The sequence below is a fragment of the Ambystoma mexicanum genome, chromosome 4q, assembly GCF_040938575.1.
Source record: "Ambystoma mexicanum isolate Mex_15411 chromosome 4q, UKY_AmexF1_1, whole genome shotgun sequence".
Lineage (NCBI taxonomy): Eukaryota > Metazoa > Chordata > Amphibia > Caudata > Ambystomatidae > Ambystoma > Ambystoma mexicanum.
In genome coordinates, this window is record NC_090928.1 from 129,093,222 (window position 1) to 129,381,579 (window position 288,358).

General features: G+C 46.6%; 1 protein-coding gene across 1 annotated transcript; it reads right to left on the minus strand.

Annotated features, from left to right (window-relative positions):
• Positions 1-36,436: 36,436 nt before the first annotated feature.
• On the minus strand, positions 36,437-200,524 carry SLC35D3 (solute carrier family 35 member D3). Its single transcript, XM_069607654.1, has 2 exons — positions 199,626-200,524; positions 36,437-47,360 (listed from the first exon to the last, which is right to left on the minus strand). Exons 1-2 carry the CDS (start codon positions 200,062-200,064, stop codon positions 46,525-46,527), a joined length of 1,275 nt encoding a protein of 424 aa, XP_069463755.1. The 5' UTR covers positions 200,065-200,524; the 3' UTR covers positions 36,437-46,524.
• Positions 200,525-288,358: the final 87,834 nt, after the last annotated feature.

Below are 288,358 nucleotides of genomic sequence, written 5' to 3' on the forward strand. Positions count from 1 at the left end.
TGGTACGGACCTTGATGCTTGGGATGTGATATTTGATTTGATATTTGGATATTCTAATTTTAACCTAATACAATCTATTTAGGCAGAGACAAAAATGCAGAAATATGAGTAAAATGGCTCTCTATCCTAATATGGAGTGAAACAAACTCTAATAAATAATGGTTATGATATGGCATTCTTATTCTCTGTGTCTCTGTTTCTGTTTTATAACTTTTACTATTGTATATTACTTTATCTTATTTCATTTGTTTCTTCTTGTTTTTATGTTTGATTTATGTGTAAAGTTTTTATTTAACAACTGTATCACATTAAATAAATAATAATAAGTGCAAACTAAGACAACATTTAACTCAGAAACGTCCTATTGCTATGTTAACCTTAAACTCTGGCATTACTGATGAACCACCACGTAATTGACTGATCAATCACATGACAATCTAATTCACACCTGCAGATCGTTTAACATACGACATCTAACATTTCATAGTAATACTGACACATCATTTAACCTAAAATGCTTTATCTCTGTGGGCTTGTGATCACCTAGTTTCCAATCTTAACTTGAGATCTGTGCCACCTATTCCATTTCATAGACTTCCCACCTTATGGGAAAAGTTCTGGCTTGTGTGCTGCAACGATTGCCACTGGCATAGGTTCCTCCACTTGTACCCTCTCCAACGTACCTATCTCTATTGTACCTATCACTCCTCTCACATTACTCCTTGCACCGCCTCTGGAAATCTCTCTCCTCTGCAACATCTCTTTCACTCTCCTCTCTTGCGTGCCTATCCCACATGGGAACCCTTCCACTTATTCCACCTCCAACCATCATCCAACGTTACGTGATGCATACCACTCTGCACTACCTTCCATAGTTGGAAATACACTGATCCTCCTTTGAGTGCTCTATACGGTTTTCTTATTCCTACTACATCACCCACATTCGCTTGTTGCCCAGCTACATTCTAATCCTATCTTCTTTTGCACCCTGTCTGGTACCTAAGTGCCGCCTCAATTATTGTGTCCTCATCTATACAAATCTCTCTTTCCCCTCCCTTCCACGGGGAACTAACATCCGATTTCATGTTCCGCGTCCTCATCATTACAAAAGATGTGTACCCTGCAGCAGGACAGGCTGTATCTCTGTACGCAGAGATCATTTCCCCCAACACTCGCCCCGACGGTAGCCCTGATGCCAATGCCAACAGTAAATTGTCACTGATCATTCTGCTTATTCTATCTTTGAGAACATTCCCCTGGGGATGATACAATGAGGTCCTAATGTTCCTCATCCATGTGCATCCAAAAATCCCTTCATCTCTGTGGACACAGATTGCACCCCACTGTCACTTACAACATACTTCAGGAGCACACACTTCTAGCAAAAAGTCTATCACAGCTTTTGTGGCCACTGAGTTAGCAAACTTGACTTCAAACCACCTCGACATGCACTCTACCATCAAATATCAACATTCTTGATCCACATTTTCTATAGAACCCATTGTGTCAATGCCCACTTTCTCCCACACATCCAGAGGTACCCCCACTGGCTTATGAGGCACATGCTCCACCCTCTTGTTTTTTTCTTTCTCCTAACATGCATAGCAATCCTTCACTGCCCTCTTCATCATGTCATCGATTCCCGGCCACCAGTACTTCTCTCTTAGTCTTCTGTTTGTTAAGCTACGGCCCAAATGTCCTACGTGCACATTCCACACAATTCTTTCCCTCATTGTAAGAGCAGGAGGAATAGGTTTCTCCTTCATCGCTAAACCCCAATCACACAGTGCTAGCTCATCCTTAATCATGCTGTATGGCACATCACACTCTGGTTTCCCAGGCCACTCTCTCTGCATGTACCCTATCACACAATTTAGTTCTTCATCTTCCTCCATTGCTCTTTTCAACTCCTCCTCTGGCACAACCCCCCCTACTAACTCCTGAATTCTCACTACCCACGTGTCCATCTCTTCCACTACCTCCTCCCTGACAATTCCCAAAGGGAGTAATCTCGACAAACAATCCACAACCAAATTATCCTTGTTCTACCTGTTCTACATTGAACTTAAACTCCTCGTATTGGCCAACCACCTCTCAATATGGGGAGTGGCCATACCTAATCCACGGGAAGAAAACAACTGCACCAACGGTTTGTGATCACTCCTTACCACAAATGGTATACCCCATGGATACCATCTGAAATACCTTGCTGTCCAAGAACACGCCCATGCCTCCTTCTCAATTACTGAAAACCTCTCCTCACCTTCATTGAGCGCTTTTGAAGCAAATGCAATGGGCACTTCCTCACTCTCTTGACATTGGCTAAGCGTTGCGCCTAAACCCCTCAAACTCGCATCTACGGTCAAAATTGCTTACTCTTCTTCAACACCTCACTGAAGTCTGCTGTCTTCTCAGAGAAATTCAGAAAGAACCTAGCATAGAACTCCACGAGTCCTAAAGACGACCTTAACTGCTCCTTATTATCGGGCCTAAACACTCCCTTATTGCCTTCAACAACTCAGGTTTGGGTCAAGACCCTTCTCCAGTTAGCACATGCCCATGGTAATTAACCTCATTTACCTTGAACTTGCGCTTCTCCTTCTTCAGTGTCGACCATGCCTCCTGCAAAGTCTCCAGAGCCTGTACTAACAACTTGTCATGTTCTTCATCTTCCCACGCACACACCAACGGATGTAGGTGATTATTTCAAATACGAACATTTCAAAGACGAAAATGCCGAATTCTAAATGTTTGTATTCAAAATAAGCACCCCACAGCTAAATGGCCTTTGTAGACCCCGCTCCCCCACCCCCTTACTTACCTTTTGGTGGCACACTTCGCTGTGTGCTGCTGAGTCCCTCCCTGCAGCGCCAGTTCCCTTCACTTCCGTGGATGGGAACATGCGCTGCAGGGTCCTTTTCTTTTTTCTTTTTTTTTGGTTGAAAATGTTGTTGTTTTGGATGCAGGGGATGCCCCAACCACCCCTGATTCCATTATCGCGAAGAGGAGTGCAGGGGACACCCCTGCAAGCCCTGCTTCCCTTGTTCGCTATGATGAAAACCGAATGGTTGAAATGTTTGGAATATTCAGCTGTACGTCATTTTGGTACAGCCGAAATCCGATCATTTCAACCATTCAGGGTTTTTTAATTATATTTTCGTGTTATCCCCACACCAACATGTCATCCTGAAAGCAATTTATGTCCTTGATACCCTATATAAAGTACAAGTGACCAAGACTTTTTTGTCACACACTAACAACTTCAGTATATTTTTGATACTTAACTTTTCAATTTCTTCCTCTAAATATATTTGCATTCATACAATAAAACATCTCTATTTAAATCAGTTCACATATACACATTCTGTAACTCATCTTTAAGCCTTCATTCAAATTTATATAACAAACAATAACATCTCCTTTCATTCTCAGACACAAAAAAATCCCTGGTGTCCTAAATTGGGATCTATGGACAACATAGATATACCCTCTCAGTGAAATTTGTGAACACAAAATCTGACTGAGTCCAGGATAACTTTGAATTCTTGCTTTGCTAGACCTGCCCTTTGTTTGCAGTGTCGATTGTTTCTACATTTAAAGTGGACACGGTGTGTTTCGGCCATCTCATGAATCAAAACTGTTGTTGCCCAGATGTGCGGCCTTCATCAGGACGTGTTCAGTTTCTAATACACAAATGTGTATTTGTCTCTACAAAAAATGACAAATACATATGTGTGCATTATTAACCAGTGGCGTGTGACAAGTAGATTCATATAGGACAGCTCAATGCACCAGGGGTAATTCACTAATGTCAACAAATGAGCTGATGGGCATCCTACCTTTTTTCAGTTGCCTGGCCTCAAGAGGGGGTGGCAATAGCACTCCTGTCTGGATGCAATCCGACAATATTCGGACCTATAGATCACTGTATATTAATAAATAATATAGGATCTATATCAATACCTGCAGACTATCGATGTTCTTAAGCCCCTATTACCAAAAATTACAGGGAGCTTACCAGCACAGTGCAGGATGATCCCTCCAGGAGCTGATCTCTGCTTCTCTGGTCAGTAATCGAAACCGGGGTACCTATCCAGTGAATCCTACAAATAGACAACATCTTAGGATAAGGGTTGGCATGTACCCACCTTCCACTGGGGGGTGAAACTATGCAGCCTTACCCAAAGGGTGAAACCTGTCCCGTGTTTATAGGGCCATACACAGAGTTGTCCCTGCTCTACCGCGGTACTTGCAGAGTGGTGCAGTACAGTGAGACCTATATCTCAACAGAACATTATGGACCCACTTACAGATAGGCAATGTGCCAGATCCCGCTGCAGGATATCTGGATAGCGGTACACAACGCAGTAGCAGTCTATATAGATCAAATTGTCCTGTGTGTTCTGTGAGGGATCCTTGATACCTGAACACACATTTTCCATGATCCTCTGAAAAAACACACTTGTGGATGCCAAGTCAAACTGAATACGCCTTTACTGGTAAGCGCCCATTGACGTTATAAATTACGTGACATGTCTCGATTCTGGATGCAGATTCACCTGGTTGTGTGTGGGTGATAAATCAATCGTCGCAAACCTGTTAGCTTGTCCATGATGGCCAGCATGTTGTTAATGTTCTTAAGCGGATACTGATCTACCCATATCGCCTTATTCACCTCACGCAAACGCACACATACACAAATCTTGCAATCTGACTTAAGTTATAACAATAGCAACACACACTCACTTGCCTCAATGGGTTCAATGATGCCCTCTCTACACAATCTCTTCAACTCTTGCTCCGCTTTGCCCATCATACTAAAGGAAATCTGTCTCACCTTGTGTACCAACAGAAAGGTCCCCCATTTCAATTTGATTCTGTGGGTGAAACCGTTTAGCATACCAATGTCATCTCTAAAAACTTCTGGAAATGGATCAACTATTTTCTTCTCATAGTCATTCCATGAAATGACAAGCTGTCCTGGTTTCTACTGACCAGGTTTGAGTTCCATTTTTAGATGCCCCTAGTGCCACCACCCTAACAAATTGCCCCCCTTCTTGGCAAAATATACCTTTCCTTTTATGCTGCGATCCCCCACTCATATAGTGCACCACGCATACTCTAGTGTATGAATCGGTACCCTTACATAGGCAGAAGGATTATTATCATTCTTCTTTAAATCCTCCACCCACCTTTGCAATATTGATGCATACATATTTTTTATACCAATGTGTTTGGTGAGCCCGAGTTTACCAACATCTGGACTCTACTCTCATCCACTTTAACACTCAACAGGGGTGGCCAACATGGTCCTTCCTCCCCTTCTTCTCCTTCCACCCTTGGAGAGTTAACGGCCTGAATCTGTATGACTGTTCTTGAAAGGTCTCTTCCCTCCTCTGAGTTCACGACATCCACGTGCGGCTTAGCTGATCCAGTGTCCCTTCTTTCTCCCTCACTCGCACAATATGTCTTTGCAAAATGTCCCTTCTTGTTGCACTTGTGGCACACTCCCTTCACTGCCGGACATTCGGGATCCAATGCCATATGTCTCCCCATCCCACATCTAAAACAAGCACCTATGAATTCCCCCATGCACTTCTGCATGTATGTGGGGGCTCCTTCTTCTTTTGTATTGCTGCCACCACTGTCTGTTCATCCTCCATTTGCTGAATTGTCTTAACATCCCTGCTCTTCCCTTTCGTTGCTTCCTCCTTTTCTACATATTACACACACTTCTTACTCAATTCTATGCTTCTTGCTATCTTCAATGCCTTTGCTAATGTGGGGTTCCTGGCTTACCATAGTTTTTCCTGCACCATTAAATCTGAAGTGCGTAGCACTAACTGGGCTCGAATGTACTCGTCTTCAATGTCTGAAAAATGGCACAATGCCATCAATATTCTCGAATCTGCTATATATACATCCACACTCTCCATCAGCATCTGTTTGCATGAAAAAAACTTTCCAATACTATGTTTTTCTGGTAACCATATTGTTCCTTCATTTTCCGTATGGCTTGATTATACATATTTCCTCTTGCTGACCCATCTCCAGTTTCACCTTCTGAAGGAAGGGCATCTGGTATGTGTTTTATGATCCTCATTGCCTCTTTGCCTATGCAATTAATCTGCATTTCACTCTTCTGTTCATCTAAGAATAGATCCCATCCTATGGCCAACAAATAAAACCTAAATAAGTCTTTCCACTCCTCCCACTCTGGTATGGGCTCTCCAGGAGTCTCTAGGAATTTCACCGGTGGAGTTATTCCAGGACTCCCCATTTCACTATACAACTTGTGCCCAGCAGAGATTACTGCTTAACCACTAATTCATGGACACACGTACCCCAACTGAGCTGTTCCACCAGCTTCAGCATCTCATTCATCTAAGAATCGGCTGTATGTGTCTGGTTTCCTGGGTCTCTCAACAACGCTGCTCCTTTCTCAACTCCAGTCTTCCCTCGCCATTGTATCCACTTGGGTGTGTCCACTGGAATTGGCTGCGCCCTGAACGTAAAATCTGCTTGGGTGTATTTGTTGGAATTGGTTGCCTGTATCTGACCTGTTAGCCCAATGTTGGGGGGCCTTTGGTTCGGATGATTGCAGTGACAGGACAGTCCCTCACAGAAGGGAGCCGTAAGCGCCAAGCCCCCAAAAAGGACAAAACCCTGTGGAGGGGAAAATCCCTGAGTTTTTTCAATGTAGTGAGTCCTCAGTGATCAAAATCCGAAGGCAGTGTAAGTTGAAGCATTAGCAAGAAGCTCCAACGGGATCCACTCGAAGCGCCGTCAACCGCGGAGCGGAGAAGGCAGAATCCTACCGGCAGGGTAGGATGCGGGTGAAGGCAGGATAGATCCAAGAGGGACGCGAGAGAGAAGCAACCCGAGACTGGGAAACCAGGAGAAGGAAGGCTCCGGAGAACCAGGGGCAAGGAGAGGATGATGCTGAGCAGCTAGGAGAGGAGGAGCCAGAGGTAGGGTGGACTTATCAAAGTAGCGGGGGATCCTCAACCCACGGAAAACTGAAGAATCCCCTGCGCCTGAGACATGGACGGATCCATGACTCATAAAGCTAACTCAGACGCAAGGCAAATGACCAAAGAGAAAGTAAAATCACCCAACAGTCAGCTACATAGATGCGGCCCTCGCTCGGCCCACGCCAGGCACAGAACCCTACCCCCACGAACAGTTCAGGACAGGCCAGTTGCTTGACCGACCTCCCTCGTGCCTGACACCCGGATGGGTCCTGACGGTATGAGAGCGCCTGGGCACCAGCAGGAACTTGTCGTTGCTGGGCGCACCAGTTCCAGTTTTGTTAATCGTTTTGTTCACACCACAGTCCTCGAAATATTAAGAAAGGGGAAGCACGGGACCGGAGGTCCTTGGGGGCCGAGGATGAGAAAACACCGGAACCCAGGAGGAGAGCCTCATCACCCAGAGAAGGGGCCGCCCCGTGAAATCTGGGGCGACCGGAAACCAAGACACCAACTCAATGGCACTCCAATTTAAGGTGATGACGTGGAATGTGAGGGGTATCGGCACGTACCTGAGAAGGAATCGGATCCACTCTTACCGCGCAGGAAAAAGGTATCGATAGTGATGCTTCAAGAGACCCATCTCACGGAAGAATCCACAGCCAAATTATCCGAAAGAGGGGGTGGGATCGGAAGAGGGGTGCCATACACCAAATTTGCTAGAGGAGTGTTCACGTGGGTGAACCCGACAGTGCCCTTCCAGCTACTGGACTATGAAGCCGACAAAGAGGGCAGATATCTAATACTATGGGGAACTATCGAATCCACGCCAGTGTGCCTGGTGAACTCATACTTACCACAACACGGAATACCCTCACACCTCGAAATCTTAGTGCTAAAATGATTCTTCGCAGAGAGAGTGCGTTCATATGGGGTGGCGACTTCAATTGCATCAGGAAAGGAGCTATGGACAGATCAGAGCCCCCTCGTCTTTTAAATAGCCCTGCATCTAACATGCTAAACACCACAATAGAGCAACTCGACCTAGTGGACATCTGAAGGGAACAACATCGCACCGAGAGGAGCTATTCTTATTACTCGGCCCCGCACAAGGTCCATACGAGGATAGACTATTTGTTCATAGATTTTGAGCTGGCTCAACAAGTAGTCTCCACAATGTATCTAGGCAGAACCATATCCGATCACTCTCCACTGATTATGCAATGGGCTCCTAGAGGACCCAGACCACCAATCCCACTATGGAGAATGCCACTGGCAGCACTCACAGACCACGCATTTAAGGAGGAACTTGGTGCTAAACTCGAGGAATACCTAGACATTAACACAGGCTCAGTGTCAAGTTGAAGCACACTATGGAAGGCCATGAAGGTTGTGACACGGGGAGTAGTCATATCCGGAGCTGGTGGCATCCGCAAGCATCTGAAGTCGGAACTGGAGGATCTGGAGAATAAGATTACACACCTTGAATCCGAAATCGACATCATGCCGGATGCTGAAACAGAACTGAAGGGCACCCGGGAGGAATGCCTTTTGGCCTGGAACAGACTGTCTAAATTCGACTACACGACCTACATAGCCAGGGCGCACAAAGAAGCAGATAAACCTGGTAGAAGGTTGGCCTGGCTGTGTAAACGCGAGTTCCCAAGACACCTCCCAACCGAAATAACTGATGAAAGGGGGACAACCCACAGGACGCAACAAGATATTAACTCTGCGTTTGCGGCCTTCTACTCCAAACTGTATGCCCACGACACCAAAATACCAGTGGAGGACATAAGGGCTACACTGGCAGAGATTGAGCTCCCAAGACTGACAGAGGCCCAAAGTGAGCTACTGGACGCGGAAATTACTCCAGAAGACGTGAAGGAGGCGATTAGATTGCTAGCCACCTGCAAGACCCCCGGGAGTGATGGGCTTCCGCCAGAATTCTATAAAGCGTATGAAGCGACCCTCACCCCGATACTCCACAAGGTGTATATGGAGGCATACGAAAACGGAATCCTACCCAACTCCATGAAAGAAACAATTATCATCCCTATACTTAAACCCAACAAACCTCTCGATAACTGTGAATCATACCGCCCAATCGCCATGCTAAACTATGACTGCAAGATCCTGACCACAATACTGGCTAAGAGGCTGGCAAGGGTGGTAGGAACCCTGATTCACGAGGACCAGAATGGTTTTGTTCCAGGATGCAATACTACCGCAAACCTGAGGAGGCTGCAGCACATCATGGCAGAGACCTATGATCGAGATGAGGACCTAACGGCGCTATCGCTAAACGCCATAAAAGCCTTCGATTCCATCTACTGGCAGTGGCTGATCGAAGTACTAAGGGAATTCGGCTTTGGCGAGGGCTTTGTAAAATGGGTCGAGGTACTGTATAATTCACCAGCAGCGAGAGTGAAGACTGGAGGGACGGTGTCCAAAGCCTGGGCGATACAGCGGGGCACGAGGCAAGGATGCCCGCTGTCCCCGATGTTATTTATTTATTTTATTTTTTATTAGCATCAATTAGTTTTCAAGAAAACTTTAAATGTGAATAATTCATTAATTAAAGCAGAAAAGGAGAAATGACAAACTAAAAATTACACATCTATATAGGGAGGAAAGTTTGAGACCAGAGAGATTGTGTGTCTAGATGTGAGAGAATGTCTCTCACAAAGTTCAACAGTGCCAAGGTCAAAGATGCTTTTCCTCCCCATCTTAAAATGGTCCACCTCTCGTGCGGAGAATTTGTCTCGAAGTTCTTGAAATGATTTCCCAACCATTTTTCTCTGGAGGCCGAGAGTGGAACACAACTCATTACCAAATGCTGTAAAGTTTCTGCCTCCAAACCACAGCATCGGCACAGAGTTAGCGCATCTTCCCTTTTTTTGGAGCTTCTCCCCAGCCCCTCCCTAGTTGGGAGAAGGTTCAAGCGAAATCTCAGAAAGAGTTGCCTTTCTGAGTAAAACGGGAATTTTTCGAGGTATGGGAGCAATGTACCTCTGCTATAGTGTTCATCAAGTCCCAAGGTTATGGATGGAAATAGACTGAGCCTGTCCTGGGTAACAATCCAATCCCAGTCCAACAGTTTGTTCTTTACACTGGACGGATTTTCCAGAAGCTTGTCTACATTTTCGGCAATAACTTCCAAGATGCCTGTACATGTATTCTGCCATGTATTTAAAGCTGGTATCTGGTTACCAGACAGTGCTTCTTTTATAGCCATGAAACCACTTCTTTCCGGAGGAACCAAACATTTGCTGTTAAGGGTTAGTGTTTTCCAGACCATAGCGATATACAAGGAGGTAAGCCCCAGTTCTTTCCTCACGCATTCGATTGGGAGAGATGAAGGTAGGCTCAGTACCCTTTTCCAGAACTAGCTTTCAAGCACACGCCAAACCTCTGGTGCAAGGAAGAAGTTGGCCTCAGCTGCGTAAGTCAATACTGGAGAAACTTTGAGTTTGTAAAAGTCAATGAGGGGGCGAAGTGAGAAGGAACAGTAACGTGACTTAATTAGAAGTGCTTGAGATGCCAAGTTTTTAACTTTGCTTCTTAGCCTAAGAACACCCGGACCATCTTGGCTGCTGTCATTGAGTGTAATGCCGAGGTAGATCATGGACGAGACCACTGGAACGACTTCCCCTGTTAGATGCCACCTAAAGGACTTAGTGGAGTTCATTGTTCCTAACCCCATGATTTTCGATTTTTTTGGGTTGATTCTCAGTCCTTTTTCCTGAACGTACAGTTCCAAGGCTTTCAGCTGTCTCTGTAGACCTATCGCAGTCTGATCTAACAGAAGAAGGTAATCCGCAAACAACAACCTACCCACAGGGGTCCCCCCAATTTTTGGAGGGAAGCTTCTTACTGGCCCAAATGCTTCAAACATATCTGATATAAATAGGCAGAAGACAGCTGATGCCAAACGACACCCCTGCTTCAGCCCATTTTCAGACGCAACTTTGTTGGATAGGGTTCCTTTTCTGTCCAGTCTAATCTGAATGGTTGTTCCTGTGTGAAGAGCCTCCAGTGGTTCCCTCAGATTGTTTGGGCAGCCCCATTTCCTTAGTTTGTTCCACAAGAGGCCACTTTCAACAGAGTCAAAAGCCTGTTCAGGGTCTATTGACGCGATATAGATGGTTTTATAGGTTTTTCCCTTGACCATACATTTTAGTATGTTAATGATTAGTATGTTCAGGGAAGTTCCAATTCCCTTGCGGAACCCTGACTGCCAGGGATCCTGGTGATGTGACCGCCAACTCCAAGCGTTCAGGTGTTTGAGGAGCACTGCAGTGAATATTTTGCCCACTACATCCAGTAGGGCGATAGGTCTGTAGTTCCCAGGTACAGACCTGTCACCCTTCTTAAAGATCGGTACAATTATAGACCTGGTCCAGGAGTTAGGGATCCTTTTGAGTCTAATTATGTTTTTGAACAGAATTGTCATATATTCAGAACATTTCTCCGGGTCCCTCTTAAGGATGTCGTTTGTGAGACCATCCGGCCCAGCAGCACGGGATGAATTTGACTTGTTGATGAGATCCACGATATCTTGTTTGTCGAATTTCAAATCCCATGGTTTGTCCGATGGTAAGAATTTGTGGGGGCCGCTGGTGTTTCCTGCAGAGTAGAGGTTCTGATAGTGCTCCTCCCTGGCCTTAGGTGGAATTGGGTTTACAGTTTTTGAATCGACAGGGATGCATATCTCGTTGATTAATTTCCATATACCAGAGATGTTTTTACTGGTGACTAGATTTAACATCTTCTCACTATCTTTTTGCAGTAGGAGGTGTTTGTGTTGGGTGAGCCAGTTTCTGTAGCTGTTCCTGGTATCTTTGTACAGGACTAGGTCACCAGGCATTTTGGGATTTTTGAATTGCCTCCTGGCCCTCTGAACGGCTTTTTTTTTGGCTACGATTTGGTGGTCCCTATATGTAGTGGTACCACTCCTATCCACAACTTTTTTGTGGAAGACCTTCAATACCTCGATGTTTTCTATGGGATTTGCGTTTTGGTCTCGCTCGACCGATTGTAGCCCCAGTAGCTTGTCCAGTTTTGCACCCATGTCTTTTCTCTGGATCCTGATTCTGTTTCCACCGGGAGTCAGGTCGAATTGATATTGCGGTAGGTGTTGGACAGTCTGGGAGTGATCTGTATTCCATTCCTCAGTTTCAAGTTCCAGGATATTGTGATCGCTCAAGTCTGTTTGGATCACTCTCAACGTTTTTAGTTTCCCCATCAGTGGCTCTGTTACAAATATATAGTCCAATGTACTGCCTTGGTTTGCCCGTTTCCATGTAATAGCAGCAGGTAGGTCGCCCATTAGGCTTCCGTTTGCCATTAAAATGTTTCTACCTGCTAATTCTTTGTCGAGGTCAACTCCTCTTGATATATTGTTTGTGGAGTGCAAGGACAGGAACTCAATTTTTCTCCCCTTTTTGTCAAAACATTCCATGTTGAAGTCTCCACAGAGGAGGACCTCCAGGTTTGGACGCGAGATCCTGGCGTCATCGATCGCTTTAAGCAAGGCATCCTTGAAGTTGTCCTGTTGTCTTTCCGTGGGTCTCCAGTAGATGTTAAAAATGAGCAGGTTCCATTTCACCAGGTCAGACCCTGCCTTGGAGTTTATTTGGACTGTGGTTAGTTGTATCCAAGGGTTATGATTTATGGACGAAATCCCCCTTAGACCAGATGTGCGTTTAATGCCCAGCAGGAAGCCCGAGCTAGGTCTACCTTTAAGGCCCTTCATGGCCGGGTTCAGGAACATTTCATATCCATCTAGGAGGGGTAGGTCGCACAGCCACGTTTCTTGTAAGCAAAAGAGGTCGTATTTTGTTAGGTCCCAGGCTTGTTTGCCAATCAGATGTGTGAACCACCTTGCGTTCCAACTCATGATTGTTTTTCCTTTAACCATGGTGTTTCGTGGAGCACAGGAGGGAGCCGGCTGGCATTATGATTTTGCTGCTAGGAACCCCGCCAACCACCTCCAGTCGTCTGGGCTGCTTACAGAGTTCTCCTCGAGTGTGTTTGGGGAGCTGCGCATTGGAACCCCTCGTACGTCAGCTTGTATTTCGTCCTGGGCCCTTTTCACCAAATGCGATGGACGACCATGTTCCAGTACTGGTTTGTACTTTTGAGATCCTTCGTTGACGTGGTCCCTGTCCTTAATGCCTTCAGAAGAGGTACGCTTGCCATCCTCCAACTCCTTAAGCGAAAACCCACAAAGATTGAGTTTGGGGCCAAGTTTGAGGAGTGCAGATATTGTGTTCCATTTCCCCATATGAAGGATCACACTATCGTGGCGCTGCTCATTGTGGAGTTCGATCAGATCAATGTCATTTGATTTCAAGTTGTCGGGTGAGTCAATTGAATGTACAAGGCGCATGACATTGTTTCGATTCATAGTGAGGTTATCTTCGTAACCAAGAGTTCTCTCTAGAAGTACTCTATAAGGGCCCTTACCACCCTTTACATCCGGTCCTTTGTCTTCGTTTTTGGGCCCGATCTCAAGCCTGTATCAGTATTTTCGCCCCAAGACACTGTTCTTCGTGTGTTCTTTACACACTCATTTTGGGGTTTGGAGTTTGTTTCTTTTCTTACGTTCTTCGTTTCCAGGATAATCCTCTTGCTCTCAAGGGTCTTGAAGGCCATGACTCTTCCATTATAAGTGTTAAGATGTCCTTTCGCTGGTAATTAGGGGGTGGAGTGCCTAGAGTGCCTAAAGGAATAATTAGCTCCCCCACTAGATCTATTTGGCCTATGTCCTGATGATCAGTAAACAGTTTGAAGTGCCTGAAGCAACCCACCACAAGGTTTGCTGGTTAAGTGTAAGCCGTAAACAGTGTGAATTAGTAGTGAAGTTTACCTTCCAGCCTTCGTACCTCGCTGCCGTGGACTGTTGTTGCTGCAGCTCCTCATGTGAACTGACAGGGGTTCACCTTTTCACCAAGCACAAATGGTGAGTAAATTCTTGAGAGGGATCAAAGAGGGTAAGCCTCCACAGTCTCCCAACTGAATGTAGCACCACCTGCGCCAAACAGCCGCAAAACAGTCGGCGCCCTTTGCACCTATCGGGCTTAGCGCCGCAAGGGTAGTGGCCTCGGTGTTTTGTTGTCCCAAAGAAGTCACATGCAGGTTCACGTGACCATCCCAGCTCTGCCTCCTCCAGGAAGCGTGTAACTCCCGACAAGAGCCCTCCAATGGCTTGCAATGTCGGCGTTGGATTAGTGCTGCAGTCGCTTTCCTTTAGAAAAAGTTATACCCGATGTTATACATACTGGGCCTGGAGCCAGTGGCCGCCTATTTCGGTAAACAACACTTTGACGCGGGCATTGGGCTGGGCAGTGACCATTCCATAATATCCACGTACGCGGATGATGTCCTCCTGTATTTAAATAACCCTCAGCTCAATGCACAAGTCGCGTTGGACCTCCTAGACAATTATGCCCGATACTCTGGGATAACATTTAGCAAGCTAAAGTCGTGTGCATTTCCACTGGCTAGACTCAGGGGTCTGGATAAGTCCGATCTACCAGACGTCGGGATAAAATGGCAATTAGAGAAGTTTAAGTACCTAGGAGTCGATGTGTGTCATACCCCTGCACTCACGCATGAACACAACACTGAAAAAGCAGTGGGTGCCCTCCGCAAATCCATGAACTTTTGGTCGAAGCTACCACTGGCAGTGATGGGCAGAGTGGCAATAGTCAAGATGATAGTTCTCCCCCGTTTTTTTATCACTTCACGAACGTCTGCTTCTACATCAGACCTCCCTTCTTCAAAAAACTGGACTCTCTAATCAAGGACTTCATATGGGGGTCATCCAGACACAAGCTCTCTTTACCTACACTTACGCTCCCGTACAAGGAAGGAGGGATACAACTGCCTGATCTGCAAAGGTACTATCTAGCTGTACAGCTCAGCCACGTGACAAAATGGCTCTCCGATGACCCGTCAGCTGATTTGGGGCTCCTGCAACATGCGACCTCCAAGCTATTCCCCAAAGAAATGCTTTGGAACCCGACGAAACAAACATCTGAAGTTCCCATGATTGTTACCCTGGGCAGGTAGATATAGGCCAGAACTGGCTTCCTTCGACAATTAAAACATCCCTACAATCCCAACACCCCCATTCTGGCGGATGTATGCAAAACTCAGGCGGACCTAGCGACAGCCAGGAAATGGGAGAGAGCCGGAATCTACACATGGGAAGACCTGTTTGAAGACGGCATGTTCAGAAAACTTGAATCGCTACAAGCTAATGAAGGCATCTCGAACACCCAATTCCTGTGGTACCACCGCCTCAAGAGGACAGCTAGGGCACAATGGCCTGTCTGGCCAAAGGAACCCCCACAGGTCCCCCTCCTCCAGGAAATGTACGACCTAGCAGATGGTTGGAAGCCGGTCTCCCGCTTATACATCAAACTGAATGATAGATCCAATCCAAAAAGCGCATCCCTGAGACAAAAATGGGAAACCGAATTGGGGATCACACTATCTGACAGTGAATGGGAGCGAATATTACTATACCCCAAAGAGGTGTCGAGGAACATTAGATTCAAACAAGTTCAACTGAATGTGCTATACAGAACATACATGACCCCACTAAGAGTTGCTACCTTTAACAAACAAGCATCTCCGAACTGCCCCTGGTGCGGAAATCATAAGGCGGACATGATCCACATGTTCTGGACCTGCACCAAAACGGCGAAATTCTGGTCCATGGTAGAAAGCACCTGCACCAAAGCGGGACTCACGAGATATGAATGGAACCCAAAGGAATGCTTACTGGGAGCCCACCCCAGACTCAGCAAATACAAACACCTGGTCAAACTAATGGACCTAGCCTGCATCCTCGCAAAAAGGTCCATAGCTATGGCATGGAAATCACCAGGGGGCCTGAGGCATGGACGCTGGCTTAAGGACCTGGAAAAGTGGACAAAGGCAGAGACCAGAGCCTGGCAAGATGGAATCAACTCAAGCGATGATAACTCCAATGACACCCTAGAATCATGGAGGGCCCTGTTGCGCGACATCCAATACGCTTCGGATCACAAACCCCTACCAGAGAATGGACAACCCGGAAACTCAACCCCCGTGACCTTGGGTACACCGACCACCGGCCCTCCTCCCCCTCATCACAATTAAGAACAATACGTTGAGTTATGAAGACTGTGGTAGTTAATTAGTTGTTGTTCGTTTGTTATGTTACCGTTTGATGGTTATTATATACTTATATAAATGCCAATAAAATACATTTAAAAAAAACAAAAATCAAAGTAGCGGGGAGAAAGGCAAACAAACACAGTGTCAGGGCTTCAGAAGTAAAAAGTGTCGCAGTTAGCTAACCGTTGTTGTTCCTTAAGAATAGATCCTGTGAGTAATTCCCCAGAGTTGTGGGCGCTATCTTGGAAAAGCGCTAAAGCGCTGCCTGAAGGTCTATTATGAGACCCAATTTGCGTCCATCTTGGCTAACCTAAAATGCCATGAGGATGTCTCCTTCTCCAATTATGCCTGATAGACCATAAGCTGACAGCGGTCCTAACAGTATGCCCCCTCTGAGTGGTCCAGTGGCCTGCTTCCATGTATGCAATTTAGGAAAACATTGTAAAAGTTTCGGAGCATGAATAGAAGAAGCCGATTCCCAGGTGCGTTCAGCGGGACCATAACCTTTGCAGTCCCAAAGGTATTGTAATAATCCACGCTAATAACAGGAATCGCAGTTGGATTTGACCTCATTCTCAGGGCCGGATATAGTGTCAACTGGAGCTGGAGGTTGAGGGTTCCTTCTGGGGAATGGATCGGGAATATGAGGTTTCACTTGAGAGATATGAAAAACTGGATGAATCCTTGACCATGACTTCAGTAGTTCCAATCTGAATGTCACGGGACCCACAATATGAGTTATCCTGAAAGGATCAAAAAAGCATGGTGCCAATTTAGATGGAACTAACCCGTCTTGGAAGATAGTGTGAGGAAAGGCACACCAAGTCACCTATGAGTAATGGTGGTGTTTGTAGACGATGTTAATTGGCTTGTTTCTTGCTGGCTGCTCGGTTATCCTTCAGAGCTTGTGGAGTTCCTGGTTTTGATCTTGTCTATGAGCTGATCCAGCGAGGGAGCCTTAGAGTCTGTGGCCTTGATGGTGGGGATGCAAGTAGGGTGGAAACCATAGGTACAGAGGAACGGACTGACTCCTATGGAGGCATGCAGGGAGTTGTTATAAGTAAACTCTGCAAACGGAAGTAAATCTGCCCAATTATCATGAGAGGCTGAAGTGAAACACTGAAAGGATCAAAAAAGCATGGTGCCAATTTAGATGGAACTAACCGTCTTGGAAGATAGTGTGAGCAAAGCCACACCAAGTCACCTATGAGTAATGGTGGTGTTTGTAGACGATGTTAATTGGCTTGTTTCATGCTGGCTGCTCGGTTATCCTTCAGAGCTTGTAGTGCACTGGAGTTCCTGGTTTTGATCTTGTCTATGAGTTGATCCAGCGTGGGAGCCTTAGAGTCTGTGGCCTTGATGGTGGGGATGCAAGTAGGGTGGAAACCATAGGTACAGAGGAACGGACTGACTCCTATTGAGGCATGCAGGGAGTTGTTATAAGTAAACTCTGCAAACGGAAGTAAGTCTGCCCAATTATCATGAGAGGCTGAAGTGAAACACTGCAAGTACTGTTCCAAAGATTGATTTATTCTTTCTGTTTGTCTGTTGGACTGAGTCTGATATCCAGATGTTAAAGCTCTTTGTATTCCCAGTGTTTTGCAGACCAGTATCCAAAAGGGGGATGTGTGTTGTGAACCTTGGTCCGAGTGTATGGTGTCAGGCAATCTGTGAAGTCAAAAAGTAGTTTGCAAAAATACTTCAGCCATTTGTGGCGCAGATGGAATATGAGGGAGTGCATACAAATGGGTCAACTTGGTGAGCGAGTCCACAGTCACCATGATGGTTGTATTATTGTTTGAAAGGGGTAGGTCAACTATGAAGTCAGTGCTGATGGGTTGCCACGGATGAGAAGGGAGAGCAGGTTGGGTTAGTTTCCCAAAGAGTTGTCTACGGGGGGGTTTGACATGTTGACAGACAAGACAGGAAGATACATAGTTCTTGACTTGTTCTCTAACGTTTGGCCACCAGAAATGTGTCAGGACGTTTTCCAAAGTCACACGAATACCATGATGACCAGCAGCCTTGACGTTGTGACACAGATGTAGTACTTCCTATCGCAAGTCCACAGTAGGAATGAATAGATGTTTACCTTTAAACAATAGACCTTGATCTTCTGTCAAGCCATACTTTTGAATAATGTGAACCATGGCGGGATCCTTGAGATCCGTAGCCTTACAGAACTTTTGCTGGAAAGTGGTAACTGAAAAGAACTTTCGGTAGTATCTTTTCCTGCACGGAAGGGACTTCTGAAGGAGACTCAAAGCGAGACAACTTATCAGCTGTCTGATTTTCAATTCCAGGAAGAAAGGTAAAGAGGAGGTCATATTGTGTTAAGAAGTAAGCAGACCGGGTCTGTCTGCTGTTTTGAGATTCTTGTTGCTGAATCACTCTCAGATCACGATGGTCCGTTCTGACAGTGACTTGGTGTGTAGAACCCAGGAGAAGATGTCGCCATTCTGTACAGGCCTTCTTTATGGCTAGAAGTTCTTTTTCCAAGACTGTATAATTTTGTTCGGAAGCGGTTAAGGTGTAGGATAAATAGGCAATTGGATGTTCATGTCCGTTCCATTCTTGTTTGAGAACTGCTCCAAGTGTATGCAGCGCTAGAGACATCTGTTTCCAGAAAGAATGGCTTGCTTTGATCTGGCAGTCATAATATCGGAGCTTTACTGAAAAGTTCCTTGATGTCTTGGAAAGCTTTACCTGCGATGTCATTCCAATGGAAAATAGCCTTCTTCTTGAGTAATGCAGTTAAAGGTAAGATCCTCATAGAAAAGTTTGGGATACATTTTCTAGAAAAATGTGGGAATCCCAGGAATATTTTTATGTCTTTGACGGAAGTGGGTTCTTTCCATCGAAGAATGGCCGTGACTTTAGCTGCATCCATGGCTGTTCCATCAGCCGACAAAGCAAATCCCAAATATGTGACTGAAGGTTGGTGAAAAGGGCACTTTTCCAGTTTGGCAGATATTTTTTAAAAGACGTGAAAGTACTTCAGATACGTGAGCTCAGTGTTCTTGAAGTGATTTGGAGAAGATCAGAATGTCATCCAGGTAAATGATAACAGAGCCTAGAATGAGATCGGAAAAGCAATGGTCCATAAAGCATTGGAATACTGCAGGAACATTGGCCAGACCAAAGGGCATTACACAGTGTTCGTAGTGGCCAAAGGGAGTGTGGAATGCTGTTTTCCACTCATCACTACTACGAATCCGGAGGAGATGGTAAGCGCCTCTAAGATCGAGTTTGGAAAATACAGAGGCCCCGCTGACCGCTTCAAGGATGTCTGGGATCAGTGGGAGTGGATACTTGTCCTTCACAGTTATTTTATTTAATCCTCTATAATCAATACAGGGCGGTAATTCAGTAGTTGCCTTTTTTTGGGATGAAAAACATATAGGCTCCTGCCAGTGATTTGGACTTGGTTAACAGGCCGTTCTGTAGATTAGATTGCAGATAAGACTGCATTGCCTCCTTTTCTGGTCCAGATAGGGGTACATACGCCCAAACAGTATTGGAAGGCCAGGTACAAGATCTATAGTGCAATCCTGATTTCTATGAGGAGGGAGTGTCTTGTATTCTTCTTTCAAAAAGACCTGGTGATAGGCATGATTCTCTTTAGGAAGGGTCTGCAGCTGATGTACTATCTCGTTTTCGTGCTTGTCTTCTTGGATGTGGAAACCATTGGATCCGTTCTCCAGACAGTGACACAAACAGAATTCGAATCCTAGAAACATGGTTCCCGCTGTCCAATTGATATGCAGGTTGAGTTGGCGAAGCCAGGGGAGTTCCAGAATGATTGGGTAGTGGGCTGCTTTGATAAGGTCAAAATGGATTTTATGGGATGAAAGACGGTGTCCAGTCATTTGGTCGACTGAAAACTGGTCGAATGACATTTGGTCGACGCAATTTGGTCGAAAACCAAATGGTCGAATTTTTTTTTTTATTTATATATTTATTTTTCGGGTTTTCGTTTTGTAAAAAAAGGGGGTTTTAGAGAAAAAAAGGGGGTTGGGGGGGACCCCCCAAAAAAATAAAAAAAAGGGTTAAAATAAAAAAAATAAAAAATTCGACCATTTCGTTTTCGACCAAATTGGTTCGACCATTTGTCTGGTCGACCAATTTTTTTCGACCAAATGTCTGGTAACCATGAAAGACAAATCGAAAGTTCTTTAGTCTGTTCCATGATAGGGCCGGAGGACAAACAAAATCCAACAACTCCTTCTACAGGAATGGGAACCGAAGTGGGTTGGTGAGAAATACTGTGTACCTGAGCCCACTGTTCTTCTAGGAAATTCCCTGCTGCTCCGCAATCGATAAGAGCAGTAACATCTGGTATAAAAGCATCCTGAGATCGCAGATCAACCCTGAGGACCAGCATAACTTTGTCTTGAACACCCTTGGTTTGGGAACAGAGAAAGCCCCTTGAGCCGTTGTTCCCCTTACGGCTGAGGAATGGCATTTCCCGACTGTCTCTGAGGGACTATAGGACAGTCCTTCAATTGATGTCTGTTCGACCAGCAGTAAATGCAGAGACCAAGGGTCTTACGACGGTTTCATTGTTCAGGGGTCAATGGTCCTCTGGCCAAGCCTAACTGCATGGGTTCTTCCTCTGAGCAAGGATGAGAACTGGGCTGGGCCATCTCTGAGGTCTTTGAGGAACGATGCCTGTGCTTCTCAGAGATGCGTTCTTGTTGCCGGAAATCCAATTGCAAGATGAGGGCTATCATCTCCTTAAGATTGGGAGGTCTTGGAACCCTAGATAATTCATCTTTGAGTTCTTCCGATAACGCACGCTGGAAAAGTGCAATGAGGGCATCATCTGGACAAGCTGTTTCTGCTGCTAAATGCTTAAAGTTGGTGATGTAGGTTAAGATGTCAGAAGAAACTTCTTGTATGTCTAGCTGTTCTTGAGCTAAAATAGTCAGTTCTTGGCATCCAAACATGGCCTGAATACTGTTGGCAAAGGCAGGATATGAATCCAGGATTTGATTATTAGTCACCACCAACAGGGTTGTCCTAGCTAAAGCTCCTCCATTTAGATTTGAAACCATAAAACTAACCTTTGAGCGATCAGTTGGGAAAAAGGCTGGTTTCAAGGTAAATTGCACAATACAGGCTTCCAAGAACTCCTTCAGTCTCTTGGGATTACCATCAAATTTTACTGCCATTGAACGTAAAGGAGGAATTTCTGTTCTGGAAGGAGCGGCTGCAACCATTTGTCTCAAGGTGGTGTTCTCATTTTTGAGATGTTGGACCTCCTGAATGAGGTCTTGGAATGCAGACATGACTTGCTGCATCTGATCCATAATTTGTTTTTTTTATGGATGTCGCTTGCTATCAGGGCTAGGGGCTAGCTTGTATAATAGCAAAACAGACCTGTTAGCCCAATGTAGAGGAGCCCTTGGTTCGTAAGATTGCAGTGGCAGGATATTCCCTCACTGATCCCAATGAACCCTACAGTAACAAGGGTGACAAAGGGAGCCATAAGGGCCATGCCCTCAAAAGGGAAAATAAACCTGTGAAGAGGAAAACCAAGAGTTCTTGCAATGTAGTGAGTCCTCGGTGGTAGAAATTCAAAGGTGGTGTAAGTTGAAGGATTAGCAGGAAGCTTCAATGGGGTCCACTGGAAGGTCCGTCAACCGCGGAGCAGAGAAGGCAGAATCCTACTGGGAGGGAAGGATGCGGGTGAAGGCAGGAAATATCCAAGAGGAAGGAGAGAGAGGAAACCCGAGACTGGGAAACCAGGAGAAGGAAGGCTCTGAAGAACTGGTGGCAAGGAGAGAACAATGCCGAGCGGCAAGGAGAGGAGGAGCCAAACATGGGGTAGACTTAGCAAAGTAGCAGGGTGAAAGGCAAACAAACACAGCGTCTGGGCTTCAGAAGTAAGAAGCAATGCAGTTAGCTTACCATTGTTGATGCTTAAGAATGGATCCTGTGAGTAATTCCCCAGAGTTGCGGGGTGCCATCTTGGAAAAGCGCTAGAGCGCAGCCTGAAGGTCTATTGAGAGACCCAATCCGCGGTTATCTTGGATGACCTAAAATGTTGTGAGGATGTCTCCTTCTCCATTTATGCCAAATAGACCATGAGCTTTCAGCGGCCCTAACACTCACCTCATTAAGGCAAGATGCTGCCGCGTTCACTACTTGCTTTGCTGTGGTCTACATTGCTCCACAGAGCGACACAAGGAGCGATGTGGCCTCAGCACAATGAAGGCCCCTGATCTGGCCACTGTGTCCCTCATAGCATCGATGGAGGGTCTGATCCGGCTCCAGGCCACTACATTGGTCAGGCTCCACCACCCTCTTTCCCACTAGTCGCCATTGTTAGGATTGACAGGGATACTGTGTGGATGGTATGTACAAATGTCTTTTATTTCAAGTGCGCATGTAGAACCCCGGCACTGGCATTATTTCCAACATTACAGCCCAATTGTGACCTTTGAACCCTTATACATAATATGGAGCCTGGTGAGGACCATGGTCTGTATTACAACTGCGCCCCCTAGTAGCTGCAATCATCTGAAAACATCCTTATGACTCAATGCAATACCCAGCAAGTTTAAATTTGAGAATTAAAGCAGTGAGAGAAGAGCTAAATGTGAACCACAGCTGATGATGATGAAGGCAAGGAAGGGGGAATAGAAAATCAACAGCAGGAAGAATTCTGAAGAGGAGAAAATGCCAGTGAACAATGATATGAAGAGATAAATGAAGTTAGTGTGCCCATATCAGGGATAAAACATCAAAGATGAAAGGAGAAACGTGATCATGGGTATTGATAGGTTGAACCAGTCACTGAGAGTTTGTTGTCACCAAGACTCGGATGTGGACAGCCGTTGAATAGTGTAGTCTACATCCCATTAACAAGCATGATTTCAGTCTGATTTTAGTCTGTGCTTCATGTGCCTTGGTGCAATCTAGACATGTGTTGTTTGATGCTTGCCACAACATTTGGAGTCTCAGGGAGGGAATGAGTTCGCTGGCCCCTGCCAAATATGGAAATTTAAAAGATGATCATTCTGGTGACATGTCCTCCCTGTACTCAGTAGTTTATATTTTCCTGAGCAGCAAAAACATGCTATTTTGATCAAAATTGTAAGTGTGTGCAAAAGTGTGATCATGTACTGTCTCTGTTGCACTTTAAGTGCAAGTGGATGCCAGAGTAGCCTATCTGGCCCTCATTTCTGAAAAGGTAATGCGCCTCATTACGAGAATGGAGGTAACCATGCCGCTTTTTGCTGCATGGCTACCCACATTCCGGGTACTGGTCCGGGTTCCCTGAATGGGCAAATACCAGGCCATACCGACCTTGGAGGGCCCGGTTTTTCCCCATTCAGGGAACCCGGACCCAGTACATCCCCATTTGAGCGCCCCTGGGGCTCAATTGGAATGGGGAGGATGCAAACAACGGGGCCGTTAATGACGGGCCCGTTGTTTGCATCCTGGTCTGCTCGCGGGACCCGCTAAGGACGCCTGGATTTACCAGCCGCCCTTAGCGGGTCCCGCGAGAGGACCTCGTAATGAGGTGGCAGGGGGTTAACGGGTCCGGCAGCTCTACCGGCCCGTTAACCCCCTACCGCCTTCCTCGTAATGAAGCCCAATGAGCCTCATTGTGAGGTTTGCATTGTTTGCAATGTAAACACCAATAAGCAGTACTGCAGTTACCACCGAGGGTTACTGATGATTTTCCACCTGATTATGACGTTTTCTACTCCCCCAATATGAAGTCCTATAAGATTTCATTAGCGAATGGAGGCATTACCTTCAGAGGTAATCCAACCAGCGGTAATACCTCCATTTTTGGAGGCAACAACTCCATTTGCATCAGGAGTGTTATTCCTTTATGGGTTTGCTAACTCATAATCAGCAGAACTCAAAAACAGGTGGTGATACCATGACCTCCTGTTTTTTCATTTACCTCCAAGTTAGTAATAGGGCCCTATCCTTTAACTGCAGCAAATCCTACCGTTGTAAAATTGGGAATGGGAGGTTTTGCCGCAGCATGTTTGGTCGAAGGAGTATTCGTCGAAGTTTCTTGGACGAATTTAATTGCAAATATATTTGGGGGGGTGGGTAGAGGTAATACAAATGGTGGTGTTGGGGAGCGGCAGGGTGGTCTTCCCCCTGCATACATTTGCGATAAAATGTCCCTAACAACAACAGAAATGTTATGAAATCTCCCTCGACCAAATACCTTCGAGCAAATCACATGGAACCATAAAAGTAATAGTCCAGGGCCTTTGCATGCCTTTTCTTAAACAGGACTAGCCTATGTCCAAATTTCAGAAGAAAAAAGAATTGCGATACTAAGGCAACATCTAGGTGCAAAAACAGGTTTCAACAAGGTCCCACATGGCAACATCCTGAAAAGGATCTCCTCTGTTACCAATGCCAGAGAGCATTCCATTAATGGGGTCTCCTATTTCTTATGCCGTTTGCCTAAAGTTCTGCCTTGGCTGTTTCCTCTATTCTGCTACATCAATAGCTTTACACTCTCGTTCCTTTAGTTCGCATTAATATTACCATTTCCTTTGGCTCATATGCCAATGACACGCTGAAGATTTTCCCGAAAAGGCTCCTCCCATTCATTTAATTGCCTTCTTAGGCTTGAGGACTGGAAACACCAAAAAAACATTCAACTCAACGCCTATGGGACAGAAATCATGACCTTAGACCCCAGCCAGCTGCTTCATTACCCAGCTTTGATGCCTGCGACACCTACATTCTTCGGTTCTCCTGTCATCTTTCCAACACATGGTCCAAATCCCTGTGTCATCCTGGATTGCAAACTAAGAATGTCCACTCAGGTAGATACAGCTTCCCACTCAGGCTCCTAAGAAAGATTCCGCCATATTGTAATTGTGTGACGACATGACTACTGCTCTGCAGGAGTAAAGGGATGAGAAGTGGCTAAATGGCCGACTCTGTCTCGCACTACTGCAAACCAACAGTGATCCCAATCAGAAAGATTACACGGGCACAGTCAAGAGATACACCTCCTTTGCCTTTTGTGGTGACATTGGCCTAGGGCCCACTACATGATTAGGAACAGTACAGTAGCCACCCAAACAGCAATGCTACAAAGACTCCAAAGTAAAAGAATGCCCAATAAATATATATACTGTGATTGAACACACCAATGGGCAATTTACTATATTGGAGAAAAAGAACACCCCTGTGGAAAGAGCACAGAAAATGCAGAACATATATGTAATATCATTCTGGGTACTGGAGAGGGGGGGGGAGGCAAGAAATGGATGCAGTGTCACTCAAAAAGATATGTGTCGGTAGAACTTGGTGCAAAAGTGTGGCTTGTCAGTCACTATGGTCCCAAATGGGGCCAAAGGGCTCTTGGCCCCTCAATAGTTCATTGTTCTTGTTCTTTGGGTGGTTTAATGCTGTCAAACCTGGCTTCTAGCTGCAATCTGCAGATCAAACTGGGTTTAAGTGCAGCGAGCCCAGGTCGGGTCAGTGCAAAATCCTAGTGAGTCAATGTGTTGCTCGAAGATGCAGCAGTTTGAAGGATTTCATAGCAGTGAACTGTTGTGAGAGCTGAAGAAGTGATGAGCACTTCTGGTGCGATGTGGCATCAAATCTGCCCAATGGATGCAAGCAGCAGGTCAAAGTTCAACAAAAGTGCCTATGGCAGCACCACAGGACATGTGTGTATTTAAAGCTCTGAACAAGGTCGAGTCAGTTTAAGAATGGTTTGACATGTTGAAACCAGAGTCTGAGTTGCTTTAGGCTTCTCAGGGGTCAGCAAGTCCCACTCCAGTGGCTCTAGGTCAAAGTGAGTCCTTTGAATTCTTCACTTTGAGTCCAGAGAGCTTGGCTGGCCTCTGCTGAGGTTCCTTTACCTCCAGTGAGGAGCCTGGTTGCAGTGCAGTTGGTAGACCTTGGTCCAAACAGCAGTCACCCCCAATGTTCCCTGGGCATGAGCTCTCCTCTGCCTTGAATGCACCTGTCTTCACTTCCTTAGTAGAGGACTTTTCGATGGACTGCCCTTCCAAAAGGGTTCCAGTGATGTCTTCTGCTTGGTGTCCAGGAAAGAATCAAAGTAGGAGTGGGAGGCCCCTTTCATATAGAGGTAAAGGACCAAAGGGACATGGAAACAAGTAAGCCTGCTGTAAGGTGCCCAATCTCTGCCACGGTGACAAGTGGCCATTGCCTTCTCGGGCCATAGCCAGAATACCTTGTTCCATAGAATGTGGAGGGGACTGGAAGGAAAGAGAGACCCACAAAAAAGCAATATTACAAACTCCTTCTCAGTTAACCTTATGTCCGTTCTAGCTTTTCTAACCCTCCCCCCTCCAATTGCCTGCAACTTCAAAGGCCCTTTGGTGTGCAACACCCTAGTGTGAGGCTAACCTTTGTAATGCATGTGCCTCTAGGAAGTATGCTTTCCATGAGATCGCTTGGTGAAAGCTCCTGTGCTTGAGAAGTATTATCCATCCTCCCAGAGAATCAGAGGAGGCAGCTTTCTGCCTATTGCCTCTACTGCTGAGGTGGAGACAGGGTTCCATGTGTTAATTCTGCAGCAAAAATATTGCGATGCAAAAATATCGCCATATTTTTGCGGCGAAATTCACACATGGACCCTGCGGGGGACACCCCCACAACCCCTGCTTAATTTTTTGATGTGAGGGGGACACCCCCGCAACCCCCGCTCCCACATAATATCCCCAACAGAAATATCGCCTATGGCGAACCAAACGGCCATATCTACGGCAATATTTTTGTTGGGGATATTATGTAGTGATACCGAGACAGGCAGCCTAATTATGATTGTGTGATGCCAATCTGATGTGGCTTTAGTAATTGTGGGCTCCTACCAGCCACCATACCAAAATCAGGTAAGGGTCTGATTAGCAAATCACCCTTTCTGAGACAGAATTGCCCACATCATCCTATCATTTGATAAGACTCAAAAAAGCTAGGGCTCTCACACTCTCGCCAGATGTCAACCCTTCACAAATGCCTCCTCCATTCAGTGGTCACTGGTACCCTCATCCATGTTGAATGTAACTATACCAGTTTCTTCTACTCCAGTCTACCGGAATACCAACTGGATAGACCTCAAGAAGTCCAAAAAGCCTACAGACTTCAGAAGAGAACCCACATTCCTCATGCCCTCCAACCCCAGCCCCAAACACACTCCTCGTCCTCGTGGTCTGTAAAAGAATCGCATTCAAATCTTATGACTTTGAAATGCATTTTTGACATGACCTCAGCCTACCTCCACAATGACATTTCCAGACTAACATTAAATTGGACTGAGGTGCAGTCACAGGATGGAGATCATACTTACGAGTGGGTCCTCAATTTGGGATTCGGGGGCACGGGGTGAAACCCCCTAAATATATATTTTTTAAAACTGCGTTTTAAAGGTCTCAAGAGAAATAGACCTTTACAATGCTGTTTTTACGATCAAAAGAAAATCAGGCATTGTAAATCTGTCTTTTTCGCATGAGACCATTAAAATGAGGTATTTTCACATAAAGCTGATGGATGTGCCGGTTGCTCACTTCGAGATCATAGTAATGGCAAGTTTAGCATGATTGGGCTCAACCAATCAATGCTACTGAATCCTTGGCCCCTGGGATCTAGGAGTCTCATTCTTCTTTGCATAAATATCCTAAAGGATAACAAGTTGGCACACACTTCTCCCTCCATACTCCAAGCTCTGGAACAACTTATAATAATTATAATTGTTCATTTATAGCACACTTAATACCAGCGAGTGGTTTCTAAGCGCAGAATCAGGATTCAAACCAGTGTTGCTCTGCGCTGTCTTGCCTCCAAGACAAGCGCGTTGCCCCTGAGCTATCCTCCCTCCCAAGGATGGGAGGCTTCTCTTGCAACATCATAGACAGTGACTCCCTTCTCACCTTCTGGAAAGTCAACGAGCCTTTGCTTTTCCCCACTCCTATAGGTCAAAGATGTGCCATTTTATATATGGTCCCTGGCATCACATTCGCCTTTTTTCCTTTATTGACAATGGACGATTACATTTGTAGCGTATGCATTACAAATATTATATAGAAAATAAAACATTTAAATAAATATCCAAAGCCAGGATTGGAATTCTGACCACATAGTTTCTCAGACAGCAGTATAGCAAACCTTAACGTTGGGCTTTGTTTTGTTGGGGAAAGTAATATGTGTGGGTGCGTGGGCATCTATTCCTGGTTTGGAGGCTTCCAGATGGTATAATCCACCGCGGCCTCCTACCCAATGCACTGTCATTATCTGGTAAACACCCTTTCTCTTACCTGTGTGATATAGTTAGTATGGAGGACAAAGTTCAGTTTTGCAGCATTGGGAGAAAGAAAATGGAAAACATCTTCACAATGTTCTGTTTCTGTGCAAGCCCTTATTGTGTTACATGTGGGCTACATAGCTCTTGTCCTGTCCCTAATGCAGTTAAAAACATTGCATGGCATTAAGGTGAAGGTTGAGGGTCGTTTGGGTCCGAAGATCTCAATACTTCAGAATGAGAGAGCAGGTACCGACTGATGGCTGTATCCTGTATGTGTTTGTGAGCAATATGGTGAGGGTCCTGCTGGTGTAGGTGGCAGGACAGTTAGATCCTGGAAGGGGCTGTTTGCCCTTGGAGATGGCATGTAGACAGGGCAGTAGTATGCTTTATCCAGCAGAGCAGCGTGCTGTCTGATGCCTGACTAAGGTCCAATTAAAGATTGTGTTTCTGTATAAACCCCAGGCTAAGCTTAAGCCATTGTGGGAGCTAGCTGGGGCCCTCTCTGTTTAGTTGAGGGTCGGTGCCCGAAACCGCTTGCCCTCTCGAAGTGGGTCTCAGGACAGGATCCTGAAGACTAGTGTGCAAGGTTCCAAGAGAGGGGGCGGGTCTCCAGTGGGAGGTTCACAGCCTTTGCCGAATGTTTAGTCTCCATGGGTCCGAGAGGCTTGGCAGAGAAGGGCAGTAGGAGTGAGAGACTAGGTCTCTAACTATAACTTGCAAATCCAGCATGAAACTGTAGCACCCACAAGCAATCCCAGTCCATCTCTACATCATGGTGCCTTAAAGAGTGTTCTAAGTAAAACCAGTGTCCTAAAAGACATAGGCCCTCATTACGACCCTGGCGGAAAGTAACTGACCTGACCGCCATAGCGTAAATAGCGTTTCCGCCATTGCACAATGGAGTAAAGTGCGGCTAATTCTGACCCATCGGGCACGAGCATTACGCCATGGCGGAAGTGCAAAGTCCGCGATGGCGGAAATGTCCCCAAAACGCCCCTCACCGCCGTCGTACGGCGCCCTAGGTGCAATTCCGCCACCCATCATAGCGGTCACCGTAATGAGCGGTAATCGCAAAATACGGTGACCGTAAATATACGGAAACGGAAGTAAAAACATGGGGCCGGAACGGGAAACAGCACGCCGTACACCTACAAAATCAGAATCCCAACACAACCATTACAAATCCGACCCTGAGACACATCCCAACCCGTTAGCCACCCTAGTTAAAACAATCAAAATGGGAAAAGTTGCTAAAAAAGCGTGCGACCGCAAGCGGCAGGTCCACTTCTCACATGAGGAACTCACCGTGCTCACAGAGACCCTCCAGGAGAATGCTGCCGTCGTCTTCTCGACGCAAATGACCAGGACGGCACTTGCGAACAAGAAGGCCATATGGGCCCTGGTGGCACAGCGGGTAAATGCGGTGGGGACCGCACCCCGCAACCCACAGCAATGCAGAAAGCGATGGGACGACTTGCGGATACGCGTACGGAGCATACTATCAGCCAACCGTAACATTGCCACAGCTACCGGGGGAGGATCGGAATCACCCATCAAGTTGACCCCCTGGGAAGAAATCTGTGCCTCCACCATTGGAATGGAGAGTATAGAGGGAGTCGGAGGGATGGAGAAAGGAGTGCAGACATCCGAAGAATCAGGTAGGTGGGCCAAATAAAACAATGCTAAATCCACAATGTCCAATCATGTGAAGTACCATGTGTCCACATAGTGCAACAGAAACACATGTCCAGGAGAACGTCCACATACATTGGCCTGATAGCGCACTTTAAAAGTCACATTAAATACATAAATAATCAAAAATCCTAAAAACACCCTCTACACGTGCAGCATGCACACCCTAACTGCAGGCTGCAAAACAACTGCATCCGCAATCCACACAAAAATGAAACCACCTCCAAGGCCCTGACCCAAATCACCCTCAGGTACCACCCCAATGCATGTGATACATTGCCATTCCAATTTCCACAGACCCATGAATAACGCTCGCCCTCCTTTACTCCACCATAGGGTCCGATTCAAACGACGAGCTCCAGGACACCCCTACCAGCACACCTGCAAAGAGGGCCAAGACCAACGGCCAAAGACCCTCCACCTCAGCTGCACGGATCAAGACACGGCAGCAGCACAAATCAAGTGGCAGCACACAGGAGGGGACTTCAACAGGCACCCCAGCAGCCAGCATGCCCACAACAGCAGCACCACAGGTCCCCCCAATGGATGCCACAGAAGGCACTGCTTCTGGTGGCAGCAGCACCATAGGTGACACTGCAATAATGGCAGCATGCTCCGACACAGAAAACGGTGCTGTCGATGTAGGACCCATCCATGACCTGTCTCAATCCCCTTGTTTGTTTCATCCCATACACCATGAGGATACCACGCAGGGGCACCCACAAGACAACGACTGGCCATCCCCCACAAGCCCTGTGGCAAGGCAACATGAGGTGATCAGGCCCTCTGTGACACCACCGCAAATGGCCATGGCCCAGCAGAGGCAACAGTCCCTCGACCAGGTGATCGTGCAACAGCAGCAACTGGCCACGCTCCTCAAGGAGCATGCTGATGAATGTGGGGGTTCTAAGGCAGTCATAGAAACATCTACTGAGACACTTAGGGCACAAATGGAGAGAAGTACAGAGACACTAAGGGTACAAATGGAGAGAAGTACAGAGACACTAAGGGTACAAATGGAGAGAAGCACCGAGAGCCTGAGGGGGGAACTGCATGCGAAGTCCAAAGACGTATGTGGTGAACTTGCCGCTGTGCGCCGTGTGCTCACTGAGCTCTCACAAACCCTTAGGGACATGCATGGACGTGAGCAGGCAGAGACATCATCCGTTGCAAGTTCATTCCAGGGCAGCCCCCAACGTAGATCTGGGAGGAACCTGCGCTCCACAGGCAGGGGTGCCCCTGATACCCGGAGAGGGGGCTTGCAATAGCGTCTGCCCACTGACAATGAGCATCTTTGGACACTGGTGTTCGGGGGGGAGGTAGGAGGGTGGAGGGGGGGTGTTGGGCTTTCTTGGGTGGCGGGTCGATGGGGTGTGTAATATAATTTCACATATGCTATAAACATTTCATAATCATCCAATGAGATGTGTGGACATTGATCTTTGTGTACGAGGCCTTTATTGGCGTACAGTCCACATTGTGCATGTTCCAGACACACACAGTGCCACAAGTCCCGTGTCCATGTATCAGCCACCAGGCGTGAGTGCTAGAAGCATGAATCTATGATATTCTGACGAATTTCACGGGCCTCCTGTGCCTCGCGGACTCCTTGAGGTGCTGCCACATCCCCACCCTCATCATGACCATCTTCAGGTGCTTGCAGTTCTGCGTCAGGGGGCATGGGCACATTTCTACGTACGCACATGTTGTGTAGCATGACACATGCCATGACCATCTTTGCAACCTTCTCATGGCGGTACAGGAGTGCTCCGCCAGACCTGCTGAGGCAGCGGAAACGAGCCTTCAGTAGGCCGAATGCCTGTTCTATGACTACACGGGTACGTGAGTGGGCATGGTTGTAGTCCTCCTCATGCTGGTTCTGTGGGTTCCGGAGTGGTGTAAGGAGCCATCTCTTCAGTGGATACCCGGCATCACCTGTATGTGGACAATAAAGGATGTTTGTGGAATGACATTGCTACGTACGCATCCCCCCCCCCCTTCCTGCCAGGTCATTGCCGCATCACATACCCCACATTATCATGCATGAAATGAGACTCACCGAGTAGCCAGGATCTGTTCCCTGCATGTCGCTCCATGTAGCGTGGTATTGTAGAGTTCCTCAAGACCAGAGAATCATGGGTTGATCCAGGAAATCGGGCACAACAATGTGTAAAGATCCTGTTGGAGTCACACACCATCTGTACATTAAGAGAATGATATTGTTTCCGGTTGCGGTACTGGGCCTCCATGGCATGTGGGACAACCAATTCCACATGGGTGCAGTCGATGGCACCAATGCAACCCGGTATGCCGGCCAGTGCATGGAATCCCACTTTTGTGTTTGTAATCTCCTGCTCCGAGCGTGGTAAAGAGATGTAGTCGTCTGCGTGCTTCAGGAGGGCATCGAGCACTTGCGATAGTGTCCGTGAGAACAGTGGCTGTGAAATGCCATGCAACTGTCCGACTGTGTGCTGGTAGGTGCCTGTGGCCAGGAAGTGGAGTACAGACACCACCTTCAGTAGGGGTGGGATGGCGGTTGGGCTATCTATCATGCTGACAAGGTCAGCGTGTGTCATGTTCACAATGGCGGTTATGGTGTCCCCGTCCAAACGGTAGAGGGTGTGGATCTGCTCAGCAGTGAGGTTGAACGGATGAGCTCAGAGGCGTGGGATTGCGGGCTGCCTGCGTGGTGGTAGTGGCTGTGCTGGTGGCCCTTGCTGGCCCTGCCTTGCCCTCCTCCTCCTCCTGCGTCTCCTCTGTGCGGCCGGTTGTTGTAGTAGTTGGTGTTCGTCTTCTTCTTGAAGTTGTAGTACTTGCAGTGCTATCAGGTCCCCCAGGGCCAACATCGCTAGTCCTGCCGGTAGCATTTTGGAGTGGGTGTGGTTGTGGGAGGGGGTTGGGTGTGCAATTTATGTGTTTTCAGGCTGTATAGCCTCCACCTGTGGTGATTCATTCCACCTGTGCCAGCTGCAATCCCCTTTGGGCGAGCACGTCCCGCACACAACGCTGCAATGTGACGCATGGCATCTTGCTATTACAATCATGTATTTAATCCCGATGGCAGTGAAATATTGGTTTATATGTTCATTCTGCTATGGTCCCATTGTTTCACATACTATCTTTGCAGTCGCGAACAAACTTGTGAAGGGTCAGTGGAATGTAGTACTCGATTAACGGTGGACCCTCATGCAGCACTGTACCGAGGTTCACCGACGGGCGGGGCGTCCCATTTGTGAGTGAAGCCAGTTGCCATTTTCACACACTGCCGCACTACATGGATGAATTTGTGATTTCAAGCGGTCACAGATGCCTTTTCGACGTGATGTTGCAAATGAGGAATTCGAAGGACAGCGCTTTCGGTTTTCAGCTAGCGGCGAGGAGACGCCCACAGGTCTGACTGCAAATATAACGTTCTATTGTTTAATGTCCTTGGGACAGGGGCCATGGCGAGAATGCAATGATTGATATGAATAGTATGGGATGCGCAATAGCGTAGTGGACGATAAGGCAGGACGTTCCCAAATACATGTTACTTCACAACACTAGAATTCCGGGCTGGAGCACAGTGGATTTTGCAGACTGCATTACGCACAGACTCAATGGAAATTTCAAATGTGATGTGAGTAAATGATCAGGCGTTTTTATACCGGGATGAGGGAATGATGTATGGATGCATGGACAGATGATTTAATTGAGAGTTTGCCATGTACATGGCTTTTTGGAATCTTTCCCCTTCCCCTGCGCTATGTGGTGCAGAGCTGCCATAGTGGGACCATCGTCTATCTGCCCTTGTTGAACCCTCCCTGTCTCGACGCACCTTCAAACACTTGTGTCTATGCACGTTACTAATCCCATCTAATGGATTCTGTCTTAACAGACGCATGCACACAAACACTCGTTTGTAATAGTGTTTTCACCTCGATTTATATAGTTATGATTCGCAAGTGATTTTTGGGTGGAAATAATCCTTTTGAGTGGGCTAGCATGGATATGGCTGTAGATTTAGTGTGATCATTGAAGTGAGTAATACAAATGAAGTTCTGATGCCCATACTATTCTTTTTCATTTCATTTGGGTGACAGGTATCTCCTCCCCTTTTGCCGCTGCCATCTGTATGCCACTCCTGCAGATGGCTTTTACTCCCGACACCTGCTGCTTCGAGTTAGTCAGTGGAGCACCATTACGATCTTATGGGACGATCGCCAATGGGCCACATGCCCTTACGCAGTACTAGTGGCTAGGAGCTACATATCAACCTTTCAGCTGGACTAGTGCCTACCTAATGGGACGGCCCTGCGGTTCTAGGCGCTTCCATGTTGCCTTTTTGAACGTGAATGTAGCCCCTGTGTACCATGAAGGAACAGGGCGTCACACAAGAAGAAGCTGGTCATTTATTGCGGATGCAGCCCACAGTGATGAAAAATATTTTGGAGTTTATGACCTAATAGCTGTATGGGCTTGGTGAATTTGATGTGCATTAAAATTTGATTCTGATATCAACCGTGTAGCGTTATTCTTTGCAAGTAATGTAGCATATTCCTATTTGTGGAGCGATGTATTGTGAGAAGATCTGCATTGGGTTCCGGCTTCTGAGTATAGTTGCGTGGTACTGTACTGGCCGCGTTTGCCTACGAAGCCCAGTAAGGTCAGGGATGGGGGCTGTCATTATGACTGTTTTAATGATGTCATGCTCAGGGGCGGGGGATTAGCTTTTGTGTAACAGATGCCAGTCAGCCAGGTGGATTGGTGGAATGATGTGATTATCAGAAAATGGCTGGTCACAGGTGCCTGTGTTTGCGTGCGTTTCTTGGAGGGAGACTGAGGTCATGTCCATTGGAATAGCTTCTGTATTCGTGCCATCTGTGCCCTGAAGCTCCCATTGGCCCCTCTTGAGATGAGCCTGGCTGCTCAGTCACTCTGCCAACTTGTGTGGTACATGCTTATGCTGATGGTTGGTTTGTTTACTGGCAAGGGTACAGGGCTGGTGCAGTCTCCCTCAGGATACTGCTTTGAATGTTGCCTTACACTGGTGTCAAGCGATGGGGGCCTGTTGTTGTTTTGTCTCATGTTTCAGTTCATATTGCTGTACTTGAACCTTCACATGCCTGTGCTGCATCAGTACGGCAATGGTGCCATGCCAAATATGGATGGCCACTCACAAGGCACTTGGAGCCCCTACATTCATTTGTTCGTTGGCATGCATGGGTGACTTGTACATTTCACTGGTTGCATTGTGTAACTTCATTGCACCTACGAGGAGTTGTGCAATGTGGGCAGGGAGTGGTGTACAGGCACTCAGTAGGGCCATTTACGGTTGGTTCACGATGCCGTAATTCTCACCATGGCGGAATGGTACTTTCCGCCATGCTTGATGGCGTTAAGTAAATGTCCGCTAGGGTCAGAATTCGCGTACCGTTGCGCCATGGTGGTAATTACGGTTTTGCATGGCGCGCATGCGCGTACTTGGTGCAGTTAGCGTTGGCGTTCACTACGGTGTCGCTGATGGCATCGTACTTTACGGTGACGGGCCATAATCGCACCGAGCGGTATTCGATGGCGGTATTACATTTCCGCCATCGTTTTTCGATTTCCGCCAGGGTCGTAATGAGGGCCATAGGAATCAAGTACTCCTAGGTTAGGAGTAGGAGGTCATTCCCCTAGGATGCTGCCTACCATAGGCTTGTTTAAAGTGAGGATTGGAAGAGACTCCTCTGTTGTTCCGCCAGAGTTCTTCCTTAAGCGTGTACTAAAAATGTAAATAACTTCGGTTTCAGGCCCCTGAGCCTGTTTAAACAGGTTTTCTAGTAAGGAATGTCATATAACGAAAGACAATGGGACAAAAACTGAATAAACACACTAACACCCACTCTAAGTAACCATGGGTCTGCAACGTGTTACACTCCAAATGTTTTGGACTATAGATTCCATCATCCCTAACCAGCATAGCCAATAGTGAGGGATCATGGAAGTCGTAGTCCAAAGTATTTGGGCTGCCACAGGTTCCAGACCTCTAATGTATTGCATGGGGTGTCTGTGTACACTTTTATTCCTTTGAAGGTTTAGCAACCATGAGATGAATTCAGTTGTGCATCTTAAGGGGTTTCTTACTTCGTCCAAATTTGCATAAATGGAGGCGCTGTGTTTTTTTTACGGCAAATGCCATTCAGGTTGAGGTCATGAGAGTGGAGGGGAAATGCAAAGATCATCAGGGAAGCCAATTGCTGTTCAAATGAGGAACCCAAAATAAGTGGTTCTACGTTTTAAAAAAAACGGTCTTGTGAACAAATTGAAAATATCCAGAAAAAAATAAAGAAAAACAAGGAAAAGGTTTTTGTTAAGAAGTGCATTCTGTTTATTAACACATATTTGACTCCACTGTACCGTAAACTCCCATAATAATGCACTTAAAAATATTCTGACTAGGAATCCTTTTCACAGTCTCTTCTTCAGAAAATTGGTCACAATAAATAGTTCTGTTTTCTGTTGTATTATCAAAGTGTTCGTGAAAGAGGCCTTTGAACCTTCGTGGTGCCTCCATGTACACTGTACAACGTTATTAAGACAGAGGTGTGCAAATGTACAAAATAATGCCAGCAGCACTTCAGTAGTAATTACCAAGGGAACTCCAGCCTATCAGACCTGGGGGAAAACATGGCTGCCCTGTACTTCTTGTTTAACTGAAATGTTTTACAGTTTGTAGAAAGAAAATATTCATCTGTTCCTGACTTTCTTTCTCTGTCCTTTCCTCTCAGGCACCTCCCTCCCCCCGCCCACCCCTCCGCAAACCATGCATGCCCCTAGACCCCCTGGGTGTTTTATAACTGTGCAAATCGTGTATATCAGCCTTGGAAAAAGGATGAACTGGTAAATGTTATTGTGAGCTCGCAGAGGAATATGCATGTGACCCAGAATGCAAGACGATGGATGTATTCCCTTATGGAAAATACATTTGACCTGTTGCAAATGGATTCTACTATATCCAGTTACTGGCATGTGTTTTCTTTTGCCATCTACCTAACCCCTATTGATAAAATACCAGTTGATTCAAACGTTATCTTTGAGTTGGTTTTTATTTGGTGTGTATAGTGGTGACTGTTGTGAATTGTATTTATTTAGTAGAGTCACCCTTCTGTTTCTGCTGGACAATTTGGGCCCGATTCACAAAGTGTTGTAGCGGAGAAAACCAGTAATACCCGTGAGCATCTCTGATTTGCTGCTGCTGCCTTACACTTGATCCACAAAGACATACACTGGAGCGAATCCGCAGGTGCCTGCAGCAGTTCTGAGATGCACTTGATCAAATCATTGTTAATCGCATTTGCACCTGAGTATCCAAGAGATGCTCCAGGCAGATCCAGTTTTGCCCCACTTTAGGCTTTGTGAATCAGGTGTAAGGCAGGAGGAGCAAATCAGAGATGCTCACGGGGATTGTGAATCGGGATCCAGTAGAATTCACGTGAACATGGTCAACCGGAACTTCCATCATGGTTTTCTGTCAACACATCAGAGCTCTTCAACGGTGCCAAGAATTTCCAAATCTGCCCTGTTCTTCAGGTGTGCCGAATGTTGCCATGTGTTGGTGATATAAGGAAAAGGATACACACAGATGAAGCGACTGCAAGCAAGCGGGATATGTTATGTTACGTTAATGGACATTTGTATAGCGTCTTTCACCACTGGTAAGGTCTATGGGGAACATTGCTGTGAAGGCAGTGCATTTTTTAACAGTGTTGCAATGTGAACAATGAGTGGTCCAGCTTTTTCCAGATGCAAGTAATCCTCACTGTAAAAAATAAATAGCATATTTAATTTCAATATCTAAAAAAAAAATGTGATGTGAGCCTCAAAGAATGACTCAAACCTCTCCTGTGCATTTGCTATGAACATAACATCCGTGCACACGATCAACATGCAACTTTCCCACTCGTCTGTAAAATGTAAGTTATTAAAAAAAGGAAAAAAACTATTTGTATCTGTACACAGAGATGTAAACAAAAAACAATAGTCAAGTTCCAGAAGCGGTTTTTTTGATTCTGCCAATCAGAAACCTGATTACTCAATTCAAATCTGTCCAATAGTCTGTTGATGTGCAGCACTCCCTCTCAATGGCCTTCAATGCAGGATGAATGCAGGCCACACTGGGCATCAAAAGTGAATGTTCTTGTTGCAACTAATTACTCGGACCAGTTTAAAAATACCACCGAGTTTTGTTCTCATCCATGTAATTAATGTGTGTGGAACATGGGCCAGCATCGGTGTCACTCTTTAATATTTAGAGCTAGGTAATTTTGGGGAGTTTTGTGATTCGTTAGCAAAAGGTCAGGTGATTTTGTGGTCTTCATGAGCCAATCAGGCTGTCTGAATAGCCCCCTGGTGTTTCAAGAGACAATATTAAAATGGCGTGCTCCGCGAATCTCCATAGTATATTTCGAATTTGGGGCAGAAAAAAAGTAGTTAAAAAAAAGTATGAAAGTAGAAAAGGCCAGTGTCCAACGTACAAAGGAGACACCCTCCTGTCTGCGGATTTTGAACCCAAAGGGGAAGGAGTTTGGCGACCTCAAGCGCGAGCAGTGACAAGAGGCAATCAACAGTGATAGCAAGAACAACAGAAATAAAGATAAACACTTTTCGGCACGGATTGAAGGGGAGGGTAAAGTTGGGCGTTTAAAGCTGGAGCTGCTTATCATGCAGAGAGGACACTGCTGCTGATTTTATTATCATTATCTACAGCATATCACACAGCGCATTAAACTCTGCAAAAGATATCGCAGAGCGTTCAAGCTCCTGCCGCAGAGATCTGTGTCACCAGCAAATTACAGGTTCTCAGTGAGTGAGTCCAGCACAGGCAACCCAAACTGAGCAAAATGAGTTCCAGTGATTTAAATAAACAATGACTACCATTAAAAGCACCAAGCGATCATTCACAATGAGGTGTTGGCCAAATAAGTGGACACGCTCATGCTTTCTTCCTGTTTCTGTTGTTCTGCCTTCGTTCGGCAAGACTGCTCACTTGGTTAATGGGCCTGCTGCAGATATCTTTGTGTCCTCCTGCAGGTCAAAGTTCCAATCCGGGCAGAAACAACTAGGCCTATCATGCTTAAAAAGTAAATGTGGGGGCTGCATGGTGGAGAGCAGCAATTCCATTGTGGATGGGGTGATTAGGAGGAAGGGGTAATCGAACGAGGAGTTAGGATTGGTCATTCTATGTCTTATCTTCCCCATCCCCTCCTGTCCGTTTTCCCACTCTCCAAAACCATGTGCTTATGGGTATCATTTGATGTGCTGTAGAGTTTCATTTTGTTTGCATTTCAAAGACGAGGAGAGGATAGCTCAGGGGCAACGTGCTCGCCTTGGAAGCAAGACAACACAGAGCAGCACAGATTCGATTCCCAGGTCCACACTTAGAAAGCTCTGGGTATTGAGCACGTTATAAATAGCCTATCATAGCATTATCATATCATGAGAAAATATACTAAGGACCCCATTTAGAATTTGCCACTATTTCATCTGGCATTACTGCCAAGCTGAAATATGATTACTGCATGTGGTAATCCTATGAAAAGGCATAGGGTCCACATGATAAGGAGTTATGCAGACCCTTCAGTTATTTCCCATTGGACTCCGCTGGGGATTGTCATATTATCGCATGCAGTATTTACGGCATGCAGTAATATTTCACGTGGTAATGGTTTTGTGAGGAGGACATTTTTCCCACACCAAATAAGACAGTTTGGGCATATTTCGATTTTGAAACTCTGAAATTGTTGGTATCCGTAAAATGGTGGTCATTCCGTTATCAGTTCTCTTTTTTGACAAATTAACCAACTCTAAGTGAAGCGCTAAATGGGACTTTATGAATTGCTGATCCTACTAACGACAGAGTTGGGTAAAAATACCATCCACTATCAAAAGCTCTAAAAGAAAATCCAGTTGTCCTACTAACAATTAATCTTCGTCCTGTAGGTTACGTGCTCGCACTGACCTCTTGAAAAGCACTCAGCCCACTCAGGCTCTAGTCTTGGGTCTGGTTGGCACAGGTGGTATTTTAAATAATGCCTCTACATTGCAGATCATCTTTATTATAACTCGTGCCAATTTGCCCTCATGAAGAATACCGCTTGTAGCATATATCAAATGATTAGATGCTAGAATCTTCAATGGATTAACTCGATTTATTTACATGAGCCCAAATAAGTGTTCGTCCTTTAAGTGAATGGATGCGCTAAAGCAATTTAAGGGACAAACTCTGCAGGTGGAGTCCGAAAGGAAGTGGAAAAGTGAGTGTCTCTGATGTCCACCTTCTCAACCTAATGCAAAGAAGGGTTGAATGCGATCCTTCTGTGCATTATCACACATGATAAAGTAGTAGCCTGATCCACTATTGGCTTTTGGACAGAGGATGAAGGAGGCTCTTTTGTTTAACATCCTGACAGACGTTCCCTCATTTTGGTGAGGCAGGGAACCCCCCTCCTAGGATTAGGCACAAATACGATTTCTTCTAACCTTATTATTATTTCTTGAAAATAAAAGTCTATAACCAACACTTAATATGCCACTTTGTCCGAGTCTCACTCTTGACCCCTTACAATTTGTTAAACTGAAAGTAAACAAACCTATACATCTCAAAATGCATTAGTCTGTGAAATAAAATCCCTTGAGTGTAATCGCGGTATTCCAGTGGCATGGATTCTTCTTCCAGCGCTCCAGTGGGTTTGGGGGATTTAGGACATGTACAAGCACATGTCCACATAATTTACAAGAACCTTTGTACTGTTATAAATAATATTAATAATAATTGGAGGCGGACGAACTACTTGGGTCACTGCCACAGCAAACATTTTGGATACAATTCTGTCAACTATAGAAAAACGACCATAGGTAAACAATATTCAAATGGAAAGGATTGAAACGCAAACGCAAAAACTTTTAAAAACCCTTTGGGTTAAACAAAGTATATAAAAATAAAAAATAAATAATAATAATAATACATTTCTTCATCTCATTTTTTCCCCCTATGATAAGAAAAATATATTGCATACAGATAAATTCTTTGTAAATTTGCCCGGACTGTGAACCTTACAAAGCATATAAATGAGAACTGTTGACATCTCTTGACCAGTGCTGCATCGTTTCAATGCTTTGGGACAATTTAGGGCAGGAAATGGATTACTGCCACTTTACTGCAGTTGTTACTGCATCACCGAACTCGTAATGAGGCCCAATGCCGTAATCTGTGCTGAAAATCTGTCCAGCACAAACGCTATCCTCTATGCTTCCTTAACTTATACTGGAAGCATATTGTGAGGAGTAGAGCAGTGAGCCACCATGAAATTTACAGTTTCTGGTGGCAGATGTGGGTAGAAACCTCCCTTGAATTCAACCGGTTGTTTTTTATTAAAAGTCGCTACCGCAATTTTTTTTCAACTGACCTAACATTTTAAAGATTCAGAATTTTTCTAATATTGATTTGCCTAGGAGCGCTAAAAATCGAAATGGCAGAATATTTAGGAGAGTCACAATACGTGAGCGTGAATCTAGAATAAATGGTTTCGATAGATTCGGATAGGTGGAGCATATAGAGTGCGCGGTACTCCTGGGAAACAGATTCACAAAGCCTTTTACAGACATAAGTGTGACATACCACAGAAAAAGGAGTCCAGGTGCCTGTGTAAATTATTCACATTTCACAAAGGATGATTCCCATACGCATAGGTGTACCTAACGTGTAGCCAACGTATGAATGTAGACATGTGTAAACATTTGTAACTCTTATCCAGACCTGCAGAAGGCAGAGTTCCCAGGGGAGTTCCAGACAGGAGGACAGCACAGGGGCAACACGCTCGCCTTGGAAGCAAGATGACACGGGGCAATGCAGGTTCGATCCCTGGGTCCGTGCTTAGAAACCTCTGGGTATTAAGTGCGTTATAAATAACCAATTACAATTACACGGGCGAAGGGTAGGCAGTGGAAATACTGAGCATCCACACAGTGACCTGCGTGATTTTAGACAATATATTCTGACATGAAATTGCTCAAATACCTCACTCATGAATGACCTTGGTGTCAGTGGTGTAGCCAGTGTTCAAAATGGCACTAAGTGGCACGAGCCTGGCAGCACACGTGATGGAAAAGACAAGAGTCACGGGGGAAAAAATATGACTAGCCAAAATAAAACAAAGGTAGTATTTTTAAAATACTTTTTCGCAGTCCTATTTATGACATCTGTATGCACTGCATACTTGAACGTGTAGGTTACGGACAAGTTGGACATGGTATCTCTGAATAGCATGTCCCGTTGTCTTGTGCGACCACCCATAGGTGTAACTTGCGTATGCAGTCTCTCAAAATGGTCAATCGGGCACAAATGTTTTCTTACTTACGAACAGGACACCTTTCATCAAGTCTGTGAGACATGAATAAAAGATCAGTGTACCATCCCAACTCATTTTCAAGCTATGCTTAGAGAGATTTTCTTTTGGGATTGGTATGTTAGCCAGATCACCTCATATTTACAGGATATCACCTACAGTCATAAACTTTGCTTCTCCTAATCCCTGGTATCAGGTCCTCTAACAAATCTAGCAACATCGTCACTGATTTCTGGAGGGAAGCTTCTCTTACATGTCCAGGGAAAGGCAGAAGCTACCTGATTCTGACCCCGGGGTGGCTATCCTGCTCAACCGTCTCCGTGATTACCTGGGTATCACTGGTCAGGCTCTGGCGTGGCTGACCTCTTTCCTCTGTGACCGACCCTCCCAGGTCCAACTTGGGTCCTTCCTCTCTGCTGTCTTTTGCTCTACCTGTGGTGTCCCCCAGAGTTCTAACCTCTCTCCCTGGCTTTTCAACCAATACCTGGTACTCCTTGCCCTCCGCATCACCACTCTCTTCCCCAACATTCAGTGTTATGCGGATGACACCCAGCTCATTTTCAGGCTACCCTCGGCCTCCTGCTCCCCTTCCCTCATCTCTGATTGTCTGTCTGCTATCCAGGAGTGGTGTGCCACCAATGACCTCTGCCTTAATACCAGCAAGACTGAGATTCTCCTCATCGGCACACCCGCTCCCTCCTTAATTGTAGCTCTTTGGCTGGCCTCTCTTGGCCCTCGTCCTGCTCCCACCTTTGAGGCTAAAAAACTCAGGGTCATCTTCAACTCCACACTCTCCTTCTCTCCTCACATTTCTGACGTCTCTAAGAAGTCACACTACCAACTGAACCTCCTCTGAGGTATCCTTCCTTTCATCTCCTTCCTCCAGAGGCTCACAGTCTCCAGAGCTCTGGTTCTCTCTAGGATGGACTATTGCAACAACCTCTTTCTAAATCTGCCTGCTTCTACTCTCCGCCTTCTGCAACTTATCCAGAACAGGACTGCGAGACATGTCCTTGGCCTCAAGCCCAGGGATCATATCTCTCCAGGACTGAAATCTCCGTACTGGCTCCGAGTGGCCGCGAGGATTAAGTTCAAAACCCTCTGCATCGTCCACAAGGCTTTCTGGGGCCTGGGGCCTCAGTACCTTCAACTCTCTCTTCCTAAATATCTTCCTTCTCAAGCTCTCTGCAACTCCCTCAGGGTCAGTTGCTTCTCCAAGCAACGAGTTGGTGGTAGATCTCTTTCTTCAGCTGGGGCATCCCTCTGGAACAGCCTCCCTTAAACTTGAGGAGAACCATCTCCAGTTCCAGAAGCACCTCAAAACCTTTCTCTTTGCTTCCACCTTTTCTCCTCCTTTCCTCTGCTGACCTCCTGGCTGTTATCGGAGCTGCACTGGTGACCTGGACACCCTCTGATCTCGGGCCTAGGTCCCCCTGCTAGCATCACACACCTGCACTGCCCACCTGGCAACCCGCGCAGTAGGGGACTGTTTCTGTATCCCTACAGTCCCCCTACCAGCCCTTGACACCTGATGTCTGCACTTACCATTGCACTTGCCACTTGTTGGCCGTTACTTATTATTGTTATCATCTTCTCATGTACTGCACTGTCGCTGCCCCCTCCCATGCACTTTTGCGATCTGAATGACACCTGGCCTAGTAGGATCGCTGTCCATCCTCCCTTTATTCCCCTCCCTTGCCTCATCGTGCCTTGAAACACTTGTGTATAGGCACGTTATAAATACCATATCATATCATATCTGTGGGAGGACCACATAGGGGAGGACAAACTCCAGAGAGGCAGGAAAATACTGAATCAAAATAATCCTTTAGATGTCATTCCTAATGACACCCATGTGTCTTTACAGCATGGCTTATTGTGACATAGATAAAGAATACCCAGGTTTTCTTGACCAACAGCCTTATCTACCCCCCCATCATCCCATGTTTATGTACTGAGACAAGGAAGAGGAATGTAAATATGAAGATGACAGCGGTAAGCAAAGGCCACATTCTAGTGTTTGGACAGTTATAACTCATGCCGGGAAGTTTAAAACACACACAGCTGACCAGAATTCGAGAGAGAGTTTGCAGCTTTTTGCGACTTGCTCTGACGCCGGTCAGAATGCCGGATGCGAGCAGACTGTGAGAAGCAGCATTGAGGCTGACACAAACGGCATGCAGGGAAACCGAGCCAAAAGAGGTGGACCGATTTATGGCCACAGGCAGCTGGAGCCACTCGCAGCAAAGGAAGACAAAGCTAGAGATGACCAGCTGATGGTACACACACCTAGTGAGCAGACCGAAAGAGAAGAAGACGGAAAGAGGCGAGAAACGCCAAAGCCGCCCAGTAAGCCCAGGGAGAACGAATGAGTTAATGGTTCGGTTTAGGGTGCGTATAGCATCAAAATAACAGTGTGAGAGAGTGCAATAAAAACCATTGAAGAAACAAAATCAAATAGAAACTTTGTTAAGGAAGGGTCGGTGACCCAAAATTTGGAAAGTGGGATTGATACCAATACAAACAGTGCTAGGAAAGGGGTGGTGACCCTATATTTGATAAGAGGAGTTGATACAAATAAGAACTTTGCTAAGAAATGGTTGGTGACCCAATATTGGAAAAGCATTATTTCTTGAATGAAAAAGAGTGATTGGATAATGGTAAAGCCCTGACAGGATAGTGAACCAGGCAAACACTGATTCTGGGACTCACACCCATGAAAGGATATAAAAACCTTGGCAGGAAAATAAACCAGGCATTGAGCGAGCCTGGGACCCACACCCAAGAAACAGAGTGGTGATATCTTGGCAGGTGAGTAAACCAGGAGTAAGAACAGAAGTAAACTGAAACTGTGACGCAATGAGAACAAATACAAAAGGGAAGACCCATACCCCTTTTGAGGATCGATAAGAAAGTTGCAAATACACTGCCAGGAGAGTATACCAGGGGCAGAAAGAAGAAAAGTGGATGGAAAAGGGAAGCACCATACCCCCTTATTGAACTAACAGAGATACAGAGTGTGAAAAAGTGATCATTCAAAAGAACTGCTTGCTTAAGGTAAACTCAGGGAAAGACTCATCCCTCTGGAGTAAACTTGAACTGTGATGAAGTGACATTCAAACTATCAGGAGAAATCTAGGGGAAGACCCCTCTCCTTATGGAACTTTATTTCATGTTCTTTTATGCACCTTAGAACTTTATATTTAGAACTTTGAAAGAAAGCTACAAGTGCATAGCTTACAGAAATCCCTGTTTACACTGTAAATTCAGTTTAGCATGTAAGTGTCAGTTTAGGGCTTTTGGACAGTGGATGCAGGGCACTCTTTTGTTTAACATCCTGACACAGACGTCCTTTCGTTTTGTTGAGGTAGGGAAACCCCTCTTAGGATTAGGGACAAATAGGATTTCTTCCAACCTTATTATTATTTCTTGAAAATAAAAGTCTATAGCCAACACTTAATATGCCACTTTCTCCCCGTTTTACTCTTGATCCCTTACAGTGCTTATGTTCAATTTGTTCAACTGAAAGTAAACACACCTATGCATCTCAAAATGCATTAGTCTGTGAAATAAAATCCCTGGAGTGTAATCACGATATTCCAGTGGCATGGATTCTTCTTCTAGCGCTCCTGTGGGTCTGGGGGATTTGGGACATGTACAAGCACATGTCCGCATAATTTACAAGAACCTTTGTACTGTTATAAATAATAATATTAATAATAATTATACATTTCTTCATCTCATTTTTTCCCCCTACAATAAGAAAAATATATTGCATACAGATAAATTCTTTGTAAATTTGCTCGGACTGTGAACCTTACAAAGCATTTAAATGAGAACTGTTGACATCTCTTGACCGGTGTTGCATCGTTTCAATGCTTCAGGAGAATTTAGGGGAGTAAATGGATGCACTGCTTTAGGCAAAGTCTCTCTCTCTCCTTACATATGTAAAATAAAGGCGTGCAATCGGGCGCTGACCCATAATCCACCACTACATCTTCCAACCAGGCTCCTCCAATGCATGTCCCTGTAGAAAGCTGAGCAGCATCTTCTGTCAAGGGCTTGGCAGCTCCTCGTTTTCTATCAAATACTCTTTCTTCATGAATTTGAGTCCTCTCACCGACCGCCATACTCCCAGGTAAGCATCCTTAAATGAACTCTTGCTGGGTCCATCGGTGCTGGATGCCACCGGGCCATTGGATGAAAGAGCTGAGCTGGATCTGCTGTCCTTTTCCTCCACTCTACCCACTTGAGTGTCACCATCTGTAGGCTTCTCGCATTCTGCTGTCCCGTCTTCCGCTTGCTCCTTAGGCACTTCCTCCATTGCAAATGTTGGCTGTTGGCCCACAGCGTGTGCCTCATCTTCTTCCCGTTTGGCCTCTTTTTCTAGATCTTCATAGTTAATTTGCCTTTTTGTCTCAATGTACTTGGCCACGCAATAGATGAGAGAGCCAAACGTATTTACCACCACTCCTGCAATGAAAAGTGACGTAGGCTCCACGTCGTTGAAGGCCAACATGCCAACCGTGATGGTGGCAATGCTCTTGACCACCCCCACAAAACTGGTGGTCACAGCCGAGTTAATGTAGGTGCAGTGTAAAGTGGTGAAGTTCATGGCGCAGCCAATCAGGATGCAAGCAATGAACGTGCAGACCATGCCTGGGTCCTTCCATCCTGGGAAAGACCAGGCATAAATAGAATCCATGCTGGCAAACGAACATATGATAAGCAGAGGGGTGGCTGTGATGGCAATGGCGTACTGAGCAGTGAGGGGTCCGTAGTCACTGTCTGTGCTGGTTTTCTGGATGAGGACCAAGTATGCAGCGTGGACCAGCACGGCCAGCACACCTGTCACATATCCCATAGGCTCTCCCGTCAGGTCCCCAGCGCCTAAAATAGAGAAAAAGAGAGAGATGTCACACAAACATGGAGACAAACCCATCACACAGTAAGACATCAATTGGGTCAAATTCATGTAGAAACTGAGATCTGAAGGACCTTTTCCTTTCAATTTTGATTTTAACAATAGTCAGTCAGATCAAATCAAGAGCTATCTTTATTCAGATATCTTAAAAACCTTCATAAAAGGGAAAAGAAACAGATAACAGCATAACACAACAGCAAACACAAATCAACAAAAGTTAGCAGTAACCAGAAGTTAAGTGTTATAGAAATAATGATTACACAACGACATGCAGTGAAATTCCATCCATTCCTTATGCTCGAGGCACTTTCAATAAAGAAATACAGTTCACAGACTGTGTGACCCCAGGAAAAGACAGCAAATACCGTAGAGCAACACTAACATGCCTAACCCCAGCACCCCTCAAAAATGGAGTCAGTTCGAAGAATAGGAAATGTGTTCAATCCTCTATTGAAATGCCATCACTGGGGAAAAATAAAGTGGCTGCAGAGAGACCATTCTATTGGTTTTCACATCAGCCGAGCCAAGCTTGAGAGCCCACCTCAAATAACCCACTGGCGATATCCCTGTGTTGAACTTAAGGTAGGATGACCTTTTCATGCGTTGCTGTTTCAGTTCTACGTGATTTCTTCGAATTCTTTTCATCGAAGTAGAAATCATCGAATGTTCTTTGTTTTCTGGAAGATTTTGCAGCAAATGTATGCGGGGGAGACGCCCTGCAGCCCCCACCTTAATCCCCTACATTAACTATCCACCTAAACCCACCCGCCACATATATTTGCAGCAAAGTCTGTTGTTAAAAAATGTGATGATTTTTACCTCAATGAAATCTACTGCAGAAAAAACTCGATATTCCCACATTTTTATGAGTTTCATTCATACGGTTAAAAAATACATGCATGAGAGACATTTATGTCTGCAGCAACCACAGGATCTAAGTAATCGTAGGTCAACCAACAGCTACGCAAGCCAACCTCCAACTTCAACAGAACAATAGTATGAGTCAAAGTACAAATGTTGTTTTTACAATGATATATCAATAACAATAAAGATCCTAAATCAATGAAATCCACCACATAGTCTGGGAGGGCTGAGAGTGTAGCTCAGAGGCAACGGGCCTCATTAGGACCCTGGCGGTGACGGTATGAATGGTGCCGGTAAGGCACTGGCACCGTTCATACCGTCCCGCCGCATTACGAGTTCTGCTTGCGGATTCCTGACAGCCAGCCAGGTCTTACCTGGCGGGTAGTGTGCACCCGTGAGCCTAACTTGTAATTGCACCAGCACCGTTATCAACGGTGCCAGCGCATCCATGCTCCCCACTCCCATTCTGCCCTGTTGGGCAGAATGGGGATCGGGAGCCCGGCATTACCGCCACCCGCGAATGGCAATTACTGGCCCATTCATCTCGTAATGGGCCGGTTATTGCCCAATCGCGGGAGCCGGTGCCAGTAGCGAGCATGGCGGTAGCCATGCCTGCCATACAGGCACGTCTATCGCCATGCTCGCAATGAAGCCCAATGTGTTTATCTTGGAAGTAAGACAACGCAGAGCAACACAGGTTTGAATCCCGTCCCCGCACTTAGAGAATGGTCTCCAGTGTTAAGCGCGTTATAAAAGATTAATATATTTTTTATTTTAGTCCCAGGCTACATTCAAGTTACATACAATGCAGCAGGGCACCCTGTGAGGGAAACAAATTGGTTTTATTTTAATTGTGCCGGCTGAGCACAGACATGGCCCAATAGCTTGTAAATTTGGACAGTAAAATCAGCGCATGGTGTTGAGCGTCAAACCACCAATATTCCTTGCAAATTTAGCCAATGCTCCATGTACCTGGGACAATTTAGATTACTTGAGAAAGTAATCTCAGATAGCAAACTTGATTAACCCACTCCAGTTTTCACCCGGCTCCCTAAATGGCAAGAAGTCTTCGACCAGAGTGCCGTAGAAACATCATCATGGACTTTGTGGCGTTTAAAATGCAAAGAGCGAGCACCCACATAATTCACGCAGCAGTTAATCAGTGCCTACAAAGATGATGGAGTTCGAGGTGGGAAAACAACATCATCAGCATTGGCTGGGGCACAGATGTTCTTCCTGCATATTCTTGGGGTGTCCAAAGGAATTTTATTCAGCTCATTAAACAGAGTCAACATAAAGATTGAAAAGTATGGGTGCCTACTAGCACCCATGTATGACCTCACATGTCGATGTCCAAGGCGGGCAATAGCGGTAAAGTTGGAATGTATGTCCACCCATATAGCCAGGAGTGAGCACTCTACCCTCCGGGGTTATATTTTCAAACTCAAATAAGGTAACAATTAATTAATTAAGAAAAGTAAGTCATCTGACATTTTCAAACTTGTACATGATATGTTAAGCTATCAATGAAACTTTCAACTGGTCAAGCAAAGAAAACAAGCAATTCAGTGAACGTGGGCAAAGCTCTGAGATTTAAACAATCTGCCAGATGCGCTCATGCTTGCGCCCTGCATCATGGGAGAGCCAGGCTATGAGGCTCATTATGAGTTCCCCGGTATCCCGCCGGTAATTCCGACGGGATATCGGGAAACTACTGTACCGTCTCTGCGGCCCGATATCCCAGTATTACCAGGATATTATGGGCGGCGGAGACACGGGTAACTCCCCATCCCATGGAGTCCAATATGATGGGACGGGCCGAATCACTGGCACTGTTACCACTGGTGCTGGTGATTCAGGCCATGTGCCGGTAGGGGCCTGATCTACCGGCAGGTCAGGCTTGCCGATAGATCAGAGACCCTATTGGCAGACTTGGAGTTGGCAGGTCCGGAAATGTGCCGGTATACGTTCTTACCAGCCCGTTATTTCCAGACCAGTCAATTCGCAGTGAGGTCCATGTCTTCCTCTGTAATGAAAGAACTGTCCTCTGAGCAATCCCCCACTGTGAGATTAAAATCTCGCCCGATCGAATGCAAGGAATAAGCCTTAAGCATTGGTCCATGCATTTATACCAACTTTTTGCTTATTTACTAAAGATAAAATGGGTAGCAGCAAATCACAACCATGATGTGTGTTATACAAATTCAATACAAATAAAATAAGAACTGTGGCCGAAATCACGATAAACAGTCGACAAGCTATCAGTAGAGCGAAGATACAAGTTATCCTTGGCACATAACCCCCAAGATATATGAGTTGCCAACCCACCACTCCAGCTCTCTTAGGAGAAATATGAATACAGCCAAAACATTATATAGCAAGTGGAAGCAAAGCCCAAGTCTCTTGGTACATAATGATCTCATTCGAAGTCTGGCGGTCCGGAAATAAGGGTGCCGGTAACAACGTACCGTTGCCCTTTCCGGACTACCAGACTATGAGAATGCCTGCAGGGGCCGGTGCTCCCGGCAGACCTGCCGGAAGCACCGGCCCCTGCAGGCATGATTTTCACAGAAGCATCGGCACTGTTACCAACAGTGCCGGTGCTTCTGCATCCCCATTCCCATGCAGTCCATGGGAATGGGGACTTCCACTTTCCGCTGCCTGACATCCCGGACTTGCAATGTCCCGGAGGCACCGGGACCTCAGGCAGCGGAACAGTGTTACGAGGTCGGCGGCAAGCCGCTACGGCCGGGTTGCCGCAGACCTTGTAATGAGGCCCAAAGACATCAAATGAAGATAAGTAACACATTCAGAGCCATGAAGATGTCTGCTTAACCCAGAAATGTACTTGGGGGAAGGATCAACAGATGAAGAATGAAGGTAGGCCAATCTGTTAACCCTTTCTTTGGTGTGAAAAGGCATCTTTCCAAAGCCACCCACTGCCCTTTCTACCGAATATGGATTCAGGTCCATGAAAGGTTTTTCATGTCTACCGTTTTGTACTAAAAGCTGTCTTTTGCTCAAACTTTCATTGTATGCATATTTTGGAAGCATGGAGAACTTCCAAATAAATGGTTTAAACAAATGTTTCACTTTAAGCCTATTTTTAAATTGCACGCAACACTCAGCACACATCCCCAATCCCCAATCTGTGTTGAAGGCATCACACCATTTAAAATATGTTTGAAAAGTTTGTAACGGTTCCATGTGTTAATATCCCCACAAAAATATTGCAATACAGAAATATCGCCTATTTTTGCGGCGATATTGAGCCATGGACCCTGCGGGGGACACCCCCGCAACCCCTGCATTATTTAAATGTGCGGGGGACACCCCCACAATCCCCGCTCCCACAAATTATCCCCCCCAAAAATATCACCTCTGGCGAGACAAACAACCATATGTACAGCAATATTTTTGGTGGGGATAATTTGTAGGGATACCGTTAGTAACATATTGATTTCACTGATTTTGATTGACAGGTCAGATAAATACATGCATTTTCTTTCTGATTGCCACCTTAATCACTTGTTCCTTTAATTTACTCACTGTGACTTTTTATGAATCAATTTCTCTCAGCTATGTGCTCAAAAATGAATAAAGGTACAAACAAAATCTCTGTGCACACGTTTAGCTCATGGCATTAAGTTATCGCCCCACCAAACTCCGGACTCTCCCCAAAGAGCTATTGCCCTGAATGCTCACAGACATTTAAAAGCGTTAGCAGCACATCAACCAACTAACCAAATGTAGAGTTAGAAAAAAATTGCTTCTTGAGTCCACATTTGTGCCTAAATCTTGCTTTGCTTGCATGCAAAATATGAATGCCCAACTGATCGGGTGGAGTCCTCCCTGCCCTTGTAGACCACGTGCCATCTTCACCGGCTCACGCTACCCAGAATTCCCGGCTTGCATTGTTCCCTTAGCCCAAGCATTGCACCCACGATACTTGTGTTCTTAGTGTCATACCCCCCGCCCCTAAAGGAATCTACAAGCCCTGCCCTATTGCTCATCATATTGCTGTGCTAAGTGAGATGCAAGGCATTCTGGGACCGTTTCTCAATTCTGCTGGATTTCTGTGGGGGTGCTATAAGTTTACTTATCAGTGGCTGGAGAATTTTTTTTTTTATTGCTTTTCTATATTTCAGTAAAATCTATTTGACTACACTTTGAAACAAGAGTACACAAAATAGGATATACTTCAAATGCATATGCAAACTATTATAGTTAATTCTGAACACGGGCAACTTTTCCCTCTTAACTTCTGCTAAAAGAAATACAAAATAATGCCAGATTTTGAGGTACCTGTCCGAAAATATATTTATGTAAAATTCATGCCGAGAGTGACCTTTCAAGTGGGTTGAGTTAAAAATGAAATGTGTGCGTGAGTGCTAAGCGAGTGACAGAGGCAGGTTGCAGCCAAGGGCAAAGGGCCAACTGCAGCTGTGTCCACAAGTGTGAAATAAGGACAGACTACCATACAAAATATGTCACATTAAACTCTATAACAATACTGTGCCAGGTAGTATGGTATTTCTTGTTTTAATTAATTTAAAAAATGCTGGACACAAAACAAGCTCATTTCAGAAAAAGGAACTGAAAATCAGACTAAAGCAAGTTCCTCACGGTCAAGGTCTTCTTGTTTGCTGTAGCTTTTCACAAGCTATTGGGCCACTTTAGCTGTTCATGCTTTTCTTCCTCATATAATTCACATTTATTTATTTTTATTTATTAGGTATTTATTAAGAGCCTATACTGCAAATGGTGTTTCAAGATGCCACAAGACAAAAAAGGGGGAGGGGGCCTTTTGTCATTCGGATCATGCAAGTGCAGTAACAAGAAGTGCAGGGGGAACGGTAGTGGGGAGGGGGAGGGAGTGCCGGTCAGTGCAGAAGAGATAATGCTAGGGTGGGAGCGAAGTGCGGGGCAGAGTGGAGACATACGAGTGCAGGGGGGAGGAGTAGGGGAAGAAGAGGGCCCGGGGGGGGGGGCAAGTGCTATGGGGAGGCCAGGTGGGCAGGTACCAGGGGATCCAGGGAAACCAAGGAGTGAGGACCACATGCTAAGTGTGAGGACGCGGGTGGACCAGGCTCGGTAGGGATGCACACCCTGCCATGCTAGTCTGGGGAAGGAGGCCCGGCAGAGCAAGTGCAGGTTAGAGTGGGGAGATGGGGTCAGGGAGACCAGGTTGCTGGGGTAGACTGGGTGAGGAGGGCCAGGTGCCCTGTAGGACTCAGAAGGGACCAGCCAGCCAGTCAATGTGGCAGAGGAGGCATTAGCAGGGGAGGAGTAGAGGGAAGGAAGAAGAGAAAAGGAGAAGCTTCACAAACTTAAGGAGATCCGGCTCAAACCTGAGCGTGGCACAGAGGCCATTCCAGAGGGGGGCTGCTGACGAAGAGAGATATATAACCCCCCACTCTCTCCTTGGAAAAGTATCTGATCTGCAGAGAGTTGGAGCTACAAGACCAAAGGGCTCTAACAGGGGGGTATTTAGGGATAGAGAGTTGGATGTAGCAGAGTCCCAGGCCCCAGAAAGCCTTGCGGATGATGCAGAGGGTCTTGAACTTGATCCTCGCAGCCACCAGGAATCAGTGGAGGGTGTTTAGTGATGGATAGATGCAGTCCCTGGGCTTGAGGCCAAGGATAAGTCTTGCAGTCCTATTCTGGATTAGTTGAAGGGGGTGAAGGGAGAATAAAGGCAGATTGAGGAAGAAGCTGTTGCCGTAGTCCAGCTTAGAGAGGACCAGAGCTCTGGAGACATTGGGTTTCTGGGGGAAGTTGAGGAAAGGGAGAATGCCTCTGAGGAGGTGTAGCTGAAAGTGGGCCTTCTTGGAAAGGTCTGCAATGTCAGGAGAGAAGAAGGGACAGGAGTCCAAGATCACGCCAAGGTTTTTTAGCATCACAAGAGGGTGAGGGTGGAGCCATGGAGGGTTGCTAGAGAGTAGGAGGGAAGAAGGGACCAGGGGTCCCAATGGGAACGATCTCACTCAGTCTTACTGGTATTAAGGCAGAGATCGTTAGCAGTGCACCAAGCCTGAATAGCAGTCAGACAGTCAGGAATGAGAGAGGAAGAAGAGTAGGAAGTGGAGGGAAGCTTAAAGAAGGACGACTGTGTGTCATCTGCATAACACCGGCAGTGAGGAGAGAAGGTGGAGATCAAGTGGGCCAAAGGGGAAAGGTAGATGTTGAATAGCCACAGCGAGAGGATAGAGCCCTGAGGGACACCACAGGTAGAGAGTGTGGTAGAGGAGAGGAAAGGGCCCAGTTGAACCTGGGAAGGTCTATCAGATATGAAGGTGGTCAACCAGTCCAGTACCAGGTCCGTGATGCCAAGGGTATCATGGAGACGATTTATAAGGGTGCCAAGACTGACCGTATCAAAGGCAGAGGAAATATTGAGAAGGATGAGAACGGAGGGAGAGGTGGAATCGAGATTTGAGAGAAAGTCTTCACAGGTGTTCAGGAGAGCCGTTTCTATGCCTATGGCTGCTCTGAAGCCAGACTGGTGGTCATGGAGAAAACCAACAGAGTCAGTGGGTTGGATCAGTTGGGAGATGGGAGATGGCCAACTTCTCCAGGAGTTTGCCCAGGAAGGGGATCATGGAGATAGGGCAGTAGTTGGTTGGCAGAAGGCCTTTTAAGGAGAGATTGCACAGGGGAGTGCTTGAGCGGTAGTGTGAAGGAGCCAGTGGCAAAGGAGTGATTGCAGAAATCAGCCAAGGCTAGTGCAAGGGAGTCAATGTTGTTCTTGATAGCTCTGGAGGAGCAAGGGAGCGCCTGTTTGGAGGAGACCTTCATAGAGAGGACTTGTTTAGAGACCTCATCCGGTGCAATGGGCGAGAAGGAGGAGAGTAGGAGAGAAGGGGAGAGGGGGGCCAAGGGAGGTCTGAGAGTGGGTGAGGGATTTGGGAGGGGAGTAGAGGAGAGTGAGGACAGAATGTCCTGACTTTTGGTTGTGAAGTGGGAGCCCAGTGCAGTGCAGAGTGCCTAGGATGGCAGAGGAGAAGTAGAGACTGCAGTAGGATTGGCAAATTCCTTGCAGATTTTGATCAGTTCAGCCATGTTGTTGGTGGCCCAAGAGATGCAGGCTTTGATATGGGCCCTCTTCTTCGAGCGAATGGAGCCTCTGTATTGCCAGTGCATCAGTGGATGTGCTTGAAGCCAGACACTTGTGTTTAGCAACTCTGCACTTGCGTTTCAGAGAGGCTAAGTCAGAGTCATATCAGATGTTGCGCTTGGAGGTAGGCTTCATGCGGATCCTCCTGACGGGGCCAAGGATGTCCAGGGTGTTGAGATGGAGAGGTGAAGGTTAGCAAGGGTTGTGTCCGTGTGCGAGTCAGTGGCTGGAGTGGGAGGGGGAATTAAAGTGGCGGCAAACAGCAACTGACACTCACTTCATTGGTCGAATGACGGAGAAGGAGACTAGCAGTACGGTCACAGGCTTAGCCAGGGGACCCAAGAGATCCAGATGAGAGAACAGGAAAGCATTGTCAGGCCAGGAGAGAGGTGTAGTGTGAGGGTTGGAGATGGGGATGTCTGCTGAGTTGAGAGCATCCAAGATGTGTCTGGCTGAGTGGGTTGGACCGGAGGTAAGAATGCTGAGGAAAAGAGTCACAGAGGAGGCGTAATAGTCCAGTGACTGCATCAGGATAGTCAAGGTGAATAATGAAGTCGCGGAGGAGAAGTTTGGAGGCAGAGGCCAGGAGAATAAAGGTGAGGTCAGACCTTCAAAGCCAAAAATTGCCAGAATTACCACCCACACTAATTCCACTAAAAACCCCATGGTGTTCTATGAACTAAAAATATAGGGACTAACACTGCCTTTGCCACCACTTTCAATCCTGGGGTAAACTTATGGGACCAAGTGGAGGTAACAGTAACTGATTTTGGTGGTAATTTGACAGAATTACAGCCAAACTCGGAATGAGGCCATATAGTCTTGTGAGAAGAACTCTCTAGTGAGAGAGGCAGAGTGCATACTTGTTCATTTGGTCCTGTGGGAAGTACACGCTTGCTAATTGAGACAAAGTGCATTCTTTTTTAATTCTCCTTCCATTAAGGACTTTGCACTGAATGGTGCAGGGTGCATTTTTGGACTGCAGTGCTGTTGGTGAGTCCTCCATACTAGGTCAGTTAGAGTGCAATCCATAACATGTTATGCTGCACAGAATATATATTATTGTGGTAAGCAGATTGCATCCAGGTATACATAGGGCCCCATTATAAGTTTGCTGGTAACTCCGGCGGGATACGGGAAAACTGACATACCATTTCCGCCTCCTGATATCCCTGAATTTCCAGGACATTACAGGTGGAGGAAAGAGCGGCTGGGACTTCATTTGTCTCCAGCTCTTGGCTGGAGGTAAATCAGTGATCCCGTCGGCTAACATGTAGTTTTGCGATGCGGTAAAAGTGCCGGTCACAGAATTACCGTCCCTTTTACCAGCACTTTTCCCGCACTGCAAAACTTGTAATGAGGCCCTATCATTATGGGTTTTGCTGTATTTTCAGAAAAAATACTGGTAAACTCAAAAGAAATTGCTGTCACTCGTAATCACGATAAATTCTCCAGATTACGAGTGGTGGGTTGGCGGTGTTAATGCCCATTCCTTGAGCCGTAAAAGACTCCATTGGGGATTTTGAGTAGTTCCTGCAGGCATACATTTTGCCTGCGATTAATTTCTCAACCCTTCGAAAGTAACGTCAACGGAAACCTTCCAGCCACGTGCTGGGGTTTTTTTCTCCACCGACCCTCCAAACTCGAAACATGGCGATCTTGTAAACTGGTGTGAAAGTGGTAGAACATCTGTTACTGACACTTTACCAGCACTTTTTACTACACCCCATTCTAAAAATGGACAGTGAGGCAGAGTGCATTCTTTGATTCAAAAGTTAGGGCTCCTGGTTGGGAGCCTATTCTACCCAGGAGGGTTAGTAGGGAACAATGATTACAATTGAATAGGTTCAAGAGAAATAGGTGCTATCAGAATACTCCTGTTTTTTGTCACCCTCTGCATCAAAGAAGAATAAATATTTCCAAACTCTGTTGTAGAATCAATCTTATTTTTTATCTAAAGTTAGTACAGTTCAAAATAAAATGGACGTTTCAGAGTTAGCAACAAGAGAAAAAGGGAGGTCATTGACCTAAAGTACAGAAAATATTTACATCACACGGAGTCAAAAGTTTTCGGTAGGACAACCATTTTGTGTGTGCAAGACAAAACCAAATTCAAATTTCATTTGTCAAGGAGTTTGCATGAAAATGGCAAACATATAGACAATTGGACATTTACATCACTTGAACATTTCGACAAAAACGAGTCAGTTTCATTGTGTACTGCAGCATGGATGTACTGCAGTTGGGGATAGTGTGTCTACACCACAGTGTTTCAGCCGTTTCTAGGTGGGCTTAGTATGCCACATCAGGTGTACGGCCTTCATCAGGACAGGGGTATGTACTGTATGAGGTTTGTGCTGCAGGGGGAATGGAGACAATTGTCAGGGAAGTATTCATGCACCGATTATTTAAAGAAGAATAAATCATGCGCTGTGCAGTATTGAAAACACACACAGCTTACCTATGGGTGTATTCATTCAAAAGGTACTGTTATTGGAAGTTGTATAAGCCACAAGGGCTAATCTCTGTCTGATCCTATTGTGAAAAAACAGAAAGAAAGGAGTTTCTTGTTGGTATGAAGATCACCTAAGAAGGGATGGGAAACAACTTGGTTATGGCGGGCACTCTTCATAACACAGACTCTTACCTCTCGGCTGGAGGTGAAGTTTCACTTGTAAACGAGCCTAGTTTTTCTTTTCTTTAAAATGGTCCCGTGACCAAAAACCTAAATCAAACAGGAATATCCAATTAGTATTTTATGGCACTTAAGGGCACCTCAGTAGTTCTGAATGTTGAGTGCAGGCAAAATGACCTTACCTGTCAGGGTACAGGACCTGCTCGCAGTCTGCCGCTGTAGCGTATGAACCACTGAGTCATTCTACGATTCACGGGGACCTGGCTTGGCGTTAGTAATGCTGTTGCTAGGACTCCATGATCATTTATACCGCGGCCATCTTGGATGGGGATGGGTAGCCACTAATTGTGGAAGCGAGTGAACTTTCCATCAATTTCTCAGATTGTGAAAAGAAAGAATTGACATGGGTCCCCATGTGTCTGGGGTCCAAGTGTGTAAATTAGCCACTGTGTTTAATACGGGTTGCCATGGCAGCCGACAATGGGCAAAAAAAGGGCGTTAAATGTTGTGCCAATCGCTCGGCTTGTACACCGAAAGTGTTTATGTAGGTCCTCACATGTGTGGAGATCCCAATGGGTAATCTTAACCCTATGTTGGTGTCAGTTGTCATGGCAACCAGCACTGAGAGTCCAACTGTAGGAGAACGGGCGTAAAAGAAAAGGGAACGCCTCCAGCCCTCCCTTCTGACACTGGAGGTGTGGCCTGATCCCTAGGCTGGGATATGCTGTGCGAGTGTTGTTGATCAGTACAGGTGCGGTTCTAGAGACAGCATCACATCAAACCAAATCAAGGGTGCAGTAAAGTCCCATATAGAGTCCAATACAACAATCTTATATTGACAATAAACATTTTGCCTCGTCATTGATAACTTTGTGTGCAGATGTATAATCAAACGACCTTCAGACACATTGTTCTGCGATGACAGTAATGGTACATCAAGTGACTGCTGTATCTAGCTCACACAACATACATTCTTTTTATCTTGGTTTTTTGATTTCTATAGAATAAACAGACAGAAGTAACTCTGTTCATATATATAGAATTACAGATCTATTCTATCACCAAGGAATGGGATTTCATTGGAAAGATTTCCACTCAACTGAAATGTTTAGTCCGGCCTGTACAGTATTGAGTTTGTGAACCCAGCGTTGTTCTAGTTGGGTTAGTGTTTTATTCAGTTCTCCACCACGTTTTTCTGGTTTCACCTTCTGAAGGATGAACCATCTCAAATCAGTGTCCTTATGGTTCTTTTGGATAAAATGTTCGACTAAGGGCTTGTCTGCTACCTTATTTCTAATGCAGGAGCGGTGTTCAGAGATGCGCATTTTTATGGCGCGTATTGTTTTCCCTACATAGAGGAGGCCGCAGGGACATTGTATGATATATATGACCCCCTTTGTGTTGCAATTGGTGAAATCTTGCATTTTCCATTTCACTTTGTCGTGTTCAAACGATCTCTTTTGTAAGGTCCGAGAGCAAGCCACACAGTGTCCACATTTGTGGTGTCCAACTAACGGGGTAGATCCCAGAGCGTATTGGGTACTCGCGGGGGTGGTTCTATGAAAGTGTGCACCAGTGTGTCCTTGAGATTCCTGTTCTTTTTAAAGGCAAAACACGGCACATTGTTGAGTGTGCCAGGATGTTTGACCAGGTGCCATTTCTTTTTGATGGTTCTCTGGATCAATTGGCTGAGTGGTCCGAAAGTGGTGACGCAGACTAGCCTGCCCAGATTCTTTTTGGCTTTGTTCTCTAGACAGATTTCTCTTGGTGTATGCCTGGCCCTTTTCTTTGCTTGGCTAATGGATTTTTTTGGGTAGCCTCTTTCTGTAAGTCGTTCGGTCAGTCCATCTGTGTATTGTTGAAATTTTTCGAGATCTGTGCAGTTTCTCCGTATGCGTAGAAATTGTCCATATGGTAAATTGTACTTTAAACCCATCGGATGGTATCTTTGAAAATGTAATAGACTGTTGCGGTCGGTGGGCTTTCGGAAAAGTTCAGTTTTTAGCAGATCGCCAGTTCTGTAGATGTGGAGGACCAAGAAATCTATTTGGTGTTGGTCCCAATGTATCATAAATTTGATATGTGGATTCCTTTGGTTGATCCAGTTATGGAAGCTTAGTAATTCGTGAGATGTATCCTTCAAACCATGATAATATCATCGATGTAGCGTTTCCATAAGGAGATGTTCTTCAAAAATGGGTTTTCTATTGTGAACACGTTGTTTTTTTCATAGTTGGACATATACAAATTAGCGATGTCCGGGGAAAAAGTGGCCCACATGCTCACCCCCTTGGTTTGCTTATACATTTGGTTCTGAAACAGAAAAAAGTTCTCGGACATGGCCAGTCTCGTACATTCCAGGATGAAATCAGTCGGAGTGGAATTTAAATCTTCTCTGGTGTTCAGGATGTCTCGTATGGCTTCTAGCCCTTCTTGTTGTGGTATTGATGTGTATAAAACCTCTACATCCATGGTGGCAAGGAGGCTGTCATCAGTTACAATGATGTTGTCAAGTAGATTGATGGTGCTGGTGGTGTCCTTCAGGTATGAGGGCATCTGAATTACAAAGAGTTTTAAAAAATGATCGGTGTACAAGGATAGTGGTTCCAGGAGGGATTCACATGCGATACTATCGGTCTCCCCGGTGGTTTTTCTGACTTCTTATGCATCTTTGGCAAAATTTAAAAAGCCGGTGTGCGTGGGTTGGTCCTGTTCAGGAAAAAATGGTCATCCTCGCATATCCATCCTTCATCGAGGGCATGTTGTGTGAGACTAGCAATTTCATCTTGAAGATCCTTTGTGGGGTTGTGGTCAAGAGGTAGGTATGCTTTGTGATCGCTCAATAGTCGCAGGCATTCTGTCTTGTAATCAGACGTGTCCCAAACGACTATCCCTCCCCCTTTATCTGCGGGTTTTATTGTTATTGATCTGTCAGTGCCCAGGTTCCTTCTGGCAGTCTTCTCTTCACGGTCCAAATTATCCCTATAGAAGTTGCCTTTCTTGAAACCAGCCATGAGGGTTTTAGTCACCACTTTTTCAAAGGTGAGGATCTCTCCTGGGGTGGATCCATGAGGGGGGTAGAAGTTGGATTTCTCTTTTAGACCTGTTATGTTGTCCGTTTTTTTGCGCTTTTGTTCTTGATCGGTCCCATTCTGAGAAGGTAAGTATACTTCAAAGAAATGTTTCAATCGGACTTTTTGGTAGAATTTTCATAACTCTAACTCGATTTCAAAAGGTCGTGCCTGTTGGGCAGGGACGAAGGAAAGGCCCTTGCCAAGGAGTCTTAATTCTGGAGGGGTCATCACACAGGTGGAAAGGATGAAGACAGGTATCCCTGGTTCTGCCCTTGATTCTGATACCATTGGCGCGTTCTCATTCGCTGTCCTGGAGTTGAGGGTCGTCTCCTGGGTCTTCTTCTTTGACCGCCTCTGGGAAAAAAAGGTTGTGGTAACTGCAGTCCAGCTGCACTTGGAAGACTAGATGAGCTACCACTTCCACTTGAAGAGGTGCCCACGAAATTTACTGATCTGTTTCAACGATTGTGGTTCTGACTTGCTTGCAAATCTGCGTAATAAGTTGGTCTCAAGTAGGGATAAGTCTTCTCCTCTGAAAAATTAACCACATCCTTTTTGAACTTATCAACCTTTCTGTCTAGGGTTATATTTTTTAACTTAGTGATCTCGATTTCCAGTTTGTCTAGTTTATCTTTAGCATCCTGGATAGACTTGTCCTCTAGGAATTTCTTCTCTAGTTCCAGTAGCTCTGTGCCTTGTTTGTCACATTCCTCTTTGGCCGTGTCGATGACTAGAATCAACCAGTCTCGGCTACACTTGTTACCCACCCGCTGAAATTTTTGGTGAACTTCGGATTGTCCGTGAACACCCTCTGGATGTTGCGTACTTGCAAACCTTCCGGGATTATGCCGGCCTTCAAGTACTCAAGCATAAACTGACCATGAAGTTCTGTTCGTATTATTCTTTTATTCTTCTGATTTAATATCTCTAATTGGTCCTCAGTTAAGCCTCTAGTGATCACACCCTCCTTGTTGCGGAGTGTGGAGGTGGTCCTTAGAAGTTTTTTAAAATAGTCATCGGTATACAAGACTATATTAACCTTATCCATGAAGACAAGGAATAAAAACTTGGATGCAGAGGGTGACAAAAAACAGGAGTATTCTGATAGCACCTATTTCTCTTGAACCTATTCAATTGTAATCATTGTTCCCTACTAACCCTCCTGGGTAGAATAGGCTCCCAACCAGGAGCCCTAACTTTTGAATCTAGTCTGTACAGCCCGTGGCTGTGGGCATCATTTCCACATTAAGTTTGTATTCCTAAATCAGAAGAAAAAAAGAATAATACGAACAGAACTTCATGGTCAGTTTCTGCTTGAGTACTTGAAGGCCGGCATAATCCCAGAAGGTTTGCAAGTACGCAGCATCCCCAGGGTGTTCACGGACAATCCGAAGTTCACCAAAAATTTCAGCGGGGTGGGTAACAAGTGTAGCCGAGACTGGTTGATTCTAGTCATCGACACGGCCAAAGAGGAATGTGACAAGCAAGGCACAGAGCTACTGGAACTAGAGAAGAAATTCCTAGAGGACAAGTCTATCCAGGATGCTAAAGATAAACTAGACATACTGGAAATCGAGATCACTAAGTTCAAAAATCTAATCCTAGACAGAAAGGTTGATAAGTTCAAAAAGGATCTGGCTAGTTTTTCGGAGGAGAAGACTTATCCCTACTTGAGACCAACTTATTACGCAGATTTGCAAGCAAGTCAGAACCACAATCGCAGAAACAGATCAGTACATTTCGCGGGCACCTCTTCAAGTGGAAGTGGTAGCTCATCTAGTCTTCCAGGTGCAGCCGGACTGCAGTTACCACAACCTTTTTTTCCCAGAGGTGATCAAAGAGGAAGACCCAGGAGACGACCCTCAATTCCAGGACAGCGACTGAGAATGCGCCAATGGTATCAGAATCAAGGGCAGAACCAGGGATACATGTCTTCATCCTTTCCACCATGACCCCTCCAGAATTAAGACTCCTTGGCAAGGGCCTTTCCTTCGTCCCTGCTCAACGGGCATGACCTTTTGAAATCGAGTTAGAGTTACGAAAATTCTACCGAAATGTCCGATTGAAACATTTCTTTTAAGTATACTTACCTTCTCAGAATGGGACCGATCAAGAACAACAGTGCAAAAAAAAGGACAACTTTACAGGTCTAAAAGAGAAATCCAACTTCTACCCCCCTCTTAGATCCACCCCAGGAGAGATCCTCACCTTTGAAAAAGTGGTGACTAAAACCATCATGGCTGGTTTCAAGAAAGACAACTTCTATAGAGATAATTTGGACCGAGAAGAGAGGACTGCCATAAGGAACCTGGAAACTGACAGATCAATAACAATAAAACCCGCGGAGAAAGGGGGAGGGATAGTCGTTTGGGACATGTCTGATTACAACACAGAATGCCTGCGACTATTGAGCGATCACGAAGCATACCTACCTCTTGACCACAACCCCACAAAGGATCTTCAAGATGAAATTGCTAGTCTCACACAACATGCCCTCGATGAAGGATGTATATGCGAGGATGAAAAAATGTTCCTGAACAAGACCAACCCACGCACACCGGCTTTTTAAATTTTGCCAAAGATGCATAAGAATTCAGAAAATCCACTGGGAAGGCTGATAGTATCGGCATGTGAATCCCTCCTGGAACCACTATCCTTGTACACCGATCATTTTTTAAAACCCTTTGTAATTCAGATGCCCTCATACCTGAAGGACACCACCAGCACCATAAATCTACTTGACAACATCATTGTAACTGATGACAGACTCCTTGCCACCATGGATGTTGAGGCTTTATACACATCAATACCACAACAAGAAGGGCTAGAAGCCATACGAGACATCCTGAACACCAGAGTAGATTTAAATTCCACTCCGACTGATTTCATCCTGGAATGTACGAGACTGGCCATGTCCGAGAATTTTTTTCTGTTTCAGAACCAAATCTATAAGCAAACCAAGGGGGTGAGCATGGGGGCCACTTTTGCCCCGGACATCGCTAATTTGTATATGTCCAACTATGAAAAAAACAATGTATTCACAACAAAAAACCCATTTTTGAAGAACATCTCCTTATGGAAATGCTACATCAATGATATTATCATCGTTTGGAAGGGTACATCTCACGAATTACTAAGCTTCCATAACTGGATCAACCAAAGGAATCCACATATCAAATTTATGATACATTGGGACCACCACCAAATAGATTTCTTGGACCTCCACATCTACAGAACTGGCGATCTGCTAAAAACTGAACTTTTACGAAAGCCCACCGACCACAACAGTCTATTACATTTTCAAAGTTACCATCCGATGGGTTTAAAGTACAATTTACCATATGGACAATTTCTACGCATACGGAGAAACGGCACAGTTCTAGAAAAACGTGAACAACATGCAGATGGACTGACCGAACGACTTACAGAAAGAGGCTACCCAAAAAAATCCATTAGCCAAGCAAAGAAAAGGGCCAGGCATACACCAAGAGAAATCTGTCTAGAGAACAAAACCAAAAAGGATCTGGGCAGGCTAGTCTGCGTCACCACTTTCGGACCACTCAGCCAATTGATCCAGAGGACCATCAAAAAGAATTGGCACCTTGTCAAACATCCTGGAACACTCAACAATGTGGCGTGTTTTGCCTTTAAAAAGAACAGGAATCTCAAGGACACACTGGTGCACACTTTCATAGAACCACCCCCGCAAGCACCAAATACGCTCTGGGATCTACCCCCGTTAGTTGGACACCACAAATGTGGACACTGCGTGGCTTGCCCTCTGACCTTACAAAAGAGATCGTTTGAACACGACAGTGAAATGGAAAATGCAAGGTTTCACCAATTGCAACACGAAGGGGGTCATATAGATCATACAATGTCCCTGCGGCCTCCACTATGTAGGGAAAACAATACGCGCCATAAAAATGCGCATCTCTGAACACCGCTCCTGCATTAGAAATAAGGTAGCAGACAAGCCCTTAGTTGAACATTTTATCCAAAAGAACCATAAGGACACTGATTTGAGATGGTTCATCCTTCAGAAGGTCAAACCAGCAAAACGTGGTGGAGACCTGAATAAACCACTAACCCAACTAGAACAATGCTGGGTTCACAAACTCAATACTGTACAGGCCAGACTAAACATTTCAGTTGAGTGGAAATCTTTCCTATGAAATCCCATTCCTTGGTGATAGAATAGATCTGTAATTCTATATATATGAACAGAGTTACTTCTGTCTGTTTATTCTATAGAAATCAAAAAACCAAGATAAAAAGAATGTATGTTGTGTGAGCTAGATACAACAGTCACTTGATGTACCATTACTGTCATCGCAAAACAATGTGTCCGAAGGTCGTTTGATTATACATCTGCACACAAAGTTATCAATGACGAGGCAAAATGTTTATTGTCAATGTAAGATTGTTGTATTGGACTCTATATGGGACTTTACTGCACCCTTGATTTGGTTGCATGTGATGCTGTCTCTAGAACCGCACCTGTACTGATCAACAACACTCGCACAGCATATCCCAGCCTAGGGATCAGGCCCCGCCCCCAGTGTCAGAAGGGAGGGTTGGAGACGTTCCCTTTTCTTTTACGCCCGTTCTCCTACAGTTGGACTCTCAGTGCTGGTTGCCATGACAACTGACACCAACATAGGGTTAAGATTACCCATTGGGATCTCCACACATGTGAGGACCTACATAAACACTTTCGGTGAACAAGCAGAGCGATTGGCACACCATTTAACGCCCTTTTTTTGCCCACTGTTGGTTGCCATGGCAACCCGTATTAAACACAGTGGCTAATTTACACACTTGGACCCCAGACACATGGGGACCCATGTAAATTCTTTCTTTTCACAATCTGAGCAATTGATGGAAAGTTCACTCGCTTCCACAATTAGTGGCTACCCATCCCCACCCAAGATGGCCGCCGTATAAATGATCATGGAGTCCTAGCAACAGCGTTACTAATGCCAAGCCATGTCCCCGTGAATCATAGAATGACTCAGCAGTTCATACGCTACAGCGGCAGACTGCGAGCAGGTCCTGTACCCTGACAGGTAAGGCCATTTTGCCCGCACTGAACAGGTTTTTGGCCGCGGGACCATTTTAAAGAAAAGAAAAACTAGACTTGTTTACAAGTGAAACTTCACCTCCAGCCGAGAGGTAAGAGTCTGTGTTATGAAGAGTGCCCGCCATAACCAAGTTGTTTCCCATCCCTTCTTAGGTGATCTTCATACCAACAAGAAACTCCTTTCTTTCAGTTTTTTCACAATAGGATCAGACAGAGATTAGCCCTTGTGGGTTATACAACTTCCAATAACAGTACCTTTTGAATGAATACACCCATAGGTAAGCTGTGTGTGTTTTCAATACTGCACAGCGCATGATTTATTCTTCTTTAAATAATCGGTGCATGAATACTTCCCTGACAATTGTCTCCATTCCCCCTGCAGCACAAACCTCATACAGTACATACCCCCGTCCTGATGAAGGCCGTACACCAGATGTGGCATACTAAACCCACCTAGAAACGGCTGAAACAAGGGTGCATTCTTTGACACGTATTCCAATGGGGACCATTTGTTTTGTAAGGAAGTGTGCATTAAGGTGCATGTTGTCCTGCGATTTATTGTGCATTGTACACAACATATTGGGCCTAATTACGAGTTGGGCGTTATTCTGGCAGTAAAACTGCAGGAATACCACCCAACTGAATAACTGCTACCGCCACTTAGTCCAGTGCAGTTACCACCAGATTACAAGTGGCGTGTGCGGTGTAAATCCCCATTTATTACATGTCCATAGGACTCTATGGGTTTTTTTTGGCAGTGCAGGAACATTGGTGGTAATTCTGTTACCGCCAATTCTTTCCTGCTCCGCCATACTTGTAATGAGGCCCATAGTCACGTGGGGACCCTATAATGAAGGAGGCAGTGTGTCAGCTGATATGAAGCCCTGTGTTTGCTGGTGGCATATCTAGTGAAGGATTGAGATTGACTTCTGAGACACCTAGCGTTGTCTAGAGTAGACATCTTTCTTAATACGGCATAATGTATTATGGGACAGCAGGTCACTTGAAGGCGTTAAAGGTGAGTTAGCAGAGTGACTAGTAGGACAGGTAATCCTTTCTGGGCAGCTGCACGGAGCAAGGCTGAACACATTCATATGGGGTCTTCTATAGTGAGCGAGACAGAGTAGATTCTGGCACGTGTAGTCCTGTGGGGGAATTTGCACTAATGAGGTGTGTTACCGTATATGTAGATGTGCACTTTCTCTTCAATGAGAGAGAGAGAGAGTGGTTTCCGGGACACGTAGTCCTGTCAGGTTATCTCTCATTAGTGAGACCTAATGCATGATGTGACATGCAGTCCTATTGCAGACTCGGCAATCAGAATGCATTCAGGGATACTGCATTATTTTAGACCTCTGGTCACTGGCTTAGGCAGAGTGCATTGTGTAACGGAACATGCATTCCTGTGTTCATAGTGAAACAAAGTGCATTCTGAGACGTCACGCCCTCTGTTCTGAGTGAGGAAATGCATTTTATGGGAAATGTAGTTCACAGGGTCAACACGCTGGTCTTGCAGAGCAACAGAGGTTCGAAACCCGGACCCGCGCTTAGAAACGGAACTCCGGTATGGTATTGGGCGTGTTATAAAGAAAAACAATTGCAATACAATAAAGATTACCCCTGCTAACTGCGCAGGGAGTATTAATTCTATTAAAGACTAGGAGGCGAGCATTATGCTTCAACTTCTTTATTTACTACCCTTCAGCAGTTTCAACAAAACTATTTCAAACCAAACCAAGAATGTTCATATGTCCATATAACTTTCGTTTTCCTGAAACTACAAATCCCAAAGTCTCTGTAGTCCATCCTTCCAGCTCAGCTATGACCACATCCTGTCCCTGAGCTCCTCCTCTCTTTTACGTGCTCTGAATGGCTTGTAACCAAAACTTTCTCGTCCCGCCAACCGAGCAAGGACTTCACGAACTCCAACAATTAACTTCACCACGGCTTAATCCTTCTAGTTCATCCATCAATTATTCTTCTACTCTTCCCCTAGAGAGAACATAAACATAACATCAAGGTGGCAGCTAGTTTGTCATCATATCCACACCTTATTACCATACAATATGATTATCAAACTGTTGAGGGTGGGAACTAATGCTCGCCTCCTAGTCTTTAATAGAATTAATACTCCCTGCGCAGTTAGCAGGGGTAATCTTTATTCTATGACAAGACTGGAGGCGAGCATTATGCTTGTTCAAAGCTGTCCCAACACTGTGCTCGCTAAACTCTCAGGTGGTTTAAGATAAAATACCCTGAAAGTTCGATCATTCGCCCAGTCAGCAGCTGCCATAATATCCTGCAATGGAACTCCCGTCCTGTATGCTTTAGAAGCCATGGCCCCTCTCACTGAATGCGCCCCATACTGCTTGAAATCAATACCTGCTGCTAGCATCACCTCTTTAACCCATCTCGCTATGGTGGCTGTCTTTACCGCCTGAAAAGGCCTCCTGCGCGCTATTAGCAACTGATTCGCGTTTGTCGCTCTCACTTCTGCCGTCCTGGCTTCGTATTCTTTTATGCAACTAGCTACACACCACTTGTTATTATTTGGAAAATAGGGATAGTGCACTGAGGCTGTGTTCGACTTAGTCCTTTGTACTACTATAAAGGTCACCCCTTCTGGTCCAAATGTCCTTCTATTAATCTCTAATGCCCTAACATCCGATACCCTCTTACAGGATATGAGACATAACAGCATCGCCAGTTTACCTGATAACTACTTGAGAGACAAGTATCTATCTCTCGGCCAGCTTTCCAATAACTTCAATACTCTCGCCACGTCCCATAAAACTGTATATTTGGGAGCGGGTGGCGCTCTGAACTTAGCCCCTCTAATAAGCCTGCATACTGCTGGGTGTTCGCCTGCTGGCACCCCTTCAGTCGGACTGTGACCTGCCGAGATCGCTGATCTGTATACTCCGATAGTACGGAAAGCCTTCCCATTATGCAACAGGTGTGCTAGGAAATTTATAATGGCTACTACAGGTGCAGAAATGGGATGAAAACCTCTCCTTCTGCACCAATCCGTCCACCTGGCCCAAGCCGCGTCGTAGCTCCTCCTAGTCGATGGAGCCCAGGATTCGGCAATAAGTTCCGCCGCTTGCATCGAAATGCCCGCCAGTTCCCATCGTCTCCGGATATCCTGCACGCGATGAGCGGGAGTGTCCCCCTCACTCTCAGAGGATGACACTGCCCAGTTGGGTCCGTGAGCAATCGCTCTCCTTCCGGAAGGACCCTCGGCAGATCTATCAGGTGTTCTATCAGCGTTGGGAACCACACCTGCGCTTTCCACAACGGTGCTACTAGTACTAGCTCCGCTCTGTCCCTCCGACACTTCGCCAGCACTCTGTTCAGCATCATAAATGGAGGGAATGCGTAATGCGTGCCGCCTGCCCATTCTTGTAGGAACGCGTCCGTACCCTTGGCGTCTGGATCCAATCTCCAGCTGAAATAACTGGGTATCTGTGCATTCAGGCGCGACGCAAACAGGTCTGTCTGCAAAGGCCCCCATCTCTGGACCAACCTCTGAAACACCTCTGGATCCAACCTCCAATCGCTGGAGTCCGTGAGGTATCGCGAGTTCCAATCTGCTACTACATTCAGCTCTCCGGGCAGATACTCTGCCGTCACTGATGTCCCTGTCCTCAGGCAATAATGCCAGAAGTCCTTTGCTAGCTCGGCTAGCATCCTGGACTTTGTCCCTCCTAAGTGGTTTATGTAGCGAACTGCTGAAATGTTGTCCATCTTCAGCAGGACGCAAGACTTCACTTTGACTCTTGTGAACGTCTTTATCGCGAAAGAGCCCGCTAGGAGCTCTAGGCAGTTTATGTGGAGGCTGAGCTCCTCTACACTCCATTTGCCTCCAGTCTGCAACTCTCCGCACCGGGCACCCCATCCTAGACGACTGGCGTCCGATTCTATCACGAGGTCCGGCCGGTCTCCGAATATGGCACGCCCATTCCAGGCGTCCATATTCTGCAACCACCATTCCAGTTCCGTCATAGATTCCTGATCTAGTGGTATCGATTGATGATACCTCAACCCTTGCTGCAGGTGTCTTATCTTTAACCTCTGTAATGCTCTGTAGTGTAAGGGACCCGGAAAAATGGCTTGGATAGAGGCTGCTAGGAGGCCCACTACTCTCACCAGGATTCTTAGAGAAATCACTTTCTTCGCTAGACATGCTCTGATCTCTCTCTTGATGTCTCGTATTTTCCTCGCTGGCAGCTCCAGGGTGGCTTTCCTTGTATCCAGGATGAAGCCGAGGAAATCTAACCTCTGCGCCGGCTTTGTATCTGACTTCTCCGTGTTCACTAGGAACCCTAGGGACTGCAGCAGGTCTAGTACCCACTTCGTCTGGTATTCCAGCGCCTGACGATCCTCTGCAAGAAGCAACAGGTCGTCCAAGTATATAATCAGCCGAATGCCTTTCTCTCGGATGGCTGCGGCGACTGGTTTCATCAGCTTGGTGAACGCCCAAGGCGCCGACGACAGCCCGAATGGCATCGTCCTGAGTTGCCAGAACTGTTTCTTCCAGCGAAAAGCTAGGAATCCCCTGAACTGCTCCTGTACTGGAATTGTAAGGTATGCGTCCTTCAGGTCTAGCCTGGTCAGCCAGTTCCCCTCTCTCAGGGAGTCTCTGAGCTGATGGATCCCTTCCATCTTGAAATGATGGTAGACTATCCATCCATTCAATTCTTTCAAATTGATCACTGGGCGTACTTTCTCTTTCCTGTGAACGAGAAACATATTGCTGATAAAGCTCGGGGCCCCGGGGCACCTTTCTATGGCCCTTTTCTTCTCTAACTGCACTAGTTCTGCATTGAGAGCCTCCTGCTCCGCTTTCGCTAAGTGCGGGCGCTGGGGGATAGCGGTCTGTACTGGATCTTGAATAAACTCTAGCTGCAGACCTCTGACGGTTTGCAAAATCCAGGCATCGCTGGAAAGCGTGCGCCAGTTTCCCCAGAACATACATGTCCTCCCTCCCACCGGAGGATAGGTTCTCGCTCTCACCTGGTGTAAACCCTTGACCTCGTCCGAAACTTCTTCCTCGTCGCCCTCTGGGGTTGCGACTTCTGGCTGGGAAGAACGTGTCTTGCTGCCTGTTTTCCCAATACTGTGCTCTGTAATTCGAGGGTCTTCTACCTCCTTGTTGGCGACCGGTCGAGCGACCCCTGTGTCGACCGGTCCCGGCAAAAACTCTCTGTGGGAAGATTTTTCGTATGGATGCTTGCGCTTTCTCCAGTGAGGCGTAAGTGCCTACAAAGCGGCCCATTTCCTTTCCAAATGTCTCCCCAAACAGGAAACCTTGGGCGGCCTCTCCAGCCTCGTAGGATGCCAGGTCACTAAGCTTCGAGTCTATCTTTAGAAGCAGTCCTCTTCTTCTCTCGGAGGCTATGGCACAGTTCGCGTTACCTAGTAGGCAAACCGCTCTCTGCGCCCAACCTGCTAGGGCTTCTGGGTCCACCTCTTCGCCCGTGTCCCTTGCCCTCTCTGCTAGGTCCATGATCTTGGCGAGGGGACCGGCTAAGTCCAGGACTTTCTCCTGGCAGCTCTTCCAGGATCTGTCTATCCCTTTACGGGGATTTTTATTGGTCTTTGAGACAAAGGTGAGCATCTTAGGGTCCAATTCGGGAGCTTCCGCCACCTTCCCTGGTAGATCAGGTCGAGGGCACTCTGCTCGTAGACACTGTCTCACTTCCTTACCTAAGGCCTTCCTCAGCCTCGCCATCATATATTGAGCCACTCTCGGAGAAGGCTGCCAGTCGGATGATCTCGGATTTCTAATGGCATCCGGATCGAACATATCGTCTTGCTCCTCCTCGAGGTGCTTTTCTTTGCGGGTCTTCTTCCCCCCGCTGGGCTTAGCCCAATCTTCCTCGACTGGGTCCTCCGGCTTTTGAGGAGGCAGGACTCCCTCCTCTGACTCTTCTTCCGAGCCTAGGTCATCATCTCCTTCGTTTTCTTCCCCAGGAGAGGGGGTCGCGAGGTCCGGCACGGCCTGACGCTGCAAATATGCTTTCTTAAGCTTTGCGAAGGCGTCCGCGACCTCCGGGGCCTTATCATTCTCCCCATCTGAAGGGCCCTGGGGGTCTGCAGAGGCTTTTCTCTTGCGGGCCTGGATACTCCCCATATACCCTGTTCCTGAGGGTTCGATGGGCAAGCTGCGAGTCCTCATGGTGCTTTCTTTAGGCTGATGAAGCATTGCTTCCAGGGTCTCCAGCCTCTCCTGTAAGGGTCTCACCCCTTGCGCCACTGCATCTACTAGGGAACTCCCCAGCACCTCCTTGAAACTGGCAGCCAGGTCTAGTGGCTGCTCTTCCTCGCTCCATTCGAATTCGGACATGACAAGGGGTGCTCTGTGCCTTGGTACCTGTGAGAAGGTGTCTTCGCTGCCCACTTCCTAGTAGCTGCTTATCAGGGTTCCAAATTCCCTTTCTTTAAAATTGTTTTTTTTTTCTTGTGGCTGCACCGGACTACTGAGATACTTCTTATGCCTGAGGTGGCTTTGGTTCACTGACAGTCTTTATGAGGCTTCTGCCTCGTGATGAGATATATCTTATGCCTGAGGTGGCTTGGGTACACTGACCGTCTTTATGAGGCTTCTGCCTCGTGTGCGTGTGCTGTTAGCCAGCTCAATCCACACGCTCGGCTGGGTTTCAGCTTTCTCCTGCGCGCTTACACAGTGGAGCCGGTGTCTCGGTCCGCGTCGCAGTCTAAATGCGACGCGGCTCGGCACTCGCCACGCTCCGCCCTCGCAAAGGAGGGGGGGATGCACTTCGTATCAGCCTTTGGCGGCTGTCTGCGCTCAGCGCTTGGCCCCGCTTCCGCGAGGGAGGGTGCCAGCGCTCCTTATCCGCCGCTCTGGCGGCTGCCTTTTTTCCCGGCGCCTGGCCCCGCCTCTGCGAGGGAGGGGGCCAGCGCCGAGCGAAAACTGCGCTACCTCCCGGGGAGGGCCAGCGCGGGTTCTGGGTGCTCCGCGGTTCGCCGGCGCACCCCTGAAGTGCCGGGAATACGGCACGGGGCCAAGGCGGCTGCCGGAGCTCCTATTGCGTCCTCGGAGTGGTACGCCGTCCTTCGAGAAAACTCGAACCGACGCCGTCCGAATATCGCTATGCGCTAGTAGAGCCTACGCTCGCGCTTCCTCATAAAACTCACTGAAACTATGGCATATCAGAGTCGTTATGCTACCTAAAGTCAAATAATAGTATCTAGACATCAGTTATTGCAATGCATATACACGTTAACTGGGAAGTAGAGAGAACGTGACTTATCTGCATGAAGAGCAGTAAAAGAAGAGGAGGAGCTCAGGGACAGGATGTGGTCATAGCTGAGCTGGAAGGATGACTACAGAGACTTTGGGATTTGTAGTTTCAGGAAAACGAAAGTTATATGGACATATGAACATTCTTGGTTTGGTTTGAAATAGTTTTGTTGAAACTGCTGAAGGGTAGTAAATAAAGAAGTTGAAGCATAATGCTCGCCTCCAGTCTTGTCATAGAATACGTGATTCAGTGTACATTCTTGGATATATAGCTTTGTGGAGGGGTGCATTCAAAGGCATGGCATGCAGTGGACACGTGTACTGACCTAGTGTGAGAACGTCTGCTCTGAGTATGTTCTGGGAAATGTAGTCCTGTTGGGCGTTTGTAGAGCAGGGGAGACACAGTTCCAAGCACTTATGACTATTCTTACCATATAAACTATACATGACATATGATGGCTATAGCAGAAGTAGTAGGTTGTGTCTTAGCATTTGCTGGCTACAGACAGCCACATAAGGATGCCCTGGATTATGTTGGCCAAATATGGGCCTCCAAGGCGACTGCTATCCTATGAAGCCAGTGCCTTGTCATGTGACTCTCTAGCTGGCATTTGATGCTATTTCTTGCAAGGCCGTATTGAGCCTGGGGTTGGACGCAAAAGAATGAAGTGCCATTTAAACCCACACCTATTAGCTTTAGCAGCGTTTATTCTATTTGCATGTGCAATATTAGGCCACAGTCATACCCCTGGCATGACTATATGTGTGCGCGAATATTGGCACTTTACATTGTTCCCAACCGTGTGAGAGGCAGTTTTTGGTGGAAGATCTAATTTTCTTATCTAATGTTTTTAATGGTAGTCACTTCACTAACTTTTCTGTAACTGGCCCAAGTACCATTCCAGAATGCATCTCTCCTTCTTGGGGCAGTCTGAAACCAATGCTAGGGATACATATATTTTGTATTGCCTTATTTTGTATGTGTTTGTTGTCACAGAATTATTGCACAGGGCAGTCGTACATTCCCTTCCCTACAATCAGTGCTAGGAGTGAGCGGGAAAGGTCGGGGCGGCGTTCCACTACTTTTATTGTTTTCTCTTTAACATTCCTCTACTTTTTACAACCATATTCACCATTTTATATAGAGGGTTTGTCCATTCATGTCCTTGTGCAAGTGTAAAGTTGTAATAGGAGCCTTAGTTACACATCACTTGGACTATTGCAATGCCCCAGCCGCAAAAACAAAGTGGTGATGGCTGGAAGGTTTAGAATGAATCTTAAAACCTCTGGCGTTGCTCTGGGCAAACCTACAGACCATCGTTCTTCACCTGCCAAGCCATTACAGAAAGAGAAAGACCATATGCAAATCAGGCTTGGTCCCACCCCAAAAGGAGGAGTCCAGCCCAAACTGCTAGGTCACATCCTTTCCGCACGAGACCACAAGCATCCCCAAACATGTTTTGGCCTTTTTGGGCCTCATCAGGGAGGAGTAGCTTGGGTCTCTAGGCCCAGCAGGCACAGGACCCACTTCTGAGCACACCCGTCCCACTCGGGGTGACTAAAGCAAAGCAAAAAAGGTGATTGTTGGAAGGTTTAGAATGGATCTTAACCACTGGCATTGCTCTGGGCAACCCTCCGGACCATCCTTCTTCGCCTGCCAAGCCATTACAGAAGGGGAAAGACTATATGCTAATCAGGCTTGGTCCCACCCCTTGTTACATGTTGCACTACGCGTCCACCGAGAGCACAGTTCCACTACTATTTTTGGTACACTTCCAATACTGCAAATAACAATGAATAAAAAGAGGAAAGAAATACGAAATAGTACAAGTATGCCACTCGCACTGACGTGACGCGTTAATCTAGAGATATACAACAAATGTTCCAGCAAGAGGAACTTCCTCCCACTACACATTATCTAAAGAGGAGGGATCATGTCACAGTAATCCTGTACAGTTCCATATAATAGTACAACTATGCAAATACAAATAAAAATACTACAATCATGTAACAGTGTACAGTACAAGTAGGTCACCAAGTTGAGGAGGCCTGGTACAATACAGGGCAGCTCTCAATCCTAAATATCAAGCAACACCCTGGCCAACCCCTTCAATAGCCCACACACCTGCAGATGGGGTCAATATTCCAACCACATTGACCTCCAGGGTCTCAATCATCTATCCTTTAGATCCAGTGGAAGTAGATAAATACATCTCTTTAGACCCCATTGTCATGTCCACAGAGTTGAACTTGAGCAGAAATAGCATGACTTCTACCACATGCGCAGTTCATGCTGTTCACATCAGATTCCAACAATGTATCGCATGAAGTGATATTAGGCGCAGGAATCTGGGGGCCCTTTCGTGTGGTCAATCCTCTTTGATCTTCTCTGTGAGCACATGTGCACGTGGCTAGGATCGGTTAAGATGGTAGCCATGCAAAGAATATGGAGGCCGTTATAAGAGCAGATCGCTCTGCATACTCTTACCACATTCTAAAGAGCAACCTAACTTCTGACCACGTCAAGATGATGGTGGGAGAGGAGATGCGGTCAGATTCCCTGTAGGGAGCTCGGAAAATCATGAAGAGGGCGTCCCGCCTTGTTTCAAACTCATTGCGGGGAATCGGATTAAAAACTGTGAGCCTGCAAGAAAACCCAGGCAAAAGATTGTGCAGGTTGTTGAGCAGCTATACTAATTTTCACCCTCACAAAAAGAGGGTGTAAACCTTTGTTAGGCAGAATCCTGTGAAGTGTCCTTAGGGACCACTACGCACAATTAAGACTACAGGTGGCAATACAAGTTGTACCTTTGGTACAAGCCTGTACTACTATGTCAGAGTGGTAGCAGTGGCGGAGCAGCCAGGCTTATATCAAGAGTATATGAGCAGTTGCAGAGATTACACAAAGGGACCACAATTACTGTGACTCAAGCAAACACTGACTCAAGGTTTCAGGTAGAAAAATATAAGTACATTTATTTTTAAACCATTTGTTATAAACACGACACCTCTATTAAATTCAAACAAAAATCACACGAAAAATATACTACAACTAACCAATTCACTTTGTACAGTATGTCCCAAGGTAAGTACCCTGTGTTACCGTGAATACAATTGCGTCACTTTTTGACAGTTCGGTCTACTAAATAAACGCGTATCCGTGACATGAAATGCTACCGGGGCAAAAACACAATTAGCACCTGAGAAACCCAGAGGGAGTTGGAGGCAAAAATCCCAGGCAATATTTTGGTTAGGCAGGCAGAATCGAGAAACATTCAAGAGTCAAAGGGCCAGAGCCAGGGTCAAGTGACACTGAGGTTTTCGAAGATCACACAGTCAGATAGTTCACGATTCAACGGAGCCAAGAACACTTCAATATTGTCAATGTTCGGAAACAAAGTTATAAGAAGGAGGGAAGACAAGGGCAAGCCTTGAAGATGAAGAAAAGGGGTTCACCCTGTTTCCTCAAGCAGAACACAGTACCTTATTCAATGGTGCAGCTGGTGCCCTGGCAGTTGTTCCTGTTGGTTTCCCGCAGACCCACGGTTCCTGGAGCTTCGAGGTGAAGGAGGACGTCTGAAGGGGGTCTGCACCACACAGGGATGAGGCCGGCAACAGCGACGTGAATAAAAGGTGCGCTCCTTATAAACAGGAGAGGCTCTTCAGATGGCTATCCGGACTACTACTGCAGTGTGCAGCTATTTTGACCAAGGAAGAGGATCCTCTGGCTGTGGAAGTTGAGCTGGTTATCCCCACCAGGCTCAAGGGAAGAAGACTCCGGAATGGATCTTCTCTGGTCGTCAAAGGGTAGATAGCTCAGGACTGCAGCAGGGCTTCACCGGGACGGGGTAGTTGCAGCAGTCGTTGTTCTCTCCTCTTCTCTTTGGTTCCTTGTAGTTCCAGTGGCGACTCTGACTTCTAGCCCAAGAGACCTGCCTTTTATGCGCAAAACCCCCGCTCGCACAGCCTGGCTGTCAATCACCCAGCAGGGGGGTTGTCCAGCCTGGACAGCCACCTCAGCCAATCATGGCAAAGTGTGACTTGGGTTTCCTAGGATACCCTGTGCAGGGGGTGACTACACCCCTCCCTCACACTCAGCCCACCTAGACATCCAGGTGCCTGGTGGAGGGCTTCTGAGCAGGAGCCCGCTGAAAGACGGTGAACAAAGAAGGCGAACCTAGTTTGCTGCGCAAAGTAAAACACAAGTAGGACTTTAACAAAAAGAAATGGCAAATACACCCAACCGGAGCCAAAAGAAAGACAATTTGGTCAAGCGGGTTTATGTTCGAAGCTAATATAATAGCCTAAAACAATACCACGTTTATCTAATATAATCGCGAAAAGTTAGGGTAGATACCACTGCCACCAGCCAAGTCTAAATGTTAAAAGAGTGAAACAATGCTGTACGAGGTACAGATACAAAGGGATACTAAGTAACCGTTTCCAGTACTCCATGCAAGATGGGGTGTATTGGATCTGTGGTAGATTGACTAAGTAAAGTTAATGGCAGCTTTACCCTTTTCTGGGGGGCTGTAGTAAACCTCAGAAATGGAGTCGGTGGGAAGTCACAAAGACAACCCTGTGCCACTGCACTGAAGGTGCTGTGTGACACACAAAAGAAGGGGGCTACTGAAGTGGTGTACTCCAGAGTCCACAATCACGAAAACAGTGAAATACACATGGTAAAACACAGGTAAGAGTGGGGGAAAAGCTCACACTCTCACCAAGTGGAAAAAAGTAAACTCCAGAAGTCCAGCAAAGCTGCTGGGGGACTCACTAGGTGAGGGAAATTAGCCAACAATGAATATTCTCAGTAACAACCTTGATTCCTTAAATAAAACCCAAGTTGGTGTCTCACTCACTCTCATACAAAATGAGGTTATTTAAAATGATCTGATGAAACATTGAAAGGACTGAACAACCAATTCATAACCTACCCATCTGATGTTTCACAATACGCTGCGTTGAGTATTCCTTCATACGGAAGACATTAGCAACAATTGTTCTTATAAAATGCTGCCATGTCATGGCAGAGCAGATACAGCATGTTCCTCGGGTTTCTCAGGTCCCCTGGAACGTGAGAAAAGCAGAGGAAGCAGGCAAAGCCGTCTCCAAAAAACGGAGAAAAGCAGAGGAGGCAGGCAAAGCCGTCTCCAAAAACCTGAGAAAAGCAGAGGAAGTAGTCCAGGTTACCGCTCCCTGGTCTCATTGTGAGCCACTCTTCTGACAGTTTAACAAAGCTTGGGCACCCACATTGAATGGGGCTGCTCTGCCTTTCTCAATGCAGGATCTTCTGGTCTGACACACAATCAGACGCCCATTTCATGATTGTGTAGGGAGACTCACCGGAAGTGAGAGTGGCGCAGCTGAGGATGGTGGGGGTGGGTGGCAGGAGGCCAAGTAAACCATTTTGTTTGGTTGTTACTTCATGGGTGCTGTGAGGGGGCAATACACAAGAGAAGCATGAGAGGGAATCAGAACACCAAGTATATTTCTTGCTTTTGGGTGCTGGGGAGCAAGGGGAAAGTACTAATGGAGGCAAGTGAAGGTGAGGGTGGGGGCCACCAATGTTAGGGGCCCAGGGGCCTGAACCCACGGCCAGGACCATCCCTAAATAAAGACACACAGAGACAGTAGTATCTGTTTCGGGCTCTGCTCGTGATGTAGCGTGACGCCCCTTTTATTTCCCGAGCGTGCTGATGTCTCATCTTAAGATACCATAACAATCCTCCTTTTTCATAACGTTAAACAACTTGTACAAAACAACTGTAACACATAACATAAACCAGGACCATGTTCATCGTTGTCCTGCAGCGACGCTCATCCATCTAGAATATAGTCACGTACGTATTCAGGGCGACCACTGGACGTTTGCAGCAGATACCTTTGTACTTCTTCCCGACCTGGTGGTGTTCCTCCTCTGATCTCTTCACCATTCCTGTCATCAGGGATCCGTGCCATGTCGTCTTCTTGAGGCCCTTAATCCTCGCTTTCTTCCTCTCTCACATCATGAAGCACATTTGGTCCTGGGGACGATATGTCTTCACTCCCGGGTATATCATCTCCCACATCTCGTGACAGGCTTTCAAACTTTCGAAAAAAACAAGAGTTCCTAGTCACTGTGTCCTGTCCATTGGAGGCCATGACCATGGATCCTTTCATATCAACAACCTGGAATGGCTGTGGCTCATCCGCTGATAGTTTTCCCATGGGATGACGAGATCGGAGTAGAACAGCATCGCCTAGCATCAGCTGGTGGTCATGCAGTTTTCTCTGCCTGTTCTGCGCATCATTGGCTCTGCTTCACTCCTCCAGGACAGCCTGATTATTAAGTCTCTCTGGAATCCTCCGGACTCGTGGTTGGGAAGGAAGCCCCTAGGGCACCACTGAAACAAGGTCTCTGCTGGGGACACATCTGTGGAACAATGTGGTGTGGTCCGGTAGTGGAACAGGAATCGGTATAGCGCCCTCTTCAGGCATGTTCCCTAGCCATTTACGATGCAGAATACTTTGTTTATTGTCCCCATTAATCGCTCAACCTCACCATTGGCCCTTGGCCATACTGGGGTGATGTTCCTACCACGGATGCCACACACTTACATGAAAGAACAGAACCCATCTCTTGAAATGGGAACATTTTCTCCATGGCCGGAAATAAATCTATGATGGCAGTGGATGCAACAAACTCCACCAGGTACCTTGACCATTGTCCATTACATTATTTTCATTACTTCAAAATCAATGTGGAACTTTTCCCAGGGTCTGCAGCTTCTCTCCATTGATCAAATCCGGGGCTCCTTCTTTTCGGGGCTGCCGCCTGACACCATACACAGGACTTGACAGGGGCCATACCTTTTGTCTTATCCAAGCGTTAGTCTTAGTCTTGGCTGTCCCGTGGTGTCCGTGATGTGCCAATCCAATTACTTCTGTACTAGTTTGGTGGGTATCACCATCCATGACCTCCTCAGCAGTAAGCCGTCACCTGTGAAAGTCAGTTCATTATTTACTCTCCACAGCTGTTCCACCGCCACTTTGGCATGGTTTGTGCATCTATCTAGGTTTGTCAGGACCTGTTTCCGCTCTCCATTCGTAACTGACTAATGCATTATTTGAAAGCATTCATCTTCCCCAGATGCTTCCTTGATCTTGTTGACCATCACAGTGTTGGGGATCGCTGCTTCCTTCACTAAGCAGATGTATTCCTCAGTCAGACATTCTTCTTCGACTGACTTGGGGCACGAGGGCCAGGATGTCTGGACAAGTAGTCTTCCTCATTGTCACTCTCTGGGCAACATGGTAAAGTTACCTCGTATTCTTGGAAGCTTGCATGCATTTCTCTATCGTCACAGGAGGTTTCAAAGACAATCCAAACAGGATTGTGAGGAGAGATTTGTGATCAGTGACCACTGTAACTGGTTTGGCGTAAACAAATAGATGAAAGTGTAGGCAGCCCCACAAAACAGCAAGCACCTCTATTTCGATCTGTGAGTACCGCTGTACTGTGACAAATAGCGCCCTGCACGGCTTTAACCTCACCCCTCATATTCAACTCCATCAGCACTGCACCTAGACCAAATGGACTGGCATACACCACCAGCTCGGACCTTCGGCCATTATCGCAAAGTGCCATTGCAGTATCCACTGTGAGCACACTCTTGATCATATCAAATGCCTCTTGGTCCAACAGGGTCCACTACCACAAGCTCTCCAATTTTGTCAGGTTTCGAAGAGGCTCGAACAACGATAAACCGCCCACAGTAGGTAACCATTACCAAAAAACCTCTCACATCCGACACGTTTTCCCGGGGGGTTGGCACTCTGAATGTCTTTTACCTTGGCAGGATCTGCTGATATGCCTTCTTCCTGAAAGAAGAAGCTGAAAAATTCCAATCTCCACTGCAGGAAAACATATTTTTCTTTGTGCAACGTCAGGCCTAACAAATGTTTCCTTTCCAGTAGCTTCTCCAGGCATTCCAGATGTTCAATCTCAGACTTGGCAAACACCAGGAAATCATCACTGTTGTTTATAGCCCCTTGTATATCAGCAAGAGCGCCTCTCACCGAGTTCTGAAGCACCTCCATAGCTGAGGATATCCCAAAACACAACCGTTTGTAGCGGTAAAGGCCCTTGTCGCTAATGAATGTGGTAATCTATATGGAGGCAGTGTGAAGCAGAGGCTGATGGTATTCAGCCTTCAGGTCCGACTTCAAGAAAGACACACCTCCTTGTAGGTTGGCTACATCATCTATCGTTGGCATGATGTGTCACTCCCTCTTAATTGCTTTATTTGGGAAGCGCATGTCCATGCAAATTCTCACTGAGCTTGGCTCTTTGAGTTAGTGTGCCACCACAATAGGGGAAACCCATGGTGTGGGATCATTCACTGGATCAATTATATCCATCTGCACCAATTTCTCAAGTTCTTGTTCCACCTGTTCCAAAGATGGAACGGAATCCGTCTTTGTTTGAGGGCCACAGCCTGAACTGTCTCACCTATGTGTAGCCGAATGGGGTCCTCTAAGACCAATGCAATACCTGTGAAGACTGAGCTGAATCGCTCAACCAGAGACTGAATATCTTCAAAACTAGATACCAAAAGCAAAATTAGCAATTTTCAGGGCTTCAGATGCCGTGCAGCCGAGCAACGTGTCCTCACTAACCTTGGTCACACAGAATTTGGCCTTGATGTGATTTCCTTCATGTTGAACCGTGGTGATGAACATGCCCAAGGGCAACGGTTTGGTGCCTCCAAACGCAACTATGCAGACTTTTGTGCGATTTAGTGGTGGGGGTTGGTTTAGGGCTCTATAATGGGACGCCGCCATCACATTTACTGATGCTTGTGTATCGAATGCACACTATGCATTTAGGCTATCGCTTCCTTTTCCTGCCTAGCTCCAGTATACTCGAGATGAATAATACTTTGTCTTCATCCTCACCTCTAGCCGATTGTTCCTCTTCTTGCTATTTTGGGTCAACCTGGGCAATGTTTTGCCTCCTTTTCTGAAACAGCGGTTTCTGTTTGGCTTTACCCCTTGGTTGCATCGTCGGCAATTGGGCAGGGCATACCCTCGCAAAATGGTTCAGGTGGCCACATCTCCCACATGTGTGACCTATTACTGGGCACGCTACTTAGTCGGGCAGATTGTAACAACAGTATGAGCAATTGGATGTAGTATCTGCGTGTTTTTCTCTAATGAATGTTGCACCTTTCTTGAATGATCTGTTTGTCTAGTGTTTGCTCACTGCACACACATCCTCCAACTTTATGGCCTTCATTGTGGCATCCATCTTGAATCCCCTCACATCCGCTAGTTCATGTGATCTACCTAGCTCCAGTATCTGAGCCAACGTGATGCCCATCTCTCGTAGTTTTTGTTTCCTCAACTTCACCAAGAAGCCTCCTTGGATCAGTTGTGCCTGGACCTCATCTTCTTCATGGATTAGGGCGCACATGAAAGCCAACTGATGGAGCCTGGCATGAAAAGTGTCAAGCGTTTCATCTTCTCTCTGTTTAGAAGATCTGTGGATAAACCGCTCATTGTCAATGTTCACCATGGGGCTGAAGTAGTCATTGAATACAGCTGTTGCGGCAGCATAGGATATGTCAGCCGTGCAGAGTTTTACAAATATTTAATGGACTGCAGGACCCACCAAATACAGGAGCTTTGATTTTTTTGCATTATCATTCACCTCCCCTGTAGTGTCGAAATACAACTCCAAATTTTTGACCCATAGTGCCCACCTGGGACCTAAATTTGAAGGTGTGCCCGAAATGTCAAATTCCACCAAGGGAGCTAGAGAGCCTTGTTTTCTCTGCTGTCTTCCAGCCTCTTGGGCCCCTTCCACCATGCCTGCAATGGCAAGCAGATGCTGCTGACAGTGTTTCCACTATGTGTAGGCAAATGGGTCCAAACAGGCAGCTCACGAAACCTTGATGTTACTTGTGCTTATTTTTTTCACTCCACAGTTGCCTTGTCACATCTGTATCCTGGCAGATTCCTAGCCAGAAGACCTTTCCAGAGGCCCACAAGCCCTCCCTGTGGAGCCGCAACCTCTCTGAGTGAGCAGCAGCAGACTCAGCCTTCTCTCGGCCAAACGGCAGTATCAGAGCTGGATGCTCATTAATATTCTTCCCTTCATTAAGCACTCACTGACCGTGAGGCAAAGATGCATCATGGAGGCTGTCTGTAACTCGTGAGCCTGGCGACACACAGTCACTAGGGACCTCACCACACGTGCGGGTGCCACACCATGGAGCGCTAAGCCCTTGTGTGTGCACAACACGGACCAGGGAAAACGGGCCATCGCAAGGGTCCGAACGGATTACACAGCACAAGCGGCTGCGCCTGACCTCCTGGTCTTCATTGTTAGGGGCCTTGGGGCATGTAACTCATGCCAGGGCCATCCCTAAATAAGGACATACAGGGGCAGTAGTATCTGTCTCGGGCTTCACCCGTGCACTAACTTGTGACGTAGAGTGACGTCCCCTTTATTTCCTGAGCGTGCTGACGTCTCAGCACCACCCATTTTAAAGGTACCATGACATCCAATATCTATTTCTTTTCTTGTTAAGGGTGTGACATTTTTCTATTGTACATAGTCAACTCCTACCACTCTACGCCCTGCAATGTTGGTAAAGGTAATTAATGCAAGGGGTATAAAAGAGACATGGGGGGACAGACAATATCAAATTCAAGATGGGTATCTATCAACTCTGTTGCCTATCAGCTGTCACTCAGAATCCCTTGGTGGAATATATCTCCATAGTTAATAGCTGTGCATCTAAAATGAAAGCTATATAGTTTCTACCTGGGAGAATTCTTGTGAATTCCAGATGCTAATCCCATTGGTGAAGCATCATTTCTATCCAGTTACATTCTTAGCATCCCCAATAATAATGTATAGAGCAGTGTTGTGTTATTGAACATAGGCCTCCCCGATTTCTGGAACAGTCAGTCCAAAAAAAGAAATGTCTTAGTTTTGCAAATTTTTCAATGTCTGCATAACACAACAACCTCCCACCTCCCCACGCCAAGAGATGTTTGGAGTACCAGAGCATAATCAAATACAATTTAACAGCTAGCCTCTTGCAGCATTACACTTATAACGCACAACCTTTTCCTTTAAACGATTTAGAGTGCATCTCAAAGGTTATTAGCATTTTATCGATTATTTTAAGCTGCCTTCCCCTATAATATATACGGTGGCATGCATCAAAGGTCATGGCCAGACTGTCCAATGAGTCATCTGTAAAGATCTCAAAAGTGCTGCCATTGCTTAGGGCATGGGTATTTGCTCTATATGCTATAATCTTTACAATATTTAAAAATCCCTATTATAATGATGTGAATTATCTACCCATCACCACTACAATTGTGTATGACTTAAGATGACAAGCTACCAACCCTAGTATTGCTGACATTTAAGCTTTGAAGACCTCTTCTGAGGGCAGTAATGGGCATTATTGGCCCTGATAACTGAGTTAAAGGCCAAACACAGTGTAGGCCTTTAACAAGGGCCCAGGGCCCATGGCACACGGTACTGCAAAAGGGGGGTCAATAAAGCTATTGTAAGCACACCAAACTTAAGAGTGCATAAATGATGGATGCAATCAAGTCCATTATGTAAATATATAAGAGGCATGTTAGCATTCTCAACCCGTTGATGCTATTTGAATCCCCCTGAGCTGCCGTGGGGAATTGGACGAAGAGACTTAGTTCATAGTAAAAAATCTGCCTTTGTGGTTACGGGGAGTTGCTTGTGGGGAATTGGCTGCCCAAATGCTCCCCCTGCCAGTCTGCTTGGAATGTGGCATTCTGAACAATTTGTGGACTATACTGGTATGTGCGGCACATTGCTATGCTGGCTGTTCCATGGCAGTCAATTCAGTGCTAGAGGGCAATAATGGCTGGTTTGTGTCTTCTGTACCAATATTTCAATGTTTCTTCTCGGTCCTTCCTTGTTTTAAACAGAACATTCCACCCTCACTGGGTGGACGTTCAAATAGGAATAATGGCTCTCTCCTTAAGTCATTACCAGGTGGTAAATCCATGGCCCTCATTAAAGGCCCTGCAACTTTCCAGAGGGCCATTATCACCTGGAAATGGCCATGCATCAGTGTTACTTAAATGCAAGAAATTCAAGAAATCCTCTCTCATTTGACACATCTGAGGCCCAGTGGATTCCTAAACACCTACGTTCAGTAAAACCACCCTGCTGATGCTTCTCTTGTTCCCCTCCCTAGCCTTGTTGCGCTCTAAAACCCTTATGTATGAGCGCAATACAAATAAAATATCAATATCAATTCCCTCTGCACCAGCTCCTGCATCCCATTGTCCTCAGTGACAGCTTAGAGCAGAATGTAGGGCTCGCCTTTCATCCAAAGTTGCCCTCTTGTCGAATCTGCAGTTGAAGGCGGTGTGCGCTTCAGAATTTAATGAAAAGTATTAGTTCTATGTACTTCAAGGAGAGGTGTTCTTCAAATCGGTCTTCAGGGGTGGATCAGGACAGTAGATGGGCGCACTTTTTCCCCACTTTTCACACATTGCCACTCTGATTCGTCCACAGAAATCATTAAAGAGTAACAACACATTGCAGATTTCTGATCCATTTCCGCACAAGCAGACCCAGATAGGTGTTCACTGTTTTCATGCAATGAGAGGCATGGTAACTTGGGATCCACCCGGGTTCCCGTACCTTACATTCCGTACATGTGGTGAATCTGGGGCGATCTCTGCCGTGCTCGCATGCATACTGTGGAGCACTCAATTGCAGCGCCACAATAAACATGGCAACCACCATTGCTGAATTCATTTCCACCAACTGCACCAGATTTTTACTGGAGCAGGATTTATAGTCAAAACCATGGAAATTAAAGTAGGGTGCATACATTGGAATGCATGGTCCCCAGCCACATGTGAACTCCGCAGGCACTTCAGGCATGGAGTTTACATGCCAGAGGGGCATAAGAATCCATGCCCTGTCCATGTACCTTCATGCACTAGAATGAGTGTCTGAGTGGTGCTGATGAAATCTCAGCCATGATTAGGCTGCACCCCTGCTGCTTTCCGCAGAGCCGTGAAAGCTCTTTGTGTATTCTGTGTTCATCTTGTTGAATCGAGACCAGGGTGCATTGTCCTGGGGAGGAAGATTCCCACCAGACGTGTGCTGCTTCAACGAGATTGCTGATACAAGGCAGCTTTGCCAACCATGAATAAACCCTTGACAGTATCTAGTCAATTCATCTAAACCCATTCCATCTAATACCATTCCATCGACATTTTTCCATCTAAATAATTTCCATCTAATGCATGTTTTTGTGGAGTAAATAGTTAATTTTTGTTCAGGTGCATTTTAAAGGGTATAAAACGGGGGCTTGGGAGGGGGTTAGGGAGGGACCCCCACCCCACCCGAAAAATAAATAAATAAAAAATGCATTAGATGGACATTTTTTAGATAGAAAAATTTCGATGGAATGGCATTAGATGCAATGGTTTTAGATGAAGTGACCATAAACCATCCTTGACAATTCCAATGCTAAAGTATTTCTTTTCTAATTTATGAATCTTTTTGTATTTGGTATTTTAAAACCAAAAGATCAAAGAAAAACACATTTCAGCACAAATTGTGCAGCATTAGCCCATTTAACTTCATCACTGATCCAATCATTCGAATATCACAAACAGTATCAACACACACAGAAAACACCATGTAGCCGTCCATCTTATGAAAAATCCAATATCATTCAGAGTGGTGCACCGAGGAAGCAGGGGACAGTTGATGGAACTTCAGATCACTATTAGAAATGAGTTGCTGAACTCCATCAACAGACCCCCTCGTTCAATAAAGGTGGTGTCGGCAACAATGTGGTGTTCAAGGTGCTACGGTGTTTGTATCCTGAATCAACATCGAGCAAGGGAATATCCACCTTGGGATTATCATCCCACATAACACTACATTCCCACTACAGTCATGCCTGGGCTCCACTTCTTTAAACCCTGTTCATAAACTCTTTGGCTGCTTCAACCCAATTGAATATGGTGTGTTCTTTTTAAACTTACAAGATATGTAATAGTCTACTAATCGTGTGCTCCTTGCTCCCAGATGCTGTAGAGTTGTCCCAGTTTGCCAAAACTCGGCAAAACGGAATTCCAAGATGGCCACTCTCCAGGAGAGGACATACTGATCGCTTCTCGTCCCCAGCACGTAATAAAAGGTGGTAGCAGTAACGACACAGTATTAACGCAGCTCAGCATATTGGCCCTCTCCCAGTGGTGGAGGAGAGCATGGAGAATGTGAGCAGCCAAAAAAGAGCCCCCGCAACGAAAAGCAAGCCGACAGGAAGCATGAGCGGTCTCGCCGACGTGTGGCGGTGCGGTACCCGGCAGAGAGTGGGAATAGGAGAAGCCGACGTGTGGCCCCTCATCGGAGCGCCTGGGCTAAATCCCGCAACAGATCTGGGGAGGAGGTGGGAGCAGCTGGCATTTGGAAACCCCTGTGAGGTGCCAAAGAGACAGAGGCGGCTCTGGAGCGGAGAACGGACCAGCGGGGGAGCTGCAGACAGCACAGCTGCCAGCAAAGGCCCGGGACGCGAAGTGCCACTGGCAGGAATCACCCTGCAGGCAGGAGGACCGGAGGGGACTGCAGTCTCCTGTGGAGTTGGGGGTGGCAGGCACAGGCCGCAGGAAGCAATGGGGTGGAGGGAGTGTCACCCCCCCCCCACCAACAGCATCAGCAGCACTGAGCAGCAACGAGGAAGAGGAAGAGGCCCCAACCTAACGGGACGCCACCATCAGGTCAAGAGCAGAGGGGACCTCCCTCTAGTTCCCCTCCAGGAGGGCCCCACCAAACTGAAGTCATGGAGCAGCCTTCCTCCCTCTGAAAGAGGGGAAGACCAGGAAAGTGGACGAGCCCAGCGCAGCACAGGGAGAGGGGGGGTCCCTATATGGGAGTGACCCCCAGCGCACGGGAGCTGCCAAAAACAGAGGGAGAAAACACATTGTTGAGAAGGACAGCCCCCCGGGTGGAGGATTGAGGGGGCCTGACCAATACAGAGCTCACTGGGAACAAAAAGTTAGCTCGATTGTGACAAGAACTATGGGCAATACAGTAATACTATAACAAATGGTGTCCTGCTAATGGCAAATTCTACATGCATCAATCCTGTATGTCTATGAGTCTTGTATTTCTGAGGTACTTGAATCCTTGGTCGCCTTCATATACATGCAATCTGGTTTTTGTAAAGCAGTACATACCAATTGTGTTCCTTGTTTTTGGCCGTTTTCAATTGGCCTTATTTTATTTCTTTTTTATATATTTTTTATAGCATCACCTTGAATATTACTTAGGGTGCTACATTATTAAAACACAAAACAGTGAGTGATTAGACATGTGTATATAAGCATAGTGTAAAGCAACATTTGAGAGACATTAAGAACAAATTGTCAGAACGTTTCTAACAATCAACAGTTCATTGTTCATATTGTCAAGAGCATATCGTGACCAATCCTGGGTCAATGCAGAGCCCACAGCACTGACAGCTGGTGGAATGTCTCAGGAGGTGGCGGTGGCACTGGGCCCACATAATACCAAGCAGCACCCACAACAGGCCAACCCAGTGGGAGGTCTCCCCCACAGGGCGTATGAGCCCAACTTGAACAGTGGCAGTGTGACCTGTGACATACGGGGCAGGCAACTTTGAGAGGAGGAGGCAGGCCTGTGTGCCATTGCACCGCACGGAGGAACAGACCCCAGCATTGAGGAGTGTGGAGCACGGTTGGCAGCAAGCCAGAGCGGCAATACATACAAGGCGCCAAGCGCAGGGGAAGGAGCAAAGAGACCCGGCTCACCTAACGGCAGCCACCCAAGGATCAGAGGGCACGCTGAGCAGGTGCTGGCAACTGGATAAGCAGAGGGCCCATAAATCTACATCACCTGCTGACACAGATACAGGAGGGAGGGAGTACCCACTAGCGTCAAGCCCCATAGCAGTCAACAAGGAGGATCTAGATCTCCCGACGAGGATCATGGAGTCCTTAAAAGAGCAGTTCTCCTCCTTAAAGTCAGGCTTCAAGGGAGCAGTGCAGGAGATTGAAGTAGACCGGAACGGGAAATTATATATATAATGGTAGGAGACGTTTATGTAACGTAATTATATTTATTATATTCAACATTTAATAACATAAGCAAGTTAAATGTAAGAAAGGAGGAGGGAAGCTGCTAACAGTAAAGGGAGCTGGGCAGTTGTCTTTTGACTGCAGCTCTCTCTTCTAGAACTCTAATCACACCTGGATTCCAAGCATTGTGATTCTACATACTATAATGTAGTCAGGCATGTCCCACTGAGATCAGGCAGCTCCAACTATGAGGTTGTAGTACTACAGAGATCAAGGGGGAACTCTCGAAGCTGGGGAGGTGAGGGGGGAGAGTGGACACAAATGAGCGTGACCTTCAAGAATTGGTGGAAGACTCTAAAAATAACAATGAGGCACTGGAACAACTGGCACGTATGCCGCACAGCCTAGAGCTCCAGTGTGAAGATCTCGGGAATAGGTCACAAATGTCAATATACGCCTCTAGAATTACCCAGAGGAGGTCACAGATAGAGACCTCAAAATGACAGTCCAGTCCTTCTTTGCTGAGCTCCTTCGAGAGGCATTTCTGGACGGGGTCCACTTGGACAGAATTCACATGGTGCCACCTATAAGAATAGAACCGGGAGCACGCACGAGGGACACTAGCATTGTTTGCATCATACGGCCAAAAGGTGGAAGTCTTGAAAGCTGCTTGCAAATCAACGGCACATAGGTCCAACTCTTTCAAGACCTGGCACAATCCACCCTGCTGAAGAGGAGACTGATGGGCCCAGTTGTTAAGATCCTTTACCAGGAGAAGATCCGGTACAAGTGGACCTTTCCGTTTGACCTGCTGTTCACTTGGAAGGGACGGCAATGCAGGGTGACGACCTGAGAGAAATCCTCTGTTTGTTGACACCTGAAGGCAGTGGCAGGGCCTCGGCCCTAGCAGATGCTGGTGGAGAGAACCAGAGAAGGCGGCAATGGGAGTGGTCAACGGTGGCGAGCGAGAATAAATGCTCCTGTGCGCCTAAATGCTGGAGGAAACCAGTGGATGGGCCTCAGAAGGGGGGAATTAAAAGGGGGCTACTAGAGCCACCTGGATGGAGAAACTGAGACTGTTGGACTATGCAATGGCAGAGAGGAGGGGATTCAATGTGTCGCTACCAAATTCACTGGTTGGGAATGGGCTGCAGCGGATGTGCTGGGGAGCTTGGAGTGGCAACAGGAGAAGTGGGTCGGGCGGGGACCTAGCAGGGGAGTGTATGATCTTGGAGTCTAATGGGGAGGCGTAGTTGGATCCTTCTGTAGTTCTTGAGCCCAGGTAGGTTACCGGTACATGATCGGGGGTATGTCCTGAGATTGTTTCTAGGACCCATGGACTGGCCTGGGAGGTTGTTAGGGGGCAGTAAGGGTGGGGCAGAAGGGGGGTGAGAGGGTAGAAGGGTGTATAGAGGGGGGCTGCAGTACACAGAGTGTGGCATTAGATGGCAGACTGGGGCGGTCACGTGGGCTGGAAAAAGGCAAGGGGGACCAACACTTCAGATATAGCCACAGCAAAGGTGGGGAGCTGACAACCCCTGAAGGGCCTCGAGAGGCGGCAGGGCAGGGAGGTCTAGCGGATGGACCTTGGAAAGGTGGCGGGAGGGGAGAATGTCGAGTTTGAAGTCCTCACCTATAATATCAGGTGGGCCACGTCTTGCGGCGTGAGAAACCAGACTTTCTTGCCCTCCAAGAGACCCACATCTGTAAGAGAGACAAATTGAGGTTCTGATTACAGATGTACCCCCATGTCTACCAGGTAAATGCAAAGGACAAGACAGCCGGGGTCCTGATAGCTTTTGAGCACATGCCCAATCTGGTGGTCCTAGAGTCGAAGGTGGACAAACAAGGGAGATACATCTTTGTCAAATTCTTCATTAACGCATAGACGTTCACCCTCGCGACAGTGTATGCACTGAACTCCAGACAGGACAGGTTTCCTAGAAGGGCAATGGCAGAACTTGAAGGGATGGCTGAGGAGTATGTCATTTTATCTGGAGATTCAATGTGGCATGGGTGCCGGGGGTGGATCGTAGCGAGCCCGGTACACAAACAAGGGTGCACCATCTCAAAAATTGAAAGAGAGTTTCCAGGGAATGGGGCTGGTGGATGTCAGGCACGCATGCAGCGGCTCAGACGCAGGGCACAAATACTATTTACACATCCACAGGACACTTTCTCGCATAGACTACATTTGGGTGTCTGCCCAGCGAGTCCGGGAGGTTTCCTTCTGAGCTATAGCACTGTCTGAACATACCTCTGTGAGGGCGATGATGCGATGATAGACACGATGCAAGGAAGGACGGGGCTCTGGCATTGGTCCCTCCCGGAAATGGTTGCTGGCGGACCCTGTCATGTCTGCGATGGTGGAGGGGAAAATCCAGATCTATTTCCAGGAAAACGCCATGTCAGACACATCCCTGGGGACTTGGTGGGACGCTTTCAAAGCTGTAATCTGGGGGGAATTGATTGCTCTCAAAGCCTCCAGGGACAAACAGAAAGATATCATGCCTAGATCTATGTGGTCTTCGTCGATTTGAAGACTGTTTATGACAGTGTACCGAGGGCAGGCCTGTGGGCCACCCTGTCTAATTTAGGTCTGTCATCAGGCATACTGGGTGCAATCCAGTCACCGTACTGCAATAACGGAGCAGTTATTAGGTACTCAGGGGGTGGCCATGTATCCTCTAGGATAGAAATTGAGGTCGGACTACGGCAGGGCTGTGTTCTTGCCCCGATCCGGTTATGCCTCATTTATTAACAGAATTATTAAGTTGCTATTGGCCGAACAGATGCCCCATCTCTGGCGCTGAAGAAAATCCCCATTATGTTTTTTGCTGATGACGCAGTATTGCTTTCCCTGACCCTCTCGGGCTAGGGAAGCAATGAGCCATTTTTGAGGCATTTTGCGCGGCCAATGGATTTGAAATTAATTTGCAGAAAACGCAGTCCATGGTGTTTTGCAAACCACCTGCCAAGAAGCACCTCTGCCTGAAAGTGGTTTGGAGCGGTGGACTAAATTTACAGGTCGCAAGCTTCGATTGTTTGGGTGTCCGTTTAATGGCCAATTGCATCTGGACGGAACAGGTCAAGCGGGTTGGTTTAAAGTTGGCTAGCAACAGTGCGGCCATATCCAGATTCATACAGGTGCATGGGGCGAGTCCGGTCAGTGTAACCTTGCAAATGTATAACAGCCAGGCAAGGCAGGCAGCTCTGTATGAGGCAGAGCTGTGTGGTATCTGCAACCTAGCAGACCTCCAGGCTGGGGAACAGAAATTCCTCAAATCAGTGTTGGGCTCCCTTTGAGTATACCAAACGCTCCGGTACTGTAGGACTTGGGCCTGCAGAGTAATGGGTCTATATCTCTGCTGAGGCCAGTGATCTTCTGGGCTAGACTATAGTCCAGTGATAAACTAGCCCAACATAGCAGAGCGGTCTGTGATGTTCTGGCGTGCCCGGGAGGCCCAAGCCTACCTTGGTTTTGGGCGATTCATAGAGAGCTGATGGAGTTGTCTGCTGCGGGAATGGACGGCTAATGGCTGCCTCCCGACTCTATCCGGAAGACCACCATGATTAGATGGGAGAGAGATACTAGAACTATCCTTGCACGCTCGGCCACTCTAGCTCCCTCCATGGCAAGGAAATTAACCCCAGGGTTTGAATGCTAACTGGATTTTCATGCCCTTTAAAATAATGAGGGCCCTGTACATGAAGATGCACATTGGCATACTGCCTCGGCCTCTCGCAAGCATTCTCGGAATGCATCCTATCTGGCCACTTGTCCATTTTAACCGAGTGCGGTTGAAAGCATTGAGCATTTTGTTTATTCCTGTCCAGCCTATAAGTATGAGAGAAATAAATATTTGCTCTCTAATTCTAACAGGGCGTCTTTGGTGTTGCGTTTCTGTCTGGCTGGAGATCCTAATGTGCTTTTTGGCATGGGGCACTGTCTGTTGTTGGCATGGGGCAAGCGACTCAAGCAGATGGCCATTGGAGGGCTTGTTTTGTGAACTGTACCTGCAAGCATAATTTCTCCTTGCATGTTTGTATTTTGCCTTGGTTTTATCCTATTGATGCATTTTATTGTCCTTCCAGTATATTTATATGGCTTTTATGACCTATCACTGCTCGAAATAAAGTATTGATTAATTGATCTCAGGCCTAAAATGGGACATTGCCCAATGAGAGCCATGGTGAAAAGCTAAAGGGCAATCAGGGGCCAGCTAGACCTGCTAAGGGCTAAGAAGGCTTTGAGGAGTCTCCTTAATGTGAGCCAGAGGTACTATGTTAAGGGGAATAGAGTGGGGAAGTTACTTGCGAGGCAACTCAGTCACGGGTGTTGCCCAGACAATCTTGACAATCCGGAACAGAGGGGGGAAGATGTGGTTGATACGGAGGGAATTCTAAAGTGCTTAGAGTGCTTCTATGGTGATCTCTACGCCTCAGACAGACCTCAAGTGGGTCCATAAAAGGCAAATCTGAGCGTGATAGAACCGCTGACAGGAAGAAAAAGAGGCCCCAGAAGGCCCCAGGCCCAGATGGTTTCACGGCTGTCTTATACAGAAAATATCAATCTGCTCTCGCCCCACAGTTAACGCAATTATATAACTCCTTTGAGGTGGCAAGAGGCATCCCGGAGTCTATGGATCAAGTTAAATTAGTGGCATTTCCAAAGCCAGGTAAATATCCAATGAACTGTAGCTCATACCACCCGACAGCTTTGATAAATAACGATGTCAAGATATATACCAAGATCCCAGCATCTAGACTCGAAGGACGATTTACTGCTCTCATTCACCCAGATCATTCAGGGTTTTTCAGATCCTGCCAGACTTTTGACAACATTAGGCATGTCTGTCACCTGGTTGAGAAGGTCACGAAGCGTGGGATTCTGGGCATCCTGCTTGCCATGGATGTCGAAAAGCATTTGATCACGTGGAGTGATCCTTTCTCTTTCTCTTCCTCACCATGACATGCATGGGGTTTGGGGCGCAGTTTCTCTGACGGGTACAGGCCAATTAGCAAGTTTCTACCCTATGCCTATCTATTAATGCACATCGCTCACATAACATTTGCCTTGAGAGGAAGACCAAGCAGGGTTGCCCATTATCTCCCTTGCTTTACCCAATATTCCTAGAACCCTTTTTACTGGGCCTGTGAGAAGCTCCAGTGGTGAATGGTGTTCCATTCGGGAGACCTGTAGATTAAACAATGGCATTTAGCGATGACATGCTCCTGGCACTTATACAACCGGCTGCTTCTCTCGGGACAGTGGCCTCAGAGATTGCGTCGTTTGGGGAAGTAGTATTGGGGCTAAAAATGTATTTGCACAAATCGGAAGTGCTAAACCTTACGTACCAAGGGAGGCCCTGAGAGAAGCAAAAGAGCATTCCCCATTCCAATGGGCGAAGGAGAATATGTAATACCTGGGGGTCCATATAACGAAGCCCTTAGAAGCATTGTATGAAGGGAACTACCCTAAACTGATCAGCCCGCTTAAAACTGATCTGATGCGTTGGAACCCTCTTCATATATCTTGGAAGGGGGGATGGCCTTGATCAAAATGGTCACCCTTCCGCACTTCCTATATTACTTTCAGGCCCTGCCAGTTTCTCTTTCCAAAAGATTCTTTAGATCAATCAATCAGCTTCTCTCTGCTTTCATATGGAGTAATAAAAAAAAAGAGGATGGCCCTACGGGTATTGATGACCACCCAGCGGAGTAAGGGGAGACTGACGTGCTGGATTTCAGACAATATTAGACGGCCGCCGAACTACGGGTACTGAAGCATTGGCTGACGGGGGATGACAGTAAACTGTGGGTGGGCATGGTCAGAGTGGTGGTGGGGCCACATTGGCAGAAGTGGTATGCCTAGCTACGGGGAATCAACCAGCTAGTATGCGGGCATTCCAGATCACAGCGTTGGTCAGAGAGGTATTCAGCAATCTAATGATGCAAGGGGGATATTGACACTGCCAGGCCGTTTCACGCCTTTATTTGGGAATGCACAGTTCACACCGGGGATGGTTGTAGGGGCTTTTGGAAAGTGGAAAGCAGTGGGGTGCAAGAGACTCAGGGATATTATGCAAGGCCAATAAATCAAATCTTTCGAGCAGTGTAAGCATTCCTTCGGCCTCTCCGAGCGAGACGGAGTACGATACTACCAGCTCAGGCACTGGGTGATGCACCCACTCAACAAACAAGCAGCGGGCATGCAGTTCACTGCATTTGAGAAACACATCACATCCAGCTCAGGGGACAATCACATCATCTTTGCTTTATATGCTCTACTCGCTGAGGTGGCAAAGAAGGGGACATGGCCTTACTTGAGCAAGTGGGAGGGGACAGTGGGATGGCAAATATTGCAGGAGGACTAGGAATTTCTTAGGGGAAATATTCCCAAGCTTACTCAATTGATCCAGCTGCGAGAAGCGTGGTATAAGGTCCTCACCCAATGGTACTACACCCCAGAGAGATTAGGGGCTTTGTATCCGGGGACTTCACTGGGTTGCTGGAGATGCAGCGTTGGACAGGGTGTCTGGTACAAATCTGTTGATCATGTCCGGTCATTACCCCCTTCTGGGAACAGGTGCAAAAGTCCATCAAGAAAATGTTGAATATGGATCTGTTGCTAGGGATGGAGGTCTGTATGCTGGGTCTAAGGGGGAGGGATATGGTGCTGCAAGGGAGAGCAAAGTTTAATGCTTGTATGGTTATGGCGTTGGCGGCCTTGCTGGTGATAGCTCGGAAATGGAAAAACAGGGTCCGAACCACACCTCATGGGTGGTTGTCTAAGGTATGGCACATTTTAACTATGGAGTGGGTTAATACAACATTCAAGGGGACTATATGAAGTTCAGGGAGGAATGGGGATCTAAAGTGCTTAGAGTGCTTCTATGGTGATCGCTACGCCTCAGACAGACCTCAAGTGGGTCCATAAAAGGCAAATCTGAGCGTGATAGAACCGCTGACAGGAAGAAAAAGAGGCCCCAGAAGGCCCCAGGCCCAGATGGTTTCACGGCTGTCTTATACAGAAAATATTTATCTGCTCTCGCCCCACAGTTAATGCAATTATATAACTCCTTTGAGGTGGCAAGAGACATCCCGGAGTCTATGGATCAAGTTAAATTAGTGGAATTTCCAAAGCCAGGTAAATATCCAATGAACTGTAGCTCATACCACCCGACAGCTTTGATAAATAACGATGTCAAGATATACACCAAGATCCCAGCATCTAGACTCGAAGGACGATTTACTGCTCTCATTCACCCAGATCATTCAGGGTTTTTCAGGTCCTGCCAGACTTTTGACAACATTAGGCATGTCTGTCACCTGGTTGAGAAGGTCACGAAGCGTGGGATTCTGGGCATCCTGCTTGCCATGGATGTCGAAAAGCATTTGATCACGTGGAGTGATCCTTTCTCTTTCTCTTCCTCACCATGACATGCATGGGGTTTGGGGTGCAGTTTCTCTGACGGGTACAGGCCAATTAGCAAGTTCCTACCCTAGGCCTATCTATTAATGCACATCGCTCACATAACATTTGCCTTGAGAGGAAGACCAAGCAGGGTTGCCCATTATCTCCCTTGCTTTACCCAATATTCCTAGAACCCTTTTTACTGGGCCTGTGAGAAGCTCCAGTGGTGAATGGTGTTCCATTCGGGAGACCTGTAGATTAAACAATGGCATTTAGCGATGACATGCTCCTGGCACTTATAGAACCGGCTGCTTCTCTCGGGACGGTGGCCTCAGAGATTGCGTCGTTTGGAGAAGTAGTATTGGGGCTAAAAATGTATTTGCACAAATCGGAAGTGCTAAACCTTACGTACCAAGGGAGGCCCTGAGAGAAGCAAAAGAGCATTCTCCATTCCAATGGGCGAAGGAGAAAATGTAATACCTGGGGGTCCATATAACGAAGCCCTTAGAAGCATTGTATGAAGGGAACTACCCTAAACTGATCAGCCCGCTTAAAACTGATCTGATGCGTTGGAACCCTCTTCATATATCTTGGAAGGGGGGATGGCCTTGATCAGAATGGTCACCCTTCCGCACTTCCTATATTACTTTCAGGCCCTGCCAGTTTCTCTTCCCAAGAGATTCTTTAGATCAATCAATCAGCTTCTCTCTGCTTTCATATGGAGTAATAAAAAAAAAAAGAGGATGGCCCTACGGGTATTGATGACCACCCAGCGGAGTAAGGGGAGACTGGCGTGCTGGATTTCAGACAATATTAGACGGCCGCCGAACTACGGGTACTGAAGCATTGGCTGACGGGGGATGACAGTAAACTGTGGGTGGGCATGGTCAGAGTGGTGGTGGGGCCACATTGGCAGAAGTGGTATGCCTAGCTACGGGGAATCAACCAGCTAGCATGCAGGCATTCCAGATCACAGCGTTGGTCAGAGAGGTATTCAGCGATCAAATGATGCAAGGGGGATATTGACACTGCCAGGCCGTTTCACGCCTTTATTTGGGAATGCACAGTTCACACCGGGGATGGTTGTAGGGGCTTTTGGGAAGTGGAAAGCAGTGGGGTGCAAGAGACTCAGGGATATTATGCAAGGCCAATAAATCAAATCTTTCGAGCAGTGTAAGCTTTCCTTCGGCCTCTCAGAGGGAGACGGAGTACGATACTACCAGCTCAGGCACTGGGTGATGCACCCACTCAACAAACAAGCAGCGGGCATGCAGTTCACTGCATTTGAGAAACACATCACATCCAGCTCAGGGGACAATCACATCATCTTTGCTTTATATGCTCTACTCGCTGAGGTGGCAAAGAAGGGGACATGGCCTTACTTGAGCAAGTGGGAGGGGACAGTGGGATGGCAAATATTGCAGGAGGACTAGGAATTTCTTAGGGGAAATATTCCCAAGCTTACTCAATTGATCCAGCTGCGAGAAGCGTGGTATAAGGTCCTCACCCAATGGCACTACACCCCAGAGAGATTAGGGGCTTTGTATCCGGGGACTTCACTGGGTTGCTGGAGATGCAGCGTTGGACAGGGTGTCTGGTACAAATCTGTTGATCATGTCCGGTCATTTCCCCCTTCTGGGAACAGGTGCAAAAGTCCATCAAGAAAATGTTGAATATGGATCTGTTGCCAGGGATGGAGGTCTGTATGCTGGGTCTAAGGGGGAGGGATATGGCGCTGCAAGGGAGAGCAAAGTTTAATGCTTGTATGGTTATGGCGTTGGCGGCCTTGCTGGTGATAGCTCGGAAATGGAAAAACAGGGTCCAAACCACACCTCATGGGTGGTTGTCTAAGGTATGGCACATTTTAACTATGGAGTGGGTTAATACAACATTCAAGGGGACTATATGAAGTTCAGGGAGGAATGGGGAATGGTGTTGGCGTATCTGCGGGAGGAAAATCGGCTTCAAATGTGCCCACAAAACATATGGACTTTTGGACATTGTCTGACACTGCAACCTTAGTCAAGATGTGGGGGGCAAAGTACTGTTCATACGCTTGGGGGGAAGCATCTCCGTGGGTGGAGGGGAGTTGTACGGGGGGGATTACTCTGTTTGTCGCTTATTACAAAATGTTAATAAACAAATCTTTTAAAAAACTCTTTATTTAGTAACATTCATAAGGAAGAAAACTCTACAACTTAGTGTGCTTTTAATCAATGGGTAGATGGCACCAAAATATAGGGAATAACAGTGGGGAACAGTTAGAAAAGAAACAATGGAGATGCTGGAAGAGAAATCAGGGAGTGACAGGGAAAGAAGAAAGCACCTTACAATAAACTAGAACCTAGTGTGCTCAGTTGGAAAGACAAGAGGACTGAGAAGGCTGAGGCAAGCAGTTCATTACTTGTTCTCCCACAGCATTTGAAGAAAGGCCCACTCTATGACCTCATCCAGGAATGTTTACATTTGCAGGTGACACTGTGAGGTGCACTCCCTTCATCTCCTTAGGTAGGTGGGGTATCTGGGTGTTACAGTGTGAGTGGGTCACCCTCCACAAGCTACCGAGGAACAGGGTCGTTGAGTCCTGGTTTCAGATCCCAGTACCTGACCCTAGACTGCTTGGGTAGCTACACAATAGAGGCTCCATTAGACTGAGGCCTGTGCCAGACAAAGACTGTGGTTGAGTTTTGAAGTGTTATGGTCGTGTGGAGGATAAAGGGCACATCAATCTGCCCTGTTTGCTGCTATATTAGGCTATGGCTGGGCATGATGGAATAGTGAGTGCAAAGAGAGTTACTCAGCCTGGCAAATGCAAGTCGAGGGGGTGACAGCACAGTATGTTATGTTATATCACCTGCGCATTTGAAAAGCACTTAACGACTGCAGGTGTCCTGCGTTGTAGTATTGTGGCCCATCCTGAAGCCCACATGCACACAAGTGGGTTTCCTGTAGACCATTTTATGGCACAGCATGCACAAATATCAGTGCAATTTCAATCACAGGTAGAAATGTACAGAGAACTTATTTCAACCTCTCGGGGAGATGGAGTGTGTGGGGCTGGAGTGCACTGTTGAGTGGGTTGTGTGGTGTCGCATGCGGCATTGTGGTAGCTCGTACGGCGTTGGTTGGAGCATGTTTAGGGATCCCATACAATTGGCTGCAACCAGTTCAATGGTGTAGATATATGGTCATAGCAGTGAATTAAATGTTGCAGAGAATGTTGGAACACAGCAACAAAAGTGTAACAGTACATTACAGCCTAAAAAAACAGAGCGAGGGTCAGATGTAATAACGTTTGTATTGGACCAAATCAGAAATGTCCGCCAGTATTTCGGACTTGCTCTTGCTACCTTATGCCTGATTCACAAAGCCTAAAAGAGATTTTCAGGTGCAAATGTCATGAACTAGGTTTTACTCAAAGGGACCTCAGAGATGATCCAGACATCTGCAGATTTTCTCATAGGAGGTTAGGTACCAGGAGCAAATCAGAGCTGCTCCCTGATTTGCTCCAGTGCACATCTTTGTGCATCGGGTGACAGTCTTGCACTATGCCAGCACTCAGAAATGTGAATAACACAGCTGTGTGATACATTTCCCTTGTTGACCGGCTTCATAAACATTACTTCATGTGAGCACCACATGACTCCTCTCTCATCACCCCAACCATCATCCGCCTTGAACCTGGCTGCGGACCCACTACAACCGTTCCATTCCCCTTAACTCCAAAGTCACCCACTTCCAAGTCTCTCCTCCTGTCTCTACAGCGGACATGCAAGACCGGGCTATCGCTATGGTAGGTTTTGTTCTGGTGAAGAAAGGAGCACACCCTACCCAGGTAGAACAGACAGGGAGGTCAAGGGATGATTTTAAAGTGCCGGCCGAAGGAGCCAGGCTACTGTAGTGGGCTGGGCTGGTGGATTTTAAAGCAGAAGGAGAAATCTCTCAAATTGTACATAGTTGTCCTGGGTTGCGTAAGAGGTGTGGCTGCCAAACAGCTGAAAAGGCAGGAAGAGGAGGTGAGGTTCAAAGGTGCAGACTCATTGGAGACATATTTTGGGCAATGCTACTATATAAGAGAAATGCCAGCCAGATAGGTGTGTGTGCTGGGCACTCTACCAAGTAATACATTATTCGGCCCCGAACCTTGTGCAGCAGCAGAGGCGCCATGCCAGGGGTAGCCATTAAACTCAACCTCGTCCTACATGGTTTGTAAACAAATACAAGTTTCTTTATTTTATCATCAGGGCAACGATACATCTATAACATTTGACCCCTACAACTTAATAGGTGCGACAGCAGAGTAGATTGGCCAGTTAGTAGACTGTGTGACCGGAAGCTGGTGAGACTGACCGCCTCTGAGATCTGCTCTCTGCAACTCAGTTAGGCAAGAAGTAGATGTGGCAGGCCACTCTGTGCTATCTCCCCCTAAAACATGCACAGGGACTATCTCCCAAAGTTCCTTCAGGCTTAACAGAGCAGGAGGTATCTGCAACACTTGTTTGTGTGAATTGTTACCTGCATCACATATGAAAGGTATCTTTCTTAAGACATATAATTCCAATATAATAACTGAAAACGTGTCTCTCGCCTGTCAACTATTTCTGTCTCTGTCACTGTGCAGTTAGTCTAATTATGTTAACAAAATTAATAGGGTCTCATTTTTATTTGTATAATGTCTTCTTTTATAACCTACATCTAAAAATAAAAAGACAGGGGGACTAAATAGTTTCTGCCTAAAACAAATTAAAGAACCGTAGGTAGAAATTTGATCTTCAAGAAATGATATGCATAAAAAATACACTTTCTGGTCAATGTTCATTGTATGAAAGCAAAAACTAAGCATGTTTCTTGGGGTGACAGCAGTGGTTTTAGGTCTACTTGCTCGAAAATATTTGACCTTTTTCAATTTGACCTAATCTTTTGGGACGTTTTTAGGTCAAAAATGCTGGGGGAGACTCCTGCAACCCTCCCTGCTCCCCCCCACCTTAACCTATTCCCTCACCATTCCCCATATATTTATTTATTTTAATTAATTTGGTGAATTTGAAAAACTATAAAAAAAAATCAAAAAGGCCAATGTTTCTCTACCAAGTATGCTAATACCCAGCAGTGTGCTATAATAGTATTCTTATTATTTGCGTTTAGGTCTACTTGGTCGAAAATATTTGCCCTTTTCACATTTGACAGAATTTGTTTTGCTCATTTTTTTGTCGAAAACTGCAGGGAGAGACCCCCTGCAAATCCCCCCTATTCCTTTACCCCATCCCATATATATATATATATATATATATATATATATGTATATATATATATATATAAAGAAGAAAGGAGGAGCAAATGAATCGCACTCCCGCGGGCCAGAGGCAAATGTCAAACTCCAAAATCAATAATAAAAAAACCACCATGTAAGATGTAAGAAATACAAAGGGGGTATTTTATTAAATAAACAAAAAAACAAAGCTGTGCAAAAAAAGAAAATGCACGTGAGGCAGCAAAATACAAGCAGACAGACAGAAGCAGGACGCCGTGGGGCACGACCTGCTAACAACGCGTTTCGCACTCCGCTGAGCGCTTGATCACGTGAGGGGGAGGAGGGAGGACAAGCATACATATCCAACATGGAAAACGGTCCTTCGACTCTGTTAGTTGGCTCACTAAGGGCCAGACAATACAAAGATAACACTGGCGGCCATGATGGAGTGGACTCAAGAGCATGTAGATCAATAAGGACAAAACAAATAACAAAATGCCATGTACATAGATGCATAGTGCAATAATGCCAATGCCAGTAAATGACAATACGGCAAAAAGCAAAAAATAAAGCCGTCTGATATGAAATACATCAAATATATGTCAAAATGACAAAAGCACATGGAACATGCACAAACAGCAATAATAATGAGCACAAAGAAACCGCATGGCAAAAAATGGTCCTCAAATTGAAATTAGATCATGCATGCAAGTGAATAATAAGATGACAAATATTAGGAAAAATGGTCAAATACACAGACAATAAGATGTTAAGATATTAAAACCAAACAGTAGTAAGCAGTAAAACTGACCAACAAGAGGTGTGCATACAGGTGACATAAATGTTAAAAGCCCAAAGAGAACATACAACAATGGTGGTTGGCAGGCTATTAAAACCTAGAGTAAAACGATGTCTAAAGTCCTAGTGCAGGAGTGGAGAAAAACAATGTTTTCACCACCATTGAAAGTGAGATATGTTAATGTCTCACAATAACAAGTCACTTGGTAAAAAGCCAAAACCCAACCGGACCAAGCGGCATAGTAATTATGCATGGTCCTGTATGACGTAGGGCACAACCCTACCAAATTTAGAAGCACAAAGGGTTTAAGAACAATATGTAAGAGCACACCTCAATATAAAATGTACAAAAAAGTAATACCATCATGGGTGCCAACTACGGCTGCTGATAAACGGACTGGTTAGTAGTATAGTCATGAATAGGGGCAGAATATTAAACCACATATGAATATGGACAGTTCGGGCATAAAGTGCATAAGTAGCAAATAGCTAAGAGAAGAAATCTCCATGCTAAAGTGCAAGTGCAAAAAGAAAGCTCGAGCAGTCCAGGCAGTCAAGAACAACAATGGCAATTGAATAAAACATATTTGCTAAAAAAAAAAAAAAGGGGGGGGGGGCAGAGGAATAAACCCTCATATCAAGATGAAATTCATGAACTCAAATAAATAGAACCAACCATCTATACGCAGAAAAACAGAAATAAACAGAGAGGATAGGACCAAGAAAAAATATATTCCTCCTAAAACAGAAAACTCCCCACAGATAGCAATGGTGAGCAGCTAGTTGTAGGCAAAAATAAAAAATCTTAAATGGATAAGACAGAACTACTCAAATCCAGGACTTGAAAAATCCCTGCAGGAACAACAGTGAAAAGTCATGAGAGCATAATCATGGAAGAAAAAGAGAAAGGACAAGGAAGAACAAAATGAAGAAGAATACACAATAAAGAGAGAAATTAGGTCCCCAAAAAAGTATATAACTCCTCATCCACATTGTGACCCTTGGGCGACTTGGTGTCAAAGTCCAAAATGAATCTTGTCTCAAGTTGTCTGAGTTTTAGGACACGATCCCTGCCTCTGGGATGTATGGGTACATGTGCCACTGCAAAAAAGGTTAACAATTTAAAGTAATTCCCATGTTCCTGTTTAAAGTGTTTAGCCATTGGGTATGAGGGTTCGAGTTCTTAATGGCTCTGAGATGTTGCAAAATATGGAGCTTGAGTTTGCAGGTTGTACTCCCAATGTACCATCTCATGCACGGACAAGACAGGACGTACACCACAAACGTAGTGTCGCAATTTATAGAGTATTTGATCTTAAAGGGAAATGTGGTGAGTGGATGTGCGAATGACTTCAGCACGGTGGCATGTGCGCAGGCTGTACATTTCATGCTTTTGGAAAATCCCATAGAAGAGACGGGTAGCCAGGTCATGCTCGGTACATTCTTTTCAACAGGGGGCAGAAAACTGGAAACCAATTTATCTTTGAGGGATGGCACATGTTTAAAGGTCATAGTAGGGCGTTTGGACAGTACAGAGCTAAGATCATTATCTAGAGTTAAGACACGCCAGTGTTTTTCCACGATTTTACATATGTCATTGGAGGCAGTGTCAAAAGAAATGATCAATCTAGGATCATCATTGGTACTGGATTCGACAGGTTTATTATCGTACAAGAGTTTGTCTCTAGAAATGCCACGTTCCTTGGTGTATGCCATCTCAATTGTTCTTTTGTCATATCGTTGTTTCAGAAATGCAGCCGCCGCCAATGCACAATGATGGTCAGACCAGACAATGTTCGTACAGTTCCGTCGAAAACGGATAAATTCACCATAGGGAATTGATTTTTGCACGCTGGAGGATGGCAACTGGTGGCATGGAGGGTCAGACCAGTATTGGAAGGTTTTTTGTGTAATGCCTTGTGAATGCCAGTGCTATCCAGCATAACAATGACATCTAAATAAACAATCTCAGAGCGGCTGTGACATTCAGTGAAGGTTGAGATTAGCCTTGTTGGTGTTAATGTCCGTAACAAAAGATAGCCAGTCATTCTCCGTGCCCTTCCAAATAATAAACACATCATCTATATACCGCCACCAAGAAACAATTTGTGTCGGAAAACAAGATGAGAGTAAATCAGACAAAAAAGTGGCCTCCCACCACCCCATCGTAAGGTTAGCATAGGACGGGGCAAATGTACTGCCCATAGCAGTCCCCCTAACTTGGCGAAAGAAAGACCCCTCAAACAAAAAAAACATTATGTTCTAGACAAAAAAGAAGCATCTCCAAAGTCATAGAACTGTGTCCAAGATAGTTGAGAGAATGAGTATCCAAATAATATCTGCATGCATTGATACCAACAGTGTGTTCAATAGAGGAATAGAGAAACCACATCCAGTGTGGCCAAAATCATACCTTCTTCCCAAGGTATGTTAGTCACGTGTTGTAAGAAATCCTTAATATCCCTAAGGTAGGATGGCAATACTGATACAAACGGTAGGAGGGTTTCATCAATAAATTGTGCCAGATGTTCTAATAAAGAGCCACATAAAGTGACGATCGGCCTACCAGGGGGATGTCTAAGTGATTTGTGAGTTTTTGGGAGAAAATAGATGGTGGGAACAGTGTGACATGCAGGGGTGAGGAATTTAATCAAATCATCCTCTAATAGATCTTCACTCGCCCACTTGGTACAGAGAACAGTGAGTTCAGCTGTTATTTCAGCAAAAGGGTCTTTAGAAAGTTTGGTATAGCGCAAACGGTCATACAATTGCCGATTGGCTTCAGCCACATACTTAATTCTGTCTTGTAAGACAATATTTGAACCTTTGTTGGCAGGTTTAATGACAATACTGGAAAGCTGTTGTAGTTCACCAATGGCCAAAAACTGAGCAGAGGTGAGGTTCTGCTTATTAGGCCTGGTTTTTTGCCGTAGTTTTCTCAGATCGCTGACACAGAGATCATAAAATGCCTCAATGCAGCCCCGCACCGAGAACTATGGATTAAATCTAGATTTGCTCTTCAATTTAGTATGTGCATCCCAATTAGGGTTAATATCAAAGTCAAGTAGATTGAAGTTGGCCACATCAAAGTTGTCATCATAAAGGCAATATATATATATTTAATTAAATTTGACTGCATTTCGACCAAGAAAACGATTTAAAAAAATGCGGTCAAAAGTAAAATGTCAAATGTTTTTCGAACAAGTGACGAATACCATTATTTGTACTATCACTTGTATAGTGAGAGGTTCACCAAAAGTCAGGTTTCTTAGTGCCATTCCCAAGGTGGTGTAGAGAAGGACGGGTCAGTTAGAAGGTGGTCAGGGACTGGCAATATGGTCGGGATGGCCTGATTCAGTTAAGGGAGGCAGTTCCAGAGTTGGGATGTAAGGATGGAAAAGGCCTGCCACCTGAAGCAGTAGAGTCGAGGTGACTGGATGGAGTTTAGTCCTGAAGTTTGGTGGTGATAAAAGTTGGGCCTTTGCCCTCTTCAGGCTGCCGTGCTCTTGCTTACCAGGGCATCATAGTGGTTTCTGGCTTGGACCCCTGCTTCAAAGCTCAGGACTCAGGTTTTTTTTCCCTTCTATGGTAATGTCCTGGATGTATCCCCTTTGCACAGCCTTCCATTGCTTCCCGAGTAGGTTTGCGTTTTACAAATGCAATACATACGTAAATTGTTTGTTAATGTATTTATAACATACATTCAACTGGGAAACTTAAAGCAGGTCTAGATATTCTGATGATTTTGAATAGCATACTATTATGTAGCAGAGACGCATCTTTAACTTGGTTACACTTCTTTATAACAAAACCTTTCATGAAGAATGAACATATATCGAATCTTTTATAACAAAAAAATAACACCTCTAAAAACCCTCTCGATCCATTTCCCCACAAGATGTAACCCTTTACCCCACCACTAAGTGCATTCTTCATGACATATTTCGGTATAAAATATTAAATATAAATTAATTCTTCCTAAAAATGTTCGATATAAACACTGCATACCCTTTAACTTAGTGTACATCACAGTATGTCTTACTTGCATGAGAGGATCGACAGTGCTTCTGAGGACAGCCTCTCAACATAACTGAAAGGGAGGAGGTTAATCACAGATCATGGGGACAACTTAAGAGAGCTTCTAAATCTGGCAACACTAGAGAATGTTGGCATCTAATAACCAAGGCAATGGGTGCAGGGAATATATAGTTCTATAACTGATCGTGAATGGGCAAATTATTTTCCAAATCTCTACAACAATGGCTTTGATAAATCTAATGGTTTTTTAGATCTGTACCCAAATGGAGCGAGCCCAATTCCATTTCCACACCAGGAGGTCCTTCAAGCTACACTAGTACAAAAACAGGGGAAATCACCAGGGCTGGATTCTATTCCAGCACACCTGCTCAGAAGTGTGGGCACCTTTTTTAACCAAGTTTTTTTTAATGCACTGCTTTTAAAGGGGGAAGTTGGCAGGAAGCGATTATTATCCCAATTCAAAAGAAAGCTGACCCTCAAAATCCATCCAGTTATCACACAATCTCTCAGTTGGATGCAATGGATCAGATTTTGGAAAGAGCTTGCAGATGAGGCTGGAGATTTGGTGTGGAAGTTTTAAGGTTTTATTATTCGCGCAAGCAGGTTTTAGAAGGATTATTTCAACAATATATCAGTCTTTTATATTATATTGGATTGTATGTAGATTTGTTTTTATTAAAAAGCAGCCACTACACTAAGCATTCGTAAATGGCTATTGACACAGTGCCCAGCTACAAATTATGGTCATGCCTCTAACAACCATCTGTGCCAGCATAGCTCATCTCGGCCATCAGATTGCTATATATGGATAATTTTGCAGTGGTAAAGGGGGCAAAAAACAGACTGCACAGACTCTTTAAATATTAGCATGGGTGTGAGACAAGGATGTATTTCTGCTCCCCATTTGTTTTCATTGTTTAAAAATGGTCTGATTGAGAGTATAATTGAGCTTGATGTGGATGCCCTCAGCCACATGTTACTAGACATGGCACTTTGACTCCTAATCACCCACCTGTCTTAATTGCAAGAGAACAAGGACATTTAACAAGCCTATACAGAGAACTAGGTAATTGAGGGCCATCAGAGAGATCAATCAAGTCCATTGAAGAGACTACGATGGAAAGTGGGAGACATGTTTTTGAAGTAGAAAGCTTGGGCAGTCGTAAAGGACCCTTAGACCAATTCAAGATTGACAGAACGGAAACAATGATGAAAGTGGATCGTGGTTCAATATGGACCATCATTTATAAATCAATTTACATCATGGATTTGCAATGATCCCTGGACAAATTAGTACCAGTGGCTATAGTCCCAGTGGCATTCCTTTACTTAAGAACTATCGTCCTATTTCACTACTTTTGTTCCTTATGAAACTTCTTTAGTCTCTTGTTTCTCCCATGTTGTTGTCCAATATGGAATCAACAGGGCTTTTCGATCCTACCAATCTGATTTTAGGCCGGGTCGAGGGACAGACAGTGTCCTGGTCTCGGTTTCTGATGATATGGCCAGTTTGGTTGATGCAGGAGGGGTGCGTGCCCTGATTTTACTAGACCTTTCAGCAGCATTTGACCGCCTGGCTCAAGTCGGAATCTTGGGCCAGGTGCATACCTAGTTTACCTCGTTCCTGACTGAGAGAACTCAGACTCTTTCACTACCACTGTGTCGCTCCACTATTTTTTCACTCTTCTGTGGTGTCCCTCAAGGCTCTGCCTTGTCTCCTATTCTCTTCAATATCTACATCTAGCCTCTTGTGTGTCTCATCCGCTCCTTCGGCGTCAGGTGCTACTCGTATGCCGATGACACTCCGATCCTGATCTGATCCATTTAGATCTTGACCAGGCTGAGATGTCGTCGTGCCTACGGGGGTGCCTGGCATGAACCACGACTGGCTGAAGTTGAATGGAGATAAGACTGAGGTGCTGGTGGTGGGTTCTACCCCCGATCCCTCACTCTGGGTGTCTTCTTTCTGGCCTTCCTCTCTAGGTCCCCTTCCTGTTCCGGCCGATAAGGTGAGGAATCTGGGGGTAATAGTCTCTGCTTCACTTTCATGGAGTCACAGGTTGCCGCTCTCTGCTTAGCAGGGAACTTTCATCTTAGAATTTTGAGGAAGGTTCTCCCCTTGATATCACCTCATTTACATCCTCCGGTAGTGGCTTCCCTTGTGCTCAGTCCCCTAGACTATTGCAATCCTCAGTATCTATCTAAACCTAAGGGCCTTATACAGCGGCTTCAACGGTAGCAAAATATGGCTGCCCGGGTCGCTACTGGCTCCCCTTACACTAGTTGATAGTTGCCCGGCACATTGTTTTTAAAGACGTTTGCCTGGTACACCGTGCTCTACATGCTCAAGTTGCTGAATAGCTCTGTGACAAGTTTTCATGCTATCTTCCTATGCATTCCCTGCATTCTGCTACTGCTGGCTTGCTTGCTGTTCCCCTGTTTCGATGCTCTCATATTGGTGGGCGCGCTTTCTCTGTTGCTGAGGCCCGGCTAAGGAATAGCTTACTGCTGTTTCTGAAAAATTCAGTGAATCACCTTACCTTTAGAAAGGCACTGAAAATGTATATCTTTTAGGTTCTGATTGTAGGTGATGTTATTCTATTTCCTTTTCAGTGCCATGATGCCCTCGGGTGAACGAGCGCTTAAAAAGTTTACCTAACATAACATAACATCTGGAGAAGTAAGCATTGACCTTCTGGGAAGGTTTGAGGCTAACATAACTACTAAGAATCAAGCATGCCATGAATGTATATTTGCAGAGAAGAAAGATTAGTCTCTTCTAAGATGCAAGGGACAAAGGATGCTCGGCATCCACATCCAAGCGTGTGCCACAGAACCAGTGTGTTTCTCTGAGGTGACAGATACATGGGTTAGGGAGTACTGAGAGGTATTTGATGGCAATATGGGCGAGTCAACACATTTTGAACATCATATCAAACTTAAGGAGAATGCTAAAACCATGGTACATAAGGGTTGACTGATACAGCATAAAATGATAGAGAGCCCGCAGCAACAACTGAAACCATGCTGAACAGAGCAGTGATAATGTGTATTGAGAGTTCAGAATGGCTAGCTCCTCTAGTTCTGGTCACAAAGCTAAATAATACATTGAAGGTTTGTATTGATCTTAGAGATATCAATGATAACATATGGATTGAAACCATTACCCAAAATTAATGAGACTTTGGTGACCCTGGGAAGTGCCGCAGTGCCACAGTATTTAGTGCACTGAGCCTATCTTCTGTCTATTATCAGGTGAAACTGTCAGAGGAGTCCCAACACTTGACGTCGGTTATCATGCCCTTGCAAGCTTTCAAGTTCTGCCATATGCCCATTGGCCAGCTTCAGTGGCTGTTGTTTTCCAACTGGTTTTGGAAACTGTCCGCAAAGGACTAATGAATACAGTAGTATTTGAAGAGGATGTACTAGTGTATGGTGTTACTGCTGATAAGCATGATAGCATAATTAGACAAGTGCTGAGTCGTCTAAAGGATGCCAGGCTTACCATACCGATAGGCAAATGCAGATAGTGTCTGAGAGAGGTTGAATATTTGGGCTATAGGTTGTCAGCGGGGTTGGATGATGCCATTAAACTTGCTCCAGCCCCTACTGACAAGGACCAATTGCTGTCTTTTTTGGGATTACTTGAAAGTTACATATAGATTTGTTACAGAGTTTGGCACAAAAAGGACACCGTTTAGACCCCTACTCAAGAAGGGTGCTCCATTTTCGTGGTCAGAAAAATGTGACCACCTATTTCAGTGCACAAAAGAGAACATTGATAATGCCCCTTCCTTGGATGATATTGTATGAGGCCGCCATACTGTGTCGGTGTAGATGCTACTAGACTAGGGTTGGGTGCTACACTGTCACAGTATGCTGTAGGTTCAGGAGACGATACAGGGGCTTTTGCTTCATGGCCATTAAAAGGTGCAGAAGTGCATTATTTAGTGGTAGAACATGAAGCACTGGCTGTTTCCTGGGCAGTGCACCACTTAAAATGTTATCCGTAGGGAAATAGGTTCACTGTGTGTCGGACCACAAGTCACGTGTGGAAGTTGTTTTGGAAAAGGGTTAAAACAAGGCCTCCCGGTGCATTTCCAGGTGGTTGTTGGGTTTGCAAGCATTTCATTTCTCTGTGATGTATTTGTTGGGTGCACGCAATGCTGCGCCCGATTGCTTGTCCTGTCTCCCTATTAGTCTGACTCAAGAAGGAAGTGAGTCAGCTAAAAATTAGGTGGTTGTGGCAAGTATAGGTCTGCCAGTTATTTCTCAAGATGAATGGGGAGGGGGTGAGGTTATGGATGGAGTTATGAGGTGGCTAAGGGAATGGATGGTCAGTGGATGACCAAACAAGAGCACCTTGGAAAAGGGGTTCTGGGTCTGGTATGAGGTCAAGGTCAGTTATGAATAGTAGCTGACACACTAAGGAGGAACAGTAAGATTATTCCAGCAGCAGCATTACAAGAAAGCATAATACAGTTAACACATGAGGGACACCTACGATACAATCTTGTTAAGAGGAGACTAAGGTAAAGCTTCTGAAGACCAGGTACGATTCTTATAACCAACCGAATACTAAGGGGTTGCCAGGAACATTCCTCCAATGGCAAAAAACGAAAGTCATTAGAGAAGGTATGTTGTGCCCAGTCAAGGCACCCTCCGAGCTGTGTCTGAAAGTGGTGGTGGATGTCGCGGGTCATATGAAAGGTTTGAAGTGGCGCAATAGGTACGTTTATGTTTTAGTGGACTTGCATTCTAAATGGATTGAGTGAGGAGCAGTCAATGAGGCCGCCACCACAGAGATGATTCAACTTCTAGAAGATGTGTTTTTGAGGGAAGGCTTTCCCAGGGAAATGATCACAGATAATATGGTGCAATTCACATCTGAGTCTATGACGGGTTTCCTGACCCGTACAGCTATCAGGCACAAGCGGACCGCTCTATATCATCCAAGTGCTAATAGTTTAGTCCAGAGAGTACATAGGTTGATAAATGGGTGTGTCCCGCTGGCAGGAAATGCAGGGCAGCTATGGAAAGCAGTGTTAAGGCAAATGATTTGGGCATTCTGCACCACACCACACATGGTAACACAGGTGTCTCCATTTGTCTCTCTGAAAGAGAAGGTAACCTAGCATGTTGCTGTTTCCCAGGTGGGTGGGATTAGCAAACTGCCTCACGCTGAACAGGAACTCACTCGGTCATGCAAACTATGCAAGTGGCACAGGGCACGTACAAACAGTTTTGACACAGATCACAAGGTAAAGCTTGGTGGACGATTGGGTATTGGTGTCGATTCCTACATTCAATGCCAGAAGCCATCGGGACAGGTTACACAGGAAGCATTACACTAGGTACCATACACCTTATCTAAACAGCACAGGAAAAATTGACTTTTGGCATAGTGGCATGATGGGCAATGATGTGCAACTGATCACACATTGTTGTATATAGAAAAGCTGCTAAATCACACCTATTAATTTGTGCAACACTAATTGCTTGAGTCTTTCTAACTTTACTTTTACTTTGTGTTGGGTGCTTACGAGGCATGATTGTAGCCGCCAAATTGAATGATTAATTATCCATGGTCAGACAAGCCGATGCACCTGGGCTTGGTGTGCTTTATAAATGAAAACATTAATAAAATTAATAAAAAACATCATGTGTTGTACTGTTAATGTGGATTTTATACCATGAAAATGTATTGCGTGTATTAAAAGCCATGGCTGTTAAAAACAATTTTAAAAAATCAAGATTTGCTATAGCCATTTAGAATATAAGAGAGCAGAGAAAGTGGGGCAAAAAAACAAAAAGCCAGAGAGAAACAGATGTATCCACTTCACAGACCCTGACCACTCCAGGCTAAATTGCCACGGCCAGAACTTCCCCACTCCTGCTTCAATAAGGCAGTGCAAGGTAAAGAGAGGCTAGACGCTGTAGAAACATAGCGCACGGAAGAACAGGGCGCAAGGCAGAAAGAATGCACTTCCACTGGGTCAATCTGATCTTCATCCAGCCCCAACACCGCCTAGCAAACAACCCATTGAGAGATTTCAGTGAACTCTTAAACTCTCCTCCAAATATCAACCAAATATCAACGCTTTCACACACCAATAAACTATGGCATTCCTTCAGCGGGAGGTTTTTCATGGTGCCCCTATAATTCTACCATGCAGCTCTTTATCATCATCAGCTGTGCAGCCCTAGATCTTCAGAATGATTGATGGGTCCCTTCATGATGGGTTTGAGAAAACAACATTGAATACGCAATCTGATTCGTCGCCTTCCCCAGAACCTAGAAACCTCCTGATGGAACTCCCCCTCCACTGCATTTCTTAACAATGATCTTCTCCTGAGCTGACAATGATGTAATGGCGCCAAAAAGGAAACTGGGCAGCGAATTCCAGTCCCCAAGCGAGAGCCCAGAGAAAGGCACACAATCTCTAAAGAACGAGAGAATAAAAGTGGGAATCAGTGGGTTATCTGATCTACCCAGAGGGTGCAGGGGCCTGCAAGTTGTGGAGTAGCATGCAACAACAAGAACAAATAACAGCAAATCACATGTAAAACGTGGATGTAAGCACTAGAAGGTGTTCTACTGGATCAGTGGCAACAGTAAATTGGAATAATCTCTGTGCATTGTCCAAAGCACAGCCCCCCTTCCAAAGTACCTCTTCAGGTCATATTGAAATAGACATTGTGAATATTAGGAAATCTAAAATACTGCATCATCCTGTTCCAAAGGAAGAAGCAAACATAGCCTCCGAAATAACCATTGTGCGACATAAGATCAAATGTCAGCATGACATTAGGGCAACAGGCTTACCTCAAGTCACTACTAAATTACTCAAAGGAGTTCCGCTTCAGACTTTTGGGCCGCTCCCCACCCAAACACTCAGTAAACACTAGAAAGTATGAAAGACATTAGATCCATGGGACTAACAACCCAACTCAGATGATTATCAGGGTAAAGATGGAAGCAGGATCCCCGCTGGCTGCCCTCAACCATACCTGTAAAGTAATTGCTAATAGAAACAGCACTTAGGGCTTAGTGAAAACATAATAGTTTCTGTCATGAAGCAAACCCAAGATATCATCTTGTATTTATGAGAATCAAACTCACTACTCATGCCTTTATAAACTATTCACCTACTTGGAAACATTGAAATAAAATGGTGCCCAGAGAGCGACCAGTATCACTTGGATATAGTACAGAATCATAAGTCAAGGTGAATTAAAATAAAAACAGAATATGAAAAATTGTCCCGTTTGAGCCACAAAGGAAAGTGTTATTGTCATCCCGATCGTCGCTGGCTTAATTCCGACACACAGAAGTGAGCTCCAAGCCTACACTAATGTAATAATAAGGGTAAAGCAGTGTGCATGGAGATGGCATAGCGCCTGGTTTATGTGGAGTGGAAACTAATCAACAAAGCTTGGAAGAAATGTAAGAAGTCGAACAGAAACAAAAATACAATGACATAGAAGAATTTGATAAAAGAAATAATATTGCAAACATAAATTGGAAATATACCAAAAGGCTTCTGAAGAAAGAAATTTAAAATGTGTCCATATGTTGAAGGGTAACAAAAAAAACTGATGATTACCAAAGTGTGATTAAGTATAAGGCAATTATACAAAAGTAAACAACTATGCAGGTTGTCCTCACCAATGTCAATGACATTTTATTTTTGTAATCTGCTGTTACAAATATTCAGAAATATGGAAGAAAAGCCTCCTCGATGAAATACACAGGGCGTCCCTTAAGGTATTGCAATCCCAGTCCAGGCATAATTGTTTTTTGGGGAGAGAGATTTATAGTGACATCAAATCAGCAAGGAAAAAGAGACACACATTCAGACAAATTCAGAACGGCAAGTATAGTATGCAACTAGAGTGAGCAGCCCACCACTGACGTTTTACAGACTGGGGTATTGTGAGGTTAAGAATCTCTCCAACCCTGATCCATCTCTAACCGTCTTCACAGAAATGCCTCCTCCTTACATTGCAGGTCCATGTTCCCCCTTTACAGAGATGACTGTTTTGTGTGCTCTATATTACCACTGCTGCTCAAACATCATCAGTGATGTTCTCATCCTGTAGTGTGCCACAATCTTTATCACCACTACTAACTCTTTTTACACCACCAAGCGTTCTAATTCCCCACATCATACCTACAATTTGCAAAAGGAAGAGAACCAATACTGGATATGGCCTTTCCCGCGTTTTCTCTCAAGCGGTCAACATAATCTTCGGGGACATTCTACAGAATATGTTAAAATCCCTACAGCTAAATCTTCAGCTATCAATTTTCACTGGAGCCCCTTATAAAAACTTAACAGCAGAACTTAGGTTTGACCATAAAGGCCAACTAGCCTAGCCTTTCTCAACTGAGCAGCCAAGCAAGGGTACATACCAGCACCCACTCTCCTCAACCTACTTATACTTATGTCATTGTCAACGTGCAACATCTGATCAACGATATCGAAGTGCGAGGCACAGATGCCATACATTGACACTGGGCGTTGATGGATTTAGCAAAACGAATGTTCCTAGCGCCATACAGAATGGCATGGATTCTGTTAGGCCATGCATTTTGGGAGGCAGGGCAATCCAAAGGGGAAGGAAGAACCGGAGCTGACATGCCGACAGACGATGCCTGGAGGGGACATACAGGCTTATCTTGTTGGCCAACCCATGGATACCTGTAGAAGAGACAGAGCACTTTGAAGATTACTTGTGGCACACTGTGAGCTAGTGTAGAAGCCGTCATGATACAAAGAATAACTTCCTTTTCGATTGGCCATAGTTTAGGCGCGCAGAAGCCTTATTACGTTACCTATACGTCTATATGTGTCATCCTGATAGTCTAACGTAGAGAACATTTGTGTAATTCAACCCTGGATTTACAAGGGATTCAAAATATCTTTGACTGATCTTCAGAATGGAGGAAAGGTAGAATCTGATGAGGCTGCCATGTGTAGCAAAAGCGCCCTTAACTTCTGCCCCGATGAATGCCATGTCTGAATACCAGATTGTGCCCAGATTTGTTTGCCTCTCATGTATATCATTAATTATCTACAAACAATGTAGGTGGTGGTGCAAGGGCATTTCAGTTCTTGAGCAGATGATGGAGCCTCACAAGGATGATGGGTTACATTTAAGCCCACTTGTTCCATCCAACCTCTCAGTTCATTGCGACAATCGGGCACCACAGAACCGGTAGCCTCAACCCCATTGGTACAAGATAGAGACTTTAGTGTGCCATCTGCATATGAATGGTATTGCCAACCCGGGTGTTTTAGCATGTTCCATAAAGGTTTGACATAAATATGAAACGGCAGAGGCCATAACGGTGAGTACTGATATATAGCGTAATTAACCTGAGATGAGATAGAAACATAGTTCCCTAATTTCACCATTTTCCTTATGCCATTTAGAAATGACCGGAATCATCTAGAGGCTGAACATTATACGTGTGCTACGGAAGCTAGATAAGACCGAAGCAGCTCATGGTCCACGGTGTCGAGCACTGTCACGGAGTCGACACACTCAACAATGCAACAGCTCCCTCTTCAGCTTTGCCTAGGATATCATCATAAACCGCCAACAGAGCCGCTTCTAAGCCAGGGCTAGAGTCAAAACCAGACTAAAAATGTCAAGTATCTCCTCTTTTTCAGCAAAGCTCTCGAGCTGCGATACCACAAACGTGTTCAATATTTTGGAAGGGTATGGCAAGCCTAGTGTAAGACAATAATTGTAAGATACAGAAGAATCTAAGGTTAGCTTTTTTTTATTGGGGTGGTAATGGTTTGCGACAAAGAAAAAGGGAGTTCCCCATTTTACAAAGATAGATTTATCGTACTCATGATGTAAGGGTCAATAACCACAGCATTGTCCTTAATTCCTCGAGGCATACGAAGGTCTTGCTCTATTGATATGATATCTGATTAGTCCACTGACTGAAATTACCCCAATGTGTTGTGCATTGGCTTTTCCATTCTGATTTCAGTAAATTCATTTGGCTGACAATCCTTTCGGATTTCCCGCTGAACATCAATCATTTTAGAAATAAGGAATTGATTTAAAGCTTGCCAGAATTCCTGGGAGCGTGTGATTCCCCCCAAATACACCCTGCTGACAGAAAGGATTGACTAATTTCGCACATGTCTCTTGCTTTGCCGTATTTTCTATGATCTGTAGCCTACATTGTGGAATTTTATTTGTTTGGCTCCTCATTCTGAAAGGTGATGGATATAGCACCTGTTCAGCCAGAAAGATCAGTCAATCTGGGTCTGCAGTCACAGCAGGTCCCACCCTATGGCTCATAGAAGAGGCAGGATTAAGAGGGAGGGGTGAATTACACCTCTGCCACTGCTTCCTGCTTTTTAGAACATCGCTGGAGCAGGGGTTCAAGGAGCGGCACTGCAGTGTGGCATACGTGTGTGGATGTGAATGTGTGGTTTTTTTCGTGTGGATGTGCAGGGGTTCAAGGAGCGGCACTGCAGTGTGGCATACGTGTGTGGATGTGAATGTGTGGTTTTTTTCGTGTGGATGTGCAGGGGTTCAAGGAGCGGCACTGCAGTGTGGCATACGTGTGTGGATGTGAATGTGTGGTTTTTTTCGTGTGGATGTGCAGGGGTTCAAGGAGTGGCACTGCAGTGTGGCATACGTGTGTGGATGTGAATGTGGTTTTTTTTCGTGTGGATGTGTGGTGTGCACATCAGTCCATGGGAGCGCGCGCCTGCGCTTGTGTGTGTGTGTGTGTGTGTCTGTACACACATGTGGAGTGTGGTTGCAGTTGTGGCCAGGGAGAACCTAACATTCAGGTACCCCCTGCCAAATACCATGCAGCCTGTGTGCATGGGGGTGGGAACAGATGTCCTGGAACTATGTGTGTTGTTATGGGGGAAATCAGCCAGCCATGAAAAATGTTGTGAGTAGTTCAGGCGGCAATGTGATCCTGCACTGGGTATTTCTGGAGGTGATGTGACATAGGAAACTTCAGGGGGCAATTTGACATGACATTGGGCAGTTCTGGATCTAATGTAGGTGCCAGCTTGATGATGCGCTTGATTGGGGAGACGCTGGCATTGTCATTGTTCAGACTGGCAATTTATTCAATTCTAGTGATTCTATTCTATTAATATATAGCGCCAAAGGAGCAAGCCTGAAGGCATCAGGGCCCTGAGTATGTCAAATCAGCAATAGAAACCAAAAGGCAATCATCAAATGGCATTATTCAGATTGGCATTGACAGGGGGCAATGTACATGTACTTAGATTGATCCAGATAACTGTGATGCCAGTTTAAAAAGAATGCCATGACAGTATCGTCCAATCTGTTTGGAGTGATAATGTATTTTATGTGGACATCAGCATTGCTTTTTAAGACTGGCATCACAATGCCACAGGGGCTAAGCAGAGAATGTGCTTTATGGGGCCAAAACTGGAATGCTATGAAAATGAAGTTGCATCTACATGACCACCTGAAATGTCTGACATTTTATAAATTGCAATGCTAGTATTGCCTACGTAAAACACATTACAAAGCTGGCGTGCCCATATGCTTTACTTGGCAATCGTGGCATTTTGTTTTTTGTTGATACTCTATAACAATTTTCTGTGGGCAATGCATATTGCAGCATGAACAAGTGTTTTACCACAGCAACATAGGCATGATGTTAGACAAGAGTGCCAGAAATATAGATGTGTCTTCATTACCCCTGATATGTGTAATGCCAGTTCATAAAAATGAAATACCATTGTTGCCCCTTAACACATATTATTCTCGCATTATAGTATGTGTTATAGGGCCAAGACTGGTGTTGCTTTGGTCAGACAAGCATTATAATTGTCTGGGGACAATGTAGAAGTCATCATGACAATGGGCCTCATTATGAGTTTGGCGTATTCTGGCGGTAAATCCACCTGAACACCAACAAACAGAATTACAGTTACCACCACTTGGTCCAGCAAATGTACAGCCGGAGTACAAGTGGTGGTAGGCGGTGTTAGTCGCCATTTTTTGGAGTCAATAAGAACACAAGTTGGTAATTCCATTACTGCTAACAGTTATTCTGCTGGCTGTAATTCTGGCAATTATCAGCAGCAAAGCTGCAGATTTACCTCCAGCTTTTTGCTGCAGGTTAATCATCCACTTCACAACTGAATTTGTAGTACAGCGGTGCGGTAATGCAGCAGTAATGGAATTACTGCTCGGTTACCGCTCGGTTACCGCTTTTTTTACTGCACCACCGTACTTGGGGATGGGGACCATGGAAACACTCGTTCCGTCTATGACAGAGCCAGTGTTTCCATGTCCACCTGCAGGCGGGTGGTGTTAATCCCGCCAGGTCAGACCGGGCGGGAGTGACACCTCCCGCCTGCAGGAATCTGAATCAGCCGGTCCGGAAACAATGGTGGCAGCGGTTTTACCGCCACCGTTCTTTCTGGACTGGCAGGGTCGTGATGAGGCCCATTGTGTTGTAGTTGGGAACTCCTTTGGCCCTAAAGCCGTTCATCCATCCTGATACAGTAAATGAAAAGTGCTGGTCATTATTTCTCTCGATTCTACATCAAAATGGACTCCAATGTCACTACGCTGGTGCCCCAACAATCGCTATGTATCTTCAAGTTAGCACGCCAGATACTAGTACCGTCAACCCTAACTCTCCAAAATTCTGGGTAGGGAAGCACCCCACCCCTCGATATGTCTGCCAAGTGCTCAGTAAGGAGGAACGTTGCTTGGAGGTGCCCACTTTCAGGAGACAAGAAATGCTGAGACTATTCTTGTCGGACCGTGGTCAGGGAATGTGACGTTCACCCCCTCCCCTCCTGAGCGGAATTGTGGTCCAGCATCATGCTCAGACCCAAGGTACCTTGTTGCTATGTATCAGTAACCTACAGGATTCGTGTCCTGTTAACGGACTCGCATGTGGAGAGTGGTATTTATGTGGAGCTGCAATGCAAGGCGGGAGCTGTCAATTACGGCAAATGAAGAATGTTGGTTGGTTATTCAAGATGTCCCTGGAATGAATTGTTATGAAACAAATCAATTATCCCATTCATTATCTGTCTGGAAAACCGCTTCAGTGGACACATGACAACTTACAGTCGCCCATTGCGCCCTCCTACACAATGCCGACACCGAAGCTGGCTCACTGCGACAGATAATAGGTTGCTTTGGAGCAAGTACATAGATGTGCAGCTTGTAGTAAGCATTGCAGTGTATAAGGCTGGGGATTACTAAAAACATGTTTCCAACAGTGAATCTGCACCAACGGATTCCATCCGAGATAGTGGAGGAAGGGTTTGCACACAGCGCATGAAGGCGTTGGCAAGAAGGTATTCTGCAACGCCACAGCCAATCGGCTAAAGATTTAACAAGACAAATGAGCTTCCAGTGGACTAACACAGGTGGATAAAAGGTACACAGTAAACATAACTCTGAAAAAATGAAGACTACTGAACATGAAGAGGCAAAAATAACCTGTACTGAAAACAACTCTGGTATGAAAGGATGAAAATACCCATTTCTCAACTTAATTGTATAGGGAAAATAATTAGCCACTACCATATGTTATAGACATATTTCCAATATCCTTTTTATGCACAGGAGGGGATATTTTAGCCTGATAATACATGGCCAGACACTGGCATCCCTTTTAATGCCTGGCCTCTTGCTTACTGTATCATGAGATCTTCAAGTTGCTGCTACATACAACTAGATAGAATGTTTTGATAAATAAAATACAATGCTTCGCTTTAAAATAAAACATAATATTTACTCTTCTTCTAATGTGTTGCAGAACAATTGTTTAAGCAATTTAATTTAAAAGAGCATCTAAAAACGTGTGCGTTTTGTGCTCTAAAATAAGCAAAACCCTGCAGAGTCATGCTCTCACCTGTTAAACTGTAGCAGTGTGCAAGGGAAACATCTTGCAATAAACAGTCGCCTGTCCGATCATGGCCGCCAAATGTCACAGAAAGCGATATTATAAGGAAGGGATTTGTAAAGGATGGCATGGCTGTGATTAAGTGCTGCAGTGCTCTGTGATGGCTTAAGCAGGCAGTATTGTGATGTGAGAACTGAAGTGTAATAACGAATTACATGGCAGAAGTGATGTCATTTTCTTATTACAGGTCAATATTGAATTCAAAACCAGCCTGTAATAAGAACATTATTTACAGGCTTTTATGCTCGTATTGCAGGCTGCCATATATCATTGAATAATACAATTGTACAGTCTTGGGAGGATAGCTCAGGGGCAATGCGCTCGCCTTGGAAGCAAGACGACACAGAACAACACAGGTTCGATTCCTGTGCGTTGTAAATTACCAATTAAGACAAAATGATAAATATAAATTGTAAAATTAAGACCGCAACAAAAAGGAAGAGACTCCTGATTGGGATATGGTGGTTTACAACAGATGTTGAGATCAGAGGAGGGTTGGGATGGTGCTGGGGATTGGTGGTGGAGGAGGGGGTTGCCCCCTATCTTGAAAACATACCTTGAAGGCTGGAAATAGGTGAGTGCAGAAAATGGGGTTATGGGTTTGCTTGTGAAGGTATGGTGGGGTTCCTTGATACTACTAAATCAGTAAGAAATCAAAAACATATGTTTAAAACAAATACATGCCTTTGCACACATTTTGAATTTGTAGAAAAAAAGTGAAAGAATAAGTTTAGTATTACTTTCTTCATTTAAAATGTCTTTACTTGTTACTGTTTTTATTACTTTCAATGTAACATTTGCTATTTGTACCTCTTCATTTTCAGTTTGGGTTACTATTCCTGGGATATTGTAACATAGAACCCAGATAATGTAATACAGAGGTAGATCAAACCGTATTATGTTGAGAATATGTGCTCAGTAAATATGTATTATAGGGTACCAGCCAATCAGGAGCAGTAGAAATACTGTTATTGATTATTAAAATGAAGTAAAGAAGCAGAGCGCCATCCAGTCACCATCACTGGAAGTTCACCTCCAGTTCAGAGCCAGGTGGAAAATGCATTGTGGGTATGTAAATTAGGGCAAATAGCAAGCCTCTGCTCCTGGAAAATGTGTGCCCGCAAGGCAGTGCTATTTCAAACATATAATTTCTCAACGCAAGACCCACACTTCTCAATCCTGCAGTTGCACCCTTACTAGGGATCATCAGCGCAGTACAGTCTAACAGCCTCCTGGTGGCGATGAAAGGAACACCACCTTCTCATCCAAACTAACCGCACGCCCTCCTCTCCTGCATTCTGCCCTCATTAGCACTCTATGTAATTTGCAGATGTGTGAATACTGGCTGCAGGCTGACAATGTAAACAAATAATATTGTGTCCCCCAGCCACTGCCCCTGGTATATGTTCTAACTCCACCCCCTCCATCACCCAGGATACATCACCTAATCAAAAAATGCTCTAATGTAAAGATACCTTACTCTAGGACTGTGTCAGCTGTCTGATATTACCTACTTTGTAAGTAATGTCTTAAGCAATAATACCCCAACCTGCAGGTTTCACCAGGCCCAAGTTGCAAGGGCCTTAATGCCATACCCGCTGCCATCACCAGCTGGTGAGGCCCATGGGTGGAGGTATTATTGCAATTAGTACCCAGGCTTTCTTAATGGAGTGCTTGATGTGTATGAATTAATGGGTCGTGGTGAGTGCGCGATCCCTTGTTTCACACAAATACTCACCTAACTTGGCCACCATGGAATTGGAAGACGGGTGATAGCCCTCCTTCCATCACCATGGAGTGTGGGGGCTGGTTGAGGAGAAGCTCTGTGGCATCGACAAGTATGTGAGACCTGGGAGGGCAGGTGGTGCGGAAAGGAAGTGCCAGGGAAAAGGAGAGAGGGAAAAGGAGAGAAGACGGTAGGTGGAGAAAAGTACTACAACTGCCAGACCCGCCCAGGGTGCCAAGGTTCCGGATGGCACCCGGTTTTTAAATAAACTGAAATAATGGGGGGGGTGGGGGGTGTGTGTGTGTGTGTGTGTGCTTAAGCACTTCATATAGAAAAATATACATACAATTTATTTTTTATTTATTTATAGACTTTTAGTTTTGTAAAGAAAAACAAACTTTTTTGTCAAATTCATTTGCAATCCCCAGTCCACGTCATTGCATTAATGCGTTTTTCCATTAGAGTTAAGCAAGCGTGGGCATAATGGGTCATCTGAGATAGTGTCCTTATTCTGGTGAGCTAGTGGTTTACAGTAGATTATGTCAGTACCATGTCCATAAAGTTAATCACATTGCAGGTTAGCTGTACGTTTCTTCCCGTTATCAAATATGACCACCACTCTTCCATATTGCCGTTTTTAGGGGCATAACGTTCAAGATGGAGGGTGCGCTGTTCGATGATCTGTGTGCAATCGATTATAAGATGTTTAATAGATTCAAGTTCCTGCTTGCAAAAGCGACAATTAGCATCGGTAGTCATGGGATCTTTTATTCTTCTCTTGTATAACTTGGTGTTGGACAAATTAAGGCGAAGCCTCAGAAATTGATTCCGATGATAGTGAGACGGAAACTTAAACATGTATTTCGGTAGGGTACCTCTTTCCTGGTCGCACATACCAAAGTCTAGGCCTGTGGATAGTGCTGCTCGCCTTTCCGCGTTTTTAATCCACTTGGATTGCATGAATTTTATTTTTGCCAGTTTCGGCGACCGTAGAACCAGAGGCATTTTTATATTTGCTTCTTCCAGGATGTCTAATAGGTTTTCTTCCCAGCTTTTTAGCATGGATGCAGATGTATCGTTTTTTTTGTTGGCCAAGATTGTGTAGGCAGTTGTTACCGGCACCATTCTAATTTTCCTCAACAGTAGTATGGATTTCCATAGTACTGTAGAGTGCAGGGAATCAAGACCCAATTCGTGCCTCACAGCCACCATTGAGACGCATTGTGGTAGTTGGAGGACTTTACGCCAAAAACAACCCTCAACTTGGGCCCATAGGCTTGCCCTGATGTTCCACCCTGTTTCGCTCCCAAAACATATTGCTGGGATCACTTTCTGGAGGTAGAAAGTCATTACTGGTTGGAGGGAGAATTTCCCGTAGTTTAAATGCAATTTGCGTAAAGCAAACATTCTCATACGCAAGATGATTTCGTTTGTCCAACTCCATTCTCTGATTGATACATTGAATGAAACACCCAGATAACGGATGGCTTCTGTTCTTGATAGTGTTTCCTTATCAATGTACCAGTTGAACCTCGCTTTTCTTGAGTTGTTTTTTGATCCAAAAACCATCACTTGCGATTTGTTTACATTTATCATTAAATGATTTACTGTTAGGTAGGCTTGCAGTGCTACTAGTGATCGTTGTAGGCCTATTTCGGTGCTATCAAGCAACACTATGTCATCCGCGTAGATTATATGTGTTACATGCGTGCCGTTGATTTTCGGAGGAAAGCACCTTGTTAGTAAAAAGGCTTCGGGTAAACCTGAGATGAAGAGTTTGAACAGTAAGGCTGCAAGCGGGCAGCCCTGCTTCACACCTTGTGTAGTTTTTATTTCATCAGTTAGTTCTCCTTCTGCATTTAGACGTACGCGGATGCTGGTTTTGGTGTGTAATGCCATCAGTGGGGCTAGTAGTTCATTAGGACATCCCCACTTTTTTAGTTTTTGCCACAGCAAGTTCTGGTTTATGCAGTCAAAGGCTTGCTTTAGATCAATGAACGCTAGAAACAACCTTTTTTTTTGTTTTATTGCGTTTAGTTTAGCCAGGTTTAGCAATACCAGATTGAGTTCCACGCCGACTCCTTTGGTGAACCCAGTTTGTCTCTCGTCGTAAATCTTGTTCAGTTTTGCCCATCTTTCAATTTTTTCTTGGAGGAATGTGGCAAAAATCTTCCCCATAGTGTCAAGCAGCGCTATGGGGCGATAATTTGCAGGATCATCTTTGTTTCCTCTTTTGAACACTGGAACGATTATTGCTTTCGTCCATGAATAAGGAATTTTAGATGTTCGGGCAATCTGGTCGAGTAGCACCTTGATGAAATTTGCCCAACTTGCTTTATTTGTTTTTAACATGATGTTGGATACTCCATCAGGGCCAGCGGCGCGTGATGACTTTAACTTCTGAATTGCGTGTAAAATGTTCTCAAGTGATTCTCTTACATCCCAGATACAGTCTTCTATTTTTAAATTTGAGGTTTTGTCATCACCAGTGTTATTGAAGACTGCGCCATAGTGAAGTGTCCAGGAGGTTGCGTTCACACCATTTGCTAGATAATCGGGTTGAGTCAAGCAACCATTATTTATTATTTTCCATATGTTGGAACTGTCTTTTTGAATTAAGAGACACAGCATTAGTTCCGCTTGTTCCTGTTTTCGAATGATTTTAAAGGATTTCAGCCAATTCCCATAATTTTGACGCCTGGTGGCTAGATGTTGTGGTAAGTTAAACCCTCCGATAGATTTTAGTTTTTTTAAGTCACTAGCAAGTAGTTTTTTCGCTTCGCATAGTTCTGGACTAAATGGATGGGTGTGGTCTCTGATCGTTTTCTTGTTTGTGTTTCTGTGCTGATCCAGGAAAGGAGTATATTCTGTGTGTAGATTTGTAGAACATGCCTCCATGAAGGCCAAAGTTATGATGTCAATTTGCTTGTTGGTTATTCTTAGACGATTTTGGGAAGAGTTGATGTCCAATTGCGTAGGGTAAAATTGCTGCGTTGTTATAGGGCCCATATACCAAGATAAGATAAGTGGGTTGTGATCACTATAGGACGCTTTTCTTACTTGTAGGTCAGAAATCAAGGCATGCAGATTATCGGATACCCATATGTAGTCTAAGGTTTTAGATAGATCATCACGTTGCCACGTTGCAGCAGCTGGAATATCTCCTTTTGTACAACCATTCAGCAGCACACAGTTACGACCTGATATTTCGTATGTCCATTTCATACTACGATCAGACCCTTCAGATGGAATCACTTGTGTGACGTCCGGATTGGACTGATTGGATTTTTTGAACCAAGAAAAGTTTAGATCACCGCAGATTAATATGAATGGCGCAACAAATGATGCATAGCAGCTGTCTATTTGGGTGGTTACTGACCGCAGATAGTCATCATCAGTAATCATTGCGGGATTCCAGTAGGTGTTTACTAACAGCAGATGTTGTTTTCCTTCTATTCCGTGTAGGGTATGGGACGACGCTTCAAGAGTAATTGCTTGAACAAATAAATTCGGATTCTGGATGCCGATTACTTCCCATCCTGACGAGTTTTTTATCATGGCAAGAAGGCCGGAAAAAGGCCGTCCCAGTTGTTTTTGCCAGCTTCATTTAGATATGTTGTATAGCCATCACAGGAGGGCGTCTTTCTAAGCCATGTTTCCTGAAAACAGATAAACAAGCTTCTGATGTCATGAGCTCTTCCTACGAGAAATAGATGGGCAAATCCTCTGGTGTTCCATGATGTTAATAATTGGGTCACATGCCTAGACCCTGCGTCATCCTATGCGTTGTTTCTTCGTCTATGTGCTTCGGGGACCTGTGTCATTTGTTGTTTAAGTTGGTTTCTCAGGTCATCCCTTTTTGTAGCAGATGTCTTTTGATATTGACCATTTCCGTGTGTCGATTTGGTAAGGACTGGAGGATCTATTGCTGTGTTTAAATTAAAACCATAGAACAGTAGGTCTTCTTTCGCGTCAAGAATTGGGCGCGCTACTGTTTTGGACCGCATATGCAAGATTACCCAATCTGATCTGGATTCTTTTTTATATTCAACGATATTGATATCATCGGATCGGATGTTCCTCAAGGCAGGTATGCTGTGCAACAGTCTCATCACGTTTGCTCTGTTGAGATTTATTTCGTTTTTTTCCTCAAGTATATTTTCGAGCTCCAGTTTGTCCAGACTTCCTATAGATTGGGTCTGTAGATCAATTCTGCTTTGTGTGCCAGGTTGATTTAGATTTTTAGTTTTGGCCTTTGTGTGTTTCGGATTTAGTTTCAGTAATGATTTTTCAGGTGATCTCTGGGATCGGCTCTTTGTTTCTGTCTTGTTCATACCGAACGTGTCCCGCCGTTTTTCAACTTCTTTTGGCCATAGCCCAACGGGGCCTAAAGGGTAGCGATCCGAATGTGCGTCTCTTTCTTCTCTAGTAGATGGTATTAAACTGACCCGTTCTCCTTCCGACGATTCGCGCGCCTTAGAGACATCATCAGTTTCTTGCTCATCATCGACAGAGTAGGTTGATAGATCACAAAGTTCAATTGCCCCTTCTATGGATTGGTCAGCCGATGGACTGATGTCATCTCTTCTGCGTTTGGTGGGTGGTTCCTTGTTATCTGTGAGGCGAACTGCTCCCGGCATGGCAGTTTCTTGTGCGTCAGATTTTTTCGGCGCGACAGTGGTTTTTTGTACCAATGGCCGCGGCGGTGTGTTCAGGTTTCTTATGAACTTTTTTGCCTCGTTAGTTCGTGGACGTTTTGGAGCCGGACCTCTCTTTACAGTTTTCAAGGCATTGGACTGATTTGCCTTCGATTTGTCTGATAATTTTGCGGTTTGTATTGTTTTCGCTGTGCCTGAGAAAATGTCAAAGGAGATTTTCTTCTCTATTAATACTACTTGGTTCGGCGGTGTAATCTGTGATGTAGGGAGCACTTCAATTTGCTCTGCTCCAACTGTCACATCTGATGCCTCTTTTCTTGTGGTGGGCCTTCGTTGGACATCAGTCGAGGTAGAGGAGCCCGCTGTATTCTTTACTTTGATGGTAGATTCAACGACAGAGGGCATTGCTTTCTCGAGTGAGATGGTTTTCTCATTCTTGTTTGCAGTTTTTACACTGCTGATCTCAGTATCTGTGAGATTTTTCTCAAGGTCGATTGATTGCATCCGTAGGTGATCATAGCTCCCTTGTTGCTTAGGCTTCAGCCCATGGTCAGAGTGACACTGACTACCGGCTACAGCGTCTCTCGTTAAATTGATGAGTGGTTGTACAGTGACATTATGTCTAAGCCACTTGGTGCACTCTACTAGGGCTTCAGCGAGATCTAATTTTTCATGTGCCTCCCGTCGTGTGATTTCGTTTAGACGAGAGTGCCATTGATGGGTTGACGCAGCTTCAAGGTCCAAACGATTGCTTAGGTATTCATTACCCTTTTCCAAAGCCAACAGTTTGTTGTTTAACACTGCCAAAATAGAATTTTGGTCGCGTACAGATTCATTTAGGGTCTCATATAATTTCATAAATGGCATTAATGCTATTGAGGTGGCCGCTAGGACATTGTTGTGAATCTGAATTCCGGCCGCGATGGAAATGTTTCCTTTGCAATTCGTTTTCAGGACCTTTAATTTCATTTGATTCCAATGGCCCATTTTCTGTCGAGTTGTTTGCAGTGTGATCAGCATTGTGTTCATCGTGTTTTTTGTTCTCCGTTTTATTCTGTCGGTTGTTTTGTTGGTGGACATCAGGTGCATCCAGGTTCAGAGGACCTACTATGGAACCAGGGTGTAATGGAGATGGTGTTTTTTGAAAGGTATGTTTTGCTTCTTTGCGAAGAGTGCTGCCTTGCAACCAGGTGTTTGCACATTGACATTGTTAGATGAGAAGCTTTCGTTTAAGCGCTCACGCATTAAATTAAAGTCTGATTTGAGTCGGGCAGTTAGCCGTGCTTCACGCGCGGCAATGTCAAAAGACATGGATGTGTTCACATTAGGTATCAGCTGTGATTTTGACTTGGGCATTTTATTTTCGGACCTTGCCCAGGCAACTGATGATGCATTGTTTTCTACGTCGTTAGGTGCACGTCCAACTACCTTGTTTGCAATGCATGTTGTTACATGCGTTGTTTCATGCACTTGGGAAGCTCCTTTTTGAATGTGAAGCCTCGTGTCAGATGGTTTGGCCGTTTTTTGAGAATCCCGTATACTGGTGTGGCCTTGCAGCGTCTCAGTATTTTTTGACATGGCTTCAGACTGCATGAAGCTATTCTGTTTTTCGGGAGATTTTAGGCTTCCGACTGATGGAGACCGCAGTGCCAATAAATCCGCATCGGTAATGTCAAATGAGAAGGTCTCAGAGGCGTCTAGATATGCTGTTGGAGGATGTTCTGGCAGATCGATTTGCACGATTTCAGGGAGAACAGGCAAACGCGCTGTAAATTCGATCCCGCTATTTAATGAGTGCTCAGTTTGAGCTTCTAGAGTTTTTTGACCATTTAGGTCGGACGCCGGGTTCTTTACATGCTTCACGTTGGAATTTGCAGTTTGGCGATGGGCCGCTTCAGATTTAGTGCCGATGCAAGCGAAGTGATTTTTATTATTCGCCTCGAGGTAGGCCGCTGCAGGAGGGATGTCGGCTGCATCAGCCCCTCCCACTCCCGCTCCCACTCCTGCCTCTACCGCGACTGCAGCCTCAACCACGGCAAGCCTGGCTAACCCGGGGTGCGCGGCTGCCGTCGAAGGTGGCAATACAACAGTCGATGACAATGTCTGTCTGACTGGAGATGCAGTTTGTAACATGCTAGGAGAACCATCGGCCCCGTACAGTGTCTCTGAATGTGTTTCCACTGAGCAGTCAAGGGCGCACAGATCTACTTTTTGGGGCAACACGTTAGATGTAAGGCGAAGTTCGTTTGGCTTACCTCGCTCCATTTTAAAGTTTTGCTTCCGCAGCCGGTTTCGCGTGTGTACCCCCACACCTGAGGTCTCCTCGCCTGGGGGCAGTTCCATCTGACCGAGCACCAGACGCCACCCGCCGATCAGCCTCGAACGCCTCTGAGGCGGACTGGGCAGACTGGACTCACTGCCGGACTCCGCGCCGCGCTCCGCGCGGTGAGGCAGTGTTTATAATAAACACTGAAAAGGGACTCCAGACGCCGGGATCAGTCGCTGCAGCTCCTCTTGGAAAGTTCAACCAAAGCAACCAGAGTTCTGGGCAGACTGGACTCACTGCCGGACTCCGCGCCGCGCTCCGCGCGGTGAGGCAGTATTTATAATAAACACTGAAAAGGGACTCCAGACGCCGGGATCAGTCGCTGCAGCTCCTCTTGGAAAGTTCAACCAAAGCAACCAGAGTTCTGGGCAGACTGGACTCACTGCCGGACTCCGCGCCGCGCTCAGCGCGGTGAGGCAGTATTTATAATAAACACTGAAAAGGGACTCCAGACGCCGGGATCAGTCGCTGCAGCTCCTCTTGGAAAGTTCAACCAAAGCAGCCAGAGTTCTGGGCAGACTGGACTCACTGTGTTGGTACTCCTTTATCAACTTCAGCAGGATAAGAGGCTGAGTTGACCTTGCCGGGAGTCGAACCGGCAACCTGCAGATCGCACACTCATTGCAGCAGCATGCGCTCAACCCACAGAGCTATTTTACCAGCTATAGCTATTAAAAAAACAGCCACTCCAGAAACAAAGAGCCACATGCTACTGGCCACAGCCCAGGAGCTTCAATTTAAAAAACAAAAAAAAAAGTTTGTTTTGTTTGTTTGGGAGTTTCAAGGGGGACCACAGGGGTTACAAGGGAGACCTCATGGGTCACAGGTGCGACCCCGAAATGACGTCTCTGGAGCACATGTTTATGTGGAAATACTGTCATATATTGGTAAAGCCAACATGGATGGGTCAACGAGCATAAAACTAACTCTTACATGGGCAGAATACTGGCATATATTGTGATCAAAGGCATCATACGAAAAGTGTTGTACAAGACTCCTGTGCTCTGCTGGTGACTTGACATCTATTGGATTTTTTATCTGTTCCTCTACAAAGACATTGGAAACTGTGTGTGCACATTTTTAGACCAGGATTTTGAAAAATGTCCGCGGGGAGTAGACTGCCTCTCCAAATCACCCATGGTTAATTAGGCCCCCTCGCTATGCTTAACTCTGAAAAATCATCGGGAATGTTTGCACCCCTCTGCTGTCTCTTCCTTACATTTTCAGCAGTCAAACATTCACATATCAAGCGTAACTATTTTGGTGCTTGTCTGAATGTGGTTCCATCTTCAACCTTACTTGGTGGGCATGTCCCTCGAAGGGTGCCTCTAGAGTCTAGACAAATACATGCCTCTCTAAAACACAGCACCCTCTCCACATATATCTTCAAACACTTCCAATGAGATCAGGGTACATACGATGAGGGGAATTCAATAGCATTGTCCCTTTTTTCTGGTTATATGTGATTTTACTCAAGTAAAATCAGACTGCTAAATTTCGGTCAAAATACCCCTTACCACACTACCATATATGTATATGATTAGACTTTTTGGTATTTTTTCTGTATTTTGGCTTTCGGTAAAACGTACCACTCTGTTTTATTTTCAGTAAAATGACTGGGTCCCTTTTTTCTTTCTTACCCGTAAGCCAACCATGGGTACCCTGCAGTTCCCTTCTTCCGCTTGATGGACCTCGTTGCAAAACATGTCTTTACCATTTACTTCATTTAGGCAAGTCACGTTTTTCTTTACCTGTCACTTCGTTGCCTCTGCCTAGCCATACGCATTATTGAATAGTGCCTCTTTTTGTTATACAAATGGACACTCTTCACCACTGGTTAAAAGACTGTGATGAAATGACTACTGCCCTGCAGGAGTGCAAGGGTGAGCAGCGGCAGAACCTTCTACTCAACCCTCACACTACTTACAAACCAACAGTGATCCCTGTCATAAAGGTAAAGCAGGCCCAGTCATAACGTAGGCCGATGGCTGGCTTTCATCCGCTACATGCATGTTAAAACTGGGAAAAAGGTTCACACTTTGTAGCGTAAAGAAGAGTAACTGCCTCCTGGAATGTACGCTGCTGCTTAAAACGGGCAGATTCACTGAGAATCAATTGCATGAAGATAAGCACGAACATGTGATGGAGGAGTTATTGCATTGTTTTGGCAGCCATATAGAGGAAAATGCCCAGGAGTGGTAAAACAGGTGTAAAACCAGGTGTAAACCTTTTATTCCAGGCTTTTTCACTGTGAAGGAAGTCCTCAAGAAACAGAGCACGCCATCCTTGGCAGACTTCCTTCCAAGAGAAAGCAGAGCTATCCCTCACAGGGCCTGCCTGTCCCAAGCAGAAGGGGCCTGAGCTGGTGTATGTTACACTTGCGACACCAGGCCTGGGCAAGTGGCTGAGCAAGGGGGCAGGTGGGTCGGGTAACCCCCTGGCTCCACACTGGGGACTGGTGCGCCCCCATGCCTCTCAGAGGGCTGCGCTGGTGTTCAGTCCGGGCTTCCACTGGCTGAGCACCAGCCCTGGTATTTTAAAATATGTCTATATATCAATGCAGCACTCACATGGTTGATTGGTAACCATATTGTCCAAAGGCGCAGCTCTGGTGCACCCTGGGTATTCAAATCCTTCTAGAGTGTGCCGGTGCTGCACGTCAGAATTCTTCCCATTTGCCGCTCCCCCGATGGCAGTGCTGTTGTGTACCTGCCCGTGCCCTTGCCCCGCTGAGGAGAAGACCTTCGGTGAGTGTGTGTATTTTGTGATTGTGTATGTGTGTTTGAATGCAAAGTATAGTGTGTGTGTGTGTGTGCGTGTGCATGTTTGTATGTATAAGACTAGTTGAGTGAGTCTTTAGCTGTGCATGTGTGTATTTGTATGTTTGCATCAGAGTGTGTGTGGGCATGTGCCTTCCCGTGAGTGTGTGTGCATGTGTTTGCATGGTTGGTCGCTGTAACTCAGTTGCAGAGGCTGCTGGCACAGACAGGTTGAATCAGGAGCGTCATGGATTTAAAGTGACCATTACTGCCATGATCAGGTTGTGGCACCATACAACTTCATACATATGATTTAAAGTGATCAGTACTGGCATACATAGGTTGCGTCAGCACCTTCGTGCATGGGACATGTATTGACCACTTCTGGAAAACAGAGATTGTGGCAACAGCCTCATGCGTGTGCTTTACAGTGACCATCACCAGCAAAGACAGATTGTGGCAGCAGGTTTATGCATGTGATTTAAAGTGACCATTACTAGCATAGATAGGTTGCATCAGCAGCCTCATGCACGCAATTTACACTGACCATTAAGGGCATAGATAGGTTGTGGATGCAGCTTCATGCATGGGATTTACAGTGACCTATACTGGCATAGATATGTTGAGGCAGCAGCCTCATGACAATGGCTTGAAGTGCATCTATGTGGTGTACTGATGGTGACATGGCATTTACTGGTTTTGCATGTGTTACCCTAGAGAATAAAATGTACATTGTGTGGCTTTTCTCCACATTTTCTGGCAATAATTGTGCTGCAAAATAAATAATTTCAGCAAATTATTTTACAAAATGTTGGTCGGGGTTAAAGTCCCCCCAGAAACACACCTTTATTATGGGCTCCCTTGCAACACTCAGTCGCTCGTGCTAATTTCAAGAAGTATTTTGGCCCCTCCATCCAAAATATTTACCGGGCATCACTGGCCATGAATCTTAAAAATGTACTGGATATTTTTCATGTTTCACTACTGAATCAATTGGAAATTGTATGGCTGCTTCCCATTTTTCTCAAATTGTGCTGCAAAATAGATCATTTCAGCACGTTAGTTCAAAAATAACATTTCGGGGTAAATCTCCCCCCTAACCACCTATAATTACTTTGTGCTCCCTCGCTACGCTTAATCGCTCGCACTAATTGGTGGAAAAATACAGGGCCCTCCATTGAAAATATTCACCACCCCTTGAGGGTGCACCCATGAATCATTTAACCGTTAAGACCCAATCCGGCGGGCCAGATCGTGTCTTAATGATATTAGCATCCCGGGTTGTCAATCTGATAACCAGGGGTGTTGAGAGCATTGTATTTTTATTCAATGAACGGGACGCTGCGAGGCGTATTGTTCATGGATTGAAAAACTTTGGTAAGATGGCCGCCATGGATGTGGAAGACAGGGCTGCATACGTTTCAGTCTAGAAATCTAATTTGGGACCGCAAATGCATTTTGCTGGCTGTGGGCCAACCGTCTCATGCACGATACGACAGAATATAGGTTTTCGAGTTTTCTAATGAACAGTCATTTTGATATAACAAGAATCGCCATTTTGTTTTCTAACCATTGCTCATTGCTTTCTGTTCCTATTGCTTCACAGTATATTTTCCGCTTACACTGCTCGACTGTGGAACATTCTTGTCTGTATATGAAAAGGACAAGGCCACAGGGCCGAGAGGATAACAAGAGTTTCTCTGAAACACAAACGTAGGCAGCGCCAGGAAGAATGCCCGGCTCCCTCCTTAATATAACCTTGAAGCAGAGCCGCAGGGCATTTAATCATTTCACAGTTGCCAGCCAGTCTTGTTATATGGAAGAATATGTTAGAATAATACCGCTAAAGGCTTGAATTATGCTTTTCTAACGGCCCCCTTTCCGAGCCCGCTAGAGCATGACGGCTCCCAGGACGCGAATAGCACCTGATAGATAGCAAAGTCCGGAATGCAACCCCCTCTGTATGTAGTTCGCTTCCAAGAACAGAAGCGCCATGTTCTATTCAATAACCGAAAGATGCCTACGCACTCACAAATTGCAAATTGTTACTAGAATAGATGTTTGAAGGTGTCATAGTGGTCAGAGATGTCCATCATCACACCAAGTTCAAAGAAACCCAATGAAGAGGGGTGTTAACCATGTCATAGCTGATTGTTTGATATGCATTTTAGATATATGTAACAGATGTACGTAATCCACTCTTTTGCGTCCCTCGAGGTCTAGAGATACACGTCGCGGGGCGTAAGACCGAGTTGGCCAACTGAGACTTTTGCTTTGCAATAAAACCCTAGCTTTGGGAATACAACTTCGTGTCTGGCATCTCTATCGTGTGTGGTGACCCGCCTTGTTTCCATAGACATCAGGGTCCCCAAAGTGCCCCTTTCATACGGAGGCCTTCTACCATTTCTACGGCAACCACAACGGAACAGGAGCGGAAGCAGCAGCTGCTGCGGTGGCAGGAGCATCTGCCGCAATCAGGTAAATGGGGAGGGGGCGAAAAAGAAAAGGTAAGGGACGGTGGGGGGAAGATGGATTGTGGAGGAAGCAGCTGTCAGGCAGCTTGGAATGTGGGCTTACATCAGGAGATTCAGCCGGCGTTCCTGGCCTCCTGATTGGCCGCCTCCCCGTGCCAGGTGCTAATTAGAATGAGGTGCTCTTTCAGCAGATATGTGCCCCCATGACACCAAAAGCTGCCTCTGCCTTTGTAACAGGCACTGAGCGAACACATATAGCACAATGCAGCCCTGTGACTGGTGTGTATTGCAAGTGAGGAGTGGAAAGCTGAAAACCCATAAGGAGGCGATTTAATTTGGGTAGCGAGGACTTGCAAATCGCTGATAAACCACTCATGAGTGTTCTGGGAAGCCATGTTCTCCTTCCAGCTCTATGCTTTGGCAATTACAGAATAGGGGCGCTGAGTACATGAATATACCTACATATTACTATTATGTGGATTTAGTCATTGTGCACTCGTGATCAGGGGCATCGTTACAGCAACATTGCGCAGGTGGCCAGTTCAGTTTTGCACAGCATTATCACCACTGTAGTACTTGCCCTAGTGCAAAAAAGGTGTTCTTTAAATGTAAATTATCACTAGGGCAATAGTTGGGCCACTGTATTAGCACTAGGACACGCATTGCCCTGATGCATTGAAAGCAAATGTATGTGCAGTAGCTAATGTGCAAAATGGCCTGTGACTGCAGCAAAGCTCCTGTAATAAGGTGACAGGTTACTTCAGGGCACCATGAGCTGACCGAGAGTGGAGTGGCCTCAGGAATAGATGCTGCCCGCCAAGAATTGGGGAGCAGTGCAGAGGGAGTTGAAGTTGTACACCTGGGCCTCTGTCTCAGTTTAATCTCAGTTTAATCACTGGTTGGTATCTTGCGGGGAGGGAGGTCTGATACAAACACAGGCATCAGATGAAAATTCACTTTTATTATTTATTTTATTATTTATGTGCATGTTTGGCTGCAGCTAAGCCTTCGACACTGCAGTACAAAATGTAGAAACGTCACAATTGATATTTAAATTTTAAAGCAACGTTAAAAAAAGGCATTAAAATGTCTTACCTACCCCTATGTGTAGTGCGATAATTAGAAATTAATCAAAACAGACACGTTTGATAGGTTTAAATGGATTTCGAGGGCTACGATCATTTATTAACTGGTTCTACCTTAATTTTCGTCCACAACCTAGCTAGCGCTAATATTTAAAAAATCATTGGTAAGGAAAGCACAGCCTACTCACTAGTCAAACTAAAAAAACATTATTTTACCACAGTCCCTTTGGACAACAACGGAATTGTGAATCAAGGCACAAGTGTGAAGTCCCACACCGAGCCGGCCCGAGGCATTGGCCAGTCTGTACCGTCGTCCCGCCTCGCACTCTTGAGGGCCCCGCAGCAACCTGCTGCTGTGAGTATAAGAAGTAACAAGGGCTGGGCTGGTTCCAGCCCATCAGGGGGGTGAGCAGCAGCCACTACCTTGGTGTGACCCTGGACAGCAAACTCAACTAGGGAAGCCATATCGAGAATACTCAGCAGAAGGCAACAGGAAAGATGGCAGAACTGTACCCACTCCTGAAGACCAAGTCCATGCCCCTCCGGACAAAGATCAATGTCTACAAGGCGATCATCAGACCTACCCTGACGTATGCCTCCCAGCATGGATGACCTGCCATGAGCGACACCGGAAGAGTCTTCAGATAGTCCAAAACAAAGCCCTGGAGCCCCAATCTTCGCAAGGATAGCTGACCTTCACAGAGAACTGGACAAGGAGATGTTGGACGAACATCTAGCGAAGCTGAGTAAGAACTTCTGCCAAGGACTGGATCAGAACCCGAACCCTATGATCAGAAGACCCACTGCCACCACTGCAAACCCTTTCGACCGCTACCGGCGGCATATCACAGCGAAGACCCTGTGAAACCAACCCTACTGTGACAAGTCCACACAGCCAAGAAAAATCCTAACCCACGACTACATACTCAACCCGAGAAGATGGAGTAATGAGGCTCAAGCCTTGGTATCCAATTATCACCACTGATGGATAAAATCTATTAGTAAGAAGAAGACAGACAGCCGCTGCTTCCAGCCACATGGCTTTTCTTTGCGCATGTTTTAGCGAGGCCAGGCTGTCAGCTCCCAACAACCTGAGACACTCTTCTAGAGACAAATACCTCCTGCCCTCCTCCCCAGCAGCCCATCAGACCCATGGGGCCTCACAATTAGGGTGTATCATGCTATTTGTTTAAAGTAATGGTCCATTTAAGAACCTTTGTTTTGGACATGGGGTGGAAAAGGGGCCTTTTATTCTGAAAGTACATACAGAAAAGCTAGTTGCCGCCCAGATCTGTCTTCTTTGAAGACAATAATTAAAATATGTTGACAAAAAAGAATTGTATACTATTTCGATAGTATTCGCATGTTCCCATTAGGTGTGTTAAATACATTTGTCTTTTTGTGGGGGAGAATGTCACATTTCACTCCATCAAATAAACCATACCTTTGTAAAACCATGCAAAAGGTTACCATTTCACATTATATATTTTTTATGATTAAGTCTTGAAAGACAGCCTACAAGTCATTTTTTAAATAATTCCGTGGAATTGCATTCTGGTATTTCTAGTCTTCACGATGGGGTCAAAATAACGCTGCAGTTGTACTCTTTTTGTTTAACATATATCTGTAAGCATTCCTATATTGCTGGAGTACATAATTAGGATGTGTGTACTTTTCAAGTCTGATTTATAAAACAGAGTATTGTTGAAAGCCAATTGTCGTGGTGAGGAGGGCAAAGGATCACAGCGCAAGTTTGTTGTGATGATTTACCAGGTCCATGGATGTGGGAAGAGAGTTTGCTGGGCTGAAGATGTACTACCTGTGCCTTTGCTGATTTTCAGGGTACAAGTTGAGATTGCATATTTGTTGACAGCGTCCGCCCACTTTTTTTACAGTGGTGACTCCATCCCCCCTCAATGTTTTTGAGACCAGCATGCAAAAAAGATTCTTTGCTCAAGTTTTCGCCCACCAGGATTTGAACCCACTAACCCACAAAACCAAATGAAAGTGTCTTCAAAGCACACGTCTTGTATTGGTATTTTGCTTTCCATAGAATATTAAAATATATATTTTTGGGTTAAAAGGTCCACACCTTTTATACTTTGCCAGCGTTGTTCCAGGAAAACTCCTCAAGCTGTTATTTTCTCTGTGCATTGCTGAATCATTTTGTGAAAGACAATGCTCATTTCTATTTTGAATTTTCTATTAGCAAAGGGCAGTTGAATTAAATGCGCGTATTTCACTTTAAGATAAGGTCAGTCCCTGCACGTACCTTAATGATCCCCCACACTTTTTTCTGGATTTAAGCCCTATTGATAACATTTGAAAACCCGTGCGGAATTGCTTGCTCTGACTGCCTCAGTACCTCTCTGGTAAATAGGCTTTGTTACGATTGCACTAACCTGCAGCAAAAGTATTTTGCTCTGCCTGGCCCAGGGCCAATCCCAGCCTTTACATCCCCGGAACGTGCATTCACATAAGGTATGTTTGGATTACTTACTGGTGATCTTCATTACTCTGTGTCCTGCTGTTCCTCGTGACAGTACTTTCTTTTGAGGTACCCATCTCTACAAATGACTCAACTCACTTGGTGGGTCGACTACTCCAAATTAAGCCTTACTCCTGATAATATTAACAGTTAAAATTCAGATATTGAACGTCAGTTTATCTGATGTCCACAAATATTAATGAGTCATTTTGTGATCCCATTTTCTGCGATGCAAATAAAGGGGCCCCACACATCACCCAGCAAATCCTAGGTCCACCCTGGTCCTACACATGTCACGGTGCAGTGCACGATTGTGTGTTCTTTCCAGGAAACGTTTGAGGGTGACGCGTCTCCACGCAGCACGCTTATGCTGACGTCACTTAGCGGACAGGCAGGGTTTTTTCGGTTGTCAGTGCAGCTCTGCAGCGAGTGAAATCCGATTTTTAAATGATGCATTCGATGGCGCTCTTGTGCTGTAAGGGGCCTGGGAGATGCAAGATTAGCACAGCAAGCAGACAGCTGCCTTTTTACAGCACATTCTGAAACCACAGCTGATGAGCCTGGCACTTGCTCAAAATGGAGGGCCTCAGTCACCCTGTGCCCCCCCCACCTTACAATGTGCTGTGATTGACACCTAGTACACAGGAGTACCTGCTGCAAGAGAGGCTTTGGAATTGAACCCTTCGAGGGGTGGCGACGTGCAATGGTAATCACGTGCATAATCTGTACATGTTGGTAATCACACGCGCTTTGTTATTAAGTGCCTTGCACGCGGTTTGCTTGATTGCATTTGGTGCCTGGAGCTGTCTGACGATTTGGCAGTGTCTGGCACTTTGCTCGGATGGGGCAGGCGCCATTCGGCCATTTGCTTTCTAGAACGGCAAACATCAGAAGGAAAGACACACTATGAAAAATAGTATGATTTTAGCCTAGAGAAAAGTATAAACACTAAAGAGTAAACTCCTACAACAGAGTCTCATCATTAAATGAATAGCAAGGAGGTGAATATTACGCAGCACTCTTCTCCTTTCCTCCTGCCAGCAGCAAGATAAGCAGAAAACGACATCTCTCATGAACCCTATCCTAACGTGGGGCACCTGTCGCGAGCTCCGACAAGCACCCCCAAACAAAGTCCTCTTTTCAAATATCAGTCAGTATCATTTGTGTGGAGAGTCTCAAAAAAGGAACGACAGCAACGACATAATAATCCAAAAACGGCATGTCATAAGTAAAGAGCGCGTCTCATTGGACGGCCAGATGTAATCAGAAGCATGGAACCAGTTTTCAGAGGATGTTAAGAACAAGAAACATAGCATCAGGTTGGGCCCAGGGTGGGTAATACCAACCTCCATGCCATTAATAAAATTAAAACTGTCCTAGCACTAGGAGTCATATGAATTTTAAGGCATGGCATGGAGGCTTAGTATTATGCAAGTTTGAAACCGAGTTCTAACAGTTGTAGGCGCATGCGTAGGCAACGAGGTCCTCGGGGCATAGGGGGCACTGTTACCCCCCCAACACAAGGCCTGCACCCAAGCACACAGAGAACATGGAGACAGGTCTTGATGTTATCCAGCTTTATTTCTAATTGCCCGACCCCCCTTGCTCTCGCCCATCCTCTTCCTCCTGACACCTCCCTCTCTCATATCTCCTTATGTCCATCTCACATCTTTTCGATGAGTCTGGACTCCATTCTCAGCTCTGGCCTCCCACGTCTCTGGCTCTGTCATCGGCTCCACTCCTCCTTTCCCATCCATGATTCTCTGAAGCATCCCTCTGCTCCAACGCCTCCACCGACTCAGGGCCGAGGTGTCTGAAAAGCAATGCCTTCCGGGTAATCTCTTTCCTTTCTTTCTGTGCAGTTACCATCGTCCCTTTAAACTCAGTCACTCTCAGGGGCGTGGTTTCATACCAGGGGTACGTCTTCCTCTGCACCCTCTGCCTTACCAGGACTTCATCACCCTCATTGAAAACCTTCAACTTCACTCCTCGGTTCCAGTCGGTACACTCTCTTGTTGCTTCTTTCCCCTTTGCGTCTCAGTCCTTGAGGTTTGCGTCCGTCACCTCCAGCTCTCCTTCTGCTCTGGGAAGACTTGTCTTTACGTTGTATGCTATCATTAGGTCTCGAGGAGCCACCACTGTGGCACTTTGGGGGGTATTTCTGTACTGCCGCAGCATCCGGCACAATGCGTGTTGGATTGGCATCCTCTCCACTCCTGCCTTCTGTATTGTTCTTTTGATGGATGCCATGAACCGCTCTGCACGTGCTGTTTGCCTGCGGCCACAGCCGGGTATTCTTCTGATGCACAAACCCTAAGTGCTTAACAAACCTGTGAAATTCATGGCCATTGAAAGGTAGCCCATTGTCAGTTTTCACTATGTGTGGGATGCCCCACTCACTGAACACTTCATCAATCACTCCAGCCACTTGAGTGAATGCCATGGAGTTTGCTCTTTTTACGAATTGGAACCTCGAGAACTCGTCCATGATAACTAGCAAATAGTCCCGGACTCCAACGGCCCATAAAAATCCAATGCACCCCTATGCCACACCCTCTCGGGAATTTCAGACCCTTGCAGTGAGAGGGAGGGTCACTATTGGCCGTGCATTGGGAATCATCTCCTTACTGCTTTTCCACCATGATGTGCATGAATGGGAACCATACAGTTTGTCTCAGTATCTTCTTGGTGGCGTCCACGCCCCTGTGTCCTTCATGTGCAGTCCTCACCATGCCTCGCCTCAGGGTGGCTGGTATGACCAGTCGGCATCCCCTCAGGAGAATCCCTTGGTCCCTTGGTCCCGACACCGCCAGTACCATTCTGAATTTGGCCAGCCCTTCGATTTCTCTTCTGTCTGCACCCATGTGTTGTGACAGCCATCTCCTGTAATCCTTCCATGCATTGGTGTTGGTCAGTTCTATTGCCATGACAATGGACGGATCTTTCTTCGGTGCTTGGGCTAGCTCTTCCATCGTCAGCTCTGGTGGTAGGGCGTGCTCCGTGACATAGTACAAATACTCTGCATTGCCATCCCTTGGTTTCTGCTGTTTGTTTGCTCGGGTGTCTTCAGATATAATCAGCTGGGTTTTGCTCCCACCCGGCCTATGTACGGTGTCATATTCATATTCTTGGAGGCAGATGCCCCACCTCTCTATGCGCTGTGGCATCTTCGTCCTCTGGTTGCCAAACAACAATAGATAGGAGCACCTGGTGGGTCTGTCACCAGCGTGAATTTCGTATCTATCACAAAATGGTGACGTACTCACATGCCCAGACGACCACCAGGCACTCCTACTCAGCCTGGGGGTATGCTCCATGTGTGGGCGACAGTGCCTAACTGGTGTAGGCCACAATGTAGCTTGCTGGCTCCTCCAGTTCTTCCCTCTGAGCCAGTATGTCCCCCAGTCCCACAGGGCTGACATCAATCACAATCTCAGTGTGCCAGGCTGGATTAAAGTAGCCCAGGTGTGTCGCCCTTGCCAGATCATCCTTGATGGAGTCAAACGCCAACTGGCATTCCGGTGACCAAGAAAACAGCACTTCTTTCCGTAGCAGTCTCCTCATGGGCTCAGTGGTGATGGCGTACCTAGGGAGATATCTGGCACAATATCCCGCCTTTCCCAGGAATGAGCGCACATCGGCCACTTTCACTGGCGCAGGCAGTTCACTCATGGTGCGTATTTTCTCGGGGTCTGGTTGCATCCCTCGGCTGGAGAAAATGTGTCCATAGAATCGTAGTCTGTCCTTGTTGATGTTACACTTCTCATAGTTCAGCGTGAGGCCCGCCCTGCTCAGGATGTTACACCCAGACATGAGAGCCTGATCATGCACTTCGTGGATCATCCCAAACACCAAGATGTCGTCTAAATATTTGAAACAGTTGTGTATACGCACATTATAAATAACCTATCAATCAATCAATCAATGGCAACTTGATGGGAAGGAGCAGCTGTCTGATCGCCTCTTGAAACATTTCTGCGGCCGATTAAATTCCAAAGTTGAGGAGCTTATAAGCTTATACCTGAACAACCCCCCATGAGTGGAGAATGTCGTTATGGACCGGAACTCAGGGTGTACTTCGATCTGGTGATACCCATGGTTGTGGTTTAGGTTTGAGAACTTTGTGGCTCTTTTTAGCTGGATGATCATGTCCTCTATTTTAGGTCCTGGGTGTCTCTCTCCCTCTGTATCACCAGGTCGATGCAGAGCCTGATCTTGTCCCTCTCCTTTGGTACCACCACCAGGGGTGAAATCCACAGTGTCGGCCCCACCGCTTTTTCTATGTTTCCATTGCCCATTAATTGCTGTAGTTCCTGGGACATTGCCTAGTGCAAGTGAAACCCCACCCTCCTGGGGTGCTATGGCATGGGCCTGACCCTCTTGTCAATGTGTAGTCTGGCCACGATCGCTTGCAGTCTTCCTATTCCTCTGAACATCTCCGGAAACAATTGTGTGATGACTTCTCTTTCCATTGTCGTCCCCATCATGCAGGAGATGCTTTGTGTGCAGGTGTTGTCTGCACTGTGTCACACTATGTCATTGTCCTGACAGTGAACATCAATGAGTCCTAGCTCCTTCGGCGTCTTAATAGCTGAGCAGGCACTTACCGCTGATGGGGCTTCTGAGGACATGGATGGTGGTGGTCAGTGATTTCCTTTTATGCAACAGTGTCCATAAGAACTGCCCGATGGATGGCAGCGGTTTATTAGCCCCCCAATGAAAGATACGTACATTCAACATTGTTAGTTCGCTTTTGTCTCCCGTCTGTAGAAACTCCTGTTCCCCCATGATGTTGACGGTGGCACCCGTGTCTATTAGGAAGCAGTGTGTTGTCTCTGCCATCTTGACCATAACTTTAGGGGCTTCCACCCCCTCCTGTTTACCATGCATGAGGTTGACAAACTCATCGGTGCATAATCAGGATACATATCCACCGGAAACTCATATTGGTCAGGGTGGTAGATTGCTTGGTCTGGTTGTTCTTCCCATTGTGCTTCGCCATAGTCCAGATACTGGTCCATGGCCCTTCTCGTCCTCCGTGACAACTGCGGATAAGTAGGTGTCATCCTCCATGTAGTCTGCAGGGCCTGTATGGACATAGGTCTCAGGTTTGGGGGGTCGGTTGCCGGCCAGTCAGGAATGGTCTCCCTTCTCTGCATATGGAGTGAAAGTGTCCTTCCCTTCCACACTTGGAGCACCTTTGACTGACTGCAGAGCACATGCCAGTGTGCTGGAAAGCCTGGCCACACCTGAAACATGACCTCGGGGGACAAGGGCCCATTCTCGACTGTGGATATCCTTCTCTCGGTGGGCCCCTCATCATGGTATGGCTCTGCATTTGGATGTCGAGAAGGATGAAACCATTTTGTCCTTCTGTCTTCTTCTTTGGCGTCTCCATGGCATTTGCCTGTATCTACACCCTTTAGTGGACTCTTGCTAGCTCGATCACCTCATAAATCTCTAGGGGTTTCTTCAAAATATGCTTCTGTAATGCTGATAACCCACAGCCCTCAATGACGTTCTACCAGATGGCCTCATCATCCAAGAACTGTGAGAACTGGAAGTGCACCAATTTCTGCCGGAGGCAGATTATAAACTCTTCTACGGTTTCATGAGGTGATTGTGAACATTGATTGAAGGTGTACCTCTCAATGGGTCTCATCAGAAGTCTGCGGTTATCCTGGCAGTACTGGTGCCGGGATACCGCCAGCATAAATAGCGTTATCGGTACTCGGTCAGGTGCAATTTGCGCAAGACCCTGAGTAGCAATACGGCCGTAAATTACCATTCCCCATTGGGTCCATTGGACCTAATGGGGTTGGGGGCGCTATCAGTGCCGGCACAATTAGCATGCACTAATTGTGCCTAAAAATGGGCAGAAAATAGGATTTTTACCTCCAGCAAAAAACTCCAAACTTTCTAGCCAACTCATAATAGGGCCAGCCCTTAAATGCAGCGGTAATAGCGTCACTGTCGCATTTAAGGGCTAAGGCCCAACTCATGATGAGGCCCATAGTCTCTATTGGGCTGAATCACCAGCTTCCTTTTCAGCGCTGTCACACGGTCATCATAGGTGCCCCTTTCTACCAGTCATGAAACTCCTCAACCCATTCGACCCACAGTGGGTCCTTGCCCTGTTGAGGTCACAATGCAAAAGGGCTAGGTTTTTGCAGAAATTACACCTTTGCATTGGCCAGCTGTGGCGCAAGAGGGTTGTCTCCTTGCCCACCCATGCCTGTCTTTCCTCGGAATTGTAAACACACGGCTACCAGTAGGTATGACTTCCGCTCCAGCACCTACCTCAAGCCTCATGCTGGGGTCTGCAGGGTCTGGCCTGAGTTGCTCCCGGTGGTTGAATAGGCCTTCACAGTTCCCTCTGCATGTAGCAGGCTCCTTACAAGCGCACTGCAGGCTGCGCGGCTGGCATAGTATGTGATGTCATTAGAGGGACGTGCCGCAGGTTCCCCCTGAGCTGGTATCTCCCCAGCACCAGGGATCCACGGGCGATCCGCGCCTATGGTATTTTGGTAGCACTTCCTTTATTGGCTGGCAGGAGCGCAGACTTCAGGAGCGCTCCCCCTCACTGTGGCATAGTGGAAGCGCGGCCTGCCTGTGGGATGTCAGGCAGCCTGGAGGAAGGATGCCACTGCTGGAGGCCGCAGGTTTCTGCATAGGGCGCTGCTTCAAGCCACCCATAATTTTCACCAGGACACCACGCATGGCGGGTGGACGCTGCTGCCAGCAGCGGGATCCCCTCAGGGAGGACGTGCCGCTAGGTGCGGGAACCTGGAACACAGGACCCTGCAAATGACAGCGTGGACCATTCTGGGGAGGCTAATATGGCCATAGAGAGGAGGATGCTGCGGCGTGCAGCGGGATGTCTCAGCGTGGGCGTCTCTGATGCTCGTCACCAGTTGCCCGTGTCCCCTGGCTCCCGTCCCTCCTCTTTCATCCTGACACGTGTGTCCTCCATTCCTAGAATCACTGTGGGAACCCATTCATGACCGAAACAGGCACTTGTTCCCCCTCCTTGAACAACCGGGGAAGGAGTGTCATTTTGCCCCTATGTAGATTCTGCAACCATAAACCTAGACAAAAATCCAGATTCAGTGACATGCTCTTCTAAAACACTCAGGGCTGGCAGGGCACTCCTCTGGGGTGGGAGTAGGGAAGGGATTCCTAAAGCAGAATGCTGCAAAGATAGCGCAGCAGTTTAGGCACCTGCTGCTGAGATGTTATATAGGCGGTACCCAATGAGGGTGCGGGATTAGCCCTGTATATTGAGTGCATCATGAGTGATGATTTTTGTTTTTATAATCTGAATCTTGTACGAAGGACGACAGAGAGATCCATGGTAGTGCACTCATAATATCCTGTCACTTTTCCTTTTTGTATACAAAATAAAAGCTCTTGTCTTTCTCGAAAAAGGGTGCACTTAGCCTTTTTCTTCTTGGTCTGATCGCTGGGGAGTTTTCCTACATTTTATGGTGACCCTGACGTGACCCCCGCGAAGATGGAGGATTCCTCATCGCACATCTGGAGGGACGGCGCCCACCTGCAGCGACCAGTCACATTTGTTCCCAACCTTTGGTGCTGTCCCGGATTGGGCACGCCATTGACGGGACCCCATGACAGAGGACTTTGGGTGAACGTGCAGACATAAGTGCACCTTCTATGGAGAAAAATAAGTGAGTTATGAGGGGAGAGTATGAGTTTTGGGAGGTGTAAAGGAGAGTGGGAGGAGAGTGGGTATATATGTGTGGTGAGAAGAGATTGGATTGAATTAAAAGGCCACACACTATTGTATATATTTGTATGTTTTTTGTATAACAGATTGTGAAGTAACAGGACCCTTTCCTGAGGTAATAGGGAAGAAGACAGCGCTGTGTAATGGACAGAAAAAGGATATGGATAGAGGCAGCATATATTTCGTGGGTCTGGGATCTTTCTCCCCAGTATGAAGGGGGGTGTGAGAATGATAAAGTCTCTGTGGTAAAGACCCTTGTTGGCCTGGGATCTCCTCACCTGACATAAGGGTTTTTTTGGAATGAAGAGTAGAATTTATTGCGATTTCTTTGTTGTTGATTTTTGTGGTGGTTGGTGTTGGCTGAGGTAAGGTCGATTATGATGTGATGTAGGAAGTATGTGAGAGAAGTGTGTATGTGTGTATGTGGGTGAAAGTGGGGTAAGTTTCGGACATAAGGAGGGGGCATCAGGAAGTGGTATAGGTTGTTGGGGCGGGACAGAGCTGTTGATAGTATTGTAGACTGCCGATGTGGAGGGATGGCTGCAATGGACAGAATAACCCTGTGGGGGTACAAGTGTAAAGCTCTTCCTTTGTACTGAGACAAAATTCTCAAGTATCACAAGTAACAGTGTACGGAAACAGGGGGGGCTACACCCAGGCTAGAGCAGGGGACAAATAATAGGGAGACACTAAGTCATATGCATACACTCTTCACAGCTAAATATAAGGGAAGAAAACTAAAAAATAGAAAGAAAGTATTAGAACTATGGAAAATGGTGGAAGATCTGGACGACGGGTTAACATATTCTCGCAAGGTGACCAATAGGACAGGACACGCTAAGGCTCTCTGTGGGATTTACTAGTCTGGATACGTGTTCGTCCCAGGAAAAACGAATGGGTTCCCTCCCAGCTGTATGGACAGTTACCCCTGTCATCCCCTTATGGTGCACCAATGCCCACGGCCCAGCCTTCTACCCCACCAGATCATTCACAGTTACCAGCCCCTGGTTCCGGTAATGTGCCACCATATGCTGTACACCAAGGACAACCTGTAACGCTCACCTGGTTCCCACGGAGGCGCGGCGTCGAAGGCGCAGAACTCTGAAGATGGACAGGAAGGGCCCCTCTATTCTGGCTTCCCTGGCTCGTTGGATACCCTCCTTAGGGTTTGGAAGGATGAGCTCTCCATCCTGCTTCTGATGCAGGGGCGCGTTGAAACCCAGTTACTTCACTGGATTGAGGATTGATGGGAGTTCAGGTAAGCTTGACTGTTCAGGTAAGGCGCTGTAAAAGTTCTGTTCAAAAGTTCAAGCTTAATAATAATGTTCGTTGTCTAATTGCAGCAAGCGCTAATGCTTATGTCTTTTTCCCCTTAGGGGCCGGGGTTCGGAGTGCCGGAGATATGGCGCCGACCCGAAGTGAAACAGTTCTGGATGAGCGCTCAGATAATGTCTTTGCATTCGCTCATTCAATGTCTTTGTCTTTTTTCCCCATAGGGGCCGGGGTCCGGAGATGCCAGGAAGCGGCAGGACCCGAAATGCAGTGGGAATAATCCAACAGGTAAGACTTAAAAGGAAATTGAGCTTTCCTTATTCCTTTTCTCCCTCTCACCTTTGTTCTTGTCTTTTTTCCTCTAGGCGCCGGGGCGTAGCTGAATCCGGAAGATCGCTGCTGAAGATGGAAGCGCCTTGCAAAGGTGAGTAAAATGCAGCGCTGCAGCGATCGAAACGAAATGCCTTTAAAATGATGTCTTCCTTTTCAGGGCCGTTGGAGAAATGACTCCGGGATGCAGATTTAGCAGGTAAGGGCTTTTCTTCTCCTATTCTCTTCCTTTCTCCCCTTGCAGGTGTTCCAGGGTGCTGGCAGGCGTGGCTGAAGTCAGGATGCAGGAGCTGACACGGTGAGCGTCCAGCTGCTAGGTGCAGAACAACGCGAAGCATGTGTGGCTGTTCGGGTGGGGTTTAAATAGCCTTGGAAGAAGTTCCTGGTATGTATCCTTCCACCAATCAGGTATGTATCCTTCCCCGACCACACCCGGGTGGTGAAGTAGTCCTACAGGTTAAGTAGTCCCATTCAGGCCTCAAGAGGGCCTGGATGAAGCAGCAAGGTCTGCATCAGGTAAGTGTGCACCCAAGCACTTAAACACATATCCTCTTCTATGAGCCTGGCGCCTAAGGCGCCAGGACTGGGGTCCGCTATGAGCCTGGCGCCTAAGGCGCCAGGACTGAGTCCAAAGGGCCCCGACTTGGGCCCGCTGAGACTTCCCTGGGGAAAATGATGTCTGCCTCTGGGGTTGCTGGGCCCGGGCTGGCTCCTTAGAGGTAGGCATCATGACAGTACCCCCCCTCAAGGCCCCTCCCAAGGTCTTTTCCTCCGGGGGTTTTGGTTTGTGCGGGAATCTTCGATGGAATCTTTGAATTAATCGTGGTGCGTGAACATAGTTACTGGGTTCCCAAGATCTTTCCTGAGGTCCATATCCTTTCCAATCAACAAGATAGAAGAGTTTCGACTTAACTATCTTGGAATCTAAAATGTCTTTCACTTCGAATTCTAATTCTCCATCAATTTGGACAGGGCCTGGGGGCTCAGACAGTCTGGTTCCAGGTTGTACTGGTTTTAGAAGAGATGCGTGAAAAACGGGATGAATCCGCATGTTGGATGGTAAATCGAGTTTAAAGGCCACTGGGTTGATAATAGCTTTGATGCGGTAAGGCCCAATGAATCTGGGATTAAAAGTTTGCTGACCCTTGAGGGGTAGATGTTTAGTTGCTAGCCATACCTGATCTCCTACTTGGTAAGGAGGAGTTTTACTTCGGTGCAAATCAGCGTTTTCTTTATACTTTTTCTTGGCTTGCTGTAAGTGGGTTGTAGCTTCTTTGAAGGCTTGGGTTATTGTGGAATGTAGGTGATTTACTGCAGGCATCTCCAGGGTCAGAGGTGGATCTAGGTCAGAGGTCCGAGGATGGTGACCATACAGGGTATAAAAAGGAGTCTGTCCGGTTCCAGAATGCACTGAATTGTTGTATGCATATTCTGCAATCCAAAGGATGTCCTTCCAATTCAACTCGGATTGGTGTAACATGCACCACAGATATTGCTCGAGAGTCTGATTGGTTCTCTCGGTTTGTCCGTCGGTCTGGGGGTGGTGGCTGGTGGATAACCGCACGTCTATTTGTGCTAGTTGGCAACATTTCTTCCAAAAGTGTGAGATAAATTGACTTCCACGGTCTGAGACTAATATGGAAGGGAAACCATGTAACCGCACTATATTTTCCATAAATTCCTTGGCCAAGGTGGAAGCTGACGGCAATCCTTTTAAAGGGATAAAATGGGCCATTTTGGAGAATAGATCCACTATTATGAGAATCGTGTTGTAACCACCACAAGGAGGCAGGTCAGTTATAAAGTCCATTGAAAAAGGTGTGCCAAGGTGCTGGTGGAATGTCCAAAGGTTGAAGTAGGCCGGCTGGCCTTTTCTTTTGACTCTTATTTTGGGCACAGATTCCGCAAGACAACACAAATGACTTTATGTCTTTTCTCCAAGAAGGCCACCAGAAGTGGCGTTTGATCTTTTCTTCTGTTTTCGCAATACCGGGGTGTCCTTCCATTAATGATTCATGATGACGGGTAATGACAAGTTCCTGCAATTCTTTACTTGTCAGAAATAACCGCTCTTGGAAGTAGGGTAAATCATCCTTAACGGTGTAGTGAGGACCCTTTTGACTCCATTCCAGTAAGGCAGAAGAGTCAAAAAGCTGTTTTACTTGAGCTTGGATGTCCTCAATGGTTTGCAATGAAGTCAAGCCCAGAATTTTTTGTTCCGGTATGATTGGCACAGGTTCTAAACTCGAATTGGGTTCTTCCATGCCTATCCGGGATAAGGCATCTGCCTTACCATTCTTGCAGCCAGGGCGATAGGTAATTACAAAATCAAATTCCGCAAAGAATAAAGCCCATCGGAATTGTCGCGAAGATTGAGCTTTGGCCGTCTTTAAATACTGCAAATTTCTGTGGTCCGTAATTACGGTGATGGTGTGTCTTGCACCGAGAAGATAGTGATGCCAAGCCTTGAAAGCTGATTTAATAGCCAGTAGTTCTTTGTCGGTAATTGCGTAATTGAGTTCAGGTGGAGAGGATTTTCTGGACCAAAAGGCTACAGGGTGTAGTTGGTTAGTTTCTGGGTCTCTTTGCGACAGGACAGCTCCCATGGCCGAACTGGATGCATCGGTTTCCACGATGTAAGGGAGATCTGGGCGCGGGTGCTTCAATACAGGTGCAGAGGTGAATTTGGTTTTCAGGTCCTGAAAGGCTTGTTCAGCCTCAAGAGTCCATTCAAAGTGTTTGTTTTTCTTTAGGAGAGCTGTGATGGGTTGAACAGTTCGAGAAAATTCTGGGATGAACCTTCGATAGAAATTGGCAAAGCCAAGCATGCTTTGCACTCCCTTCACAGAGCTAGGAGATGGCCATTTGAGAATGGCGTCCACTTTCCGCGAGTCCATTCGGATTCCTTGAGGTGTCAGAATGAATCCGAGAAACTCCACTTCTGTGGTATGAAAAACGCATTTTTCGAGCTTGGCAAATAATTTGTGCTGGCGCAATTTCTCAAGAACTGCCCTAACATGGTTTCTGTGATCAGATTCTGAGGAGGAATACACCAGGATGTCGTCAATATAAACGATGAGACAAACATCGATAAGTTCCCGAAGTACATCATTCATGAAGTACTGAAAGGCGGCAGGTGCGTTGCACAAACCGAAGAGCATTACTTGATATTCGAAGAGCCCAAATTTGGTGCGCAATGCAGTCTTCCACTCGTCGCCCTCTTTTATACGTACCAGGTGGTAAGCTACTCGGAGATCTAGCTTGGTGTACACACGAGCATCTTTTACTTGGTCGATAAGCTCAGGTATCAGGGGCAAAGGGTAACGATTCTTAATCGTTATCTGATTTAGGGCGCGGTAGTCAATACAGGCCCTAAGGTCTCCTTCCTTTTTAGGTACGAAGAACAAAGCGGAAGAGACTGGTGACTTCGATGGGCGAATGAAACCATTGGCCAGGTATTGATCCAAATACTGCCGCAAATGCAGGTTCTCAGGTTCAGTAAGAGCATAAATCCTACTACAAGGTAGTTGTGCATTGGGTACCAAGTCGATTTGGCAATCGTAAGATGATGGGGAGGTAAGGTGTTAGCCTGCTCTTTCTGAAAAACGTCTTGGAATTCTTGGTATTCAGATGGTAGCTGTACAGGGGTGGAAGTTACAGAGGCTAGACCCATAGCTGGATTCCTTTGGTAACAGGTTGGTTCACAATCAGGAAAAGTTATCTTCTTTGCTCGCCAGTCTATTCTCGGATTATGTGTTTCTAACCAAGGGATTCCAAGAAGTACTTGAAATTGTGGGGCCTTGATCACATCAAACACGATTGCTTCCCGATGTCCGTCCTGACCCACCAGAGTGATTTCAACTGTGGAATGCGTTACAGGCCCTGAGGCTATTTCGGTTCCATCAACTGTAGTAATTACATCTTGGGCTACTTTCGGGCGGAGAGGAAGCTTAATCCTGGAAGCCAATTCACGGTCTATGTAATTTCCAATAGCTCCACTGTCTATGTATGCTTTTATAGCATGCAACTGCTGAGGCTGTTTTGGGTTCACAAGCACCATTGGCATGACAAAATGCGAGGTCAAAGAGTTTGTTTTCAAGCTCAGCAAGCGGACCCCTACGCTTGTCGGGCTAGGTCGTTTCCCGAACCAGGTGTCAATAACTCGTTATCAGTGGCTCCAGCCACCTTCTTGGGTGGTTTAACTGGACATCTTTGAAGAAAGTGACCGGAAGTTCCGCAATACAGACAAAGTTGCATTTGTCGCATTCTCTCTCGTTCCTTCTGCGTTAATGGTCCTTTAACACTGCCAATTTGCATAGGTTCGGAAACGTCAGTACTCTTGGAGTTAACGTGGGTCTTGAAAGGTACTCTGGTTTCATACTTGAGCCGATCTGCTTTTCTATTTTGAAGTCTGTGATCAAGTTGAACCACTAAGTCTATGTAGTCTGCGCAGGCCTGGGGTGGATCTACTATCTGAGCTATAACATCTTTAAGCTCTCCGCGCAGGCCTCGATGAAACAATGTGATCCTTTTATTTTCAGGCCATCCGGTTTCCACAACTAGTCTATTAAAGGTGGCGATATAGGACAAAAGATCCTGATTACCTTGTCGTAAGGATAGCAGTTCGTTGTCAAGGGCCTGTCCCTGCGAGGGTCGAGCGAACAATCTTTCCATGCTGGCCTGGAAGCCCTGGAAATCCCGGAGAATGGGATCATCCTGATTTACCAATGGAATAGACCAATCGGCAGCACAGCCACTGAGGTAAGATAGTACAAAGGCTACTTTGGTCTGGTCGTTGGGGAAGGCCCCGGGCCTGCATAAAAAGTGTAAACGGCATTGGTTCATAAAAACGGCATATTTCTTGGGATCCCCCGCAAAACGTTCCGGCGGGGCCAAAGGCATGTGTCCAGGTAGATTGATTTGTACCGGGTTATTCGAACCCATTGTTGTAGAAATATCTCCGGAAACAGGTAAAGGAGTGTGCTCTGCCTGGCCCTGCAATAACCTTTTGGCCAGATCATCAGTTCTTTCCTTGGATAGGATTAGTTCCCCTCTGAGAGCATTAGTCTCCTGGCGGGCTGAGTGCACTTCTGCCCGTAATTCCCCTAAAAGATGGGCCAGCTGATCTGTCTCGGAAGTCTCCATAGCACCCAGGTGGGAAATTGTGGTATGGCTTCGCGTTCTGTAACGCTCACCTGGTTCCCACGGAGGCGCGGCGTCGAAGGCGCAGAACTCTGAAGATGGACAGGAAGGGCCCCTCTATTCTGGCTTCCCTGGCTCGTCGGATACCCTCCTTAGGGTTTGGAAGGATGAGCTCTCCATCCTGCTTCTGATGCAGGGGCGCGTTGAAACCCAGTTACTTCACTGGATTGAGGATTGATGGGAGTTCAGGTAAGCTTGACTGTTCAGGTAAGGCGCTGTAAAAGTTCTGTTCAAAAGTTCAAGCTTAATAATAATGTTCGTTGTCTAATTGCAGCAAGCGCTAATGCTTATGTCTTTTTCCCCTTAGGGGCCGGGGTTCGGAGTGCCGGAGATATGGCGCCGACTCGAAGTGAAACAGTTCTGGATGAGCGCTCAGGTAATGTCTTTGCATTCGCTCATTCAATGTCTTTGTCTTTTTTCCCCATAGGGGCCGGGGTCCGGAGATGCCAGGAAGCGGCAGGACCCGAAATGCAGTGGGAATAATCCAACAGGTAAGACTTAAAAGGAAATTGAGCTTTCCTTATTCCTTTTCTCCCTCTCACCTTTGTTCTTGTCTTTTTTCCTCTAGGCGCCGGGGCGTAGCTCAATCCGGAAGATCGCTGCTGAAGATGGAAGCGCCTTGCAAAGGTGAGTAAAATGCAGCGCTGCAGCGATCGAAACGAAATGCCTTTAAAATGATGTCTTCCTTTTCAGGGCCGTTGGAGAAATGACTCCGGGATGCAGATTTAGCAGGTAAGGGCTTTTCTTCTCCTATTCTCTTCCTTTCTCCCCTTGCAGGTGTTCCAGGGTGCTGGCAGGCGTGGCTGAAGTCAGGATGCAGGAGCTGACACGGTGAGCGTCCAGCTGCTAGGTGCAGAACAACGCGAAGCATGTGTGGCTGTTCGGGTGGGGTTTAAATAGCCTTGGAAGAAGTTCCTGGTATGTATCCCTCCACCAATCAGGTATGTATCCTTCCCCGACCATACCCGGGTGGTGAAGTAGTCCTACAGGTTAAGTAGTCCCATTCAGGCCTCAAGAGGGCCTGGATGAAGCAGCAAGGTCTGCATCAGGTAAGTGTGCACCCAAGCACTTAAACACATATCCTCTTCTATGAGCCTGGCGCCTAAGGCGCCAGGACTGGGGTCCGCTATGAGCCTGGCGCCTAAGGCGCCAGGACTGAGTCCAAAGGGCCCCGACTTGGGCCCGCTGAGACTTCCCTGGGGAAAATGATGTCTGCCTCTGGGGTTGCTGGGCCCGGGCTGGCTCCTTAGAGGTAGGCATCATGACACAACCACAGGGCTCCCACATTCAGAATAATAGCATTGTTCTGGGTGGTACGGTGTCACAGTATCAGGGGCCACTGTGGTCAGAGAGAACCCATTCGTTTTTCCTTGGACGAACACGTATCCAGACTAGTAAATCCCACAGAGATCCTTAGCATGTCCAGTCTTATCGGTCACGTCCAATCCAGAAGAGGAGCCCTTGGTGGCCGTGGAGATAGGAAAAAAACATTAATTTTAATGGTAGATACAAGTGCGACTAAATCATGTAGTAGGATTCCCTCTATCAGGCGATGTCATGGAAAGGCAGGGCTTCTCTCGGGCAGTTCAATCGGTTCCATTTACGAAGAAATTACCCATTAAGATAGGGAGCAGGTGTGGGCCCCCTTGCTGCATTCAACTGCGTCTCCAATACATTTGTTGGGAAGGGATATCTTGAGTAAACTCAACATGACCATCTTGTTCAAGGAAAAGGGTGTGGTTTGCTCCACACCTAGCACGTGTGCCGTGAGGGTAATGTTAACTTTACAAGCATTATGCATTGAATTTGTAGCAAGAGGAATATCTGTGGCCCCTGATCTGTTCCTGTATGGCATCACAATATTACTCAATAAAGTGCCACAAGTGGCAAACAAATATTGGCGAGTATCCTCTAGGTTTTTGTTCAGGCCTGCCCAGCCTCAAGAGGTAGTTGCAGGTACCATCATTGAACTTGACGTAGAAGGAGTTTTAGTGGCAGAAGACAGGATTGTGTTCATTGAAGTTAATTAAAAAAAAAGCAGAGTGGCACATAGTTTTGTATATTGATCCCCTGATAACAATGAAACATGTCTCGGATGAGGAATTGTTTGAGAACAGAGAAAATAAGGGGGAAATAATATTGGAAGAGTGTGTCCCTTGTGAGATTATGAGACAATACAGACATGTAACTTGGCCCATTTTACTGGTAGGGAATGCTGCCTTCTTCCCTTCTGCAGATTTACCTGACAATTTGTGGACGAGTAATCTGCATGATGTGGGAATTTTACGCAGTGTTGCACCGATATGTATTACCTTGAAACCTGGTGCTGTATTGCCCCGAGCTAAGCTATATACCTTATCAAATGCAGCGGGGGTAATTTTTGACACTATAATGACCCTTCCGCATCAGGGCATCATACTACCATCTAATTCGCCCTGTATCACTACTATTAATCCAGTGAAGAAATATAAAGGTTGGAGGATGATTCAGAACCTATGTCCCCGCAATGATATTGTATAGACAGAATTTCCAATAGTTTCGAATCCCACTACCATATTGTGGTATATTCCTGTTGATGCCAACTATTGTAGCGTGGTGGATGTGAAGAATGCCTTTTTCTCAGTACCGTTGCATCCTGATTCATAGTATCTCACAGCGTTTAAGTTTGCCAGGAGCTGATTTCAACACACCAGGCTTCCTCAAGGGTACTGTTAGTCCCTGAGCATTTTTAAAAGAGTGTTATATGAGGATTTGGACAAAATTGTTGTTCTTAGTATTATACAACACCACACACCGTGGGTAATAATAAGCAGCGCTCAGATGCCTGAGGGTTCGTTGCGCTACATAAATGCTAAATAATAATAATAATTATTATTATTATTATTATTATTAATATGTGGATGATCTGTTGGTATGCAGTACTACAGAACACCAGTGCAGGAAGGACTCCATAGTTTTGTTGCATTTGTTGGCTGACAAAGGGTATAAGGTGGACAGAACAAAACTGCAATACTATCAGCAGGAGATGTTGTATTTGGGACAGTTGATTTCAGTGAATTGTAAAAGAGTAACTCCAGAGTGTTTGGTGGCAGTGCGCGCTACCCCCCAGCCAGTGATGGGCAAGGGTAGGCAGACATTTCTTGGGTTGTGTAATTATTGTAGAGCATGGATTTTTATTACACGCCATAAACTGAACCATTACTTCAGCCCGTCAAGGAACCACAACGGACAAAATATACTATTATTTGGACAGATGAAATGGTTACAAAAGTTCAGGAGCTCAAAGATGTTATTTCTGCCGCTCCTCTATTGGCTACTCCTGAGTAAACAAAAGAGTTTTACCTTTTCTCACAATCTGATGGTCAAATGATAATGGCTGTGTTGACACAGCACAGCACATCGGTTCATAAACCTTTGGCCTTTTACAGCGGCATATTAGAGTTTGTCATGCAAGGACAGTTCCCTTGCGAACAAATGTTGGCTGCTGCTGGCTTCGCTATTGAGAAATCTACAACATTGTTATGGGGTGCTCGTTGACATTGTACGTGTAACATGTTGTTTTTGCAATATTAGAGAGGTCCGAATTTACCTTGACTACACAAAGGGCTTCTCAGTATGAAGTGATCCTCTCTAGCCCATCTATTCACATTGTTCATTCTAAATCAGTGAATCCAGCCACCTTTTTGAGTGAACCTATTAGCGGTGATAATGAGGTGCATGATCGTGTCACATATGAAGGTCCTGAGGATGACATTCCTAATGCATGAGACTAAACTTTAGATGATGAAGTATATTTCATTGATGGTTCTTCATCTATCGACCAGGAAACAGGTCAGCGACATAATGGGGTAGCAGTGGCACAGTTAGTTGATAGGGAATACAAGGTTGTTTTACAGCAGAGATTACCAGGACATTATTCAGCAGAGGCAGTGGAATTGTTTGCTCTTATTGACATACTTGAGGCAGCACAGGGGTGCCGAGTAACAATATATTCTGATTCAGCATATGTTACGACAACTGTCCATTCAGGGTTGTCGAGATGGATGAGACAGGGATTTTGTAGAGCAGATGGGTCTCCGGTGCAGAAGCGGATTTGTTGGATGTCCTGATTCATGCTCTCTCACAGCCTGCCCTTGTTGCAATAGTAAAGTGTGCCGCTGAAATGAGTGGTCTGGACTTCTTTTTCTTTGGAAATGAAGCAGCATACATTGTGGCAAAACAAGCCGCATAATTGCCAGTACCAGATATTCCTGAGCACCCAGTGCTCTTAAATATGCAGTTACATTTGCAGGTTCCAAATACAACGCTTCCTGTTACAGAAATTATCGAAACACAAGGAAAGACACCACAAAGTGAGAAGTTGGTGTGGCAAAAAAGAGGGTGTGCACAATCTCCAGCTGACCTGGTGTGGAGGAAGACACTACAGGAAAGGTTGTGATGCCCCAAGCTTTGGATTTAGTGGCATTCAACCAATTCCTTACACCGCTCACGTATTCAAACAGCATATTGCTGCAGACATTCAGGAGGATTGGTATGTGCCTAACATTCAGGAAATGCCATCCATGTATACGTCCAACTGTGCAGTATGCCAGACATATAGTACTGGACAAACATTAAGAACATTAAGAGGCATGCTGCTGCGTCCAATTGGTCCATTCCAAGATTTACATATAGATTTTGCAGACACGGGAGAAAGGTGTAATTCTTCCTGTTACTTAATTGTGGAAGTTTCTCCTTTTTCCCATTGGATTGAGGCTGGTCCATATGCAGATCCTGATGCCAAATTGGCTGGCAAGTTCTTGTTGCGAGAAGTGTTTCTGCGGTGTGCAATACTCTCAAGAGTGACAACGTAACCCACTTCTTTAATGAGTTGTTCAACGAATTGCAGCTCTTTTTGGAATTAATGGAGCTGTGTTCCATTTATCACCCTGAGGCTAACAGAATTGTAGAGATGATGAATGGTTTGCTCAAAGTAAGTTGTCCAAACTATGTTTTACACTGAAAAGGAACAGGGTGCATTGTCTCCCCTTGGCCTTGTTCAGTTTAAGGACCCAAATGAGATTGTGACGGGAAGATGTAGGCACATGCCACTAACTCCTGTGTGGAGTGCTTCAGATGCTCACAGGGCTGCGTCAATCCTGTGGGATGATTTCCATCCATATTTAACTCAGTTGACAAAATGTATTAAATACCTTTCTCAACAGATCGCTCCACGGCGGTCAGAAGAAGTTGGCAACAGTGCTGCACCGGAATCTGCAAGCTTGCCACCATTGCAATTCTTTCCAAATGATAAAGTATATGTGAAAAATGTTGTTCCTAGGTGGAGTGAACGTTGATACAATGGTCCCTACATGGTGGTGTATGCTACTCCCCTTGCTGTAAAAGTAAAGGAACTGCTATATTGGGTGCATTTGTCTGATGTTATAAAAGCGCTGCAAACTTTGCCTCAAACTTCAAGCATTTTGAGAAGGTTTTTTAATGAATGTTATCATCTGGGGATTTTGTTTTTAGTGCTGACAGCAAGTACAGTAACATTTGAGAGGATTTTTAAAAACTTTTATCTGGAATGTTTTATTTAGGATCGTTTTTATTATAAATTTTCAAAGGACCATGTTAATGAGCAATGTTAAATATATGTGTTGCAAATGTAGTTGCAGTACGATCCTTCTTCGGCTCATGTCTGGGCTTGCTTTTGGTTTGGTTTTATATATGTCTAGTGAGATTATATGGGTAGGTCATATAAGGGTGTTGGAATGTAGTACTTGAAATGGATGTACATATGTTAACCTTTTGGACAAATGTTCTGAAGCAGCAACACCAAGCGATGAATACCTAACCACAATGGTTAATTTTAAGCGAATGAAAATACAGGATAGTTTAATATGGAATAAAAATATGCGAGTGAGAAGGGGTTTGGAGGAAGAAAAGGAGTAAAATCAATATAAAGGTGTAGTTGATACAATGTGTCATGCCACTTACCAGGGGTGCGGGGCGCATCTGCAGGTCCCGGCGCTTCCCGTCTTGGCGCATCTACCCCCGATACAGGTTGAGGGGACCTCGGTCATCTGCGGCTCATGCCGCTTCCGGGTTTTCCCGTTTGCGTGGTTCGCGCAGGCGCGGAAGGCCGTGGTTCGCCCTCCGCGCATGCGCCGTCCACAGAGCGCTCGGAAAGTTGCAAGCTTGCTTCCCAAGCCTCGTTTTGGGCGCGTCAGCACCCGGGGACAGCACGGATTGCGTTCCAAGCCTCCCGGGTGCTGCCTGCCCTATATTAAGGGCCAGTTTGTTTGAACAAACTGCTTCTCAACGCGGTTTGTTTCCTGATCGCGTCCTCGCCTGTGTTACTCTTGAGTAGCACCTGTTCAGCCTTACCAGCCTCTTGTTCCTTGTCCTTCCCTGCTGGTGTTCCTTACCTTGTCTGCCTCTGGTAGTTCTTGCCTCTTTCCTTCTTGACAGTAGATTCCCTGGGCCTTCTTCTTCCCGCTCCCTTCCTGCCTTCCAGCTCTTTTCCTTGTTCTGCCCCAGGGTTCCTAGTCCCTCCTGCCTCCTTGCCTGTTGGTTCTGTGCCTGGCCTCTTGCCTTCTCTGGAGTTCTTTGCCTACATATCCATCCACTGGATCTGCCAACTTCAGCTCTCTTCATCAGTCCACTGTTACTTCTGGAGCCTTGCTGTTGTATCCTGCTGTGGATTTTCCATCCAGTCAATATCCGCCTTCCCTGTCAGTGCTTGCACTGTCCCGACGTCACGCAAATCAGGGAAGTGCGCATCCGTGGCGTTGGGAGCTGGTTCACCACTGACCTTGTTTGAATTCAGGGTGGGTGTTGAGCTGGTTCCTCGCGTTACACATTCAGCAACCATCAGTCGGACAGCCTGGCTACTTCACCACGACCATCAACTGGAAGTTCAGGTATTCAGCGCCCACGAGACGCCTTTCTTAACACAATGACTAATGTGCACCACCCAGAATTTAATAACATGTGGTATAGTTATATGAACTCAGTGGGGAAACATAGGTACAACCAGAGTTTTTATGTCTGCCCCTTCATCCCACATGTGTCAGGAGCCCCCAAAATGTTAGTACCACAGGAAATATTGCCATTGGAGGCCCAGTGTTTGGTACACTTAGTGCTGTGTCGGGTCCGTAGTCTATTCCAGGGGCAAAACATACAGGTTGTACTAATTGACAAAGACAGATAGAAGTGTGCAAAGGATGACAGTCCCCCCGCTATGTAACCCCCGGCCCATGGTAAAATTGGAAGGTGGGTTGTTCGTATCAAACCGATGGGAGAAGGCAGTGGTGAGCTGTACAACAGGGGGTTTGGCAGGGTTTGGAGAAGAAGTTACTTGGAACATTAAAAAGAAGTGTTTTGCCATATGGACTGCATATATACCTAAACTAACATGAATTGAAGCATGTGTGACTACAGTGAAAGTGCAATCAGGAGATGAATATCAGTTTTGTTTCTGAGTGCACGGAACTGTTCCAGTAGGCACTAATACAAAGTATAACAAGGCAATGTTCATTCTAGATCTTGCAAAAAAGAAACAGTGGCATTAATGGACATGCACTGGGTATGTGGCTAATAATCATACTTGCATCTTCCAACTTATTGGTGAGGTACGCGTGCACTAACAACCTTATACTCAGCTATCCTGGTGGTGCCAGAAGTCCATTTGACACCTAAACATGAGGTGTGGTAATCCATCTCACCTTCTATCCAACCCCGCCAAATGAAGACAAAGAAGCGGTTGGCAAAGTTGAGCAGGAAGAGATCGAGTTATCTGTCGGAAGAATACTCTAAATTGCTCTAAACAATTCCAGCGAAATATCGGCTGTACACTAAAAGTGAAGTATTTTTCGCATTCCTTTTAACCCCAGGAATCCAGGCTGCTGTGAACGCCAAATGGTTGCAGATTGTTCGATGGAAGGTGTTCCAGTTGGCAAACGACACTGAACAAGGCCTCAGTCTACTGACAGTGAAGTGAAGAGGGTGTGTGCAAAAAGATTGGGTTGTCATGTTGTACGTACATACCCCCAAATGATGCGGAGAGCGGGTCCCTGACGCACATCATAGGGTCCTTGCACAAGCTGAAGACTGGAATGGAAAATTAAGCAGGTGTGCAGCCCGAGGATTGGTGCGACGCGTTGTTCTCATGGGCGCCGTCCTGGCTTGGGGCACTGGTGAAGATACTACTTCTGATCGTGGTACTCCTGTTGCTGTTGTTTTGCACGTGCCATATTATGCTTCGATGTTGTGCCATGACTATTCAGAGCAGCGCAAGAATGATGGTTACTATTGGGGCAAGAAGGGCTCTCCCAGGCACAAAAGATGGGCAGGATCAAACTGAGGATCCAAATAAGACATGTATGTTCACAATTGAACAACATTTCCACCCCCCAGGGACATTCATATCGCCCCCACCAGATCCTGAAAACTATGCTGAGCATTGGGTAGATTTAGCGGATGACAGGGACTGTATATTTCTTACGTGTACCCCAGAGAAATATGTACAGGATGGGGGTAGTTTGTGTAACATGTGCAGGGCATGGGTTCCTAAGGATGGAGCAGAAAGACTGAGAGAAAGGGAGAAGTTAGTTAATGAGGGGTTAACTAAAGGCGGGAATGTTGGGATGCATGTTCAGATTGCAGGCCCTCCTAGGCAATTTAGATTGCAGAAAATATATTGAAACATGGAGAGTAAGTACAGGACGGTGTAGGGGGAATGGGGTGCTTCATGGATGGGAATAGTTGGCGGGAGTGGAAAATCACATATAATGGAACTAATCAGCAGCTTTGCAATAGAATTACGTAGGATACAGTATATATACATGATAGTTATAACATGAAGTAGTGCTGCATTTAAGAGTAGGCCCAAATCCTCGCAGTCCATGTCTGAAGACACAGAACAATTAGGCCTCATCCCTCGCTTGACCATCACATTCCGCTTCCCTGGTTAGGCAAGGAACACGCACATACACCCACATCAGTTAGGCCTTTGAACAAATTAGGCAGGAATGTGTGCAGCTGAATAGGCAAAGTGCTGCAGCCCAGTACTAAGGTCACATTCCTGGGAGTGAGGCAGAGGTCTTGGGTTACCAAAACACGAACCAATATTTAAGCCACTAGCGCCCCCCCATAATGACGGTCATTCTATTTGAACTACCAGATGTGCAGGGAAATGGGTCCTAAATCCTCTGCGAACTGGATTGATTAGTTGGACACTAGCTTTTCTCTTGGGGGAGGAGAAATGATAACGGGGAAAGCAGAGAACAACATGATCTGTGAGGTGTGCCAGGGAGAGCTAAAAAGATTTGCCAATACAGTGGGGAGGGCATGATGGGGGCGCCAACGTCTCGGGGATGAGAAAAGGGCTGCTTCATTCGCAAGGACCAGGCTGACCTCAAAATTATCTGCTGAGTTCATGTTGATAACCAGGTGCATATGACGTGGTTAGGCTCGAAGGTAGGGTGGTGCGAGTTGAATTTAACCAATTGCTTTGCAGATTCCAAGATGAACAAGGACATTATCCATGTGTGGGTGGAAGAGAACACAGCAGAACCAATTGAAGAGTGAGCTATATGTAATCATTAGCATGTACATAGGTGGTAGCCAATGAGGGTGGGGGATTAACCCTGTATATTGAGTGTGTCATGAGTGACAATATATGTCTTGGAAAAATTAGGAGAACTATGACAGTATGCCATTAAGGCATGTGGAATAAAAGTGGTATTCTCAATAGGAAAAGGGGATACCATGTCTCCTCCGATGATGTCATGACCTTCCCCCGTAGGTTACCTTCCCTCCCATGTGATCCTCCCTCACATAGCCACCCCCAGGCTCTGGATCAGGTAGCGGCTGCCATCTCTTGGCCAAATGGGAAGAGGCTGCCAGCAGGAAAGGAGTGATGACACCATCGTATTCATCACACCACTCTCACTGAATTAAATTTACTGACAGCCACCTTCCCTGAACAGTGCCCTATTGAGAAATAGCGTGTTCACTAATCGCGCATGCTTGAAGTGTTGGTGGTGGTTTGACTGAGAAGGTACAAATTGGGACAGGGATGAGGTTGGGGCGGGTGGCATGATTTAGGAACCTGGGAGGTTTGATGGGTGTTAGAAGTCAGGGGTAAGGGAGCGGGTCAAGCAGGAGAACAGGGGTTGCAGGGGCGTTCCCTTCACAACATGGGGGAGGTGGGTGGAGGGAGGTGCGGGATGACAATATTGGTTGAGGGAGTGTCCTCTGGTTTATAGGAGGGTGAGGAAGGCAGCGCGGGTCCATGAATATTGCATTCCCACAGCACTGAAGCCGAGCAAAAGCGGCAGGCAGGAGCACAGCAGAGATGCCTTATTTTGTGATAAAGTTGGTGTTTACCAGGAATGTTCAGGAATATAAATGGCAAATGAGGAATTTTCAAACACACAAAACCATTAACAGTGGTCAAAACAAATAGGATTTGAAGAACTTAACCAGGGCTTTGGGGTTGTTTGGAAAACATAGTGGTCACAAATTGGAGCAACCATAACCACTGTGTGGAATGGTTTGGTTTGGGGATGATCTTTGATATTTGGAGGAATATATCGACATTTTCATTAAAAAATAATAGTAAGGTGATTTGAAGGAAAAGCTTTGCACATTATTAGATCTTAGAAAGATTGGTATACATTTTGCGTATTTGCCCATGGTTATTATTATCCAAATGTTTCTATTGTTTAGTGTTTTCACTCCTATTTTACTAATCTCTCCTTTTCAATGTCTTGGCCGGCAGAAAATCTGCTGCTTTTCCTTTGCCGTTAGGTGTCCCACCGGATCTGCCCTCGGTCTTCTCCTCTTCCTGCAATTGTCAACTCCGTTGGCCACTCCTGTCATTTCTATGCAAACTACACTCTGAGCGTTCTCTCCTTTTCTTCCTTTTTTGAGTCCATTCACTCTAGCATCACTGCCTGTCTGTTATCCATCCAATCCTGCACGCACTCTCGCTTTTTCCGTCTTAACCTTTCTAAAACTGAAATTCTGTTCTTTCCTTTCTCCTGTCTCATTCTCTACCTCCCGTTATCCCCCCACTTCTCTCCCTCTCACACCGCTCATAACCACTACTTGGTCCTGTTGTCAACAAAGTCGCAATTTCAGGAACGCCCATCCATTTCTTTCCTTCCTAGCAACTCAACTTCTTTCCTTGGCAACTACCAACTGTGTGGGGTTAGTCATGCAAGACGGACACCTGTTTGAAGATCTTTCAAAATATGCCATTATATTTTTTAAGAAAATAAATCCAATGCCTCACTGTCCTTACTGCTGCTGAAGAGTTCCCTGACTAGTCTAAAAGCTAAGGGAACACACTTGAACACAGGATAACTGTCCATCACACTAAAAAACAAATACATAAATAAAGGATATGGCAATTCAACATGACATGAACATTATTTACATTTCATAAATGACCTAATAAATCTGGGTAGATTTCCCTTCCCCAGGATTTATAGGGCCTCATTACAAGTCTGCCGGTCCGGAATTAAGGGTGCCAGTAGCAACGTACCGGCACCCATTCCGGAGTGGCAGTCTACAACTGTGCCTCCTGGGGCCTCTGCACCCGGCAAGGTCTGACCTGCCAGGCGCTGAGGCCCCGGAAGGCACAGTTTTCACTGAAGCACCAGCGCTGTTAGCAACGCTGCCGGTGCTTCCGTCTACCCACTCCCATAGAGTCCTATAAGACTTCTTGAATTATGGTTGCGACAGTCAAAAGGGTATATTTGTCAGGATGACTTCTTAATACTGCTACTTCCACTTCTACTATTATACTTCTACTTGCTTCACTATGAGAACAGTGACCTTTTTTCCACAGTATTTCACCTTAGTTTCGTCAACTGCAATCTAGCATTTACTGACAACCAGATATACCTCTTTAGTTTCACTACTTTGGACTACTGCCACAGCTTCAATGACTTTTAGACAGACTACACCAAGATAGACTTTTAAAGTACTTCAACCTCCTCAGGTAGGCAAGGCACTCTTCATTTGAATAGCTTTCTTCAAAGGGGCAGCCTCTTTGCCTCTCTTATTTTAACTGCCACAATAGTCATCTCGGTTTGCCTTCAAGACCCGCTTCTCTCTGGCTTCGGTAGTCTTGGGCCTTACAGGTTAAATCTGCTTCAAAATAGCTGGTACAAGCATCCAGCTCCCCTTTACCAGCTTTACCTTCACCTTTTTCCCAGTCATCAGCCCAAACAATTACCCAGAAGCCTTGATGCCACTCTCTAAGCTTTAGGTAGTACTTGCACACTTGTATCCTAGGACTTTTGCATGTTAGTAACTTCACAACGCAGCTGGATTGCTCTAAACTCTGGAAAAGGTTGAGCTTTGCAATTAGTATGGGGTGCCACTTAGTTTGGCACAATGCTTGTTCTCTTCTTCAATCATGTATAGTCTTTTAACTTCTTGTAAATGAAAAGTGTGTTAATATTATACTGTTCAATTTCTTCGGTAGAAACTACCATTAGGCACACATGACTACTCTTTGATGTAGTTTTCAAGCTTTAAAGATGGACATGTAATTGTATTCCCACAGAAGCAAAGGATATAGTTCAGGCCTCCTTGGGGAATCACAGTAAAGCACACGTGACCATTCGTTAATGTAGTTTTCCCCCTGAAAAGGTTGTAACTTTGATATCATCACAGTTAAATGTCTGAAATGATCTTCGAAGCGGTCCCTTTCCTTAATTAGGGGCATGCGACCACTCTCTGAACAACAATAGTCTTTGGTCAGTGGAACAATAGGTTTTAACAGTGTTAGCTTCCTATGCGAGTAAGAAGCTCTTCACTCTATATGCGTGTGTTACAATTCCAATGTTCAGAGGACTTTTAATTCCACTATCAACTTCTACTTCCTTAGAAGGCTTACGCAAGTGGCAAATGAGCTGGTTTCAGTTACCAGCAAGGGCAATAATGAACAAAGTAGAGCTGCTAAGCATACACCTTCCCCAAAACTCAGGGTGCGCCAAAGTTTGAAGATTATGGACAAAGGGATATATTAATTCATAATGCTCCTTTTCTAATCTAGGGCATTGGGTAAGGATATGTCTGAGTGTTTCTTGCTCACTTTTCCCCAGGGACAACCGACATGGGGCCTCATTCCAAGTCATGCCAGAGCCTCCAATTCCACAGTTGCGTAACTCTGTTCCCTAGGAAACGGTTTTCTGCTGGTGTTCAAGAACGGTGTTCATGACCATCATGCAACTGGGATAGGACGGCTACTAAGTCTACTTTGGAAGCATCCACCTGAAAGATGAATTCCCTATTAAAATCCAGCATCTTGAGGATCAGTTCATTTTAAAGGATCTTTTTCAGCACCTCAAAACAGTGATGGTCTTGGTGGGTCCTGACAAGCATGTTGGGCTGGGCATTCTTAAGCTTGTCCGTAAAATTGGCTGCAATGGTCGCAAAGTTCAGAATGAACCGGTGGTGATAGCCGGCTAGTCCTATGAAGTTCTATAAGTTCCCTTTTGCTCTTTGATGGAGATGTTAATGCCACTTCCTTCACTTTCTCGAGCTGGGGCTGGATGAGACCATTACTCACAATAGCTTAGGTATTTTACCACATTTTTGGTTAGATGACATTTCTTGGGATTGGCTCAGAGTCCCGCCCCTCATAGGGCTCGTGGCAGTGGCTGAGGTGGTCTTCCCAACTACTACTATGGCTCACTATATCATCCAAGTATGCCCCAACTAAAGTGGAATATGGCTGAAGGATTATATCGATAAGCCTTTGGAAGGAGGCCTGGGCTCTGTGCAGGTCGAAGGGGAGAACAGTGAATTGGAATAAACCTTGGAGTGTACTAAAGGTGGTTTTCTCTTTATTTGAGATGTCAATGGAACTTGCCAATAATCCTTGGTTAAGTCCAAATTAGTAATGGATTTAGAATTCCCCAGTCGCTCTATTATTTCAACAATTCTCGGCATCGTGTATTTATCAGATACTTATCAAAGACAGTTATCAAAGACAGAGATCAAATTCTTTTTTTTCCATAATCGATGCAGAATTGCCAGGTTTAGCAACAAGAACAATTGGGGATGACCAAGGGCTCTCAGCCAGCTCTATTACTCCCAGATTCAACTTCTTAGTTATTTCCTCCTCTTTTAATTTTCCTCAAAGCTTAGGATTTAAGTATGGCTGGAAGTTGACTAATTTCCCGGGATATAGGTAGCGTTGCCTCCTCCCTCTCTTCCCAAGTCTCATTCAACATAATCATTACATCTCGGGATTCCCTGCCACAGAGAAGCTCAAATGGGCAGTATACCAATGAGGAGTGAGGAGCGTATAGACTGCAAAAAGGGCCGTTGGTGTCATCATGTCCCAAAACTCCCCATCTGTCTCCACCAAATTTCTCAACATAAACTTCAGGGTCTGTTTAAAGAATGCTATTAAGTCATCCATCTGGGGGGTAGTAGATGGATGTTCTCAGCATTTTAACATTAAGAATCTCCTTCACCTCTTGCATAAGGCGAGACATGAAGATGGTCCCTTGATCTGTTAAGATATCTTTTGTGAACCCCACTAGGGACCGAATATGTTGTGTAGTATTGTTTCTCATTGGGAAAGGCTCTGGATAGCATGTAATGTAGTCTAACATATCGAGGATGTACTTATTGCCCAGTTCAGATGACTCAAAGGGCCCCACTATATCCATGGCAAACCTAGAAAAGGGTATTTTAATGATTGCCCGTGGTTGTAAGGGGGCTCAGGGAATTGAGGTGTGGAAGTCGTCTAGCAAATTTCACAAATGGCCACATAGGTCTTGCCTCTGCATGTAAACACTGGGCCAGTAAAACGTTCCCAGAACTTTTTTGTTATCCCTTGGCAGCCAGACGTTCGATTGAAATTGGCCGGTTCCATTAGCACTCTTTTGTGGCTCCTAGGAGTGACCAGTTGATTTCTGCAGTTCCCATGTCACTCAAAACATCCTCAGTAGAGTAGGTCTTTTCTTCCAAAGAAGAAGGTTCTAGTCTGTTAAAGGCCCATCGTTTTTGAGACAGCCCTCCTCAAATGCTTTGGACAGATTTTGGTAATTTCTTTGTGTGAACGCAAGGTCAGGTAAGGTGGTCGCCATCGGCTCGGGAGAAAGAGGTCAGGTTCTTGTCAGCTTCACCAAAGACTAGGGTGTCTGTGGTTGTACTAGACAGATTGTCTAGTTCTTGCTGGGTGGAACTAGGGCTTGTTCTAAGATTCTGTGAGCAATGGTTCCCCCGTTTTAGCATATACGTTTGTGTACCCACATTCTGCACTAACACTTGGATTTCTCCCAGTAGTCTGGGCCTATGATGACGCATCGACATCTAGAGAGTATTTCCAGGCCATTCCTGATTTTGCGGCCAGACCCAGATAGCTGCCTTCAGAAGGGGAGATGGGTAGGCCTGTAGGAACTAGCTTTCTTTTTCCTAACTCAGTATCTCGACTTCGTTCAGCCTCAATAAATCGAAGCCAATCGATTTGGGAGTTGCAAGTGGAGGCAGCAGAGCTATTGGCGTACGGCGTCCATTAACATTGGTACCAACCTTTTATCAGGTTGTTCGAATAGCACTTCCGACACCACTTGTGGTCAATTACAATCCGGGACGTACAAGGAGGCATCTTGGTTACATGTTTCTTTATTCTCAAAACCTCTTAAAGCCTAGCCCGTACCTAATCAGTGGTCCCTAATCCAAAGAAAGAAAAGAAAGCTAAAAAAGTGCTCACCAGGATGTCTTACAACCTAACTCAAGTCCGGCGTCCAGAAACCTATTCTGGCTTGACTTCTGTCTCTACCACTTTCTACAAAGAAAAAGGGCATCTAAAAAAAAAAATACTATAAGCGCTGTTGCCCACAAAAGGAATGTTGGATGGTTTCTGAGCCCGCCTAAATGTCTCTTGCTCAAAACACCAAGGTTTCATGCCCCATTGCGCAGTTCCGGTCAAAACACCAGGTTTCTCTCTAATAAAGTTTGTCCCCTGCTTTGGGGGTTCAATCTCAGGTCAGTCTCTGGCCTTTGAAATACCCAAACACAATGTCCCAGTCACTGGCTTGCTTTGAACTCTTGGTACTTGCTGGGTCTTCTATTCACACCAGGTAGTTTCTCTGGACTTTCCGCTCAAGAGCCTTGCTGCACCCTCTCCACGTAGGCATTTCCTGCCTGTTACCCCTCCCTGTGGTCTCGGGTTCTTCACCCTGTCGTGCGGACCATCTCTCACCCCACTTTGGGGTCTGGCTTTCTCACCACCTTGGGGTTCGCTTGTTTTACCCAGCCATGGGGTCGGTTTGGTTTCACTGCATCCTGGTGTCTCACTTTCACCCCGCCTTTGGGCCTACTGTTCACCCCAGCTTGGGCTCTCTCTCTCACTGTGCCCTGGGGTCTGTTTGTTTCACCCCCCCCCCCTTAGGGGTTTGCTTGTTTTCACCCCGCCTTGCGGTTGGCTTGCTCTCTCCCTGCCTTGGGACGGTTTGCCTCATTCCACCTTGGGGTCTCCTGGGGCCCGTCTTTGCATCAGTGCAAACATTTGGCTACTTTGCGGTGCTCCTTCGGGCAGGTATTCCAGGACTGTGATGCCGCTTCATTTCTCTTGGGTTTCCAAGGGGTGTGGAGCCTTGAAGTTCGACAGTGCAGTAAAGCGGCAGCAATTTTCACACCCACCTTTCACATACCACACCGAACCTTTAATGAGGTCCAAGTGCAGTTTGACCAGAAAATACCACTTTTACTGATTGGGTCCAAGAAAGCCAAGCTAGATTCTTAATTAGAAATAGCTCACTGGAAGCCCAGAAAATAATTTCAAATAAAATAATGGTAGCTGGCTATAACAAAACAAAAGGCCTGAGTCAGACATATTAACGTATCAGCGGTGGAAGGGATTGGGGAAATAAATATTGAAAATGTCATGCAGTAACTATTTCAGCAGAAATACACTCACACGTTTTACTTATTTTTGCTCTGTTCTGTTATCTGAGCGAAACCTGCCATTACCTTTATAAATTGCCATGGGTGTATGCACAAATGTAGCAGCGTGCTATGTGTTCACAATGCTCAAGGTGGACTTTTGCATGATTTAAAACATTAGCCTCATTCCGAGTTTGGCAGTAATTTGGTGGTAATTTTGGAGAACTGCCAAAATTGGTTCTAGTTAGCACTACTCAGAGCCACAGATTTACCGCGGGAATACGAGTTTTGGTAATTCCACAGTTTTAGACTCCATAGGACTCCATAGGGATTTTTGGCACTTTACAGCCGGAGGAATTACCGCACAGTAAATCCATCATTTTTTGGCAGTTCGATGGCAGATTCATCTCCAGCTTTTTGCTGGTGGTAAACCCTAACATCACCATCAAATTCATAGTACCGCAGTGCGATAATGCAGTGGTAATGCAGCGGTAATGGAATTGCTGCCGTTTTACCGCTGCTTTTACCCGCACCACCGTAATGGTAACGAGGGCATTGTTTTTTACTCATGCTTGTACTATGCATGGACAAATATGGAAAAGCAACCTGTCCACGCGGCAATTCAAAAAGGGCAGCAAAATGTGTGCATGTCGATGTATGCACGTGCATGTACCTCAAAGGCAGGAGATAAGCAAAAGTCCACAAAGTGCCACGCCTAAGGGTGTGGATACACCACATGAGAGCACAGCGCGTATTCGCAATGGTGCGCACAACCCTTTTTGATAGGTTTGGATATGCCTTTCATTCTCAGTGGATTTTCCCTCCTCTCTGGCACCAGGTTTTTATTTTTCAGTATATAATTGCTGTCGACCTATTCTACATTTGGTATTTGTAAGACAACATTAATTCTGCTTGAAGTTCTGAAAGTTCACCATTTGCATTTTACATAAAAATAATACAGAGAAACACTAACAAAACAATTACAAGGAAACAGTAACAAAGAAAAGGCGCAAAACACCTTCTGCTGCAATAGGCACCGTGAACCCGCGACACCTGCTTAATATCGCAGTCCGACTGAGCTGCTGAAGTCCATGCCCTGAGGCTTAAACAACGTCACGTTTTAATAATATCAGGGCTTTTCATGGCACTTCGTGCTGAACCCCTATCGCTTCTAAACACTGCAATGATACATGTTAAACTACTTAATTTACAGCAGCCTCGGAAGGATGAAGGACTGAGTCTGCCCTTGTGCAATTCGGGCTTGCGAAGTGTAGCATTGCCATAGGTCAATGGGATGCTTAACACAGGAGCTATGCGCCAGCATCAACCAGCCCTATGCAAATGCTAAGTGATATAAAGTCAGGCAATATTGTGCCCTAGTCAGTGCTCCATTTATATCAACATTAGGCATGCAAAGTTAGCTTAGTCTTTCTTTTATGTCGCACACTTTGAAGAGTGTTACCAGCCAGGGGTGTGTCCAGACTCTTATGACTGGGGTAGTCCATGTGGGGCACTGACTTGTGCAGGGATGGCGCATGAAGTACGAGCACACACACACTTAATGATTATAGTTTAGGAAAATGGGGTGGCACCTGGGATGGCCAATCAGATTCCAGTGGTAGCACGTGCCACCCCAAGCCACTCCCTGGACACCCACTGCTACCAACCTTATCTGAATTTTCATTCGTTTGTCCTTGTCTTTTTAGGTCTAGCTAAAGAGAAAGCAATCTCTTTGTTGCAATTTTATTCGCACAGAGTACTGGCCGGGAAGGGTGACTCACAACTGGAGGGTGAGAATATCTATGCCTGACAAAAACCCTACAGAATGGGGTGAATATCTGTCAAGAAGCAGGCCGAGATCGATATCTCTCATTGTATTTCAAAAGGTGTGTAGTTATCTTTTGGCACAGCACCAGAATGACAATTTTTTCAATTTCCAATATGGACTCGGAAAAAAAGAAAAACATATTTGTTTTATTTTAATTCTTTTAAAATCAACTTTAGCTATCCAAAAATATCAATTCTCAATCATTGAGGTGAACAATAACGTCACAAATCACAAAACCTTGAATCTCTCTCATTGTGTGTTTGTGCTTGTAGCCGAAGAGGGGGATGGGTGGCATAACCCCGAGACTGTGGGTCAATAAGTGCCATGGGAAGTGGGAGTGTTAATACCTTTAGATAGGGAACACTGGGGAAGACCAGTATGCCCATAGTTAGGACCCTGATGCACTTTGAGTTAGCCAACCCTGACACTTATTTGGTATAGTCCTTATGTGTAGTTGTTGCCCTGTGACCAATAAGCTTCAACAAGCCATCCCTGTTAAAGTCAACAAAGTTGGTGAACTTTCTCTTCTGTGTTGTGTGCTCTGCTGCTCCCTCCATCACAGAGGCATCCCTGAGACGCCCCAGTGCTCATGCTCACTGCTAAGCGGTGATCGATATAACAAGCTTGTATTTTCTTCAGGCCAGAGGTGTGACAATCAATTCCATGGTTGCCCAGTGTAACTCCCAGCCCCATCAACTCAATATTGTTTTCGGTGCCAAGAAAACTACAGGAGGGGATGCAGACCCAGGAGCAGTCATGTCTAATAGTAGCTGGGCCCGGTCAGTGTTGTCAACTCTATGTCTGGCAGGCATGAAGTCATGCTCTGCTTTGCCAGTAGCAGTATCACCTCAGCGAACAGTGCAGCCAGACCATTTGCGAATATCTCTAAGCCTGCCTTGTTTTTCTGGCTTTTCTAAGTGCCTAAATGTTTAGCATTTCTCTTGGAGCAGAGGGCACTGGTTCTAGAAGATGGATGCCTATAAAGCAAAGCTGCCCAACCCGGTGTACCACCAGCTGGGTGGACACCGTGACTGGTAATGCTCTGGATTATCCAAAATGAAATCACATGACTGGCAATTGGTTCTGTGATTACATCCTCTGCCTGACTTTGAAGACCACAAGAAGAAGCACTCCAGGGGGTGGGTTCCTCCCCAAGCCAGAGGAGGAGGAGCCCAGGGGCAGAATGGAGAGTATCCTTGGGTCGCTCTACAGTGGTCCCAGCTGCTTGCCAGAGGTGAGAATATTGCCTAAACTCAGACAAATTCCGGGGCTGTCAGTCCACGCGACCATAGTCCCATACCCCAATCAGCATTCAGCTAAAGGCCTACTGAACAGGTGTGGACACTAAAGTGACAACATTCTTACAAGGGGAAGGGTTGGGTTGTTGAAGAAGATTGCAGCTAGCGGTTGGAGGAGTCTGGTGTGCAACAGGAAGATGGTGAAGCAGTGGATTCTGTTCGACACAAGAGGGAAGAAGGAGTCAGGAGGAGGTAGTAGAGAGTTGCTGGAGGTCGTAATATCAGGAGGAAGTGCTGCAGAGTGGGAGGAGGTGGACATCTTTAGAGGGGTGGGGAAGAACTGGAGAAGGGGTTCATTTCTGGAAGAGACGTTGAAAAAGGTGGAGTAGGTTATGCTATCTGCAGGCGGTGGAGAGGAGTAGGAGAAGGGGGTACGAGCTGGAGATGGTGGTGAAGAGCTTAAGGAGTGGGGAACAATCTGGATGAAGCAGTGGAGGATTGGGGAGGAGATCACATCTGGTGAAGCTGGTGCAAAAGGGAAGTAGGTGAAGATATCTGGGGGCAGTGGTGGAAAGTTGGAGGAGGGGACAGTACTTGGAAGGTATAAGGTGAGTTTGGAGCACTCCCATGCTTGCAAGTAAGGGAGTAAGCCAAACGCAACTGGGTTGGTCCGGATGCTACCCAATGTGCTTCCCAGAGGGTGGATGGAGAGGGATTCCACAGGCCTGCTACCCCACCAATGCACGGTATTACACCGCCGGAGATATGTCTGTCGTTGTTATCCAGAACATACAACACTCTGTCAGAGCTGTCGAATATCCTAGCAATCAGGGTAATTAAATCCCTCCCCTTGGGATCACCTGTGTCGACTTGAACAACGACTTCTAAATGAATATATCAGCTACAGATTCCTCTCTGCACTGAACAAGCAGTAATGGTTGAGGAACGTACTGTGTTTACCAACAGACACAAGAGGTTTGATGGTTTAGGAGAGAAAAGTTCTCAAACTCACTTGTTGTCTGAAGCAAGGAAGCGAAGCAACCGCACCCCATGTAATCGGATGGAAACTCTGTCTCGGTCTTCCACAGAGTCAGAGTGTGGTAGGCAGAGTTAGATTGGCTGGAGAGATTCCAAGATATAGTCGACACAGTGTACCACCTTTGAAAACACAGAACGAACAGGTGAGACTACTGAGGTAATTAGCCGATGCAGAGAGGCTCTATTAGATTTAAAAAGCCATTGAGCAAACCTTAATGAAAGTACCAGAGACCCTAAGTCATGTGCCTAAGGAGTCCAACCAGTACGAAGGGCTAGTATCAAAAACACTAAGGGACTATGCAATAGTCTTGGTGAACCGAAGGAGGTGGCAAACTGTCAGCAGGACATGTTCTTTGCTACTTCGGACTGGAGATGGGAGAATCGCACTTGGGTATCTAGCCTATCCATCGAAAATACTTTCATTGAAATAAAATCGAACACATTTTATTCATTGAAATGCATTTCCATCGAAATGCACTTTCATTGAATGAATTTCGATTGATTTCAATGATGGGTCGAGGAAAGGGTTAACTTGTAATTTTTGAAAAAGGGGTTTGGGGAGATTGTGGGGGGGCCCTTGGTGGTTGAGGAGGGTTGGGGGGGCCCACTTTAAAAAAAACAAGTTACGGGGAGCTGTCCAGTGCTGAAATACATAGATTGCAGCACTGGACAAGGGTTACATTTTTTAAATGGGAGTTGGGCGAGAGGGTTAGAGGGGGTTACCCCTGGGAGTTGAGGGGAGTTTGAGGGGGAAAATAACACAAGTTACAGGGACCTGTCCAGTGCTGAAATATTTTAAAGATTTCAGGCACTGGACGAGGGTTACATTTTTAAAGTGAGGGTTGGGGGAAAAGGAGGGATGACTCCTGGGGGTTGAGAGAGGTTGGGGGCCCAATAAACAATAAAAACCCCAACTTACAGGGAGCTGTCCAGTGTTAAAAATATAGATTGCAGCACTGGACAGCTCCCTGTAATGTTATGTTTCATAGAATTTCCATTTAAAAAAATGTATAGTGTTTATTTAACAAAACCCTATTCGATGAAAGGGTTTCGATGCATAAACACTTTGCAGCTTATGTATGGGAATTCGATGGAAAATGTTTAGTTGGAATAAATTCGATGCAACTTACCTTCGAGGAAAAATCTTCGATGGAAAGACCATAAACCTCCCACTTGCTACAAGGTGGCTGTTTTGCGGGATGCACTGCTACCTGCTATACAAGTAAATGCTGATAAACCAGGTTGTGTTGAGAACTACACAAGTGACTGCTGAGAAACTACAGTCGTGGGGATAACTGAACCCGTGATTACTGAAACCCTGCGGTCTGGGAGGATGTGGTCTGAATATTAGCATCCAGGAAAGACCTATCTCGAAAAAGGGAGACACCAACAATGCAAGATAAATCCAACAGAATAGTGGGAAATGCTGACAGTGAGATCCGGGCAAGGTCTGGAGGGAGATATTGAATACAGGAAGGCACGAAGAGGGTACAGCCTGCCAGTAAACCACGAAAGAGCTTTCCCAAGAGATGATTCTTTTTTGTGTTTGAGAATAGAGGTAGACAACATAGAATAGGATTTGTAAACTATTTTGTTCGCCACGGCTTGGAACGTTTGTGCCTTAGCTTCGGGAATAGCTTGTGTTAGGATGCATTTCTGAACTCTGACCAAGTGGGCAGAGGTTCAGAAGGGCAGCCTCGTTTCTTGGAACAGCATAGCCTTCTGGACAAGCCAGACCAATCAAGGTAGCATTGGCGGCGGTCAAGACTAGGTCTCAGGAGGGGTGAGGGTGATCGAAAGCCCACAATGATCACAACAGTAAACGACATTACAAATTACTCTCAGTCAGATGTATATATCAGAAATATGTATACATTTATTAAAGGCCATTTCAATCATACACAAAGCAAATATCAGCAGTGATAACAAAAACAACACCACACTAACTATTAAACATATATACAGTCACCAATGGCCTGAAGGAATAGCACACATTATGGGTCCACAACTTATAAAGAAAGGGAGCAGATAGTGCAAATATTCTTTAGGCAGTCCTTCACTATTCCAACCCTAACTGAGAGGCAGTGCAGTCCCTAAGATGAGTGGAGCCTTGCGCTCAAAAGTACTTTCAGTGCTGGGGCACGGGATTGTGCGGTTGAGTCAAAATAGAGTCTCTTGCAAGGGCTGTGCCATCTCAGGAAGGTGGGTGAGGCAATGAAGAATACGTTCCCACTATTCAAGGAGGGTGTCCCCACGAGGGCAGAACAGGATCCAAGTATTTGCAATAGCTCGGTAGCACAGGCTACCTCGATAAAGAAGAGTGGCCTTCAGGGGACACTCGTGCATACAAATGGATGGACTCGCCAGGGGCCACAAGTAAGGGGCAGTGGTGATTCCTCTGCTCCTGATGAAGGGATCAGGCCAATTCCGCTGCAGCGAGTCTGAGGGCATGCAGGGTACCACAGCAAGGCACCCACAAAGTTGAAGTTCATCACCGCAGCTGGGCGACACAGTGACCTTGTGTGCTTAGGTTCAGGCGTACTCTCCTAATTCCAGACCTAAGAAGGCTAGGTATACGAAACTCAGCAGGAAAGAGCCTTATTGCCATAGCTTACAGTCTCCAAAAGCTCAAGTGTCAACTCGAGACGGTGGTGGTACCAGGGCAAAAGTCCCGTACAAGCTGGTCAGTTCACTGGGCAGTCCAGGAACACTTCTGAAAAGGCTTGCTTAAAGGTTAAATTGGAGGTGCTGAGAATAGTTAGTCCCACTATCCAATCGGTCGAAGCGCCTTTGCAGACCTTCTATGTTTGATCAGAAACAGGAGATCCAATGGGACAACAGCGGGCTCGGGGTGCCAAATCTTCCAGCGGGTCACCAGCGGGTCACCAGCGTTTCCTCGGCTCTGCTTCTTGGTTTCAGGATACTTGGCTAATTTCTTAAATTTGGTGTGAACTCAGTAGATCGACCTTGAATGGGTGTAAGATGCCTTCTCTTATCCAGAATCTCCTTTGCACCAAAATGAAGAGGACCCAATGAGAGATCTGCTCACATACAGCCATCTCAGACATGAGCAATCACGTACCACGGTGGCCCCAGTCATTCCCAGAACACCAGACATCCTGGCACCCAGGATGTGTATTGGAACGAGACAGTCCAGTCCACATTCAGGTTGCGTGGGTTTCTGCATGACCAAATAAGGAATTTCGCAGGTCTGCTCGACCTGGGGAAGGTAAAGGGACAAGATGGCCAGACGACAGAACAAAAGAGCTCGTGGCATGGCCATTTTGTAGGCACTGGCCACTGCCCTGGGCCAAACGCGGTAAACGCGGTATGGACCATAGAAAAGGGTTAAAAATACATCAAAAGTAACAGCTGCTACCAGCTCTGTCCAAGGCCCATTTGTGCATTCACCGAAATATCCTTTGAGGGTGTTTAGGGCATTAGAAATGAAAAGAGGACCCTAGCGCACTGTACTGTAAGTTACTTTGTGCTGTGATAAAATGTTGCTAAAGAATAGCAACAAAGTGAAAGACTAAGGGAAACAAAAGTCTCCCAGTACTGACTGTCTTAAGGGCATGTCAGTTTCCCCAATACAAAATGAGCAAAAGCCCAGCGGATTGCAGCAGAAGACTGGGCTTCACTGGAAAAAGTCAGGCTAGGATGGTTAGATAACAGCAAAAAGTTGGGGGGTTCACAACTGGAGGGGAAATTACACATAAATGGAAATCTTTTCCTATCACTCGCTCCTCCCAGACCAAGGACAGGGGGAGCTAATCCACCCCTGGGTGAGCTTCTTGTTCAGGTCAGTTAAACATTCTGGACAACCCATCAGCATTGCTATATTGAACACCTGGCCTATGCTCAATAGTGAAGTCAAAGCTTTGCAGGCTTATGGAACACCTGAGTAATTTAGGATTCTCTCCCTTCATGTTCATGAGCCACTTTAAGGGCCTACCGTCAGTTTGCAAAGTGAAGTGGGTCCCATAGATGTAGGGCCTCAGCTTCCTTAGGGCCCACACAACAGAGAAACAGTCTTTCTCTACTGTGGACTACCTGAGCTCTATGTGCTTAAGCGGGCAGCTTATGAATCCAATAGGGTGTTCCTTACCTTTCCCATCTACCTGTGACAGTACAGCACCTATCCCAGTGTCAGAGGCATCTGTCTGCACAATAAAAGCTCTTTGGTAATCAGCGGCCCTGAGAACAGGGGCCTGGCACAAGGAGTATTTTAAGCCATTGAAGGCCTCCCACAATCCTCAGATGAAGAGACCTTCTTGAGTTTCTTTGGAGTTGTGAGAGCAGTCATAGGGGCAGCTATGGTGCCATAGTCTGCCATAAAGTTTCTATAGTCGCCTGTGAGACCTAAAAAGGCTCTTGGCTGGGTTTGTGTAGTGGGGGTAGGCCAGTCTTGTACTGCTTGTACTTTACTGGGTAGAGGCTGTATCCTCCCTCCACCTACTTCATGGCCAAGGTAGACCACTAAACCTTGACCAATCTGGCACTCACTGGCTTTTATAGTCAAGTGGGCCTTTTGAAGAGCCTGCAACACACCTCTAAGGTGTTTCACATGATCCTCCGAGGGGGCACTGAAAACTGCTATATCATCCAGGTATGCAAGATAGAATTCATCTAACCCATTAAGGATATGATTCACACGTATTTGAAAAGTGGCAGGTGCATTTTCCGACCCAAAGGGCATTACCCTGAACTGGTAAAGGCCTTCTGAAGTTGAGAATGCTGTCTTCTCCTTGGCATGTTCTGCTAGGGCTATTTGCCAATAACCTGCAGTGAGGTCAAATGTGCTGAGGTACTTGGAGGCACCCAAGGTATCCACCAGCTCATCAGTTCTAGGTAAGGGGTATGTATCTATCTTGGTGACAGCATTCAGAGCCCTGTAATCCAAACAGAACCTCAACCCAGAGGAACCTGCTTTTGCAACCAGAACCACAGGAGTGGACCAAGGTCTACTGGAGGGATCAATCAACCCAAGATCTAACATCTTGCTGAACTCTTTCTTGATGTACGATCTCACCTTATCTGACATCCTGTATCCCCTACTGTCCTGGCCAAATGCGTTAAACGTGGTATGGACCATAGAAAAGGGTTAAAATACATGAAAAGTAACAGCTGCCACCAGCTCTGTCCAAGGCACATTTGTACATTCGCCAGAAAATCCTTTGAGGGTGTCTAGGGCCTTAAAAATGAAAAGGGGACCCCATTGCACTGCACTGTAAGGTACTTTGCGCACTGATAAAATGTTGCTAAAGAATAGCAACAAAGTGAAAGACTAAGGGAAACAAAGTCTCACAGTACTGACTATCTTAAAGGGATACTCTAGTAAAAAATTTTATTTCAAAAATAGATAGGCCACATTAAAAAAAAATACTAGCATCCTCCGTTTTAAAACTTCCTATGTAAAATTTTGAGCTATTCAAGCTCAAAATTCGAAAAAGCAAGCACAGGGGGGCCGCCATTTTGTGAAATGGAGGCCCTCCTGTGCTGGCTTTTGCTTTTGCGGCACTAATGAAGGAAAAGCCAGCCAGCTGTAGTAAACAAAGTCTACCGCTGGGTGGCTTTCCCTTCATTAGTGCCGGGAGTCGGATTACGCGGACCGGAGACCAGAGCAGGAAAGCTGCAGCTGAATCTCGGTAAGTGCTATTTATTTTTTTTACAAAAAATAAGCACTAGCTGCGTTTTTTTTTCTAAGTTTTCCGGGCTGGAGGAGCCCGGAAAACTTAGAAATAAAACCGCAGCTTTAAAACGTTGTTTTTATGTTTGCGGTCGCTTTTGAAGCGACCGCAAACATAAATACAACGTTATTGTGTTGGAAAACGCTGCGGTTTTTCGTTACAAGTTTCTCAGGCTCCTCCGGCTCAGAGGAGCCTGAGAAACTTGGAAAGAAAAACCGCAGCGTTTTCCAACACAACCGCGTGTGTTTCAGGCAGAAACACACGCGGTTGTGTTTTTAAATGCCGCGTAGTGTTTCTACCTGCAGCTGATTTCCCATTTGGGGCTCTCGGGCGCCCGAGAGCCCCAAATGGGAAATCAGCTGCAGGTAGAAACACTACGCGGTTGTGTTTACATGCCGCATAGTGTTTCTTGGGAAATGCTACGTTGTCTGCGCCCCAAATGGAAAAGCAGATTCAGGCAGACACAACGCGGTTGTTTTCCGCCATGCCGCGTTGTGTCTGCCTGAATCTGCTTTTCCATTTGGGGCTCTCGGGCTCCCCACGGGGAGCCCGAGAGCCCCAAATGGAAAAGCAGATTCAGGCAGACACAACACAGTTGTGTTGGAAAACGCTGCGGTTTTAAAACCGCAGCGTTTTCCAACACAATAACGTTGTATTTATGTTTGCGGTCGCTTCAAAAGCGACCGCAAACATAAATACAACGTTTTGAAAGCTGCGGTTTTATTTCTAAGTTTTCCGGGCTCCTCCAGCCCGGAAAACTTAGAAAAAAAACCGCAGCTAGTGCTTATTTTTTGTAAAAAAAATAAATAGCACCTACCGAGATTCAGCTGCAGCTTTCCTGCTCTGGTCTCCGGTCCGCGTCCTCCGAGTCCCGGCACTAATGAAGGGAAAGCCACCCAGCGGTAGACTTTGTTTACTACAGCTGGCTGGCTTTTCCTTCATTAGTGCCGCAAAAGCCAGCACAGGAGGGCCTCCATTTCATAAAATGGCGGCGCCCTTGTGCTTGCTTTTGAGCTTAAATATCTCAAAATTTTACATAGGAAGTTTTAAAACGGAGGATGCTAGTATTTTTTTTTTAATGTGGCCTATCTATTTTTTAAATAAAATTTTTTACTAGAGTATCCCTTTAAGGGCATGTCAGTTTTCCCATAACAAAATGAGCAAAAGCCCAGCGGAGTACAGCCGAAGGCTGTGCTCCACTGGAAAAGGTCAGGCTAGGATGGTCAGACAACAGCAAACATGTGGGGGGTTCACAACTGGAGGGAAAATTACACATAAATGGAAATCTTTCCTAACATCTTGGACTCTAGTAACTTGTTAAGTGTAGGAATAACTTCCTATTGGCAATTTTGTTGACACTGGGCTTCATTACACAGTAGGCGGTAAGTAACGGTCCTTACGGGCATGGTGCTAATACTGTGTCCATGTAGGAAGCAGCCCGCTAATTGCAACAAATTATGAGTATGCGGGCATGAGCTTGGTGCCATGCCGGTAAGGACATTACCGCCATGCTGTTAAAGGCCCCAAAAAGTACCTTTGCGGCACAAAGGAAAGCGCTGATAGCACTTCCGCCGTCCATGATTCCGGCATTAGCGGTGACCGCTAATAGCGGTGACCGTAAATAAGCAGAACCGGAAGTAGCGTCATCGCACAGGAACGGGAAAGAGCACGGCGGCCATCTTCAAAAACACAATCCATTGCCATCCTCTGCCCCAGGACCTGCAGCTACACCACAGCTTGCCAAAATCATCCTTACAACCCGTGAGAATGCCTAAGGCCTTAAATAAAGGAGCAGCACGGTAGCGTAAGGAACGCTTCTCCAATGAAGAACTGATAATGCTAGCAGACACACTTGCTGCCAACGCTGAGGTCGTGTTTGCAAATGGCATGTGGCGTTCTGCACTGATTTAGAAAAAGGAGATCTGGGTAGAGGTTGCCCGTAAAGTCAGTGCGGTGGGCTCCACCCCCTGCACTGTGAAGGACGTACGCAAGAAGTGGGACGATCTGCATCTCCGTGTATGGAGTATTCTAGCAGACAACAGGAGCCTGGCCATGGGCACAGGAGGTGGAGGAGGATCCCCAATCAAGCTGCAAGAGTGGGAGGAGACATGTGCCAGCACCATTGGCGTCGAATCCATTGAGGGAGTTGGTGAAATGGAGCGCGGTGTGCCGTCATCGTCAGATGGAGGTGAGTGTCCACACAATCAGCTCATGGATGGGGCCATCAAACATACATGTACCCAACCCTGCCCATATGCTGTGCACATCCCCACACAACCACATGCATGCAGCACCTCAGACACGTGTCACCCAGACCCATGCATGTATGACCCACCCATCTGGCTAACGACCTGTATGGCTAAACATGAAGTCCAAATGCATAGAACTGCAGCAACAACAACATCTACATGATGCACATTGGCCCATGACCCATGCTATCCCTCTCTTTGTCCCCCACATGCTCACAATCGGACAGTGAGGAGCAGGACTCTGCGACGCAGGCCCCACCTCCAAAGAAACAGGGCAAGGGAATGGAAGCAGGCACCATGGCCAGCACATCGAGGGGCACTGGAAAGTCTGCACTGCTACAGAGGGCCAAACCCACACAGCCAACCACGTCACCAAGGCATGAAAGTCTGTCAGACAATATTGCAGCACCCACTCCAGCAATTCCCACCACGCAGGATCCACCTGCTGAAGGATCACTGTCTGCCGCAAATAGCTCCATCGGCAAGGCAGCTGCCACGGCACCCATGTCCGATGCGGAGGAAACGTGTATTTCACCCATTGAACGCCACACACCCAGCCCGCAGCAGTCAGCCCAACAGAGCCCACGACCCACATCACATGGCAGCAGCCATGAGCCATCTGGGGATGAATTTGTGGCAGGCTGCTGGAGTCCCACGGTGACATCACCTGATGGTGGACACATGCCACAAGCTGCGTCAGGTACCATCAGATGCAGACACAGAGGCCATGACATGAGCATCATCCGACAGCGCCAGGAAGACATCACTGCGCTGGTTGACCAGCATGTGGGCGAGGCTGCCCTAGCGAGGGAGGAGTGCAGGGAACATGCCAAGGGCATTAAACAAGCCATTGAAGCCAGCACCAACCGCATTTGTGAGGAAATATCAGCTGTGAGGCAGGTCCTCACACGCATCGCAGACGCTATGGATAGGCAGAACCCCCATCCGGCCCCGGGACCGGACCAACCGAGCACCTCCTCCTCTGCTAGCTCAAGGCATTGCAGACACTATGGATAGGCAGAACCCTCCCCCCCCCCCCCCGGGACCGGACCAACCGAGCACCTCCTCCTCTGCCAGCTCAAGGCAGACCAGCCCCCTGCGCAGGTCCATGCGGGCTATGCGGCGCACCAACTCGCAACCACCCAATGCTGGCAAAGGGGGTGGGAAGTAGGGCCAGCCTGATGTTGCCGACCCGTGTACTGTAATGCTGCACTGATGTGCAAGCCATGTTTGGGGGAATTGTGGGGGGAGGGGGTAAAGGGTGTTTGGGAGAGTTGTGGGGGGAGGGGGTAAAGTGTGTTTGGGAGTGTTGTGGGGGGAGGGGATGCTGGTGGCCTCGCTGCAGCCTCATTGTCGGAAACTGAATTGGTAGTCCTGTAGGAGATTGCTCTGCGTGATCCACTCGTGAAACTGGATGGTTACAGAATTCTCCATCACTTTGCCAATGAAGGATTGACTCATGACGGGAAGTGGTTTGAGCGTGTCACCTATAATGGCCGTCAAATTGGAATGACTTTTAAAGGCAACCCAAATCTAACATATAGGTAAATGTTTAAACATGTAAAGTACTGATTTAAACATGTCAATCTGATAATACATTCATATTTCCAGGCCTTGGAAAGTCTGTGGTGGGCCGCGAGTGAATGAACAACACTACAAGGAGGGTTGGGTGGCATTTCACCCCCAAATAATTGCATAGAATATTCTGTGGAAATTCCCAAACAGTTCTGAAATACTGTTCGTTTTTTCGTACTGGTTTTGAGGTGCAAGTGGCGCACTGCACCCCATCTGCACACCCCACACATTAGGCACACACACAGAACCAGCATCTGCAGGCTCCACGCATAAAAAGAAGCCAGCTCGTCCTGCACATGTGTGGCTTCTGTGTACGCGCAGTGTAGAATGCGCTGGATGGCACTGATTCTGGAGAAATAATTATAATAATTATAATAATGATGGCACTGCCAGCACTTGGTAACCAATGTAACTCATTACCATGATTAGTACTCACAATGGGAGGGTTGCAGGGTTAAAGGGCTAGGGTGAACGGACCGGAGTGTCAAACCCACGATGCCTGGCATCGTCCTATACCCAAGGTGAGTGCATTGCATTTAAGCAATCCCTCAGACTATATGGAAGATCCACCAGTCCTGCATATGGACCCAAATCATGTGCATAAGTCTGTTAATAAGGTTCCCTGTCATTTCATTGCCTGCCTGTTCATCCCCAGGCTTTTTAACGTGCACATTCCATCGAATGTGCTCGTTTTTTTGGGGGGGATACCCCCCCAAAACCCCCTCCCACACTTATTTGTTGCTATTGCCCACCCGCCCAAACCCTTATCTGCTCTTTCCCACTCCCCCTAAAAAATTCGATGAGCACATTCGATGGAATGTGCACGTTAAAAAGCCTGGGGATGAACAGACAGACGATGAAAGGAAGTCGTACCGTTAATAAACCCTAGATGATTAAATAACGAGTATACGGGCCTACGGTCGGCCTGCCCGCTTCTCGGCAGCAAGAGGATGCGCGTGGTAAGCAGTGAGGTTGCTTCAGACTTCGTAGGCCTAAGGGTCAATGATTCGCTCTGTAGGGTAGGGCTTCAGCATATATACACCACAGACAGTTTGCAGAGTACAGTATGAGCCGCCGCCACTTTGCTTCCCATAATGCTTCTTGCGCAAAGCCGTTTTACTGTCGTCACTCCAGCTGGAAAGCCTCTTCAGCTTGGCTGGGTGGCTCCCCTGGGGTTCTTCTGCCAAGGGGTAGAATGAGACCAACCACGATAACATTCACGTTTTAGCCGCTTTGCTTGCGATAGAGGATGCTCAGGATTTTCAAGTTCAATGCACCAGCCACAGTGCAGTCAACTAGTCCATGCACGCAGCAGCTGACATGCAGTATTTAGAATCATGCATATTATAAGGATTTTAAAAGCCAGTGCCACTGAGGAGTTCTGCGCCATACAAAGCAGAAGGCTATAGACCCTGGGCTTTTACAAGATACAGAAGGCAGACACCACTTTATTATACCTTATCCTTATTTTACTAGCCTGTGCCCCATCTTCTCGGCAACAAAAAGCAAAACAACAATGTCAATTGCAGCTGAGACGTTGTCTACTTACTGATTTGATCTTAGCAACCGCAATTGACATGACATTGTTTCTAGTTACCAAAAAGCTGGAGCACAGCGTTGGAAGTGGGAGTTTAGAAATCAAAACAATTACTGTCCGTTCAGTTCCCTAGAAATAGTTATTTGTAGGCGTGGCTGAAGCCACGGAGATTATTGAGGGAAACGTATTAGACGTCACAACGAAACAATGTGAAGCCCTAATCTAATGTGTCGGTGGACTAAGTGCTGCAATCCCCCAACACGATAGAAGTGAAAGTTGCAGAGTTTTGTAATGTTCATTGAGGACATTATTGCAAGAAGTTGGCTATATAAGAACACTTTTGTTGTGAACAATATGGAACACACTGCGTGGTACTGGAGGTTACAGCTTTAATTGCTTTAGATGGTTCACTCTATTTACAGGCAGCAGTTACTTCTCTGCTGTAACATTAATTCTAGTATGTGATGTGCCCTTGCATCCGCGCAGGTACCAGGACCCTGCAGGTCTTGTAGCCAGGAGTGCTGGGACGCAGCTGCTGGCTGCGCTGCCCGTGCTCGTCTCTCATTGGCGTGCTGTCCGGCTCGCTTCTGCAGTGGAGTCTCGCGAGGATACGGGCAGACCGCAGCTCACGAGACCAGTTGCTAGGTGCCTCTTTTCCTTAAGCAGCTTGGTGCTAGCCCATCACAAAGTCAGCATACCTCATAGGTCTTTTTCGATCTCTCTCTCTCTCTGGGGCCGGCTTTGACTGTTTTCACCATTTGGTGATGTGCTTTCCAATTCATTACTTCGCTCGGACTGAACATCCTCCCATTCATTTTGCCTGTCTCCATGATCTCCTGCAGTTGTTTCTTGCAGCTCTTGGGAAGTTTCGGTCATGCTAGCTTCCTCTGGGTCTTCTCGTTCCTCAGCTCCCACTCTTGTTCTAATTGACTGTTCTTGTTGTGTGGACTCTCCGATATCACAGGACTTTCTCTCAAACATGGCAACTCTTTCCATGTTCCACCTCCGGCCGTCTTGTGTGCATATGTGTTTTGTGCCCCTTTGCACAACTCTGACAGGACTACTTGGACCCTGTTATTTGGTCTTTGTGTGATACCTTGATCTTGACTAGGTCACATGCATTGACCACTGTCCTTTGGGCTGCCCTTCGTCTATCGCTCCATCTCTTAATTTGTTCTTTACTTTTTCTTAACCTCCATGCCATGTCCTCCATGTTCACGGTGTCATCTCTCCTTACTATTGACAGACATGGAGGTACCAGAGTGGATGCGTCTCTCCTCCCTCTCAGCATGTGGAATGGTGACACGTTGGTGATCCTGTTGGGGGTCAGGCAGCTGGCAGCTATGGCCTCACTACCCGTTTTGAACGAGTCCCTCCCTGCGGCTGTGGCTAGTTGTATAGCCCCCTTAATGATCCTATTGGTTCTCTCGACAAGCCCATTTGCTTGGGGGTAATAAAGGGATGCTTTGATTTGTTTAATGTGATCTCTCATGAATTTCTCCATTTCGCAGGAAACTAATTGAACCCTGTTGTCTGTAACTATTTCTTTGGGCAAACATTCCCTTTGGAATTCTGCCGTGAGAACATCAATGACTGTAGTTGTGATGATGTCTGGTTAAAATTCAGCTTCCACCCATTTTGAAAGGTAGTCAATTATGACCATGTTCCAGTGGCATTGCTTCCAGGGGGCCAATGAAGTCTAGACCCAGTTTGTGCCACACTCCTTCAGGTATCTTGGTGGGGATCAGTGGTGACTGACCTTTAGTCGCTTGTCGCTATTTAAACACTTGTGACATCTTTCCATCGTGACATGTACCTCTAGATCCATGCCAGGCCACCAGTAGGACTCTCTCACATGTTGCCTCATAATGGTACTCCCCAGGTGCCCGCCATGAGCTCTGAACAAAATTAATTTTCTCATGCCTGGGACATGATCGCCCTTGACCAGTAATCCTTCGGCTTCAAAGATCTCAACCGCCATTTTGCAATGTAGCCGTAAACTTTCTGGAACAGACCTTTTATCGGTCTACCCTTTCCTGACCCACTCTGTGAGTTACACCAATATGGAGTCATTGGCAGACTCATCTCTCCAATAACTCTCACTCATTTCCAAGAACTCCTTGCTTCTCAGATCTTCAATTGACGCAACCACACATTTATCCTTAGGAAAGGTGGGAGTATTCTCCACCCTCTTAGATAACCTTGACATGCAGTCTGCTTGGGCATTTTTCCAGCCTGCAATGTGCTCAATTTCATACATATAATCCTGTAACTTTGTCTCTATGTGTGCAAGTGGAGGTGTTGACTTTTTTTATCCCTCCTGGGATCAGCATGTCAATGAGCAGTTTGTGGTCGGTCACCAACCAAAACGTTGTTCCCCCCACATAAGCCCTGAAATATTCCACTGCCCAAGCACATGCCAACATTTCTGTGTCTACTCCCAAATAGTTCTTAACTGCGTTGGACAATGTCTTTGGGGCAAATGCCATACATGTTCAGTATCTCCCCTGTTTTGGGTTAACATGGCCCCTAGGCCGTAGGCACTGGCATCCATTGTAATGACGATTTCCCACAATGGCTTAAAGGGTCGCAAATATGATGCATTCACTATTCTTCCCTTTATCGCCACAAAAGCAGACTTTTGCTCCTGGAGCCAGTCATACTCAGCTCCTTTTTTAAATAAATCCCTTAATGCCGCAACGGTCTCTGAGAAATTGGGGACAAACTTTGTATAATATTCAGCCAAGCCTAAGAACGATCTCAATTCTTCTTGTTGGCTGGCGCAGGAGCCTTCACAACTGCCTACAGCAGGTTCTTTTTGGTACTTATCCCCTCTCTAGAAATCCTATACCCCGGATACTCCACTTCACTAGCCTTGCGCACACATTTACAATATCTCAATATCACTCCTGCCTCTTATAACTTGATGAGAACTTTCCTCAGCACCACATCATGGGTTTCAACATCTTCAGCATAAATAAGAATGTCATCTTGAAATTATGATCATTGCCAATGTTGTGTCCATCAATCGCTGGAATGGCGGTGCAGAAGGTGGCAACCCGAATGGCATTGTTGTAAACCGGTTTGTGCCAAAAGAGGTGATGAACGCTATCAGAGGTCTTGACTCTTCGAGCAAGTACATTTGGTGGAATGCGTCTCTCCTGTCCAATTTGGATAACACATTTGCCTCCTTCATCATAAGGATCAACTTGTTGATACTGGGGAGGGAGACCTGTCTGTAATTACTTCCAGATTCAAACAGCGTAAATCAATGCACACTCTGGTCATTCGAGTGATGTTTGTTTATTAGCACCACTGGGCTCAGAAACTCAGACGATTCCACCATCTCAACTTTGCCCTCCTTAACACTCTTATTGATTGCACCTGCAACGCGCTTCTCGCCATCGCTGGTACTGGTCTCACTTTGTGCTTGATAGGGACTGCATTCTGTTTCAGCATGATCTTGTATACATAGTTCTTAATTCTTCCTGGTTCTTCAGAGAACAATCTGGGGACCTCCTCTCTCTGCACCGCAGCTCCTCCTGTAAATACCAACAGCACTTAGTCCTCTTTGCTGGCATCCAATTTAATGTCCAGTTTTGTCTGGTCGTCCCAGTCCACCACTGCCGAACCTTCTTCCGAGAATACACTGTGGTCTTCGTTACCATGCTTTTAAACTCAATCGTACCATTGATGAATTCCAACAGAGACATGGAGGCGCCTCCAAAAACTGAAGGCTTCTCCTTTGTCCTTAATACTTCTAACTTGCTCTTATCCACCAGGTCTTTATAGGTGCAAATTAGCGATATCGTAAAATCTGACCCTGAGTCAGCCATTACTCTCGTCTCATTTCCATCCAGTTTAACAATGCAGTGTGGTTTTTCCCACCTAGATATTGAACCATTTACCATTATAATGGCAGGTCTTCCTTCATCTTCCAATTACATCGCCTCCAGCTTCAGCATACCACCTGACCAACGTCACTTTCTTGCCACGTAATTCACATGCGACTGCGATGTGGCCAAATCTCCTGCAACTTGAACATTCTTTATTTCTGGCTGGACAGTCTGTCATTGGCCAGGTGGCGGGTATTAGTGTTGCTGTGGCATTTTGGAGGTTCTTATTACCCCCATTTCTCATCTCTTACTTCAATTAGAAGTTTCTCCTTTCTCCCTCTGTACTACACGGCATGTATGTCAGCAGCTGGTGAGTTTCCCACCAATGGCATGTGCCTGCAAATTGTCTCTTCAACCGCTCTGGCAATTTGGACGGCCCTGTCCAGCTGCAATTCTTTTTCATTAATAAATGTATCTTGCACCTTCCTGTTATTGGTGTGCGCCTTCAGCATGTTGCAAATCTTATTTTCTGCATTGTCAACAAATTTGCATAATGCAGCCAGTTCCTGCATCTTTGTCACATTATCATCCACCTGTTCTACAGGCTCCTGCTTCCAGCCGCAGAATCGGAACCTATGTAGCACAGTGTTCTCTTTGCTGGAGAATCATTTGACTAGTCTCCTTAACGTCTCGTTGTATACGTTATCCATGTCATCTTGAATCACTTCAGGCTTCAGATCGCAAAGATATGGTGTCCTTCCACTCCCAATGCATTGAGTAGCATGTCCCTCTTCCTTCCAGAAGCTTAATCTACGCCTCGCACCGCATCCATGTATGTAGTGAACAGCAGTTCCCATTGTGACCATGGTATCATGGGCCTACCTGGAGCCTGCAGGAAAGCTGGGGGCGGCGTTGCACCTTGCATCGTACTTGCGGTGAATTTGCTACTTCACCAATTGTGTTGTGAACAATACAGAACACAATGTGTGGTAATGAAGGTAACAGCTTTAATTGCTTTAGATGGATCAAACTATTTACAGGCAGCCGTTACTTCACTGCTGTAACATTAATTCTAGTCTTTGATGTGCCCATGAATCAGCAAAGGTACCAGGACTGTACAGGCTTTGCAGTCACGAGGAGAACCAGGAAGCAGCCGCTCTATGCGCTGCCCATGCTTGTCTCTCGTTGGCACACTCTCCGGCTCGCTTCCACAGCGGAGTCTCACGAGGATACAGGCGGACCACCTCTCGCAAGACCAGTCCCTACAACTCCACATTACATTTACCCAGTGACATCAATAACCAAGGTTGGAAACCAAGGTTTAACGTTCAGCCGCAATGCCTCGAACGTGCACTGGCTGCTGCTAATGGAGAGACACTATGAAACTAAAAGTATGCTGATGTGTCCAATGCTAGGTTGTCATGTCCTAAATTAAATATCTCGCCCCCCCCCGCACACATTGTAACCGTGACATAGAGTACATGTAATCTCAGCTGGTTGGTCATGGTCTTTGAGATGGTCATATTTTATGCTGAAGACCACCACCACCTCTCCCCCAACACTAATCAGCTCTGTTCTGTCCTCCCCCACTTCATATCTCCCTTTCCCCTTTCCAGGCCTTCTGCTTACTCTCCAGTGCTCCTGTAGGTTGTGCCTTCCTCAGCTCTCTTGCCGCCTTCCCAATTCTAACCCTCCTAGGTCTACACTGAAGCCCTTCCTCTCGTGTCTGGTCAGTCTTCCTCTCTTCCCCATCTCTACTTGGCCCCCATCTCCTCCCCAGTTGTTTCACTCTCCTCCTGAGCTTCTCGGCTTCACCCGCTCTCTCTTCTCCTGCCCACCCTCAACATCTTCACCATATATTCCCAACTCTCCATCTTTTCTCTCACATCCCCAATTTCCTACCTGACTCCACTCTCTTGTCTTTCTAACTTTCCCTTAATTCAGCACAACTCCCCAGTTTTCCTGGTTACTCTGTTTAGCCCGTCCTGAGCCCACCGGCCCCCACCTTCAATGTGATTACCAGCTTCCCCACACTTCTCCTCAGCTTGCCATATCCTCTTCTCTACCTTGGCCAACTCTCTGAATGCTTCTCCTCGCGTCTCCCCCTCTCTCTTTCTATGCCCCCTGTAAACTTCTTCCCAACTCTTTTGCTATTGTTTGCTGTTCATCTCTTGGTCTTAACCACAGCATTATTCCTTCCCCCCAAAACTGCACCTCTCTCTTGCTCATTTTTGCTCAACCGTAGCTCTCTGCAACCCACCTCCATTCCCTCCTCATCCTAGTTGTGGTTTCCCTCCACCCCATAAACCAATCAGACCCACAGAATACACTAAGGAGACTTGAACAAAAAAGATATACAAAAATTAATAAATGGTTCAAAACTGCCACCAAAGTGGTAAATTCAATACGGCACCGATACTGGCAAAATGCCATTGCCTGCCTTGATACATCGGAGAAGCCAGAGGTTCATATACTCCTGGCTTGGGTATATATACCCCTGGCCTGGGTAGATATCCCCCGTGCCTCTCTGATGTATCAAGACAGGCAATGGCAGAAGACATGTTAGGACTCTTTCATTAGCAGCACATTATAAAAGCTTTATTACATTACCTAACATTCCAGATATGATCAGACAGCCTACTAATGTAGCCATGTTGTGTGAAATATGGATGGCATGGAATGGTAAACTATGGTATGGTCAATATTCTTTTGCAGGCACCTTCGCGAGGATACATCATGGTTGCTCGTCAATTGAGACCAGTCTCCAGCTTCCCATACGAACCAACATTCCTCCATTCGTTCAGCTTTTTCTCTTAAAATCACCCACAATGATACAGCATTCTTCACTGGCCCCTTTCCACCATAAGATAGATTGTGACCCCATCCAATCTGTCCACCACTCAGCCTCCCAGCCAAGAATGCTTAAACTATCACTCGAGTGACTGCTCGGGGGTTTCATCCTTTGTTACTCTCCTTCAAGTATTGAAATTCCCAACCACAGGCATCCCACTCACCGGTTCACTCTTAAAATTCCTCAACCCCAAGCATCCAGTTGATCGCCTTCCTCCATCACTCACCCTGAATATGTGTCCACGCTGACCATTGTACAGCCCTTTCTTATTCAAACTGTCTCCAACGTTCAACCGCAATCCCGCTCGTTCTTCTTCATAGTTGCCCGGCTCCTAACCCTCGCACTCCACGTTGCCCAACTAACCATTCCATTTACCACTGCCCACTTCCCAACTCATCCACGCTCCACATCACCCAGCTCTCCACACAAGCTCATAATCTATTACACCCTTGCCCAGGCATCCAACGTCCACACTTGCAAGCACCCTGTTACTTACTTCATCCACACTCATCAGTGCCCAGTTCCCAACCAAATGCACTCTGATCATTTTCCATCTCCCTAATGCCCACACTTACCCAGGCTAAGCTTCCAAATTCCTTCCTTTACCATGGCCCCGCCCCTAAACTCCCATACTCACCAACTCACAACTCCCCACCTCCCATAATAAACCTCATCTAGACCTTTGACTAATTTACATTAAAAAATAGTCCTTTGCTCACTGTGCTCAGAGAGGCAGAGCTCCACCTTGCTGATGAGGCCCAACAAGACTGAAACACGTGTATGACATTGCTGTTGGTACTCTTGTTCGGAAGAGAATTGCCATAGCATTTCGGTGATGGACTGCCCATGTGGGCGGGACAAAGACTGACATTCGAATGGATATTTCCCATCTGTGAAAGGTACAGTGAGCTAAACTGTGGCTGCGGACTCTCGAGTGGGTACCTTCCCAAAGAACAGGTCAATTTGCCGTGTTCGTTCTCGCAAAGGGGCGCCCATTACTACATTTTAATCTACATTCATCTTCGCCTGCTGTGTAACTCATCTAAAGTTATCCTCATTCAGTTCTGCAACTCATCCACACTCAGCGCTGCTCAGTTTCACAACTCCCATCCTCACAGTCCCAAAGTACTGTAATGCCCACCCTCCTTAACTCTGACAGTCACCATTGCACAGCTCTTTAAATCCCACACTGACCATGGCTACCAAATTCCTACACTCACTCGTGTTGACTCCCCGACTTCCACAATCACTCTTATCCCTCACTAAAATCCCCAGGATCCTTTTTAATCCACACTGAGCCTATCGCGCCCTTGCGCAGCTCCCTGCGCACCACACTCACCATCCACTAACTTTCATACTACCACACACACATTCCCCTACTCACCAACTCCTTGTTTTCTCACTCGGCAGTGCACAGCTGACTAGCTCGTCCACAGGAACACTCGCCCATCTCCCTAAATCATATAAACACAGCAGTGGTCGTCTCCCAAACATACACTCATGCTTACCCAGCTGCCTATCCCATACAAATTTTAAATTACCAAGCCCCCTCGCTGACCCGCACCTTGCTGAATGTGGATTAGTGAGGGTGCTTGGTAATTGTAGGTTTCTAGGTGACACCCACAATAGAAGGGAAATCTAGGCCTTGCTGTTACACATCATTCTACTTACCCTCCTGCAGCTCCCTAACTACCACTATCATACTAACCGAGCTGCTTAAATCCCACACCCTCATTATCCAGCGCCCTACCTCATAACTCTCATGATCACCATGCTCCCTCACTCCCACACTCACTCTCCCACGCTTCCAAACTCCCACATGCACTCTCAAGAGCTCCCTTACTCACACATTCACCTTCACTGAGTTCCCTTTCTCTCGAATTCACCCTCATGTAGCATTCTAGCTCCCACACTCGCAGTCACCAAGCTCCCTGACTCCCACATGCACTCTCATTGAGCGTTATAACTTTGACACTCACTTTCAACCAGCTCCCTACCTGCTGCATGTTCTCACACTGAGCTTTCTAATTCCCACGCTCACCTTCACTCTGCTCCCTATCTCCACCAGGCACAAGGAGCTTTCTAACTCCCACACCACACTCTCCTTCATTCAGCTCCCTATCTCCCAGATGCATTCACTCTGCGCTTCCTTATTCCCACACTCACCTTCACTCAGATCCCTATCTCCACCAAGCACCAGGAGCTTTCTGACTCCCATACACACACTCTCCTTCATTCAGCTCCTTATCTCTCAGGTGCATTCACTCTGAGCTTCCTTATTCCCACACTCACCTTCACTCAGCTCCCTATCTCCACCAGGCACCAGGAGCTGTCTGACTCCCACACACACACTCTCCTTCATTCAGCTCCCTATCTCCCAGATGCATTCACTCTTAGGTTCTTATTCCCACACTCACCTTCACTCAGCTCCCTATCTCCAGCAGGCACCAGGGGCTTTCTGACTCCCACACCACATTCTCCCTCATTCAGCTCCCTATCTTCCAGATGCATTCACTCTGAGCTTCCTTATTCCCACACTCACCTGCACTCAGCTCCCTATCTCCACCAGGCACCAGGAGCGTTCTGACTCCCACACCACACTCTCATTCATTCAGCTCCCTATCTTCCAGATGCATTCACTCTTAGCTTCCTTATTCCCACACTCACCTTCACTCAGCTCCCTATCGCCACAAGGCACCAGGAGCTTTCTGACTCCCACACACACTCTCCTTCATTCAGCTCCCTATCTCCCTGATGCATTCACTCTGAGCTTCCTTATTCCCACACTCACCTTCACTCAGTTCCCTATCTCCACCAGGCACCAGGAGCTTTCTGACTCCCACACCACATTCTCCTTCATTCAGCTTCCTATCTTCCAGATGCATTCACTCTGCGGATCCTTATTCCTACACTCACCTTCACTCAGCTCCCTATCTCCACCAGGCACCAGGAGCGTTCTGACTCCCACACCACACTCTCCTTCATTCAGCTCCCTATCTTCCAGATGCATGCACTCTGAGCTTCCTTATTCCTACATTGACATTCACTCAGATTCCTATCATCCACATGCACCCCACGTAGATGTACTAACTACCAGACTCACCTTCACTCCTTCCCTATCTCCACCATGCACTCTCACTGAGGTTTGCATCTCTCACACTCAGGTTCACCCAGGTCCCTACCTCCCATATACATTGTCACTGTGCTTTCAAACTCCTAAATTCAAATTAATAGAGCTCCCTCATTTCCCACATCTCTTCACCGAGATTTCCAACTTCCACACTCACCTTCACTCAGCTGCCTATCTCCCGCGTGCACCCTCATTTGGCTTTCTAACTCTTGCACCCACTTTCACTCAGCTCCCTATCTGCAACAGGCACAGGAGAGTGCTAACTCCCAAGCTCGCCTTCATTAAGCTCCCTATTGGCCAGATGCATTCTCAGCGAGCTTTCTTACCCCCACACTCTCCCTCATTCAGCTCCCTATCTTCCAGATGCATTCACTATGAGCTTCCTTATTCCCACACTCACCTTCACTCAGCTCCCTATCTCCACCAGGCGCCAGGAGCTTTCTGACTCCCACACCACTTTCTCCTTCATTCAGCTCCCTATCTTCCAGATGCATTCACTCTGAGGTTCCTTATTCCTACACTCACCTTCACTCAGCTCCCTATCTCCACCAGGCACCAGGAGCTTTCTGACTCCCACACTACACTCTTCTTCATTCAGCTCCCTATGTCCCAGGTGCATTAACTCTGAGCTACCTTATTCCCACATTCACCTACTCTCAGCTCCCTATCTCCCTCAGGCACCAGGAGCTTTCTGACTCCCACACTACACTCTCCTTCATTCAGCTCCCTATGTCCCAGGTGCATTAACTCTGAGCTACCTTATTCCCACATTCACCTACTCTCAGCTCCCTATCTCCCTCAGGCACCAGGAGCTTTCTGACTCCCACACTACACTCTTCTTCATTCAGCTCCCTATGTCCCAGGTGCATTAACTCTGAGCTACCTTATTCCCACGTTCACCTACTCTCAGCTCCCTATCTCCCTCAGGCACCAGGAGCTTTCTGACTCCCACACTACACTCTCCTTCATTCAGCTCCCTATGTCCCAGGTGCATTAACTCTGAGCTACCTTATTCCCACATTCACCTACTCTCAGCTCCCTATCTCCCTCAGGCACCAGGAGCTTTCTGACTCCCACACTACACTCTTCTTCATTCAGCTCCCTATGTCCCAGGTGCATTAACTCTGAGCTACCTTATTCCCACATTCACCTACTCTCAGCTCCCTATCTCCCTCAGGCACCAGGAGCTTTCTGACTCCCACACTACACTCTCCTTCATTCAGCTCCCTATGTCCCAGGTGCATTAACTCTGAGCTACCTTATTCCCACATTCACCTACTCTCAGCTCCCTATCTCCCTCAGGCACCAGGAGCTTTCTGACTCCCACACTACACTCTTCTTCATTCAGTTCCCTATGTCCCAGGTGCATTAACTCTGAGCTACCTTATTCCCACATTCACCTACTCTCAGCTCCCTATCTCCCTCAGGCACCAGGAGCTTTCTGACTCCCACACTACACTCTTCTTCATTCAGCTCCCTATGTCCCAGGTGCATTAACTCTGAGCTACCTTATTCCCACATTCACCTACTCTCAGCTCCCTATCTCCCTCAGGCACCGGAAGCTTTCTGACTCCCACATCACACTCTCCTTCTTTCAGCTCCCTATCTCTCAGATGCATTCACTCTGAGCTTCTGTATTGCCATACTCACCTTCACTCAGCTCCCTATCGCCCGCGTGCACTCTCGTGAGATTTCTTAGCTCCACACTCGCCTTGACTCGGCTCCCTATCTCCTGTGTGCTCTCACTGAGATTTCTCACTCCCATAACTCACCTTCACTCAGCTTCTTAACACAACCCTGCACTCTCACTTAGCTTTCTAGCTCCCACACACACCTTGACTCAGCTCGGTATCGCCTGTATCCTTTCACTGAGCAGTCTAACTCCCACACCCACTGTATACCAGCTCCCAACCTCCTACATGCATTGGCCTTGAGCTTTCGAACTCCCACACTCACCGGCACCCAGCTCCTTATCTCTCACATGCACTCTCACAGAATGTTCTAACTCCCACACTGACCGTCACCCAGCTCCCTATCTCCCACATTGACCCTCACTAAGTGCTCTAACTCCCACATGCGGTCTGACTGAGCTTTTTAACACCCGCAGTCAACTTCACTCAACTGCCAATCACCCACACGCACCCCCACTTACTTGTCAAACTTCCACAATCACCTACACTCCCTCCCTATCTCCGCCATGCACTCTCACTGAACTTTCTAACTCGCACATCCACCTTCACTCTGCAGCCCAGCACATCCATACTGAACTAAACTCACCTGCCCCCAAAAACAACCATCCTCTCTCCCTTCAGCTTCCGTAAGGACAACACAACGAAACAGTGGGTTGGTGTTCACCGCTCTGCTGAAGAAGCTGGAGCAGAGGCTGGGCACTACTGAATTCTCTCCTTGCCCCCTTTGGAGCAGCGGCATCATACCGGTGAAAATATGGAAGTGAGATTAATGCACCATGTCAATAAATGTGGCAGCACAAAACCCTTCGGCATAATCTCCTCTGGCACCTCGTGGAGCCTCGTGCTGGTATGGAAACATATGTGGCCCCTCCCCTCTTGATTCCTATAGCCTCACACAAGCCCTTGCAGCATCAAGTGGACTTCACACCACGCATGTCCCTTGCCAGCTTGACAATTAGGGACCTCAGCTTTATGGAAGATGAACATAGTGCTGGTTTGCAGAGAATGCACCTGACAAGCTGGATAGCAAAATAGCAAAACTCTGTATGACTCAGTGTCCATCACTGTGGCGTAGTCAAAGCCACTCAGGCCCCATCACTGCGGCATGGCCCAGCCCCTCACGCCCCACCCCTGCGGTGTGGCCCAGCCCCACAGGCCCCATCACTGCAGCGTGGCCCAGCCACTCAGGGCCCATCACTGCAGCGTGGCCCAGCCACTCAGGCCCCATCACTGCAGCATGCCCCAGCCACTCAGGCCCCATCACTGCAGTGTGGTCCAGCCCCTAAGGCCCCATTGCTGCAGCATGGCCCAGCCACTCCGGCCCCATCACTGCAGCGTGGCCCAGCCACTCAGGCCCCATAAATGCAGTGTGGCCCAGCCCCTCAGGCCCCATCACTGCAGCACGGCCCAGCCACTCAGGCCCCATCACTGCAGCATGGCCCAGCCCCTCAGGCCCCATCACTGCAGCATGGCCCAGCCACTCAGGACCCATCACTGCAGCGTGGCCCAGCCACTCAGGCCCCATCAATGCAGCGTGGCCCAGCCACTCAGGCCCCATCACTGCAGCGTGGTCCAGCCCCTAAGGCCCCATTGCTGCAGCATGGCCCGGCCACTCAGGCCCCATCACTGCAGCGTGGCCCAGCCACTCAGGCCCCATCATTGCAGTGTGGCCCAGCCACTCAGGCCCCATCATTGCAGTGTGGCCCAGCCCCTCAGGCCCCATCACTGCAGCGTGGCCCAGCCACTCAGGCCCCATCACTGCAGCATGGCCCAGCCCCTCAGGCCCCATCGCTGCAGCATGGCCCAGCCACTCAGGGCCCATCAGCGATGGACCTGACGCAAGAGCATTTTGCAATAACTTTTAGAAGAACTGAAAGGACACTCAGATGTGTCTTCTGAGATGCTGATGGCAAAATAAAGAGATGAAAATCGAAAACTATAAATTCACGTCTATCAAAAGTTAAGAACTTAAAGCGCTAGGTTACTCTCCACCAGACTACCTCGCCCCGGTGTCCCGCATTAAACTCTTGCTTTTCCACTGGCGATCAGATTTGGCCCTCGTCGGATCCCACACCACTTCCCCTTCCTCCTCCATCCTTCCCCACAGCGGACTTCCCAGCCCCGCCCGCGCGCGGACAGTTCCTTCTTAATGTATCTCTCATTTCAACGCCCTTTCACCTCCAATGGGCACTGTGTCCACTCGTCCCCGCACCCCCCCCCCCCATCCACAAACTCACAGCCGCATAGTGCACCGCCCCGCACGCAGCCCAGCAGCCTGGCCCGTGTTCTTTCCTACCCAGCCCCACCTTCTCCCCTGTCAGCTCCAGGTGCCAAAGCCACCCTTCTTTCCTGAATTAGCGGCCTTGCTTGCCTGCGCGAAACGCGCCCCTCGCCCACAACACGCGAAACGCGACCCTCACACACAACACGCGAAACGCGACCCTCACACACGACACGCAAAACGCGTCCCTCGCCCACAACACGCAAAACGCGACCCTCACTCACAACACGCAAAGTCCCTCACCCACAACACGCAAAACGCGACCCTCACTCACAACACGCAAAGTCCCTCACCCACAAAACGCAAAACGCGACCCTCACTCACAACACGCAAAGTCCCTCACCCACAACACGCAAAACGCGACCCTCACACACAACACGCAAAACGCGCTGCTCCCATAAACCCCTGTGCTCAGACATTACGCACTTCCCGTAATCACCAGTCAAATTGATATATGTATATTATATCATGTTATTAGTAATATTATTCATATGTTTTGTTTTATTGTTTGTACTGTCCTATATAGCTCGTCAATTAAATACAAACATACAAATAGAAATCATTATTATGTTATTATTATAAACATTACTTTAAAAAGCTATGACAGTTTTCACCCATTTTATGTGGCTGATAAAAAAAAAGAGGGGTGCTTAAAGTTGGAAATAAAGTTGCGGGCGGCGGGCGCCGCGCCCTACCTGCCAGCGCGGCGCCGCAGGTGGTGATGAGCACGGCCAGCAGCACCCCCGCGGAGGGCAGCCCGTTCCTCAGCACCAGCACCCCGAAGAGCAGGGTGATGAGGGGCAGGCAGCGCTTGAACATGACGTACATGGGCAGGCTGAGGCCGCGCAGCGCCCACAGGGTCAGGCTGGACTGCATGGTGGAGAGCACCGTGACCCCGCCGAAGGTCCGCACGAGCCCCAGCCCCAGGGGCGGCACCGAGATGACGCCCAGGCGGCGCAGCGCCTCCAGGCTCAGCGCCGCCGTGAAGCTGATCAGGCACTGGATCAGGGTCAGGAAGGAGAAGCCGTAGTGGCTGATGAGCAACTTGATCAGGATGTTCAGGGAGCCCGAGAAGAAGCCGTGGGCCACGGCCACCAGGATGCCCGTCAGCCGGCGACCCTTGCACAGCGCCATCCTCTCTCTTCCCGCGCGTCGGGCGAAGGCTGCCTGCTCTCGTCTGGGCTGGGGGCGCCCTCGGCACTCACTGCCCCCTATTTATCCGCTCCGGTGCCCCGTGGGATGAGTTGGCACTGGGATCTGCGCGCCACATGCACCTCACAGAGTCGACTCGTGCTGGGTGCGAGTCAGGCGTTCATCGTTGATGAAATGCGTACCAACTCTGTTGCAAACTTTTAAAGCTCACAACTACCCCCGACGAAGTATTGGAGCTATAAGAGTACAGGGGTTAGTTGGCCTTGCTATAAATATTTGTTTTCGGCTACCGGCAGCACGCGTGATCTCCTGCCCTGCTCCGGCCCCTGGTGCTCTGGGTGGGCGCACTGAAGCTTTTCGGCGTCCCTGGGACTTGTGCTCTCAGCCCGGCTGCTGTGGGAATGATGCGCTCTGGGGAATCCCCGTCCCCTCCCCTGCGCATGTTCTCTCTCTCTCGCTCTGGGATCTTCGCGGCGCGGGGAGGAGGCGCTGCGACCAATCCCCTCCCGTCCCCTGGGAGCTGCGGTCCTCAGTCCCGCTGCGCGCAGCGGGAGAGTGCTAGCATCTTCCCCATGCGCGGGGACCTCTACGCGCTAGAGCCTCTACCCCTGGCCCCGCAGACAGACACCCAGGTCTCACGTGGCCCCGGAGCGCGCGGGCGTCTCGAGGCGCTAGCTTCCCGTGGACCACCCGGCACTGCAGACATGAACCACAGCCTCGCTGAGGATGCGCGCTGTCTGTGGCCATCGAGTTTAAGGAGCTCTGCTGTTAAACGGGTACACCACTGCCTGGACTAGACTCTGTGTTCAAAGTGGTTTAGGCTTCCGGTCCGCCTGGCATTCTAGTCTAGGCGCTACATTCTCATGGAATCCACTGCAACCACACGGGGAGGGGGGCGCATTATGGGGTCTGCTGGATCACACGGGGCTGGTGGCAGATTATGGTAAAGATACGCTCAGTCCCTGCCCACCCATATGTCGTGGAGACGCAGACACTGCTAGTGTTTGCAGATGTTTCCATGGGAATGTAGCGCCTAGAGTGTCAGGCGGTCAGGAAGCCCCCGCCACTTTGAACGCAGAGTGCGTGCATATAAACCACCCCTGTGTTATGGGTGCTTAACGAGAGGGCTACTTTCAAGGTAGGAATATCGGGGAGACAGTTCCAGAGCTCAACAACTTCACGCATAGTATATATACAGGGATGGCATTGGGCCAGAAGTAAAACCTATTTAATTAGAGCGCCGTTCGTGTAGACCCATAACCCCCAAATCGAGAAAGCGCCCTGCCGTGAGGATCAACGTCGTGCGTTGCTTCTGTCAGGGGCGCTAACTGCGTTTGAAAGTCGCCCTTGGATCAGGAAGCTGCTAATCTCAAACCACAAAACCTTTCCAAACTGGCATATGCCTCGCGCTCTGCACACATTTCACTATCACGGTGACTACTCTGATGAATTAAATGAGCACCTTACCCAGTGTGCATTGCATGCTCAGAAGGAATGCACATTTGATTTACTGTCACAGACATGTTTGATCAATTGGGGGTCATTCTTATGTTCCCAAAATGCACTTTGGTGTTATGCAAATAAGGCAATAGCCAAAAGTCGGGACCCCGACAGTCTTTGACACCTAGCTCTGCCCCTCAGTCCCACCAACGCGGCCACACCACTAACAGATCGCCCTCCCCCCGCCCCCATAATACCCCTCCTTCTTCCCCTGTTAACAGGGGTGTGGGGAGTTCCCCCAGTTCATTTTCTTCCTGTCGTTCCGTGCGTTCCGTGCTTAAGGGAATGGTGAATGGCGCAGTCAGGGTGGCGGGCAGTGTGCCATCCAGCCAGGGGAGAAGTGGGCTCCCAGACGCCGGCCACTGCAAGAGGACGGCTCTGGCGGCCGAGGCGTGGCGGTGGGAACGTGCGCCGTTACTTACAGGTTACGCAAGGTTTTACTTTGCAGAAGAAAAAACATGCACACAAAATCTACAGAAATGGGGAGCTCGGGCCCTTAAAACATGTCTGGGCAGGAATCATTTTAATACAAAGGCGCATTGTGTCCCCTTTATTTCCGCAACAAAATGAGGGAGGGGCGGATCAGGTGTTACTGTCAGTGGTACTAATTTCCCCAAACCTTGGACGGGACCTCTGGGAGGATTCGGGGTGAATTCGAACACTTTGTCTGCAGGGCACGGACTTATCGGGAAAGGAGGGGGGGAGAACCTTTAGGCTGAGTAGTGTGGGCTCCCCTTCGCTCTAATTCTATAACCCTGGTACCCCTGATACAGCAATAATAAAAGAGACATGGTTTTTGTTAGTGGAAAAATTATGGCCGTAGGCTTGTTTATTTTCTACAGAAAATAACACCAAACAATAATCATAACAAGCAATAATGACACCAACTCGCTTTTGGGCACTTCGTGTCCAGGAGGTGTAGATGCCCCCCCCCTCCTTGGCTAGTCTTAGTTACCCGGGGCATCCGTTCCTGGACACGTGCCGCCGCCTACGACTTTCTGCAACCGTGTACCGAAGGAAGTACTCGGCGTTCCTGTTCCTTGTTCTTTCTCCTCGCCTTTTTGCTGGGTGGGTTGGGTGGCAAAACGTTTCCTTCTCCCCCTTTTCCAGGCCCTGGGAGCTTACCCGTAATAGGTGAGCTCCTTACCTGATTGTGCTTGTCCTTCTTTTCGTAGGGGTACTTATACCCCGTTGGCCCATTGTTGTGCTTGCTGGGGGTAGGACTTCCTCCTGCCCCCCCTGTTGTTTTTCCCCACACCTTTCCCCCTGAGTGTTTGGGTTCCCTTGGCAACGCCACGGGTGGGGGCGCCGCTTGGCTGCCCCTCCCCTTGCTATTCGTGCTGTTTGGTTCCCCCACCCCGCGCCTAACCCCCCAGGCCCTCTATCGTGCCGTACTTTGTGCCGCACGGGGTCTGGGGCAAAGGGGAGATGGTGGGGGGGCGATCATCCTAAAAAGGTCACATGCAACCGTAGGGGAAAGGCGATATGCTGCACTCCCCCCTGCCTTGGGTATACCCTCCCAAAGGACATGCGACTTGCCCCCGACCTGATGTCTTTCGGGGCAAAAGGCAGGGCCCGTCTATTCGAAGAGGACACTGGAGCGGGCCCACTGCTGGAATCGGCCAAAAGTGCCAAGAATCAATTGCGTTATGTAGTAAGCGCTAAGGACGCTAAAACAGTAACATGGACCCACAAAAAGGTTTGCGCTTCGCCTGCACGGGAAGGAGGATGAGAATCAGGAGCTTGCATCCCATAAAAAGGTTTCGGCGGCTGAGGCAAAACGTGGAAAAATCCCGGTCCTGGCACCCCTTCTAATTACCAGGGACAGAGAGGGAGAAAACCGGGCTGCGAGGGAGGGAGGGAAGGAAGGAAGGAAGGAAGGAAGGAAGGAAGGAAGGAAGGAAGGAAGGAAGGAAGGAAGGAAGGAAGGAAGGAAGGAAGGAAGGAAGGAAGGAAGGAAGGAAGGAAGGAAGGAAGGAAGGAAGGAAGGAAGGAAGGAAGGAAGGAAGGAAGGAAGGAAGGAAGGAAGGAAGGAAGGAAGGAAGGAAGGAAGGAAGGAAGGAAGGAAGGGAGGGAGGGAGGGAGGGAGGGAGGGAGGGAGGGAGGGAGGGAGGGAGGGTTAGGCAAAAAAACAGAGTTAGCATCTCTGCTTTGCTTTCCTCCTCCATTGCACCTGCATGAGATGGCCATGCAGGTGTAAAACTAAGTGATTCCCAAGGAATCCATTTCACATTAGCTGGCAGATTCCATAGGAATCCATTATAAAACGGCCGATGCAAAAAGTGTAATTTGCAGGTGGCCTTTATTTTTTGCACAAGGGAGCGTAAAAGTGAAGAGTAAAGACGATTCTGCCTTGTTTTACACTTCACAATTACACTCCACCGTGCAAATGATACAAATGACGTGCAGGGGACCCAACCGCACTAAGGAGCGTAAATGTACCAAAACGTCGACCACGTAACTGCGACTAAGCCTTTACAGCGACTTTGCGACATTTCCTTTTGACAGCTCCCATTACGGTGCCCAAGCAGAGCGGGGGCTGCAGGGGTGTCCCCCGCTCTCCTTGGGTGCAGTAGCGGGAGTGGGGGTTGCGGGGGTGTCCCCCGCTTACCATTGCGGTAAGCGGGGGACAAGAAAGCAAACAAAAAAAAAGGTCCCTGCAGCGTCAGCACCGAACCGCGGAAGTGGGAGGAACTGACACCACAGGGATAGCAGGGAGTCGGCGGCGCACACAGAAGTGTGCCGCCGTAAAGATAAGTGGGGGGGAGCGAGTAGGGGAATGCGGGCCCGGGAATGCGGGCAAAGTGATCTACCTGATCACTGCGCCGCACCGTTATTGGCGTCAACATTTGTCTTTATCTACATTTCGTGCATTTATTTCTGGTTGTTAGAACAGCCTATATCCTTTAGCATTCTCAGAGCCATAGAAGGCTGACATGATGGGGAAGTTCCATCAATAATATATGCCATTGCTGCCACCCTTTTACATTAGGGTGCTTGGTGTGCCCAAGACAATTCAGACTCCTGTCCTCCAAAGAATATATGCCAGCATTGCCACAGTAAAAAAAAGTCATGCTGCTAAGAGTGTTAGATTCACATAGGGGAGAGAGTTATAGATTCACATAGAGGAGAGCCTGGTAGATTCACATAGGGGAGAGAGTGATAGATTCACATAGAGGAGAGCCTGATGGATTCACGTAGAGGAGAGCCTGATAGATTCACATAGAGGAGAGCCTGATAGATTCACATAGAGGAGAGCCTGATAGATTCACATAGGGGAGAGAGTGATAGATTCACATAGAGGTGAGCCTGATAGATTCACATGGAGGAGAGCCTGATAGATTCACATAGGGGAGAGAGTGATAGATTCACATAGAGGAGAGCCTGATAGATTCACATAGGGGAGAGAGTGATAGATTCACATAGAAGGGAGCGTGATAGAGTCACATAGGGGAGAGAGTGATAGATTCACATAGAGGAGAGCGTGGTAGATTCACACAGGGGAGAGAGTGATAGATTCACATAGAGGAGAGCGTGATAGAGTCACATAGAGGAGAGCGTGTTAGATTCACATAGAGGAGAGCGTGGTAGATTCACATAGGGGAGAGAGTGATAGATTCACATAGAGGAGAGCGTGATAGAGTCACATAGAGGAGAGCGTGTTAGATTCACATAGAGGAGAGCGTGGTAGATTCACATAGGGGAGAGAGTGATAGATTCACATAGAGGAGAGCGTGGTAGATTCACATAGGGGAGAGAGTGATAGATTCACATAGAGGAGAGCGTGGTAGATTCACACAGGGGAGAGAGTGATAGATTCATATAGAGGAGAGCCTGATGGATTCACGTAGAGGAGAGCCTGATAGATTCACATAGAGGAGAGCCTGATAGATTCACATAGAGGAGAGCGTGATAGATTCACATAGGGGAGAGAGGGATAGATTCACATAGGGGAGAGAGAGATAGATTCACATAGAGGAGAGCGTGATAGATTCACATAGGGGAGAGAGTGATAGATTCACATAGGGGAGAGAGAGATGGATTCACATAGGGGAGAGAGTGATAGATTCACATAGAGGAGAGCGTGATAGATTCAAATAGGGGAGAGAGTGATAGATTCACATAGAGGAGAGCGTGATAGATTCACATAGAGGAGAGTGTGATAGATTCACATAGGGGAGAGAGTGATAGATTCACAGAGAAGAGCGTGATAGATTCACATAGGGGAGAGAGTGATAGATTCACATAGAGGAGAGCGTGATAGATACACATAGGGGAGAGAGTGATAGATTCACATAGAGGAGAGCCTGGTAGATTCACATAGGGGAGAGAGTGATAGATTCACATAGAGGAGAGCGTGATAGATTCACATAGGGGAGAGAGTGATAGATTCACATAGAGGAGAGCGTGATAGATTCACATAGAGGAGAGCGTGATAGATTCACATAGGGGAGAGAGTGATAGATTCACATAGAGGAGAGCGTGATAGATTCACATAGGGGAGAGAGGGATAGATTCACATAGAGGAGAGCGTGATAGATTCACATAGAGGAGAGCATGATAGATTAACATAGGGGAGAGAGTGATAGATTCACATAGAGGAGAGCCTGGTAGATTCACATAGGGGAGAGAGTGATAGATTCACATAGAGGAGAGCGTGATAGATTCACATAGGGGAGAGAGGGATAGATTGACAAAGAGGAGAGCGTGATAGATTGACATAGGGGAGAGAGATAGATTCACATAGAGGAGAGCGTGGTAGATTCACATAGGGGAGAGAGAGATGGATTCACATAGGGGAGAGAGTGATAGATTCACATAGAGGAGAGCCTGGTAGATTCACATAGGGGAGAGAGTGATAGATTCACATAGAGGAGAGCGTGATAGAGTCACATAGGGGAGAGAGTGATAGATTCACATAGAGGAGAGCGTGATAGATTCACATAGGGGAGAGAGAGAGAGATTCACATAGAGGAGAGCGTGACATATTCACATAGAGGAGAGCGTGATAGATTCACATAGGGGAGAGAGTGATAGATTCACATTGAGGAGAGTGTGGTAGATTCACATAGGGGAGAGAGTGATAGATTCACATAGAGGAGAGCCTGATAGATTCACATAGGGGAGAGAGTCATAGATTCACATAGAGGAGAGCGTGATAGAGTCACATAGGGGAGAGAGTGATAGATTCATATAGAGGAGAGCATGATAGATTCACAAAGGGGAGAGAGAGAGAGATTCACATAGAGGAGAGTGTGATAGATTCACATAGGGGAGAGAGTGATAGATTCACATAGAGGAGAGCGTGGTAGATTCACATAGGGGAGAGAGTGATAGATTCACATAGAGGAGAGCGTGATAGATTCACATAGGGGGAGAGTGATAGATTCACATAGAGGAGAGCGTGATAGATTCACATAGGGGAGAGAGTGATAGATTCACATAGAGGAGAGCGTGATAGATTGACATAGGGGAGAGAGATAGATTCACATAGAGGAGAGCGTGATAGATTCACATAGGGGAGAGAGAGATGGATTCACATAGGGGAGAGAGTGATAGATTCACATAGAGGAGAGCCTGGTAGATTCACATAGGGGAGAGAGTGATAGATTCACATAGAGGAGAGCGTGATAGAGTCACATAGGGGAGAGAGTGATAGATTCACATAGAGGAGAGCGTGATAGATTCACATAGGGGAGAGAGAGATTCACATAGAGGAGAGCGTGATAGATTCACATAGAGGAGAGCGTGATAGATTCACATAGGGGAGAGAGTGATAGTTTCACATAGAGGAGAGCGTGGTAGATTCACATAGGGGAGAGAGTGATAGATTCACATAGAGGAGAGCGTGATAGATTAACATAGGGGAGAGAGTGATAGATTCACATAGAGGAGAGCCTGGTAGATTCACATAGGGGAGAGAGTGATAGATTCACATAGAGGAGAGCGTGATAGATTCACATAGGGGAGAGAGGGATAGATTGACATAGAGGAGAGCGTGATAGATTGACATAGGGGAGAGAGATAGATTCACATAGAGGAGAGCGTGGTAGATTCACATAGGGGTGAGAGAGATGGATTCACATAGGGGAGAGAGTGATAGATTCACATAGAGGGGAGCCTGGTAGATTCACATAGGGGAGAGAGTGATAGATTCACATAGAGGAGAGCGTGATAGAGTCACATAGGGGAGAGAGTGATAGATTCACATAGAGGAGAGCGTGATAGATTCACATAGGGGAGAGAGAGAGAGATTCACATAGAGGAGAGCGTGACAGATTCACATAGAGGAGAGCGTGATAGATTCACATAGGGGAGAGAGTGATAGATTCACATAGAGGAGAGTGTGGTAGAATCACATAGGGGAGAGAGTCATAGATTCACATAGAGGAGAGCGTGATAGAGTCACATAGGGGAGAGAGTCATAGATTCACATAGAGGAGAGCATGATAGATTCACAAAGGGGAGAGAGATTCACATAGAGGAGAGTGTGATAGATTCACATAGGGGAGAGAGTGATAGATTCACATAGAGGAGAGCGTGGTAGATTCACATAGGGGAGAGAGTGATAGATTCACATACAGGAGAGCGTGATAGATTCACATAGGGGGGAGAGTGATAGATTCACATAGAGGAGAGCGTGATAGATTCACATAGGGGAGAGAGTGATAGATTCACATAGAGGAGAGCGTGATAGATTGACATAGGGGAGAGAGATAGATTCACATAGAGGAGAGCGTGATAGATTCACATAGGGGAGAGAGAGATGGATTCACATAGGGGAGAGAGTGATAGATTCACATAGAGGAGAGCCTGGTAGATTCACATAGGGGAGAGAGTGATAGATTCACATAGAGGAGAGCGTGATAGAGTCACATAGGGGAGAGAGTGATAGATTCACATAGAGGAGAGCGTGATAGATTCACATAGGGGAGAGAGAGATTCACATAGAGGAGAGCGTGATAGATTCACATAGAGGAGAGCGTGATAGATTCACATAGGGGAGAGAGTGATAGTTTCACATAGAGGAGAGCGTGGTAGATTCACATAGGGGAGAGAGTGATAGATTCACATAGAGGAGAGCCTGATAGATTCACATAGGGGAGAGAGTGATAGATTCACATAGAGGAGAGCGTGATAGAGTCACATAGGGGAGAGAGTGATAGATTCACATAGAGGAGAGCATGATAGATTCACAAAGGGGAGAGAGAGAGAGATTCACATAGAGTAGAGCGTGATAGATTCACATAGAGGAGAGCGTGATAGATTCACATAGGGGAGAGAGTGATAGATTCACATAGAGGAGAGCGTGGTAGATTCACATAGGGGAGAGAGTGATAGATTCACATAGAGGAGAGCGTGATAGATTCACATAGGGGGGAGAGTGATACAGAGATGGATGGAGAGGGATTGTACACGCTACATCTGTTGCAGATGGAGAACAGTCAGTGTCCTCTTGAACATGGAATGTCTTGTCAGACATTTGTAAAACCCAATCCATTAACCTTACTTTTGCATACTCTGGGAAATGGTTTAATGATTTTGAGCCCCCCCCCCCCAAACAGAAGTATACATCATAAAAGGGGTACATAGCTGCCTGGTGGGCCCCACTTTAAGGCAGTCCTGGTTTTGCCTAATGCCTTCTGACACCTGAAGTAGGAGATTGTTACTTGAGCACAGGAGACGCTGTGAGGCCGATCCATTTTTTGACCATTGAGAATCCAGTTATCTGCGGTTCCTCTATGGTTTGAATGTGATATGCAGCATGGTTTTGCTGAAACCTCCTAATGAAAACAAATGGTATATTTAATTCTAATGTGGGGTACCATTTAAAGGGAAATGTGGTCACAATTTTACTCACCAGTCATTTTAAAAAATGAACTGTTTTGTAAAACGAGGAGAATGAAATACAAGTAAAGATGAGATGAAGAAAGTGTGACTTCCAGGGTTATACTTCTACAATGAAGTTAAATCTGGGCCATGTTTTTGATGGGTTCAGCACGTTGTTTGCCAATTGAGTTTTCCGCTGGGCTTGTTCTCTCAGAATAAGCATGGGCAGCAGTAGTCTTTACTCTCACATCCATTGGTCCTCGCGCTGGTCCTCACTTGGTGAGGAGTGCTGCTCCTCCTCAGTGGCAGAGGCAGCTTTTGTTGCCATGGGACTGTAGATCCTGATGAAGCACTTCTATTATAAATGATACCCTATCAGTTCATTGGAGAGGCGTGAATATTTTTCCTAAATGTGTTTGAGTGAGAAAGAATAGCTGGGGAGCCTGAGCCAATGCCAGAGGGTTCGGTGTGAGTTCTCCCCCTGAGAATTATATATAAAAAATGGGTTAAAAATTAAAATGGTGCATTTTAAAGCAAACGTTTTGGTTAAAACTGGGTAAAAACCCATACAATTGGCAATCTGTTGTATGAAAAAATCCTAAAGCTGAAAGTCAGGTTGCAAACAGTACAAAGAAGCATTGCTCGACATTTTATGATGGTGGTGCCCACAATACATACCAGCATTGCAACTGTGATGCACTTGCCTTGTAAAAATATCCCCATGCTGCATGTGGCCAAATTTATGCCAGTATTGCCACTGTAAAGCACTTTCATGATGCTGATCGATCCCCAATATATGCCAGCTCTGACACTGTAAAACACATATTCATAATGCTCACTATGCCTGTCTCTATACCACATGCCATCATTGCCCTGCAAAAAGCCTTTTCATGCTGCCTGTGCCAAATGATATGCTAGTGAATGTAACCACTGTAAAACACTTTAAAGATACTGGCGTATATTGAAGGCACTATGCCACTAGAAATCCTATTCATGGCCGCCGAATTCATGGTGTTGGCGTACAGATCCCTCAAACCACATGTGCAAACAGACACACACACACACACACTCAATCACACACACACAAACTCTCATTCAAACTTTTGCACGCACATTACAAAGGATGTTTGCGAACACATGGGGCCTCATCACGAGTTGGGTGGTAGCCCTTAAATGTGGTAACGCTATTACTGCCGCATTTAAGGGTCTGCCCAATCACGAGTCTGGCAGCATTTACCCCCAGCTCTAAGGTGGCAGTAAATGCGCCAACTTAACACCCATTTTCGAGCGCAATTAGGGTACGCTGATTGCGTCGCAAATGAATGGACCTAATTGGGAATACACATTACTGCCCAACCCTTAATCCGGCGCTAATAGTGCCGGACCGAGTGGCGATAACGTTATTAGCCCGGGCGGTATCTCGGAGGTAATACCGCCCAACTTGTGATGAGGCCCATAGACTTTTTTGCCCTTTGTACCTTTTCAATGTGGTGAGCCAATGTCCTCAGTCCCTCCAGTTTATGCACCAGAGTAAGGCAGGGAGAGGAAGCTGCCACATGGGACCCGGGGGTGCTGAATGGCAGATGTGCCAAGTCCAGAAAGGCTTTTGGGTTCAGATGGCATTGGGCATTCACAGAAAGTCAATGTATACAAATAAAAGCGGAGAGGTGGCAATTCAGGTCCAATTGCCCAACGTGTTGTCATCAATCACTGCCCATCTCTCGGCTCCAGCACCAGTGAAAGTGAAGGGCCAGGAGATTGGCAAGGAGTATGTCACAAAGCTCCACTGGCCATGCTTGGGTTGCGCGCTTTGAAGTGTGCACAAGCGCTAAACAAGACCCAATAACATAACTGCAAAGCAAAGGCTCATTGGACTGTGGGGAAGAGTTCTGCCTGGACCAAACTACTCTGTCGACTTGTGGTAGCAGCGGAGGAAACGAATGCTGGTTCTGGCACAGTCTGCCCCCCCTAGAGTAGAATCTCTGGGGATCTCTGTAGAAGGGGCGTATATATCTGTATCCACCGATTAAGTCAAGTGACAGGTAACTGTGGCAGGGTCAATGCTACAACGACCCAATTCTAGGCGACAGCATCGGGGAACACCAACCGAGGAGCCTTAAGGACCATTTCATACCTAAAAACATGAACTATGCCCCATTGTAGGAGAGGCTTTTTATGGTCATATGACATAACCACCTCTAGGGACTCCCAGTGTATGCAGATAACACGGAGTGGCTCAGTTGCCATGCCCTGGAGCGGTAAAGGGAGGAGTAAAACCAGGACGTAAGCCTTTTATGCCTCCCTTTACGGAATCAGGAAATCGTTGTCACATTTTGCAGGCGGGTGGGAGGCAGGAGGGGAAGTGTTTCTCCTCTTCCATTTCCCGCCTGCGAGACCGCTCAGTTTTACACCAGCACAAGATTTTCGTGCTTACTTCAAACCAGTCGATTTCTGTGGAATATGTGTGCGGGGTTCTTTCATGTTTTCATAATCTGCAGTCAACATTTACACTTTTGTGAAAATGGAGTGCAAAGTGAGGCGTAATGGGATTACGCCTCATTGTACACTTCACGTTTGCATTTTGCTTCACAAAAGTTGAAAATCTCATAAAGAGGACCTAACAGCATGAGAATACAACTGTTGGCAGTCCCCTGCACGCAAAATACGGTTCATATCAAATGTAGTCCAGTGTGATTATATAATTTGCCCAGGATCACATGCATTGGTTAAGATCTAAAATGTAGGCACTTGCCAACATACCTTCTGAACTCCAGATGGTACGAATATTTAAATGTTGGTTTTCAGAAACTACCCAACTACTGTGTTATAAAGATTGCTAAATGCACACATCCTCAATCTCAGAAAAGAAAACTACTTATATTAAGCAGAACCAGTATGATTACTGTCTCATTTTCGACATCCTGGATGGGAGACTACACATACCAGAATGAAAAGTGTTGAAAACCTGAAAAAACGGATTCATAGCAAACATCCTTGGCAATCCCAGAAAGGGTTCCAATTGCAAGGATCCAGAGGCCACTTCTGTTCCAGAACTATGTGGAGGCATTGGAGGGTACAGAAAAGGGTGATGTTACCCAAGGCGGGGCGGGCGTGTGGGCAAACTCAGGGGATTTTCGCAGGGTGGAGAGAAAAGTGTGCCAACTTACACTGTGCTTGAAGAAGGCAAGAGGAGTTTGACAAAGCACTTTAGGGGCCAAAGAAAGAGTGGTTCTTCATAATATAGTATTCGACAGCAGGGCCCAAGGTGCACATTAATCAGCAGATGACTGCAACTGCCTGCAATTTCAAGACCCAGGTTCACAAAATGATTCGAGGCATGCTAGGGGTCCAGAGAAGACCAAAGCCAGAGAAGCATACATACCAACGAGGTGCCATTAGAAGTAGGACTAACCTTTCCCACTCCAGTGGAGGAGACAGCAGTGAACATGGAGGAAACACCAGGGCCATGCCAGGCTGTCAACAAGTCAGCCAAGTGCTCTGTCAAACAGAGACAAAAGACGGACTGAGGTGTGAGAGGGAGCACGCCGCCTAGCAGACCACGCGCAGAGCATGACGGGAGACGAAGTGGCTTTCACTGGGACCGCGAACTCCGCATCCGCAACGGCCGAGGCGAAGATTTAGGCTTGGGTGTTGCGCAAATGTGCATTCTTTGGAGCGCGGTGCAAATTAGCAGCAGATAGATACCGTGAGTGATTTACACAAGTGTGGTGTGGCGCTGTTAACGACTTCTAGTGCAAAGAGAGTGCGCTGCACCCGAAATCGCATTGCGTTTTTTCCGATTTTCAAAGAACCATTCAATGCACCCAGTCTAAGTTGTATTTGTGTTGTGAATCTGTGATTGTTCAGTAGTGTAGGCTATGAAAGTGTTGCGTTTGCATCCAAAGCATCGCGCGGGTAGCTGAACCTTAAAAGGACGTTTTACTGAGTTGAATTGTCCCGGCAAAAGGCACAGAGTGTGTAGTAATTGGAGCCCTTCTACCAAGTTATTGCCAGGACCCTGTTCAGGGGTCAGCTGTGCAGCCCTGTCTTGTAGACGCCTTGCTTATCTCACACCTGACCCAAGAGGCAATGAGGCCTGGCCATGGACTGCATGGAGCGAGCTTTACTTTACTTCAACTCCTGCCGCGTCTTTAATTTTGGGCGCTTTGTGGGCAAAATGTGCACCTGGTGAGTCGCTAGTAGCCCCTTAAGTCTCATACACATGCTCACAGGTGGGAATATTTCCCAGTAAGCTAGCATTCCGCTCACCAGGTACTCAGTTTCCATTCCCTATCCCACTGGCATTTTCTTTCCTTGGGCCAACTAGGCTGGAAATGGGGCGGAACGTCTTCCGACTGATCCCTGCTGCAGGAGCGAATTATAAGTGTAATCTCTTGAATGGGCCATTTACTCTCCATTCTCTTTTACTCATACTGTTGAGAACAAGAAAAAAACAATTCGTAATGCTGGTCCCATAGTGGTTTAAAGTGTGGCCTACCTGCCAGCGCGGCACCGCAGGTGGTGATGAGCACGGCCAGCATCACCCCCACGGAGGGCAGCCCGGTCCTCAGCACCAGCACCCCGATGAACAGGGTGACCAGGGGCAGGCAGCGCTTGAACATGACGTACATGGGGAGGCTGAGGCCGCGCAGAGCCCACAGGGTCAGGGTAGATTGCAGTGTTGAGAGCACGGTCACGCCAGCGAAGACCCGCGCCAGCCCCAGGCCCAGGGGCGGCACCGACACCAGCCCCAAGCGGCGCAGCACCTCGAGCAGCAGCGCCGTGGACGCGCTCATGAGGCACTGGACCAGCGTCAGAAAGGAGAAGCCGTAGTGGCTGATGAGCAACTTTATCAGGATGTTCAGGGAGCCCGAGAAGAAGCCGTGGGCCACGGCCACCGAGAGGCCCAGCAAGCGGCCCTTGCACAGCGCCATCCGCGCCACCACGGGTGCTTCTGTCAGGAGGGGCGGCGGCGGGAGCGCCCCGTCTCCTCTGACGGGACTCCCTTCATCGGGAGCGCTCTGCGCAAAGTTTACTATTGGCGCGTCCTGCGCCTCCAGCCGCGCACCCTGAGCCTCCAGCCCTGTGCCCAGGAGCAGGTCCTGCGGCCGCAGGTGCAGAGTACTCACTGGGCACTCTGCTCAAGCAGCGGCTGATAAACTCCCCTGCCAGTTCCAGTGGGGGGAGGGGAGGGTGCCGAGGTACTAGGAAACGGGATCAAACAGATCGCTATCAAGGACACTACACCACCCACTCCACGTGAAACGCATTCGAAGGCTCTGCTATCCCCCACGCCCCCCCCCCCCACCCCAACCACTGACTAAGCTGGCCCCGCTGCACCGGCCTGCTGACGCGTGTGGGCCGGGGTGCAGTTTCCATTCACTTAATGATCGGAGTTGTTTGCTTGCCTTGGCCATTATGTCTGTATTGCTCTTGCGTTGACTCATTGATTTGTAGTTTTTTTTTATGAGAGGGGGAGGATATTTGCATACAATGGATGTAATAATGATTTCTGTCCCTGTAATAATGTACTCGAGACTTACGTGTTTGTTGCGCATATTTCTTTTTTCCAGTGCATTCGTGTATTTTCAAAGAAATAGATCCGCATAGTGCGACACGTTGTACTAAGTTTGGCCGCAATTTGGTGAAACAGCTTGTTATAATAAACCACCGTGCCCCCAAGACGATTGGACATTACCCACGCGTGTCGCATCCCCCTCCCCCCACGCCCGCGAGGCCTGCGGCTTTCGCGTTCGCCGGCAGCCTTTATGAATGAACACACGCGTTTGTTCTTCAATAGCAACCTTGCCATTCTCGATGAGGCGTTCTTTCTGAGGTGTTTTAACACACCGAGGCGGGTGCGAAGCCATTTTTTAAACGGGTGTGCCCACTTGTCTGTTATTTTTTAATGTATCATTGAATATTTAGACCAATACGCGCCAATGGAAATTCACCCCATTGCGCGAGGCTCTTTCAAACATACTGCAGGAGTAAGTTTCCTTTCACCGGAAGGAGCGCGTTTCAGCGGCGCGCTACGCTCTCTCTACTCATGAAAGCTGAATTAAGTGCCACGCGCGCTTCTCAAAGCAGTGGCATCACACGGTGCGCCGTACAGGACCCGCTAGCGTCACTCTGAGCGCTGGGGCTTAATTACAGCTGTAAATGCACTACTACTGATGTACTGCAAATCTCTTAACCAGCTGTGCCTTCAGCCACTTGATGTATGAGGGTTAGGCACGATTGTATGCCGTACCCTTAGGGTGCACTACAAGAACCCTGACCTCCTGACATTTGCAACCCAACCTTGGTATAAGTCTGTACTACACAGGTTGGTAGTGTGGACGAGTAGCCAGGCTTATCTCAAGAGGGGTCAATGTGAACTGTAGGGGAGTTACACAGAGGTTCACAGTGACACAAATTCAAGCAAACACTCACACACAGGGTTTCTTGATAAAACAATTATTAATTTATTTACCAGTCAGGTAATATAAGCTTTCTTCAGAAGGGAGCACTGCAAAACACCACACAAATATACTTAAAAAACAATACACTCTCTTAAGTTCAGAATCAGTAAGTACCCATTTGGGATGGCATACATCAGAGACCTACACCCGCAGGTGACTTCAATTGCCAGGGTGCTGTTGTGACATTAATGTATTACTGTTGGCATTCAGAATGAGTTAAGAGCACGTCAAAAAGGGAAAGATTATTAGAAAAAACAAGATACCACAAATATTTCTTAAGGAGGCAAATACTTTCTGATCCCTCAATAAGAGTCATTCAGTTAAAACAGGCTAAACCAAAGTCAATAGGCAAGAGTCTATATGGGCTGAAGCACTTCTTTGAAGGTAAGTAGAAAAGTCTTTGCACAATGTTTCAGAAGTCTTTGAAGAAAAAGATGAATCAATGTAGGGCCACAAGCTGTTAGACTTGTGAGTAGTAGAAGATGCAAGCAACTCTACAGCAAGAGGTAAGTTCTCTTAGACCTCTGTACAGTAACTTTAAAATGAAGAAAAGATGCAGCATAGGACTACTATTCTTGTGCAGCTTTGCAGATCTCACTGTTTCTGGGCCTCAGACATGGGGACAAGAGGGAGGACGTCCGGGGACTCCTGCACTGGGACGGGCAAAACCTGCAACCGAAAAACTTCACTTTCAGTGGCTGTTCAGTGTTTCAGCTCCTCACGTCTACCACAAATAGCAACACAGCGGTTCCTGGCTGTCGGGATGGGTTTTCCTTGCTTCAGGGGTCCTGCACTCTATTGAGGGGGCTCAGGCTCAGTCAGTCCTGCTTCCTGGGAGTCTGGAGGATCTTCCTGGAGCTCTTGGCCAACTTAAAAGCAATGCACACAAACTGGTGTTCCTCTCCCTGGCTCTATGGTTTCCAGCAGCAACTCTGTGGAAATTCAACCAGCTCCGAGAAGGATGTCCAGGTGGATTACTTTGGAGTTGATTGGTCCCACCAACTCAAGGGGAGAAGTCGTCCTTGCAGGGGCTTCTCCGTCGATGCAAACTTGGAGTTTCAGCACAGCAGCAGGGCTTCAACGGGCAAACCAATGGTCCACGAGTTGCAGCAGAAGTCCTCTTCAAGTTCTTCTTCGTTTCCTTTGTCACATGGTCGACTCTGCTTTCCAAGCCAAAAGACTCGCCTTTTATACAGTTTTCTCCCTTTCATTCCAGCCTAGCTGTCAGTCGCCCAGCAGGGTGGCTGTCCTTGCCGGACAGTCAGCCAGCCAGCAGCCAATCATCACAGAGTGCGTTTGGGTCACCTAGGAGACTAAGCACAGGGAGTTTCAGGCACCTCCCTCACTTCCTGCCTACCCCAGACACCTTGGAGCCAGAGGCGGCCTTCACTCGTGAATCCCACCAAAGATAAAACAAACAAAGGGACCAAACCTGGTTTGGCACAAAAAGTAAATGTAAATGACACCCGTGGGTGCTTTACTGCAGCTGCGAACGCAGCCAGCTGTAAATGCACACCACAGTAGTAAAAACGAAACCGCTGTCACAAGCCATTCAGTGAGGAAAGGGTAACATAAAAATGTTACATGAGAGGCTAGACAAAAGAGGATACTAGGTAACCCCTCCAGCACCCTATGGTAAGATAGTGTGTGCTGGCTCTAGAAAGAAACAAATGTAAGTAAAGTCAATTTCACTTTACTGCTCTGGGAAACAGTAATTTATCCCAGAGAAGGTATTTACACCTTGGGAAAATCTAAGGGACTTCTCTGTGTCACTGCACTAAAGGTGCTGTGTGCCACAATGTAAAAGATGATGCCTATGGAGTTTGTCAGACTCCACAACCAAAAAAAAAACACAGAGTTCAGAAATCACATTAAAATACGTGAGAGAGTGGGAAAAAGGGAATCACTCACTCCAGGTTACAAAAAAATCAAGTCCTCAAATTCCAACAAAGTTGTGGGGGTCTCTAAAGTAGAGGGAATTGGCACATTTCTTAGAATTCTCCCTAACAACCCCCCACCAGACTAAGGGACAGGAGGATTTAATCCACCCCTGGATGAATCTCCTTACTCCAGTCGGTCATACTTTCTGGAGAGACCATCAGCATGTTGGTTATTACACCCTGACCTGTGTTCAATGGTAAAGTCAAACCCCTGTAGGCTGATTAACCACTTTAACAATTTAGAATTCTCACCCTTCATCTGCATTAACCATCTCAAGGATTAGTGGTCTGCTTCAATTACAACAGTAGATCCATACAAGTATGGTCTAAACTTCTTCAAAGACCACACAATGGCAAAACACTCACATTCTATGGTTGCCCACCTTGTTTCAGGGTCCTTCAGTTTCCTACTGATGAAGCAGGTTGGTTGTTCCCTGCCTTTCTCATCTAGTTGACTCAGAACTGCACCTATACCTGTATTTGAAGCATCTGCTTGAACAATAAAGGATTGGTTGTAGTCAGGAGCACTTAAGACTGGAGCTTGACAAAGGGCCTTCTTAAGTCCTTCAAATGCCTTAGTGCATTCCTCATTCCACCTGACCTTCTTGGGGAATGTGGGTGAGGAGATCACATTCAAGGGAGAAGCTATGGTCCCATAGTTCTCTATGAAGTTACTATAGTAACCTGTGAGACCTAAAAAGGCTCTCACTTGGGTTTGAGTAGTAGGGGTGACCCAGTCTTGCACAGCTTGTACCTTGCTAGGCAATGGCCTTATTTCACCTCCTCCTACCTCATGTCCAAGGTAGACCACTTTACTCTGGCCAATTTGACATTTAATCTCCTTTATGGTCAGATTGGCCTGCTCAAGCGCCTGCAACACATATCCTAGGTCATCAATATGTTCCTTCCAAGTAGGGCTGACCACTGCAATGTCATCCAAGTATGCCACGCAGAAGTCCTCCATCTCATTCAGAACACAATTGACCATCCTTTGGAATGTAGAATGTGCATTCTTTAGTCCAAAAGGCATAACACTAAACTGGTAGAGGCCTCCTGGGGTTGAAAATGCAGTTTTCTCCTTGGCATGGTCTGTCAGAACTCTTTTCCAATAGCCTGATGTTAGGTCAAATGTACTGAGGTACTTGGCTGAACCAAGTTTGTCCACTAGCTCATCTGTCCTAGGTAAAGGATGGGCATCCGCCGTGGTGACTGCATTGAGAGCTCTATAGTCCACACAAAATCTCAATTCCTTGGATCCAGCCTTTGGCAATAGCACAACTGGACTAGCCCATGGACCGGTAGAGGGTTCTATTACCCCAAGATCAAGCATCTTCTTGACCTCTTCCTTTATGTGGGTTCTTACATGGTCTGACATCCTGTAACCTTTGCTTTTAACAGGTGAACAGTTACCAATGAGATTCTCATGCTGGCCCCAAGGGGTTAAGCCTGGTGTTAGTGAAAACAGGGAGGAAAACTGATTTATCAGAGATTTGCACTCCTCCTGCTTTTCCAGTGTCAGATCAGAAGAGAGATTAACTCCTATCTTCCAATCTAAAGTTTGTCCCCTGAGGAGATCAGGTAGAGGTTCACTCTCCTCCTCCTCCTCCTCCTCTTGAGCAGAGGCTAGGAGCAAAGCTCCCAGTTCTGGTCTAGAGACATAGGCCTTCAGGCGGTTGGTGTGAAAGACCCTGGGGGCCTCCTTAGGATTGCCTAAGTCCACCAAATAATTGACCTCTCCAAGTTTTCCCACATCCTTGAAGGTTCCAATCGATTTGTCCTGCAAGGCCCTTTGCCTTGTAGGCACCATAACAAGAACTAGCTGGTCTTGAGTAAACGCAACCATGTTGGCCTTCTGGTCATAACAATGCTTTACCAAAGCCTGACCTGCTTTCAAGTTATCTGAAGCTTCTGTCATCATGTGTGTCATCCTCCTTCGGAGACCTAAGACATAGTCAGTGACTCCCACTGGCTTGTGGGAAGGAGCACTCTGCAACCCTCCTTGATTAGGGCCAATGGACCTCTAACCAGATGACCATAGAGAAACTCAAAGGATCTGAAGCCAACCCCTTCTTTAGGGACTTTTCTATAAGCAAAGAGAAGACATGGCAGTAGAAGGTACCACTTTCTTCTAAGGGGTTCTTCTAAAGCACCTATCATGCTCTTCATAGTTCTGTTAAACCTCTCTACCAACCCATTGGTTTGGGGATGGTAGGCTTTTGAGAACTTGTAGGTCACTCCACAGTTTTTCCACATGGCTTGCATGTAGTGGGACATAAAGTTGGATCCCTTGCCAAAGATAACCTCCTTAAGAAAACCATCTCTGGTAAAAAAACAAAAGTAGGGCCTTAGCCATTGCTTTAGCTGTGAAAGCCCTCATAGGTATGGCCTCAGGATACCTGGTAGTATGGTCTACCACAACCAAGATAGTTTGGTTGCCTGAAGATGTTGGAGGGTCTAAGAGACCAACAATGTTGATTCCCACCCTCTCAAAAGGGACTCCCACCACTGGGAGAGGCACTAAGGGTGGCACGTTCTTGGCTCCACTCTTGCCAGATGTCTGACAAGTGTGACAGCTCCTACATAATTTATCGACATCAGACCCCATCTTGGGCCAGTAGAAGTAAAGAGACATTCTTTCTTTGGTCTTCTCAAAGCTTAAGTGACCAGCTAAAGGGATCTCATGGGCTAACTGTAGAAACTTAGGTCGTACTTCGTGAGGCACTACCAGTCTTCTGTAGTCGCCTGGAGTAGACTCAATAGGTTGACTGTAGAGGAGGCCATCCTCCCAGTATAACCTGTGCTTCCCTGGCTCTTGCTTTTCCAGCTGGGAAGCTGCCTGTTGGCGAAGACCTTCAAGAGTAGGACACTCTCTTTGACCTCTGCTGAAGTCTGCCCGACAGGAGCCACCTTCTTCAAGTTTAGTGTGCAGCTCAGGATGGTCTTTAGGATCCAGATCTCCAACAGGAGGAAGGTCTTCTTCCAGCTCTGTATCATCAGTAGATGACTCATCATCCTCTGGTGGTTTCTCACACTCAGCTGGTGCAGGAGTCACAGGTGTGACTTGGGACAGTCCACTCGGGGATGTCATGGTTTTATTCAGAGGAGTGCTACTCTTCTTGTTTCCTGAGACTTTAGGTTTCCCATTTCTCTTTTTTCCTAGAAGTAGAAGTTTGTCCTTACTGCCGACTGGGTGTTATAGGTTCTTCTGTAGCTACTCATTGAGAGTCATCCAAGGTGAGCTCTCTGGCATTTTTAGTCTGGTCCTGCGTCCCTTTACTGGGAAGCCTGGGGGTGCTTGATACAACTCCAAGGGGCTTTAAGTCATTCCCCAACAGGACTCTCCCAGGCACCTCACTCTGAACACTGACAGGTATTCTTACAGTCATATTGTTGCACTGGATGAGAGCTGGTAGTATTGGAACCATCTGGAGAGGGCCCCCAGCAAGCTTAGTGGGGCCTTTGGGTGCCTTAGCAACATCCTCAGTTTAAAAAAAAAAGGTTTCACACACCACTGTGATCCTGCCCCCAGTGTCTCTAATGGCAGGGGTCTACTGACCATTTTCAAGTACACTGTCCCTGTAGTATTCTTTTGTTTTATCTGGTATAGAGTTATACACATCTAAATTCTGTTGTTCCCACAGACCCTGGGACACTAAAGAAACACTGGCTGAGATCCCAATGGGGTCCTCAGCCAATAGATGAAAGTTTCCACTTGCCACATGTACTTCTCCCTCAGGAATGAATGCTAAGGAGGCAGTGTGGGCCCCTGAAGGTTTGCCCTTGCATCTGGGATCCCCTTTCACATGGTCAGTAGACCCACAAGCATGACATTTACCAAATGTTTTCTGGAATGGGGGTTTCTGCTGACCTCCCTCTGGTTTGGCACCAAAGGTATCACTAGACTGACCTGGCTTCTCATGGGGTTTGCCCTTCTTATGTTTGTGGCCGTCTTTTGGATGGGAGGTTTTAGAATTCTCTTTGTCATCTTTCTTGTGCTGTTTCCCCTCATCCTTTTTATGAGTGGCCCCAGAATCCTTGTGAGTAGCCCTGTTGGCAACCCACAAGTCAGCTTTTGCCAGCTTCTTGGGATCAATCTCTTTGGAGTCAGCCAAGTGCTGTATCAGCTCAGGAGAGCAGGCATCAGAAATAGATTCCAACAAAAATAGACGTCTCATGCCTTCAAAAGTAGTTACTCAGTAACCCTTAACCCAACCATCTAAGTTCTTCAAACATCACACACCCTGGTAGCCTAAGGGGTTCCATCAGTCTTTTTGAGGGTCGTAAACCTCTTAAGGTACTGTGAAGGAGTTTTCCCAAATCTAGCTACCAAAGTTAGCTTTACACTTTCATACTCCTTTCTTTCAAGTTCCCCCACCACCATTTCAGCATCAGTTGAAACCTGGGGGAGCCTAGACAAAAGCCAAGGAATCAGCTGATTCCTTGTATAGCCCTGAATCCCATAGTTATACTCTAGAGCACCCAACCAATCCAAAATATCAGGTTTTGCATCACATATACTCACTGCTTCTTTAGGCATGTGAGGTCTCTTTGGACTGGAAGACTGTGGGATAGAAACATTTTCAACAGACAATTTCTTCATCTCAAGAGCATGCTGCATTTCCAATTCCCTTAACTTGATGTCTTGATGTTTGGCGTCAGCTTGGATTTGTAATCTTTTGAACTCTAATTCAAGTCTCATTCTCTCAAGAGATACAAACTCCGGACTCAGTACTGGACCTGATAGGGTCCCCGTGTCTAAAGGTTGAGGTGGAAGGGCTGGTTGAGGAAAAGAGGGGCTCTCCTCATGAGACTCCACTTACTCTTCTGACACTTCTAAGACATTAGAGTTAGACTCTGAATTATCATCCTCAATATTATTATCCATATTTCCTAGGTTAATAGGTGTAACAGGCCTACTACCAAGACTTTGATGATTCAACAATCTTGCAATAAGTTCATTTTTCTTTCCTTTAACAGGGAGACTCCTGGCTTTAGACATTTCTTTCAGTTGTTCTACTGTCAAAATGACCAGAGCTTCCTGACTGGAGTTATCCATATTTGGCATGTTTATACAATTGCTATTCTAGTGGAGCTTAGCCTTGTGAAGGTTTAGTTGAACAAAAGCAAAGCAAATTCCTAGTGTAACAACTCTACAATATCCTCACCGCCTGCCACCAGTGTTAGGCAAGATTGTATGCAGTACCCTTAGGGTGCACTACAACAACCCTGTCCTGCTGGCAATTGCAACCCAACCTTTGGTATAAGTATTTGCTAGACAGGTTGGTAGTGTGGGTGAATAGCCAGGCTTATCTCAAGATGGGTCAATGTGAGCTGTAGGGGAGTTACACAGAGGTTCACAGTGACAAGTATTCAAGCAAACACTCACACACAGGGTTTCTTAATCAAACAATTATTAATTTATTTACCAGTCAGTTAATATAAGCTTTCTTCAGAAGGGAGCACTGCAAAACACCACACAAATATACTTCAAAACGATACACTCTCCTAAGTTCAGAATCAGTAAGTACCCATTTGGGATGGCATACAGCAGAGACCTACACCCGCAGGTGACTTCAATTGCCAGGGTGCTGTTGACATTAATGTATTACTGTTGGCATTAAGAATTAGTTAAAATCAAGTCAAAAAGGGGAGGATTATTAGAGCAAACAAGATACCAGAAATATTTCTTAAGCAGGCAAATATTTTCAGATCCCCCAATAAGAGTCATTCAGTTAAAACAGGCTGAGCCAAAGTCAATAGGCAAGAATCTATATAGGCTGAAGCACTTCTTTGAAGGTAAGTAGAAAAGTCTTTGCACAATGTTTCAGAAGTCTTTGAATAAAAAGATGAATCAATGTAGGGCCACAAGCTGTTAGACTTGTGAGTAGTAGAAGATGCAAGCAACTCTACAGCAAGAGGTAAGTTCTCTTAGACTTCTGTACAGTAACTTTAAAATGAAGAAAAGATGCAGCAGAGGACTACTATTCCTGTGCAGCTTTGCAGATCTCACTGTTTCTGGGCCTCAGACATGGGGACAAGAGAGAGGACGTCGGGGGACTCCTGCACTGGGACGGGCAAAACCTGCAACCGAAAAACTTCACTTTCAGTGGCTGTTCAGTGTTTCAGCTCCTCACGTCTACCACAAATAGCAACACAGTGCTTCCTGGCTGTCGGGATGGGCTTTCCTTGCTTCAGGGGTCCTGCACTCTGTTGAGGGGGTGCAGGCTCAGTCAGTCCTGCTTCCTGGGAGTCTGGAGGATCTTCCTGGAGCTCTTGGACAACTTAAAAGCAACGCACATAAACTGGTGTTCCTCTCCCTGGCTCTACGGTTTCCAGCAGCAACTCTGTGGAAATGCAACCAGCTCCGAGAAGGATGTCCAGGTGGCTTACTTTGGAGTTGATTGGTCCCACCAACTCAGGGGGAGAAGTCGTCCTTGCAGGGGCTTCCCTGTCGATGCAAACTTGGCGTTTCAGCACAGTAGCAGGGCTTCACCGGGCAAACCAACGGTCCACGGGTTGCAGCAGGCGTCCTCTTCAAGTTCTTTTCGGTTCCTTCATCCAGTGGTCGACCCTGCCTTAGAAGCCAAAAGACTCGCCTTTTATACAGTTCTCTCCCTTTCATTCCAGCCTAGCTGTCAGTCACCCAGCAGGGGGGCTGTCCTTGCCAGACAGTCAGCCAGCCAATCATCACAGAGTGCATTTGGGTCTCGTAGGAGACTAAGCACAGGGAGTTTCCGGCATCTCCCTCACTTCCTGCCTACCCCAGACACCCTGGATCCAGAGGCAGGCTTCACTCGTGAATCCCACCAAAGCCAAAACAAACAAAGGGATCAAACCTGGTTTGGCACACAAAGTAAATCACAAGAAGGACCTTTCCACAAAGAAATGGTGAAAAAAGAAGACCGGGCCATTTTGACAAAAATAAAACCCTTGGTGCTTTACTGCAGCTGTGAATGCAGCTGCGGGAAATGCAAACCACGGTAGTAAAAACGAAACCACTGCCACAAGCCATTCAGTGAGGAAATGGTAACATACAAATGTCACATGAGATGCTAGGCAAAATGGGCTACTAGATAACCCCTCCAGCACCCTATGGTAAGATAGTGTGTGCTGAGTCTAGAAAGTTACAAATGTAAGTAAAGTCAATTTCACTTTACTGCTCTGGGAAACCGTAATTTATCCCAGAGAAGGTATTTAAACCTTGGGAAAATCTAAGGGACTTCTCTGTGTCACTGCACTAAAGGTGCTGTGTGCCACAATGTAAAAGATGATGCCTATGGAGTTTGTCAGACTCCACAACCAAAAGAAACACAGAGTGCAGAAATCACATTAAAATACATGAGAGAGTGGGAAAAAGGGTCTCAATCTCTCCAGGTTAAAAAAATCAAGTCCTCAAAATCCGGAAAAGTGGCTGGGGGTCTCTAAGGTAGAGGGAATTGGCACATTTCTGAGAATTCCACCTCACACTGAGCAGTAGTTGTTTTTGACCATCTGTTCCTCGGTCTGAAGTCCTGTTAAACCAAGCATTGTCAAAATCTACAGTTTTGTGTAAGGCTAATGGATATTTATACCTCCACTATCCCTACCAGAGTGGACCCCTGGCGCTCTGGCAGATCTGAAAAGCAAGGAAGTAGGGTGAGTCAGTATGGCTTAGCGGGAAAAGGCTCCAGAGAGCTGTGATGTGCTGTTGGCAGCTTCAGTTCGGTTTACACCGTTTGCTGGGCATGGGTGTGATTTCTTTATCAGTAGCTGTCGTGTGTTGTGTGAGGATACGTGTAGTTTGTTTCGTTGCGGCGTAGTGAGATGTGTGCGGTTTGTTGTGCAGTGTCGGTATGTGTGTGTTATGTTTAGAGTTTGAGAGGTGTGAGCAGAGGGATGAGATTATTAGTTGTTTTTGGTTAGTTTTCGGGTTCCATCGTACCTCCTACGCAATGGTTACTTGTGATATGCATCCCTGGTGCTCTAGGCGGACGGTGATCTCCCTCCTTTATTCTGTGTAGGGTTGTGGGTTGTCTGCAGGGCTATATAGAGGCAGTGCCCCACCCTCCACTGAGTATCATTGATAGTTTATTTATGCACCCGTTTTGCACGTTGGCCTGTACAGGGGTGCACCTACCACCCCTTTCCTCAGCCTCTTTTAGGTGCATCAAGGGTGGGGGGTGGTGGGACCATTTCCCTGTGCTCTTGATCTACCTGGTCTCGCTATTATGCCTCTGTCTGGGGTTCATTCTAGGATGCTTTCATCTCCCTCTTGAGACTCTGTTACGGCCCTCCCCGGTGACCCGGCTTTGCCTCCCTCTTGGAAGTCTCTCAAACTCCCTGCACTTTTGTGGTGTTTGTTCATTCCGATTGGTGTAGGTGTTGCTCATTCGTTTTCGCCCGGTTCTGAGTTGAACAGCCAGGTTTTTAGGAGTTTTCTGAATTTTAGATGGTCCTTCGTGTTTCCAATTTCTCTCAGGAAGGAGTTCCAAGTTTTTGCCAGAAGGTAAGAGAATGCTGAACCAGAAAGTTTTATCCTGGTGTTGTGGGGTGAAATCGCCCGTGGATGCCATAAATAAAAGGTCAGAGTCAGTGGGGGGCATGCCCCTAAGTAAAAGGCTTGCACTGAAATAAGGTGGAAATGAGGCATATGAGCAAAGCAAGTATGAGGTTTTAAGGGAAGACAGCGTTACTCATGATGCAAACAACATATAGTGTTAACCCCCCACCCTCATTGGCTACCACCTATATACATAATACCGATTCCCTATAATCCCTTGACCCATTGGCCACACTGTAATCTACCCCTGCCCCCAACACATGGTCCCCCTACTCCTTCATCTTGATTTTCAGCTACCTGATTAAACAGGTACCTGCAAGGTTATCCTCCCCATTGGTGTGGTCACGTGGTGTGCCCCTGGTTTTTAACATGAGCCTAGTGGATAACTCCAAGGTCAAATTGGCTCCCTAGAATAATGGTATACTTCTCTTGATGGCAGACATGCGGGCTGCCCCACCATGCCTCCCCGTTACTGAGCTAAATTTTGTGGTATCCCCTCCTCCTCCTTGTAACACAAATCGCAGGGTGTTTCACTCCTGGCTCCCCCCTTGATGCCCATCCCTGGAGCTTCACCTGGGGCTTTCAAGGACCACACTAATCAGCTGAATTATGATGGATTTAGGTATTCTGTTTTATGGGCATCTGGCAGTTCAAATAGGATGGCATTTTCCTTGAGGGCCTGAAGGCCTCTATCCTTGGTTTCACTGATGGGGCTTGAGAAGGGGAGATGATTGGAACTCTCTTATCACATTATGCTGCCACACTTCCAACAGGGATTGCATAATACTAGGCCTCGCTTCCAAGATGGCAGTGCTTAGGGATTTCTCATGCCTGGTACTATATTCCGACCTCTATAGTACTATATCAGTCATTCCCTATACCTGGGCCTATTTATTCTTCCATAACTATTACAAAACAACTATATCCATTATTCCCACTTAGCAAGTTCCACCCTCCTGTAGCTGCGCACATTCACTTTCACGTGCACTAATAGATTTTCCTGAGCCTGAATCGCTTGGGTGGGCATGGGTGCTGAACATGCATTCCAACATTCTCCTTTAGTTAATCCTTCATTAACTAACCCAGCAGCCTCCCTACTTCTATACTCTTCATCCTTGGTGACCCATACTCTGCACACGTTACATAAACTTCCCCCACTTCAAGTATACGCTTCTGGAATGCCAGTCATAAAACACACTCCATATCCCGCTAAATCGACCCAGTATTCTTGTAAATATTTTGGGTCCTGTGTGGGTGTGAGCAATGACCCCGGGGATCGAGCAGCCAATCTAATATTAACATCCTTGGCATAATCCCATCTCACTTATCTGTTTGTGGGTATTCATGTTTTATGAGTAGAGGAGCTTTACCTGCCCTTATCGAAACCATCATCATGGCACTGTTTGGGAGTGCCTCTGTGCAGCACCGGAGTATCATTTGGCATGTGCAGGACATTAACAGCAGGAACACCATGATAAGAACCCGTATCTTCATGGCTATTCCTAGCCAGGTTGGAGCCCACAAGAACATTCTATCAAACCAATCTTCAGCTTTGATGCCTGTCTTCAGCTTGTGTAGGGCTCCTATTATATGTATTTTCGGAATCATTTAGTGGGTGTATGTACAACATGACAATCAGATTTTCTTGTACACACCCCTCTCTGTAACCGTCAATAAGCACAGACATACCTATTTTGTATCGTCATCAGTCGTAGTGCACACATTTCACTTTTGATCAAATTCAACCCCTGTTCTGTGTCGGTCCTCAGCTGGATCATTTCCCACTGCACTATTTGCAGTCATTTGGCAGTGGCGTGGCCAACTGGCAGTAGGAGATTGGCAAATAACATTTCTATTTTGGTATATAGGAGATATTTTTCTGACATTGCTTTGAATAGTTTGGAGGAGTCTTCAGATAAATAGTCTGATTGCTTTTGTCATTTTCTTCCCATTGAGCACTTTTTCCTTTCCATTTGTGGGGGTTTGGATGGCTCTGGCTCTGCTGCGGGTGTGTTTGCTATTGCCAGGTAGGCATCAGGAACCACTAGAATAGCTGAAAGCAGGGTTGACAATGATCATGTTCCTCTCCATAATGGTGAGAGATGCATGCATGCCCGCTGGCCGTACATCCAAAAGATGCCCATGAGAGCCGCTGTACCTTTTCTGAGGACGGGAATAAACAGTGTCTTGTTGCACTTGCTGTTGGTTCCCTCGGAAACAAAACTCATATTTGTCAGCTGCTTGCACTTTTTCTTTGTTCTGGCCCACGTTTAAACACATGTGTATAGGCACGCTATAAATAAAATATGTCATATCATTTATCACGTTAATTTTGAAATGTACGTGGCCGATATGGTGAGACAGTTCTTGTTTATGTTCTGTATGATCTCTTCATTGAATCCCGCCAAACCCTCTGCCAAACAGCTTAATACTGTCTCCTCCCATCTGTTGGATACAAACAACACTCCATCCATCGTTCATTTGGTTCATACTTTTACATTGTCCATTAGTGCCTTTTTACATGCTTTCTCTGTATTCGAAAACGCACCTTACTTTCATTTCACTTGTGCAGTGGTTTCATGTACTTTGCATACATTTTCCTTAGTTCAGTATTCAATAATGCATGAAACACTTTGCAGCTTGTTCGGCATTCACTAAACTTTCCTTCGGTTTCCCGACCCTCTTATCATGAGTTTTCATTAGATCAGCAACTCATTGTGCCCAAGCCCAGCCTCTGGAGTGCCCTGGCATGACTAGTCCCTTTACGTCCCTCACAGGTCTAAGGCAGCTCCTCTGGGTGCTTTGAGCTTCCTCCTCAGTGGTTTCTCACTCCCTGTTCACTCGCCGGGAGCTCCGACGAACAGCGCTCATCACTTCCAAACCTTCCTGCTGCTGCTTTTGACGGCTCACTGGAGTCTCCACTGTTCCCCAGTTCCAGCGGGGCAGACACAGCACTAGATTCTGCAGGGCTCCTGACCTCCTCACAGCCCACTCAGGCTGCAGCGTCTCTCATGCTCTCCTGCAGCACCCAGTGACCCTTCGACCGGCACCTCTCCAGCCTACTCTGTACCGGGTTGCCGCGTCCTTTTCCCCAGGGATTCGTCCTCCAGACGGGTCTCTCGCCCCAGGCGGGTCACTTGCCCCAGGCAGCTCTCTTGCCCCAAGCAGATCTCTCATCCCAGGAAGATGTCTAACGGCAAGCAGATCCCTCTTTGCCATTTGCTGGCCTCTCAATATATACACCTGTAGCCTTTCAACTGGCTGCAGGTGTAAGTCCTTTGCCTGACCCCAATTAGTGGGACATGCCTGGCCATAGTAGTAGTGTTCTCTTCTTGGGGTACCTATCCCTGCAATTCTATGATCTGGGTGAATGGAACTGCTTTACATGAGACCTCTAGTTGTACTTACACCCTTGTTATTTCTGGGTATGCCTCAATATCTACCACTGGGAGATATACTACCATTGTGTCTGCCCCGTCTGCTGCCTAGTTCCAGAGGGAAATGGGGTCTGTGTTGTAAAATGTGCAGTGCATTTGAAAACTGCGACAAATGTAGGCTGCGAGAGAACATAGATCAAACTGTCTAACAGTGCTGCATGTTGCATGGGGACCCATCAGCCATTCGAAATCCGCTCCTTTTCTACCATGATAATCCAGAATGCACAGTGGTGGTGACATATGCTGAATCTGAGTATATTGTCTCTCGGCACCCTTGGAATGCCTCCAGGGCCTCAATTAGAGAAATGAGTCCTGCCGCTTGGGCAGAGTAGTGCATGGGCAATCTCTTCTGTACTGGGACCTCAAGCTCCCCTCCCACTAAGTGGACCACTGCCGTCCGAGTGTGCAACTTACCCGTCTCCTGGTCAATGGTCACTGAACCATCAATGAAAAACACTTCCCCGTCATGGAGAGCACTGTCCCTTGCCTTAGGTATGTCGTCCTTGGGCCCTCATAGAGAACACAGTCATATGTGTCATTTCCCTCAGTGAGTGGTTCAGTGATAAGTGTTGCTGGGTTTACAATCTTGCACCTTACAATATGGATAGAGGGGCTGGATAAAATGACCTTGTACACGGGTGCTCTCTGTGTCATCAGTGTGGATTTAGATATTTCAAGGATTACAAACACTGCATGCTCAACATATAGGGTAACTGAACACCCCAATGTGATGGTGGCAGATGTTTCAATGGCAAAGGCTGCTGCTGCCAGAGCCTGCTCCCATGGGATCTTAGCCTGCATTACTAGCATGCTACTGTAATAGGCCAGTGGTTTGTAGCCCATTATGCTTTTCTGCAACAATACTGCTGTCATCCACTGTCCATCGGAGTGAGAAAGCAAATAAAATTATTGTGTGTAGTCGTGGGTCACTAGAACAGGGGCTGAATGATGTCTTTGAGCTCTTGGAAGCATTTCTTGTGTCCGTATTATGGTGCTTTTTCTCTTTTGAGCCTCCTTTAGTCCGTGCAATAACGGTCTTACATATGTGGTGTAGTCAAATATCCATGCCCTGCAATAATTGCACAACCCTAATAACGTTTGCATGTCTAACTGTAACTGGCTGGGGGATACTGCGCACTGCAGCTGCACGTTCGGATATTACCCTTTTGCTGTCAATGGAAATCAGTTGGCCTAAATATAGCACTTCCTGTTGACAATACTGCATCTTTGCTCTGTCCAACTTATACCCTTTGTGTGCTAGCAACTTTAACATTATGATGGAGTCCTCTCTGCACTGTTGCTCGTCTGTGCGACACACCAACAAATCGTCAACATATATAATAATAATACTGTTTCCTAAATATGTTTCCTAAATCAGCGTGGAACACCCAGTTGAAAATACTGGGGGACTCACAGTATCCCAGTGGTAACCAAGTGTGCTGGAACCTCATCCCTTGATAGTTGAACGCAGTGAGGTACTGGGAGTCGGGATGCAATGGAATAGAGAAAAATGCATTCTTTAAGTCAATGACAGTAAAGTGGGTCGCTGTGGTGGGTATATTATATAGTATCATTGCTGGGTTCGGTACAACTCAGAACTCATCCTGCACTAAGTTGTTTAGGGGGTGTAAATCCTGAATCATCCTCAAACTTTATCCCTTTGCTTTCTTGATGGGGGGACTCTGATGTTACTATAATACCCTTGTGTAGCAGTGCTGTAATGGTATTGTATACCCCCTCATATGGTTCCTTAGACAGCGGGTACTGTTCTACTTGGGGTAGGATTGGTCCTGGTTTGAGGGTGATGTCTACTGTTGCTACTCTTCAACAAGCCTACATCATGGGGTTGCTTGCCCAGAACCCGTCTGGCACCTGTGCTGTCATCCAGAGCCAACTGTGGGACACTCCCTGCTAACACCATGGAACATTTTGGTGTTGAATCATTATTTCACATGGAATTCACACCACAATTAAGATCTCCCTGAAAAAACGGAACATCATCCCAGGGTTGGGTCCCTTTACTACAATGGCGCACAACCAAAACTTTACACCAGGTAAACGGCCCAGTTTCTGCAAGAACTGGGGACAGGAACTAATATTATATTTGAAGGACTTCTTTCAGGAGGGAAACCCATTACAGTACGAAGAGTTTAAACAGAAATTTGGGGTAGGGGAAAGAGACAGATACACCTACATTCAGATCCCGCACAGGATAACGCATAAGGAAATCAAGAAAGCAGCTACTAGGGTACAAGTGGGCCTGGAACTAACGCTACACGAAGGGGACGAGGCAGGAGTTGTCAACAAAATATACAAGCTGCTAGACAGAGCACAAGAGAGTGACGCCTTCCCATATATGGACAACTGGGCAAGAGTTATAGGCGACCCCATCAACAAGGAGGAGTGGACTCAAATTTGAAAAAGAGCACAGAAATCCTCCAGATGTACAGCCATTAGAGAGACCGCACACAAGTTTGGTTTAGGTGGTATCTGACGCCCCCCCATAGGTTGCACAAAATGAACCCCACTACCTACCTATGTGCTGGAGAAACTGCGGAGGCAAAGGAGATTTATACCACATGTGGTGGTCCTGCCCTAAGGCGGCCCTGTACTGGAAGGAAGTCCTGGGACACATAAAGGAAATCACAGGGAAACAACTGCCAGCAGCCCCTAAAGTTATCCACCTGGGTACAACTGTCGAAGACATTTATGCGGCAACAATGCAACACTTATTACCCACCTGTTAATGGCAGCAAAGATGACCCTGGTACAAGTGTGGAAAAATCCAGAAGACCCAATAACAGCATGTTGGTGGGTGAAAACTTGGAACGTAATGGCCATGGAGAAGGTAGGGGCCCTGAAGGACGGCAAGTACCTGAAATTCCGGGCAACCTGGAACCCCTTCTTCGACTATGTCAGAGACAGAGAAGCATACTTTTTTAGACCAAACTTGTTGAGAGCTATTCAAAACTGAGCACTGACAAACTAAGTACAGGAGCCTTGATCCAATGCAGAAGTCAACTAATCAGAACACTACAATCTCATCGGAAAGCAGGAGGACTGGTCAATGCACTGGGGAACCGGGAGGGGGATGGGGACAGGGAAAGGGTTGTTGAACCAGTGCAGTTAAAGTTGAGTTAATGCTCAAAGCTTCACCCAATAATTGTAAAACCGAAGGTTAATATGTGGCCTTAACAATGACATGTGTTAAAATTATTTAAAGCTTTGGCCAATACAGTATCTGAACATGACTGTGTTTGAATAAAGTTGGTTAAAAAAAAGATCTCCCCATCATTGAGCCTCATTACTAATTTACCAGTAAAAAAAGTAAATTACCGGCATGCCGGTGCTACCATGCCCATGTAGCACTGCTGCCGGGAACGGTAGCAGCCGTATGCCGGGAATGGCCCCCAAACCCCCGATACTAGCATCCTTGATGCCGCAAGCACTGCCACAGAACTGATGATGCCATAATTACCGGCACCCCGATGCCAGTAATACCGGCACTGGAAACAACGTCATTGTGTCGGAACAGGAAATGCACCGGTGGCCATCTTTAAAAACGCAATCCATTGCAATCCTCAGTCCAACAGGATAACTCAGTAGACAGCAATAAAGGAGACCATCATGGCAGCTAGGCAAGGCACCGTCCGTTGTCAGAAACCATGTTTAGTGAGCAGGAGCTAAAAATGTTGGCAGACTCACTCGTCGAACATGCTGACGGCGTCTTCTGCGCTGACCTGCAGCGGCCAGCCCAGCTACGCAAAAAGGCCATATGGGAGGAAGTGGCCCGCAAGGTATCGGCAGTGGGGACAACACCCCGTACTGTCCGCAATTGCCATATCTGCTTGGACGATCTACGTCCCCGGGTGCGCAACCTCCTTTCTGCAGATTGTAGTCAGGGGCTGACCACAGGAGGCAGACTGCCATCTCCCATCAAGCTCACGTCCTGGGAGGAGACCTGCAGCACCGTCATCCACGTGGAGGGTATTGATGGTGTAGGAAATGCAGAGATGGGAGCAACACCATTGGATGATGACGGTGAGTGTCCCTTACCGTAATCCCAAAGTCACACCACACACCTTCATCCCCAATGCCAATGGTGCAAAAGCAAAGTAGGTGGCACCACATTCCTGCTGCATTTGCACCCACTGAAAGCCACCTCCCACATATCTACAAAGTACCTGCCATGAACACAATCAACAAACACCACTGACACACCCCACATGACCCCTGTATTGCCAACCAACACAAGTACCATATACATGCGCACACACACACACACACACACACACACACACACACATCACTGTACAACTGGAGCCATCACCACCGTGTCACCTCATGGCAAGATGCACACATCACCAGCACCAGCTGCACACCTGTCACACCCACCATGTCCATACACGCCGAGTAAACATCAATGCCTCAACGTACAGAATGGGAACACATCAGTTCCACAATGAAACATCACATGGCACAGAGCCCCTGTGGCATGGCCACAATACCCAAACCACTAGATGCTTGTACCCCACCCAACTGGCACTGTGCACAACATGGCCCCACGAGAAGAATGCTCCGACACTGCATCCCCCCACATTCTTGTGTGCACCATGCCTGGCCTCCAACATGTCCATGACAATTCACATGACTCGGAATGTACTAGCATTGATGTATGGATGCACACCCATAACTAATGCCCTGCCTCACTGTCCCCCACAGGCACAGGATCTGGCAGCGAGGACGACCATGCCACAACACCCAACAGCAGCTGCACGTCAGCACCGCGGCGAGGACACCGCCTCCAGCCAGGAGCCGTCTACCTCCACGGCAAGACACAAGCGTGGCACATCATCCATGGCACAGCCCCCCCACCACCAAGAAACACAGGCTGGCCAGCAGCTTGAGCAGCCACTATCAACTTCTGCCAGCAAGGCCCCCCAGCAAACATCAACGTCTGCCAGCAAGGCCCCCCGGCAAACATCAACATCTGGGGCACAGCAGGCACCTCGGCTGGATGAGCCGGAATCCCCTGTGGCCAGCGAGCATGAGGAGGCACAATCTGCAGTGCAGAGGGAGTAGGGTGAGGCAGGTCAATCTGCAGTGTACAGTGAGGAGGAGGAGTCAGACTCCTGAGGCCACTGCCAGCAGGAGGAGGTAGAATTAACGTACCCAGGGACACAAGCACACATGGTACACCTGTACATGGCTGAGGTGCACATTGCGCAGTGGAGACCAGTGGCCCAGACACCCATAGCGACAACCCTGTGTTCAGTCCCAGAAGCCCACATAGCCCACCTCCCCTGCCAGTACCAGGTCTCAACCACATCAGGGACATAGAGGGCCGACTCTCTCGCATGGAAGGACGCCAGCAGGCAATGCAGGTCCTGGTCACATAATATGTGACAGAGGCTGAACAAACAAGGCAGACCATGCAGGATGACCTGCAAAACACTGCAAGAGTGGTGAGCCGAGCCATGTACCATGTGGCCAGGCGCGTACGTGAAAGAAAGGTCCAGTCCATCACCCAGTTGGCAACCGCTATAGCAGAACAACGCAAGATCACCCCAACCCGGCCCATCCTCCAGCACAACACCGGCCAATTTGACTTAAACAAGCCCTGTGCATCGCTCACAGCGACTCGTTCGCCACCCAGAGGCTCACCCCCCACCTCCAAAAAGGGGGCGTGAATAGGAGAACTTCCAAGTGCATATGAGGAGGGACTAGTTGTGAAGGTATTGTGGGGGAGGTGGGGGCGGGGGTGTTGGGGTATTGGGTGTGGGGAGGGGGTGTTGGGGTAGTGGGGGAGGGGGTGTTGGGGTATTGGGTGTGGGGGCAGTGGGAGAGGGGGTATTGCGTGTGGGGTATTGAGGGTAGTAGAGGGGGAGGGGAATGTGAGGTCAATTTAACGGGAGAGTAGCGGTGGTAATATTATGCAAATCTGTACATAGTTATTAATTTATCAATACAGCTGGTGTGTAAAAAAAAAACACATGACTGGACATTGCTTCTTGAGTGTGTGTCTATTTAATAATGTACAGTGCCTAGTGTGACCCATGCCCAGTGCCTTGTCTTTTCTAGTCCATCAGAAGCATTGGTCAATTAAATCTTGCTGTGTTGCAAATCCTTCATTTACATTGTGCCGCTGAGTAATTCCACCATTATCATCCTCATTCTCAGGTGGCATGGTGTTCATGTCATGGGGGAGGGGGACGATGTGCCGGATGCAAATGTTGTGTAGAATGGCACATACTAAAACATTTTTTCCCACCTTCTCTGGCCCGTAAATGAGTGCCCCCCGACCTGCTGAGGCAGCAGAACTGGGCCTTCAACAGGCCAAATGTCTGCTCAATGGTGACACAAGTGCGTGCATGTGCAGGGTTGTAGTCCTCTTCGTGCGTGTTTACTGGTTGGCTGATGGGGGTTATGAACCAGCCCTTCAGGGGATAACCGCCATCACCTGCCTGGGAGCAAGAGAAAAGTTACTATTGATTAATTTGGTAATTCCATGTTGGTGCTGCCTGTACAGTGCTCATGATTAAATGCAACTAAGGATTTATAACTGCACATGAAAAGTGTACTTAGGGCTGATCCATGGTTGGGGGGGGATGAGTGCAGTTGCCGTCCCAAGGACCATTCAATGTGAACCTCCACTCTCACAAATCAAGCCCAAATGTCCATGATGGCCTCAGATTTCATTGATGTGTTACCAATGTTAATTGACTGTTCATGTACAGTGGATCATCACACATTTGCCTAATTTCCTTCATGTAACACAGTGGTATCCCCAGTATGCACAGTACTTATTCATGTCTCCATGTACATGTCCATCGACACCTTACCCCATTTCACTAGGTCGGATTTACATTGGTGGTATGGGCCACGGGTGAAGGGTTAAGTTTCTGTGATACGGCTGTGTGGGGGTTGGCATGTTGGAATTAAGGTATTTTGGATGAGTCCTGCTCCTCTCAATCATATCTTGGATATCTTGGTGATAGTCAGTGATTGCTGATTTTAATCGTATTCATACTTGACCCTGACCCATTGTACATGGAGGTGTCCCTTAAGGTGATATGACAGGCACACTTATCTGCGGTGTACCTGTGGAGTTAGTGCAGTGAGTGATATTTTTCAGTGCGGCAGATGGGTTTTCCTCAGGCAAGGCAGCATGACTCGTGATTTCCTTTGCTGAGATCATGTATTTCATGCATTGTCAGTACAGAGTGGTGCATTGTGGTACATGTGGTTCATGTGTTCTGATGTTCCTGATACATGTGCTGGTGTGTGCACTGTGTCTGATGATTGCATGTACACACAGCTGTGTAAGCCTTGCACATCTGTAAGCATGGCGGTGTTGCACATTCTGTTAAATGTACTAAGGTCACAGTTGAAGGCACCCAGGATGCTGTGTAAGGTCCTGTCCCATTCTATGTGTGTGGTTCAACATTGTGCATGTTGAGAATGTAGAGGTTGCTAGGTCTGATTCCTCATCCAACTTTGCCTTCTATTCACCCACCCAATCTCTCTGCACTTCATTGCATGCCTGGTATGTTTACAACTATTTGCAGGAGTGATGATGGATTAATGCATGCAGTGTACACTTGTGTTCCTCATGCATGCAATCCTATGCTATGCTCCGACACCCCTCATGGCCCAGCCAGCAGTCACGTTGCTTATGCTTGTGATTCCCCGCCAATCAACACCTCTCATGGCCCAACCAGCAGACATGTTGCCTATGCTTTTGATTCCCCCCCACAATCAACACCCCTCATGCCCTTGAGGTTAGACTCATCCAGCAACCAGGTACGTTCTGTAGCGTGTCGTGCCATGTAGCGTGGAAGCGTGGAGTTGCGCAGCACCATGGCATCATGTGTGGAGCCTGGGAATCTTGCACAGCAATGCGTGATGATTTTGCGTGCAGTGCACACCGACTGTACATTCAGGGAATGGTACAGCTTCCTTTTGTGGTACACTACCTCCACAGAATGCCGAACAACCAGCTCCACATGTGTACAGTCAAAGGCACCAATTACATTTGGCATGGCTGCCAATGCATAGAATGCTATTTTGGTTGCCTTCACCTCCTCCGCGGTCCGTGGTAACTTAATGTGGTCGCTTGCGTGTTTCAGGAGTGTAACTAGCACCTGGTTGAGCACACGAGAGAAACAGGGTTGTGAGATTCCATGCAGCTGCCCCACTGTGCGCTGACAAGTGCCTGTGGTAAGGAAGTGTAGCACAGACGCTACCTTCAGCAAGGTGGGGGAGGTGGCTGTTCGGATATTGATCAGGCTCACCAGGTCACCATGAATGAGGTCCACTATTGTGGTGATTGTGTCCCTGTCCAGCCTGTACAGCATGTGGATCTGAGCAAGGGTTAGGTTGAATGGGCTGGCCCTTAGGCGGGGGATTGGTGGCTGCCTGCGGGGTACAACTGCCTGCATAATGGGTATGTGCTGGCCCAATCTCGCCCTCATTCTCCTCCTACGCCGCCACTGCATTCTCTGGCTGACTACCTCCTCTAAGAGTAGCAGCGCATGCATGTCCTCCAGCTCCAGTACTGCAAGTGCTAATGGTAGCATTGTGGAATTGGGAGGGGTGTGGTGTGTGGGAGTGCTCCTTTTGTGCTGTGCAAGACTCCATTGCCCCACCTGTGCAGATTGTGTGCACCTGTGGTAGGTTTCTACACACCAGATTCCCATTAACGCCTGCACCGCAATGCCATTGTAATTGTATCCATTATTACCAGCATATCCATGCCGGTAATTGCATGTCCATGCACCTCTTGATGCACAATTAACTGCAGCATGTCGGTGTTACTGGCACGGCTGCCATTGGTCGATGCTCATACCGGCAAGGGAGAGGCCGGTCACGGCGGGTCACTGATGATGGTGACACCGGCATTGCGGCTCCTAATACTCCAGTCCAGTAAAAGATGCTAGTACGGTAATACCGGCATCAATTTTACCAGACCGGCAACCTTGTAATGATGCCCTTTGTCCATGTCCTCAAAAATGTGCCCATCTGATATGCCCCTCAATGACTGAGCTGGGTCAATGTATAGGACAGTGCACCATTCTCCTCCTTCCTCATCTGTCCCTATCAACACTATTTTGTTTTTTGAAACTACCACCCCTTCCAAATCTAGTGTGATAATTGTCACTGGGTCATGGTCTTGGGGTTGGGCTAATCGGAACAAAAATGTGGCTCCACGGCTGGGTAGACACACCTGGCACTGTGTTCAGCAATTCTGCAGCCCCATAGATGAACAAGTCAGGGTGCACTGGTACCCCTCGTGATGCTCCCTCACTTCCCAATGGATACACAATGATCATTGCCCTTACATAGTATATACCTGGGCTCGAACACACTACCCCTTCTTCCATGAATGAGATGGTCATGTTCAATTTACTTAATACATGTCCAACAGGTTCACAGGGGAGGACGCTGAGAACAATAATGGTGTTTGTAATTCTTCTGTAAATGGAACCAATTTTATTGCCCCATTGAACCCTTGCATGTCCATTACCTCACCCAATAAGGGGAAATGTGCCTCCTTAATTCATGACTTTGTTGCTCCAGTGTCTTCCATAAAAGCAAATGGGTTATTGCCTATCTCCATGTCCACCAATGGTTCCTCCTCTGGGTTGGCACTGATTGACAAGACCGGGCACACTAAGGCTCTGTCGGCTATCCGAATATGGGTAGGTGTTTGTTCTGGGGAAGGTGAAGGGATTTCCCCCTACCACACTGTCCCCCTGGTAGTTTGTTACCATTCCATGAGGTACGGTGTTATTAGGAACTTGAGTTGCTTGTGGCGGTGCTGGATGTATTGCATAAGCTTGTACGCTGTTAGGTGCTGGTGTGCGTATCTGCAGGAGCTGGAATGGGGGTGCCTGAGGCGCCATAAGGGATGCTTCGGTATGCTGCAGAGTACAGCTGTGGGTAAGGGGCTGGTGCGCCTGGTGTGTACAGGGCCATTTGTGGATTATATGCTGCAGTTTGTCTGCTCCTACACTGCCATGAGAAGTGACCCATTCCCGAAAAATCCAACATTGCCCCATGTTCCCACCCCTGGGTCCGATCCCTCCAAATCATCCTTTCCCCCTCCCCCTCCACAATTCTGCGAATCCTCCCCTCCCTCCAGGGTACCATCCCTGCAGTCCTCCCTGATACTTTCCCTAACACCCAATGTTTCAATCATACCCCCTATCCACACGGGTGCTTCTTGTACCTCTCCTGATATTGCCTTCTGTTCCATCTGCCCTCCTTGTGGCGCAGTGTGATGAATCATTAATGATTCCCCCAGTCAACCTGGCATGACATTCACATGTGACCAGGGAAAGACAGACACTTTCTGATCATGACCCTGGGCATGGTATTCTGCTGGAGGATCACATGAGAGGGGAAGCAGGTCAGGAGCAATTGGAGACCCTGTTGTTCAACTTTCCCCTAAGACCCACTCTTCTAATGGCTTATTTGTAAAACAGAAATAAGAAATCATAATTCTTCCTTTAGGGACTCCAAGTTCCTAGGTACTGGGACGAAAAAGAGGGCTGAAGAGGCGCAATGTTGCAGGAGTGGTCAGTTGTAGTGCAGATGACCCACACCCGAGGGAGACTGTGGGGCTTAAAAGGCCCCTCAGGTGCAGGCCATAGAGTTGCTGTTGTTGGTGGAGAGTAGAAGTTCGTGCTGGCAGCCCAGGCAGATGCTGGAGGAGAGAGAAGACGCCAGGATCATTGCTGGGCAGATATCAGCTGCTGGTCCTGAGAGGATTTCTGCCCCCATTAATCTGAATTGCAAAGATCGTGCAGCGGGAAGCGTGCAGAAGGAAAGCTTTTCCATTGTAACCTGATCTGCAGAGGCTGTGCAGTGGCAAGCATGCAGGAGGCTATGTCAGGTGGCTGGCATGCAACCAAGGGCCTTGAGGCTGTCTTCAGTGGATGGAGTACACTAGAGAGCCTCGGGAGCAAGAGGAGCTCCAATTGGAAGTGGCATGGGCAAAGGCAGACTTACCAAAGCAATTTGCCTGTTTGCGAGAAGCCACAACAGCAGAAGTCCTCTAAGCGGCGAGAGGAACAGAGGCGCACATATCATCCGGTGAGTTCAGAGGTTGTCAGTGACCCCGGAGCGCTCTAGCCCCACCCGCACTTTGGAAGCAGGCACCCAGTGAGTGAGCAGCGGTCACGTAGAAGCAGAATTAGCACAAAGCAGCAGAAACATTACTCGTCTGTGAATGAAAGTGAGTCACACGTTACTTGTGAATACCAAACTATTGTAAAACAGCAGAAGCAGCACTCACATGTGAGTGAAGGTGATTGACAAGTTGTTTTTGAACACCAAACCAGTGAAAACAGCAAGACTCTAGTAAACTAATGACAAATGGCTGTAACTATGAAAGTGTAAATCTGTGTAAATACCTAACCTCCCGTGGGGCGAGGTTATTAAGAGTTAATGTCAATAAGAATTGCCCAAGCTAAGAGAAACTGAAACCAAGCCAAATACAATCTAGAGAATATCGCCAATAGCAGAAGGGGGCTAATGCAAGATATATAAACTCTGAAACATGTCGCCCATCCTGTATACAACATTTGGTACATGCTGGGATACACACACATTGCCAAAACCAGGGGAGAGGTAGGAAGAGACCCTATCGCTATCAGTCTTTTGTTGCTTGTATGGTGGGGAACCAAGAGTGGCAAAAAGGCTGCCCTTCTGGGTACATATATCCAGAAGGAGCGAAGCATCATCATCAGCAGAATATTAAAAAAGCATCAATGTGAATCTTGGTTTCCCTGAAAAGTTGTTGAAAGTTTTGAAGATGCAATTGTTGAATGCTTTGATCTGTTGTAACCTCTTGTCAGTTGACATTGACCACAAAAGCACTTGTAGTAATGAAAAGCTGTTTAGGGAAGGGAGTATACCCTGAAGCTTAACCTTTGGATATAATAAGCCCGTCATTGGAAACGGGCCAAGGGAAAGTGGAAGGAGTGCTATAAGATGGTCTTGACAGAGACACTTTATGTTGTTAGTGGTGCAGGAGGAAGAGCTGCACAAGGCTGTTACAGAGAAGTTGTATTTCTATGAGTTGTTAAAGTGAAAGTCATCCTCACTCAGACAATCATTGTTGCTATTGAGGAACTAAGAACCTGTTTAGAGAAGAAGAGAACTATATCATTTTGTTTTGGAACTTTCTGTTGACAAGTTGAAGTTGCATTGAACTGTATCTGAACTTTTGCTGCAAATCAGGATTTCCTTGTGTTCTTTCTTGAACTGTGAATCAGAATCATGTTTAAACCTGGGAAAAGGGAATTCGCCCACGTTATAAAAATAGACTGTGGTCACATTTTTAATTCAATCATTATTATTTTGGACTGCCATACATTTCCTTGTTTAATTGTTATTTATATAAGTGTGAGGGACAGCTATCCTTTGTTAGGCGGTTTCCTTAGAGTTTATTTTAAGCTGGGAAATCGTGTCTTTCAGGGTAGGGATAGTGAAGCGTTAATCCAACCTTATAAAACAACAAAATGGCATTTGTAGAGAACTACACAACATGGTCAGCCTCACATTTCTGACTCCTCATATATGGTGTCAGAGGAGTTGGATCAGAATCAATTGATACAAATTGATGAACCCTTAAATTTGAGAAACTCAGCAAAAGACCCTCCACTCCCACTATAGCTATTGAACAATCGATAGGGATCAATATGTATATACAGGGCTCAAAACTGCCAGGAGCTGGGAGCTATTTAGCTCCTTGTTATACCCAAGGGGAACCTGTTTAGCTTGAAACCAACAACTACCAGGAGCTACTTTTGACTCCTGTGGAAAGTGGTGCCATACAACCCTAGCTATGTGATATTAACTGTGTATGTTTGGGAATATATATCGAGGAGAATAAAGAACTCACCTAAGCGACATTTGGAGCATATTGGATAATATAAAATGGACATAAAGTTAGAGTTGGCATCTTGCGCAAAGTTAGATTTTCTGTGCGCTATGTATTAGATCTTGGTTGCACACAGGCCACTCCTGCCTAATAGATTATGCCCAATACCAGCAGCTGCTTTTTGCTCCTTGTGAACAAATCCCAATTTCGACCCCTTTATATAGCACTTGAGGGGAGTTAATGCAAACAGGAGAGAGGGTTTTGGTCCTCACAGACTTCATTCTTATTTCTCCCAAATGTACTTATATCCACCTTGCCTCTATGTCAGGTCGAGCATGGTGCTCTGGCCTAGATGTATTGACAGGAGTTATTGATCAAGACTATAGAGGCGATGATAAACTATTGATGCAGAATAATAGAAAGAAAGCAGACCAAATTAAAGCTGGGGAATGGATGGCCCAAGGCATATTGGAGAGGGCTATGTTTCAGAAACAAGAAGAGTTAAAGAATTGTGATCAAACTGGAAGAGAAACATAAGGTTTTGGGGAGGCCCACCTTGACCCAATAGTTCCAGTTAACAAAGAAAGAGAAGAAGAAATTGTTTCCGACCTAGCTTTTGCACAGCGTAATGATCCATTGCTGGCCGAAAGCTTTAATCAGGTAACAGGTGAGAAAGAAGGGAGAAGAATGAATGGTCAATTTCTTTCTAAAGTCTGGATTATTGTATAGGGGCAATGTAGATCCTTCCAGTAATCCTAGGACTCAAATTGTAGTCCCTAGAATTCATAAAAATATTGTACTAGAAATGGCACATTCTCATTTAACAGGGATAAGTTTAGGAACAGCTAAAACACAAGCTAACATTGTAAACAGGTTCTATTGGCCAGGGATTATATCGATATGAAGAACTTTATTAACACATGTGCCCTGTGTCCGAAAACTAGTACTAAATTGACCCCTTCCGCTCCTTTGCAACCTTTGCCTATTATTGATGTTCCCGTTTCTAGAATTGGGATGGATATAGTAGGTCCGTTAAAAGCATCCAGGTTGGGTAACAAGTACATATTAGTTAGTTATTGTAGACTATGCAACCCATTACCCTGAAGCCTTTCCCTTATGGAACAATACTTCTCAGCAGATCCTGAAACATTTTCTTCAATTTCATTCCCACACAGGATTTCCAAAAGAGATTCAAACTGATCAAGGGTCTACTTTTATGAGTAATCTCATGGCTGAGGTAAAAGATATCCTGCAGATTAAAACTCTGCAAACTTCAATTTATCATCCCCAGACCGATGGCCTGGTTGAAAGATTTAACCAAACTCTGACACAAATCTTAGAGAAATTGGTCAAAGCAGGTGGGAAAATGTGGGATATCTTGATACCCTGACCCCTATTTGCTATTCAGAAAACTCCCCAATCATCTACTGGAGTTTCTCCTTTGAGTTATTATATGGAAGGGAACCCAGGGATGTATTGGACATGTTATATGAGACCTGGGAAGAAAGGGAAAGGGCTAATATTCAATGTTCACAAACTACTAAAAGACTAAAGTAACATATGAGTGTAGTTAAGAATATAGTCCAAACTAATATGACCCGAGCTCAAGAACATCACAAAGAATGTTATAATAAAAAGGCGGTAATTAGATCTTTTTCCGTAGGCCAAAAGGTGTTGGTTCTTCTTCCATAATATGACAATAATATGCTTTCTAAGTGGCATGACCATAAGAGGTTATTGAACAAACAAGACCTTATAATTATAAAATCTCCCAGCCTGACAGAAAAATGAAAACCCATGTTCATCATGTAAACTGCTTAAAGAATGCAAGGAGGACCCAGAGCAAAATACATCAGTAATGTCAACACGCTTGTTATCTGAAGAGAGTGAAGTCAGTCAGTTAATCCCTCCTGAGTTATCTCAGAATTGTAAGCAAGATCTATTAGACCTTTTACATCAGTTCCCTACTGTGTTTAAAACTGAACCAGGAAGAGTGAAAAGAGTATATCATTATATACATACTCCCCTTGGACAAGTAGTTCATCAAAAACCCTATAGAATCCCTGAGAGTAGAAAACAAATCATCCAGGAAGAAGTAGAGGCCATGTTGAATACAAAGCCCCCGGTCTTCCACTATTGACCTAGTGGCCAAACCCGACAACTCTTGGAGGTTCTGTATTGATTTCAGGAAAGTTAATGAAGTATCACAGTTTGACAGCTATCCAATGCTCAGGATAGATGACTTGATTGACAGATTGGGGATGCCGTATACCTTTCCACCACTGAACTAAGGAAAGGTTATTGGCAGTCAATCAAGGGGATAACCCCAAAACTGCTTTTTCAACCCCCTTTGGGTTTTTCAATTTAAAGTGCTACCTTTTGGGTTGCATGGGGCCCCTGCTACTTTTCAGAGACTAATGGATCATGTTTAGAGACCTTTGTCATCATTGTGTGTGGCTTATATTGATGAAAATATTCTCCATAGCAAAACCTGGCCTGAGCATTTGTCACATTTGTACCAGGTCAACCAGGAATTACGAAAAGTGGGACTCGCAGCAAACTCAAAAAAATGTTATCTAGCTAGATCTGCTGTAAAATAATTGATGTTCTTTGCAGGAAACTGGTTGTTTCAACCTGAGACAAACTTAAAACAGTTATGGAAATTCCTCTCCAAAAAGTAAAAAGGAACTACACGTTTGTGTAGGCCTTGTTGGATATTATCGCAGATTTATTCCAAATGCTTCTATTTATGCCCACCCTACTAATGAACTTAACGAATGCCGAACCACAGAAACTTAGATGGCATTCAGAAGACCAAAAGTGTTTTGAGCAATTAAAACATATATTATGCAGCAAGCCTATTCTGAAAGAAGCAGGTTTCAATAGATCCTTTATGATGCAGACCGATGACACACATGTTAGATTTGGAGAAGCGTTTTCTAAAAGTCATGATTGTATATAACATCTTGTCCTCTATATAGTAAAAAATAGTTTGCCCGGGAACATAACAATGCCACTATAGAATTGGAAGCCCTTTCCATCAAATGGGCCTTCACCTACTTGAAATACTATTCAACGGGTAGAATGTTCAGATTAGTTACTGATCAGGGTCCCCTTAAATGGTTGACTCTAAGGAAAGATACCAACGCTAGAGTCATGCACTGATTTTTAGATATCCAGCCTTATTGTTTCTCTGTTGGGCATCAAAAAGGAAAAGAACAAGGTAATGTTGATTTCCTTTCTCGATCTCCAATAGAGACTGAAGAAATCAGCGATATTAAGGGAAAGGTATGTGATGAATCAGTAATGATTCCCCCAGAAAACCTGACCTGGGACCCTTCTCATGTGGACAGGGAAAGGCAGACTTTCTGAACTTGTACCTGGGGGTGGTGTTCTGCGGGATGATCACATAAGGGGGAAGCAGGTCATGAGGAATGGGAAACCCCCTTGTTCAACTTTCCCCGAAGCCCACTCTTCTAATGGCTTATTGTAGAACAACAGATCTAAGAAAACACAATTTTTCGCTTGGGGGCTTCAAGCCCCATAGGCATTGGGTCAAAGAAGAGGGCTGAAGAGGCACAATGTTGCAGGACTGGGCAGTTAATTAGTGCAGATGACCCACACTTGAAGGAGACTTAGAGGCCTAAAAGGCCCCCTCAGTTGCAGGCCATAGAGTTGGCTTTGTTGGTGGAGAGTAGAAGAAGTCAGAAGCAGCATGGTTCATGCTGAAAATCCAGGCTGAAGGTGGAGGAGAGAGACCACACCAGGACCATTAATGGGCAGATATCAGCTGCCAGTCCTGAGAGGGTCTAAGTCCCCAGAAATTTGAAGTGCATAGGTCACGCAGCGCGAAGCGTGCAGAAGTAAATCTTTTCCCCTTGTGACCTGGTCTTCAAAGGCTGCACAGTCTGTCTTTGGTGGCTGGCGTGCACCAGAGAGCCTCAGGAGCAAGATGAGCTCCAATTGGAAGTGGAGTGGGCGAAGGCAGACTTACCGAAGAAGTTTGCCTGGTTGCGAGGAGCCAAATCAGCAGAAGTCCTTTGAGCAGTGAGGAGAACAGAGGCGCACGTCTTATCCTGTGAGTTCACAGGTTGTAATTGACCTCAGAGCACTCTGTCCCTGCTTGTGCATTGGGAGCAGGCACCAAGTGAGTGAGCAGAGCTTGCGTAAAAAGCAGAATTAGTACAAAGCAGCAGAAGCATTACTTGCGTGTGAATGAGAGTGAGTCACACGTTAATTGTGAATACCAAGCTATTGTTAAACAGCAGAAGCAGCACACAGGTGTGAGTGAAGGGGATTCCCACGTTTTATTTTAACACCAAATGTAAGAAACCTGAAGGTGTCTCGCATATTAGTCCCCAGGGATCTGTCAGACAGGTGGCCAGGACACAGCCATCGCTATGGGTACATTTCCTGGGGGTGTACTATTGAGGGAGGATAACCTGGATGGGGGATACTCGGGGAGTGGAAGTGGCACACCAACGGGTGAGATGCAGTATCCCCCCTTCTTCCAACACCTTTTCCCCATCCTACCACGTAGGATATTCAGAAATATTGCCCCCCCCTTTTCCAAATGAACAGTTTCCCACATTGCGAAAGACGACGGACAAACACCAAAGTCATTTACTTGATATGTCCCAACACAAGGGTCAGGCAAAGTTAGGCAATTGACCAGGATCACACACAAACCTCACAGTGCTTTCCCTTCCCCACAGGAATAAAAGGTGGAGCATGAGAGCGCAGTACGAGCAAGGCAGACCATACGACGAGAGATCTAACTCAGCACAGCAGTTCAAGAGGAGGAGAAAGACATCGCAAACCCAGAGGGTGACAAGGAGAGAAGTGACCTTGCCCTTTCCAAACCAGGCCCGTGAAACCTCAGCAGAAGGAAGCATAAGACTGCGAACAATAGCCAGCGTGTGTTGCAGCAGATATCAACAGTACACAAGGCCCTGATAGTGTTAGGCTTACCTGGTCTCTGCTGGGGCGTTGGGGCATGCCCTGGAATGTGAGTGGTTCTAGGATCGCCTTCACCTTCTGTGGTGATGGCTGCAATGGCGGGAAGGTGCTTCTTAGGGCCGCATCTGCATGGAGTGAATGAACGTGAGTATGTTGGTTAAGGCCCTTGCCCACTTCCCGACCACCTTTGGTGTGGATTCTTGTAGATACCCTGCTGCGGAGAGCTCACCTGATGTATAAGGTTTACGGGCTTTCCGTCCTGCTACTTCTGGCAGGGGTGCTTGATTGTCGCGGACCAAGTTCCTTCACTGATCCAATGTCTATGGGCTCCCTGTCTACTTCTGACAGGAGACTTTGGCCTGTCGTGGACTGAGTTCCTTCACTGGTCCCTTAGGTAAGTAGCAATATTCCTGTCTGTTTGTCTGTATTGTTCGCCTTTTCTTGCTACTGTTGGTTTTCTTGCAAAAGTGTTTGTTCTAATAGTTCGCTCCTTTCTTATCCCGTTCTTTTGTCCTTTTTTGTGCAGGAGGCGGTGCAGGCCCGTGTAGCTGCTGGGTCCGATGGCGACTGCTGGAGTGATGAAGAACGGTGCCAGCGACTGCCGGTGACTGGTAAGTTGACTCGTAGGAATGCACGCGTATTGAGGAAGCAACACGATTTCCTAATAGTGAAATGTTCTAACCTTGTATTTGTTCCTTTTGCAGCATGCGAGTTCGCAAGGAAGAAGCCGCTGTGGAGCGATGGAGGAAGCTGGATCGTCAAATTCTGGGAGATGAGTTGCAGCGAGAAGACTGCCGTGAAGCAGGTCAGGATTGGGATTGCAGGATTCAGTAGGTAGGTATCTGAAGGGTCACGCGGCGGTGAGTGTCTCGTTGCATCAGCGTGCAAAGTAACGCAAAGCACAAGCCTCGTGAACAGAGCAGCTTATATAGCTGGGCTTCTGGGCCACGCCCATTAGCCTGGCCTACCTGCCATACCCAGCCACACCTAGCAGCTCGCACATGGAGCTGGCTCTGGAACTAAGCAGCCCAATGGAAATAAAGTAGTCCCTAATTACTTCTGCATGTGAGCCTGGTGCCAGAGGTGCCAGGACTGAGTCCAGCAAGGCCCCTTGTGTTCCTTTGTTCTAAAAGGACTAAAATGGGCCAGTGTTGGATAGTAGCTCATGACACCCACTGCTTGGGGGTGTCACATCTGTCACTTTGGGTTAGTGGTCGTGACATTCTGTTGCCTTCACTTTGATTCCCTATGCACTTGAGCTTCAGGGGCTATGGATGCTATGGGGTTGGGGATATTCTCATATTAAGCTGCTGTCAAAGGAGGAGGAGGGGCTGCGGTGGGCAGTGGGACATATGTGAGGTTTGTGTATCCTGTTGCTGCATGTGTGGGGTAATATCCAGCTTCGTGGGAATGTACTACAGGTACTGTGTTTGGCGGGGCAGGACACCCCTGGGTTTTCGGGACAATGGCATGGATGGGGCCAGAACACACATTACCGGAGGCCCGCTTTCTGTTTTTGTAGTTTCTGTGACGGGTGGGGTGCATCCTCCAGCTCTTCAACCATCCTCCTTAGTTCGAACATGCCCTTTCGGTTATTCAGTTTCTTCTCCTCATATTTGGCTGCCAAGAATGTATACATTTCCCCCAAAACCTCCTTGTTATTTGTTCCCTGTTCTGGTCATGGCTTATACACTCTCACTCATCTCGGTCACCCACTCTCAGTGATACTTCATAATTTTCTCCCGATATAAAGGGAGGACCGTACACATATACTCCACTGGAGTCGCCAGCTCCATTTTAATGGTCCCCACTTGCTTAAAATGTATTTAGTCAACCCATGCCCCGATATTGTGGTGCCTTAATACCCCTGTCCCACCCTTTTCCTGTTTCTATTCCACTGCTATCCCCGCTCGTCACTCCCCCAATCTCATCATACTACTACAATCCACAAACCCTTATACCAATCACCCACAACTTACTTTCACTGCAGGAAACACCACAAAACAACTCTGGACACCTTGGTCCACACCTCCACAGTAAACACACCAATAAAATACAACAACAAAATACTATTCATCCTTGCGCCCCCTTTATATCGGGCAGAGGGATCCCAGGCCCTCTCAATATACAGGGCCTCTATCCTAATTCTCCAATTTTCCTCTTAATTTTACAGCGCTGTCTTCTCCCCCCAAATCGGAGAGGATCTATTCCACTCTTATCCTTTACCTCATAAATACCACGTGGTCCACTTCATCATCCACACACGCTCGCACATACCCTGCTCCCCTGTTGTTTTCTCCCACAATAGGTGCACTTACATCTACGCACTCTCCTGAGATCCACCATCATGGGGTCCCATCAACGGCCTGCACAATCCGGAGGAGGCGCCCCACTCCAAAGAGCAGACATGAATTTATTCAACACAGCTCATGAAAGCCTCTCCAATTTGTGCACTGGGAACTGGTCAATGCAGGTGGGCATGGCAACTCCGGATGTGTGGCCAAGAGTCCTCTGTCACCACAGAGAGTCTAGAATCACATTGGGGTCACCAAATTTGTAAGGCAAGACCTCCAGAAAACCGTACAATAAAAAACACTCCTCTAAGGAAAAAGACTTGGTGCACCTCTTTGTGAGGAAAACAAAGTTTATTTTGTATACAAAAAGGAAAAAGGTGACAGAAGATCCCGTAGAATCAAATGTACACAGAGCTCACTGTTAGTTCAAAACAAATACGAGGTTTTAAGGGAACACAGTGTCACTTGTGATGTAAACAATATACAGTGTTAATCCCCCACCCTTATTGGCTACCACCTATATATATATCTACTACCGAACCCATCGAGTGCGTTGACTGATTGGCCATGGTCTAATCTATCCCTGCCCTCTAACACATGGTCCCCCTACTCCGTCATCTTGGTTTTCCACTACCTAATTGGCGAGGTACATGGAAGGTTATCCTCCCCATTGGTGTGGTCATGTGGAGGGAACCTGGTCATTAACGTGAGCTCACTGGATAACTCCAAGATCAAATTAACTCCCTAGTATAATTGTACACTTCTCTTGATGCCAGACATGCGGACAGCCCCCACCATGTCTCTGCGTCGCTGAGCTAAATTTGTTGGCATCACCTCATGCTCCTCGTATCACAAATCAAAGGGGGTTTCACTCCTGGTTCCCCCCTTATCAGCCGCCCCCTCCATGGAGCTTTGCCTGGACCTTTCAAGGACCACAGTAAACCACTGAATTCTCATGGACTTAGTTATTTAGGTATTCTGTTTTATGGGCATCTGCCAGTTCAAATGGGATGGCCATTCTCTTGGAGGGCGCTAGTGCCCTAAATCTAGACTGGACATGTTGGCAGCTCAAGACCTCTACCCCGGCTCCCATGGGTCTGTCCTCTGGGACAGGCGCAGCTCTGCCCGTGCTCTGCCATTTCCATTCCTTTCTGGTTTTGCAGACCTACAGCTCGATACAATTGAACTTTTATCAGTTTGACCATAAGGCCTCTATTCTCGGTTTCACTGCTAAGGCTTGGGAAGGGGAGATGATTCCAACTCTCCATCGCATTATGCTGCCATACTTCCAACAGCGATTGCAAAATACTAGGCCTCACTTCAAATATGGGAGTGCACTGGTATTTCTTGTGCCTGGGACCAGGGTCTACGTTATCAATGCTATACACTATATTTTGACTGCAATACTACAATATCACTTGTGGCCTATTCTTCCATAACTTTTACAAAACTTATCTATTACTCCAACTTTGCATGTTTTACCCCCCTGCAGCCGCACACATTTCACTTTCGTGTGCGTTAATAGATTTTCCTCAGCCTGAATCGCCTGGGTGGGTATGGGAGCTGAATGTGCATGCCAACAAGGGCATAATGATTTGCGGCTCCAGGCCTCTAATGCATAATGTTGGCATACTGTAGAGTGCGTTGCAAAACTGTACTCCATCTGCCTATGTCTCATTCCAGTTGAAAAGTCACACATTCATACAATGCCGGTTAAATCGGTGACTGTCGCCTGTCTTGTCAAGTGCCTTGCAATATGCTGCCTGTGCCTAGCCGCAGTTTTAGGGTTGCTGTGAACAGACACACAGAAAAAGGGAGTTTTAGGCTTGGTTATAGACACTGACAAACAAAAGGACGGTCTGCAAATACAGCGACCCGGAACAGGGACACACTCATTAGAAGGGAGAAGTTACTTTCCCTCATTTGATCATTATTCCAGCCACAAAGCTTGTAAAAGGGCTTTGTATTATGTAATAAAATGCACGTCTTCAAGCACTTGAATAGCGGCATAGGATGGAATTGCTTCTTCAGACACGATAACATGGAGGTTTAAAGCAGGATGCTCCTCTGCACCTCTGCCTCCTTTGAAGACCGCTCCCTCATAGTGTCTGGAAAGACATGGCTCATAGTTTCGGTTCCAGTGTGACTTACAGTATTCCCACCTAAGCCCACTGCCTGTGCCTTTAAATCCTTGTTTTGGGCAGAGCAACGCAACACATAGTAACCCCTTGTGAAAAATGGGAGTGCTATTTGATTTATTAAGTCTCCATGATGAAAGAACGAAAGGCCTTAGCAGAGGACAACCAAGACTAGACCACAAAACTAAGGATTCCAATAAACTTAGGACTAAAGGAAAGCATATGAGCGTGGCAGATTTATGGGCTGCACATAAGAGGCCCGAGTTAACTTGAGCTCCATGTCTGTCTTCCATGATTATCCTTGGAAGGCACACTGCAGCAGGCCGACTGTCAGGACCTGTGCTATGGTCAATGGCAAATCTCTTGGCAGACGGAAACACACACACATCTCAGTGCCAAAAACACAGGCAAAACTGTACTTATGTTTGTTTAGCGCCCAAAGCCACAGACTAGAGGTTTCATAGCGCAGTAAAAATGAAAGCCAAGGAGCCTATGGAGGCAATGAGCATATGTCAACAGGAAAAGAGATGGAATTGTTACAGTCACATTGTTTGTGTCCCTCAATTTCCGCTTTCCTAGGCTGTTATTGAATAGGAAAGCAGTATTGGCAGCTATATGCAATGCACGCGGTTCTAACATCGGCCCTGGCCCTCTGACCCTGCTCACCTGTGACCTGCGAAATGGTCCAGCGAACTCCAGCTAATTTATGATCCACAGCCCTAGGACTCACAAGAACACACACATACATGTATACACTCATTCTCCCTTCTGTTTCCATACATCCACTCTCTATCCCACCCAATTTGGCTGTTTCCGTCCACGAGAGGGAGAACAATAACAAAAATAGGACACCCCTCACCTGCCTGCGCTTTGTGTGTGTGTATATGTGTTTCAGTCCTTCTCAGCAGGTAAAGCCCACACTCACAGCCCATGGTGCCAGGCTGCAGCTAGTGTGCAGGGTGGGCCACGGATGGTCCAGGCCAGACAACTGTCCAGAAGAGAAGAAGAACATTTGCACAAGCCTCATTCACGAGGGAACGTACAGTGCTAATGTGCAGGTGCTGCCTCTGGCCCAGCGCACAGCAAAGCATGCCATGCCCACACCCGAGTCCTACCCAAAGCTTGCTGCGCTGCCTGCTGCTGTAGACAGTGCCGAGAGTGCCACCTGCCTCACAACTCGAGAGGGAGAAAATAATAAATATATGTGTACAAAAAATGTATAAGTGGTTATTGCCTTCAGTGGCGTTTGCCGCTCTAACATTTTCACTTTATAGGCTAGCGCCAAACCTTGCCTAGTCGTAGCGCCGGCGTTGACACTTCTACATCACCGGCTGTTGCTCTTTCTATAGTATGCACCATATTCTTTGTCCTGCTTCTCCAGTTAAAAGATACAAAACAGGCATGCAATAGCTCTGCTTGCCCAGTAGATTAGTGCGACAAAAGATTCTTTGGAATACCAGTGTTTTGGTCAGTGCTCAGGGGCAACGCGTTCATCTTGGAAGCAAGACAATGCAGCGCAACCCACTCCGCGCTTAGAAACCATTCGCTGGTATTAAGCGTGTTATAAAAGAACAATTATAAAAAAAGTATGGGGGGGACACATCTTTTTCTTTTATGCCTTCACAAGAAATCCTTTTCATTGGGGGCAGGCAAGTCTGGGGATGAGCAATGTTTAGGAAATTATTAGTGGCAACTGAAAGAACAGACGAACCACAATACAGACACCAGTGGCAGACACAGAAAAAGCAGCTCTACTGGCAATAGCACAGCAACGTAGGGGCAAAGGTAACGCTGCCACAAAAGAGAAACATTCGGGGGCACACTGACAACCAAGGTAGGTGTTTGGAGAAACAGCAGTAGTGACTGTGGGAAGACAGACGCCAGCAGTAGCGGCATTACGGCTCTCGTTGTCCGACCAGCCGTGGGTGGGTTTTCTCACAACCCAGACAGCAAGAACAGAGGCAGCTATAAGATAATGACATCCGAGATAGACATAAATAAATAAATAAATAGGTTTAGAAGCACTGCAGTCATTTTTGGTGGTAGTCCATTATGACGTTGAGACACAACTGAAACCAAAAAGGGGTTAAAGTCTGGAATTGAACTTTCATTGTTATGTTCAAACCACTCTCTTCCACAATCAACAATTGTAATGAAATATCCGACATTTTAAATAGCAACCCGATTTTTATACTACCTGCTACACACTTCCATGAGAGGGAGCGATTGTTGCTGCATTGTACAATGTTCCAGTGAGGACTGGAGAAGGCACCCCCATGGCCGCAGCAGCAGGCATAGGGAAGGATGGATTGGGGGTGTGAGGGTGGCGGAGCACGGATGCAGCAGCTGAGATGGGCTAGAAACAACGGAAGTGTCTATCCGCGGCCTGCAGGAAATCGAGCGCGAGCAGGGGGCTGCAGAATCACTGCAAAACGTTTGCTAATTGCTTTAAAATGTGGAGGATCATACAAAGCAACAATTTGTCAGCCTTGTCAGTAGCCATGTTAACCATATCCTCCTTCCGACATCCCTGTGTGGTGCTAGTGTCTCTTAATGCACCAAAACCAGAAATAAAAAAAACTGAACTGAAGGATGGTCTGTGTAGGACCACTCAGGATACTCGGCAATGGAGAGTTCTCGCAAGACTGCAAGCAGGAAGCCCGGAAGCAGCAGCTGGGAAGCAGAGGGCGCCTGAGCGACGGAGCAGCAGCTCCCGGCGCTCCTCATGCATATGGAACTAGAGACTACTTCACTACCTAAGACTGCTAGTAAACCCTAGGGACTTGAACATTAGGAGCCAGTGAAACAAACCGGGCCTTATGATATCATGTATATATGTTGCCACTGTTGTGCACCATTAACCCCTTGAGTGCCAAGGACGAGCTATCTCGTCTCGTCCTTAGCACTACGTTTGCAGTGCCAAGGATGACATAGCACGTCCTTTTTGGCACTCCTCAAGGCCCGGGCGTTGGATTTCCTTTAGTTTCACGTCAGTGTGCGCCAGGGACGTAATTTCACCAAAATGCCAGGGGTAGCGGAAGTGACATCACACGACCCTTGACCCCCGGATGACATCATAGGAAGTGATGTCATTTGACCCCGCCCCAAAGTGATATACCAGGTTAGCGATGGAACACGACATTTCACCCGTTGACAAAACAGGAAGTGGCATCACATAGCATTGTACACTACGAAAAATATAGTTAGATATCACTATAATGTGATGTACATTTCAGACAAGAATGAATTGCCATATGTATCATTAAGATCAGTGTGTTTAGGCCCATATTACCAAATTACTTTGTATGCAAGCAGGCGTCCATGTCCAAAAGACAATGATGTGTTATTATATAGCACTTACGCGTAAGCGCTTTATATAGACAAAATATGCACCCAATATCACCCACCCTGTGTTGGTACTCATTTATCAACCTCAAAAGGATGAAAGGCTGAGTGAGGCGTTTAAGAAGACTAAATCAGTGACTCACCCCCTGAAGTGTGCGTGAAATAAACATTTAATGAGCCAGGCAATTATTGTATAGAATTCCAAAAAGACACATTATTTGGTATTCCTATTCTTTCTTATTTAGGGTCAGTGCTGAAAGTGTTAGACTTGTGGCACTCCTGTTCTTATTTTTCTTCTTTTTTTAAGTAGACTTGTGGCACTCCTGTTCTTATTTTTCTTCTTTTTTTAAGTGGCCTGAACAAGGAAGCCAGCCAACCGAGAAGAAAAGAGCCACAGGCCAGGAGCTTGCATTACAAAAAAAAAAGAGGTCGCAAGGGAGACCACAGAGGTCGCAAGGGAGACCTCAGAGGTCGCAGTTGCGACCTCTGGCGACCCCTAAATGACGTCCCTGGTGTGCGCTAATGTGAAACTGAAAGTAGATTTCACGCCTGCAGCTATTTTCGGCTGTGGCAGTGAAGGAGAAGGTAGGTTTTACCCTTTCCCTCCCTCGATCTCTGGCATTTCTGTGCCGTTTTGATCGAGGGAGGTGTTGTTGGAAAGGGAACACACATTGGACGACACCTTCCTTGAAGCATTGCTGGGCGTGGATCGCTCAATCCGTGCCCAGCAATGCCACTAGAGCACCAGGGATATGTTTTTGATGTTGGGGGAGATTGGGGAGGGGGGGCGCTTACACAGTAAGCGGTCCCTCCCCCCGGCCCCTAAAGAATTGGCCATAATGTTTACCCCAACCTTGGGGCAGATGGGCATACCAATGTGCCCATCTACCCCTAGGAAAGGGGCAAACATTTTTGTTTGTGTTTCGTGTTATTGTTTTGGGGGTTGGGGGGCACACTAGACACCAGGAATTATGATAAATGAAAGGGGGTTGGCCCTCTCCCCCCACCCAAAATGGATGGATGGGGGTATGCCAAGTAGCCCTCCCTAGGGGGCAGATTGGTAGGATAGGTTGCCAATCTACCACTAGGTAGGAATACTTTTGTTATAACCTGTGGTGGGGTGTCACTAAACCACCAGGGATGGGTTATTTTAAAGGGGGGGGTGGCCCTCTCCCCACCACCCCAAATGGATGGGCAGTGTCATTTAGTCCTTCCAAGTGGCAGATTGACCCTGGGAAGGGGCAGTCTGTTTTTCATGGGAGGTGGGAGTCACTAGACCACCAGGGATGGCTTGTATGAAAGGGGTCGGGAGGCACTCTTCTACTCCTGCCCCAAATGGATAGAGCATGTAATGTAGCCCTCCCTGAGGGCTGCTTGGTGGTGTAATCTGCCAATCTGCCCCTAGGAAGGGGTACATTTTGTTTTTACTGGGGGTGGGGGGCACTAGACCACCAGGGATGAGTATGGCCAGGAATAAAAGGGTGCTGGCTGCTTTGCAAGAAAACCAAGTGCATTGCTGGGTGTGGATCACTGGATCTGCGCCTAGCAATGGCACCACACATTGGTGTGGTGCTTACTTCCTGTGCACAGTATTTGGACAGGGGAAGTGAGCACCATAGAAAGTGTGCATTTGGTGTTTTGAATGGAATTAGCATTGTGACTACCGCCCCTTGCTCAGTAGCACAAACTGAAGATGGGAGCATGGCAGTGTGGTTTGGTTTTTGCTGGGCTGACACTGATAATAATTATGTATTTTTTTCCATTTACAGGTCTAGTGCAGTTCAAGCTTCTTTGTTATGCAAGTATTGAATTTGCTTTTTTTCAACATTGTATATTATTCAGGGGGGCGGATTGTTAGTGGGGTGGGCGGGACTGGGGCAGGATTGTTGGTTGTGTGGGTGGGAGCGGGCCCTCGGGGGAGTTATTGTGTTGGGCTGGCACACACTTACAGGGTCAGGCCATGAATTGCCCACCATACCAGCAGAACAGTGCTGTTCCCCTGGGAGGGTAATTTGCCACTAGGCCATCTGGACAATGTATGGTGGGGGTTTCCATATGCCCATTCGCCTTATTCGCATTTCCAGTTTGCAGTTTACCCTTCCTTGGTGGCAGATGACTGGTATGTCCCTTGTATCTGGCCCAAGGAATCAAAAGGTTGGCAGATAGCAGCCTGAAAGGTTGGATGTCTTATCAGTGGCCTGAGTACAGATTGTAATTTTTGTTTTGTTTCCTTTGCAGTTGTGGCTAGTCGAAAGCTTTTGCTGACTTATGTAGGTAGTACAAAATGTGCTTTTGTTATTCTGCATTGTAATTGGGGGTTGATTGTTAGTGTGGTGGGTGGGACTGTGGCTGGAGTGTCAGTGGTATGGGCGGGAATGGTTGGTGCAGAGGTAGTGTGTTGAATGATGGCTGTACCCTGAATAGAGGATGTTGGCTTCTTTGTATGAAAAAAACTTCAGTAAACATAATGACTACCACTTTCTGAAACATGTTTGTGCTAGTAATGCAGTAATTTCATTTCTCCTGAGCATGCAATGCACACTTTGCATGGAACACTTTCTTTTTATTAGATTGGTCACCATTTGTGTCGACCATCTCCAAGTCCAGCAGTGGTCCCAGTAAGCCCCAACAGGGTCCCCAACCATTCCCAGGGGTCAAAGCTGTAACGCAGGCCATCGAGAGGTCCAGAACAGTCGAGAGTGATGTCGCTGGCCTTGGGTGCCAGCCTCCCATGTGGGTCGATAGCGCCCCAAGTTCAGTAGTGGTCCCAGGGAGCACAGACAGGGTCCCCATTCCTTGCTGGAGGAGAAAGCTGTAAAACAGCCCAGCCAGAGCTGTAAGATGGTCGGGGTCATGGCCCGCCCTTGTGCGCTTGTCTCCCTTGTTGGCCAATAGCCCCCAAGTTCAGCAACGGTCCCAAGGAGGCCTGGCAGGGTCCTCATCCCTTCTCCGAGTGAAGAGCTGTAACGCAGCCTAGCCAGGGATTCAGGATGGTGGGGGTGATGGCCCCAGTCTTGTGCGCCTGTCTCCCTTATTGATCGCCAGTAACCTGTACTGTAACGCAGGCCTGCCAGAACTCCAGGATTGTCGGGGGGGTGATGTCCCCAGCCTTTGGTGCCTGTTTCCCATGTTGGTGGACCATCCCCAAGTTCAGCAGCGGTCCCAGTGAGCCCCGGCAGGATCCCCATCCTTTCCCAGGGGGCAAAGGTGCAACATAGGCCACCCAGAGGTCCAGAACAGTCAGGGGTAAGGTCCTTCGCCTTGTGTGCCCGTCTCCTATGTGGGTCGACCGTCCCCAAGTCCAGCAGCGGACCCAGGTAGCCCGACTAGGGTCCCCATTCTTTCCTGGAGGGGAAAGCTGTAACGCTGCCCAGCCAGAGGTCTAGGATGGTCGGGGGTGATGTGCCTGGTATTGGACGCATGTCTCCCTTGTTGGTCAACCACCCCCAAGTTCACCAGTGGTCCCAGGGAGCCCTTGCAGGGTCCCCATCCCTTCTTCGAGTGTAGAACTGTAACACAGCCTAGCCAGAGCTTCAAGATTGTTTGGGGGTTATGGTCCCGCCATTAGCCACCTGTTTCCCTTGTTGGACGACAGTCCCCAAGTGCAGCGGTGGTCCGACATACCCCGGCAGGGTGCCCATCCCTCCCTTGAGGGAAAACCTGTAACGCAGGCCAGCCAGAACTTCAGGATAGTTGGGGGTGATGTCCCTGGCCTTTGGTGCTTGTCTCCCATGTTGGTCGACCAACCCCCAAGTCCAGCGACAGTCCCAGTGAGCCTCGGCAGGGCCCCCATCCTTTCCCAGGTGGAAAAGCTGTAATATAGGCCATCCAGAGGACCAGGACAGTTGGGGGTGATGTCCCTGGCCTTGGGTGCCCATCTCCCATGTGGGGCACCCGTCCCCAAGTCCAGTGGCGAACCCATGGAGCCCCGGCAGGGTCCTGATCCCTCGAGGGAGGGAAAAGCTGTAATGCAGGCCACCCAGAGGTCCAAGACAGTGGGGGGTTATATCCCTGGCCTTGGGCACCTGTCTCACATGTGGGCGACCATCTCCAAGTCCAGGGGCGGGCACACGATGGCCTAGCAGGGTCCCCATTCTTTCCTGGAGGGGAAAGCTGTAACGCTGCCCAGCCAGACATCTAGGATGGTCGGGCTGACATGCCTGGCCTTGGGCGCTTGTCTCCCTTGTTGGTTGACTTCCCTCAAGTTCACCAGTGGCCCCAGGGACCCCCCGGCAGGGTCCCCATCCCTTCTCCGAGTGAAGAGCTATAACGCAGCCTAGCCAGAGCTTCAGGATAGTCGGGAGTTATAATCCCGCCCTTGGCCGCCTGTTTCCCTTGTTGGACGACAGTCCCCAAGTGCAGCGGCGGTCCCAGGGACCCCCAGCAGGGTGCCCATCCCTCCCTGGAGGGATATCCTGTAATGCAGGCCAGCCAGAATTTCAGGATGGTTGGTTGGGGGTGATGTCCCTGTCCTTTGGTGTCTGTCTCCCTTGTTGGTTGACCATCCCCCAAGTCCAGCGGCCATCCCAGTGAGCCCTGGAAGAATCCCCGTCCTTTCGCTGAGGGAAAAGCTGTAACGCAGGCCACCCAGAGGGCCAGGACAGTAGAGGGTGATGGGCCCGGGCTTGTGTGCCTGTTTTCTTTGTTGATCGACTGTTCCCAAGTTCAGCAGCGGTCTCAGGAAGCCCCGGCAGGGTCCCCATCCCTTCTCTGAGTGAAGAGCTGTAACTCAGGTTAGCCAGAGATGCAGGATGGTCGGGGGAGATGGCCCCGGGCTTGGGAGTCTGTCTCCCTTGTTGGTCGAACATCCGCAAGTGCAGCAGCATTACAGCTTCTCCCTCTGAGAAGGGACGTGGACCCTGCCAGGGCTCCGTGTGACTGCTGCTGAACTTCGGGATGGTTGACCGACATTGGAGACGGGCGGCCAAGGCCAGGGACAGCATCCACGACCGTTCTAGAGCTTTGACCGAAGCTCTCACAATTAAACTGTTCAAAATTGAATCAATTTGTGATGATTGCACGCATTCTATTAGGGTGGTTATATTGACCGAGCATACAATACACACTTGCTATGGAGCTCATTTCCTCTGTCCGAATAGTTACCCTCCCAGAATGTGTGCAAAGTATTGAAAAGTTTCATTGTTTGTGCTTGGGCTATAGTGCTGTAGTGGAAAGGTAGGAGGCAGGTCGGACTGCTGTGATCCGCTGTTGGAGGAGGTGTGGAAGATATTGGGGCACTGTGTGAAGTGTATGGTGGTAAGGAGTGTTGTGTGTGGTGTAAAGAAGACAAGTTGGTGGGTTCTGGGAGGTTATGCATATTGTACATTGCCTTAAGCAATGCTAGGCATGGAGACTTCACTGAGCCTTAGGCTTCCTTCCAGGCTGAATCTCACTCCCATTTGCCTTCCCTGATACCTCGGTATCACGGTGCAGTATGTGCGACTCTCTTACCACCGTGCAGTACAAACGGTGGGCCACAGGAACAGAATCCTTCACTGATTACAATTGTGCCAGCACAACTGTGCCATTGGCACAAGGTGACATAATGTGTCCTTGACCTCTTTCCCTGAAAAGTATGTGCTAATTACGTAATGACCTACTGTTTTCTCACATGTGAAGTGCATGTAAAATTGGGGGAAGTGTGTGTCTGGGATTGTTGCAAGAGACATGTGTTGAAGCACTAGCTGTGCTAATTGATAGACTATACGTCTGGCCCTATTCATGTTAGTTTTTCATGTTTTCCTAGTGAGGATGCGGGTTGTATGGATTGTCAGGCACTCTTTCCTCCGAAGGGCTGCAGCACATTTCAGAGGGCCAAGCACATCTGCATCTTAGAGGGATGGTGTGTCGGTGCACTGGTTTGGTGTCGGGGGAATGCGCCTTCCCCAGCTCAGAGGAGTCATCAGCGATGCCCAGGCAAAAGGAGATGTTCCCCCTCCTTTCCTCATAGTGGTGCATCTGGGAGGAAATTATATGGCTTCTATGGGGCGGAGAGGGGTACCGGAGGAACAGATGGCCGAACTGGAGTGGATTTCAGTAAGATTCCCAAACACTGTGGTGGCTTGGTCGCAAATGATTCCCAGGAGGGATTGGAGAACTCCTGGGAAGGAAAAGGCCCTCAACTCCTCGTGAGGAAACTTAATGGCGAGCTGGCAAGAGTGACCAAGGACAATGACGGAATTCGAACAATTCACCATGGCTTCATCAAAGGTGAACTGATGTTTCACTGAGACGGAGTGCACCTTTCTAAGAGAGGCAGGAACATTTTCATTGAGGACATTATGAACTTTGCCCAGACATTGGGGGTCATTATGACCCTGGCGGTATCCGTGCCGGTAAATACTGGCACGGCTGCTGCCCGAGTCATGAATTTATCGGCACCTGGCAATGAGGACTTACCAGGGCATTACCGCCCCGGCGGACTCGGTAAATCCCCATTGCCGGGTGCCAGTAATTATTACTCCCCATTCCATTTGAGTCCCATTGGACTCAATGGGTAGGCTGGATGCACCGGCACCATTCAAGAATGGTGCCGGTGCATCCGACGAGGTCTGCTTGCGGGTGCCGGCCCACCCGCCAGGTCAGACCTGGCGGCCGGGAAGGCACTAGAGAGCAGAACTCATAGTTTGCCGGTCCGGTAACAACAGTGCTGGTAGCTTACAGGCACTGTTGTTACCGGACCTGCAAACATTTAATGAGGCCCATTATGTTGGGGTGAGGTGCAATCCCAATAATTGATTGACTTACTGGGTCATGTGGCATGACAATAAATTGATGATTAATTCTGTTGACAGTGAGACTCTGACTTCCTAGCAATTGCCTACTACTTTTTTTCGTGGAATGTCAATGTATTCAATGTCAGTGCTGCCTATTTCTTTGCAAAGCATCACCACATTTAGCAGCTTAATTCCACTTGCTGGCCCTTGAAGTCGTTTGGTCCTTGTGACCTTCCCCCTTCACACACGACCCTATGCAAAATGAGCAGGGGGGTTTGTGGAAATTGTGCCAGCAATTGTCTTGAAGGGCCTGCCATGTGCTTTCCTCATCTTCACTGTCTGAGTCCAGAGCGCCTCTGCCTTTTCACCTCACCCAATCACAAATACATTGCAATGTTGCTTCACACCTGGATTTCCCATCCACCTTCACCCCAAGGGGGAGTTGATGGTTCAACGCACAGTGGCTGTCTTTGAATTGGTAATGTGGGTTCCATCCTCTTCTCCACACTTGTATTTGTGTAATGTATAGCTGAAGATGAAATCTTGCTTAGATTTGTTGTAGGTGCAGGTTGTTGTAGCAGTCTAACCACTTGTAAGTAAGCAGTGAGCTGGTCCTTTGCATTTCACGTGAGTGTTAGGAAAGTAGTGCTCCTTTTTATTTAGCGTGCTGAGAGTACATCACATTGTAGAGGGCTGCTACAGTTTGTGAGCAGAGGCTGGACATTTTGACGTAATTGTGTGGTCTTGGTCTTTGGCATTCAATACCACTTACTCTACTAGTTTCCATACTTTGAGAAGCAAAGATACTTATTGTTTCAGACTTTATCTGTTCTTTGGGCAGTAAAGTCATGGCTTCTCGTCATATGTCTAGTGAGTAGGCTTTGGCCTTACTGATGCAGTCTGACTCGGAGCAAGGCACAGAACCAGATGTGGAATCTGAAACAGAATCTGCTTCTGAGGATGAGCAGGCAGTTGATTAGGGAAGTGAGTTTTCGGTTGAGGCTGGTTTCACCTCCAAATCTGACGAGGAAGACAATTAAGGAGCACATGCACCTGGTCTGACACTTCCCACACATAGGTTACCTGCAAGGTTGAGGGAACATGCAGGACGTGCGAGGAATGTGCCAGATCATGACATGGCTTGCGAGTCGAATAGGTGCCTCCAGCAATGGCTCAGCCTGTTGCGCCTCCTTTCATTGGAATATCATCGTGCACAGAGAATACAGATAATTTTCAGCCTATTGACTTTTTCAACCTTTTTGTGGATGATGGGTTCATTTGAGATGTGGTTGAGCAAACCAAATGTGTACGCTGAACAGTTCTTGAGATCAAGGGGTCCCACTCTCAAACCCCATTCCAGAGCACAATATTGGGTTCCAATTACCGATGTTGAAATGATAAAATGTTGGGGTCTCATTCTGCTCATGAGAATATCATGAAGCCATCTTTCTCAATGTTCTGGTCTACTGAAGCGGTATGTGGAACCCCTTTTTTCCTGCAACAATGAGTAGAAATCGTTGCCAAGCACTGCAACGTATGTTGCATTTCAATGACAACTCGGCAGCATTACCCAGAACTGACCCAAATTGTGATAGGCTATTCAATATTCAGCCATTTCTAAAGCACTTTACTCATTTTACTACACTTTACTACAATTTTTGTAGGTGTATGTTCCTAGCCAGAACATATCCATTGATGAATCATTGGTATTGTTCAAAGGTCGTCTACTGTTCAAGCAATATATTATGAGCAAGAGAGCACGATATGGGATCAAGGTGTACATGTTGTGAGAAAGCACCACTGGGGATGCCTACAGCATGAGAGTCCACACTGGAAAAGACTCTGGCATAAACCCTGCATATCGAGAAGATGGTTTGGGATCTTGCCACACCATTGTTCCACAGGGTTCACCATTTGTATGCAGACAATTTCTACACAGGAATACCATTCCTCAAGGAATTATTCAATGTGGGCACACTGGCATGCGCTACAATCCGCAGTAACCGCAAAGGCTTCCTCAGACAGCTTGTGTGTAAGAAGCTGGACAAGGGAGCATGTATGGCATTGCGGCGGGATGAACTGTTGGCAGTAAAATTCTGCGACAGAAGGGAGGTGTACATGCTAAGTACTATTCACGATGAAAGTACTTTACTTGTCACTGTGCACGTGTCGGCGCAGCAAATGCAGAAGCCCAAGTGCATTCTGGACTATAACAAGTACATGGGTGGAGTAGAGAAAGTAGACCAATTACTTGAGCCATACCAGGCAGCATGCTAGTCTCGCATGTGGACCAAGAAGTTGGCCATACACATTATGCATGTAGCTACATACAATGCTTATGTTGTATACCGTGCAGCTGCTCCACAAAACAAACTGTCATTTTTGAACTTTGAAAAAGAAGTTGTAAAATCGCTGCCCATTGTCCTTGTACAAACTCCCTCCTTTCCAGAAGTAGAAGATGTGGCAGATTGATAGGACGTCACTTTGCTGATTATGTTCCTGCCACACCCATGAAGACACAACCATACAGAAAATGTAAGGTGTGTACAAAACAAGGAAGGAGGAGGGATACTTGGGTGTACTGTCCCCAATGCCCTTGCATGCCAGCCCTCTGCCTACAGCCTTGTTTTCCTTTGTATCATACAAAGGAAAAGTATTGAGCGATCGAGTGATTTCCTGGAACGCCCACCATTCCTAGAAAGGGACCCATAGGATCTCAATTTGTGCATGCCTTACAAAGGAACGCCAATCCTGCTCCCTGCACTGGAGTCGCACCTTCAATAAAAATGCAACACCATTCCAACTCACTTCACTTTACCGTGCCTTCACAGCATTGCTAGTCCTGCTCCCTCCACTTCAGGATTGCCTTGGAAAGGCACGGCGCTCCGGCACCTTTCATTTGGGGCCTGCATTAGAAAGAAATGTCAGTCTAGCTCCTTCCACTCGAGGCGTGCCTTAGACAAGAAGGAAACACCATTTTGGTTCCTTCCTCTTGAGGCTTATTGTAGAAAGGAATGCCACTCCAGCTCCCTCCACTCGAGGCATGCTTTGGACAAGAATTGCAACACCATTCCGATTCCCTCCACTCGAGGCGTATCTTAGAAAGGAATGCCACTCCAGCTCCCTCCACTCGAGGTATGCCTTGCACAAGAAGGGAACACCATTCTGGTTCACTCCCCTTTGGTGTGCCTTTGCAAGCAATGCTAGTCCTGCTCCCTCCACTTCAGGCCTACCTTAGAAAGGCACACCACTCCAGCACCTTTCATTTGAGGCCTGCCTTAAAAAGAAAGGTCAGGCTAGCTCCCTCTGCTTGAGGCGTGACTTGCAAAGGAACGCGATTCAGGCTCCTTCAACTTGAGGCGCATCTACGAAAGGAATGCCATTCCAGCTCCCTCCACTTCCGGCGTGCTTGGACAAGAAGGCAACACCATCCCGGTTCCCTCCACTTGAGGCGTATCTTGGAAAGGAAAGCCACTCCAGCTCCCTCCACTCGAGGCATGCCTTGGACAAGAAGGGAACACCATTCTGGTTCACTCTCCTTTGGCGTGCCTTGGCAAGCAATGCTAGTGGTGCTCCCTCCACTCGAGGCGTGCCTTGGAAAGGATTGCGATTCAAGTTCCGTCAACTTGAGGGGTGCTTTGGCAAGCAAGGGTAATCCGGCTCCCTCCACTTGAGGCACGCTTTAGAAAGAAACGCCATTCTGCTCCCTCTTCTTGAGGGATGTGTTGGACAAGACGGGAACACCATTCCGGTTCCCTCCACTAAAGGCGTGTCTTTCAAAATGTGTAAACGCCACATTGGCTCCCTGCCTTGAGGGCTAAGTGTCATGAAAATGGTACCTGGACACCATCTATATGGCGGCGGTGACTTGTATAACTCGTACCACCCTGCCATTTTTTCTTTACCACAGTAATGGTCATGTTTTGTGTGACTGAAATGTCTTCTGTTGGAATGACTTGGATACGATTGGTGTGTGAGTGAGGTAAAGCTGTGTTGTACATGCAGGTATGATTTCTGTGAATGCACTTTGCCATCACTGCAGAAATTATTAGCATGTTAGTGGATGTGTATTTAGTGTGTGTGTATATTTGCATATATGGATGGTTCAACATGACTAGTGAATGCTGGCATACTTGCTATGCGCATATTTGAAGTCGGTGTGAAAGACATTGCCTGGAGGACAGGTAGCCAAGTGAGCGGATGTCCACTTGCTATGAGTGTGTAGATATGGTTGGTGACACATGACAGTTGAATACAGACAGAGTTGATCTGCAAGTACGTGAACATGGTGTGCCTTACATGTCCTGGAGACTACGGTGCCATGTGAGCGGATGTCCACTTGCTATGCGTGTACAGATACGGTTGGTGTCACATGACATTTGAATGCAGACACAGTTGATATGCAAGTACATGAAGTTGGTGTGAAAGATATCGCCTGGAGCCGAGGTTCCCATGTGAGATGTCCACTTGCTGCGAGTGTGCAGATACAGTTGCTGTGGAGCTAGTGATTTGGTAGAGGTACGACTGCTGAAATGGATGCCTACTGACTGGAGACACGAAAGGTGTATGAAAGGCCAGTAAAATGGTTGGTGCCTTGATGCGTCTTTACTGCTCAGAGGAACTTTGTTCCTTGTGCTAAATCTAACTCTGCCTGTCCTGTTGCACTGTGAACTGTATGTCTGAGGAGAGTGAGCAAAGGTGCCTGTGAATGGGCTTGAAGAGGAAAAACAGGGTGGCAGTGGGTACTACATAGTGATTCTTTTATTCAGAGAGCACTTGGCATAGGGATGATTTACCCATTTTCACCCAGGTGAAGACCCCCACCCATACGAGGTCTGGCTTTCTTTGGGGCATACTTTCAAATCTGGGAAGTTAGGTTAGGACAAGTATTGTTGTCAGCGTGTTTTGGTGGTTTCCCAGTGTCAAATGACTGAAAATTGTGTTTTTATTCCGTAATTTCGGACTTTGCCAGGGCTTGTGGGTAATAAAATTAAGTGTGATTCACGCAAATCAGATCTCTGTGGATTCCCATGGGTGTCTTCTTTTCAGAAATGCATGGCGTTTCCTGTCTACCTTGGTGGCTGTGACACCACAGGCCCAAATCTGTAGGTTGTCTCCCCAAACTCTTTGGGGGTTACCAGTGGTTTCGCCTTTTCCCTTTGCGCCCAGGTAGGTGCACCCACACATGTGAGGTAGCGTTTTCATCGGGACACCTGTGGGAACGCGGGAAGGTAGGACATTTGTTGTTGGCGGTGTGTTTCAGTGGTTTCCATGTGGAAAATGCCTGAAAATTGGTATTTGTTTCCTAAATTTCATAGTTTGCCAATAATTGTGGGTAATACATTCTAGGGTGATTCACGCAAGTTAGACCTCTGAGATTCCCACATGTGTCTTCTTTTCAGAAATGCATGGGGTTCCCTGTTTTTCCTGGTGGCTGTGACACCCCAGGCCTAAATCTGTAGGTTGTCCACAAGAGCAGATTCCAGCAAAATCTGCTCTCCCAAAACACTTGGGATTACCAGTGGTTTCGCCTTTTTCCTTTGCGCCCAGGTATGTGCACCCACACGTGTGAGGTACCATTTTCATTGGGACACCTGTGGGAACATGGTAAGGGTGAGGTATCATTTTGATTGGGACACCTGTGGGAACGCAGTAAGGAAGGACATGTGGTGTTGGCAGCGTGTTTCGGTGGTTTCCAGATGGGAAATGTCTGAAAATTGTGTTTTTTTACTAAATTGTGGGTAATACATTCTAGGGCGATTCGCGCAAGTCAGATCTCTGTGTATTCCCATGGTGTCTTCTTTTCAGAAATGCAAGGGGTTCCCTATTTTCCTTGGTGCCTGCGACACCTCAGGACCAAATCTGTAGGTTGTCCACAAAGCCAAATCCAGTCTTACACAGGGCATTTAATGTACCAGTGGTTTGGCCTTCTCCCTTTGCCCCCAGGTAGGTGCACCCCCACGTATGAGGCACCGTTTTTGTCGGGACACCTTTGGGAATGTGGAAAGGTAGGACATTTGTTGTTTTCTCTTGGTTTTCATAACGCTTTCATACATTTGCTACTGCACTTTGTTTCACATTTGGGAAATGAAAGGGTTGTGTCCTACATTTAGTTGCTACTTTAGGCACTGTATGCTTCTGTAACCTGCACAAGTCACCTACCCTTCAAAAGGTCTGCCTGTGCGCTTTCAAAAAATGTATGCTTGCTATTCCTCACTACATTTGTTTTCCTTATTTTGACATGCCAAGTATGTCTGTTTAAGCCGTCGGCTTAAACATCCTGTGTACCATGGCTCAGTTGTTAGCATGTGGTATTGCTTGTTTTGTGAAAACATTATGAAAAATGTGTGATTTCCTAACTAGGAGAGTTGGGGGAATTAGCGGCGCATTGCTTTCCGCAATATTCACAGAAGCCATTACCATACAGTTCCAGCACATACATATTTTTCCATTTCTTTCCCAAACTAGGGGAATTTTACCTACATAGTTGTTGCCTGACCTGCACAAAATGACCCCTTCCTAAACTTGGAATTTTGTCTACTTTTCAGAAATGTATGTCTTTCTGTCTTCCCATTCAGCATTCCTACCCTCATCTTCCATTCCGTCCACGTTTGTCCTATTGGAAAAAAAGGGTAACATCGCCTACCTCTCACAAAACTGATGGTACCCTTATAAAAATATGTTTTTTTTCGTTTCCATTCAACTTGTTATTGAAAGCCTTGAAAATGGCAAATTCAGCACAGGAAACCATTTGTTCCTAGCTCGTAAAAGGAAAAAACCACAGGCTTCTTTGTACATCATTGTATTGGCATTTTCTGAAAAAACACAAAATGTGCTTTCTTTTTGGTTATTTTCTCTCACCCATACAGCAAGATATCACATGTAACAAAAAAGTTACACAGGATTGAAAGGCAACATACTGAAATCACCAAAAAAGGGATTGGCACTGGGGGCGGAAACCATTGGCAAATAAGGGGTTAAAGACCAAGTTACAATACTTCAAGAAGCCTGATCATTATACAACAGTATTGGCGATGAGGCATGAGGAGGTGTGACACCACCGCCGCCATTTCTGCAAACACCAGGTAGGCCCACCATTCCATGGCCTCAATGGGAACACCTATTTGTGACATATTTAGACGCTCTGGGAGGGGCGTACTACAAATCTGTGAGGCGCAGAACGATGCTCCTGAGTGCGTTGGGAGTAGAGGGATAGACAGTGTTTGCCAACTGACCCCTGAAGTGGTGACGGGGGAGAATGACGATGTGTACAAGGATGCTGAGAGGAGGAGTGTAAGAAGATTTGCCAGCGAGAAAAACACTGTACTACATAGAATTTGGTTTTACGGTCGCAAACCAGAGCCTTCCGAAATAGTTGATGACTATGTCACAAAGCTACCTGAGTCGGTGGCCCTTTGCAGTTTTGGAAACAATGCTCAAAATATGTTTTTGCGACATGGTTACTGTATACACAAATAGCAGTAAGGTGCAGGACAAGTTCATAATGGAGAAAGAACTACAGTTGGATAAAGCCATTGAGATAACGAGGGCAGACGCAAAGAATTTGCTGGTGACTCAAGTGCAGCGGAAGTCGTTACATTTATGGGGAAGAAGGAGAAGCAACAAGTTAAACCCAGAGAAGGAAGGTGGGGGAGAAAGGAACCCCTCAAGTGCCACAGGTGTGCTACTACAAAGCACTTGGCCAATATTAGAGAATTTCCTGCGAGGGACAGAGAGTGGTCTGTCTGCAATAAGATTAGGCACTTTGCGATTGCATGCAGCTGGCGCAAAAAAAAAGTGACCAGTGTACATGCGGAAGAAGGTGAGGAAGGAGACACTTTGTCAAAAGAGAAATTAGATCGTGCCTCCTATTCCAATAAATATATGTATATTGGCCTACGCCAAGCTGCTTGAAAGTCGCTTGCGAAAGAATCCGTGTCGTAAGGTCCTGACTTTTAGATCAATGTAAGCTGCCATTTTAGGTCAATCCGTCATTTTAGGTTCGCTTTGCAAAGTCACCCTGTAAGTTAAAATGGTGGACGATGTCATTCCAAAAATACAATATGGCAGTCTTGAACTCTGTACATAGCTAATATGTAACTTGCCTGCAAGCCACTTGTTGAGGTCGTGAACTGAGACCTTGTCCTTCGTTGACCTGTGTGTAAGGGATTACTCGTGCAATGAAACTAATCCACAAGTATACTATAAAGACAATGTATTCAAATACTGAACGTAGAACACTTTTTTAACCACATTGTATTAATGTTTATGAAGACTTACATGGAAAATCCAAGAATACACAGTTGCCGTATAGGCTTGTTGATACATGTATTAAAAGCAAACCAGTTATATGCGGATGTTTGAGACTTGGCATGAACCCTAAATCGGTGATGTATTAAGTGGAATATTAACCCGAAGTGGGGCTGGACATTGTGCTCACAAAATGTATAAAAAGCCAATGCATTCTAATGTACAGCGTCTCTTACTGAACACATTGAACCACGCTGGAGTTCGTTGTGTTGTACTGAGGGCCGATAGCTATCTGATTTTACTCTGTTTTTGTAACTGGATTCAGTATAAAATAAAGTACTTTGTATGTTCCTTTGTAACCTGTGTTCAGTGTATTTCCTTTTGGGGTACTTAGCCTCGATATTTTGATTTTGTTTTCACAACTTCATCCGAGGAGGGAGGAAGGAAGCAAGACCCACCGTCATAATGGTCAACAGCTCGAGAGCCAGGAGGGGAAAGCCCCATTGTGTCATCAGAGTGGATGGGATGGAAGCGAGAGTGATGGCTGACTCATGCTCTGATCTAGCGATAAAACCCATCCACATGTACAAAGAGATAGTGGGAAGCGACAAAGTGGAAGTACACGGCAGTAAGTTTGTGGGATACATCAACAGCGTCATAGAATTTAAAGGAAGAGAAACCAGGAACAGAGTCTATTTGGCCAAGGAGGGTCCAGCAGTCCTGGGGTGGGACAATCAAGCCAGACTTAAGATTAAACTGAATCCAAGCACGGAGGATCAAGTATTAGCAGTCAATGCGGGAGGAGTGCTGGTGTCGTAAGAAGATTTTTGCCAAGTTGTTTTCCGAAGGGCCGGGAATAATCAAGAATTACATGCACAAGATCATTCTTAATTCCAATGCAGTTCCCGTAAAGCACAAAGTGCATCCAGTGCTAGCGACGGCCAGAAACATGCTGAAGTTAAAACTCGATAAAATGGGGAAAGAAGGCACAATCAAGGAGGTGGAAGCATCAGAGTGGTTAAGTCCAGTGGTGTTAATAAAATAACGAATTCTAAGGACCTGAGAATATGCATAGACCTCTGCAGTCTCAATTTCTCAATTTGAAGGTAATTATGGACAGCTATCCCCTCCCGTGCATAAACCAACTGATACTAATGATGAAGGAGGTCAAAGTATTTTCTAAACTGGACATGAGGGATGCCTATCACCAAATGCATTTGCACAAGGAATCTAGGCCCCTATCTATGTTCATCACACCATTCAGCACCTGTCAATTCACCAGGATGCAGTTTGGTCTATCATCAGCGGCCTCTGCATTCCAGCGTATGTTGGATTCGTTATTGAGAGATGTGGGAAACGTCTCATATTTCAAAGACGATATACTAGTATATGCTGAAGACAAGCATGCACACAATATAATTCTAAGAAAAGTCCTCCACAAGTTACAAGATGCAGGAGTGCAATTTATGTACGACAAATGTGTGCCGAGGGCCAAGGATGTGGAATACCTAGGATACAAAATATCCTGTTGGGGGATCAGGCCCAAGCAGTACCTCGTACAGGCCATTGTGAAAGCCCCAGAACCCGCTAACAAAGATGAAATAAGATCCTTTTTGGGGCTTGCCGAATATTATGCAAAGTTTCTTCCCAGCTTCTCCGAGGTCACTGCACCGTTGAGAGATCTGCTCAAGAAAGGAGCCGAGTTTAGATGGTCACAGGCGCAGAAGGAAGCGGTCGGAGCCATAAAGGAAAAGATTGTGAATGCCCTGTGCCTACAACCATTCAATCCCGAGTAGGACATGATCATCACCACCGACGCCAGTGCGTATGGGTTGGGAGCCGTGCTTACCCAAAAAAGGGGAGATACAGAACATGTAGTGTCATTTGCGTCAAAGGCATTGTCCAAAGCTGGAAGAAACTACTTGACGGAGGAAAAAGACATGTTAGCCTGTGCGTGGGCAGTAGAACACTTCAGAACGTACATATGGGGCAAGAAATTCAAGCTAGCCACGGATCATAAACCCTTGATCCACATGTTAAGCCCTGGAGGGACAAAAATGTCCACGCCTCGGCTAGTGCGCATTGCAGCAAAGCTCCAGGGGTACACCTATGACATAGCGCACATAGCAGGGTGGAAGAATGCTCAAGCGGACTGCCTGTCCAGACTACCAGGAAACAGAGAGAAGGCCACCACGTACTTAGAGCACAAATGCATAGCAGCATCCATTCAGGGTCTGAAGAGTACAGAATTTTGAGAAATTAAGGAGGGCCATTGGAACGAGGAAGCCTGCAAAGATCCCACAATGGTGAGACTCACAGAATGGGTCAGGAGAGGGTGGCTGGAGAAAGAGCCATCCCAGAGGGAAAGAAGCCACATTAGAAAGTAGCAGTTGAAATATTTGAAGCAGAAGGCCTATCATCAAGGGCGATCAGGTGATTCCGCCACTGGGGATGAGGAGGGTCATCCTGTTTAGAGCCCACTCACCACATTTGGTGAATACAATGACACGACATCGAGTGAGAGAGGGTTACTGGTGGCCAGCCATGGATCAGGACATTCGGTCGATGATTGACAGATGTCATGAGTGCTTGAACAACGATAAGAGGTTAAAGACAAGACAGGTGCCACTCATAACCACTGAAGTTCCGGAAGGAGTGTGACAAAAGGTAGGATTAGAGTTTATCGGCCCCATGGAAGTGTTGTCTCCTGAACATGGATATGGAGTGGTCATATTGACTATTTATCGAAGGTGGTGGAAGCTGAATTTGTACTAAATATCACCACCTCAACTGTCATAGAAGTACTGACATCTGTGTTTCAGAGGGAAGGGCAACCCAAAGACATTGTCACCGACAGCGGAGTCAAATTAATCTCATGGGAAATGGAGACATTCATGAAAAAGAACAACATATGACAAATAAAAGCAGCGCTGTACCACCCCCAGGCCAATGGTCTGGTGGAAAGAGCATACCGGTTCATTAATGGAGCCATACAGCTGGCCACTGCATCCGGGATGGATCCCCTGAAAACAGTCAAAGAAGACATAGCCCGACCCCCAACGGTGTCACCCAAGTGTCACGTTTCCACGTGCTGAGGGGGAGGAGAGCGGCGTCCACGCTGGTACCTCCATGGTTAGCTAGCGTAAGGGAAGATGAAGAGGTAAATAGGGAAAATATAGTATGGAGGATAAAGAACAGCAAGGCCAAAATGAAGAAATGGAGCAATAAGCGGAGAGCGACCCAAAGTTGAGAGGTCAGAGAGGGGGACTGGATCAAAATTCGATTACTGATCAAGTGATGGGTTCCAAGTTCAGTAGGCCAATCAAGGTAGTAAACTGAGGGACCAACCATGTCCGCATCTAAGATGGTTGCACATGGAACAAGTGGCAATGTTTGAGAGGCATCAGCCAGCAGAGGAAGCAAGAGAAGAGTCAAACAATCGAGAACACCAACACCAAGAGGCAGCAGAGGGCACCCGACAAAGGAAATGAGATCAGGAGCGAGCTGCCAGAGGTGAAGTTTGAAGAAATTCACTTGCTGGTCAGTGAGAGTGAGGAGGACGACGCTGGCCGAGAAGAGAGCACAGAAGACCGGTTAAATGTAATGACTATGTGATGGAATAAAACATTTGTTTGTGTTATCATAAGGCAGTATGTAGGACCACTTGTGAGACTCGCCAATGGCGAGTTCTCTGGAGACTGCTAGCGAGAAGCGCGGAAGTGGCAGCCGCAAAGCAGAGGGCTCCTGAGCAGCAGCAGCTCCCGGCACTCCTCCTGCACATGGAGCTAGAGACTACTTCACTACCTAAGACTGCTGGAAAACCCCAGAGACTTGAACATTGTGAGCCATTGAATCAAACCGTGCCTTATATCATGTATATATGTTGCCACTGTTGTGCACCATTAAAGACCAGGTTAAAATATTGCAAGAGGCCTGATTATTATACAACAGTTTGCCACATTACCTTGCTGGATTCTTATCTCCAAAATGGGAAGATTTCACTCACTATCGACTGTGGTTCCTGGCGAAGGGCCAAGGAATTAACACCAGTCAGGCTTTCTTTGAGTCATTTTGAAAAAAGTTAAAATTGCATGCAACGTTAGTACTTAAATGTTGTTGGGCTTATTGCATGTCATTTTGAATGTTTACTAAATAGAGTGTAAAAGTGAAGTGTAAAACTTTACTAAATAGATGTAATCTTCACTGCCCCTGGTAGTGGGTATTGGGATTATATCAGCAAAAGTAAAGAGGCCATAACATTGCTGCAAAAAAAATGGTTACAAGGTCAGGGAAAAGGTGGCAAGAGTAAAACACCAGCCAACGTAGCCACTTCAGATTTTAGATTACTGATTGCATAGAAAGGCCCCAAATAATAAATAGCTGCTGGTCTCCATTGCTGTTACTCTTCATTTGTAGATGCTTATCTGCCAATGTAATGGTTTCTTAGCACTATTTGCATTCTGTTGTGTGTCAGCTTGCACTGCTCTGGGTTCCAGCATTATATTAGGAACTGAGTACAAAATTGAACATTGGTAAACATTTGACATATTTATGGTCTGAAATGTGAGTAGCAAACATAACAGTGCATGCAGAATATCAGCAGACATTATAGGATATCCCTTACCACAACGTCTCAACATAGTAATGCTGCAGTTGTGATTTGCATGGTCGCGATATGGTGAGTGGCTGTCTATGTCAGTTGGTACTGCATGGCAGGGTCTGGGGGTATTGTATCAGGATCCTGTTTAAACATGAGGGCAGCTGTTGTTGGGGGGCTTATCAGATGGCGGCAGCCTGTCAGAAGGTCAAATTAATTGAACCTAACATAGCGTAACATTGCATAATATGGTGTTATGTACCAGTTGCATAGGCTATAGTGAGTGTAACAGCCCAGTAACGGGGGCCCGGGACATTACCCCTAGGTATGTCCCATGGAACGGGTACATAACACCATTAGCACCCGTTCCATAGGCTGAGACAGGGCTACTATGAAGTATTTTCATTTGTGAATGGGTCGCATTGCAACGTCCCATTCACAGAAAGAAAATCCTTTACCAAGATGGCCGCCATGGATTTGGAAGGCAGGGCTCCATATCGAGCCCCTCTTCCATTACCATGGCGGCCAAAAAAGCAGAGCAGAGAGGAAGTAGCAGCTGTGGTTGCCAGTGCCGCCGCTGCCACAATGAGGTTAGTGGGGATGGGGGAAAAAAGGGTCAGATGGTGGGAGAGGGATGGTGGGTGAGGGAACCGACCATCAGGTGGCTTGGAACGCAGGCTATATTGGCAGATTCAGTCCTCGTTTCCAGACCCCTGATTGGCTGATCCCCCCCGCCGCAGGGTGCTTATGAGAATTATTGTGTCATTAATACATAGAGAAACTTAAAATCACTCCTTCAGGAATAGATGTAGAGGAGATATATCAGCCTCCCACACAGATCGAACAAAGTCTGAGGGACAACTAAAGTTTAGCATCCTAGCAATTGAAAATAGGGTAGATGAAGGGGAAAGCAAAATATACAATTGTACATACAAAGAGGCGGAGGAGTGCCTAACAATCAAAAAACGTAAAGGGACCTCACCCAGGTAAAGTGTGTTAGAAAAGTTGGAAATCAAAAGGAAACAGGTGGACAAACGATCAAGAAGAAATAACAAGCAAATTGAGGGACTCCCTCTCTGGGCCACACATAAAGACAGATGTACATGGTGATCTACTGCAAATTGATAAATGCTTAAAGATCAGCTTGACCCTTGTGAGAAATTGCCCCACCTAGTTCTAAGAGTTAGGCATGGGGTAACCATGGAGTTGAGATAAAACTACCCGCTAAATGATGCAGGACACAGGGGTGGTGTCAGGAGGAACCTGTGATCTATCTTACCTTTCTCCTCTCTCCGCACTGCAGGTTGCAACCCAAAGTCCCTGGCCCTTTAAGGGAGCTTGGTTCACTAAAGTCATCCATTACTATAAGTGTCCTAACTCCCATCCCATGGCCTTTAAGTCAAGACCAATTACTTGAGGAGAGATGTTAGATTTGATTGTCCACTCAGCAGGATGACAGTGTAATCAGGTCTTCAGATCTGTGGTGCAGAGAACCTTGAGAGTGATCAGGACTCTGCATACGTACCAAAGGTCACAGAGCAATAGAACAGAAGAGAAGCATAAAGCTTGCAGCACAGCGGCAACCTGGCAACCATCCAGCATGAATGCATCATATGCAGATCCAAGATTCATCATGATGGTCAGTCATCATAAAGGCTTAGACCAAAGATTCATGACTGGCGGGGCTAGTCCACTGGACCATCAAGGATTAAGTGGAACAAGCAAATCCCTAGAGACAACAAAGCAACACACACATAGGAAGAATGAATGGAGGGCAGTACCCAAGGCGGAGCTAGAGCCCTATAAAGAGCACAGTATAGATCAGTTAATTCTGCATCTCCAGAGACAGCAGAGGTGCAGAGGAGGAGCTTGTTGGAGGAAAGAGCTTGACCAAGGCTGGAGAGGATGACTTTGGAAGTGAGGCAGAGATGGTGGTTTGGAAGAGAGAAAGAGGTGACTGAGAGTAGGAGGAGATTGCAAACATTAGAGGAAGGTAGAGTTGGAGACCAAGGGGGCGAGAAGGATACAAATAAGAGGAGTTGGTGAGAGAACACAAAGAGGCAGAGAAAGAACAAGAGCAGGTGGTGAGAGAACAGTATGAGGTGGAGAAAGAACAAGAGGTGTTGGTGAGATAATAGGATAAGGCAGAGAAAGAACACATGAGAGACCAGGAGATGGTGGAGCGGGAGAAAGAAGAGTGGGAGAGATATTAACGGGAGGAAGAGGTAAAAGACCAGTAGATGATCAAGAGAAAGAAACAGCTGGTAGGTTTAGAAGAATCTTAATGTTTGTTAATTGCTCTAGGCAACTGTTGTGTATTGGAAAGAAGAAGTGTGACCTTAAGGAGTACAAAGGAGAAAGCAAGGATGGGAAGCAGGAAGGGGGGAGTCAAGGGGAGGCAGACCGGGTGGAGGCAAATAAAGAAAAGGTTTCCTGGGTTTACGGCTCTGTGCATTCATTGTGGGTCCGACTCACGGTCCTCCCACTGTTGCAAACATCATTACAACAACTGCCGACGAAGTTCAAGATGATCCTGTGCCCCTGTCTATCCTCTGACATGATGATTACTGACTGATTGCCGTCTGGGACACAGATGTCCCCTGCGACACGACACAGTGCTACAGACTCCACTACAACTGGCTATCCGCCAGCTCCTGACTCGAAAGATATGGGCCCTGCAGACTCCAGGTGAGACAAGGAGGTTGCTGCGCTACAGCGCATGCACCTGCCATCCGGCTGCTGCCGGCTCCTTCAACAAAACCTCCACGAGACACGGCCATGGGCGCTCTGGCGCATCCATTCCTCCTGGCTTCTGCTTACACGAGATATGGGCATCGTTGCTCTGGCACATCCATTCCTCCTGGCTTCATCTTCCATGAGACACGGCCAATGCTGCTCCAGCATCTCCACTCCTCTACCACCTCCACGAGAAACAGCCAATGCTGCACAATTGTCTCCACGCCTAAGCTGCCTACCTCCAATCTGTATAGCCTGTGCCATCAGTCGCCACCCAGTACACACTGCTCTGTCCCCATCCTCCAAGCACAAACATGGTGGAGTCTGGTCCCCCACACCCTCTGTCAACTAGGACAGTGTCCAGTACACTGTGGAGCACCCAACTGGGCCCTACGTGGCGTCAACTCCATCCATCACTCACAAAGCAAGAGACCCGCTCCTGGAACACAATTCAGCTCCACAGGCCTTGGGTGAAACATCCCATGACACTCCGGTTCACATGATGGATGACCTGCAACATGGGTGAGCAAGACTCTCTAGCACACCGCAGAGCTGCATCAACTTCAACAACACCAAATAATCACAGAGCCACTGCACCCGCAACACTTACAGCGACAGAATGGACTTATCAAAGCATTGTGTGATGACAAGTAACCGACCCTACTAGACATTTTCACCAATTTGGTGGGAAATTAGGTCAAAGCAATCCTCAAAATAATTCCTGCACAGGAATGAACATTGTACGACATGGCCATTCCTGCATCAACAAGAAACGAGTAGTGCAATGAAACCATGTCTACAAAAGATACGCCTTCAACCAGTGTCACCAATTACCCCATGAGGCGATGAACGAATTCATCATTGAACTCCCAAAAAAGATTACATACTGTCAGTTTGCTAATATTTCAGATCATGAAGCCATCCACTTGCAAATAATCGAATGATGCACGATATCTGCATTCTGCAAACACCAATTAAAGAAACCACTGCTTCTAGAAGAAATAATAGACTTAGCGTGCATCTATGAAAGGATGGATTTCCAAGCAACCACCATTGAAGCACCCAGGAAAAGATGGCACAGCCTCTGACACATCCTCAACCATATGTCGGACCACAGTCATACCCACCAGGGACTCACAGAACTCGGACACCAAGGCTAAGCTACAGGTGCAGACTTGCATTCCCACACAGGGTGCTATCCAGGAGGATAGCTCAGGGGCAACGTGCTCACCTTCGAAGCAAGATGACATGGAGCAACACAGGTTTGATCCCTAGGTCCACACTTAGAAACCTCTGGGTATTAAGCACGTTATAACCAATCATAATTATAATCATGGCCAACCATTGGCCAACAATGTTCCAACTGTAGGGGGATAATCACTTCAGATCAGTGTGCAGAAAGGTGTACCATTCCCACAAAGATCATCCCTGCCGGCATGGCAGAGTCTGCACAGATGGTCAGGAACCATTCCACCACTGCCACAAGTTCCATCTCCAGTTTCATTATTCCCACAAGGGCCGGTCCCACTGATGTGGAGAAACCAGCCCACATGGCTAGGATCAGCCTCTCCACCCCCACAGTAAATGCCAGTGTCTCACCCGCGGAGAGTAATAAGAGCGCTAGAAGATGTCCACATTCATGAAGACACTACACAGGAAGTCCCAGTGGAACGCTACTCTGTAGAATGCATATGTCTCATAAGCGAAGAACCGGAAGATGACTCGACGCTGAGAGTAACATTACTGATAGAGGATTGAAATCACCAATTTATTGTTGACACAGGCACAACAGTGAACATCATAAATGAGAGTAACCATGCACCCATCAGAGAAGCGTATCCTCTCAAACAGTCCACGGCAAGGATTTACCATTGGGGTACGAGCCACCCACTACCCTCCATGGAACAGTTCACATGCCAACTCTGCCACAAAGATACATTGACTACAGCAACCACACATGTCCTCAGGTGCCCACATGCAGGTCACTGTTTATTAAGCTACAAAACAGCAAGAGCACTGGAACTCATTGACATACACTATCACAGTTTCGAAATAGTGCATTGCAATCCGATGACGTTGGAGGTAATATGCACCATAAGTGGTGGCCTGATATCAAACCTCAGTTGCGTGTCATGTTTTCAGAACTACTCTGGAGGCTAGGAAGACTAAAAGACACAGTGATCAAGCTGCACATCAGCAATTCAATCAGACCAGTGCCGCAACACCACAGGCACATTGGATTCCATCTTCAGGCAAAGGTTGCGAACTGTGCCTCCTTCTCCAAGATGACATCATTGAAAGAGCAGAGAGCCAACCTCATGAGTTTCACCATTTGATGCTAGCACCCACGAAAAATTGCTGCATCCACCTCTGCGTAGACATGGGCATCCCCAATGTTGAAATCCAATGGGAAAGACACCCGGGCCCGAACATTGAGGACATGATCGGCAGACTCAATAAGGCAGTTAGGTTGGCAAAGCTCGATCTGAATCAAGGGTACCATCAGCTGGTTCTCAGCCCGTCTTCAAGACCCATCACCACATTCTCTACCAATGATGGCTTCTTCCGATACAAGAGACTGAATTTGGGAATATCATCTGCTGCAGAAATATTTGAAGAAGCAATAAGATGCCTCCTCCTGATGATCTCCTCCGCATTTAACTACAGTGATGATATCCACGTATTTGGCACATCCCAAAATGTACATAACCAGAAACTATTAGAAGTCTGCAAGACACTACAAGCGGCTGGCCTGACCTTGGATGAAACAAAGTGTAACATAAACAAGACACACGTGACATTTTATGGAGCCATTTTCTCCAACCAAGGAATGTTTAGTGATCCAGGAATGGCCCTTGCCATCATCATACTACCCATGCCAACACAAGTGGCCTAAGTCACATCCTTTCTAGGGATGGTGGGTTACTGCGTACATTACCTGCCAAACTATGCTATCAAGACAGAACTGATCCACTGGCTAGTCAGGAAAGAAATCCTTTTCTAGTGTCAAGCATTTGAGGATATGCAATCTGCTCTAGCAGCAGCAGGCTGTCTGGCATACTTCAACCCAGCCTGGCACACAGAGATCACAGTGGATGCCAGCCCAGTGGGCTTAGAGGTCATCTGAATAAATCCAATGTATATTCTTCCTGCAGCCATTTCAAGGATTCCAGTGGGACAAAGCTCCCGAAGTCCCAATGTTCTTGGGAAATGAAAAGTTGGGGTTGGAACCCAAGACAAAATACTTTATGGCCTTAGAATAGTAATTTTTCCAGATTTTAATAACCCAGAAGATGCTGACCTTGCCAATCATGTTACCACTTCTGATTGAACACACCGAAAAGGAGAGCACAAGAGACTAGTAACAGAAATTGATAATCTCAAATTGGAAATTGGATCTTGTAATGCACTACAAAGCACCAAGGAAAGAAATTATAAAATTATGTATGAAATTTTGAAGAAACATCAGGACGAGATCAAGCTTAGAAAATGCCGCAAATTTGCACGAGATGAACGAGACTATCGGGGCAACCGGGTATACACCTTTCAACCCAAATTCAATGACAACTACAGAAATAATTGTCGGGAAAGTACCCCCAACAGCTCGCCAGCGAGCTCTGAGATCAACAGTGACAATGAGACAACACAGAAAACTACAAACCTGCCTGAGAGATGTGCAAGTGAAGCCTCAACCAGCACCAACAGTAACAGAGCAAAAGGGTACAGTTTTTTAGACCAGTTAAAACGCTACAAGAAAGGAACCAAAGCAACAAACAAAACAAAAAGAGTGTGCTTCCAGGACCCACTTGATGACATACTGCCAAGAAGAGACACACCGCGAGAGGCGGAAAGCGCAATAAGACCTACAAGATCCCAAACTCAATTGCAACAAAGGGATCCCCAACGTTAAACTTGGTCCTCAACCGATCCAGCTATCCGATTAACGCAATAGAAAGTAACATGCTTAACATGGGTCTTTCATTTGCACCTACAGCCACAATTGACCTAGTTGATGCTCACATCGATCTGTTCAAATTTACCAGAAAATTAAAATTAAAAACATTATTTTCTAAAAAGGTCAAATGTCGTCCGGCGTGTATTCAGAAACCAATCATCTGTGCAATTGACATGCAAAACCTGGATCTAAAACATCACCTATTTAATTTGGAGGCTGATGAAGCAGACAGTACCGTGACCATAAGAGATATGCTCCAGGACCTTCACGTTGAAGAACATAACATGGACATACCGGAGCTCCGGGAGAAAGCTAAGTTCACGCTGACCCTCTATGGCGACAATGCTATCGACATTTTTCACCAGGTGGTCACACGTGACCTTCACCACCTCGAAGACAGGATGCCACATTGCAAGAACCAGGATCGGAGTCACCTTAACCCAGAAGAACGCAATGTACTCAAGACGCTTCAAAATAATGAAAGCATCATCATCAAGGAAGCAAGGATCAAGGGTGGCAATATTGTCAACCCAGACAGAAATGATTACATTGCTATGGATGCAATGCACCTTTCGACTCCTGGTTGCTATGAACAGCTAGCAAGCAACCCACCAGCAAACATTGTTAAAAATGCAAAGGAACTACTCACCAAATGGCACAAGCGCGGCCTCATCACAGATGATGAACAGAAAAACCTACAACCCATACACCCAACGATGCCAACTATATACTTCCTGCCAAAGGTGCATAAGACCTTTGACAAAATACCTGAAGGTAGACCCATCCTCAGTGCAATTGGCTGAGTCACGGATCCCTTTGCCAAGTACATTAACAACATACTGGCACCGGACGTCCCAAAAATACCAACGTATCTTCGCGACACTATGCACAACTTGCTCATTCTCCAAGAAATCACCTGGGAATCCAACAACCTTTTAGCAAAACTAGATGTTAAGGCGCTCTACACAGCAATACATCATATGCTTGCCCAAAAAGCTATTGACTACACTTTTGCCAAGGTCTCAGCCTCTTTCTATTCACATCTGGAACTCACCAAGGAGTTTCTAGAATTCTCTCTGACAAATACCATCTTTGTGTTTAACCGGACTTACTATAAACAAACTAAAAGGATCGTGATGGGGCAACATATGCCCCATCTCTAGCTAATCTCTTTATGAATCACTATGAGCAGGTGCATGCCTTTGCTAATGCCGACTTTACTAACCTGATACATAAATGGTACCGGTACATTGACGATGTGCTGATGATCTGGACAGGAACCGAACAAGAATTGTCAGCCTTCAGTGAATACCTTAACGCAACCCAGTTTGGCATAGAACTGATAGGGACCCACAGCAACCAACAATTGATTTCTTAGATATCAAAATCATAGTGGACAACAAAACTCTGAGAAACACTACCTAAAGGAAACCGATGGAAGTGAATTCAGTCCTTTTTGCGACTAGTTGTCACTGCAGTTCGGTTATTGACAATATACCAAAAGGGGAACTCATTAGAGCACGGAGAAACTGCAGCAGCACAGAAGCTTTTGAATCAGAATGTGAGCTACTACACAACAGATTCTGTGAGAGAGGTTACAACAAAGCAATAATTGGAACAGCAGCCAGTCTGGCAAAACACACGGTACGGGAAACTCTACTGACCCCTGAAACTAAATTGGGGCCCAAGAACGACAACATCAGGTATGTTTCCAGGTACCATCAGGACAGCCACCAGGTCCAGAAAATCTTAGGCAAACGTTGGCACTGATGAGGATATTCGACCTTGGGTATTAAACAAACCACAGATATCATACAGTAAAGCACCAACTCCGTGGACACTTCTTAATCCCTCCTACATGTCACCTGAGACATGCACAAAAGACAACTGGCTATCCTCAACCAAACCCATGGGCTTCTACAAATGTGGCTACTGCTCTATGTGCCCACATGCCAGGAATGCCAACTCTATTGTGTTCATGGGGAATCACAACCACAAAATCACTGATTTCATAAATTGTAAATAAAAATACATAATGTATGTCATTATCTGCACATGCAAACTGAAATACATTGGGAGCACTATTAGAGAGCTACGCACGAGAATCAGAGATCATCTTGGACTACTTAAATCACAGGATACCAGGTACCCACTGGCCCAGCACTGGCAGGAGAAACACCAGTTGGAAAGAAAAGAAGATATCCAATTCATTGGGTTGGAACTCATCAAAGGAGATCCGAGAGGAGGAGACAGAGAACTTTGACTTAGATAACGCAAAGCAACATTGATGTGCAAATACAGGAGTGTGAGCCTAGACCTCAACACCGACCACAAGCTCAATGTCTTTCTATGAAATGGATCCTCTGTTCTTCCATGACCCTTATCCTCTCTCATTCTTCCTCTCTCTGTGCCGACTGGCTTCTTCACTCTTAGTGGCACCCCCTGACAAGACCTTCACAATAGGAATCCCGGACAAGACCTTTCTATTCCCATGACCAGCTGCAAGGTCCTTGCTAGCACACCAGGCCTCTCCCCTTCTCAGGCCATTGTGCTTATAGGGCATCACAGAACGACAATGTATTGCCACTTTATCACCATTTAGGCTAACATGGCCCTGTCATGACAGCATCATTCACCCCTGCAAATGGAAAACCTCAGGTAGCACTTGCAACCCACCTGACCCAGTCTGGCCCATTCCACACGTGGCCTAGATCCACGTGATTCCATCACCACCCAGGCCAATATGGCTCTGCCATGACAGCTACTCCCACCCCTGCTATTTCACACTATAGGTAACCCTGGCCACCCACCTGATACAGTCTATCTGACCACACACGTGATCCTGAGATGCACTTCCAATTTATTGACGCCCTACGGGCGACACAGCACACTCCTAATCAGGCCCATTTGTGAGGCTGCCTCGCGGAAATATGACTTGCGCCATGCCGACGAGATGGATCGTACACTCACTACCACTAACTGGACGTAACCAGAGATGTGACCAATTGGCAGTATGCCCACAGAACAATCTCACCTTGAATCTCAACTTAGAACCTCTCATGCCCCAATTTACACAATCCCCTGCTTCCATGCAGGTGGGCAATCCACGCCCCTGGACCCATCTAGCTTGAGCAATTGGCTCTCTACTGTGATACCCATCCACATCCTTTTCTACCTTGGGCCAAACTAGACCCAATTGGCCAATCAGAGCGCACCTGACACTGGCTCTGACAACCAATCTACATGAAGCTTTTTATAATGGACAAGCACTTTGGCTATCGGATCACTAATCTGACGTTCGCAGTGAGTCGCATACGTTTCATCCCAGCCCCGCCAGGCTTATTGGTAAGTAAACCCTTGTTTCGCCGCCACGACACATGGCCGCTACTACTCAGCACTTCTCCTGGCTACAATCAGTTGGAGACATGCCCCCTCGCCGTCTGACGGTTCCGCTATTACGGGGACACACACTGCCACCGCGCAGCCTACTGTGCACACTTCAACTCCCTTGCGTCTGAGCCAGAGCCCCTTAGTCGTTGTATATCAACCCAGCCCCACCGGGCAGTTTGGCAATGCGAACATTCCCATCCCCGCCTCGACACACTGATGCAACTTGACTCCCCCACTCCTGGCTAATTACTCAGAGCTATGCCCCTTCGCGTCCGACGGCTCTACAACTCATGGCAACAGAGCCAGAGTTACGCTTCGCCACCCGGCAATTCCCCCGGGTCCCCGACATTAGGCTATCCCGTCCTACCATGACCCGCACGGCCACTGATCACTGTCATTGGTGGTCGTGTCACCACAACCTCCACATGCTCCCAATCACCACACACCAGCTCCCACTGACTCTGCACCGTCCACTGTCCCCGTAGAAACACCATCCGTCGTCCAACTTGAGATTCGTCTCCTGGAGCCCCCATGTTCCTTGAGCCAATCGGCCCAACCTGGATCAGGGAACCCAACATCCTCAAACCCAATGTCACAAAGCGCCCACTAGACCACCCCTCTGGCACCAGAGTGACTGACTTCCACTCAACTCTCCCTCCACTGGGACAACACCAGCATCCGAAACCTATCACAATCCACACATGTGCGCTAACCCTACCATACCCAGTAACTAAAGACTCACCCTCTCCTTATCACACAGAAGCTATTCAGCTGCCGCTACCACGACCTAACAGGCCTGTTTATCCACACTAAGAACCACCCCCTACTACCATTATACAACTCCTCAGTCTCTTGCCCTATTACTAACCTTCCTTCTCTTCCTCTTTCTCTCCTCCTTGTACAACCTTCTACCTTACTCTGTTGTATGATGCTAATACTGAATATTATTATATGTGTTCTTGTCACCACACCACCCCTGTTCACTACGCACTTGCCATCCACATGTCACCATGAAATGCAATATTACTACATGCAAACATTGCTAACCTTTGTGTCTCACTGAATCGGGCTAACTTTTGGCCCGTACGTATCATGTACCTGCAAATATACTATGTGAAACCTATGGTCACCACTGACCAGCATCTCTCACGGCACTCACACACAGAATTCCATGCAATTTAATTCTCATATACCTGCACAGCCTTGACAAAGACCCTAGGTCGAAACACGTGTTGGATTTTCTTGACATGTAAATGTATCCAAGTTTGTCTGCCAAACCAGGGCATCAAGTATGCCCCCTTAAAAACCATTAAAACCAACAAGACTCCACTTCTAACTGTGTCCATTCTTTGAGCTCTTGCTGTGTATGACATTGCCACATGGCAACTGCCATATCAAGCGCCACTTAAGCCAGGGTTCCAACCCCAACTTTTCATTAGCGGCTGTTTAGGCCTATGAATATTTTCACCACTTTGTGATTGGGCATAGATTCACACATTACAGATCACCAGGCGCTACTATGACTGTTTGGGAACCCAAGGACAAAGATGCCCCCGCAAATAGAGAGGTGGGGTATCAGATTACAGGAATACAACTGCAAGACCATCCACAAACCGGGTGGTGACCTCAACCCGGCAGACTACATGTCGAAACCCCCCAAGACAGGACGGACAACAACCTGGACAGTGAGGTAGAAAACTATGTGCGTTACATTTCCTAGAATGCTCTTCCCACAGCACTGACGATGGAAACACTTGAAAAAGAGTCAAAAGAATATCTAACAATCAGCCTAACAAAAGGAAGTAAATGGAAGAACTACAGAAATATGCAACACAGAGAGGCTGACATGAAAGATCTTGAAAGAGTGGCCAAAATTCACACAGAACTTGCGGTGGCAGAACAGGACATCCTCCTCAGAGGTTGCATGTTAATGATACCAAAAGAACAGAGGAAAACATTGGTGAAAGTAGCACATGAAGGCCATAGTGGCATTGTGAACACCAATAAGATGCTCTGCAACCAGGTGTGGTTCCCTTACATGGATGACATAGGTGATTATGTTCTATGACACTGAATAGCATGCCAATGCACATCTGCACCAGAACCACCGCTCCCACTGATGAACACATGCATGCCAGATGGTCCATGGCATTAGCTAGCGTTGGATTTCTATGGCCCGCTGGTGCAAAGAGGTCACCTTCTAGTGACATTAGATGGGTACTCATGATTCCGTATAGTAAAGGCCACACAGTCAACATCCCTCTCCCATGTGACAGGGATACTAGATTAAATATTTAGTGAATGGGGACTACCCAATGTCATAAAGACAGACAATGGACCACCATTCAATGGACATGATTTCACAAGGTTTGCAAACCACATGGGATTCAAACATCAGAAAATCACCCCGATGTGGCTGCAAGCAAACAGGATGGTGGAGAGATTCATGGCTTCCATTAAAACGACAAGGTAAAGAGCAATCATTGAGAAAATGCCAATGCAACAAGCGTTGTGCCAAATGCTTAGCCCCTATCATACTACACTGCATGAGGGCATAGAAAAGACACCAATAGAGCTCATGGTTAAATATTTATTGGAGTCAAGAAGAGGCAGACAGGGATAAGAGAAATAAAGAGAAGATTGCCTGCACTCATGGCTCTGTATTCCCTGGGGGTCTGACTCCCAGTCCACCCACAACATCCTCCACTGTTGTTAATAGCATTACAACAGTAACCCACTATACCATTGTTCTTCTTGTGTTTCTATGTGGAGGGGACATGGCCTAGCAGTTCGGGCTGGACTGCTATCCTTGCTGGCAGTACCTGACTTATTTAAATGTAGCTGGTCTCCTTTTGCAATGATGCATACAGGCTAAAACACCGCAATATTGAAGGTTGCCCAGTGCTATCTTTGAGGAGTCAGTAATGCGAGGCGGACAACAGTTTGATGATTTGTTATCATATGCCATTTTATTCTTAAAGAAAATGTATTAAAATATGCCTCACTATCCCTATCCTATTCTGCTAAGGATCTCCCTGTCTAACCAAAGTTAAGGGGAAATACGCTAGCACAGGAAAACTGGCCCCCACACTAAGCAACAAATACACAAAGAAAACATATGGCAATGTAACATCACATGAACAACATTCACAGTCTCTGGATAACCTTCTAGTGTTCTGGGTGATTTCCCTTCACCAGGATTCAAAGTCATGTCTGTTGGTATTCAACCAAAGAAAGAAAGAAAGGTCTCAAATCAATTCTTGATATTTCAAAGTCAATGTAAAAGCTTGTTAACGA

Bases quoted from the DNA above. Each gene is read 5' to 3' on its own strand.
- SLC35D3 (XM_069607654.1), bottom strand. From the start codon at position 200,064: ATGGCGCTGTGCAAGGGTCGCCGGCTGACGGGCATCCTGGTGGCCGTG. The intron at 47,361-199,625 runs GTAGGGCGCGGC...TCTCTATTTTAG, and splicing joins CTGCGGCGCCGCGCTGGCAG to GCGCTGGGGACCTGACGGGA.